Raw genomic sequence first — 288,358 nt, forward strand, 5'->3', positions numbered from 1 at the left:
TAGTCTGTGACAATTAACTATTTTATAATACTGACCTTGTGGAAAAGCCCATTAATTGACTAAGAGACTGTAGAAGGATGTTCTTTTACCTAAGTTCTGTTGAGTTGGAAGAAGATGTTTTCAGACATAATAAGCAATAATTCATGATAATATTTGACACTAATCTGAAACATCAGGGCAGAAATGGCATTGGCATGATCTGCATTTGCCAATATCTTGCTCAGTGCTATGCAGTGGATTGTTTAATCTTCCAGTTTTTAGTACTCTGCTCTCGAAATAGAGAGTCCTATTTAGCTTTCTCATAGAGGTAGCATATTGAGATTAGTTGCTGTAGGCTACTGAATTCAGCAGATGAGGAGCTTCACAAATCAGACAATCTGGACTCTTCCTTTGGGCCTGCTTTAAAAGGCAAGTACATTGAGATGTTTTGTCTTGCTGTACAAATATTAGCCAGTTCAACTTTTTAGAATTTTCAATATGTCCTGTCTTTACGGAGCTTATTATTCCTGACAGGATTATCAGAAAGCTGGGAGTGTGAAGGGTGGACTGTTTGTTCCTTGTTACGCTTGTTCAGGACTAGTCTTGGTTTGTTCATGCACTTGTGCACGCGGACACCAGCTGCAGGTTGAAAGTGGTGCTGCTGCACAGTGGTAGAAATCTCTTGGAAAATATCTGATACATTAGTTTATGTCAAACCATGAGGACTATTATTCATACTGTTCCTGGTCTTCCTCACCATGGCTGTCAGCTTGATATCCTCTCTAATCAGCTGGGTATAAAGGATTTAAAGCCCCAGGCATACATACAAAGCAGAGAAAGAAGCACTCCGAGGCTGCCGGCCAAAAGTAGCTTTCTCTTTCAGTGGGGAAAAAGATTGAGGGATGAAGATCACATGGAGGTCTTTTATTTTGTTGTTTTTTTTCTTGGGGTTGTGGTGGTGGGAAAAATACAGTGGGGTAGCCTTTGCCTATGTTCCGTTTTGCTCAATAAAGCTCTGAAAACCTGTAATGTACCTTCTCATCCTGAAGTGTAAGAGCAAGCTGAGAAGACCCTAAGCTTGCCCCTGCGGACTGTTTGTGTCTGACTGTATCACTCATATGTGCTTCTTAGAAAGTTTTAATAAGCATGACTAATTGGAGGCAATCTCTTGACGATCTAAGCTAATGGATTCTTTTTGACAAGTTTTGCCAACAACAAGAATCTGTCAGACACCTCAAAAGCACATGAAGTGCTTTTGAAAAGAAAAAATTAAGCCAGATGCTAAAGGTAAGATTTGAAATGTGTAGATATTTAGATAAGTAGGAATAGTAGGAATATTCCTGAAAACCTTTACGCATATACTTAACCTTAAGCATTCTCATAATTCTATTAACTTCAGTGGGACTGTATATAGTTCTAAAGTGAACCACCTGCGTGTTTGAGAAGACTGAGCTCTTAAGCTGCTCTGCATGCAGAATTTTATCCTGTGACTAAGTCTTTGTGTATCATGCTGTAAATTTACCCTGAAGCTTGCCATAAAGTCAGTGCTTTTAAAAGCATATTTGAAGACCTTCAGTAGAGTCTCAAGGCGGTTATAATAGCGTGTGTTTGATTTACTGCATGCCATTGACTTAGAAGGGTATTTGAAAGGGGATTTATGTTAAAATAATGCAGACAGTGATTTAGAGCATGGATTGTGGCCATAAGTATGGGCAAAACAGAAGAGTTCATTGCAGCAAACAGCTCATTGCCTTCTGCGGAAAAAACACAGAAGTAGAAAATTTGGAGATTGTCATCTTGGCTAAGTATATCTGTCAACTAAAAATACTGGTCAACACATGGCTTTTCAAAGTAAAGATGACTTTCAACAACATTTTGTGTAACCAGCACTGGATAGAATCATCAATGAGCTGGAACTGCTATTTGGAAAGGAGAACCATGAAATCAATAAACCAGCTGGGACAACACGTCCAAGAAATACATATTTCTTGGAAAATGACAGAGCATTCTGGCAAAAAGTGCTATAATGAGAGTAGATCTAAGGATTTTGCCAAATTCTTCAACAATACTGTGATGACTCCCGAACAGACACATGCCTTGACCTGATTAGTAAACATTTGGGTTTTATACAAAAATGCAGAATGAAATCTTAGCATAATAATTCCATAGCTTTTTTTATAACTCTCTAGATCACTCTCAGTATTGTTTTCATAATTTCTTATTGGAAGCTTAAAATACAAAGCCAGAACATCAGCTGGCATAAATTACCTGACTTTTGTGAAGACGGACTGATGTTAATGATCTGGGGCATACCCTGTCTCCTTCAACACGTCCCTGCCTTTAAGAATAGTCTGTTATTTTGGATGTAAGTGGATTCTAAAAATAAGGAGGCTGTTCTGAAAAATGGAAATATATTATCAACGTAATAGTAAACTTTACAAATGGATGTGAAAATGTTCATGTATGCAAAGTGAAAACTATACAACAAACAAATACAAACTTGCACTGGGAGAGAGACAGAGACAGCAGTGACTCATCTGGTAATGAAGTGCATCTGAATGAGCACAAAATGAGCTTCCTGTCACTGTACAAAAGAGCACTCTTCTATGCTTAAAGGTGCAACAGATGGAAACGGTGTAGCTGTGCACAACTTTTTGGTTTGGATGACTCTTATAATTCTGTTACAAACAGCCAGTTGGGGGGTTGCCAAACTTATTAGTTGACTGCTTAGGTTTAATACTAACAATTGGAAAACAAGCCAGGGATGATCCCCAATGTGAACTTGGGCTGTGATTTCCTGATGACAGAATCTGATCAGACAGCTTCACCCATGAAAAAGATCATAGATTCATTCTTACAGTATGAAGTCCCAGTGTAAAACCTTCCTGAATTCACTGGGGAAGGCAGCACTGATTTCTGTAACACCAGCTTCATGACTGAAGTTACACACTCCCCAGAACTGTAAGGATACAGTGGATAAAAACTGGTATGGGACAAATGCCGAGGACAGAAGGGTCTAAGCAGTGAAATGATGCATGAAATATTAAGAGGGCGTGTGTTTGGCAGCTTCATTAGGAGGCCAGGGGAAGCATTTTGCACACCAAGAAAGGATGAAGGCAACTGTATCTCGGAAACTTGACAAAGAGACCTTTGTGTTCTCCTCTCTTGTTTGGTTTAGCATTGTCACACTCCTCTCTTCCCAGAAAATGCCCTCAGACAAAGCAGAGGACCCTGTGTTTCTGTTTGGGAGGATGTGCAGGTCTCCTTCAGTCCTCTTCCCCTGACACACTGAATCAGTCTCCTGCTGGATCCACATGGATTCACACAAACTATGGGAGTGGGTAGAGGGAGCTCTTCTGCTCTTGTTTCAGCAGGCTGTATATTCAGCCAGACATTTCAAGATCAATTATTCTCAAAGTTGAGTTTATATACACGCTAGGGAATGAAAGATTTTGAAAGACTAAATGAAAGATTTTATTTTATTTTTTTTTTTTAATAGGAAAACACAACTTTATCCCAGTGCTCAAGGCTTTATTTGGTACCTGTGCCTCAGTCCCACATGGAGACAGTTGATAGCTGGGGCACAGAAGACGGAGCTGATAAATAAATGGCAGCAGAACTATACAGAGCAGTGGAAAATGAAGACAAGGGACTATATGTAAGAAGAAATAATTTGACAATATATGAATGTGGAAGAAAAAAGCAGGATAAGGAAAATTATTTTGACAATATTTGGGAAAATATCAGAATGGACAAGATTGAAGTGAAAGCAGTTAGATCTAGATTCATTCTTTGAATGTGAAGATGGTACAAAAGGTTTAGTAGTAGAAACTTTAAACCCTCAAACTGATTGCAGAGAACATCAAGAAAATGTTATTTGAAACACAAAGTACTCATTAACATTCTGAGTATAATTTATCGATGTTACAGACAGGGAGAACATTTATAAATTCTAAGTATTTTATAGATATGAATGAACATGAATGTTTTATAGATATGAAAAAAAAGCGAAGGACAGAAAAACTCCCATTTTTAAAGGTAAATTCATCTTAATGCATTGAAGATATTTTTCTACTTCTGTGTATATACCATTGTTGTTCCTTTTCATATAAGAGTGTAATGTTTCATTCAGAAAAAAAAAAAGAAGGTGCAACCTCAGAGAGCTTTGAGAGACTTTCCACTGCTAGTACTTATCCTTTGGGACCCTTTGTCCTTTTCCCAGGCACCTGCTGGCTCCATGACGTTTCTACAGAAGTAAATTCCCTATATTAGGTGAAAAAGACAGTAAATGAATAGCAAAGGAAGCAAAGCAGCACAGAAAAAAAACCCCTTGCAGGTCATAGGTCGACTAGTGTTTGTCCCAGTTGTTTAGGGTCCTATTTGCTTTGCAGCCTAGCTGTAGGACACATTCTCAATATAGTTTCTTCCAGTGCTGTGTGGAGGTTGTAGATTTTAGTTTTATGGTGTCAAGAAAAAAGATTCTCTGTTGGCAGATATTTCAATGGACTGGTTCTGCAAATGCTTTCTCTTAGATCATAGAATCATAGAACAGTTTGGGTTGGAAGGCACCTTAAAGACCATCTAGTTCCAACTCCTCTGCCATAGGCAGGAACACATTGCACTAGATCAGGCTGCCCAAGACCCATCCAATTTGGCCTTGAACACCTCCAGGGATAGGGCAGCCACAGCTTCCCTGGGCAACCTGCGCCAGTGTCTCACCACTTTCATGGTGAAGAAATTCTTCCTAATGTCCAGCCTAAGTGTGCCTCTTTCCAGTTTATACCCATTGCCCCTGGTCCTATCCCCACAAGCATTTATGAATAGCCCCTCTCCAGCTTTCCTGTAGCCCCCTTCATGTACTGGAAGGTCGCTATAAGCTGAGCCTTCTCTTCTCCAGACTGAACAAGCCCAACTCTCTCAGCCTGTTCTCATAGGGAAGGTGCTCCAGCCCTCTGATCATCTTTGTAGCCCTCCTCTGGACCCGTTCCAACAGCTCCATATCCTTCCCGTATTGAGGATTCCGGAACTGGACACAGTATTCCAGATGAGGTCTCACAAGGGAGGAATAGATGGGCAGAATCACTTCCCTCGCCATGCTGGTCATGCTTCTTTTGATGCAGCCCAGGATACAGTTGTCCTTCTGGGCTGCGAGCGCACATTGCTGGCTCATGTCGAGCTTTTCATGGACCAGCACCCCCAAGTCCTTCTCTGCAGGGCTGCTCTCAAGCACATCGTCCCTCATCGTGTACTGAAAATGGGGATTGCCCTGACCCAGGTGCAGGACCTTACACTTGGCCTTGTTGAACCTCATGAGGTTCTCAGAGGCCCACTTCTCCAGCCTGTCCAGGTCCCTCTGGATGACATCCCACTCAGCTTAGTGTCATCTGCAAACTTGCTGAGGGTGCACTCAATCTCACTGTCAACATAATTGATAAAGATATTAAAGACCACTGGTCCCAGTACAGACCCCTAAGGGACACCACTTGTCGCGGATCTCCATCTGGACATTGAGCCATTGACCACTACTCTTTGAATATGACCATCCAACCAGTTTCTTATCCACTTTACCGTCCACCCATCAAACCCATATCTCTTCAATTTAGAGAGAATGATGATGTGGGGGACTGCGTCAAAGGCTTTACAGAAGTCAAGCTGAGTGGTGAAAAGAAGGCTCAGAGTAGATCTTATAGCAACTTTCCAGTACCTGAAGGGGGCCTACAGAAAAGCGGGAGAGGAGTTATTCATAAACGCTTGTGGGGATAGGACTGCGGCAATGATTATAAACTGGAGAGAGGCACATTTAGACTGGACATTAGGAAGAATTTCTTCACCATGAGAGTGGTGAGGCACTGGCACAGGTTGCCCAGGGAAGCTGTGGCTGCCCCATCCCTGGAGGTGTTCAAGGCCAGGTTGGATGGGCCTTGGGCAGCCTGATCTAGTGCAGTGTGTTCCTGCCTATGGCAGGGGGGTTGGAGCTAGATGGTCTTTAAGGTGCCTTCCAACCCAAACTATTCTATGATCTAAGTCTAGATAGACCACATCTGTTGGTTTACCTGTGTCCACTGCTGCAGTTACCCCATCATAGAAAGCCACTAAGCTCGTCATACAGGATTTGCCCCTGGTGAAGACGTGCTGGCTGCCATTAATCACCTCCCTGCCCTCCATGTGCTTTAGCATAGCTTCTAGGAGGATCTGTTCCATGATCTTCCCAGGCACAGAGGTGAGGCTGACAGGTCAGCTGTTTTCAGGGTCGTCTTTTCTACCCTTTTTAAAATGGGCACAACGTTACCATTCTTCCAGTCACCAGGGACTTCTCCTGACTGCCATGACTTTTCAAATACCCTGGAGAGTGGCTTGGCAACCACATCTGCTAATTCCCTCATGACTCTGGGATGCAACTCATCAGGTCCCATGGACTTATATATGTTCAGGTTCCTCAGGTAGTCACAAACCTGATCCTTCTCTATTATGGGAGGGGGTCTACCACTGTGGTCACCATCTTGCTGTCCCAAGACCCAGGAAGGGTGAGGAGAGCAGTTATTGGTGAACGCTGAGACAAAAAAGTTGTTAAGTACCTCAGCCTTGTCCTCATCTGTTGATATGAGGTCACCATTTTCGATCATCAGGGGGGATACATTCTCTATAACTTTCCTCTTCTGACTGACGTACCTGCAGAAGCCCTTCTTCTTGGTCTTCACTTTCCTTGCCAAGTTCAGCCCCAGCTATGCCTTGGCCTTCCTGACTTCATTCCTACACAACCGGGCAGCATCTCTATACACGTCCCAGGCCCCCCGTCCCTGCTTGCACTGCCTGTGCAGTCCTTTCTTTTTTTTTTTTGGTTTAACCATCAGGTCTCAACTCAGCCACACTTCCTGCCTCTTCCCTTTCCTGCCTGATTTTCTACATATGGGGACTGCACGACCTTACGCTTCACGGAAAACTTCCTTAAATATTTTCCAGCTCTGTTTCGCTCCCTTGTCTTGGAGGACCATGTCCCAGCGGGTCCTACCAAGTAAGATGCTTGACCGTGAACACAGTCACTAGGAAATAGGGGAAGGAACTGCCTGAATACCCTTGCTTGTCCCTAGTTAATTTACTTGGCTTCAGTAGGGAGGGAACTGCAAGATGAGTTTAGCAAAAGAGTTGCGACAGTAGCACAACATTGCACTACGATACTTAGTGGTTATTTCGAGTTTAACAGTTAATACAGCAGATGGACTGGAGGGATGCTGATTTGTGGCGTGCATTAAAGGTAGTTTGCACTGATTCTTCTGTTGCAGGGGAAAAAAAGCCTGCAAATATTTGGTTTGAGAAGTGCAGAGAAGTTGCTTTCTTTGTTTCTGAATGGATCCAAAAGAAAATAGGTTAGGTAAATATCTTTACATTTACAGACAGTGGATAACTGTGTTCCTCTGCAGTATAACTGTGTAATCAAAGACTACTCACTCTGTGGATAATGCCCAGATTTGTTGAAAATACTGGTGGACTTCCTCAGCAGGCCAGAAATCATCTTTCAATAAAGCATAGCATGTTATTATTTTAGCATATTATTTCTCTGGGTTACTGCTGTTACAAGTTGACGACCACACGATGAGAAATTAAAATTTTTCACTGATAACATTTAACAGAGGCAGTCTCATGAAAACAAATGGCAAGCGTTTCGATAAGTTCATGGGCACTACCATTGCAGTATTTCAAGCACCTCTTACTGTGTCCATTATAAAAACAACTTTTATGACATGAGTAGATTAATAGCACCCTTTGCGCTGTACATAATTTTAATATACTCTGTAGATTGCAAAACTGAAAATAAGTTGCATCACACCAGAATCGCAGTATACTGCGTCTCAAGGCTAAACTAGGAGATTATTAAAGAGGTCCTACAGTTCAAATCAGGTTTTATTAACTTAAATAGTGCCTGGAAATACCCTGTAATTTTACTGTGGAAAACAGATAAAGGAATTATTTCTTCTTTTTTCCTTAGTTAACTCTATTGAATGATGGATTAGATCTAATCATCATCCTAAGCTCAGAAACTGAAGAAAATTCTTTTGCAAGATTCTGCCTGTATTTTGTAACACATTTGAGGAACTTTCATATGGATTAGATCTCCTGAGCCTGCTAGTGGCTGACACACATTCTGTGAAAAAGAAAAATGGCATATTGTTTTGTAAAACTATTGCCCGTGTCTTCCCACTTGCCAAGCTTACTATACATTATTTGAGGAAAAAATGTTGTACAAAATATTTTGTAATTTAGTAGGAAAAGTGGAACAAATGATTGCAATTGATTGTGTCAGTAATGGATATACTGTGTTAAGGGTAAATACTGGTACCAAGAATATTCATTGAGCTCTCCAAAATATTTTCACTTGACAAATTGCAGATTGACTGTTTCTACTCTGTGGAACAGGCCCAGCTCTGATTGACATATATAAATTGAACGTTAATAATCAATACCAAATGAAATGAGCAAACTGTGAAGACATGAATGATAACAGCTTTCACAACGCTTTTTGAAATGCACTTCAGTAGTGCTTTCCCATAGAAGCCTGGAAACAAAATACCATGTTTAACAGCTGGCATCAAAGAAACTTAGGAGAGAATAGAGCGCAAATAACATGCCCTTGGCCTATTTGATATAGTGCAATTACATGCTAAAGTATAAAAGTCCTCAAATGATATTTTTGCTTTGTTTTTCAGGAGATTGCAACAGAAATATAGAAGTTGACCCCTGGAAATGAGGATTTCAAGATGATTGTAATCCATTATAGTCCATCAGATCCAACGTGTTGCTAATGCCATTATAGTGATCCCTACTTCTTCATCTGCTTTCATGTTTAAAGCCTTGAGCTCTTGTCTTCTAGGACCAGTCTCACCATGTCAATCCACATTGTTCTGTTTACTGCAGTTGTGCCATAGCTCTAGCTGTGTTTCCTGATCCTACCACAGTATGCAAGATGTGGCTCTTCTTCGGTATCACATGTGTTTGCAAGGATATATGCAGTCTAAACGTGTTGTATGCACAAAGTTGAACTATTGTTTAGCTGTGCTGTATTTAAGTGCCTCTTTATCACAGTCCCTGGCATTGATGGAGAACTTTAAACACTCTGGTATCTGCTAGAATGGTAATGGGGCCATGCACAACCAATCCAGAAGGTTTCTGGAGTGTACTGAAGGCATTTCCTTGAAGCAGGTGGTCAACGAACTGATTAAAGGAGATGCTCTGCTGGATTTGTTGCTCACAAGCAAGGAAGAATTGGTAGAAAAGACGAAGGTCAAGGGCAGCCTTGGCTGCAATGACTGTGAGACTTGGCAAGTTCCCATGTAAGACAGACCTGAAGGAAAAAGGGGTCCAGGAGAGCAGGTCAGTCTTCTAGGACAACCTCCTTAGAGCATAAGAGCAGTCTAGTGTAATACGCAGAATATGAGCATGGATGAAGAGGGTGCTCCTGACTGAGTTCAGATGCAGAAAGGAAGCACTCTGGGAAGAAGGAGGAATCAGTGACAACTGCCCAGGAGGAATACAGAGACACTGCTTGAACAAGCAGAGGAGGAATTGCAAAATCTAAAGCTCAACTGGGTTGAGATTAGCAAAGGACGTGAAAGGCAACAAGGGCTTCTTGTGCATATGACTGGAAACAGTGACCACCCAGAAAGACCGTTGTGATGAGGCAGGTTCAAGGTCAAGCCAGGAAGTCAACTCAGCAAGTCAGGATCAGGGCCAGGATCAGGGAGGTACGAGACTAGGCACTAACACAGCTGCAGCACAGCTGCCGTGCGGCTCAGGCAAACACCAAGCACAAGAGCCTCAGTTTGAAAGCAGCTCCCAAGGGATGGAGAGGCATGCAGGCCCTTGCTGAGGCTGCCTTTAGCTTTCTTCCCAACAAAGAGCTCAGATCAGCAAAAAGGCTGACCTTGAACTCCGTCAAATATACTCCTGAACCAACTAAAATCCTGGAAGCGGGGGGTTCACTCAAGGCCTCGATGCAATACAGGCTGGGGATGCACTGCCCAGAAAGCAGTATTGCTGAACAAAACCTGGGGGACCTGGGCAACGAGGAGCTGAACGTGAGTCAGCAACATGCCCTTGCAGCACAAAAAGGCTGACTGTGCTCCAGGCTCTACTAGCAAAAGGACAGCCAGCTGCTGAAGGGAAGTCAACAGACCCTCTGTTTGTTTAGTCCGTCAGGTTTTAGACATCACAAGAAAGACACCAACATACTGAAGCAAGTCCAGTGGAAGGCTTCCAAGATGTTGGGTGGCTGAAGCTCATCATAAAGGAGGAGAGGCCAACAGAACTGTACTCGTTCATCCAGAGGAGAGGTAGCTTCAGAGAAACCCCGCTGTTGTATGCAGCTACCAAGGAGAGAGTGCAGAGAAGGTAGAGCCAGACTCTCCTCAGAGGAGCAGAGTGGAAGGATGAGAGGCAGTAAAGATGAGTGGGAACATGAGAAATTCTGATGATACAGTAATTTATTTTTGCCATGTGGGCCGTCAAACACTAGAGCAAGCAGGTTGCCCAGGGACGCTGTGGTATCCTCCACCCTCGGAGGAACTTGGAACCAACCTGCATGAGGGCCTGAGCACTCTGCTCTACCTCAAGCTGCTCTGAGCTGCTCTGAGCAGGAAGCAGGATGAGGTGACCCATCGAGGTCCCTTCTGACCTGTGTGATTCCGTGTGGCTGTGAGGTACTTTGATGCAATGTCACAACACAAGTCCTAGGACAGCAGACAGAGATTTTCACTTAGCAACACTTCTAATTCTCAGGAACACGTACGCATTATTCTGCTCCAACATCTGTTAATGATACAACAAAGTATGAAGCAAAATTACATTCTAATGGAACTATTGAGAAAAGCAACAGATGGAGAATTCCGTGCAAAGTAAGTAATATGAGAATGATTTAATTTTTGTGCTTGCCTGGGACTCTGAGAATGAAATGGCATGATCCTGTGGCAGACTTACAGGAACACCTGGGAACTGCAGAGTACCCCCCATTCTCTTTTACACCAGTGAAGAGTGAAGCCCTGAAATAAAGTAGAGAGGTGGCTGCACAGGGTAGGTTTTGCCATCTTTCTGAACTCTCTCAAGCACTTTCACTCAAATGCCAGAGAGTACAGTGTCCTACCATTCTTCTGCTCTTTCACTGGGTCTACAGCTCCAGTGATCAGGATAGGCAGCTGGGCTAGGTCAAGCAATTGAAATCATCACCTGTATAATCCATGGCTGTAGTAGGGCTGTAGTCTCCCAAGGATAGCTCATTGGTCTTGCTTTTCTTGAGCTGCCAGTTCCTTCTTGTATTCTTATTCTAGCCAGATACTAAACTCAGTAATTTCTTCAGTGATCATACCAATAATTATGGCAGTTTACTGTATTACTTAATTACTGGAGATTACCTTCACATTTGTTGTGCCTGGAATCTCTCGATCAGTTTAGTGCCTTCAGTATCTGATCCTGTAGTGAGTCAATAATGGCGAATATACCTATGGATCTAAACCCATCTGTCTGAACTCTTTGCAGTTATTTAGCACAAAGATAACTGGGTCAATTGTCCTAGCATGTCTGAATGAAGAAACCTGCAGAAGATGTTTGATATTTCACTGATTTACCTGTGATTCAATTGCGTAACAAAGCATTATTGCAACAGAAGTGTCTTCCTCAAACAGCTTGCTAAGTATATACATTAGGATTCCTATATTGCACAGAGATAGAATTTTTACTTTATAGAAAAAAATTCCAATAAATTAATATTAGAAGAAATTTGCCTTTTTCCTAAGAAGAGTTGGCATTACTGAATCATCTGAAGCAGTTTATTATGAGGAAAGCACCCACAACAAAACATGAAGACAATCTCTGGCCAAAGAGGCTAGCACCTTATGGTACCTTTTAATCTTGTTGTGCAAGTAAATACAAAAATACATTATTGGCTATTTTTAAATTAAATACTGTTTGAAAGGCTGAGAAACTGGGCTTTTTTTTATAACTAATTTCTATACAAAACATCTGCCAGTATATACTCTTTCATAATGATGCCAGGGCATACAGAAGGCCTAATCCATGGCAAATAAACAGCTGGAAACTGTTCTTTTAATATTTAGTATTGCTTGATTGCTGTTCAGAATTTCTTCAGTAGACATGGCAGACAGTTTCCAAAATGGCTTGTAGACTTTTAAAACATCCTCATTTTAATAAATTTCAGTTCCTAAATTTATGTACGTTTGACCTCACTGCAAGAAGTCCACATTCAGAAGATTACAAGAGTATGAAATTTTTATGGCTGATAACAAAAGTAAGTTTCTTACTGCTTTGACTACAACTTTTTTAAAAATAACTTTCAAATATGGCAAAAAATATCTTGCTCCATGGTAGTTTTAAGGAGTACCAGATTCATCAGGTAGCCTACAACCTGCAGCATTTAAAATAGACGTTTGAGAAGTGTGAGTATATCCTTGCCTAAAGACAAGAACTGAATTTATTCAGCAATCTGGTAAGAAACTTTTACTTGCAAATGACTTGAATCAGTGATTTCCTTCTCCAGAATACATGCATATTGAAAGATGCCACCTGACCTTGCTGCTTCACTAAAAAAGTCATCCTTAAGAAACTATCTGCTGGGCTGAAGAAATCTCCACAAACTGTGGGAAAGAATTGAGTATATTCCTTTAGTGTTGCCATCAATGCTGCTCAAATCTTTCTTGAAGGGATTTTTTTATGCAAAGAAGAGAAGAGTTTCTTTCTTCAGTCTTCCATTTCTTTGAACTTCCTAACAGGGAGGCCGGTTGCAAGGTGTCTGGCTCACATCTAAACTGAAACTGGGCAAAGCCCACCACTTGTTTTCAAACACTTCTATGAATAATCAACAGCCACCAGAAAGCACTTGGTATTCGCAGGCTGAAGGCTGGATTTGGGCAGCAGAGCTGAAAGGTAATTTATTCTACTGTTAAATTCTACCAGCTGTCATGTCTGAATAAATCAGAAATCCACCCAAAGAATTTTCTAAATTGTCCACAAATTGAGGTTAGTATGCACGGAAATATTATTTATCTGTATTTTCTAAATTAATTTCCATCCAGACCACCAATAAGACATTAGGATTGCATAGGTAAAGCAAACCTCTGGTTAAACCTTACAAAGGCTTGTAACTATTTACTGAATACATATTTCACATCTTCCATAGATTACAGTGCTAATCTAACTAACAGAAGGTATCATGAACCAGATGGCAAAGATTTGCAAATACCACCAGTAAACTAAAAGCTGAGCTAATACAGCCATATCATAAACATTTGAACTTTTGAGTGTGTTAGCTCCTAAAACTCTGTAGTCTGAGCTTATATTCATGAAAGCTCCTTTGTTAAACTTGCAATTAAAACTGACCTGATTAACAGAGACCTGCTTTCTCAGTCTTGTTGGTAGGACACATTGATTAGAAAGCCTGGGAATCCTCATTCCTATCCAAGTAATGATCTCTCCTTGGGAGTTCACTGATTAATTAATGTTTACCTGTGCGTGCGTGTTTGGGCAGATCAGCCTTTGCACATAGCATGGATGAAGGGGCAATGACAGCTACTGGAATGCTGCATCCCCAAACTTTAGTGACAGCATAGCTTAATCTTCACACAAAAGTCCTACCCAGCCACATCTGTATTTTTTCAAGGTGTCACTTTGCTCATCTTTTTCTTAAATAAGCGTCAGTTGTTAAGCAGGAAAACTTAGGCTTTTAACCTTGATTTTAATATATTAATATTAATATTCTAATATTCAATAAAATTGGGACATGAAAAGAGATATTTGGGTGGATCATGCAAGAAGGAAATCACTACGTGGAATATTTGTAGACTTATTCATTACGTATCTAGTTAGTTAATAAACATCACAGCCTTCTTGGAAGAGACCTATTTTAAATCAATGACCATCTTTAAAGCAGCTGAATTATGAAATAATAACCTAAATATCATCTCATGACAGTATTATGGCTAAGAAGTTTAATGAGGAAACTGATGTTTGCTGGTTTGGGGATTTGGAGAACTTTGCATAGAGAGATTACATTGTCACACATTTACAATTTGGGATGAGTATATGTAAGATTCAAACATGCTGATAAAAAAAAATCTCCAGTCCCATTAAAATGAACATCAAACACTCAATGAGGTCAATATTTCATTTTGAGAGATCCTTTCCAAGTCCATGAGGTGTGGCAAGGTGAGTATGTTGCTAGGAGAGGTACTGATAGCTGCTGAGATAACATAAATCCACTGTAACTTCTTGGAAAGAATGAGGACTAAGAGTGATCCCAGTACAAACAGATTCAGTGGCAAGTGAAGAAGCAATTCTTAGTACGAGGTATAAATTGCTGATCATATGAGAGTGTTCCAAGAAATATTTTGCTATACCCTTACAATGGGAAATTGCCTCTTTTCCGATTTTGCCATTTCTGACAAACCCGTTGGTGTTCCCTTGGGAGAGCTTTTTCATCAAGCTCTGCTAACAATTTTCTGCGAGAAATCTCATTATGGATTTCAGCACCATTTAAGAGGAAGACTGTATTTATTAGTAGTATGTTTTACTATTAAATGAAATGTATCTGGCCAAGGAGCACTTCTGTAATACTTAAGATCCCTTAATTCATAATATGTGCCCTCTAGCTTACAGAGGTGATGAGAGCTCTCTTCTACCTCAGGACTGGGTAGCAAACTAAAAAAACCCTTGCCGGATTTCATTGGGGTGGAAGATTTATATGTGTAGAGAGCCTGATTCAAACAGCCATTACCAAACTCTGTGTTATTTCACAGGGTTGAGTTTGTCTGTAGGGTAAATTCTGTTTCTTGCATTCCCCATGAATCTTCTCACACAAAACAGGAGTGCTTGCAGTTTGCATTGGGAGGATTCAAATTCCCCAATCCTAAATGCTTAACAGAATACTTCTTTGTGGTCAGAGGCTTTGTGCTTTTCATTTTCTCTGTCCCTTTTACCTTCCTCCTGCCAAACAGAATCACTAAATGTGTGTATGTAATGGCTTCAACTTTGAAAAAGTAATTGGATTCTCATGAATTTCTCTCCCTTGCTCCACCATTTCCAAGTGACATGACGTGTAGCCATTTCTTGTCTGTTTCTCATCTCCCTTTTTGAGATCCTAACCTTGCTCTGCACCACTTTTATAGACCTAAATCCACGTGGTTTAGATTTGGCAGAGAATGGCAGATTGCTCCATAGTAGAAATGATGTGGATTCTTTGCTTTGGATTTTGTTTGGTGTTTTGCAACTCCACCTCCTGTGGTTTCCATATTGAATTTGGTTGCAAACTAAAAAGTACCCTACATGTTTTGTTATGTTGACCTCTGAGACCGAGCTATGCTGATGTCACTTCCATCCTCTTCTTATCTGATTCATATGAGCTAGACTTTTGGGTATTTTTCATCCAGCCTCTTACTGCAAAGCATTAATCAGTTTGTGAGAAAACTGAAACTTGTAGGTCCATTTCAGTTTACAGCGAGACCTCTTTTACTGACAGCACATCAGAGCTGAATCACGTCTGTAAATATCTGTATCAGCTAGGAGGGTCCTTTACATTATTAAAGTGCTGCAAAGACGACTAATAAGTACTCAGCACTGGCAAATTACAATTAAGACTGAGTAGGAATCTTCATCTTTAGATTACTTGTTTTTTCAGATGCTCCTATCTATGAAATAAATGTCCACCTTCCTCACCTCCTGCAAATCCTCTTGTATCAGTCCCCATGCTAATCTTTTAAAGAAAATTTAGGCAGAATTCAGCAATTTTAATGTTATGTAAAGCATAAAGAAAAAGGCTTTGTGTCCTCTGGGTTACCTAGTGTAACAATTGACTCTGAAAAGCCCAAATATAATTTGCTTCATGGTTCTAATTTGGAAAGGAAAAACAAAGAATACAGAAAAGCAAACTAGATTTTCCTAGCTTCAGAATACACTGAAGTAATCCGTTCTCTGCATATCTACTAGGTTTTTCTTCCAGTTTCTCCTTCTGCCTCAACCCTTTCCCATGGAAGGGCTGAAAACAAGGCAGCAGCAAGAAATGGTTTTGAACACCGGCACCTTTCCTAAAACATTGTCTTTCATTAAAAGCTGCTGTGGTTGCAAATCACTCTTGAAAACATGAACTAAGTGTAACCTGGGCATAGATGTCTGCTTAAGCTTTCGCAGAGTCTAAAATAATAGCTTAGAGAGATGTGAGCCTCATCTCAACAGGCTTTCCTCTTGTATTACTTCTGTTTTAAATGTGAACTTTCTCTACTCTGCCTGCTGTTCCTGGCAGGAGAGGTTTAGTCACTGCGTCTAGTCAATTACTCTACTGACAAGGCACATACTTACTTTGGGAAAGAAACCCTATCTATTTTTTTTCCAGTTACGATAAAATAAATTCCAAGGGACCTGATGGTCATATCTGCCAAGACAGACACCAGTCCAAGAGACTGGCTGGAATCACACAATAGATCAGCCTGATGGGCTGCCAGACTGCTCTTCTATCTGCAAAAGTGGCAAGCATCAGCAACTTAAGAGAGAAACAAACTCACGGGAGGCTTATAAAATAGGTAGTATAATCCAAAATACAGATTTACTAAAATCTGAAACACAGCATTTTTTTTCACTTTCTGGTATAATTCAAATGGTATTTTCCACAAATAAAACAGCTTAGTATTTGGATAATCATCAAATTCAATCTTCCTAAATTATTGGCCATTTTTTTTCAGCAATGAGATTCAAATTCTCTGTCCTTTACAGTACGTATGGGGGAGAAATGGAGGGTGGAATGGAGGTAGAGAAACAGATGTACAGACAAGATAGTGATCATCTCCCTCCCCGCATGTGCTTTCTCGTGTATCCAGCTCTACTTGGCGCTGCTGCTGAAGCCTTTCAGTTCTGCAACATCCCTGCATGCAGGATGCATCCAGCCTGCCCCGGGTACTGCAGCTGAGCAACTCTGGGTGGCTGCAGGAGGGTCCCTGCCTTGCTCTTCCCATGGCAGTGAGGGGAGCAGGGAGGGACATTGCTTCCCCTCTCTCCTGGCTGTTTAATCCAGACTGATCCTACCAGAGAAGTTAAATTTTACAGCAGGTGAGTTAAAGTTGCCTCTCATGGTATACAAAATTACACATTTGATGATTTTTTCTATAAACCCCAAGCTACATGAAGTGTGTGGTTATATGTTAATGGTACAAAGTGCCAACCAATTTCACTTACTTCAGTGGAGTTGCAAACACTGGCTGTTAAAACACAGCCAAGAATCACTGCAAAATGAAGACTGGGAAAGCAAGTCCTTGAAATCCAAGAAAATCCCAAAGCTAAAGTTTCTGCTGCAACAATCAGTCATTTTCACTGCACATCTATACGTTTTATTATTATTTAATCTATATCCTATGAGGTGTGTAGGATGTATAATGAAGCCAAAATGATATTGCTTTGGAAATGTTAGTATTTGCAATTTCCTGACTTTTGAATATTTGATTTTTCAGCCTCAGTGATGCACTAATGTTGGTTTATGTGTTCAATATACAATTGGCTTGAGGTTCTTCCTCTTTTCTAGCTGTTGATATTATGATTGATTTCTGGAGGAAGAGTCAAACGGCTGATGCTTTTTATTTGGCCCAGTACCACACAATCTACTTTATGTGGTTTTTTTCATCGCAGTGATACTACACTTGCGAGGGAAACTCGATGTAGGTGGAAATTTGGCTGCTCAGTGCCTCTCACACGAATGAGACTTGGAAGCCTGTCAAAGATGCTGTTAGTTCCTCCTCCTTTCCAAGCTTACTGGGAGCACTCGGGGAAAGGGCTTTTGACATGCATGTTTGTGGGAAGGAGCATTTGCTCCGGCCTCTTCCCCCAGTGCTCCACCTCTCAGACACTTTGGAAATTGTTTATTCAGCACTTGACAGAAACCAAAGCAAAACAGATTACCACAGGTTACATTTTGGGCCCCTCACTAGCAGAAAGACATTGAGGCGCTTGTGTGTGTCTAAAGAAGGCCAATGAACCTGGTGAAAGGTCTGAAGCACAAGTCTTATGAGGAGCTGAGGGAACTGGGGTTATTCAGTCTGGACATGGGGCGGCCGAGAGGAGATCTCGTCACTCTCTGCAACCACCTGAGAGATGGCTGATGCCCCACCCCTGGAAACATTCAACATCAGGTTGGATGGGGCTCTGAGCAACCCGATTGGGTTGAAGACGTCCCTGTTCACTGCAGGGGGTTTGGACTAGAACATAGAATCATAGAATGGTTTGGGTTGGAAGGGACCTTAAAGCCCATCCAATTCCACCCCCCTGCCATGGGCAGGGACATCCCACTAGATCAGGCAGCCAAAGGCTCATCCAACCTGGCCTTGAACACCTCCAGGATGGGGCAGCCATAGCTTCCCTGGGCAACCTGTGCCAGCGCTTCCCACCCGCATCGTGAAAATTTTTTTCCTAACGTCTCTAAATCTTCCCCCCTCCCATTTAAAGCCATTCCCCATCATCCTCTCACTACACGCCCTTCACAGATGACCTTTGCATTCCCTTCCAACCCGACCCATTCTATGACTCTATGAACAAGGCTCCGTGACAGCCCCCGCCGGGCAGGGCGAACGCTAAGGGCACCTTGGGCGCCGCGGGTGACGGTGTCGCTGAGGTGACACGGCCGGTGCTGCCCCGGGCCCCGAGGCACCGGCTGAGCCCAAGGGCCACCGGGAGGCCCCGGCTCGGCCCGTGTCGGCCGCACCTGCCCTGGCGCTGCGCCCCCTCCCCGGCGGCCCCGCTGCTCCCCGGGCCGCCGCCGAGCTTCCTGGTTCCCAGAAGGTGCCGGAGCGGCCGCAACAGGAACTGAGAGCCGTGGGGAGGAGGCGGTGCCGCCGCTCCGCCGCAAACGCGGCCCGAGCCGGGGGAGCGGAGCAGCCCCGGGCCGCCCAGGGCAGCGGCGCCCCCGCCCCGCCGCGCCGGGCGTTTCTCCCCGGGGGCCGCCGCGGCCCGCGATGCGACCATGGACAGCAGGTTCAAGTGAGTGGGGGGCGGCGGGCGGGCCTCGCGGCCGCCCCGGCCCGCAGGCGAAGGGAGGGAGGAGAGGAGGGGAGGGGGAGCCCACCCGGCGGGAGCGTGCGAGGGGCCGGGCGCGCCGCGGCCGCTGAGTGACAGCGGGGCGGGCGGCGGGGCCGGGAGCGGCCGGGGCGAAACGGGGGCGGTGGACAGCTGGGGGGCCCGCAGAGGTGGGGGGCAGCGCGGGGAAGGGGGGGCAGAGAAATGAGGGGGACGCAGGGCGGCGGTGAAGAGCTGGGGGGTGGTGCAGAATGATTGGGGGTGCAGAGAGATGGCGGGCGCAGGGATGGGGGTGCAGAGCTGGGGGTGCAGAGCTGGGGGTGCATAGCTGGGAGTATGCAGAGAGCTCGGGGTGCAGAGCAATGGAGGGTACAGAGCAATGGGGGGGCGGTCCAGAGAGCTGGGGGCACAGAGATGGGGGGCGGAGAACGATGGGGGCACGAAGGGGGCAGTGCAGAGATGGGGCGTTCAGAGCAGGGGGGTGCAGAGCGATGGGGGTGCAGACCTGTGGGGGCGGTGCAGAGCTGGGGGGGGCGCAGAGCGGAGGGGGGGCGCGGGGGAGGTGTCGCAGAGCTGCGGGGGTAGCAGAGCGGGGTCGGCGGGCGGCGCCGGCGCAGGAGGCGGTGGCTGCAGCGCCCCTGCCCCGCCCCGAGCCCGGCGGGTCGCGGCCGTGGGTGCCGGTGCGGGTCCCCCCGCGGCCGCTCCCTCCGGCCCCGCTGCGTGCGGGGAGGCCGAGGCCGGCGGCAGTCGCTCCCCGGTCATTCCCAACGCCCCCGGGGCCGCTGTGGCACGGCAGGTGCCGAGGGGTCATTGGGGCGTTCGGCAGAGCGGGCCCGGGCACCGCCGGGGACACCGGGGGATGACAAAGATCTCCGTGCGGAGAGATACGTGGCGAATAAACAGGCGGCTGCCGGGTGGCTGTGAAGGAAATGAGAGACGATCTGACGGTTCTCAGTTTAGTTTGACACATTTTTGACACTTCCGAGGGTGGTGGGATGTGAAGAGTAAACTTAGAAGCATTTTTCTGCAAGAGCGTGTTTGGAGTAGTTGAGTGGGAGACGGAAGGCAGTGCTACTCCAGAGAGTTTTCTTTGTGAGGGTGATTCCGCTGGGGTTGAGTTGGAAAGTCCTCATTTCAGTGTTTGTGATGCTTTAACTGACTCCCATTAACAAACCCCAGCGCTGCGTGGTCTGGGTTTTGGGCAGAAATACGGGGGGAGGATGGCCTGAGAGTATAAAACTGGTGCGTCTCCAGAGCAACCTCATGGGGAGATGTCATTTCATTTAAAGGAAGGGGTTTTGTGGTTGGCTTTTCTAGGTGGCTCAATGAAGCCAAGCCTTATCAGTTTCATTCTGAACCTACTCACGGGCCAGCAGAAGAATGGTTGGGCTTTAATACCAGTGTAAATCTCCAATATCTAGATTTAGGCTGTTGTAACTCAGAGCAGAATTTGGTCTCCTGCCACACAGGATCAGTAGATGCAGGATTTTCCCAACTAAATGCTTTAAAATACGATGCAAGGAAAGGTTGCGATATGGGCGTGTGATGTCTTCATAACCTGAATAGACTGTAATTGCATATCTCAGTTGATGGATGGTGCCAAGGTCAGTGAAAGCACTTACTGAATCAATTAATTTGTGACAGCTGAAATTTCCCCAGCTAGGCCTTTGGATTTAATTCAAACTTTCTTGAAAGAAATAACAAGTGTGTTAGTTTGCCGCATGCTTTAGTTGAAGCATTCTTAGAAACCTGGAACCACGTCATTGGATTTTTTTATTTGCCTAAAACTCCAGCTGATCATTCGGTGGGAGTGTTACTCAAGATAGGTAGTTCAAGTGTGAGCCTTTTATGTGGTTAAATAGATAATTGATACAGATGCGGTGTACCACTGTTTTTTTAATATAAATAGTGTACTTGGTAGGCAGGGAGAGGTGGGTTGGTATAGTAATGGCATTTAGAACTGGTTTAATAAATATTTAGTTTGGGGATCAGGCTGGAGTGCTAATTGCTGTTAGCATATGTACAGTTCCATTCTTACCAGGGGTGATTGAGGGGGAGGAGACGGAGGCATTGGGCGTCACAGAGCTTGACCGGCGATGGCTGGCTGCAGATGTTGGAGGCTCCATCTTCCTATCTTCTCGGCTAGGTTGGAATTGCATCTATCTCTAGTTACTGCATTGATGGTTTCTGACTGAATCATGCCTGAGATTCGGCCTTTAAAGTCAAGTCGACCGTCAATCTCTTGTGAAAGAGGAAGCTAAGTGGTTCTCAGCATTATCATATGTGTTTAAGAGGTAGTGGCTAAATTCGTGGAATTAAAGTGTAAGTGTGATGATGGGCTATTCCTATTAAGTAGAGGTAAAATGTAGCTTTGGAAAAGGCTGCCCATGACTCCATTAGTGTGTTTCAGACTGAATGGTAAGGACTTTAGTAGCACTTTTTTTTCTCAGCTGGTTAGGTGTGGTGTGATAAAGTGACATAAAAGCTATTTGATGTATAAAGTAGTAGCAGTATCACTGAAATAGATCACACTTTTTTATCTTTCGTACTCTTTAAAGAAAAAAAGAGTACGGGAAAATGTGACTTTTTGGTTCTTCATTAGAACGAATCCGATTTCTAATTTTATTTTAATGAAATTTTAATTTATTTAAATTTTATTCTGTACAAATAGAATGGGAAAGATATAACATGGTAGAAACACTACCTGAAACATGTATATGATTAATTAATTGTAGTTTACTTTTTTCTAGAGAAAATCCAGAACATACATTTGATTTGGTACTGAAGGTAAAATGCCAAGCATCTGAAAATGAAGGTAATATACTGTGCCTATTGATATTTAGTTATAGAAATGAGAGGTGGAAAAAAATAATTTGCATCCTGATCTATTGTCATCCCCTGTTTTGAATTGCTGTTGGATTGTGATTGTATTAGAAAATGAGTATGTTATTTTATTGCCTTTTAAAATCTGTTACTGTGTTAATTCATAGTTGTGGTGGTGTTCTATTGTTCTGTTTTCATTTTGGTTGTTGCAAAAATATTTGGTCTTCTGTGAAGTCCAAGCTTTGCAAGTCTTTCTGAAATGTACCTTCCACAGTTTCTGAAGTCTTAAAATGTTGATATTTTATTGTATGATTTTGTTTTAGCAGAACAATTGACTTCTGTCTTTCAATGGAATGTTAATTTTGGTCAGTGTGGTAGGGAGAAAGTAAGTTCTTTTCTGAACAACAGAAAGAGACTTGCTTTCTAGCTGATGTTTGGCAGCTGCTTTGGTTTGATACATGATACACAACAGCAAAGAGGCTGCTTGAATTTATATTAGCTGTCAGTTTCATGTCTCTATAAACAGGTGGTAAAAGAGAAGCAATAATGCAAAAGTTTATCTGAGAGTGGCTTTTTATTCCCTCTCAGATAAAAAGAAGATGGGATTTCCAGTGCTGAATTAAAGTGACCTCTAGAAAGTCTGTTGGAGGAACTTGGTTCATGTTTCATCTAAGGTTGTTGGCCTTATAAAAAACACAGGGAAAGAAGAAGTCTGTATTTCTCATCTTACTGTTCTAATGGATGTTGTTTCTAGAATTTACTACTCTAACAAGTTAGAAGCTTGTAGAATTTTATAGCCCTAAATTACTTTTTTTTTTAAATTTCAGCTAACATTTATTAGTGTTGTTGCGTGTGCATCCCTACTATGTTTTACTACAAACGTTTTTTGTTGAAGCTAAGCAACTGTAGTTCTTTAGGTGCTTTCCTGACAATTCAATAGGCTTCTCTGTACCTGTTGTATTTATATATATTGTCGTTATTGATATCTCAAGTTTTCTGTGCTATTTTTTTCCTCTTTTCTATTTTATCCTCTTCTTAAGATTGTTCAGTTAGTTGTGGAATGACATCTTGGTCCTGGTGCAGTCCTTGGCTATTTTAACTTTTATTGTGACTGCAGCCAGCATCCTTCAGTTTATTGGCTGCTTATTTGATTTGCTGTTGCTGCAGTCATGATTTGAGGAATCAGATGAGCTTCCCTAACTCTCTGGTCATTGTTGTGGTTCATATAATGGCACACTTTACCTTCTGTTCTCTCCCTTTTGCAGTTTTTGCCTTGGTCATTCGATAGATGATATCTGTGAATCCTGGTTAGCTGCTTACTTCTGATCTGTTCCTCCTTGCACTGTGCATTTGGTCTCTCCCTCCACCAGACAGCCCTTTCCGGGGGCCCATTCATATCTTGGCTTAGGCCCAGCTTCAACCTGCAGGTTTTATTCAACTTCCCTTTCTTTCTTTCTTTCTTTTTTGAGAGCTAGACTGTCGATAATCCTCTCAGGTCTTCATCTTGAAAAATGTGGGTTTTTTTTCCTTCTGTGATCAGAACATGGATCTATATCCTTTTAATTCCTTTTATCTCCTTTTTGACTTCTGATTCTTGTTTTGCATCTTTCTATCTCTACTGTCGAAAGAAGTCCCTTCTCTTTACCTGCAGCTCTGTGAGTGACCGCCTATGCCTGAATTCTTGTTGCAGTCACATCTCCTGCCTCCCTCGATAGGCGTTTTGTGCTGTTCATCAGTTGTCCTCTGTGGATAGTAGCATCTTTAAGAAACCTTTGCCTTTCCTCAAACTGTGACCCGAGTTAATATGGGGACTGTATTTGTGACTGTATTGTGAGTGTTCTCTCTCCTATTCCACTTTTTGCTATCATCCCCTTCTGCTCTGTGTGGGCCTAGTTGCTGCTTGTCCATGGGGTGGCCAAAGTCAGAATCTGATACCAGTAGTGTTGGAGTCTATGGCATGTGGCCTCCAAGGGGTTTAGGAGTGTTTCAGTTGGTCTAGAGGTTGTTTTGATTCTTATATGAGTCCTGAACTGTATGAAAGCACAGTCCCCTTTTACCAATCAAACTGTGCTGGCTCAATATTCCGGTTACCATCCTGCTGTACTCGGTGGCCCATCTGAGGTTCATTTTAATTTCTTTCCTATTGTATCTAATTCACATAACAAACTCACTCCAGTGAGGGCTTGACATCATATTTATATGTGGTATTATGAGCACAGTGATGTATCAAATTAATATATCTGAATGTTAAAGTTATTTAAAGGAAATTCACAGGGGACGAGAGTGTATTGTCTTCACAACCACTTTAGAAATGGAGCACAAGGCTTGTCATGCTAAACAGGGGGCTTTCAAGGTTGGTTTATTATAAGACCTAACAAATTTGACAGTTAGCCTGTATTGTAGGTCTTGCCTTTAAATAGATTTTCATGCTAGGATAATCTTTTGAATATATCATACTTGAAAACGTGATCCATTCACCTGTTTCTTTGCTCATGCCTCTTTCTTTCTTGTGAAAGAGATTTGTGTTTAAATAGGGGCTTTCTCCCTCGCATCCCATCTGCCTCCTCTGTACTTGATCCTGAAGCTATGTCAGGACTGAATTTGTGACATCACTGTCACCAGTGTTGCCGTGGAAATATCACAACCACAAAATTATGATCTCCCTGCATGAGTGAGCAGCAGGAGAAGCCGAGTTGGGAGAGAGGAAGACCTTAATGTGACCCATGTATCCTTAAGCTTTTTCTTTTCACGCTTTGCTGTAGTTGTGTTTTCTCCTGCATTTTTAATTTAAATCTGAGGTAGCCTTACTGCATGAGTAGCTGTTTAGAAGATGACGTTTTTACTGGGTTGCTGTATGCCTGCAAGAGTGGGACATGATAAAAATATTTGCTGTTAATACACTTTTGGAAAAGTATTTTTTAGAGAACCTTTTAATTCTAGCATGGCTCTCAAGGAATGTTAATTTTTTTTAATCTGACAGTGTCCTAGAACTCTTCCAGCTATAAATGATTATACATACATGGAATGCAGCAAGTTTTTATGTGCAATATGATATTGTGTTCCTAAGTAGTTTCACTGATTTTTTACAATGTTTGTTTTCTACTCACTGTAAACACCTATGAGGTTTCATGTAAGTTAATATGATTTTATCACTTAATGTATGGTAGGTTTGCTCCTGAGTTGGTTACAGGCCCAGTTGTGCTAGCATGTCTTTAGATATAGTTGGCTCATAGTATGGCTCATAGTATGGCTCAAGAGTACATACTTGAATATTTTGTCTAACTACTGTGTTGACGACTGCGTAGGTTGTCATTTGGGCTGTGCTCACTCTCTCTGTTTGAACTACAGGAGTGCACGATAGTGTTGCTGGAATAGTGATCTTCTAACCCTTTCCTTGTAGGAGAAAGCAAAGGGTACTCTTTACATAAATATTCTTATAATTGAACACTCCATTGAATTAATAGCATGAATTTTAACTTTTTTTTGCTGTTGCTGACCAGCTTTGCTTATTTTTCACTTTTGGCTATGTTTAAAAAACGCAAATCTTCTTTTTATTAGAAGCTTTTAAGACTTGCTGTTAGCACATAAGCAGGATTATGATTCCCCCAACACTTTAGAATATGTTGTTTTTATTTTCAGAATAAATTATGCTTTTGATAATAAACTACACCTCAGACTCTTACCTTGGAAGTCGCCACTTATTTCAGCTGTATGCAATTATTTATTAGGCATGTATTCCAAAGAGGGGAAAAAGACCTTTTAGCCAGACTTCCAGTCCTTTGCAACATTGGTGAAGGTGGTAGGCGTCAATGAACGGGGTAGTGTTGAACCCACAATAACTGGCTTGTGTGATTGATAGCTCTTCCTTGGGAAAATTCATAACCTGATTCTTGCAAAACTTTGGGATGAATTAACCTCTGCTTACCAGAGCTCAGCGACAGGGAGATGAGCGCTAAGCTATTCTAACAGCCCAGTACTTGTTAATTGTGAATTTGGTTTGCAGTGTCAATAGCACCTTATAGCAAGAGGTTTTAAGTTGCCTCCCAGGCAGCTGCACATTTTTGTAATTTCCTGTGAAGAATAAACAAGCAAACAAAAGAAATAGCTAAAATGTTTGCCTGTTTTGACTTCATCGACTGGCCTTCTGTAGTAAATTTTCACTTACAGACCCAAAGGACAGCTTGATAAAAGATATTAATATTGCCAAATCCATTGTGCTATTTTAGCTTTAGGGTCAAAAGTTGCAAGTTTTTTTGTGCTTTGGGCTGAATCACACTTTTTAGGCATCGGAAGTAATGGACTACTGCAGTCGTCCTGAGTGCGTAGTTGTACATGGGGCAGTTGGTTCAAGATTGAATGACAGCTGCATCTACAGGAACTTTGCTTTTCTTCTGGCACTCTCTTGCCTCTTGAAAGTTGTGCTGCACCTGACGATGTAGGACATGCTTGGGCCTAGAAAGTGGCTGGCTTGGGAGCCCCTCCCCCCCTTTCATTTTTCTGTCCAGGTCCTTACAGCATGAAAAGTAAGCTGAATTTCTGGAAAGCTGATATTTCTGAACTCTGCTATAGGACATGTCCAAAAACTATGGTGCCAATGTAATCTTCATGAAGAGTGTGTATTTACCTATGTATATACAAACATACACAGTATGTGCATACATGCAGATATGTCTGAATTTTAGATTTTGGTTAAATATGCAAAGATGAAGTCGGTAATTTAGCTTGTTCTATAGGCTGTACTCCCTATATTTGTTTTATTAAAACTGAATTGCAGAGGTCAGACACAGAAGGTGGTGCAAATACAGCAGCTAGCAGTAAAAAGTTGAGGTGGAATAACTTCTGTGAACATAAAGCCTTCACCTTTTCTGCCTACAGTTTTCCAAGAAGAAGATGGCTTGGATTGGTTTCAGTTTGTGTGGTTAAGAGAGTTCTGTTTGTTAAACTCTCATTTTCTTTGATTGTAGCACATATGAAAAGCAACAAAAAAGCTCCACAGAGTGTGCAGGTAGATTCTGGAAATTAAACCACTAAACATCTTGGTCTAGGTCTGGGACTGCTTTAGTCCTCACTGTAGTTGTTCACGTTTTACTTAAATAACAGTTATGAAATAACGGTTCATTTTCTGTTTAAGGAAATAATAATTGACTGAACAAGGTTTGAAATTTTATTGCTTTGTCTTCTTTTAATCTTTAAATGCTAGGAAGCCTTCTGCAGCTCTAGGGCTAGATACATGATTTTTAGGCAAGTTGTTTTTAATAGCTTGTGTTGAATTGCATGAATTACTCCTGTAGTTTCTTGCTTGTGACAGAAAGATGGTGTTAGGGATGTATGAGCTTTATGTTATTCTTTAGCCTTCTTTTCAGTAAATTTTCAAGGGAAAGCCATTAAAACTGGTTTAATTGCATATTGGTGGAGTTAAGAGCTATTTGAATTAAGTCCAGGAATTAGACCAGAAATGCAAAATTTTCTTGCATTAGGTTTGATTGCGATCTCTGAGGTACTGATAAGAGATGTAGTTCCAGGAAGGTCCCAGTTCTGAACAAAGTTTTAATATAGTTGGTAGTTTGTCCCTGGGCAACCTGTCTAGTTTTGGTAGGATTTTCATTAAAAGTCTTCCAAAGCTGCTTTCAGGATTGTGGTCAGAGCAAGCACTATTTTTTCTTCTTCTTTTTTCTTTTTCTCTTTTTTTTTTTTTTTCTTCTTCACTGTAGAGTTGTTTATTAACCACAGACTCTGAGCCTTGTGGGTGTGATGTGCTGATCAGATAACTCTTCCTCTGCTGTACGTTTTTTTGCAGAATATCACTTGTAGTTGATTAAAAAGATGATTTTATCAGTGTAATATGTGAAGGAGTCCACAGTTATTTTTTTTAAGAACAATCAAAACTTTTTGATATAACCTTTATATACTGCCAGTCTTTTTTCACTGTTGGTTTTAACTGGAAGGATACTAAATAAGTACTGGCCTACACAAAGTTAGGTTTCTATAACTTTTTAAAGCACGCTTCAGGTGACTATGAGGAGCTTTGTATTGCTGTGAACTAGATAAGCTTTCTTACGAGTCTCATATTTATTTGTAGATTTTTAGTTTCAAATATTGTGTTCCCATGTTAGAATTTTTTGTATGCCAATAAAAAGTTACGGATGCCTTTTCAGTTTGTACAATGCCATTTCAGAACATGGGCAATCTGATTATAATCTTGGATGCCGCTTTTGTATGTAAAAAATAAAGACTTTGTTTCCACACTCCTCTGAAGTTTCATCAACCTTAACACCCCCTGCCCCAACTCATTAACTCATATATTGTTATTTAGGCTACTGCTACTTCCCCGTAACGGTTTTTGTTGAAATTTTCAAGCAGTGCTATCTAAAAATCTTAGAAGAGACCCTTTAATCTAGCCTGTTTTCTTGACGGGATTATAGATTGATTAGGAGCAGAACATTTCACAGTCCTTTAAAGGATTATGTACAAGTTTTGAGGGCAAAAGCAGATAGTGCCTGAGGTTGTTTTCATCTTTCTTGGTAAAACCAAGGAATATAAACCAGAGTTTGGCTGAAGTTTTGTCATGTACAAGCAGCAAGCGTACCTGCAAGTCCTTCATAAAATTTTTTCTTTTGTATAACTTAAACACCTGCAGTTGTATCTACGTGAGTATTTTCATTATATTAAGATTTCTTTCATTTAATTGGAGAGCTGCTCAAGGTATGAACAATGTCTTCTGTGTGTTTGGACTGTCACTAGCAAAGAGTGAGTGTCAGAGAATTATGAACAATAAAGCAATTAAGGCAACTATGATTTTGCATCTAAGATGAAGATTGGCATTTTGATGCTTTTTACCTTTTTCTTTCATTCTCCAGAGACTAAGAAATGGTGAGTTAGACTCTCCAGCTTGCAGCTGCTCTTCACAGATGCAAAAATGTGGAGGAAAACGTTGCTGATTTTCAGTGCCTCATTTCTGCAGATTTTTTTTTTCACCAACCTACAGAGATTCTTGAATGTATGTGTAATTTGGAGGTGGGTGCAGATATCTGTGTGTAGGAGGGGGACATATGAGAGCTGCTGGAGAAAGAGGTCAAGGAAACCCTTTCTCCTGTCTCCACTACATTCTTCACTGGGGAGTAGAGACCTCAGTGAGGAGTCATGACCCTAATCCAAGCAGCCAGAGGACAGTCCTGCACAGAGTGGCAGGCTCTGCTCTACTCGAGTTTCTTGCTGTAGTAACATGGGGGCAGGTGCTGTGGTAGCAGTGCTAGTAGAGATGAATGACTCCCCTGCAGGCATTTGCCCAATGGTGTCAGTTTTTTGTGTAATGCCATATGTTACTTCGAGCAGTGTAATTGGGTTTTGGGCAGTGAAATTAAAAGGGGAAAACCTGATGAATTAACTAATACAACTATTAACTTGTTGTAAAAAGAACTTAGTATGTTCATTCTACTGATTTGTATACAAGTATGAATACAAGTAGAAGCCAAAAACAGCAACCTGTATCATGTCATGTAGTCAGTATGAAAGTCAGTCTGTATATTAGTTGATGTTTCTGTGCTTTTTTTAAATTTAATTTTAGTATTGGTTTAGTACTTGACTATTTGAGATGGCTGCCTGAAGGATCATTTGCAAGCTTTTAAATTGCTTGCATTCAGAAGTGTAAAGTTTACATATTTTTCTAAGCTGAAGTCAGTGTGCTTCTGCCCTTCCACACACTGAACAGTCCGTCTTACAGAGTTTATTTTTCTCTAAGGAGGTGTGTTATGCTGCTATCCCTCTTCATATATGGTGTAGTGGTTTATCTTTTGTGTATGGAGAGTTTAAAATCTACTTAGAAAGCTTTGAAAAATGGTTAAACTTTCAAGATTTGAAATGCTTTTTGCAAAGCCATAAGACATCTCTTTTTAGCACTGAAGAGGCTGAGGTATAGAGGTTTCCTGTCTCATTCACGGAAATAGTGTTTTTAATTCTTTTTCGTTTGCCACTGGTGATATTATCTGGGGAGGCAGATACATGTAGATGCATGTGCTCATCATATAACTGTTGGTAGATACCTCTGTTTGTAAATAAAATAAAACATGATCAGAACTACAAAGGGAAGAGTTATACAACTGTTCATGAAGAGCTTAAAAAACTCTCAAGCCAAAATAAGTTCTTCCAGTAAAGTGCTATTGTTATTTCTTAAAACAATTTTGTGTAGTAAGAGCAATTTGAACATAGCACCACTCTGAAACTAATGTGTTAAGAGCCTGGATTTTTTTCTGGTAGGCTGACGTGATAACTCCAAGATACACGTAAAAACATATTTACAGGCATGTACTTATGGTGGAGGACTGTGTGACTGACAGATATAAGTACTAAAATGCTGAAAATGTTAACATTTTTATGTTTGCCTTAACATTTTTCCTTGTGTTTTGGAAACTATCTCTGTGTTTAGAGCGGAATAATTTTGGTGGACAAAGACTTGCTATGTTTTGTGATTCTGGTTTCGAGAAAAGATTAAAACTTAAAGCTGAAATTTGGAAAAGAGAAGAGAAAAGAAGAAGTGGTGAGAGAAAAAGGCCCTGAACAAGATTTTGGTGTGGTATCTGCACTTCCTGAACTGGGAAAGCCAAGGCAACAATTTGCAGTCATGCTGTCTTCCTTTGCAAAATTTTTAAGCCTCATTTGGAAGGTACTGTCCAAGTATTAATTCCTTGATTAGAAATAAGGCTTGAACAACATCCTTGGATTACATTTCCTAGAGTCTGAATCTGGATCTGGTTTCTTTACACATTTGACCGGGTATTCAGATGTCAGTTAAAACGTAGCTAAAATTACAAACTGGTATCTGAAAGTAGAATTTGAGTTAGAGTTTCTGTATTAACTTTAGGACATTTTACAAACTTCCTTAGTTAATGCCAAGTTTTAATCATAGAAGCATAATCGCCATAAGGGTGTTTTGCCATAGCTGGTTTACCATTGCATTTTTTTCTTGAACTGAGAGTGGGAACATGTGACACAAAGAATGATTAATGCTTTTGCTTACCTTCTAATAGAGAGCAAGAAAGTCCTATTCATCTGACTTCAGATGCTGTTCGCATCAATGGTTTTATTTGTTGTACCAGTTGAACCTGTTTTAGAACACATCTAAATACTGTAAAGTTAAGGTGTCATTGTAGACGGAGTCAAATGTTTGCTTTTGGAAGGAGACAGTTCTCTTGCTTTGTTACAGCACAAACTAAGTGCAGTAATCGGCTCTCTTTGTATCTAATCTCTACCTGTAGCATCCAGTATTTAACTGTTTCATGAAAGTTGCACTTGACACAGAAAAGCTGTGCTGATACTGGTCATAAGGCCGGGCGTGGTTTCCCTCAGAAGCTGCAAAGGAAAACTTGACACTTCAAGGCAGCTGTTGCCACAAATGGAGATACATTGTTGAAGAACAGTGATAATTTTTATATCTTTGGGTTAAGGTGCAATATGAAAATGTGAAAGAGTGTTTTGTGTTACAGTGAAGGTGTTGATGTTCTGTTTAAATACAAACTAAGAACAAATAACTGCCTAGAGGCAAAAAGCGAGGACTCTGTGACAGTTGTGAACTTACCTGAATGTCTGTAAGGAGTCTGAAACGATGGAGTGAAACCACTGTACCTTTAGACTGATGAGAGGTGAACAGTGATAGTAACTTAGTCTTGCTAGCAACAGCTAGCTTCATGCTTCCTCTTCCTATCCTTTGGAGGTCATTGGGCTCCTAAACTGTGTGCTTGCTGTTTGTTTGTGTTACGCTTCAAATAGCCAGCATGGCTAAAAGCAGCTGGTGAAGTAAGCATCCTTCCTGCTTCTGGCGGCACCTGGCAAGCCTGTTCTGTGTGTATGCTCGCCATTCACCTGGCAGTGGAGTGGACAGGAAATGTTTCTCGCATGGGTTGGATAAGGAGGAACTAGTGGGATTTTCATGTCATGCTATGTAGCATAAGCTGTTGCTTAATCTCTAAGCATTAATTTCAGTTTTTTTTGGAGTTTGTTGAAATAAATGTGTTGGCAGTTCTGGACATGGGGAAAAAATCAGGGATGCCCTTATCCTCTTCTGCTGTCATCCTGATGGCTTTTGGTCTTCTAAGGTACTCTGGATGTTGGAATTTTCTTGGGGTTATGTTAAGCTCCTGTGCATTTTCTGTGATAATGGTTTCAACAGCTTCGCTGGTGTCTTCCAGTTTTTTATTCACCTAGTAAAACTTAGCTCTTAAGGGAAAAAACAAACACTCAAAATTAGATCCTGTCACTCATGGTTGCTTTAAGGCACGCACATTTGGAGATGGGGTAAATTTTCATTTTCTGTAAAAAAAGCAAAACACAATTCTGTCTTAATGAGCACAACTATACTAAACTGGTACATGAATTACTGGTATCACAGTAATTCACAGAACTGAAAACAGTTAACGGTATCATGACACAACATGGAAAATTCTGAAACGCTTTGTGTCCAGGAAAGAGTTCTGCTGGTGTTCATATTCTAGGTGTCTTCTCTCTGCTAAGAATCTTGCCAGATAAAAAAAGGACTTTAGTTCCTTGGTGGCTTACTTCTTTAGTTGGAACTAAGGAACTTCTGTCCTGTCACAAGTAGCTGTGATGACAAGGATTGTGTGCCAGAACAGGTGAAGTTTTGTAATGCTGGAAGATGAGGTAGGTGAGGGTCTGAGCATTCAGTTGCAGACATTTTTGTTGGTGTGTCTGAGTTTTAGTGTCTGGGAATAGGCACATCCCATGCAATGTAACTACATGTTTACATGTGCTTTTGCTTAGGCTTAGATTTTTAGCATCTTGCAAAGCCTAGTCTAAAAGTTATACAAGCCTCAGATGAGGGGAAAAAAGGCAGATCAAACTAGTATGTGTAATTAATAAGTAAGCAATTGAAAAAGAGAATTCTCTTTCTCAGTCATGACATAATATACTGTATTTTGCAAAGAATAATTTGAACTGTGTTCATCTGCATTCTGGTTGTGATGCTAGAAATCAATGCTATGAAACTGCGCAGCCCCCCAAAAAGTAAAAAAAGCTTGAGATAACCACCTCTAAAGTGCCTGCTGAAAATATTTTTCATTGGCAATAAAAAATCATATAAATTAAAACTTGTCTTAAATTCTCTGGCAGCTAGTGATGATGATTATATTCTTTTTAAATAAAAAGTTTTGTGTGACATTGGACTCTAAAAGATCTAGGAAATGGCTTTGTTATTGAGGATATTTCTCAGACATTGCAGTCCCTGGAGAGAATTGATATTATGTTTTCACTATGAACAAAACAGAAGTCCTCTCAGCTCCTACTCTTGGGAAAAATGGTGAAGGAAAAGATAAACCAGATTAAATAGTAATAGGAGCGTGAAATAGGGTGAGGGTTGGAAATAGAAGGGTTGGTGAAGTGGTGTTGGCTGTGGACAGCAGAGCTGAAGCCAGTGAATCCGTGAGGATGGGCAAAGCCTGAGCACTTGCTCTGTAAGTGAATGGGAAACATGAACTTTGCATGCTCACGTATGATATGCTTCATGCATTTTAACTTGATGAGAAAGAAGTGGAACTGCCGCATACTTTGAAGCTCTGGGGAGGGGAAAAAGTACTTTGTTTATAGTCCTAAATTACTCCATATCCGTGTGTAAGTTGGCCTGACTTTCCTAATATAGGACTGGAGGTTTCTCAGTGTTGAAACACTGCTTTTCTCTGCGTTTTCCAGAGATCTTCTTGGTAGCAGCAATAGATCTCACAGAATTGGTTTGTGTGGTTTGTCCTACCTGAGTGTTATGGTTGGTGATGCTTTGTATGATTGCTTGACTTGTGTAAACTGGAAAACACTCTGTGTGGTAATCTTTGTCAAAATGAAGATGTCTTGTTATAAGGCATTCTCTTAAATGAAGTACCCACTACAGATTTTGGCTTTCTGCTGAACAGTGACTGTGCTTCATATGCTGTCCAATTTTTAAAATGCTCAATAGTCCATTGAAAGGGAGACAGAAGTATTCAAGATTAAAAGTCTGTATGTGAGGCAGTGATTTCAGAAAGTTGTGGCCTGGGATTGCAAAGCAGTCTCTGCGCTCACTAGTTAACATTGTCATTAATGACTTCAGTGAAACAGAGTCTGAAATGAACTCAAGACAGTTGCAGAAGCACTCGATACAGTTGTATTGTAGCATGGAGTTAGAGCCATCTATGTAAAGTAAATATATACCCTTAACATGTGCAGTTCTGGATTCCTGCTGGAAAATAATTGGACTGCGCTCTGAGTCAAATCAGAACTACTCACATTCCATCTTCAAAATATAAAGGGATTTTTTAAGCTGGTGAAAATGCATTGTTTGCTTCCTGTCGCATCATGTACACCCCACCTTATATCTTAATATAAACAGAGATACTTGATACTGATGTATGCACTTACAGGGCTTCTGCTACTGAAGTTCTGCTCGTGTGCATTTTAACACTAGAAAATTATTCATCTAAGCCATGACTAGTATATTTTAATTGTCAGCACATCTTGAAATATTCATCTTTCAGTGAGCGAGGACAAAAAGGTCTTGCTAGGACAGAAAGTGCCAGAACAGCATAAACAATAGTTGTGAACAAAGGAATGTTCTGAAGTAGGTTGTATGCAATGAGACCAAAATGGGTTTGGTATTTTCTTTTGTTGTTGGTTTTTGTTTTTTATTTATTTATTTTTTTAAGACCTATTTTTAGTTAATGTTGATTTGGATATGTAGAATGGTATGTATTACTTAGCATAGCAGTTAACATAGTAGCTTTGTGCTTGTGGGTCATAACATAATGCAAATCATGAAACAGATACAAATTGCTTAATCTGAGATAAATGTTGAAACAGTTAAGACTGTTACAGAAAGTGAGAAAATAGCTTTCTGTTGGTTGATGTTCCAGAACCTCATTTTTCTTTTTAAGTCCCAGGAGTAGATGTTCAATTAATCTGTTTCACGGGAATATTGGAAGTCATATTATAAATGTAAAACAAAAAGAAATGAGTGTATGCTGTGTTATCCTAAGTTAACATTGCTGTGACAGAGCAATACTGATCTGTTAAAAGAAAATAGTACATCTTAGAAACCAAAGAAACAACATTTGAAATATAAATCAATAGTTCTAAAGTTAATTACCCCATCATATTCATACTTTGTTCACCAACATTTCTGGAGGATTTTGTTGAACTCTGCAGTCTATCAGCTAGGCGTACTGGAATGATGTGAGTATTGCAAATATGCAGGGTTAGGCAGAGAGCCAGATTTTATTCTCAGATCTGCTTTGAACACCAGTGGCTGGGAAAGATGAGTTTGAAATCAATGTTTTCAACTTCATTAGGCTCCTCTTATGAGAGTGCTTACTATGTAGCAGCAATAGAAAACTGTGGTTATTTGAGATATGCTAAGCAACTGCTTGAATCTGAAATTCTCAGACATTATAATATATTTTTTAATTATCTTCAAATAAAATATATGAGCAGTGAAACAAGAATGCTCTTTCATGTGTGGCTGTGTTAGAAGTTATTGTCATTGATTGAATGCACAGGTTGTGGATAAAACCTGCTTTATGTGTGATTAGCTGCAGTCTTTCCTCTAGTTATTCCTTTGGCCAGAAAGCCGATCACATACACCAAAGATACAGTGGTACAAAACACAGTCTTGTAGAGAATACCAACAGTGTCCAGTTTTGAATGGTAGTAAGTCAACAAAGAAAAGCATTTTATAAACAGTAGATGAAATGTCTTCCTAGCTTCCTATCTTTATTAATAGGATATAAAATCCTTTAGCTCTGCAATAAGTTTATAGAGCTGGCTCTATTTTTTTTTTTTTCCTCTTCAGTATCCTGTTATTGTCCATGCTTCCTCCTTTGCAAGCATTTATGTTTTCATTTGACTTTGCAGCACTAAGGAAAGGAATGAAGTAACCCCCACATTGTAAGGGCCAGATATAATCCTAGATTTGTTTTGGACTTTGCTGACGTTGAGCTTCAGCCAAACTGGGGGGCAGGAAACGATTGCCAGAGGTAAAACACACTCTCTCTTAGTAGGAAGTGCAAACACCAGTCACTGCTGAAGAGGAGTGAAGAAGCCAGGATCAGGTCCGCTTGAAAACCCGAGTGATGCATTACTGTGGGCACATCAATGAGCTTTAACTGCTAATAAGCATCCAATAGCAAGTTCTGTAAAAAACACCAAGTCTTGAATAACATTTTCCAGGAAATAAATGCCTCAAGCTTGAAATGAATGACTAATACTGAGTGCAGTGTATTTCTTGGTAGCAGTTTCTGGTGCCTAGTGATAAGCATTACTGTCTTCTGCTCTGTAGCCTGTCTTTCTGCGGGCAGCTAGGAGAAAGCAAAAGCTGTCGTGGTTACTGCATGGCTGCTCAGAAATTGTGTTGGTGTAACTGGAGTTGTAGTGAGGGAATGAGTGCTCCTGAAACTGCCAGGAAGCAAATGACATATATATGCTGGTTCACACTGCTGGAAATCAAGATAAAAGTGCATTGTAGATAATTTACATATTTTTCCGAAGTGTTAGCTTTTCCTATCCCTGAAATAAATACTTCTATGAAATACCTTTTCATAATATCAGAAAAATGACTAAGTTTGTTCTTGTTAATTTATGACTAAAACCTTAAGTAGCAATGTATTTGGCTGTAGTTAGAACACCTCTTGTGAAGTGTTTGAGAACCTTGTATGTCCCCTTCAAGCAGGAGCCAGCGGGAGTGAAGTCTATGGTTAAGCAACACTTTTGCCTCAAGTAATATGTAAGGCAGTAGAGAAAATTTACTGTGTATGCTTTTAAACATATTCAAGCAGCAGACAACCCTTAAAAAAAAAAGGCCACAGAAGTGCCTCTTTATAAGCTATTGTTACTGTGAAATATTAGGGGACTGTGGTTGTGCCCTGCCTTGAAGTGCTGTAATATCTCCTGTTGAAAAAGATTTAAACAAGACTGTGTTGTTCTTGCCTTTGCACCACAGCAGCATTTCAGCTGCACATCTCGCTGTTATAACTTCCTGCTGGTCTGTAACTTCAGAAAGAAAATTGTCTGGGTTTTTTTTTTTTTTTTTTTGTAATTTACTGAAAGCTTTGTGAAAACATTGTTAATGTTGCCTGATGCAACAACACATTTACAAGATGTTGTTTCAAGATATTTATAGTGCAGGGAAATCAGTACAAAAAATAGATGCCTGTTTTACCCATAGCTCATGAAACATATCCTTAGTTACTTGTTGTCTTGTCACTCTTCAAGCAATAGCAGTTGGGAGAATGGTACCTACTTTGCTTTCAGTTTTTGCTGTTATGACTTGGTGTGATTTGGCACCCCTTCCTTTGATACCCTTTGGTCAAGGAAAGCTGAAAGAACTCCTGTCACCTTGTACTACAGTTCCAATGTTGCTTTGCTTCTCTAACCTTGTCCTGCATAAGAAAGCTGGCAAGGAAAACTAGTAGGTTTCTGTGACTGTTAACGGTGTAATGGCTCCCTGTGGCCATTTAAGGTAACAGAGTTTATTTTATTTCTTTCTTTTTATTATGTAAAGGTAGGTGCAGGGAATGGGGAAGTAGGCTATGAGGTCTTGTTAGTTCAGGCTCAAACTTTTGCCTTGTTCGCAATGTGTTTGTAGCATTTCAGAACATCTGTTAATTGCTTCTGTTAATACAAGGTCAGTATTGCTTGCTATGTGAGACGCAGGATTTAAAAATATATCAGTATTTTAAAGAACTATAAAAGTGGGTGAATCTGCTATGCTTTCTTTTTGTTATCAATACTTTCCTGTATATTTAGCAAAGAAATAACAAACACTAAAGTATTTTTTTTAAAAAAAAAACCCCAAAACCTGCTGTAGAGTTTCATTCCAAAAGCAAAACAAGTTTCTTCACTCACCTTTTATAAGAACCTTTTCTGGGGAAACAATGAACAGTTTGTAGTTGGAATTTTCTTAAGCAGTTCTCAAATACTACTGGAGGATTATATTCAGTAACCTTTTTCAATTTAGCTGTAGGACTTTCTGGTGCTTGAAATGGCTCCTGTGTTGTGCCATGGCTTAAAAACTTATCCCTTTGTGTGTAGAGAACTGTGTAACTCCGATTTTCGGAAGCACTGTTAGTAAATGGCTAATTAAAACTAATTGAGATTAAAATGATTAAAGAGCCTCGAAGTGATGGTAGATGAGTAATTCTTTGTGCATCTGTCAGTGTTAATAAGTGTTTTAGATGCCCATTTGTTTGTTGTTCACTTTCATACCTGTGATGCTTCTAGGATGGTGCATATTGAATTAATTGTTTAGATGTTAATTTGATTATATGCTTGTAGGTCAGGAATTAAAACAGTTAAGTAATTTTGCTCCACGTATAAGAAAGAACAAGATGGAAACAACGTCATGTAGATGAAGAGGAGGACAAACTAGGTCCACTAAGTCCATCTGTGGAAGGTGGTTCTTAAATACATGTTTCCTGTGTTTGGTTTCTAAACCATCTATAAAGAAGTTTTTCTTAACAGAAATTAGAATGACATTTCAGTTTCTTGTTCCATAGCTTAATGAGGTATCCCCTTGTCATGGTGCATCTAGTTCCTCATTTGCTGCCTTCTCATTTTTGATTTTAATTTTGGGTGAAAGCATATGTGGAAGAAGCTCCTTACAGGCCATTTGTTAAGGAGGTGCTATGTTAATTGAGGAACAGCAGAAATGTATTCTTAAATTTGACTTGTGTTTGGAAATTATCTTTCAGCAGTTCTGTGCAAAAGCCAGGTGTTGCTTCTCATTGTCAGGCAAGTAAAGTTTCTGTGTTTGTTTTTATTTTTCATTGCAGATGAGTTATCTGTGCATCTCTTGTTGTTTAACACCTACGTGATCTCTGTATGAAGGCATGTGTCCTCTCTTGTAACTGTTAAAGCACTGGTTAATAAAACCAGCTGAAGTCAGCCACAGCTGGTGTTGCAATCACTGCTTTGGCGATACTAGCCTAGCAAGGCCCAAATCTGTTTGAATTACCCAGAAAATTTCTTCTGGGCATGCTAAACTCTGCTTTCCAGATCTGGAAGCTTAGAATTGGTCTGATTGTTCCAGCAAGGAGTGGAGTGTGCAGTTTTTGAGAGCAAGGCTGGCTGCTTGGAACAAAAACACCTGAACTCCTGGCCTAATTATGAATCGTTCTCTGCCCTGGGTGCAGCTACTTTTCCTTTCTGGATCCAAAACTAAACTGTTAGCTGTTTCTAAGTGGTCTTCAAAAATCATCAGCCTCACTTTGGGTCTGAGTGAAAGCTTTTCTGTCCTTCCTCAGTGCAGACGAAAGGGATCGACCTGATGAGGGGAGGATTTGGAGGGCTGTATCCTGGGAACCTGCTTCTTGCAGTTGCATTACTGGTACGATTCTACTTTTCTATTTCTAGCTGAAAGATAAGTGGAGAACGTGTCAAAATACAGATTCTAGCTGCCTAAGCATAGAAGGAAAACTGGAGCAGGTTTTTGCAGGAATTTGCTTCCTCTGCTTATGTGTGGCTGCTGGTGGTGGTAAGTGCAGGCACATCACGCCTTGTGTTGAAGCTCAGCAGCTGCCTTGGATGCATCCTTTCTCCAGCGTGTGTGCGCATGGGCAGCTGCTTACATTTTAGAAGATGGTTAAAACTGTCATCTTCTCTCATAGCCAAACATGGGCCTGTCTTGGGCAAGCACACTTGGTTTTGAGTTCCCTTTATACCCTCAGCCTCTGCAGTGTCCTGGGGCTGCATTGTCTGTGGTTGCAGTACTGAGTTTGTAAGCAGCTTCCTTCTCTTTGTTTTAAACAGAATACTATTGATTCACTTGGATTATACGTTCTGCATTACAAGAAATAGGAAGAAATTATTTCATTTTCACCTTCACTTGCACCATGGGTAGTCTTTTGTCTTCTCACCACTGCCTGCCTCTAACCTGAAAGTGTAATTTGTCAAACCTGACCATAAGTAGGTGCTCTTCCATGCCTATGTTGTATCCTTTTCTATTCTTCTGGCAATATGTTTTGAGTTTTGAGGAGAGGGTGGTCAGAACTGTGTGAAATATCCAAGGTGTTGTCGTGCTATGGATTTCTGTAGCACCAGAGTGATGATTCAAGATTTTTACTTTTATTTTTTCCCCATGCTTATAAGCAAGTGTTTCATCACTTTTACCCATGGTGGGAGAATCTGTTCTTTATTGTTACTGCTTTTCTGCATATAGAGTTAAAAGAACAAACATCACCACCCTCAAACCACAGGTTTTTGAGTTCTTTGTTTCTAAAGCTTCAAATCAGAAGGTCATCTGATCTCAGTTTTTCAGAGTATTTTTTTCTGATGTTGTGATGCTAAATGTGGATCAGAGAAGGGAATATAAAAATGGCCTAAACCCTATTTCAATATAGGAGGAATTTGGGATTTTTACTTCTAGCCACAGGGAGAGTTTCAAAGTGTTCTGATTGTTAAGTCTCCCATGTTAATATATATTTGTCTCTCAGTAATGTTGTTTAGAACTAAAAATAATAACAGATCCTAAGAAAATAAATTAATTTCAATTATCATACTCTTGAGTCAATGCTTTGGATTTGTTCCTACACTTCTCACTTGTGTATCTGAAACCTGTTTACATGTATCCTCTCAGACCAGCCTACACATACGTGAAAATGTGCATCTTGTTGAATCACACTTACAGTGACTAGCTGTAAATAAGCAAGTTCTTTGTTACCATGAGCAGAATTATATGAGCAGGATTATGTCATTAGATACTCTGTTGTTCTTCTGTGGTGGCTGTGCTGCTTTGGGGAGCTGACTTAGGTTCCTGTGTAGCACTACTCAGCTTCAGAGAAAGATGGTTATTTTTTAGAGTTTTGAATTTTATAGAATCATAGAATTGTAGAATATTTTGCGTTGGAAGGGACCTTAAAGATCATCCAGTTCCAACCCCCCTGCCATAGGCAGGGACACCTCCCACTAGATCAGGCCGCTCAGGACCCCATCCAACCTGGCTTTGAACAATTCCAGGGAGGGGGCATCCACAGCTTCCCTGGGCAACCTGTGCCAGTGCCTCACCACCCTCACTGTGAAGAATTTCTTCCTGATGTCTAGTCTAAATCTTCCCACTTCCAGTTTAAGGCCATTCCCCTTTGTCCTATCACTACATGCTCTTGTAAAAAGTCATTCCCCAGCTTTCTTGCACACCCCCTTCAGGTACTAGAAGACTACTGTAAAATCTTCTTGGAGCCTTCTCTTCTCCAGGTTGAACAAGCCCAACTCTCTCAGCAGTATGTATGGGAGGTGCTCCAGCCCTCTGGCCATCTTCATGGTCTGTCTCTGGACTTGCTTCAACAGGTCTATATCTTTCCTGTGTTGAGGACTCCAGAACTGGACACAATACTCCAGGTGAGGTCTCACGAGAGCAGAGCAGAATCGCCTCCCTCAACCTGCTAGTTACAATTCTGATGCAGCCCAGGATATGGTTGCCTTTCTAGGCTGCAAGTGCACATTGCCAAGTGCACAATTTAATGCCCTAAAGTTCTTGTTTGAAAAATATCTCTTGTAGTTTTTTGCCGCAACCTATTTGAAAGTAAATTGAACGTTGATCTATCAAGTTTAGCATCCATTGATGTGTTGCCCTGAGAAGACTTTATCTGCAGAGAAAGCAGAGTGCAGTGGACATGGAACAGAAGGCATATCTGATCCATGGTGTAGTAGGAACCATTTTCCTTTCCAATGTTATTGTAGTAAATGCCTCTTTATTACTCTCTTTGTATTGCTTCTGGAGATTAGTGGTAATATGTCAGGGTTCATGTGTGGTGGCTCTGAGTAAAAGTAGCTTAGTACAAGCCCAGGGGTTGTACTGCTGTAGCGCAGCTGTAGTGCAGCAGGTGTTGCTGCTGGTGACTGTAGTGTGCAATACAGCCCCTTGGGAAGTGATCCAGTGATCAGTGGTGGGAAAGATCGCAGAGACTAAAACACGTCAGAAGTTGACTTGTCTTTATGGCTAAAGGTTTTGGCACCTAGCAGTCTGTACGTAGGGCAGCAGCTACCCTGTGTGGGATTTTTCTTTTTAAAAGGGCAGTACAATTGATGGAGCGAAAGGCAGACAGGGACACTAAAATATTCCTGCTTCCTGAGCGTGACTGACCTGTGTGGCAGAGGGAGGTGGTGGCATGTGCCTGACATCTGAGTTTCCATGAAGATAGAGAATGTTATCTCCTGTTTTCTGCCTCGTTCACACATCCAACCTTTTTCTCCCCTGTTGAGAGAATTGAGGTTGCTGTATTCCCGCCCTGGGGCCTTGCAAGTCTATGGTAGTGTTTGTTTCTAGGCTCTTGAGTCCTGTTGCTTTCGGCATACTGCTGCCATGTCCATGCCCTGTGGGGTAGCTGGTAAGGGATAAATGTGTGTAGGGGTATGTTTGTTTTTCCTGTTGTGGTGAGGAGATTTCATGCCTTTTATTGTTTCATCACAAAAACACACTCTAAAAAACAAAGAACTCCCCCAAAAAACAAGCAGATATCATCAGGTTCTGTCAGTCAATCAACTGTGCCAAACAGCCAATTCATGTGCCTCTTAACTTTGAGACACTATGGGTTTCTTTTCAACACAGATTGATGAAATTGATGAGAGATGCATTTCCTCAGCTGTGGCTTATTCTCCTAGCAGAGCACCAGGGAACTCTTCTGAAATATGAACTCAAGAGGCCATAAGAACTCCGCAAAGATGCAAACATCTCTTTGTCTGCAATAGTAAATTCTTTTCAGTGTCTCACAATATATCAAATGCTTATTAAAACATTGAAATATTGCTCAGATCCAGGTGTGTCCCACCATTGCCTGCTTGTGGATTTTTTTGGAAGATGAAAGAATATATTTTTATTAATGTTACTCTGCTACAATAAACTTATTGTGTTACAAAGAAACAAAATAAAATGCAAGTCATTGTAGTGGTGGTGTTGTCACCAGTCTTCCCCCTCTCCTCCCAAATCCCATAGTTTATTTGCACTCTTAACTTTATAGCTACACTTTCTTACCCAGAGTTCTTTTTTTGACGACAAATGATGCTGAGCACTTAAAAGTCTTGTTCCATGCAGCAAAGCATAAAGTATTTTTGTTGCTGTATTTCTGTTTTTCGCTTGCTGAGAATAACTGGGACAGTAGTCTATACTGATGCTATGCTTTCAGTTAATTCTAGAAGAAACACTTCTATGTCTTGAGCTTTGCCTTAGTGTATCCTTAGTGAGTATAAAGCAAGTAGGTACCAGAATGCTAGGCCCTTGAGTATGATTTAATAATCTGTGTATTATTTTAAAGAAACACATAAGCAATAGCTGCTTGCTAATAAAATGGATTTACTGACCCATGAGTGAATTGATCTCTATGACTATTTAAAGCTTAGGGCTCTAAAAGTTTTTCTCTTATCTTTATGTTAAACAATGGAAAGTTTTACCGTATGTTCAAATAACGTCTTCATCAGGTTCACAACAGGACACTATATGTTAATTTTCAGTTGAGTGCTTTATAGGATTTTCTTTTGCTGGCTGGTTGGTGAACAGTCTAGACACTGAGAGGACGAGGCGTTAGAGGGGCCTCACAATATCGTTATTGTGAATTGGTAAGTAGGAAGCAGCTTCCTCTGATGTACGGACTCCATGCCCAAACCAGGAGTACAAAGACACAGCTTTTGTTCAAGGGGATAGGGGCTAATCCGAATGCTGCACACTGTGAAAAACCTTTTATGGAAGGGGGGAAAAACTTGCCTTGAAGGTGAGAGGTCAGCAGTTTAACCTCTGACCATAAAATAAGAGACAAGCAAAGAATGGGATGAACAAGGGGGGAAAAGTACTTCAAGTACTCCATTCTTTGTTTATCAAAAATGGGTCAAACAAATGAGTGTCAGGAATGGTTACAGGAGTTCTGATGGGATGCAAGGGAGTCTGGAGATGTGTGCTGGCTTAGCTGCATGTTGCTACAGGGTTTGGAGCTTTCACAACTCTCTCTTCTCAGATGCTTAATAAAGAGGTCTCCAAATGAAAATCTGCTCTTTCAGCAACCCCTAAAAGCACGGTTACTTTCCTCTCTTCCTCCTCCTCCCCAGCCCAGATCAGGTCCTTTTTTAGATTTTTTTTTTTCTATTTTAATCTTGCTTTCATAAATTAACATCATTTGGTATTTGGCCTTTTAACTTTTTCCACTGTTTGTGGGCTGTTTTTGAAGTTCATAAAGAAGCATCACAGCAATAACCTCCTCACGCACGTTCAGCAGGCAGCAAGATGGGTCTCTTTAGTTAATGCCGCAGATCTTTGGGTGGTCAGTGCTATCGTACAACAGCAGGGGAGAGCTGTTTCCAATCTTTGTGCAAAGGGAATATGGAGGCTTTCCCCTCTGATCTCATTTTGGTATTGTCAGCGCTAGGAATTTAGTCACAATCCAATTAGAAATGATAGAAGTTACGTTAACTAACAGTTAAGCCTCTCCTATTCTCAAGTCCACCCGTTTGAACTAATTGGTTGTGCTACTGTTGACTTGGGCTAGCAGAAGATACCAGCAGTGATTAATATACTTGGAACGTTAAATCTCCAGCTCCCCTGGCTGGCATACGTCGATTCCGTGTACTTCACTACATCCAGCCCATGAGAAGCCACTATTACTCCTCCCTCCCAGTCTCCCTCAGTGTGCAAAAAAAAAAAAGATAACATAATACCTCGCTTGTGCACCTCTGGAAGTTTTATGCTCCACTGGACATAGATATGTTTTATATATGAGGTAAATTCCTCTTCCTACTTCACACAAAGGGATTAAAGCTGGGCTTTTTTGTTGACTCTCTTCACATGTCACATCTTCAAACATTTTCTTATGACCTGGACAGCTGAGGCCCCTTTTGTTAAGAGATACTCTCTGTAACCGCCGACATTCCTTACCAGCCAAGTAGCAAGGCTTCTTGGCACTTTGGGAAATATATTTTGGTACACGCTTGATTTTGTTCGTGCTTGGAAGCAGCACAGCCTGACTTCGTGCTGCCTCTGACCATTGGCTGAGCTTAATCCTTCGTTTCTGTTTTTTCAAAGACATCCATCCTTCTTTTTAAGTATATTACAGATAAATTCCTCAGAAACGTATTAAGTATACTTCTATGGTCTGATACATCTTCAAATGAGAGAAAAGACTTCATGCTCTTTACGTCACTTAGAAACCCCTTGGGGTTCACTGATTTCAAAATTCAGTGTTTTAGCAGAGAGCTTGTCAAATATTGCAGTTATTTTAATGATATAATTTAAATGGATGATTAGGACTGAAGCTGTTGCTGAACATACAGTTGCAGGTGATTCCTATAGTTATTAAATCAAAGTAAACTGAACAACACATTATACTCTGTTTGCCTGGCTGTTAATGGCTTAGTTTTGAAACCTTTTCAGTAGGCATCCTACAGTATGAGTTGTATTCTTTTAGGCTTTCTAAACCTGGTCAGTTAAAATGGTTTTTTTTAAAGCAAAATGACTGATGTTTTTGCCCTTAGGGAAGTTGAAAGTTTTGTTCCTTTTAGAGTAGGTGACCTTCCAGTGTCTTGTATTTGGAAAAAAAAAGAGATTTTTTTTTTCCTCTGTAACTATTCCTTCTGGAATGTGTAAAAGTAGCCTAAGCCTCTTCTATACCTTATGAAAGATGACTGATATCATGTTCTAGAATAGTATCTCATGCAATATGTTGACTTTTCAGGAAACAAATGGGATGAAGCTACTGCTGTATGATAAGATGTAGTTCATATTTCATTGCTAAGTTCTGTGCCCTCCCCCCCCTTTCCCCAATGTTGCAATGGAAAAAACTTTGTGATTAAGAAATGACTCCTGTATCAAGAATAAAGTTTCTAAGTCATGGTCTTGGGAATGCAAATGACAAGCTAGAGCTGGATTTATTTCTGTAATCTTAATTGTCCTTTTTCCCCAAAGAAAGGAGGGATGCTTTACAGTTTTAAGCAGAACGTTATTCTGTGGAATTTACCTAACCAGTAAAGAAATTCTGTGCAGGCAGCTGGGGCTGTAGGCTCCAGTTTCTGTCCTGGATGTGCTTTTCAACATACCTGACAAGACACACAGTTCACAGGCTTCCTGTTTTGTCTAGAGCAGGTTAGTCCCCTTGATAGGAATGGAGAACTTAAAGCCATTACAATTCATCTGGGATAACTTGTTAAGATATAATATTTGCACATCCATAATTTTTCAAGTCTATTTTTAGTCTTTTCAGCTTTCAGAAATGCACGGATTTTCCCTTGCTCTGGCAGATGTGCTGATTTTGTTTATCAATGTGATGGAAGGCTAAAGATAAGAGGGTTGTATCTAAGGGTTGATTGAGAGAGGAGTATGGTTTTTCTACTTGAAAGGTGCACTCAGTGTTTTCATACCCTCTATGTTTTCTTCTGATATTCAAAACAATTAATTAAAAGGTGCTATAAGGAGATACCTTGATTTACATAGACTTAATTTTATAAAAGCATCAGATTTCCATTGATTTTGAAAGTGTCGGCATGGTGATTGTGGTTAGACTTCATTTAATAAAATAAATAGAATCGGTATCTAAAGCAAAACAAATTTCTCTCATTATCTAGCTGCATATTGAAGCTGTTTCTGTGATGAGGATGTGCACACACATGGTAATGATTGAGTTCATGCTGCAGCATAATATAATTTTAATCACAAGAATTTGCTGCTCTGAAAGCACTTCAGTACTTCTGTAAATTCTTATGTCTTACAAGGAAGTTGGCAGCTGTGGTTAGTATTCTTAGCTTTTTTGTTTTCCTGATAAATGACCAATAAGACAATGGTACTTCTCTTGGGGCCTATCTTTTCTTGGGGTTAGGACTTTAATTTGTGTTTAGATGAGAAATTACTAGCCTTTAGCATTGATTTCAGCTGTACACTGTTACTGTCTAGGTTTCACATACATAGAGCAGAATTCTTTCTCCTAGAGGTGAATTTTCTTTTGTTGTGAGGAACAAGAAGGAGAATAAAGAGAAAAACTCCAGGTTGTTACCAAATTGTTATCAAACTGTACTGACCATTCAGATCCTCCTGTAGAATCATAGAATGTTTGGTTGGAAGGGACCTTTATAGATCATCTAGTCCAACCTCCCTACAGTGAGCAGGGACATCCTCAACTACATCAGGTTGCTAAGGTTCCTTTTAAGCCCTCCTGTGGTGAAGTTGTACTGTCTTACTGGTGGAGATGGAGAACTTAGGGGAGGGCAGAGTACGGGTGTAAAATGCCTGGAAGTGATTAGCGATGTGGGGCTTGTAGGTAACCTGAGGTTTGTGTAAGGGTCTATGTCAAGGAAAGTATTGGAGAAATACATACAAAATGGATGCTTGAATCATACAGCCCTTCCAAGATGTGTAAGATGTAATAGCTTGTAATCCTTTTATGCAAACACTGAACACTGAGAAATTGTACAGTGAGAGAAGGGCAGTGGTTGAGAGGAGGCCTTTCTATGAAAAATTTCTTACAGATTAATGTAATATGATACATGATATTGCATGCAGTGTAATATATTTCAGCTCCTTGTGTATTCTGTGTTGATGGCTGTTATTGTTGTGCAGGTTTATAGGTGCATTCTGAAATATTAGCATCAGATTTATTTGGTAAATTGATGTTTTCAGATGAGACGTAACCTTAATTTATGCTGTTCTTGATTTATTAATAAGTCATTCCTCATTCTTTCACATCAATAATAATAATACCATTTTTCCCCTTGCTAATATTTTTGACTGCTGTATATCTGCTGCATACCTGTGCATCACTCATAGCTTCCCTGTCCTCATGTCACTTCTTTCTGCTCTTTGGAAAGTAAAATTAAGACCTTCATTATTTAAGAGGCAGAAACACTCAGTTCAAATATATGGATGGCCCATCTCTCGGTAACACTCCCTTCCTGTAGTCCTATCTGTCCATCTCCAAACACCACATTGCTCTTCCGAGTGCGCACAGATCTGTTTTCTCTCTTCTACCCCAAGTGGCAGTGACCACTCCCTGGGCCGCTGCTGTGCATCAGACCACTGCACCAGACCACTGAGCAGGCAGAGCCTGCGGTGCAGCTGGTGTACCCTGGCATTCCTGTCAGTGAGGCAGCTGGGCCTGGGTTGGGCTCCCACCCAGCAGCGTTGCTGTGTGCCTTGCAGGGTGCCTTTGTTGAAGTGACCACTTCTGACATATGTTCTCGTGCTTGTAGGGCAGCTGGTTTGAGTGTAGGCTGCTGAAATGCAGGAAGGTGGCTCCTGACCTTGCCTTCCAGAAAGGCTCAATTTACAAAGGGTGTGCTGAGTTCTGACCCCATGTGGGCCATGTGAGTGCAGCGTGTTGTTTTGAACTTTAGCTTCTATTAGAGTGAAGTGCGTTGTCTGCTATTATCACGTTGTTAACTTAATTTTCACTATTTTGTATGCTATTTATTTGATATCCCACTGAATGAAGCAGGCATCAGGATTTGAGGTTTCATAAAATGAAGTAGTTTTGCACTGTGACCGCTCACAGTTACTTTGTAATGAGATGTAAATTATAATCCTGCATCGATGTCACCCTCCTGCTTTGCTGTTTTGAATAAATAGTACTGTAGAAATCAGTAGAGAAACTTAACTGTTCTGTTTTATCACCAAAGTATATGATATCAAGAAATGTCTTGGCAAGTCTCCTAGATGTTCAATGTGCTTTGAAATTAGGAACTTGTAGAGACTGGAACCCAGATCTCCTGCCTCCAGGGCAGCAAGCCCCAATACCATTCTGGTTATGTATATTGTTTATGTGTATTGTATACGTTTACATCCCCTGTTTTGCACATAATTGGGAATTCTGACCTGAGTAACTGTAAACACCTGTGAGAAAACCCATCCACTTGCTTTTGCTTGCCCTATATGCATGTGTTATTTGTACTTTAACTAACCCTGGGCTTGCATGGAAATGGCCTTGTTTTATGTGTGTGTATGTTCTTCTTAATAAAAAATAATGCATTTTTTCCAGGTTCTTTTGATACTTGGGAACCTGAAATGACTTACTTGAGGTCACACAGCAGATAGCTGGCAGGACTGAAAATCAGTGTATGTCTTTTAATTCCTGGCGTGTTGCACTGCTGGCTGGGCCCACGGTCTAGGTCTGCTGAAGCCAAAAGGGACAAATACTGTTAGTGAAGCCGAACAAAAAAGAATATCATATAACATTTTTTCTTGCTACTGTCTGTAACTGCGTTGTGCCTCTTCACTTTTGAAGTTGTTGGAGACAAAGGCGCAGATAGGTGCAGCTGTGTCAGAGTTTGTTTTACTAAAGATTGCTAATTACATTAGCTTACTGCCATGTATATTGTTCCTCTTCGAAAGGTTTAGTGGGGGAAGAGTACCTGGTTTGGGAGCATGCCTGGGAGGGATGTGCTGTGCCTGTGCTCCTCTCCTGGGAGGTCCTTGGTGGGAATCAGAGGGGTTTCTGTTCCCCAGGACGTCAGGTGCCAGAGCCACAGTGCCTCTGCTGGGTCAGCCTGAACCCCTTGCTCTCAGCATGCATTGCGTGCAGTCACTGGCTCGGAAATTTCTGGGAGACCCTTTCTTAATGTTTTCTTTGTTTTTGGTGGCAAACCCCCAAGGTTTGGGGATTCTGTGTAGGTGGTTTGGTGAGTGACTGGAATATCTTAATTATCTGAACAGACTAGTCCTAGAGGGGACTCATAACATAACTGGTAGTGTAAAGGTTGTTTTCTCTACTCTTTTTCTCCCTGAACATGGCTATTGGATACTAAACCAGAAGTGTTTCATGACAAAGTGAAAATATCAGCTGATTGGAGTTCTATGAGCTGTTTGAGTAACACTGATCTCTCTGTAAGCAACCTCTTAACCTACTTTTCTGTTTTGTTCTTATCAAAAGTTTAGTGTTGACTTTTAAGGTTTGGTATGTGAAAAACGTCAAAACATTGATTTTCAGCTGCATGCTGCCTGTCATAGATGGATTGGGGTGAATGCATGTGGGCCAGCCTCTAAAATTTTTTGTTGTTGATTCTTGCTCACATAGAGGGCCCTTGGGATGGATGGCCCCTCGCTGCTGATGGTTCGATTACAATGATCACCCACAGCTTTTGAGGAGTGCGAAGGAAAGAAATTGCTTTCTTTGTCAAGGTGTTTTCAATTCAATTCTCACCCATTAGCCTTGTTTGGTTAAGTTTTGAATTAGTCCATCAGGTGACTGATGAGTTTATTTCCCCCCCAACGGTATTAAAATGGATTTGGTATAAGATGGAAAGCAAAGGCAAAAAAAGATTTGTGCTTATTGATCAGTGCTCCTTCATCTTTATGCTGGTTTAATGTGTCATGAAAAAAACAAGATAAAAATGAATGCTGAATGAAAATAGGCTAGAAAATATCTAGTTTTAAATGATATTTATTTTAACTTCATGAGCTGTTTACACATACAGCTAACTGTATACTTAGGCTACGGCTAATCAGTGTGATGGTTATGGTTTCAGAGTTTTGTGTAACTGAGAATGCATATGATTGTTTTAATTTAATTTGTAGCAGAGTAGTGTGTTTATGAAATTATGAAATGTTTTCTGATATAGTTAAAGCATTCGCATTCAGATGTGTTTCAACTGTGGTGCCATGGATGTTCTGAGGAGTAGGAAGCAGCCAGGCCAGATCCCAGTTGCCAATCCTACTCTGCTTCCATCCCTCCCTACTGTAGCCAGTGAGCAAAACTGGAAGGTTTGAATTTCATATAGACAACGTTAATTGTATTGGGAGAATGAAAACAGGATAAAAATAGAGAATTTGAGACTATGTTTTTTGTAACATGGAATTACATTCATTCTCTTTCACACATAAACTGAGTATCGCTACAGAAATTCCAGCCTTGTTTCACAGTGTGATCATAGAGATGGAGCGAATATACAATGCAGCAGTATCTGTACTAATTAATTGAAATGGCACAAGTATTCTAGAAGTAAAGCAATGAGCAAAGCCTAAACCCTTCTCACTGTAGCTGTCCTTGGTTGCAGTGACAGTGTTGGTGGGGTTGGCTCTGCAGGGCTCACCCAGTCCCCAGAGAGGTAGGTCTGAGCTGACACAGAGGATGAAGTAGGCTGGGGACTGGCCAAGAAGTCCTCTTGATTTGGATTTTCTTGTGTATCTTTTCCTGAAGGCCCTCTGCCTTAGTACAGGTGTATGCTAGATCAGTGTTTACCTGGGCAGATGAACAGCTATTCCCCTATGTGTTGTGCTTTCAGAAGACATTAGCAGGGTCTGTATTGTGAGACGAGCAACGCTGTATCATGAATGATGTCTAGCAATACAGATGATAGTGCTTTCACTGCTGCTGGAAGGTCCCTACATATCAGGGATGGTCCATTTCAAGAACAGCGGTCTTCCTCCTTCCACAAATCAGAAGTGTTCAAGTATCAGAGGCAGTAGTTTTCACACCTTTATGCTTGTCACTGCCCTCTGTTCCTGCACGTGCTAAGAGCTGTTTGAGTTTACCTTCCTTCCCCCCTGCGCTTGCTGAAGGCAAGGCCTCTGGGAGGAGGAAAAAAAACACAGGCCAGCCCGTAGTGCCTGAAGAATTGCCATGTTGCCAATTCCAGTTTCAGCTTTGTTTGCAATAGTCTCATGGGAAAGGAGGAGGTTTGCTTAGGGGGGAGACAGCCCCTTCCTGCAGGCTTCATGTGCTGCGTCCAAAGCCAGTGACAGCCGGTGGTTTTGCCAGTGGCTTAGAGACAACGTTCCTCTTTCATGTGTCTGCCAAATAGAGAACATTTAGATAGCAAGCAGAGTAGGAAGCAAGGACGGAGGGAAGGTGACACAGAAGAAAACACAATATTTTTCTGTCTTTATGCTTTCCACGTGATAACTTTTATATACTTCAATTTTGGGAGTATTTCTCCTCTTTGGGAGCAGTTTGTCTGAAGCAAAGGGAGGAGTCATTAGTGGAGGATGTTTGAGAGCAACATTTGTCTACTGATATGCTAAATATATATAGTGCACTTACCTTTGTAAGTCAGATTATGATATTATGCATTCCATGATAATGTTATATATTCTATTATTCCAATGTATTATTGGGATATTCCAATATTGCTCTGTCCTGTCAAGCTGTAAGCTATTGAATCATCACATTTTACTGCTTATGCTGGTTGGTATTTAAGGCAAAGGGCATAATTTACAGGGAAGTCCTGCTCTTAAGTATTAACCAGTTGGGCTGTGACCAGTATGTCTTAACCAGGAAAGCGGAAGGAATGTTGCTGCGCTGTTCAGGCAAGAAGTGATGTAAATAGATAATATCTTCTCTAGCCAAGAGAGACATCCCCAAAATGTTATTTTTTTCTTAAAGAAACAAGAGGACTGGAGTAACTTCTGCTTCGAAAAAAAATTTGCAGAAGCTTTAAGATTTCAGTTGAAGTTTTTACTTATTTACCTAGTTTTATTTTTTTAGGCATGTAAGATTTTTTTTTTTATTATTTTTGAAAAATACTTATAAAAATGGCTTGAATATTATTTTGTTTTTCCTGCAACCAGGCAGTTTGCTTTACAGGGTCACGTATATCCCTTAGGTTCATGGCCAAGCTGATAACAGGTTTGTATTTAAGGAATTACAGAGCAATAACTCGAGCATCCATAAGATACTGAGATGTAGTCTTTGTCATGTGCCAAGACCTTTTTGATTTCTTTTTTTAGTCTGTGTGGTTTCCATAAAACAAATATAATGTTTTACCTGGTGAGATAAAATGTATTTCTCTGTCTCTGGTCAGACATCTCTGACACAGGAGAGCCAGGTGATGGGCCACCTCCAACATGCTTGGCTGTGCAGGAGGTTTGCTTCTTTCTGATTTATTCAGTATATATTGCTTGGTAATAATGTACTTGAACTTTTCTAGATCTTTTTCAAAATCACTTTTGCATCACTAGTGTAAGAAAATGTCATGTAGCCCCAAATAGTTTTTGAAGAATTTTAAAGTCCTTTACCTTCATTTAAAATAAACAAAACACTGCACAATGTGTCTGTTGGCACGGGGTTGTAGTGAGTGTGTCATCCTTACAGGGTGGGATGTAGCGCTTGTATTTCTTTGCAAAGCTGAATGACCTTAGTCTTATTGTTTTCAGTTCTTGTTCATTTCATTAGATAACTGCACAGCCTGTCTCCTTGCAACTTCTTTGAACAAGGGACCCAGTGACAGCAGAACAAAGTATTGTGTTTTGTAAACCTCCCTCAAACATTACCAATTACTTAAGGTGTATATGGTGCTCACTTGTTTGTTCTTTTGATACTTTAGTTCTTAGATCCTTATTTTCATGAGCTGTAATTCGCTCATGTTTACAAGTTAAACCCAAGAATATTAAAAATAATACTGTGGCTCCAAAAGGCAGACAATTGTTGCCACACTTTACAAGCTCATTCCAAAGACTTAGTGAGTATAAGAAACTCCTGCTTATCTTGTAAAGACACCGATTGAAGGCTGAACATACTCATTTTATCTGTGCACTATCTGTGCAATGAACTTTCACCCTGATTAAGGTCTTATCCTGAAGCATGGCTAATAGCATTGCAGCCAAAGGACCCTTTCTTTCTATCCCTGGTTAGCTGAAATGACTTACTGCTCTGTCCTTCAGTGGTAACAAATTCTTGGGCAAAAAGGAATTGACCTGCAGCTCTGAAGGAGATGGCAAATTGTGGCTAGAAGTTTTAACCATCTACTTGCTCATAAGAGGGAAAAAGTACTTATTTCCTAGTTTGAGTGTGTTACATACAAGGAAGTTGGAAATATGAGAGGAACCGTCAGGTCCGATGCCTGTAGTGTCATCAAAGCCCCACATATTTACAGTGCGGTAGGCTGAACTTTGCACATGGTTAGTTGGAGTTCAGTGTTTGAGCACTGTTTTCATGTCCTTGCTTTTCTGAGTACTTCAAGGAACTGTTATCATGTAACTTAAATGTAGAAGTACTTGAAAACAATTCTATGGTAAACTTTGCAGTCAATCAATCAGTTGTGTGGCTTTACAGTGTGACATATGCATGTCAGATTCACGCGTTTCAATGCAGGTTGTGAGTTGTTAATGCTTTGCTGGGGTAGTAGTGACCTGCATGTAGAGACTCTGGAGTTGCCATGATGTTGTCATGCTGCTAGTAGCTGACTGAGCTGAACCCACTGACTTCAAAACAGAGTTGTGTTTGTATGGTGTAGAGAAGAATGTGGTATGTGTGGTTCTCATTTAAGGAGACCAGGTGACTCCTACAGCTGCTGATTGTGTCTATTTTCCCATGCACTAGAAACAAAATTCTGAATTTCCATGTCCATGGACATAGTGTGTGCACAGGTACCCTGAAACCATTCCTTAAGTTACATGTCTGTGGAAAGATGCAGATAAGTTATGAGCCTCTTGATAAGTCTGTAAGTAATTTGAGTTACTTGTAATTCAGGGCATTTTTCAAGCATAAGTCCTGCAGAAATTATTTTAAACTATGATGCAGTTTTCAGCTAACTTGAAAGCCTGCCCAGCTTACAGTCAGCTACTGCTAAGAGCAGTTTCCTTAGGAAAAGCTTCCTTATGAGAGGAAGACTTTTTAATCTTACAGGTCTGGAGTCAGTCTTCATAATGATGTTTCTGAACCTGACTGAAAAGTTGCTGATAAATAAAACCACATTTCTGACCTTCAAGTATGCAACCGTGAAGACTTGGAGGTGACAGCTACTCTGACTGTAACTGAGGAAGGCTACTAAAGTGTTGTTTTCCATTTTCCATTTCTTAAAGGACAGTATTAGGGTCTATTTGTTGACACTGTTGCCCTTTAGTTCACACTTTGCATGAGAAGAGTTAAAGGGAAAAACATTGCGAGTGTTTCCAAATATCTCCTACCGTGCCAGTGAGAGTCAGGTACCTCCACTGCCTGGCTAAACTTTCAAAATAATTATTAGCTTTGCAATCCGTTGAAGGCAAAGCAGAGGCCAACGGTATTGGGAGGGTGAGAAGGACAGGAGCCACTGGGCTTCTGCGTTGTGGCTACATTGTGGAGTATTTTGAAAAGCCAGTCTATGTTCAGCACCTTGCTCAAACATGCTGCTGAGGGTACTGTGTAAACATCTGAACACCCAGGAAAATCTCAAGTGTATTACTATGTGGCAGAAAAAGCTGGCAAATCTAATGCCTGAAACTCGTTAACTTTTTCTTGTAACAGCGATTGCTGTCAAGTTTCAGTATTTAACTCTAAAAGCGGCCAGTGGTCAAGCACTGAATGTTACTGGTCTTTGTCTGGAAGGAGTCAGCTTTCCCAGGGGAACATACTTGTGTCCGTGCAGTGTTGTTTTGCCTTGTGTTCATTTGCTAGTTTGCTGAAGTAGCAACTGTTTGAAACTGTGGTGGTGATTTAGAAAGGCACATCTGTGGTCAAGGTGTGAGTAAAGAAGTTGAAGGTGCTGGATTGTTAAGATTTGATATAATTTTGTAAATGAGTTTTCATTTGCTTTTATGAAAAGGCTAGGAGTGTGATTGCATTCTGCAATAAGCTTTCTGTGGAATAGTTAGAGTAAGAACAGGCTTAATGGTCCTGTAGAAGTTTTCTTTCAGTCAGTATTCTTTTGATGAGAAAAAAAAAATGTGGACTGCATGATTTGCATAGAAGTGTACTTTTAAGTATTTTCTACAGCGCACCCTCATTTGCATATTGTCTTTAATCTGACAGGTTTTAAGTGCCAGAGAAGTTAGTGAGTGTTCCTTAGTTTCACTTTTTTTATGAAGTTGCTTCAATATATTTTGTCCTTGTTCTTTCTTTTGATTACTGATGCTTGGATAGTACTGTAACTCCCTTCTGTCCCCTTTTCCATGGCATCTTGCTTTTCCTCCTGCTGCTGGTGGGTGCTTCACTTTGATCCCCCAAACCTGGGAGCTAAAGACCACTGTCGCACTCGGATCTTCTTTACAGCAGTACCTCCTGTTCCTGCTGCACCTCTGGCACCTCATGTATGAAGCTGTTAACAAGCAGATGTTGAGATGATATACAGAAGTCTTACAAAAAGTAATCTTTTTTATGTGAATGCTGTTTTTTTCATCAGATAATTTCATCTGTGAAAACGCTTGGGTTGCAATTACAGTTCATCTCCTATTTTGTTTCTGAATCACTGTTGTAATAAAATACTTTATTGGTACAAAAGCATCACTATGATTACTGTTGTAAGTTTTGATCAATTATTTTAAGTATGCAGCAGATTTTTGCCTTTAAGCAGTAGCAGCATTATAAACTAGATTTAGACAGCTAAAGAGAACTTTTTATTTTATTGCTGAGAACTACTTACTCTAACAAAATCAATTCTGCTTATTGTGTAAATATGTTTATAAAGTTGTTCCCTGAGATAATGCTATATCATTCTAGCTTTATTAATTACATTCTTGTTTTCGCATAAAAAAACAATATGAAACTTGCTTTTTTTTTTCCAGACAAGAAAGAAGAAGTGTCTGCAATAAACTTTGCTTTGCTGCCTTGCTTTTACTCAGTGTGTTTCTTCTCCACCCCCATAACTCCTGGCCCCAGTCTCTTCTTTCCCCTCTGCACTGACAGCTTTTTTCCAATGCATATCTTTACATCTTCAGAGAAAATACATCTGGAGGGATACTGAGCAGTCATGCAGTCCGTTCCTCTGTCCCAAGACATGACCAGCTCTGCTTGGCAGTCTTTTTGTCTATCGTGCTCTATAAAACCTGCAGAGATGAAGATTCCTCCTCTGCAGGCAGAATATTGGACTTCTTAATTAACCCATTTCATTTTACCTTAGCTGTGTTTTCCTGTCTGAAATTACTCATTCTTGCTATCAAGAGAGATACCTGGGATGATGTTTGTCAGTACGTTTGTAATTTCTGTTCCGCTACCAAACTGAACGTGTGCTAACTAGCTAATCCTGCTGTATTTTCAGATGACATTTATAATCTGCAAGTTTAATGATTGTGGGGAGTATTTTTACAGTATTTTTAACTACTGAATTTTTGTGAGTTAACATTTAGAAAGCTTTCTCTCTTACTTTTCATAGTTCTGAATGCATTGCTTATCTGCTCTTGTCATGAGAAAAAGTATTTTTACATATGCTTAGATTAGTTACAGAAGTTAAAATTTCTTAGAAGTTATCCATATAAAAATATAGGTAATGTGATTTATGAAGTTAGTTGTTTGGGAGTAGGTTTTGGAGAGGAATATGAATATGTTTTCCTCTTCTTTTAGCACTTTCCTTGTGGAGCAGTTCTAGATGGCAACATTTTGAATACTTGTGTTTTTAAGCTTTAGGTGTGACTTGCTTTTCTCTTTGTGTCAAGTGTACTGTACTCTTCTGGTCCCTCAACAAACCTTTCTGTCTCCCAACTTGTACCAAGAGTTGCATCTCAGGGGCTTAGCTGGTTCTTTCTGAATCTTCTCATAAAAAGCCTTCTTTTAAAATATGTATGGACAGACTTACATGATCACAGATGATGCAAGTGTAGTCAAATAAATCAAATTTCACCAGCTATGTATAGCAATGTATGCATGAGCTGCCGAAGTGTGAGATATTCATGCCTAAGATGTCTACTTTCCAGTTCTGTAGGATATTTACCGAAGGAGTTCCAAGTGTTACTGCATGTGCTAAGATGTGCTTCTGTAAGAAATATCTGTCCCGGATGCAGTAGACATAGGAAGGAGTGATACTTTTATCTGCGTATATCTATTTGCACACGCAACAGTGAACACGTTTACACACGCAGTGTTCGAGATGTGTGCTTGACAGCTGCCTCTTACCTACTGCATTTACTTGGAATTGGTGCAAAGCATTTGTCCTAAAGTCTGCTAGAAAAAGAAAATGAGGAGTAGCTCAGTGGTTCTGCAACCGAGGGATTCTCATCCTCTGACTCATAAAATCAGCAAAAAATTGACCAAACATTGCCAGATCAGATGGGGTATCTGGAAAGTAATCCTCAGGGAAGAGAAAATTCAGCCTTTGTAAATCGGAAGGTAAAGTGCATACTGTAGCAGAATTGGATTATACTTTTTCTGATTTTAAATCAGTACCTTTTTGTTTAGTCCTCTGCAGTAGTTGTGAGAAGTTGCCACAATGATGTGTTAGTGTGCCTGAGCCTGGCCTCAAAAGCGGAAACAAATATAATCTTTTGAAAAAAGCTCAGTCCCTGAGTAGGATAATTGTCATAAAATCCCAAGGCTTTTTGTAGGTGTTAGGGTTTAGTTTCAGAGAGTGGAGGCACAGAAAGTGTGCAGTAACCTTACTTTTTGAAGCACGAGTCACATCAGATTTTCTTACTTAATGAAAGTACGGCAAGTAGCTACTAAAATAATGGTTTGAAGCCCAGGAATAACAACTGCAAAACCCAGCTCAAAGCAGTTGGACAAGTCTTGGAGGTGTCTGGGTTTTGCTGAGTGTTGTACTTAATACTGTTTTTGAATTGAGTTGTGAATATTTTTTTAAATGATGGCTCTTTTTGTTTTCATGAAAGATTTTTTAGAGCATTATTCTGCCTGTTTAGATCACATGAACTTAATTGTCCTTTCATGATATAAGTATCCTTTCATAATATGAAAATAAATGTTGTCATACCCGTGCTTCAGTGAGCTGGAATTTACTTCAGAGTTGTTTTCGTTGTTTCAGATGAGACCAAAGTAGTTCAGAAGCACCGTAATAATATGAAGATCACAAACTGAGCAGGACACTAAGTAATAGTTGCAGGTTTGATATGTGTTAGCATTTCAGGACAGTAAAAGAAGTTACTGGAGCTGTTGATGTTGTTACAGTACGTAATGGGTGCTCCTGTGAAATGCTGTGCAGCTCCTTTGGCACCTCACTGAGGTGGGAATTTTACTCATTTTTTTGACCTCTAATCCCAGATTATCTAGAGCCTAGTTTTGCTTAATTCTGAGATTGTACTTTGCTCCGGATTGTGACTTTTTAAATTTACACTTGGTTTTGCTCTTGTAGTCTGCATCCTTGTTTCAAGTCTGGCAGTTACACTTCCACTAAGAACGGTGAAAGAAGGGAATTGCCTTTCTTTCCAATTTAGATGTTTATACATTAAACATTTTGCAAAGTATCAGAAGGCCTTATGATTTTCTTAGTGTTGCTAAAGCTTTCAATATGCTTAATGTTTCTCATGTAACTGTGCTTCACATCTGGTGAAATAATCTGCCTGACTTCATTGTGACGAAGAGGGGAGCTTGCCAGGCTGGTTCCTCCCTGGCGATGCTCCCTCAGCCTGCTGTGCTGCACAACACTCCATGCACTTATGCACAGGCAGTAGCTTTCGGTTCTGCAATAGAAGCAACCACAAATGTTATAGTAAGGCTTAGGAATGTCTGAACAAGAAATGATAAGAAATGAACAAGATGATAAGAAATGGGAATTGATGTAGCTAGTAATGAACTTGCGTTTCATGAGGTCTAGCAAATGCTTAAGGCCAGATTGCTGCTGGGTGAAGCAGTCCTGCTTTCTTTCCACCACAAGTCCCCTGGTTTTCCTTCCTTTTTTTTTTCTGGCACAAAACCAAGGGTTTTGGGGAACTGATCTAGTTGACACTGACATGAAAAATTTCAGACGCTTGGTTTGAAATTGGTCAGTTCTCTCACGTGGTTCACCTTGTCACTGCGGGATTGTCTGCACCAGCACGAGAGAGACGATGGGACAGGGTCACCAGGTGGTGGGAGTGCAGTAGGATTGCTTATTTGCAGAGACATTTATGCTTGAAATGTTTGTGGACGTGGGGCCTTAGATTTACAAGCTCTTTTAAGATATTTGTGTGATTCTGCACAATTTCCAGTGGTTTTTAATTAGTAATTTCTGAATTACTTAACATTGATGATATCTGTTCCCATGCTTGCTGCTCACTGCATTTGTTGGATACCACTGCTGACCTATAACAACTATGTTTTTTTGTGATACTAACTTGGAATAAAAATCAAAGATCCCTTACAGTATAAACACTCATATATTTAGACTCTTGTATCTCATCATTACACAGATGTGTTTGTGATATAAATACACACTAAATAGATGGGGAAAAAGTCTCTGTTTTAAGTAACTGTATTTATTGTCTCTCTTATTTTTATAAACATAGGATCTTATCTTTTGTTTCATGTCTGCCTTGAGAAGTTCTTGCTCCCTTCAGCAGGTGAAGCAAGAGTCCTTGTGCAAAGCACATGTGTTTTCCTAAAAGCTGCAGAACCCTCCCCAGATGTTCTCGGGACCAAAAATGTGCTTGTCCAATAAGAGTCAAATGGCTGCACTTTGATCTAAAATCTAAATTAGATTTGAATTAGATCAAAATTAGGTTGAGTTGATTTACAAGTTGAATTTTGCAACATATTCAGTATGCATGGTCCAGCCCCGGTTTAACATCCAGCCCAGAGGGAAGGAGAGATGCTGGCTGCGGTCTCCAGCTCATCGTCAGCAGGCCAGGGGCAAATGGGGGTGCTGTGGAAGTGCTGTGAAACTTGGTGGGTGTTTGAGATACTGTGTACTGGTAGCACCTCGGGAAGGTTTTGTGTCACTAGAGATTAAAACCGTTAGGGGAATGTAGAGTGGAATTTGGTTTCTGTTGAAAGGTTTAGGTTCAAGTTGTTGTGTTAGAAGCCTTCAAAATAATGTTAATTGTAGACTGATATATGGCCTAATTAACACTGATTATTTTGATAATTAACAGTTTATAATATGTTAATGAAAACTTTAAGATATTTTTGAAATGCTGATTTTAAATGGCTCTGAATGAAAATATTCAAATGTGACAGCTCTTCTAAAGTCTTTCTTGAGAGTGCTGCTTACATTGTAGTATTTTTAAGATCACAAATTACGCTTTTCTATGCCTCATAGAGACCTTTTTTTTTTCCTGTTCTTATTTTACATCCTTTTTTCCTCATGTGGAAAAAGGTTTCCTATCACTTTATTTCTTAATTAAATCAAAATGTAAAAATTGAACACATGCTTAAAAACAGTCAAAGGTTAAAATGCAAGAACTGAATGTGAAAATGGTTCAGTACATTATAACCTGCTACCATAACAATAAACATGTAGTTTCATAAATATAAAATAAGTCTTTTTAATAATCTAGTTTTTTCCTTAGTTTTTAGACATATTTTTGCACTGGCCTCAAAGCTTGATTCTAAGCTGACCCTCTCTTTAATATTAATGTACTCTGACTGTAATACTTTGTTCCTTTGCCTCTGATTAATGCTGTCTGTCAATTATTTACAGATCCAGTGGTACTGTGGAAGTTCCCGGAGGACTTTGGAGACCAGGTTGGAAACATGAGATTGAACTTTTTTTTTATGTTAGAATAATAATAAAAAAGCTCTCCTATTCAGCTGTGGAGAGGCAGATGCTAATGATAGCGAGGAGTTAGTCTTCACCCAACTGGTGGCTCGGTGATTAGAGTGCCTTTCTGACAGGAATATGCAATAGCAGCTGTAGAGCACTCTGCATCGTACTAATTCTCTGTGTCACCTTAGTTTTGTTATGGCATATTTTATAAGCTGCTTCTGTTGGAAGCACTGGGTTTTTATCTGTTTTAGATTGAAAATGTTGGAAATTTATCAAGAAAACTTTGACAAACGTTGATGTTATAAATTGTGCTAACAAAACACACCAGAAACAAAAAGCACGTATATATTCTTTCAATGCCAGAACCTGTGTGTCCAAATCCTTTACAATGCAAAATTTTATATATTTATGTAACGGTATTTTGCAGGTAGATACCCTAGCTATGTGCTTGGGAAAAAAAAAATAATCCTCAGACCTGTCAGACCCATATAAGAGTCAATGATCTGAATTTACTCATTTTTAAAGCGTGAAAATCCTAGTTTCTATCCATAATTAATCCTCAAAGGAAAGTTTATACACACAGGAATATGGATTATTTCACTGTTTGTAGTGATAGCAAAGCTAGTAATTAGTGTGGGTTTTTTTTTTCTCCTGGACTATTTTATTGAAGTTCAGCAACTTTAGGTGAATTTCTTCTGTGGAAATATTTTTATTTTCATAACAAAAACACGTAAAACCACTAAATAAAATAAATATCTCTCACTCAATGTCTCTCTTTGATCTTCATTTTAGAGTGACACTGAGTCAAACATATTCTTCATTGGTAATAGCGCCACAATGTATGTTCTGGAAATAATTTTGTACAGTAGATCTTGATAAATTGTTAATTTTTTTTTTTTTAGTCAATAACACGAGATTCTATAAAGACAGTAATAAGATGATTCATGATGAAAGGAATAAACATACAAACATAGAAAGTAGAATGTATGGTTATGGAGTAGCATCAGTCAGAAATGTGCAGCTTATAAGATAGTGATAAATGGTAGAGCAAAGTGTGCAGTTACATGTTCTTAGCTGGACATCCAGCAAGTTTTGATAATTTTCCTGGCTGCAGAATGATCATCTTCATTGTCATTTAAATTCTCTTTTTTCTAGTCTGTTTTGTTCTTTTTCTTTCGCCTGTGAAAGACTTGATCTTAAAAAAAGAAAAAAAAAGAAGGAAATTATGTGTGAAGAAAAATGGGAGCTTATTCAGTAAGTCGAAGGTTATTCAAAGAACAGCTGGTGTAGAAAAATGATTAGAAGATGAAGCCCACTAAAGACTGGAGGGGAATCATACAAAGATGCAATAAACATATCTCATCTATAAAAACCAGAGTCCTCAGGCAGCTCTCTGCCTTGGGCTCTGAAAAACCTGTGCCTGAGTGATGTAGGGAAGCCAGTGTTTCAGGTGAATTACTTGTGTTCATGGAAAATGCTATGTTTTAATCCTCATCCTTGCAAGGGAAATTTTCCTATTGGTACCACTGGATTTGAACAGAATGTGTAGCAGCTTCTGTAGCCATGCCCTGAGCAGAGCAGTCCAGTGAAATCAGCAGAAGCCTTTTGTGTGCATGTGTATGTGTGCGTGTTGAACTTGGTAGGTCTGGATTGGAGACCTAAATGTTTAGACCGGATTTAATTTTTTTAAAAATGATATCTCACTAAAACTAGCAAGGCTAATTGCAGTGAAGGTTTGGGGGGAGAATATTAAAACAACCCAAAAAGTCAAAAAACCAAAAGAGAAAGAAAGACAAGAAAAAGAATTCTCTCCATCCCATTTGCCAGTCATTTCTATTTTAAATTAAAAAATGTGTGAGTTAGTTTTTGGATGTGTCCCAAAGAATCATCTTTCCTAAAATCTAAGGGCTGTCTGTTTGCACAGTGATGTGATAACAGTGGGCAAAATATTTTCCTCTCTTCCTGATTTTTTCTACAGTTTATCATGTCACCTTTTTGTTGCTTTCATAATGCAAAGAAAACTTGTCTAAGCCATTTTGATTCGTCCTCTGTCTGACGTTCATCCTCTCAGTATGCCTGAACTTTCCAGTGCTGACTCGTCCCTAATCCTCTTGCTTATTCTTGCCCTGCCATTTGCTTTTATGCTGGGCACTATTCTTTTTAGACTCTTCTTTTTTCTTAAATGTCAACTTTGCAAAATCTTTTTTTGCAAAACATCCCATCTGTTTTGGATGGGATGTATTACAGGAACTACAGATGATCAGGAAAAAGAAGAGATTTGGGGTTTGTCATAATCGCTTATTCACACACAGTCCATTAAAGAAAAGAAACACTAAGGTGCAGTTTTGATACCGTAAAAAAATATGCAAGATTCATTGTCGATTTCTTTATCTGCCAAGACTGCAGGGAAACCATTTATTTTCTATCTGGTAATTCTTCAGGTGCCGGAATAAGAAGGAAAAGGGAAAAACACAGAAGGGGGAAACAGAAAAAAAAATACTGCTTTAAGGCAGGAAATGAAAAATACTTGTCTCTGCCAGGAGTGTTTTGTAAAGTTGGCTTGGTTTGATTTTGATCTGATTTTCAGTTAAACAATGAACTCATGCTAGATAGAATTTTAAGTACAAAGAACCACACTACCATTTCCAAGAACATCTTTATTAAAAAGTACCCCAAAAGCTGAAGGAACTGAGAGTTACAATTTGCTGTTGCACTGGCATTAATGCTATAAACATGAGTTTGACAGTGTTGTAAAAGCTTTCAATAATCTCAAAACTCTAGAAAAAATGTGAAGTTTCCTTATTTGAACATATATAGCTTCTCTGTGATTGTCCTCACAAGCTCACGTTTGGATGAGGAATGGGTTGTAGCCATTTAATTGAATGTTTTTTTAATTTAAAATACATCTTGAATGTATATGCCTATAGATATATGCGTATATCTATGCCTGTATGTCTTGTAGTATGTTCAAATCTTCCCTTGTGCTCAATGAAATTTTTGTGATAAAAGGTGCGTATGTTTTTGACCTTGGAATTCCTATTTTGTTTATTCAGACTGGTTATACTTGAGTTTAATTTCAAGTGGGAGTCTATACAGAGGAAATGATTATGCTATGATATCTGGAAACAAAAAAACCAACACCTTTGCTTCCAAAATTAAATACTTCGTAAGTGTTGAAAAAGAAAATGTATAACTCTGCAGAAATTAGTGTCACCCAGCAGAGCTGCGATTTGCTGATACTGGCTGTCTCCTCATGGCAGTGGTAAAGCCCTATTGATGTCAGATATGTCCAGATGCCTCCAGTATGCCTCTGTTCATAGCTGTTCTGGAAATAAAAACACTCAAGCTCCCAGTAACTTAATTGGGTTGAAACCTTCTTGGGAAAGGAGCTGTGTTGGCACAGGGAAGGATTGCACAGTGCTGATAGCACCAGTGGGGGTTAGTGGCCCTGCCAGAGGCAGTGCTGCTTTCTGTCTGGTCTTAACCTTTGAAGTGTGTGAAGTCTTAACATTTCTTACAAAGTCAGTGATTACTGCTATTTTGACTATTATTTTTAGCTGGGTAAGAATTCTGCTGCTTTTTAATCTGGCTGCTTATTGGCCCAAAGTGATTTCCGTCAGCAGGAGGTCCCAGAGTGTGTGGTGTGCAGACAAATGGATCCATTGAATAGATCTGATTCTTCTCCCTTCTAATCACATCATAATTTCTTCCTTTAGTCTTCCAGTTCTCTACTGGTGAAAAACATCTCACAAGAAAGATGATACAAGTAGCTAGTATGGCAAGAGACAGTCTTACCAGGTGCCGCTTTAGTAATAAGAAATATGACAAGTGATTGTTGGCTGAAGATGTGGGTTGAGAAAGAATTGAGACTGCGTTAGACTGTTAGTTGTGCTGCAGACTTTATCCTGTTGTCTCTCACCCTGCTTTCTCAGGCAAGCAGACTAATTTTGCTTTTTCATGTCAGGATTTTTCCAAACCCTGCAAATGAGTAACAAGTAAGGGATATGGCATCCTGTATGAGGAGTCTCTGCAGTGTTCTATGAAGTTACTGTAACACCCTTTGAGGTGTTACGTCATATTTTATATTATAACATCTGGTTTTTATTTTTAATGTATCTAATTATGGAAAAATCACCACTGAATTTTGAGCAACAAACCTTACCTTATCCTGTAGTGACCCAGCTGCCAAAGCCTAATGTTATACGTGTATATCTATCAGATTCATGTGAAAATGCTTGTGTGTATAAGAATATATAGATACACATGCATGTCTGTAAATATCAGTTGTTTAAGGCATAAATCCCATGAAGTATGATACTACTATATTAGCAGTCCCTCAGCAAAGCGGACTATTTTCAATGTATACGTTAACTACTGAAAGTTCTTCAGCCTGTGTTAAAGGAATGTCTGGTTGGAGTCGAAGTGCTCGGTTTCTTGCAGGATGGAATATTTAAGTGCATGGATTATGGCAGTAATTACATTAATTAAGTCAATATGAAAGAGGTTCTATTATTATTTTTTTTTAAAGATTTAAACAACAGCACAAGTTTTATTTAAAAAAAAATAAATCTCAAGAAGCAAGCTTAAGTCTGTTGTCTGAGTCAAAATAATGTGTGGAAGCCAGTTGTGATGATTTTGTGTTCCTCTGTGCTCTTCTAAGGGAGCAGCAGGAACCCGGGAGGTACGAGACTGTTTACACTCTTTCAAGGCTGCAGGCATGCTGCTAGGGGATGCATCGCACCGGCTTTCTGCGTTTGATGGCTTTGTTCTTTTATTCTGATGAGGCATTAAATACACGTTTCAAATGTTTATGCAAACTAGATAGGTCCTTGCTTTGGTGTTTTTGGTTTTCTATCGGTAAATCTTAAAAACAGTTAAGGTTGTTTTTTTGTTTTTGTATTAATGTTTGATTAGTATTTGGGTACATTGGTATGAGAAAGGGAGGAATCAATCTAATGAGATAACTAATTTTTGAAAATATTTTTATCTATATGTTACACATTATCATTTAGTGTAAGGATATTTTGAGACTTGAATTCCTGTATAACTTTGATGAAAACAGTTAACCCTGATGAGGTGATGGCAGCTTTGTAAGTGAGCTTTATCAGGTTAAGATAGTTTCCTGTGGTTTCCTGACCCTTCTTGTTTGAAATACATATTGTTTTTATTGAAGAATACGGTGTATGTAAGGCAGCAATGCTTTCTGTCTGTGGAAAGCACAACTGATAGATCATTGGCAGAACAACATTCAGAGGTGTAGTTATAGTTGCTAACCGCACTGTGTGAACAGAAAAGATCTCTCTGATCCTGATAAATACTCTGTGAAACAATGCCCACCTAGACATGCTGGAACACCCAGAATCACAGAGACCCTTACATCATTCGAGATGTAATTATTCCAAGATGCGTTCTCTGTCTCTTTTTTTTTTTTTTTTTTTAATTCATCTCAACAGAGGCAGAATAAATCTTTATTTTGATACTTGAAACTTTCTTGAAATTCTGAGGACAGGTGGTAACATCAAGTACACTTATATTCAGGATTGTGGCAATTTTGTTTTATAAAGCTTTTGAGTTAAAAATGTTGAACTTGATCAGCATATGGTACTAGCAAGCCTCATCTCTACCAGCTCTTTTGTTATCTCGTTATTGTCATAGGTCTTAATGACGGTTGTAAGCCATAGTTCTGGATGCAGGGGTTAGTCCACCCTGGGGAGGAGAGGGAGAAACAGCAGTGTGGATTATGGAAATATGAATTGATCTAAAAAGCAGCTCTCTTGTAACAGAATGGGACTCAAAGAAAGACTGGGGAGAAGCTGGTGAAAAGACGATGGAATATGATGTGAAAATGATCATCTGAATGCTTTCCTTTTCATTCCCAGCTGCTGTGTTCTGGTGAAAAGACGTGCATTTGTATATCTTAAGGCTGGGTGAAAAAGGGCCAGATGAATGGAATTACTTGTTAGATATGTTTTCATTTTGAGTCGAATAGATTATGTGCATTTTAATAGACTGTATGCATATATTAGCCAATTTTTTTATATTACAGCTGTGATATTGGAGAAACTACATTTTATAGAAATGTTCTTTTTTTTCTTTGCTCAAGTAAGTACAGTATTAATATTTGACTGTCTTCCAGATATTCTTTATCAGCCTATTGAAAATAACTGTTAGTGATTTGGCTTATTCCTACAGCCTACAGCGATGTGCCAAACCGAAGAAGACAAAATTAACTGATGGCTGAAGCAGTGATGACAATGATTTGGAACGTCTTCCAGAAAGACTGCCAAATTGTCATGTGTGATGTCGTTGTTGATTGACCTCAGCTGCCCTCAGAATATTCCAGTCTAATGTCACCTAATTCCTTATTCTCTGCTACCTTACACTTTCTCATCTACTTGATTAGTACCCTTCATCTATCTTAGTCTCCAATATGTTGCCTCTGTTTTACATTCAGCGTTGCTCTTATGTTTCATGTTTCAAGCTTACTGCTGCTTTTTGAGGGATATCCTAACTAGTTTAGCCTCTTTTTATGCTGGTACTGGAGGTATTATTCCTGAACACTGTGTTTGGTTCTTCACTCTTGCTCTGGTTTGCTTAATGATAATTTTCTGCAGAACTGTGAGGGCATTTGAGGTACATTGGTTCACTGTTACTGCTACAGATATTTGAAGTGTCACTTCAAAATAATTATGTTTTGTTACATAAAATAACTTTCTTTTATATATTACTTATGTTAGGAAACGGTCTGGGATCAAATATCATAATCCAAGTATAATGAAATGAAGGGTGCACTGGTGCCAATGAACAAGCTTTAGTGGGACTGGGATCAGGAATTGGAGTGATAGAGGACTTTGCCAGCAGCAAAAGCAAAGCAAAGGTTGTTAGTGAGCTGCAGCTGAAGGGATCAAGACTGCATGGTTTGGGATCTTGGACAAGGAATAAATGAAGGTGAAGCAGCTCCAAGCAAGTGACATACATTCATAATGTATGTCACATATGCAAGTGTCACAATGCAAGTGACATACATTCATACAAGTAAGTATATTCATCAGAATATACTTCTGGTACTCATTACTTCTGCGTAAGTTTTCAAGGCATTGTGAACTGCTTGGCTGGTAAACTCTACTTCTTCCCTAAGCAGAGATGTCGAGTTTCTGTTTTCTTTGTGTAAGTTGTTTCTGGCTGCAGTCGTTGATAAAAGTAGCAGTAGCAAAAGATTCACATCTGAGAAATAACCTATCTCTGAGGTTACAGTGCATGCATAGTGCTTTGTCCTTCATTTAGCTGCTCTTAGGAAAATCATACTGGGCTGGTGCAGATGCAGCGCATCAGTTCTTGAATTTTAGAGTAAAGTCAGGAAGACCTCTTTCAATTTATAGAGAAATCCTATTCACGATTTTTATTAATTTTAAGTAAGTGTGGTGAGTACTTGGGTTAGATTTGGGAGTGTCTTCCCTGAGCACAGGCAGCTTTATTCTACTGGATCAAAATGATACAACTGAAAATCTTCCTGGCTGTAGCTGGCTGTGCTGCCTGGCTTGCTGCCTCCCTCTCTTTTTAGCTGTTCAGAGTTGGCTTATGCTGTGTCAGAAGTCTAAGCTAAGCTCATTGACTTTATGCTGAAGTGGCTGATGAATTGTCACATGCAGAAACACCAGTCTGAAATTGTTGTAATCTCTAGCAACAACGCTGCAGCAGGGAGCCTGAAGGTCTGGACAGGCTCAGCCGCAGGTGAAGGGAATTTACATTGCATATATCCGTGAGGAAAAAATACATCTAATTGTATGTCCTTTGAGTTTTAATTTTTGTGATGGTCATCTGTCTGCATCTGGTAGCACAAGGGATATATTGGTGCTTTAAAATGATGCTTATTTGCTTCTTCCTTGTCCCTCTTTGGTCTTGGAGTTGTTCCATCTCCCATTTTTTAACACTATCGATAACACCTGATTTTAGTACTCAAAACCCGTTAGAACAAGTGATTCTTGTTGAGCTGTGTTATGGTAAGGCACAGAATTTGACCTCCACTGCCTGTAAAACAAGAAGTAACTGTTTCCTTTATTAAAAAGATCACAAATAATTGTACTTATGAAATGGTAATCCTTTGCCAGTACCTTAGAAGTGGATTTCCTTTCTCTGTTCCTTTTCTTTTGGCTACAGATTTTTTTTTGCTCAAGAAACAGCCCACACATGTAATCAGTTTCAGTACCCTTTACAACCTAACGGTTCCCCAACTTGCCCTACCACTGACACAGCTGCAGGAGCTGGCATGCTTCCCCCATAGGGGCTGCACACTGAGAGGTGGAGGAGTACAGTCAAGGCTTTAGCTTTTGGACTGTCTCACCTTATTTATCTGCATAGGTCACCTCTACTACAGATATTTTCTCTCAGTGTGGCACCCAAGTTGTTCATTTACTTACACGATACTTCATTTATTAACTACTTTTAAGTTTCTGAGTTGCCAGCAAAATTAGTATCATTTTATGAAAAAATCAGTGGAAAGTTCTGATTCTGGAAGAGCATCACCTGACATTATAAGACGCCATTTAACTCCTCAGCTTGAGCAGACCAATTCTTGCATATTAGCAATCTGCAGATCTGGTGCTGACCATTCTGTGTAAAATCAGTATGGGGCATTTACTGGTCAGACCACTTGTATTGTAGAAGCTTTCTAGGCAAGGAGTGACCTCCTACTACTTATAGACACTCTGATTCTGGACTTGGCTTCTAGGTAACTAATGCATTACTTATTTGTTCTTGGGATTTAGTTCAGAAAATGGAGCGATTTCGTATGTCGCGCATAGGCTGCTGTTCCTGGTTTCACTATTGTAGTAATAATTTTTTCTTGCTTGCTTCTGCTTCTGAAATGTAGCTGGGTGAAAGCTCATTGGAAAATTGGGGGAGTCAGAAAGTGTAAAGTGGTATTTCAAACAAGGTGGAGTTTTGTGTTTTTTGCCTGTGAGTTGAAAAAAAATGTTTTGTGGAAAAATCAAGACTTTTTTTTGCATCCAGACAGATGATTCGAAGGGGAGACTTGAAAGAACTTCAGTAGTTTTCAAAAAAGCTTACTGGTTGTACACCCAAAAGTCTAGCAACCTCTAATCACGTGTATGGAACAGACAGCATGGTGCCATGAGCAAATAGAAACCATTTTTGAATTCTTAAAGTAAATCCATTTAGCTATTTTTTTGGTTTTTTTGCCTTAAAAATGTTCACTTTTTTTTTTGCCTCTGACCATTCATTCTGTTTTCCTGCTTGCTGCATGCTGCGGGTCCTTCTGCCTTGACTGCTTCCATCAAAATTGAAGTTGCTTTGTTTTGTTTGTTTGTTTATTTCTTTTGTAATTACTACTATGCATAGTTTGAAGTTTGTAGTGAAATGCTAGAATTTATGGAGGAAAAAAATTTGGAATATGTTTGGACAAAATGTTCTTGGAGTTGAAATGAATCTGAAATGTATCAAGTGTCGTGAAGGGTAGAGTTTGAAATGCTTGAAATTGTATGACTTTTAAAGTGTATTTTATGGAAATGCAGCTATTTATTATTTGTAGTATACTCTGGTAGTTAATTTTCCATTAAAAGTGTATTTTCTTGATGATCAAGAAGAAAATCAAGCAAACAGGAGCCTTTGGCCTGAGTGTCAACTGTGCTTCATGCCTGATACTCTTTGGATTTTGCAAGTGGCATCTACCTTGCCTCTCATAAGAGATGCTGCCATTGGGAGTGCATAATAATAAAGAGTCACTAATTTTCCTACTGCATGATGATAGAAAATTGTGTGACATACTCTGATATCCTTTTTTGTACACAATGTAATGAACTTTCTTAAAGATAAAAAAATACTACCTTAAAAATTAAATATTGCTCATAGGAATCCCAAGAGTGGAGACGGAAGAGCATATTTCCTGTTTTTGCCAGCTTTCTCATATTACATAGAGAATAATGGTGTCCCTGACATGAGTCAGGGAAATAAGGAGAAACTATTTATCGGTGAATGGGATACAAATTTTAAATGGTTGCTATAGTTGTATGGCGAAGTATTATTTCTCTTGGTTATGTTTGCCTTGCCAGTAATAGGGGTGGTTAGGTGGTAGCATTCAATCTACCCTTATTCTAATGGGAATTTTCTTTGGGAAGAAGAGCGTTGTCACGTTTTATGCTTTTATTATGAATTTCAGGAAAGTTGAGGGTTTGGGTTTATTTTAAGCAGTTAAATGAGCCTGTACTGAACTTAATATTGCACTAACTATTCTGCTATTAGTAACTGAGCTTGTTATTTTAAAGTGATGCTATGATATGCTGTGCTGGACACAACTGTGGCTGGAAAATGCTCTATTTTTAACTGGTTACATGATGAAATTCAGGAACAATTGGACAAATAGACCCTCCAATGTTTTATAACTTACTAAACTATCTGAACGTTCAAACTTACTCTGTTTTTTAGGAAGCCTTATTCTTCAGTCTTGCAGGATAGTGAGATTAACAGTGCCTTTTAAAGTACTCAGGGTTAATTAATTCATTTGTTCTTTACTCCTTGTAAGGTGCTTCTGAAAGATGCTCTAAAAGCAGTAAAGTATTATGAGTACTGCCTGGGATGGCAACCTGAGTATGCTGTATGGGGCACGAGCACCCTGTAGTGTGTCTCCAGTCAAAGTGTACTGCACCCTGGTCGTGGCACTCTTCAGGTCACTGGCTTGGTTTAATTTGTTTTTGTCTGTATTTAATGTACTGTTAGATCTAAGTGATGTTGCAACAATCATCTGTAAGTTCAGTAGCACATGCAGCTGACCTTCAGGTCTCCACTGCCACCTCTGTGATAGCCACTTCTTTATGGGATTTTGCTTCTCTAAGATCTCAGGACATTCTTGTTGCCTTGTTGTATAGAGCCCTTCTCTCCTGCTGCCTCAACTGTCTTCATGGTTTAACTTATTGCTCTGGAGCATACAGAGCAACTAGACTAATATACCAAAAATCTTCAGCTGCCTGTCTGGTAGGTGCAGGTAGATGAACCAACCTTTTCTTCCTTCCATCCTCACCTGAGCATGTAACTGAGAGGTGGCCACGTGGAGAAGGGATAAGGAGCAGGAACAAGAGACTTTAACTCTGGAATCTGTAAGCGATCTCCTCGTTTGCAGGTATTTGACTCCTCATTCATCTTAGACAACAATTTTTTCTCTAAATAAACTTTAGAAAGATGAAATCATGACATTTCTTAGAGAGCAAGTCTTTTAAAAGGCTTGGTGTTTAAGTGTTATGAGTAACCTGATTCTTCTGAATGTCTGTCGTAGGCTGTGTGATTCTAATCACACACTTGATTTAACAAATATGGAAATGATAGCTAAAATATTTAAAATTGGAAATTTCTGACTTTTAAAAAAAGATTCTTGTAACAGTGAGGTGATGTGTAACCTTAAGGTAGAATTTTATTTATTTATTCTTAAAAGAGCTTTGCACTTCTACCCTAAACTATCTGCATTTAATTTCTATGCTCTTTGCTTTAAGTGTTCAGAAAGCAGTTGCTAGGGGTTTTTTTTACCTTAAAGAACTGCTAGATAATCACTGAATGATGCACTTTGGAAAGAAGCACTTAGAGGATAAAAATAGTTATGGAGGCCTGATAATGACTTCCATACTTTAGACCTTTGGATTTCCGTGAATGTAATCTAAGATTAATTTTTTTTTTTTATTATTCAAACCATTTGGGCCTTTCTTTATTGCAGCTAGAATTTTCTGATGAGATTTTTAGCAGAGGTACGAGCTAAGTCTTTGAAATATAACTGCTGCTGCTGGCTTCGCACGGGTCCCTGCTGTGGATGTGCGTGACTTCAGAGGAAGCAGAAGGAAAAGTCAGTGGTGAGGACAGAGCTTGCCTTTTCATCGGCTGTTTTATGTGGCAGCATTAGAATTTCACCTTTGTTGAGCCTTTATAACAAAGGAGTCAATGCTGAAAGATGCTAAACAGACTGTCTCTGATTTAAGAATGAGCCTAAATCTGTACTTAACTTTAAGTATGTAAATATCCCCATTGAAGTTACTGGTTTGAGTGAGAAATACCTGTCTTAAATCTCAAGTAGTTTCCTTGTTTGGACTGGCACAGGGTGACTGAAAACAATGATAAGAATAGAGACCCTTTTGAGGAAAGCTGAGACAGCACGTGTGATTAAGAGTGAAGAAGAGAGGACATGGGAGTTGGAGATGGAGATTTGAGTAGGGACAATTGGTAAGAAGAACCAAAACAGAGACTTGCAGTCAGGTGTTTCAAGAGAAGACATTTAAAAGGGGGTTAGCATGGAGAGGAAGTTCTGGCAGGAAGATAATAAGAGTGTTGAAGGACAATTAGATGAAATACTGAGATAGAATAGCAAGTAGCTTTTGTCAACAAGGAAAAAGAAGGAAACTGTTTAATAAAGTAGTTATGACTAAGATAAGACTGACAAAAAAGAGAGATTCCCCTTTCGGTGAAAAGGGGCAGAGAAAAGGACTTCACAAAAATAAGGTAGAGAAATAAGAGGCAGACAAAAGATAGACAAAGACTGTTACTGAGAAAGAAAACATTTGAAGAAGTGAGGATAATGGAGGTGGAACAGCAAATGTGGTTTATAACTATGTGGATGACCATGTGGTTGTGCTTCTACAACTGATTTTTCTTTGGCTGACTTCTGCCTCAAAATGGAATAGAGATGAGGATAGATAGGTAGTTATTTGAGTGCTAGTTTATATGAATGGTTTTGGTAACCTGATCTGGATTATGTAATTAAATAATTCAAATCATCTTGGTTAGTATCTATTTTATTATATTTAGGCCATTTCTGGTTTCTGTGGGTAATGGACATGGTGTGACTGTGTCTCAGTGTAAGCCTGTTGCCTTTCTTTAATGGACCTGGAGTAGAACCCACCTGCTTGCTTGAGGAACAGTCATGCTGGAGATAAACACAGAAACAGCTGGAAGGTAGCAGGACTCTTTTAAAAGAACAGTGTATACGAAGTTGTTCAGCATTCTGGATACCTTAAAATATTCCTATCAGGAAAGATTTTCAATCCTTCTCTGGGGATGCACTTGGGAAAAATCAGGTTCTTTTCTCTCCCTTCTTAAATGTGAACTGTAGAATAAGTTATAATGAGAAAAATAAAGCTGGGATGAATAGTTCCCACATGCTTCTAACCTCAGAAACTAATCAGGTTAAGCCTCTATACTTAATTATTTCAGTAGTATAATATTAAGTGATGAACTTAATTTCTGCTAGTTCGTCAGTTCATCAGGCCTCATCTACTTAGAAAAAGGTAGCTTGTTGAAATGCATAAGTTAAAGTGAAAGAACCCACTCATACCTGTGCAGAGATACATTAATAACCCAGAATATATATATATGTATGTAATATATATGTAATATATATATTACAGAATAGATACACATATATATATATATATGTAAAATCTGGTGCAATTTTCCTATAGAAGAATCTACTATACCTTCTTCCAGCTGTTAGGAAGATCTCGTGTCTTGTTCAAGTGAGAAAAGAGACAGGTATCCTCCCAAATCACTGCTCTACAGTGTATACTGAACAGCTTCATACAAACTTTTTATCTATGTAGATATAAATCCTGTCTTTTCTAGTTATAGTAAGCAATATGGTATATATCTTGAATTAACCAAAATGACTAACCAATGATTTCAGTTAAGGCCAAGATTGTGAATTATCATGAGCTTTTCTCCAGAAGACTGGCCTGTATGAGTTCAGAAGCATCTTCTACCATCTTTTACATGAATTACCAGTATAAGTATCAAACAGCAAGGAATTCTAATAATTCTTAGTTTTTAGGCTTCTGTAATATTATCTCAGTGTGTAGCCAGTGAGCATGAACCGATCAGGCTAAAGTTGCGTATTGCAGTTGATGAAAGTGAATTAATAAAAACATTGGACCATGACCCTGTGAGAGTGTTAGTTTCTGCTGCTGTGCTATAGGCATAAATGCCATTTCCATTTTTGTTTAAGCTTTTTGTGAGGGAAGTAGCATGCTGTAGTTCACATTAATTTTATGATTTTCTTTCTTGTGAGGCTTGTAGAAAGAATGAGATACTTGTCCTTTAACTTAACAATTAAACTCCATTGCATATGCAACTGTAGATGTTTATTCGGTGTTTGAAAGCAAAGAAATAGAGAATCTTTTAATTGCTTTTTTTTTTACAACATCGTTATCCTTTCCCCCATGTAAAATTTCTTTCCTTTATGGCACAGTAACCATTTCTGAAGGCACTAATACTGTGGGAACCGAAGGAGGAAATAATCATGGGACACAGCCAAGGATATTTTGTTTTCTGAAGACTTCTACAACCTATTGTCTTCAGAAATACACATATACTTTTGTGAAGCTATGAAAATAAAAGACTGTAAGTGCGTTATACTTTGTCTGAGAGTGTGTATTTTGACCTAAGAGTGAGTCCTGGCAGAGTTATGGATCCTTGAAAATGATGACCATTAGGAGACAGAGCTCAAATTTTATTAATTACAGAGGTTACTGCAAGTATCAACATGAATAATGACTGCGTATATGAATGTGTATATAATGTCATTTGCATTTTAGATTTGTCTAGGAGCATCTTGGGTGCATCTTGTTTTCTTCCACTTTAAAAATCTGAATAGCACCTGTAATTAAGGGAGAAAACTGAGCCCTGGAAGCTAGGTAGGAGTCCATCTATTGATCTGTGTAAACCTGGCTTACACTGTCAGGGGAGCAGCAGTCAACTGCTGAGCTGCTTTGTCGCTGGCATAAGCTGAGAGAGGGGGTTTGTGGTTTTTTTTTTTTTTATGTCTATACTGTTTATACACCAGTCTATAGACCTGCTGGCTGGTTGAATTTTAAAGAGTGCGGAGGTTTAAAGACTTGTCCCCTGAGAGATGCTCCTGCCAGTTGGGAAGCGAGCTGGGGCTGCTCTGCAGAAGTTGCGCGCACGTGTGCTCACTGGCGGGGGCGGGGGGTTGCTGTCCTGCAGCTCAGCCTGCAAAACGCTGCAAAACATACCCATCATTTTCAGGTTGTTTAGTCAAAATATTGAGCTAATAGCTTTGTTTTTTTTTGGTTTTGTTTTCTTTTTCTTGTGTGATAATTTATTCTGAGAGAATGCAATGGGGAACATAAATGAGGATATTTCCATATCCAGGTCTGAGTCAGGGCTAAGCTCACCAGGCAGCAATTAAAATCCTCAGCAGTAAGGAGGAAATTGCTTCCTATAGTGTGAGAATAGGTGCAGATTTGGAACGAGAATTTAAGTAGGGTATAAAATACTATTTCTTTGGAATGGGTAAAATAGGCTTTATGAGCCCTGAAGTTAAGAGACTATTTGGTAATGTTTAGGAGATTTCTGAGTTAAAAGTTTTGTTTAGTCCTGTTCTACTTGCTTTCTTTTGTTAGAGTTTATTATTACTATTACTAGCATTGTGTGCACTTATTTCCCACCTACCGATATTCAAATGTTTACCTGCCCTGTTTGTACTTTGCTCTTAACTCTTCTGCTGTGGCCACTCACAGCTGTCAGGATGGTGCCTCAACATTTTCTTTCGGAGAATGTTATATGTACTGCTAGTGTTCATAATTAAGTTAATAAACTTCTCCAGAACACAACATGTGGCTTTCATACCCTTCTTTATCTGTGCTGACAAAGCAAAAGTTCCAAAGGCTTCTTGAACTTTCTTGTATGTCTTAGAAATTCTAGAAAAGTTGACTTTTCCGTTTTGTACTGGATGATGATTTACTGGAACACATCATATGCCTTTAAAATGTTGCAGAGGCATCTTTCTCCTGAACTATTGGTCCCTTGCTGATTACCTCGCATGGCTTCTTCATGTTTTACACTGTCCACTGAATCAGGCAAATGTTTGAAGTAAATAGTCATTGTAGTGTATAGGAATTTAAATACATAATTTCCCCTAATGGGAGTTGACTCTTCAACATGCAGAAAATAGAGAGTTTAAGCTGGAGAGTGCTAGCTTCTTAGATTGTGTTCTTAAATCCCATCTTCAGCTCTGGAAATTTGTGATCAATATGCATTTTTTCTGAAAACTCCGACCTTATGGGATAACTTGTGTATACAGCGGTATATGAGTGTGCCTGTTGGTCTGCTACTAAAAGGGAATTCCATAGCTTTAAGCAACTACGTTGATGTTGACTGTCTCTTCAGCTGAAACATTTCACAGAGGGTTTGTTTTCCCAGTTGGGAGTAAGGATATAAAATCTTTTTTTTGTGGGGTCTTGTAAAGTCTTTGTGTAATATTTGCTGTGAACGGATCTGGTAACCCACTTTAAAAAAAAGGGGGACGAGCTTGAGAGCATTTTTATATTTTAATTAACACATTTTATTTGCCACTAAACAGCTTCTTAAATAAAATTCTGCAAGAAAGAGTGATATTATCCTTTCATATTATAGTACGAATTGAGATCTGGCGGATTTCCCCCTACCCTTTGTTAATAGCAAGGCTTGCTTGTGAAACCCAAAGGGTTAATTGTATAACTTTCTCCTTTCGACCAGCAGACGATTTCCATCATTTTCAGCATTTGACTATGGAACATGTATAGAGTTGTTATACCTCTCTGTAATTCATTCTGCTGCCAACTTCATTCCCTTTTCTCTGCCTGCATTTTAATTGAAACAACATTTGTATTTTTGAGCCAGGATCTGTCAGAAGTCCCTGTGGCTAGTCTGTGGTACAAGTAGCAGCAGACGTGGCTTACCCATATGGTGTGGTGCTTCTTGTAAAATCCATATGGCCTTGTTGAAGGGAATCCCAGCGGGGATGTGAAGGGTGTTAATACCCTTCAGGCCAGGCCTTTCCCTCCTGGGGCTTCTATGGCATTGTCTTTGCAATCTGCCAAAGCACAAACTTAATTCCTTTTTAATAATCAATTATTTCAGTCCAGGAACGTGTGCTGTATTTTTTGTGATCATATATATTCCTTGAATTTATTATTTGTTAAGACTACTTTTTGGATATTTTAAAAAAGCAAGCTGTAGGGCAGTTACAATATAGCTGGCAAATACAGATTAAAGCCTTTTCAAAATCCTAACTTTATTTCTTTCACTTCTATTTACAGGAAGTGCTGAACAGCATTCCGAAGTTCTGCTTTCCTTTTGACGTTGAAAGGTATGTGGTACAGTTATTGTTTATTTAAAAATATTTTATAGAAAATTATAATTAGCATAGCTGCAAGGAAAGATTTAAAGAAAAGGAAAACAGACCGTACTCCCTAACCTTGCACCTGCAGATGAGAACATGTCCTTTGTTGTTCCAGTCAGTATGGAATGACTATTAGGAAATTATCATGGCAAAATGCAGCCTTAACAGAATTTTAGGGATATTTCCTTCAAGACAGAGCTATATTCCAGCTCCCAGTTTTGTCCGTTATAATTGTAAACACCATCTGTGTTAATATAAGGATATAGCATGGTTTCCCTCAAACAGCAAGCACCACAAAAAATGTTACCGTACATCAAGATATAAAAAATCACCAAGCAGCACTAAAAAACATGTTGTTTGAGTTCAGAGAAATTAAGACTTAATTTCATGGAAGTAACTAAATATTCAATTGTTTCTTCTCAGCGAATAATCAAGACCATTGTATATAATTTATCAGCTCTTACCTTTCTGGTATCAGTTGTAGTGTGGCTTCCATGTAATGCCAACAGTCACTTAAATTGTTCATGTAAAACATTTTTATTAATTAAAATATTTATTTAGGCTTGTAAAGATGATTAGTGATAATTAATTTGATCAATTGTACTTACTCAGTTTGGAGAAGTTATATTGTCCAAATCAACAAAGATTGAATTAGAAGCCCAATTTCCATAATTAATCAAAGATACACCCAGGTAGTACACAGGCTGAGCCGGTGTTTCAGAACAACATTGGCATCAGTTGTAGATAGAGACGCAAAGATGAGAAGCATCAATCGGACGTGAGAAGCTACTGTCTGTGGAGTAAAAGATGGTGTGTGTATAGAGGAAAGAAGAGAAGCTTTGCAGAAAAACACACCGACAAAATAAAGATCTTCAGAAATACAACTTTCCTGAAGTAAACTAGGTTCATTTTGGTCTTTTACAGTTGAATTTAATTAACTTGTTTGGATTTTGAACTGGTAAAGCTCAGTGTCCTTTAAGCTGTTTTAGTGACTTAACTCCTATGGTTGTCAGCGTTTGCTTTAAAGCATTAACGTGCTTACAATACGTATGGAATTCTGCTCAAAATTGGTAATGAAGTTGAATAATGGAAATAAAATTGAAGGATAACAAAAAGGTGAGATTCTGTTGCTGCCATCCAGTGGCAAGAAGATAATCAGTGGCAGCAAATAATTATTTTCGAAGAACTCATCTTGTATTAACTATTTCTGTTGAACCATTCTGAAGACACTTAGTTCCTTGATTAAGCTTATCCATTTCATACAATAAACTGTGTGGGAATACATGAATTTATAGCATAGCTGGGTAGGTATTTTAGCTGAATATCTGAAGGGGAAAGGAAAAAAAAGAGGGAAAAGGAAAGAAAAAGTTATGAGGTGTTTTGTTGTTTGTCTGCTAATGCCCTCCTGTGCCCCCTCTCAGACATGCTTCTTGACTCCTGGCCTCATACTTGACTATAAAGTAATGCTCTTGAAGGTACAAAAGTTCTACAGATTTCATAAAAATTGGCAGTTGGACAGAGGAAGGAGAGATTCTTGGATGCTGAGATAGAATAGCAAGGGGAACAGAACCGATGTGTTCAGTCTGGCTTGCTGACTGCTCAGGTGGTACTGTGGTGTCTGTAACATCAGCCACTGCAGTTGCAGCTTCTTGTGCATCTGGGAGCTGAGTTTTAGGGGATTCGTGGGAGAACTAACAGCAGTGAGGCATCATGAGAGTGTAGAAGAGCACGGACAAGGAGGAGGGGCAGAGCCGTTGTGGGGGAAAAGGACGTGAATACTGGAGGCTCATTCTGGAGAAGCAGGCAACTGATTACTGGCAGCCTGTATCTGTGAACAACTTGCTGGCTGTGCAGTGTATGTAGTAGTTACTACTCAGTTTTCTATAGTCTAGATGTATGTTACCACTTTTTTTTTTTAAAAAAAAAACAACAAACCCTATTCAGTTGTCTTCTGCTTTCTCAGTTTTACCTCGTGTTCTGAAATTTAGTCTAATACAAAAAAGTATTGAGGCAAACACTATGGTAGCTACTTTTTATATGGCTGTTTTCCAATGGACATTTGAAACGTGACAAACATTTTGGTTTTGGTTTGTCCATAAATGTGCTTTTCACTTCTCTGGTGGAAAAAAAATATTTAAAAATATTTTTTTGTATACAGGATTTCCTAGACTGTACATCTAGTACTCCCCAGTATTTTACAGGTAGTTTCAATTACAATTTCTGTGCAGAAAGCTTTGATTAAAGTGAAACACAGAGTATTTGTTTCATTGATTGAGCATACTGTACCTTAAAGAGCATAGTTTCTCAACATGTATTATGTGTACTATACATATATAAACCACTTCAAGCAATATCTTTTCCCTGTAAGAGCTAGAAATTTCCCCATGCAAAAACTATAACTTCTGCTGATGCTGCTGATCAAGATACCTGAAATAAAAAACAAGGAGACTGTTCCATAGCTTGCTTCTGGGTTCCTGCTCTATAGCAGAGCTGGAGGGAGTGGACTGTCTTTTCTGTTAACTAAATAAAACTCATTAAAGTAGGAAATCTATATTCTTCAAATTATGGAAATGGGGAAGTTAAAGCACAGTGGTAATATTGTCACCTGTTTTCCTCCACTTCACTTGTATTAATTAGTGAATGAATTGAAAAGTGAATGAAATGAGAACATGTATTTGATTTTGTTTTATGATACAGTGATTGTAGACAGACCAAGATTTAGTTCTCACTATTTGTTGCTGCTTACATCATTTCACTGGACCTGCTTTATCTTTTATGCAGATGTTATAAATAACTGTACACTACTTGTTCTAATTATCAAAAGTATATACAGTGAATGGTGATTAGAAACTAGAGGTAGCTCCCATTAAATTTAAACTGAGAGTCGAGCCAAAAAAAGCACAGTGTTTTAATGTTTGACCATGACTTAAACTTCGAGTTTTATATATAATTTCTTATTGAAAGCAAGCACATAATTTCAGTAATGCTGTTTATGACTCACCTTTTATTTTGAAGGGGTTAAGAAATTAATTGTGTCATAGAAGTTTTTGAGCATTTGCTCCAAGAAACCTGTGACTTTTTTTGTGAATAAGTTATTTTATGCTAAATAAATGGCACAATTGTGTATCATACTAACAGTTTGCTTTTAGATATTTATGAGTAAGTTCCCTTTGTTCTGCCGCAGAGTTCCTTTCTAAGTTTCTTTTCATATGGAATAGAAGGATTTAGCATTTGAATACATAGATATTTTAATTTCCATTTACTGTTTGCTGAACTAATATTACTACATCAGAAAAGGTGCTTTGTCTTCTCTCTTGTTCCTTGAATCCTTTATACTTTGTTTTTCTCTCTCCAGCAGTCTTCCATGTTTTCTCTCTCAACCCAAAACTCGGGTGTAACTTTGGAGAGAGCCCACACCTGAATGTCTACATCCATCAGTTATTTAGCTGGATACTGACTAGTGAGCATGAAACCTTTCCTCTCATTTCTTTTGGACTAATTTCAAATTCAGTCCTAAGTTGTGCTGCCTCATCACTGCTTGACCCCTCAATTTTAGCTGTTCATTTATCTCTGCCACAAATACTTCTCCCCTCTCTCCTTCTATTCTTTTATCTTTTCCATTTTGGGATGCATTTCTTGTGCTGAATGTGTAGCCTGTGCACCTTTTTTTTCGGAGATACTTTGGAAACTGCCTGTAGGATCAGCATGGGGACAATGATCTGTACCTCTTTCATTTCCTGTACTGTGCTTACCTGCTTACATGGGAAGTGCATAAGAAGTGCCTCTAATGCTTATGATGTAGAAGATTTCTCAGTAGTGATAGAATATAGCTAAAATATGGGAATTACTATATGTATTTTTTAACTCATAATCTGTTAGAGTCAATGGGTCATAATGGCAGGAGTGACATCACTTCCACTCTTCTGCTCCTGGATAATGCTGCTTCTGTTAGTATTTCTGGGAAAAGTCTGTATGCAGAAACACAACTGTGATCAGGACAAGTGCAAAACAATGTCTGTAGAGATCATTGGATTTGCAAGTCTTGTGAGAGGCGATATCTTACACAAAAGTCTTTGCCTTCAAAGTAAATAGTTGAGAATGAGAAGTAAATAATTGAGAATGTATTTCAAACAGTACAGATGAACAAATTTTCCTGTAAGCTTCAGCCATTCCAGTCAGTATGCAAGATGAGTTGTGAACTCAAAAGTGAAACAGTAATTTTATGCAACTGAGTTCTTCCTATCCATTCTCTCATTGTATTGTGATATGTGTGTATGTAATATAAAAATGTACATGTAAGAGAAGAGTCTTTGTAAGGACGTGTTGCAGCATGAGCTGTACACCATGGAAAAGCATAACTCCTGCTTTAGAATGTGAGCTATTAGATTTCCATGTGTGTGTAGAAGTGGACCTGTCTGAGAGAAACCCTGGGCACGCTGAGGGAGCTGCGATCTGCTCTGATAGACCCTGGGCCAGGTATGGTGGCCAGGACCCCTGGACAGAGCAGGCTTGTGTTGTGACTTAAATACAGCCAGTAACACTATTCTCACTAGTTGTTGTTTCTGTTAATGCTTCAGCTGTTTTGAAAACATAACCCCAATTATTAGCAAACTGTTCTTTTTATTTGTCGGAATTTCCGTATTTGGTGGCAGCTTTGTACATTTTCATATCTTCCGCAGCTTTCTTCCTCTTCTTTTTCTTTGTGATGTGGAAGGGGTTGAGGTTTCTGAAGAGCAGAGCTCAAGTCACATAGCTCAGTGAGAGCAGAGAGGCCCTTCACATGGGGAGACAGAGATGTGAAGTCACCGATCGTGGAGTGGGCTCTGAAGTGGAAAAAAGAGTCCCTAAAGCTTATATTTGGGAACTGCAATTAGTTGAAAGACATGGCCCAACCAAGAGTTACTCAGTCTCTCCATCAGGCTGTACCATTACCTTAATATCTGGTTTTTAAATTCCTACTTGAAATGATTTCTAATCTATACTGTGATTTGGGGAGAATCGGGGTGAATGAGTTGTGGGGTTTGCTTTTCAGCATTGGATTGGGAGATGAAGTACATTTGAAATTTTCAGATTTAGCTAGCAGCTGCCAAAGCTTTAATCAGAACTGTATACTTCAGTTACATTTGTCAAGTTTGTGTATTTTTCATCATATGATTAATGAAATCAGTAACTTTGTTTTCTTTTCAAAATAAATAATCAAAAAATATTCTTCTGTGCATGAAGTCTTTATTTTTTTGAAACTCACTAAAAAAACAAAGTCTACGAAATCTCTCTGAAATTCAAAATACTTTAAAAATGCCTAAAATTTGAAGAAAAAATAATTTCAAACATGATCTGTGTTCTAAACATTGATTTGGAAGAAGAGCAATTTTTGTTGAGAATGAAGGATAAATTTAATGATTAGACATGTTGTTTTTTGTTCAAAGAAGTCCTGTCTTAATCAGCTCTCTCAGGGATATCTTAAAACGAGGCCTGCACAATGGCTATAGTGTAAACAAAAATCTTTAAACTGACTCTTTACCTGCTCCATGGTACGAAGGAGACTTTTCTGCATTGCGTGGCTAGGTACTTAGAAAATTTTAAAAACTACTTTTATTCCTGTAGGAAACCATAATAAAGTTGAAAGAGCCCATTGTAGTCTGCAGGGTTAATAAGTGTTTACACACATTCTTTGCTATTAGTGATTTATTATTGTTAAGCTAAGATTAAATGTAAGCATGCAGGGCAGGAGTTGGAAGTAAGTCAAAAGCAAGGCAGAGGAATGAGTGAGGAGAAGGTCAGTGGTGGCTGGCAATGATTTATGCCTGCTCTCCCTGTGCAAGTGAGTAGATCGCGCTCTCTTCAAGCAGCTAACCAGACCAGTGTTTTGCAGAACATTTTTTAAGCTTGGCCAGTTGATTCTGTCTGGATAATATTTTGCTTAGGGAATTCTGGTAAGCAATAATTGCAATTTACCTGTGTTGATTTTCATGTTAAGGAGGACTTGAGTGGCATCGTTGCTGTGGTTCAGTAGCAGTGCCAGGAGCTGCTTTCTGCCTCTGGAGGTGAGACTTCTGAACAACCTCCTCATGCCACTGTGAAACAGAGAGGCATCAGCCCTGAGAGACATAGCCCATACTGTTGTTCACAGTATGGTACATGCAATATACACATGTTAAAACTGTAGTGCCAGCACTTTTTGAATGTTTTATGTGTGTGATTTATACATTGTGGTTATCTATTGATATAGAGAAACCCCCAAGGCCTGCTGCATATAGTCAGTTTTAATTCTGTAAAAAATGAAAAAAAAAACAGGCATCCTTGCTGTCTCCAGATCTTATGTAGAGCTCTCAAGATAGAAGTCCAGAATTAATTTCATATTTTAAACTCTGAGCAGATAATGTGGTCCAGATGGATGGTCACTGTCTTCTTTTAGCTGTTCTTGTGAAGCAAATCAGACCAAATGCAAACATTTGGGTTCTTTGTGGACATTCAGTTTTAGCCTTGGACTTTTTCTTAGTTTGAAAATCTGGAGTGTGCTAGTTTTGCATATCCTTCTAAACTCTGTGGGAAGCAGTTTTCAAGCTGGGCCACTTTTACACTGACTGTCAAAACATAGAGTTGTCTCTCCTAAAGAGGCAAAAAGAAGTCATTGAGTTGGGGCTGGTGAGATGGCACAGACATTGCCTCCTGCTGAACTGTTGTGACTTGGTTGGGCTATTTTTGATAGAGAATATCAGAATTTACATCTCGTTTTTAAAGGCATCTTGTACTGCGACAATTTTATGTATGCATTAATTGCAATACTAGTTATTTTCTCATGCCATCATCAGGTTTTGGTAAGGAAGGAGGCAAGTAACTTAGAGCAAGAGATCCTTAGTGCTGGGAGTTTCTTGTCCTAAGAAATTGTTTTCAAGCAGTAGTGGAGTATTGATTTGCTTGGCATACATGTACACAGTACATTAAAAGGAGTGCCTGTGTAGATGGGTATCTCTTAACAATCACTTTTTGTGTTCAGTGATCTCTTTGGATTAAGATAGTGCATAAAGATGCCAGTCTAACCATGCCAGGTATTCTGTGGTGTAAGATGCAGCTATTTGTGGTTGCCAAAAGCTCTGAGCCTGACGGTGGGATGCAACGGAGTAGAGAGGGGAGGGAGCGGGAGGCATGGTGCGTCACCAGTGCTTCTGACTGAGCAGCCTCTGCTGAATTAATGTGTAACACACAGCCACAGCGTATGCAAGGATGCGGCAACCATTCTGCAGGTTTCAGTGGCAAACTGTTCTCAGGAATAAAGAGGAAAATTTGAAGATTTGAAATAGAAAATTGCATCCTTGGCAGAGGCATTGTTATTGATGGCTCTCTGTTGTATCAGATGTAATATACAGGCAACGTGCTAGCTGCTCGGAACCTGAGAAATGAAGGACCGAGTAAAAGTCATTGATCCTTTTCTGTGTTTAAAGAGCACACGAGGTTGTTCCAGTCCATTGAAGACAAGTGAGGAGAATGGTTGTTTTAATTATTTGAGTTTAATTACCTAACTAGAAAAAGTCTATTCATTATCATGGGTTTCCCATGATTATATTGGACTAAAGGTAGCTTGTGATGCCCTATATATTCAGCACAGGCTTTTGTTTCAATCTAGTCACTGGGTATTCACGAGGGACTAGACCAAACTGAAATGAATGTGTAGTGATATCATTTAACTGATCTTTGAATGATCTTTTGTCATGTACTTGTTAAGTAGTATGATGTGTCCCATGTAACTTTTATAACACTTTGATCATCTTCTAGTTTCTTCTTATCTAGGGGAAATTTTTTATTTTTCATTTTGGTGGAGATGTGAAAAAAACCCCCAACACATATTGCAGGGGATAAAAAAAAAAATATTTTGTCCTTTTAGGTTTGAAGTCTGCGAGATCTATGATGGTTCTCAGCTTCTGCAGGAGTTCATTTTCAGCTTGGCATCTTAGACTGAACCACACATGACATGTTAATCATAGTGTTTACTAGCAGGTGCTTAGGTACTGTGCTGTAGATCATGTAAGAATGGGAAAAGGAGATAAAAAAATTACAGGCAGAACTGCTACATTTTACATTTTTGAATCTTCATGCACTCCCCATCATAACTTTGTTTTCATTTGGTTTTTAATAAAATCTTCAAAGGTCCCTTCCAACCCAAACCATTCTGTGATTCATTCTGTGCTACGCGTTAACTCTCCTGGCGGAAAATACAAAGTCTACGTAAAGCTGGTTCTCTTTGGGAGATTTTGGAAAAGTGCAATACTATGAGTAAACTTCCGATACAGTTTATTGATGTTCTAGAATGTTTGCATGGAATATATTTGGCAGCTTCTGTGAAAATGACTGAAGGTTGGCCACACTGAAAAGTGGGTCCATCCCGTGCTCTCAGTGGTCCTCTGTCTGAAGCTGAGAAATTGCTTAAGAAGGAAAGGTGCCTGGCTTTAGAGCGTGAAGTAGGTGAGACATGTCATCACAGTGAAGATACTATTCTTCCTAAAAAGAAACTGGGAGAAGGTTCATACTGTCAAGCAGAAAGTGGGGAGTCAGAAATGGAATGGAGGTTGGGACTGGGACCTGGAGATGAGAACATGGAGGCAGAGGTGACACTGGAGGGGAGGTAGAAACAGGAAAAAACCCTGATGGATTAGCCTGCACCTCAGGATAAGAGAAGATGGAACATCAGCCAGGGGAATTTTATGTAAACTTATTCTCTTTCAAGTGGGCACATGTTTTGATACAGTCTTGAAGATAATATTATTATTTTAGCTCTCATGCTCTTTGTTCCTTATTGTTTTCTGGCTTTTGTGTCTGCAGAACTGAACAAATTTGCACTGGAAAACTTAGGAAAAAGTTGTTTGTTGTTCAATGTGTAGTGCAACAAAGGGAGGAAGATGTGTGTGGGAAGGCTACGGGTTTAACCAGTGAAGCTATTCTGAAGGGAAGGGGGACTCGAGAAAGAAAACGAATTTCTAATGGCTCTGTTAAGCCAGGCCTGTATTATGACATTTAATGAACTATTTGTAGAATTTTAAACCTTTGTTTTGGTTACCATTTTCCACTGTTGAGGTGTGCTCAAAGCCAACAAGCTATGACAGGCTCGTACTGGCTCTGCTTAGGCCATACTTAGGAAAAGACCTTGTGAAATGCCCCATCTGTTTAGACTGGGACAGATCGTATTGAATGTGTCAGCTGGAGTGGGGGCCCAGGCTGGCAGGGCTCTAGGACGACTCTGCAACCAGCTCTGTGTGGAACGACTCCAGCACGGAGCCCTAAACCCTAACCCTCTCTGCTGAGAGATGTCCCTCGCTGGGGCAGCAGCTGGAGAGACGCCTGAAGGAAGGACCTGGGCTCACCTGTGCCGAGGGGAGGGAGTGGGGTGCAGGAGGCAACCTGGATGGTGGCAAGGTATAAGTGGGTAGTGAGACTTGAACATGAAAATGAGAGAGACCAATGACTTCAATGCTCATGTTTTATGCAAATTAGTGGTCTTATGCTCTGTATCTGATTTTTTTTCAGAGTGTCCCAAAACCAAATAGGACAGCATTTTACCTTCGTGCTCACCGACATTGAAAGTAAGCAGAGGTTTGGATTTTGCCGTTTGACATCAGGAGGCAAGGTCTGCCTCTGTATTCTAAGGTAAGGTGATGTAAGAAAAATTGAGTTAAGGAGTGAGTATAAGAAAAATGCAGGAGAAAGATATCTCTTGCAAATCCTCTGCTAATGAGTTTTACTTCTCTGTAAGGGAATCATTTCTCTGTGACAGTGTTACCATTGATTTCACATGAAAAGTGGTCCCAAGCCCCATGTAATGGTATTCTTGTGTGAGGCTAAATAATTCTGTTTAAATAATGTGAAATCTCTGCTTAAAAGCAGAGAACAGTACACTGCAGCTTTAGAGGCTTTGAATGTTATGTAGATGTTTTTACTTTTTAATGAGATCTTTGACAAGTATCCGGTCAGTTTAACGCTAATATGAACTATTATGTGTTCCTCTCCTTGAAAGTATGATTTTTGGGTGCCTTATCCATGTTCTTTGTCCAGACTATATTTAATATAAGAAAAGCCAGATAAATCTCAATAATGAGATTTGCTTTGTTAATAATAACAAATAATGAGATTCTGCTTTGTTGCAGAAAAGGTGTTGATGGAGAAATTGACCCTGGTAAAATACTTTGTTTCTCCCTCTGCTTTTTCTTTCTTATCTAGTAAGATAATTGTTTTGATAATGAAAAAAACAATTGTTTAGCTGTCCTAAAACCCTTTGAATTAAATTAATTAAAAGGCAGAGAGTTTTTTAATTAAAAGGCAAGTTTACCACTCCAATTAAGAAGAGCCTAGGAGCCGGTAATGCCCATAGAGGAAATGGGAACATCGAGTTCAGCAGCACATGAGAACTAGATTGAAGTATAATTGCCTTCAAACTGAGAATCCCCAAACACAAGGTGAAAGAGGAGGCATGTGCTGCCAAAGAGCCAAACCACTGGCAGCATATAGGCAACTTGGAGGATTTTGGAAAGTAAGCTAGGAGGCTTATGGGGAAAAGCAAATTGTTAGATATTTGGACAACATGGAAGCCAAGCAGTCATGGAAGGTGCTATTAGGGAGACAAACTCAACATCAGCTTGTAAAAGAATAGAAGCAGAATAACATGTGGAGAGGGAAAAAAGACCAGACAATACAGAAACTTGTAGCATAGTGCTTAAAATTATTGGAAATATCGCCTTGAGACTTGTGTGAGCGTTTAAACAGATTCTGAACTAATGTTGAGAGCCAGTACACTGGATGTTTTTGGGCAAGTAATTTGTAAGCAAATTTTTGCTACAATATATTTAAAAAAATAGTAATTATCACCATACAATGAAAATAGCTAACAGAAAAGATTTTATTCTGGAAATTAAATGACTCTCTGTGATCCTAACAATATTAATGTTTAATAATACTTTAGAAAGATTGAATTTTTAGGATTTTGCAGTGTATAATACTTAACCCATTTCTGTGGTAGCTTTTGCTGATATATCTTGTTGAGGTCCAGAGGGAGAATGTATGTGTATGCTTTTAGCTCTTTTTCTCCGAGTTAACCTTTTTTTTTTTTGAATTTTCCTTCATCAAGCTAGAAACAACATTTTTTTTGCTTGTACTTCTAGCAGTGGCCGACTGGCTTCTAATGCTGTAGTAACCAATGTTTAATCAGCTATGCACACTCAAGTATTCACATTTAAGTACTGTATGTGGTCTGCAAGGCAAAGGATGCAGATTCTCTGCTGGTGTAAACTGGATATTTCTTTTAATGTTTCCCCACAGATGTACATACGCTAAAGATTAGTTAACGTTCTGTTACTTAGTAGAAATAACTAGGAAAATGGAAAGTGACAAGCTATAACTTTTCACCTAACCATAATCAGAGCAGTGCCTTTATTGCTTTTACTGTGACAATCTCAAATTTACGATGCATAGCTGAATGCGTTAACAGCACTACCTTCATAGCATTGTACTTTTAGGTTGATAGTCTGTTTCTCTGCAATTTGTGTTTGTTGCATTTAGCTCAGACAGAAAGAATGCATCAGTATTTCCGTCTGATGTGTTTTAATACTGAGTCTGGTTTCTCTTTTGAATCCATGAGTCATTAGAAGTGACCAAGTAAAAGACGACTCATTTCTTTTGGCTGTTTATCTGGCTGTCCCTTGTACGTGCTGGTTGATCTTAAATTAACCAAAATTGAATAAATATTAGCAAATGAGTGCTGTCTTTGTACATGAAGAGGGTGTATACATGTTCACACTCACTCTCTTCCATATATCAAAATAGCATAAATTTGTATTCAGGGATACACATGGCTCTGACTTATGAGGAATTCAAACTTCCTCTCTGTTACACACATGAACACAGTACATAGTACACAGTAGTCATAGACTTTATAGAAACACACAAATGCAAATGTGCACAAATACCATCTCTAACTACATATCTACATATGCGCGTGTATGTGTGTCACCTCAAACAAGAGGAATACATTAAGATTGCTAACTGGGACTTTAACAAAGACTACTAGAGATAGTCAAGTACAGTAGAGTTAACTAAATGAAATGGTCTAAATAACTAAAATCCAAGTAAGAATCTCAGAAAAGAAGAGCAGGAACAAGCCAGTCAAAGTAATGAGAAGGGAATACTATAGAAATTTGGGTAGGCTGGTTCATGGGGAATAGGAAACTTTTCTCTTGTGAATGTCTTTTGTAGATGGTACCAGGCCATGTCTTAGCCTATGCCACAGCTTCTAAAGAGATAGGACTTGAACTGCTGAATGTTATTCTTAACCAAAAACTTAAAAAGGGCTGCTTATCCTCAGGTTTTACACCAACAACCTAAAGCTAGTTCTAGCACTAAACTCTTGTGGTTTGAGGCTTCTCTCTATAATTCTCTATTGATCTGAAACAGTAATCAAAGGAAATAATCTGCCGCATTGTCCTGTTCTAAACTGGATAGTTTGAAATAGAAAATATATTTGTACATATTAAATTCTTCTCCAAGTTCAGGGTTTTTTCAATGTTTTATACACACGTGTATGAACTGTGTAAATGGAATTCTCTCCCAAATCAAAATGTTTTTTAAGTTCTCTATGTGTTTATACAGCTAAATAAAAAAATCTCACAAAGTAGCCAGCTTGGTCATTTTTTTTAAGACCTTTATTGTGATACAGTATTGTCTAAAACGATCGTGCAGAGCTTAACTGCAGTTGCCAAATTCAAAGCACAAGTAAGTGCAAAATCACAGTAAGATGAGAAAATAAATCTTGAATTATTTTCCAGATGTTTTGTGCAATTTCTTCGAAAGGTTTGTTTTGTTTTATTTTTAAACTGCATGGCTGCTTTGTGGAGCTCTTGGTATGAATCCTGCTGTGTCACCTCCTCCCTGTCCACAAATTCTTGAACTGAGGCAGCCCAAAAGAATGAGGTGTACCACAACAGGAATATTGCAATACATTGTGTTGTACTCATACATATGTACACAATGTATTGCAATATTCCTGGATCCATACACTGGATCATTTATTTTTTTTTCTAGTTTTACTTTGTATATTTTGATTGAAGTAATAATTTTGCCACATGAGATTTGAAGTGGTGTAGTAGAAACTTCAATACTCAGCTTTGAATAATAAAAGGAGACATGTCTTCTGGACATTGTTTCTAAATATCACTGCTGTGCAGTAGGAATAGTACTTTCTGGGTTTACATGAAACTGTTTTTGATTGATCTGAATGGTTTTAGTACAAAGTTCAAATACTTTGACTGAAATGTTTCTTTAAAAGTCTTGAAACTGTTGCTGGACTCTGAAGTGGAACTTATGTATCCAAAGGAACACAAAATGCATCATTAAAATGCTCAGTCTTAGATTTTGTTAATTTTGGACTGTAAAATTGTCACCTACATTTCCAAATGAAATGCTCTAATAAGGAAGACAGGTTTATGTAGTAAGCCTTTGTAGTTCTTCAGTTCAGACCACGCTTGAAGCGTTCTTGCTCTTCCTTTAGGCAAATCCCTTAGAAGCAGAATGTTTCAATTTTACACATTTTGTGTCAATTTTCCAGACAGAAAAGTAGCCCCTAGACATTAGACATTTAGTTACGGAAAGGCAGTTTCCTTAGTTTTATTTGATTACTAGGAGTTAGATTCCTGCTGATAGTTCAGGACTGTTAGTGGTTACCTGACTATTTGACAGAAAACATTTCCTCTCCTTTATTTAACCTTTGACTCATGAATGTAAAAGTTTTATCAGAGCTGTAGTAGAAGTACCAGTGAGGTGGAAGTCTACTTATGGCAACAAGGATTATGCGTGACTTTGAATAAAAGTCTGAGCTCCTGCCTTGTGGCTCATTTGGATTAAAAGAAAATGCTTTTTAATTAACCATGAAATATCTAGGGCTTTTGCTTTTGTGACAAGCAGTGGCTATACTTTTAAATAAACAGACCACTGTATCCTCAACCAGGGAATACACATCTATTAAAACAATATTGCGTATGTTTTGATGTTTTTCTTTATTACGAGAAAAATGTTTTGACAACTGTAGAGTACAATTGTTGTACGTTGTTGGAGGTTGTTGTATGTTTGTCTTGTATGTTTGTTTCTCAAACAATTACTTATTGTAACATGCAGAATACAAAGCCAGTCTGTATGTTTAAAAATAAACAAGAAACCAACGATGGTTTCATAATTTAAAACCTAAATTATTTTTGTTTGAAGTTTAGGCTTCTAAATGTCTTGGAACCGAAAAATAAAGCCCTGTTTTTCTTCTTATTTTATTTACTGCCAAGGGGCTTCTTTGATAACCTTTTGATGTTATGGTAAGGTGGCTAATTAATTACGAAATGCACTGGTCATAAATAATTTTATGAATACACATAGGAAGGTAAGGTAATGCACTTTAATTTTTATTTTATTCGCTGTTAAGGTTACATATCAGTGTGACAGTTTTTATTTGGGAGTAATATAGATCAGGTCTGGTCTGTTAAATCCAGCCATTTAAAAATTTTTTTTTTGCAAAGAGTACTGTACTGACTTGAAAAAAAAAAACCTCTTAACCAACTTAACAGATATTGATGGATGTTTGTGTGCTGGATGACTTTTCTATACAAAGACTAGTTCTTCTGTGCTAACCAAAGATTTAAAAATTTTGGAAGATCTGCTAACACGACCAGCTAAAAAGATTCTTCTAACTGTAATGCTTTTGGGTTTTAGCAATATCATACATAACTGCCACGTAAAATGCTTTACGGAATAAGATGTACTGGGTAAAGATGTAAAGCATATATCAAGGGAATGCTCATTTGTGGATAAATCTATTTACCTGACTATTGCAAATAAATTAATGGGATTATTAACACAAAAGCTTGCAAAATCAGCCAGTGATAGAACAAAATTTTTGCTTGAAAGGCTTGAGGATGTTACAAAGTAAAAAGAGCTTGTATTTCTCTGAATTGAGAATCTAAACTCATATCTAACTCATAGCTGCCTTTATTATGAACAAACACAACCTGGTTTTCTGTTTGCTTTGAATGCAGAGAGATGCATTGTGTACACACACACACAAATGCACTCTACTGTTTATGTAAACAACAAATGTAGCAATTCTTTATTATACTGAAATAATAGCAATTAGCAAATGCATAAAGAAAAATATAAAGGAAACTTTTTTGCTTTACAATGGATCTTTGTAGTGTTATGTTGTAGTAAAAACAGTATAATTAAAATACTGGAAAAAAAATTTGCAGGTAAACCATGCTTTTGAAGAACTGAAGATGATGTGGATAGAAGCAGAGGGCAGGTCCTGATGGGCTTTGGTCTCATGCCATAGAATGTAATGGAGCACTTGTTTAATTTTCTTAATTTTTCAGGTTTGAGAGGCATGTTGAAATTATGTTAACCTCGTGTCTGTGGTTTTAAGGCTTAAAGCAGTTCTTTTTCCAGCCTTTCAGGTCTGAACTGGCATTTTAGAACTGTGTTCGCCTGTTTTTACAATGTTTTTCTTTGCTGTTTTGTTACATGTGGACATGGAAGTGTGTCATCAGCCTGGTTTTGCTAAAGGAGGAAATTCTTGTAGGAGTTCTCTGGTCAGCATGCCTTGCCATATGAAAGCAAAATCTCCCTTGGCTTTATGCTAGGGTTCATTAATTTCAAATAATGAATTTGACCTTTTTATCCATAGACTTAAAAATTTCATTTAATTTTTTCTTTTCACAGTAAGAGGGGAGCTGAGATCATAGAAACAAGAAAGAAATACGGTTAATATTTTATTGAAGTAGGAGCATTTCTTTTTATAGCATGCTGTTCATAAACGCTCATTATGAAAAATGATCGATCAGATAGGATTTTAGAGCATTCTAACGCACAGTAAGCTGGGGTGATGTACACTATTAGTGCAGAGGTGGAAACCTTTTAGATAATGTGACCCATTTGTGTGTCCAGTGTTACAAAAGTACTTTGTGATTTATACCTACATTGTACCTTGACATGGACAAAACACTAGGATGGTGTCACTCCTGTAATTCTAGGCTGGTGAAACGTTTCGTTAGCTCAGACATTTGCAGATACTCTGTATGCTGTGGTGAACAATTTTGTTTGCCTGTCTACACTGTGTTTCAGTGACATGTAAAACCAGGTTAACATGCTTTCAGAAGATAATACAACAGGAGTCCTAGGTGAAAGAAAACTAAAAGATCAGATATTTCAGGTGCTGTTCTGGTGAGTGTTCTCCAGGGGTGTGCAGGGTTTATGCCTGTAAGCAGTGAATGGCCTTACACAGGTGCAGTGAAGTAAATTTTATGGTTGGATGAGAATATATTGAAAAGCAAATGCAATAAGGTCACACCTTAACTGCTGTCATCAATACCAAGCATTAAAATGTCTGTAAGTGTTAAGAGGTTGATTTAGTTTAGATTAGTAGTCAGTACAGTGTATGGTAACGTGTGATAAAGACATTAATACAGTGGCTCTAAAAGAAATCATTGCCTCTGTATCCCTTTGGCTTGACAAGAGTAAAGTCATGATGGTTTTGTTTGTCAGTTTGTTTGATTTTTATGAAAAAACAGCAGTTGAGCATTTATAAGGATAGCAAAGTAAGATTGCTAGAAAATGCATAACTATAACTGTGTTTGGATTTCTGCTGCGCTCTTTCTTTGCTCTAAGAACTGGGATCTGTTTCTAAAGCCTTGCCAGCTGTGTACTGAGAACAGAGGTGTTACATAGAAAACATAACCTTTCCGTAAAAATGGAACTGGTGGCACTGTGTTTGAGTTTCTTTTCTCCTGCTCTTGAGTTATGTCTTACTTATCTTGGATTCTGTTTACAGAATTCCATTTACTTTCAATACTGAGAGTTTTGCATGCATACAGGCTGCAGACTTGTGTTAGAAGTCCCTTAAACATTCATGTATTCATGTGCTGTGTATTTACAATACTGGTGAATGCTCTCTTGTTTTTGGAAGTTCAGTCTATCTGCAGCAATAACTATATAAGGAAACTAATATTCTTACATATAATGTGATATTTATACTTCACGTAACATTGGAGCATGTGTCAAATACAGGGTACCTGATCTGCCCAGATAAAATTGTTTTTCATTCTTCAGGGGAGCAGCAGTTCCGGCAGTCCATGAGGTACACCAGGAACTAGAATTTCAAAACTGCAAATAATGTAACTGCTGAAAGCCTTAACAATTAAAGATATTGAGAATGTGATTTGGCAATGTTTAAAATGACTTTTTGGTGACTTTAGAATATAGAGAAGTGAAAATATTATGAAACTACAAGCAGATGTCCAGTGTAAAATAATGCAGCTTTGCTACTGTCTGTCAGTGATGTACCGTTAAATTTGTGGGGAAAAGTTTTATATACATTTTGTGTATGTGTAGAAATATTATGAAAATGTGTAAATCAGATTGTAATAGTATTTTGTAAGCACTGGAAAAAAAAATCGACATTTTATTAAAGTGCGTTTTTCTCTCCTGTTTTAGTTACCTACCATGGTTTGAGGTATACTACAAGCTCCTGAATACCTTGGCAGATTATTTGGCTAAAGAACAGGTAATTTTAGATACTCTGTTTCTTTGTGTAAAAAAATTTCCTTCAAATAATAGTCACCATATGAATTACTAAGAAATAATTCTATACTGTTTAAAAGTTTAAAATTCTGGAATAACTTAGAAGCAATTTTTTACATTCATCATATTGAAATTCAAAGAATCTGAAGGTGCAGCCACCACTGTCACTTGAATTCCACATTAATCTTAAAAAGCTGCTGGGAATATACCTTTATGAAGTGTCAGCCTGAGCATAAACAAGTCCTGGATGAAGTGTGAGCAGCGTGTCACATCACTGGAGATCTGTATGATGTATTGATTGTAAACTGTAGATCTGTGGAACTATCTGATTATCAGTTACAAACACTTCTTTTCAGAACTGCATAAAATATGATATGCTGTTTCACCCTTCGTATTAACTAAAAACTACCTCTCGTAATTCTGTCATCTCAACTAGCAAGACAAAATTTACTTGCAGCATTTGGTGAAGAATCATGATAGTTTAGTTTGCATATTCATGAGCAATTAGACATATTCCAGAATTACACAGGAAAGGAAATACTGGCATCTGTCTTTACGGAGAACATTAAAGCTGTACCTTTCTGCTTTAACTGTGTTAGTGTACTAGATTGTAATTAAAAAAAAGCATCAATAGTCAGCCATATGCTGTAGACTGGAAAACCTGGCATTTCAAGAATATCTGAACTATAGAATAAGCAATTATTGTGCATTATAGTAAATGAACTACAGAAAATGATGGTATTTTATGTACAAAGAAAATACAGGGGGAAGAAATTAAAATGTAAAATGAAATACAGGGTGTTAGCTGTGTTTAAACGAAGTGTGGAGTAATTTGAGTCTTACAAATGATGTAATGAGACTTTGGGTTTGGCCCTGCTTTCACTGTGATGGTAAAGTGTTGTAAAGGTTGCATTTGAGAGGAGTGGGGTTGTCTTCTCCTTTGTTTACTGATAACTGGTTCTGGCATTGCAGCTGTTCCTGCAACTAGTTTAAGTTGCTGGGTTATAAGTCTGTTATCCTCTATGCCAAGAAAACTGTTTTAATGGGTCTGAAAGTTTTGTTAGGGTATGGAAATTTTTTGCTGTAGTGCCTAGTGCTGTATATGTTGCTGAGGAGGCTGTTAGGGGACACTGCTCCCTCCCTGGACCAAACCCTGTTCATCTTGGACTGTCAGCTAGAACTAAAGTCTTGTTTACTGCTGTGGGACCCAGTAACACCATCGCTCGTGCAGGAAAAGATGAAAGCTTCCTGTAAACAAACAATATGTTTAAAAGCTGGCCCTGGCTTGTCACTGATACTTTTTGTTTTAATTTGACAAGAAAATGAGTTTAATTTTGATGAACAAAAACCATAGGCCAAAAATAATTCCAGCCACAGCTCTTTACCAAATGAATTTCTCCTTCAGAGATGAAGATGAGGGATCCTAGTTAAATCTGGTAGCTGCATGTATTTTTTATGTAACTGTTTTATGTGCTCTGATGAACTGTTTCTGAAGTATAGCTATGTATGTTGCCATATTTAGTAAAACTCTGAATAGTTAAATGTTATGGCTTCCTGCTTTGTGGAAGATGCACAGACCAGCTAGACATGGCAATACTACTTGCAGTTGCAAATAACATGGTTCATTTAAGGAGTATATAGGGAAACATGCAAGAGGTTGACTTAACTTGCAGATATAGTCATTTTCTGAGATATAAAGTTGGCCTGAATTTTATACTTACTATTTAAATAGTATGTGTAGTGCTAAATACTTCACTGCAAATTGCAATTGTCTTTCTCTTCAAATATATATGTCTTTATCAAAATATACTTTGATGTGTAGTAAATGGTAATTATTCAGTGTTTATACAATTATTAACAACCCTTTAAAAATATTCCCTACAGGAAAATGACTCAAATGATTTGTTAAGGTCATTGTATAGCCATCCTGTGCCAAAGGCGAATGCTTTAGTCAGTTTAAGTGTGGTATGTATGCTTTGTATTCCTCCTTCTCCTATTACTGACTATAAAATGTATAGTTGAAAGAAAAAAACCTGAACGTTTAGTATGGAGTAAACTTGCATTGCTTCCCATCATTAACTGGCTTGGACAATTTTTTTTTTTTTTTTTATTGTGCAGAATAGTTTGTCTCTGTCTCATGTTGTCCTTGGAAAGTTGTAGTCACAAAGAAGCAGATATTTCAGTTTAGCTCTGCGGATGAGAAAGTAAACTACAGTGGGATCTGGCAGTGCTAGAACTATGGGGTTTTGTGCTTCCAGCTGTTTCACATAGATTTTTTTGATTTCCTCTTCTGCTAATTGGGAAAGACTAATACTCTTTTATTGCCTCTTAATCTGAGTAGGTAGACTTGCAGGACTAGACAGAAAGCTGTGTAAGCTGGCTTCTCTCCCACCTTCCTTCCCCCTTTCTTCCTAGTTTTGCTTGGTCATGCAAAAATGCTGAGGAGGGATCTTAGAAGTGTGCTGCATTACATGAAACTTTCAGCACATGTAGGTGGGAGAATGTGTCTGTGCCTACCCTACTTTTGTGCACCGATTCTCCATGATGTGGGGCTGGACACTGATAGGGTGGCAAGGTGGTGTTGCAGCAGAAATAGCAAAGAAACGAGTTGGTCAGCGAGTCGGTCACTGTTACAGTTCCTGAGATTTTTAACACAAATAGCATATGGTCATGTTTAAATAAATTTGTGGAGCCTATATGAAATGTAAAGCTACAGAGCCTCTACTGCCTCTGTGACAGATGCTGTGACACAGCATCTTTACAACTGCTGCACCCATAATAAGTAGCTGTGTGAAAAAAAAATGTTTCTTGTTTGAACTATCACAGTTTTCAGGGCACAGAAAGAAGTGATTTTATAAGGTCTTCCATGATGCACATATTGAAAGATTATTAGATTATTTATCTTGACCTTATTTGTGTCATTTCTTGTTACTTTTAACTCAGTGATTTTAGAATTGAGCCAAATAATTCAGCTAAAGTAATCAGACTCCAGAAAAGCATCCGACCCTATTAAAAGGCATGCAGAAATGGAGACTTCCCCACTTCTGTGCCAGTATTTGCTCACCCTTGCTGCTGAACATAATCTGCCTTTGTTTTATTTTAATTTGTTGTCTTTCAAATTCCTTGTTATGCCTTTTTCAGAGACATAACATTTTACTGCTTTGAGCAGTAGCAATCCACCATATGTGGAATTCCTTCCAGTCTTGTGTGTTGTTTTTCATGAGAACAACATACTGTTTTTTGAAGATGTGGTCTGAATTATTTCTGTTGCTAGTTTTTTTTTCTTTTTTTTCTATTGTCAGAGTAACATTTTCAAGTTATTTTTCATTTCATAGTACTCTTACTTCTATATATCAAATAATATTTTGCTGTCATTAATCGCAATGTTATAAGCAAGTCTAATTTGGCAACCCTACAATACTTTATAAAGTCCCTGATGTGTTTTAGTAGGACATAGAGAAGTTTTAAACATATTTTTCCTCTATTTTTTGCAATGCGATACTGCCTGTTGCTATCGATGTTGCATTTCATCTTGCATATAACTTGCCTACCTCAAAATGAATGTTGTAATGAATCTGGAAATGGATGTTGCAGTGAATACAGTTGGCAACACTGGGGTGACAAATTGCTTGCAATAAAGTTGGTGCTTGCTGGGTTTTTTTCAGTACTATCTGACTTTTGAATTTATTCTTTTCTCAATTATCTTTTGTTCCCAGTGGCAGCTTATATCAAAGAGTTTTGTAATCTTTTTAGCTGAACAGTGTTTATCTAAATGCAGGCCTTGCCAAGTGCTTGGATTTGGGTAGAGTCGAGCAAATATTGTGGGTTCCCACAGGGCAAAGCAGGAAAGGACTAGGTTAGCCTGAATCAGGGGGCTTGTTGGGTCTACAGGCATCGCTGGTTTTGCAGCTCTTACTGCTGCCGGGAGCAAGGAAGAGTTTATGTCCACTTTCAACTCTGACTTTGTGGGCCTAGCTGTTTATGTTGGTGTCTCTTTGTTGCTCCTTGTGTGTTGTGAGCAGGTTGGACTGGAACCACCAGTACTAATAGACTTAAAAAGAAGCTACAGTCTGAGAAATCATTGTAGAAGTGAGATGGAGGGCTAACAACAGTGATTTCCCCTGTCCATCCCCCCCTCCCCTTTTTTGTTGGAATTCAAATTGGGGAAGAATACAAAGGATAAAACATTTTCAACCAATATTTCAAACAAGGAACATTGCAACCATTAGATTAATATTTGGCCTTTATGTTGGAAAACTAAAAAGTCAATTGTTCAATCTTTCTCTCATCTTACATAAGAACCAAGAGATGATTTTTGCAAGTGAGCAAGTTTTGAAAAAACAGCCTTGTCTTGTATCGGTGAGTTTAAAAGGCTCTGACTGTCTATAGCCTGTTGTAATTAAAGAAATAATTACTTGCTATAGGACATCTCTTTTGATTTCAGGCTTATTTATACCTGTCCTTTGGGAAATTCTGCTGTTGTCTTCAGCCTAAAGGAGCAGTCTAATATTAATGTACCTATTCTGTTTAAATCAATCTAACTTCAGAGCTATGAGTGTGTGCGTGTCATAATCCTTTTGTAAAAACTGCAAACAAAGCCAGGCCCTTAAACTGATGAACAAAATTCGCATTTTCTAGTGTCCATTTTAGAGAAAACTTTATATAGGACAGCAACTATTAAGTTAAGTACGTCTTCCAAGGTTGTACATCTTCCTAAGGGAGTTCACGGAGATGTGCAAGGACTCCATACCACATTATTTTTGCTGCTTTATGACTCGTAATGACTGCAGTAATGGGTCTTTGCTTCTCATAGTTCTGACTTCCTTTGCTGTTTAATGAGTGAAATATTATTACTTTGTTAATTACAAATAATTACTTCTCTAAGTTATTAAATTCATTACTCAGAAATCTTTTGATTTCTGTGACCTCATTACATAGAGGAAATAATTTTCTGTTCTTACTGTACTTCTAAAGAATGTAGGCATTCGATTAATAACAGAATATTTCCTAACTAGAAAAAAACCCTTAGCCTTTTTCTCTGATGCAAAACAATAACCTGGGATATTTATCCTACAAGTGCTGTGATGTTTACGAGATGCCTTTTTTTTTTAGCCATTTTTTTCTTGAATATTTAACTATTGCCAAATGACCTAATTTCTTGGGAATATTTTCTATTAAATGTATCAAGCTGGTTTAATAAGTCTCCTACGCAGAATTAATTGTAGTATAAATGGTTTTTTTTGCCTGAACACAGGACACATATAATATCTTAGAGATTTCTTTATGTTTTGGTATATTTTTTTCCAGTTTGAGTTGAAAGCAGTGTCTTTGTGTTGTGTTTAATTACATTTTAAAAATTCACTAAAACCAAAGCAAGTCTATGTAAAACATCAAAATTGCATTAAAAACAAAAGCTACAAAGTCAATAATTATCACATTTACCTAGTACACAGTTAAAGTTTTTTGTCCTTCAAGATTTAGACTAATATGCAAAAATGCCTTAAAATTACTGAGCTAAATCCATGTGTGATAACTACTAAAAGTACTGGATTAATGAGAATAATTTAAATTACATCTGTTTTTAGTTTAATCCAATTTATATTTACATCCTAAATGACCTCAAACTCAGATGCATAAAATTGCTAATATCTGTCATGAATGAGTGTAGAATCTCAAGCTGTAAGACCTTGCATTTCTGTTAGCACATTTTTGTTTTAAAGATGTTTGTAAAGAGAAGAGAAAAATTATTTATCAAGTAATAATATTTCTATTCTAATCATTTTTCTGATGTGAATGATTTTTCCTTTTCCATTCCAAATGTACATTTTTTCCTTTAACATTTTGCTCATGGTTGCCATTTTTAAATCAATGCTGAAGTAAATCAGTGCTGCTCTCAGGCTTGTGACAACATTTAAAGGTGGCTTAATTTCTGTGTTATTTCAAAACTGCAGCCTAGCGTTTTGCTCCCTCGGTTTGTGTGCTGTGCTGAAACAGAGCTTGTCATTTTGTGTTGTGATCTGCTTAGTTCTTTGTCTAGTAGTGGTAAGAATGCTATTGGAAAAATGACTGTTTGCTTGAACAAAGATGGGGTTGGAAATCCTAAATACTAGATTTTTTTTAAAAAATGAATTTTTGGTTTCTGTGTGCATAAATTATTAATTATTTTTCCCCATTGATTAGCACTCGTATTTCATTACTCCTGATATAACTGGATTGCCAACAATCCCTGAAAGCGTAAGTATACAGTTTCCTTTTTAAATATTTAGGAGAGTATCAACCTCATTTTGTGGGCAGGGCTGAACTCTGCTTTTATCAATAGGAGATTTTTTTTTTCTAGACTGTTTTTAGAATATAGTTGATGTCTATTATTACGACCTTTAGCTAGCAGTTATTGTTGCATTCATCATTAATCCATTTTAAAGCATAAACAGGATATTTTTGACCACTGCTATATCTACTCTTTGTTCATAATTTCTTGGCTTGTTTGCATTTATTTGGGTTATACATGCAAAATATATTCTACTTCTGCACCTCTTGTTATTTGAATACCTGCCCTTTAAACACTGTATTGCTAACTGCAAATTCAGTTATCAAGATATACAGTTATTTTTTTTTGGGTAAGAAGGTGTTGTTTCAGGCTTTCTGAAAACATGCCACACTTGCTTACCTTTGGGTGGTAACCACTGGGAATGGTGGTGATTATTATTATTAATTTTTCTGTTTTTTAAATAAAGACTCACATTCTACACATGCCAATTCCTTGATGGTGCTATGGGTAGATCACAAATGTGAAATCTCAGATCACATTCTCTATGATGTGTTTAGCTGGATAACTTCTAAGAAAAGAGCTTCTAAACCTTCTGCTTTCCAGTCTTGCGTTTCAATCTGGAATTGAATAAGGATGTGTAGACGTGCAGTTTTACACTTCCAAATGATAACTTCCTTCTGAAAGGGAACCTCTTGGGGGTTTCAGGACAGCACAGTAACATGCCATGCAGAAGGCGTGAGGAAATGCTGGCAGCCGGTGGGGTGATCCATGGGTGAGGAGGGATGGGAGGGCACCCCAATGGCTCCCTCCCTGCTGCAGGTGAGAGGGGAGGCTGTGAGATAAACCAGCAGCTGGTGAACCAAAGCTCTGCCTCTCACCTCACTCCCTGCAGAGGACCATAAGTCAGAGAGGTGCAGCCAGTCGCAAGGAGGTGCCAGCAGTCAGGAGGGGTCACCCTGCTCTGAAGCCTTCACCACTTGTTGTGCCCTTGCTGTTTCCTTAGGGGTGCATTATCTTGCTGCCATGTGTTGGCCATGTCCAAGCAGGGTAACAGTTCGCTGTTCAAATTCCCATCCTTGGGTTGGGGCATACAATTGAAAGACTTCCTACACTGACATTTGGGAATATGTTGTTCGTGAGAAGAGTAAGAGTTCTGGTTGCAGATACAACTATGAATATGAAAGCAAATGTTTTGTGTATTGTGGAGTGTATTAGTATATTTTTGTACGTATTCTCTAATATTTACAAAAATTTGCTGTTTTCCCAGGCATTTTTGCTGGTAGCTGTCCTAGCTTATTCAGAACTTGCATGTCTGGCACTGTGCCGTGCAGAGATACTGTTAAGTTCAGCTGGAACAAAGAGGTCCCTCCCCACCCCAACTGTTTTCTGGGTTTTTTACCCTCATTTCTATGTTGTTTGAACTATAAACGAGAGGTGCTGGTGACTTTACTTTCATTAAAGCCCATAGTGGGGTTATTATTAGAGGTGAAAAGGGTGACTGCAGGAAGGACCCAGTACCTTCTGCCACTGCTGCTGGAGGTTTGATGTCCTGGTACGTGCAGCTCAAGCAAAAGCTTGATGTCTTTCAACAAGCTGGTTTGCTGTAGTTCAAATAGAATAAAAAGTGTTGACTTTGGAAGAGCCTGGTAAAATAGCACAGTTTTATTATTGTAGCTATGACAGAACAGTTATTGCGGTGGTGGAAGAATCTGTTCCTGGGTTGGAAGTAATGGGTACCTTAGTAGCATATGGTGCTATAGGTATAATACCAATTTCATATGATTTCAAATTTGAAAAAAATAGAGGCAAATCTAAATTCAGAAACATAATCAAATGAGAAAAATACTAATAACTTATGGCAAAGTCAGTTTTTCATTGGCTTTAAAAACCAATCAATTTTTCTTGAAGCATCCAGATTTTAATGCAAAGGGGTTTCTTTCATAGTTTTGGGTTGTTTTTTTTTTCCCGTTCTACTAATAGGACAAAATTTTTTTGTAAGTAATATGTAAAATGTTCCACTTAACTACTACTATTGCTATATTGTTAACATCTGATTTATTTAAACAGAGAAACCTCACTGAATATTTTGTTGCTGTGGATGTGAACAACATGCTGCAACTTTATGCCAGTATGTTGCACGAGAGACGAATCATTATTACCTCTAGCAAACTAAGCACTGTAAGTACTTCACTCATCTCCTTTTAAGTAGAATGTATTGAACGTTTCACAAAACGACCTGCAGACCTTTGTGGTTTTAGATATGTTCCATGCGTACTTATAAGACAATATCTACATACTTTTCTGATATGTGGTTTTAGTCTGGCTCTTGAAGTACAAAAGTCTGATTTATATAAGACCTACTCAGATACATTAAGTCAGGTTAATTATTTTTCTTATCAGGAGATGAGAGTTCTTTAACTCTCCTGAGTTCATTTCTGTGCCTTCTAACCTAAAAAGAATTCTTAAGGGCTATTATAAGATCTTTATTATTCACTTGTGGCTTATTCCATTGGAGCTACTTGAAAGAAATCAAGGGTCTATAATAATAGATGCTATCCTAACCTGGTAATAGGTAGATTCATCTTTGTTAGAGTGGTTTGGGAGTGTATACTGTAATAGCTCTGATATGGAGCAGCTGTTCAGACTGATAATAATGTACAACTCCAAATAGCAATTTTTTAAAAGGTTTTAGGTTACTGCCTGTGTTAATTTTTTTCTCCTTATGTCTGCTTAGACTTCTTAATGAGAATGTTGTGTTTCATTTTGAAACTATACCTAAATATTCAGACATTACTTCGTTTTACTTTTCCCAGAATCTTGAGACTTTTAAAATATTCCATATTTTGAAGGTAATGCCAAGATTAATTTTGCATTAGTGCCAGATTGTCACTTTTTTAAACCAACTTTCATCGGAGTGTATTTGTTATGCAGAATATTTAGCTTGTTAAGCTAAATTGAAAATACCTTTTTTTTTTTTTCTCCATCAGTACCACACAAAACATTCTGTTTAATATGCTTTCTGTGGTGGAAAATGAAATTTATGTTCCCGAACACTGCTAATCGTACTACCAAACAAACAGTTATATTCCATACATAGGTATAAGGTTGAATATGGCACTAAAAATTAATATTTTCAAAGACTTGCAAGTGGCCATTTCTGATACATATGTGTGTATATAAGGAGTGAGAAATTTTGAATTATAAATAGTGGATAAAATCTCTTAAATTCTTTTGAGTCAAAAGTAAATTAGAGATAGATTCTGAATCACCATAAAAGGCTGATAAGTTTTACAATTTTAGATGGTTGTGGCAATTATGTAAGTGCCACATTGTTTATTTTTAAATTCCACAATGTTGAATCTTTGGACTTGCAGCCGCTGTTGCAGATAGGAGGATGCAAAAAGGTAACATGTCACTAGTGATTTGCAGAATATGTAGTTAAATCAGTCTATGATGAATAGAGAGTAAAGGAAGCGGTGTTTTATAAGCAGAGGCCACATGAACAACTGAAAACTAGAAAATAAATAATGAATGAATATGAGCAATTTTCAAAGTACTAGTCTTTGACATATTTCTACCCATCAAACTTTTTAGGTAATTTCTGTATTCTATCACACTTTTTTCTTCCCCCTGCCTGCCAAAATGGCTAGGGGAAGGATTGAGCATTACAGGATGGTAATAAAACTGCCCAAATGGTGAAGAGAATTTGAAGGCAAAGCCCTTTCAAAGAACCTGGCTTAGTAGGAGTTCTCATGATGCAGCAGTTTTTATTTGAAATTTTTTTTTCCAGTTTGTCAGCCTGGGGCTCAGATTGCTATATTCAATAGAACAATAAAAATTAAAAACGCTCCCCACTTCTCCTCCCCCAAGAGGGAGAAAGAAACAGAACAGAAAACCAGAAAAAAATCCAGAAAAACCTGGGCTCCAATGATGCCCCAGTCAAACCTTTTTTATTGCTGCAGTAGAGAGGAGACAGGAAGATATGACATGAGACGAGGCAGTATCACAATCACACTGTGCTGATCTAGACCACATCATTTCTGTGTTCCAATTCCAAGCTCTTTGGAAATCATTAAAGAACAGCAGATATTTATACGTTGGTCGTGAGAAACTTTAACTTTGCTCAAAATTCAGTTGTTTATTCCTAACTTGTTCATGAAGTATTGATCATCTTGATGAGCACTGATGGTGCCGTCACTTGAAAATAATTTATATTACTCTACTGAGAAAGAATAGTTAGCAATATCAGACTTCTGTAGTGGCATTTGGATGTCCTGAAGAACATCCCCAAGCTGTGAATGTAAACAATAGATCACAGGTCAAGTCCAAAAAATGACAACACATCACTTTAATTTTCTTCTGGTTATTTTTTCAGTTGGCTGGCATTGTGTAGGTCATTACTACTACATCATATCAGATCCACATTTGATATAGGGCTGGGTTAATTTTCACTTGCAATAGTGATTTCAGATAAAACAGAAAAGTAGAACTGGCCTACCAGGAACTTCAGTGAGAACTGCCACCTGCTAGACTCTTAAACAGAATGGGACTGATGTGAGGCTTACTTCTTTACAGAGCAATTTAGTTTAAAAAGCAAATGGAACACTTCTCAGTATCTCCTGTAAGAATTTGTTTGAATTGCTGAGAATAATTAAATATGGTTTTGGCCATAAGATATTCTTTAAAATGTTGGATTGCTTAATATAATACAAATAAACAAATGGAGTGTTTGTGAATGTTGATATGTGCTAGCTTTGTGCTGTTTTCCTGTTGTGTACAAAACACTGCAGACTGGTACGTTGTGTTGTAAAGGGTGTGTTTTAGTATTCCTAAATTACAGCTTGATGCTTTAAATGATTATTTGTTCAAAAATAGTGCTCTCAAGTACAACTTTCTGTTAAGGGAGTTGTGCCTTACCTTTGGGGTTAACTGAGTATCAAGTGTTTATGTCAGTTCATAAAGACTGGGTTGCAATGTCACCTTTGAGTTATCAGTGCTGTTTCGGTTCACTATCTCAGGGCAGTGACTGATAACAAAAGGCATAATTCAAGGCCTGGCTCACTTTCTCTTTGCCCTTCTTGTGGAGGGCCAGGAGTGGAAAACTGCACTTACTTATGTACAGGAATTCTTTGTCTGGCATTTCTGTCCTATGAATTCCAGGCTTTCATTGTACTCTAGTAAAAGTAGTAAAAGTGTCAGTCCTGGTATGGAAAAGGGGAGGAAAGATTATTCTATATTTAAAAAGAAGGTTTACTTGGAGGAAAAAAGGAGAAAGAGAAGAGGAGCTTGTGTGTTTAAGCTGTTGAGAGAATTTTTTAAGAAAAAATAAGTCCCATTTTATCCTGATGATGTATTGCCAGCTTGTATTTTATTTCAGGCAAGCACACTTTGTTTTATGTGCATCTTCTGATTTGTGCTATTGTTATGTGTTCTTTACATCTTTCTTCAAATTGATTTTCAGTGTTTTATCCCCTTTAAAAACTCCTTTAATGGAGATCTTTGTCTACTTGCCCTACAAATTACTACCAAGATATAAGTGGAAACTTCCCACCACTCCTTTCTGTCATAGCTTCTGGGTTGTTATTTGCCCTAACTGTTGATTCTTTTATTAGCTTGACTTTCCAACCACTGTAATAATGTGATTATCGCCAACCTCACAGCTTGCTTCAGTCTTAGTGTTAAGTGTGAGATTGATTCAGCTAGCCTGAGGATTATGCTCTGTAAGATCTGTTTGTAGAAAAAATTACCATTTCTGGCTTTTGAACAGTTAATTCTGAAAGAGAAACAAATGATGTGGCTTTGGATTAAATGAAAGGATGAATAAATCAAATGATCTGTTCACAGGGGTGGCTGTTAGTTGTTTCATTTCAACTGTAAAAGGAAGACCTTTCTTAAATGTCATGCTGTATGTTCTTGCACAGCACTATTTTCTCACACGTCACTACATCTGCATGTATTCTTACCAGTTGCATGGAGCTGTAAGAGTTTCAGGAAAAATACTTTTTTAATTCATTCTTTCTATAAATTATTAAAGTGCTGAGGATGGCTTTTCCAGGAAGGCTGAACTGCAGCATTGATTTTATGCATGCTGGAGGCAGGCCCTGGATGTTTCAGCCCCAAGTGCACCTGCTGTGGTAGTCTACCAGAACATCATACCGCACTCTCATGTATTCAAAGCAAAGGAATAAATCATGATTTTACAACAGTGCATCAGTTGACTTATTGCTGTTTTGTGACCGGAGGTAGGAAGGATCACTGTTTAAAGCCATGTCATCAGTTCTCAAGTCACTCAAGCATGAAAGCTTGTCATATGCCTCTGTAATTGTACCTCACCAGTCTTTCCCTAACTAGTCAGCTGGGGCTGTGCGTTTTGTCTCAAACACCCGGCTGGCCAGTGTCTGACAGGAGATTTCTCATCATCCTGTCAGTAATATGTTAACTAGAGTGTGTCTTCTGCGGCCTGTGCTGGCAGGTGGAAAGAATGGTACACTTTAAAGCAAATGTCTGAACGTTATCTCCATTTTGACCAATATTTGTTTCAGGTAATACCAGTCTGATGTGTCTGAGAGCACTGTGGTTACAAAGTTCTGCTTTGCACTGGCTGTAGGTTTCTTTGGTGATCACTGTAAAAACAAATGTATATGTCAATAAAAGATAAAGACTTTTTTTTTTTTTTTCTGTAGAGAAGGAGCACTGAATATAAATTTACACATAAACACACATTTCTGGGATCACTTTTACTGTTACTTATATGCAAAGAGAGCTTTCAGCAGTTGCCTCCGGCCATCATAGTGGATTGGACTGAGCAGTGGCTTCATGTTCCTTGCGATGTTAGTCTTGTTCAGGTACAGACACACTATCTGTGAACACTCAGAACTCTGAGAAAACATAGAGACTCCTTGGAGAATGTAAATACCAGCTGCCAGAGAAAGTGAGTCACCCCTAACTCTAAACACATTGTCTTTATGAATCTCTTCGCTTCTTCTGCATCTGACCCTAAATATGAGATTCTTGAGTTTATTCCAAAATCCTTATGTCCCAAGGTGATAATATCATCAGCTGAATCAGAAAACAGCTGTAGTGGTTGTCTATTTCTCTCACTTCACTTAAATCTCTCTGTACTTTACATGTTGGAGATTAATGGGTATGGTTAATAAAACTGCCAAGCAGCCCTTTGTGACTCGGCCACTGGGATGTGCTTTTGGAGCACAGTGCGCATTAGCATGGACCATGGAAAGACAGAAAGCTCTTCTTTTGCTTTTTTACGTTCTGAGTTCAAAGCTGGCCATTTATAGAGCTACTTCTCTGTGCAAACTAAATCCAAGACAGTGAAACAATTGGTTCCATATAGGCCTTCCACGGTGGAGAAATAGTGGCATTAGGAGCTGGCATACAGCTTAGTGACGTCCTTACGCTGTTACGCTGGAATAATACTCCCAGTTCTGAGTAAACCAGCTATAACACCTAATTTATTTTAATTATGTACTGCAGTGCAATCACAGTTTTATCTAAAAATGTATTTATGGAGTATATGGCAAATACATTGTAAATAATAATGTTCCAATAATTCATAAAATTATAGATTTGAAATTTAATTTATATCTCAAATTCCTGTTTTGTAGTATGTAGTCATCAGAAATGTGCAAGAGCTAAATGTAGTGCTTGGAAAACAAGAAATGGATGTGAATTTATCATTAACTTGCAGGGCAGAACAGATATTCTGCTGATGCTCATTGAGCTCCTAGAAGCATGATTAGAATTCATTTTGGAATATTAGGTCAATTAGACCATTTGGTCTGGGAGTAGATAAGAATTGATGTTTAATAATTTAATTTTTCATAGTTCAGGTATAATCAGTCTAAGATAAACTGAGTAGAGGTATGTGTTGTAGGTGCATTTGAGGTCTCCTTGGAACACCCATAGGGAGCGTACAGTGAAGCTGTGGGAAGTCAGCATGGAATCAAAATGTGATTAGGATACACAGCCAGACCTGGAACGCTCTCCCAGTCTTGAAGTTTAGATTAGTTGTCTCATTGCCACAGTATAATAGTAAGAGAGAGAATTGTGAAAGAATTTCTGAAATAATTGAATGTGTTGTCAGCAAATGATTAAAATTATTTTTCATTCAATGAGACGGGGAAAATAAAAAGTCACAGATTGCTATTACCTGCCATCTGTGTAAAATGTGAAGAAATTTTAGCACTGGTTTCGGTAAAGAAAATGACCAACCAAACCTCAAACAAACGAATAAAACCCATACTCCACAATAAAGTGCATGTAGACAGAAAGGCAGATCTAAAAAATTCACTTAAAAATCAAATTTTTCACTTAGTAGCACTTTGAGAAAAAAGAAGAAATTCAAGATTAAAATAATGTGGGGCGAAAGTTGTTTCTTTCTCCAATTTCTGTAATCCTTGGCAGTTCAGTAAAAACTGACAGAACAAAATGCTGTGTAGAGACAGTGCATGTGCTGCTGTGAGCATATGCCATCTAAGAGAAGCCTTTAAATAGTGTCCTTTGTGGTTGGGCTGTATGAGAACCGAAAGTGAAAGAGTCTGTATTCTGTTGACCGGAACTGTCTTGCCCACAAACTATGTCCCACTGGTGGTTATGTGAAATGTGAGATGTGAAGATGCGTGAGTGTAATACTGGCTCTCTTTTCTGCTCTGCTGTTATGGCAAGGTTTTCTCTCTTTTCATGGTCACTGCTATTTTATCATTCTTTTTTTTTTTCCATTTCACCAATGACGAGATGAATTATAACATAGTCAGTAGTTATCTCTCTTCTTGCTTGCAGTAATAAGTTGTCTGTCAGCTATTCGCAAGGAAGCCGTTCCCTGCTGCTTGTTAATTAGTGTTATGGCAGAAGAACATACCATGGAGTTACTCTGGGGCAGAAAATGTTGGTAAAAATTATTTTCCTGGAACCTCCCCTTTCTGAAGTGAGAAATGAATGCAGAACTTTCTTGTTTTATGGGAAAGTAGCTCTTCCTTAATGGATACAGGTCATAAAATAAAGGAGAGAGGAAAGGGGAAGTCAGGAGGTGGTCAGTAAAAGGGACAAAAAGATGTGTATATTTGGTTTTCTGTGTTTTTTTGTGAGAGATGAAGTGATAGAGACATTCGGGAATACATGAGTGTCAAAATAAGAATAAAATTATCAAAAAAGTACAGAAATATAATGGAGAAACATGAGAAAACTGAAATTATTGAACAGATGATATAAATAAGCATAATTAGTTTATTATAGGATAAACGAATAGCAGAACAGACCTATTAGGTTAACCTAATGTGTAACATGTTAGAGATAAAAACTGATGACTAACCATCCAGAAGTTCTCATTTTCAACCTATGGAAAAATACTAAAAAGCCTTTGATGAAATTGAGTACCTGAATCAAGTTATGTGGCTTCTTCTATACCATCCGCACCTACTTTGTTATAGCTATTATCTATGAAAGTATGTGTAGGTCCTCAGTGTAGGCACAGTATGCAGTGGTACTGCTCCTTGAGCGCTCACCTGTCTACTACCACTTCAATTTTATTTTCTGCTCAGCTTCCATTATAGGGAAACATGTCACTCCTGAAGCCACAGGCAAGGAGCAGTGTCTGCAGTCTTTTCTTTTCCTTTCCAAATGAATGCACAAGAATGATGCCATAATGCTGCTTTGTGAATCAAGACTTGCAAGAGAAGAATGAAATTGATTGTATATGAAGTGTTGTCAAATTCATGAATAACACTCTTCTCTTGCCTTTCCTACTCTAAGTAATAACGGTAAAAGGAAGCAAATAATACTAAAAAAAAAAACCCAAACCCCAGGAGACAACAAGGTTTTTTGTATTAGTGTTTTCTTTTACACATTTAAGTTTCACAATGGAAAAAATTTAAATTTTCCTCTGTGGGCTGGAAATATATTTCCCTTCCCCTCTTTGTCTTCTGTGAGAGAGGAGAGCTGGGAGACTCATCTTGCCAGCAGGAGGAAAATGCATTATGGCTCATTTAAGATCCTCCCTCTTTTTCTTCTTAAAGATTTTAGAGATGGCAGATGGGAAACGATCAGCCAGGAGCTGAGTTGAAGAATGCATAAGAAGCGGCTTTGGATATCATGGCTTGGACAGTATATTCTGTTGTAAACAGAATAACAACTCTTTTGTCGCTAAATTAATTTCTGTTAGTGACTGCTGACCTCTCACCAATGTCAGCAGAATGGACTAAGTTTATGATTTAGTCTGACTGTTTATTCTTTAGGTCTGGGAAGGGATTTATGCAAAAGCAAGGGCTCCCTTCCTACTCTTACTCCCCAGCAGTCTTCCCCCTACCATTCAGAAAATGGGTGGGAAGGTCGGTCTTAGCAGCTGTTAAATTGTCTCTTACAGGTTCGGGGCCTGATTTAATTCCCAGTCAAACACCACTGAGATGTGGATGCCCTCCAACAAACCTAGTAGTCTTGAGAGTTATAAGAATGTAGAGAAGAGGCTCCCTTTCACTTGTATGACTGTCCCCCTTTCAGGAAGCAGAGAATAGTTTCTCAGTAATTCTCGTGAACTGGGAGTTTTGGAGTAACAGTATTAAGGATTCATCTGGGTTTATGGTAGCTGCTGGAATTGTGATAGAAAATATGAGTCATCCCCTACAATTTATTGCTATAGGTATTAGTAAGTAAATGAGATTACTAACAATCTTCGGCATCTTCCAACATATGTGTGGTCGAGGCAGTGGGAGGGAAGCAGTTCCTTGGCCCAACGGGGCTGTGAGGGAGGAGGGAGAGAGCACACCAGTACACATTTCTGGACATGGTGTTGACAGAGATTGACAGTGTTTGAAAGTTTTTCACGGAATGGTTTTATCACAGTAGTTCTTTAGTTGCTTGCAGTAGATTTTGAAAGGTTGTATGGTATCACAGGTTAATTTTACTTTAGCATTTTTTCTAACTTCTCTTGCTGTTTTTGGCTTTCTGACAAGAATCTGCTCATCAGCTTCTGTGTTTCTAGTTTGTGCATTGCATTGTGTCTTGTCACCTATGCTCTGCCTCTCTTTTTACCTTTGGTTGTCTATAGAAAAGGCTCCGAAGAAATAGTTTGTATAGATAGAAAATAACTGCCAGATAAATTTTGTGCAGGAGACAGAATAATTATTTTCCTGCTACTCATTGAAATTATATGAATAATAGGTATCAAATAAGTGTAATGTGTGAGTCTGCAGAGTCTTTCAGCCAAAGAAGAATGGCTCTAGACAATTGCAGTGTTATAGCAAAAACTAAAATTAGAGAAGAGGAAAAAAAAAAAAAAAAAGGAAAAGAAAAAGGAGCCAGTTCCTCTGAAACCCAGAGTAGGAAGCTGCGTTGACAGAAGCCTGCACAGAAGATGCACAGTTACTGCATCCATGTGAGGGGCAGGGAGGAGCTGTACTCTTCATTTTCCCAGGAGCAGGTTAACCTGCTTTGATCAAGTCTCAAACTAAAACTTTTCCTGACTGTTCCTGTTCAGCAGTGCGTAGATTTTTAACAACAGTCTTCCCAAGTGGCTGCTTATTGCTGTAAGCTAGAAGGTAACTCAACATTCTGTAGAATTTGTGCATTATGTCAGTATTGCAGGGATTTGGTAGCAATCAATTTACTATCACCCAAAAATGAATTTTGCTTACAAACTTTGTAATATGGTCTCCCACTATTTGCAGAGACTGTATTATCACCAGGCACGTAGTTCCAGCATTTTTTTTTTTCAGGATAAAATTATTGTACCAGACTCACTAAAAAAATCTGGAGAAAACACCACATACTTTCCTTGCAGAGTGATGGAAGCTTATATGATGATGTTGGCTGTAGTGTCTTATCAGAAGAGGTCAGAAACAACCCAAAACTTTCTGTTGTACTCAGTAATGTTAGTTAATTTGTTACTTTAGCATGGGACAGGAAACTTATTTCATGGCCAATACAAATGCCAGGGATTACAAATTAACATTGTCTACTTATTAGAGGCTTGAACATTGACATTTTTTCTCTAAAAGTTGTTTTTTAACTAGTTGAAGTCAATTGACTCATGTTGTTTATGTAATTTACAACCACCTTATTAGATTTATTTTTGAAATAAAAGTTGTTTCAGCTACAAGGCATTCTTTGAAATGGAGGCAAACAGTCTAAAAAATCAAAACTGTTGGAAGTAGAAATATTAAAAGTTCTGTTCAATGTTTACAAATGTGTTTCAGCAGGCCAAAATTTTACTTAGAAAATGCCTGCCAATTTTATTATAGGTAGAAATACAGTTCTGGCAGGTCTTTCGCAGAGCAGTGGACTGCAGGAGTATGTCTCCTTGTCATTTTTTGCCTCAAAACATGTAATCAGCTGTCAGATTTACAGTAACTAGGTTCTCCAGTGCTGTTCTGGAATGTTAAGATTTTTTAGCAAACTGCAGAGTTGACCAATCGTATGTGTGTGTGTATACATAAATATATAGGAATTTTTTTCGGGCAGAAGCTTTTACATTATATATTAAAGCTTACTTGGAAAGAGGATCACAGTTCACAGTCACTGGAAAAATAGGTAAGGTTGTACACAGCCTTGAAGACAACTTCAAGATAATTCAGGGTAAGGATAATGACCTATCTTGAAAAAGAAATTTTTCTTATCTATGACGTTTCTCGTCTTACCAATTTCTTTTAAAAGGCGGATCTTGATAATTTCTTTTGGAATAAATAGCAATCAAAACACAGGCTCCGTACAAATGCCTAGATTTCCCTAAATAATGTAAGGAGTTGTTTTCTGCAAAAGATCTCACCACTTGGCCATGCAACAGATGATGATTTCTGCACCTAGGAGCTTGTAGTGTGCTCTCTGCCTTCCCATCTTCTCCTCCAGTGTTCGGCAGGGTGCCTGCCAGGGCTCTGGCTGGCTCTGTTCCCAAGCACAGATGCTGCCAGACACCCCCAGGTTCCAGTGTTGTCTGTATAGAGCTCTGATTTCTGATGTAAGCAGTTGGGCTCTATGTGATCCGCGAATGCTTTTCAGATCTCTTGAACTATCTGTTTCCTGAAGACATTCAGTGTGATTCCAAGATTTGCAGTAGCTCCCATTCTACTTAGAAGACTGGATAAGTCAGAGAGGCAAGTTTTTTAAATAGCTAATGCATTTGAGAAATGCCAAATGCAGTCACTGTTGAAACAGTAAAAAAGGCAAAAAGAGAATTTGCCAGAAGTGTACAATTTTTAATATGAAATCCATAAATATCAGTATTTGCTTAAAGGCAGAGTTGGCACAGTATTAAAATGTCACACAGTTTGAAGAGCAGCAGATCTCCATAGCTGCTTGTACTACAGGCTGTATACAACAGGAAACTATAAAACAATATTCTGCTGTACTAAAATGTTTGGAAACCTACTGCAGCAGCATAGATGGAAATGTTTAAATATGATGTTGCACTAAGATGTTATTAAATAGAAAAGCAAGGACCACTACAACAAAACCTTGATGTGTAAGTAATCAAAGAAGTAATCCACCTTCCCTGCTAGAAAAAGTAAAATTTAGTTGATTTTTTAAAATTAAAAATAGTAGCTAGATGCCAGTCTGAGCGCCACATCAAAGTATAGATTGTAAAACAAGAGAGTTGTGAACTTCTAATGGTTTTAAGGAATTATCCACTTCTTCTATTAAAGTGAGAATTAAAATATAACACAGACATGTACATAGAAAATATGTCTTCATGCAAATAGTATAGACATCTTAATTTATAATTTAAGAATGCCTATTAAGGGGAGGAGGAGGTGGCTGTATACATCGGGGGATATCCTGCATAGTCATCTTTATTTCAGTCTGTGATTGAAATATATGAAATGCTAATTTATATATAGGTAGTTGTGGTGTGAAATTTATATACTATGCACAATGGTGTGTGGATGTACTCATCAGTAACTCTATACCTATTTTGAGTAAAAGAGCAAAAAACATGATGCTGAGCTTGACTGCACTGTCAGAAGCATTGGGTAAACTACAGAGAGACATAATATGGAAATAAAACTTGTAAATCCCACTGTGTAGAAGAGGGGTAAGATACTAATTTATTTCTTCCCCCAAATCAATGAATTCTTAGTAATAAGACAGTAATTATTAAAATAGCCATTATTATAAGTCTAAGATGAGAGTAATTGTGGAGGTTTGATGTAAAGCTAAGAAATGAGATATTAATCTGAAACAAAGAGTTTAAACACGGAATTATGATATACTTGGCTTTTTGCAGTGTAGCTGTCAGGCTTGGGCAGTTCGCTGGTCAATAGTGACATTCTGTGTGTCAGTGAACAGAGTCTCCTGATACCTTAACCTGAAGTTCACACATTACTGAAGCTCCAACTGTCGAACATTCAAGTCCCTTGGTACTACTGAAGCTTCCAGACTCTCCTGACTGGCTCATGTTTCATTCTTTGGCAATTTGCCCTAATGATATCCCTCAGGAGCTTTCAGACTCTTTTCTTTTCCATATTTAATCGTGTTATATTAATCTGAGTGCTGAGCAAACTATACTGCACAAATCGTAGTTGTGATTTCTGCTGCAATGGTCTTAGCACTTTTTTCATTTTTAGTGTAAAAATGAATGTACAAAATTGCAATATATCTTTTATTTAAAAGTCTAAATGTCCAAGACAGGGTGTGAAAGCTTTAACTGCTGAACTGTTCCACAAAGTGGGTTTTATTTACAGTAAAATCCATAATGTTTCAGCACTTGCTGTATGGGAGGATTTACATTTTCTTTTTAGCTCTGTGTTTTATTACTGTAAAAGTACAGGTCTAATAAACAGTGCTGTTATCTAGCTAACCTCAGACAGTAAGTTTGTTGTGATTTAAAACATTAGTCTTATATTTTTCCATAAGCTTGGTGTCTTCCATGCGGGGTTTACCCTTTTTTCAACATTGCTTTTTTCTTTTCTTTATGAGGTTTTTAGTGTTTTATATGCTGGATGTAGGGTACTTTCTTTTGAACACAGTCTTGATGATTTCGTGTTCTGTTGTAACTCTGTGGCTGCCTAATCAAATAAATGTATTTGAGTGACGTGCTGGTGACTCAAGTGGTATTTGATAGATCAAATTCAAATTCTTCACATATTGCAGATTATTTTGTTCACTCGAAGAGTGAACTTGACCGCTTTTCCAATTCCATAGGTTTTTTGGGGGGTAGGTATTTTTTTTGTGGTGGTCTTTTGTCTGCTTGCTTGTTTGTTTTAGAAAAACAGAATAATCCATTTAGAATGGTAAGCAGATAGTTGTTCGTTTTCTGGAGATGTTCATTTTCTGGAGATGCTAGTGCTAGACTTGCCAGTCCCTGCTTTAGGAAAGGAGTTTTGGATAATTACCATAGAGTTGCTTTGCTGTCACAGGGAATATTAACCTCAGATTTTTTTTAAAGGTAGTTTGGAAATTCTGCTGTTGAGTTTAGTGCACTTCTGTGGCTTCACGCAAGTTCAAATCAATGCCAGTTGTTCCAGATCATAGAAATGTGGACCAAAAAACTTCCCATAGTCTTTCTTCCTCAGCAGAGCTGAGTGCAGCTGAGGTGCACTCAAGTTCTGTGTGTTAATGGCAGTACCTGCATTTGGCCATGATAAACATCAAGTAGTGCATGTTTATGCTCACTTTTTCAAGGAAAGAGCTGACCATGGCTAACTTTTAATTGACTTGTTAGCCTGACTTCTTGCAAATGTTGTGATGTACATGTATATCAGTTCTTCAAAGATGTGGTTAAGCAATTAAAAGATGCTTTAGTAGGTGGTTTGCTGAGGTTAAATTCTTGCATGTCTAAAAGTTAATTTAAGATTTTGTATTTTCTTTTTATTCATATTTTTTGTTGCCAATTCTGTGTGTGTATTTTTATTTTTAGTTAACTGCTTGTGTTCATGCGTCAGCCGCATTGTTATATCCAATGTATTGGCAGCACATTTACATCCCAGTGCTTCCTCCACATCTTCTGGACTACTGCTGGTAAGATAGCAAACCTGTTATCCTCATTTCTGAGATTCTTACCTGTCTTATAATTCTAAATAACTGATGAAAACACTGTTTATGTGACTAAATATACAGGTTCCAGTTTATGAAACCACTTAAGCCAATTCTTGAATGATGAGTTGAATAGAGATGTTTCAGCATGCCTTTACATGGTGTTTGAATTGGTGCCTTGTGTTACAGTGCTGATTACTATCAATGCAGCATTTAGAATCATGTTTATAATAACTGTTCCTGTTTTATGGTTGGAGAATGCACTCAATAATTTAAATACAACTGTGTTATGGATTTCTTTTATGTCACATTTATTTTGACTTGAGATAAATTATATTGATAGAATCGTTCAGAAAAAAACTGATTAGTTTTTCTGGGATCAAATGTTAATAGGCATCAGTGTTTCACTTAGGTCTATACAATGACTTATTATTTGTATTTTAGACTCAGCAGCTTCAGGATTGTATCCAGCATCTTCCCAAAGGCATTTAAAATCTCTTTTAGGTACTTCCAAAATTTTCATTGTAGGAATTGTGCTTCTCCTGACATGTCTCTGTTAGCATGACAGACTTTGTGGTTTTGGCAAATTTTAAAGTTAAGGAAGAAAGAATCACTTTTTGAGTCACTTCTGATCCTTCAAGGGGTGATGTTTCCACATGCCTCTGTTTCAAGATTTTGGTCTAAGGAGAGATCTACTTTCTTTTATTTGTAGTAGTGCCAGAGATAGAAAGTGAGACTTTCCATTCAAGCACCTAAAACAGGAGTATCCATCCCTGGAGACTGTGGTGGAAACCATTTAAAGCTAATTTTAGAGATCAGGAATTATTATTATTATATATAAAATTTGAGTTCAAGTCAGGTGCCTACCAACATAAGTCTTGCTTCTGTTATTGATGTTTTTCTTCAGAGAAATAAATTGTGCTTATATGTTTGCCCGGCATTGTTTTTTTTTGGTTTTTTTTGTTTTTTTTTTTTTCTTCCTGGAACCTATAAATATTGATGTTCCATTGAACTCCACACGGTCTATAGAACTTCTTGTTTTCAAAGAAATTCTCATTATGTTTCCTTAAGTCTCTTCAATAGTTTTTCAAGTTTACCGTATCTGCACGTGGTATATCTTTTTCCATGGCAGCTCCTATAATTCATACGTAGATTATTTATTGTTTTTAAAAAGAAATCAGATGTTCTTCTCCCACTCCTCCCTTTACTTTCAACTATAGCTAAGGCTTTAATCTTTAATGATAGTTTTCTTTTGAAAAAATTCTGTCCTAATTGTTTTTCCTCCTAGCTTTGATAAAATCCACCAAGATGGGGGTAGAGCATGGATGTATTTGTTCAGTTTTTGTATTACTTGAGCTTACCACCAGAAGCTTTGTAATTTCTTTGGCATCATCCATAAATGCTCTCCTCAGATGGTAGATCAACACCTTTATTCAAGCTGTACCCTGCAGAGTGTGTCCTGAATACTACAAGATTTTTTTTATTTCCCCTCCTAAGTACAGATAATGTTTCCAGAAATAATAATGTTAGATGCTGTACACAGCTTCTTGTGATGATGATAATAGTTGAGATTCTAGGTCATTATGGCATGACCTGAGATTTTTTTTCTACTCATTAAAAAGAAGCATGGAGTTTCTAAAACTTGTAAAACTCATTTATATCCCTTTTTCTTTTTCACAGTACTACAACAGAGCAGGGGAAAAAACAGTTTCCCTTTTTTAGAGATGTTCAAATGGAAACATAAATTTCATGAAAGGAGATACACAATTGATAAATTTACCTCAGTAACTCTAATTCAGGTCTTTTCAACTGAGATTTTTGTGCATTTACATTTCTTTGTCTGATCCTGTTTAGTTTGAATGATTCTTTTGTGAGACAGGCTGGAATAGTGTAATATAAAACCATAAAATACTTATCTTTCCCCGTGGATTTTTGTGTATTAACAGGAAATAAAAATGTTTTCCTCATAGATATATATTGAGTTAGAAAACCCTGAGAAATTCATAGGGTCAAAGCTTGGCCAGACCTAATGTGCAGTCCAAAAGGATCATGGCAATTAAAAATTAATAAAATAATTTTCAGATTTTTTTATATTTTCATTTTTGTATCATTTTGATAGAGCAAATTTCTTTTTATAAAAGTGCCTTTTTTCCTTTTAGCTTAACGAGCATCTTCATACGTAAAAACTGCATTGTCATTGCTTCACTTGGACTTCTTTGGGATGTCTCCCATGAACTCTTAGTGTTGTTCTGAAAAGGTATTCAAATAAATGAAGTAGGGGATTATCAATTTGATAGTTTTGTGCATTCGAAGGGAGTAATGCCATTTTTAAGCAAAGATAAAATGTGTTGAAATCGAGTAGTTTAAACATAGGACCTGATCCTGCAACTTTATGTTGTATGTTAATCATCCAACATATTTTGAGGGAAATCCACTTTTTTTTTTTTAAATTAATTGGACTATATATCTTCAAAATTTTATGAATGATCTAATTCTGTGGGGGTTAGAATTGATAAATTACGTAAACTCCCTAGCTGGTACATTTGGAGAGCATGAAATAAGAAAAATGTATTTTTGAGTAAAACAGTTAGATCTATATTAAAAAATTATTTGAACTCTTCCACTTGTCTTTTTAATCAAAAAGCTTCTTAGGTTCCGTCAGGCAACCTGACATACAGGTTGATTTTAGACAAAATGTAACGGATGTTCTTAAAGTAGTCCAAACTCACAGGTGCTCACCATCAGTGTGGACTGTAATGTTGTCAGGATTGCCAGATTATGAGTACTTTCAAGGTCCCATGTGTGAACATACTGTGTATTTATTTATTCCAAGATGGTTCCCCCCCTCATAGCTTATCTTGTCCTTAGATTCTGTATGAGAACTCCAATGTGAGAACTGGAGCAACCATCCAAAAAAGAAGAGGTAGTAGATGTCTCTTTCCAAAAGATAACAAGTGAAAATAATCTTCCTTTTAGCTCTAGAGGAAGAAAACACAGCAGAGTTATTAAAAAAATGAGTTTTCTGAATACTTTTTAAGAATTGATTTCTCTTCTACATTTAAGTAAGCAAAAAGCTATTGTTGCACTCAGACCAGTAGGTGGCTGGCTTTCAAGAATTTACAAGACTTTTCAAGAATTTTCGAGAATTTTCAAACTATATACTAATTATATTTGAATAAAATTAATTTTTGTGAAGGAGAAAGCTGATTTTGTCTAATTTCTGTGTAATTTCTTGGCAAACTAAGTCACTGATATAAGAATGTGTGACAGTTTTGTCTGTGGATGATAAAGCATCTGTTCTAGTGATGCTCTGTTGAGAATATAATGCAATTAGAAAATATAAGTTACTGTTGCAACGTGTCTGTTTATGAAATTTGGTCTCTTTTGAGTTGGGATACATGCACCCTGTTTTCATTAGAACGGCACAATTGTTTTCCAATTAACTTGCATGTTGTGAATGGCACAGTAGTTATTTTCGGCAATGAAGCTGTAGATTAATAACATTTTTGGTAATAAAGTGCATAAGCAAGAGAAAAACTATATAGCAGCTCCCTGTAGTATCATAGTAAGAAATTTTGTGTACATATTACAAACCTCTGCTGTTAAGGCTTCAGAGTCCAGCAGTAATAAATTCATTCTTTGCTGAAAATTCTAAGATTGACTTTCCATACCTGCAAATTTTATGTCATGCACTTTCGAGATTTTTTTTTAATTACCTTTGTGCTTATTCTGTTAACTTCTCAAAACTGAAATGATGTAGCTGTTGCTTTGTTCTATAGAAAAGAGCAGCACACTGAGCTTTTTAATGGCAGATTTATTAATGGAGCAAATAGCCAGCTAGTACAGGCCTGGTGAAGCTGCTAGAGCAGTGCTGATGAGCAGGAAAACAAGTGTGCATAAAATGCATACATGATATAGTACTTGTTTTTACTGTAGTTGTTGCAATTCATGTTATTTGTGATGTGATGAACCTCAGGATCCATTTTGCTGCATATTCAGCAGAGGAATCCTCAGTTAGGTGTCAGTTAGAGTCATTCTCATTGGCTTGGTTAAATATTTTACGTAGTATAAAGTGTTTCTTAAAATTACTTAAAAAGTGTTTTAAAGCTGTCTGATACCTCTCTGAATATACATGTGTGTCTGCTCTGGAGTGATGCCCGTTTACAATTCCGTGTAATTTGTGTTTAGTCCACAAAGGCATGAGGCCTTGAACTGGGTGAAGTCATCAGGAGGTACTAATACATTAAGTATAGGGCTAAGAAAATGATGTGTGGGGACACAGGGGTCTCTATTTCCCCTTTTGGAAGCCTCATTGCCTAGAAACCTTAAGTCATGACAGTCTGCAATCTCAGCAAACCTTTATTTTTCTAGTGTAAACACAATGAAAGCTTGTTTTGGCCTCAGCCACTTTGGGTTTGGGGTATTTTTATTGGTTTTGTGGGTTGTTTTTTTCACTTTTTTATTTTTCATTTTCTTCTGTTTTTCCATCAATCCTCTCCTGTGGGACATTGTTAATGAGAGCAATTGGCTAATCCACATTGTCTACAGATTTTTCTAAAACTGGCTGCAGTGCAGGCAGGTGAGAATTGCTACTTTTGCTCCCAGAATTGAGGCCAAATTGATGAAGCCACGAGAAGCGATGCAGGGAAGCCTCTCCCTGGGCCTCAGGAGGTCATTTACCAATCAGTGGGTGCCAGTAGCTCAGATCCGTGATCAAATTAATGCAATGGGACAAATGATTGTATGTCATCTATCTGTGTAACTTTGTATAAGTCATTTTACCTTCCATTTATTTTTCAGAGGTTACTTTAGTTAGTTTTCTTTCTCTTCAGTCCCTTAGTATTTAATTTCTCACTGAGTTGCTTAAACCAGCCTATTGGTTGCTTCTCTGGAGGGGATATTTTTAGTAATCTTGCAGTACCCAAAAGTTTGATGATGATTGCATGTTTTTTTCCTTCCGTGCTGGATACTGAGTATATTCTTGGTCAGACGTTGCCAGAACACAGTCACTAGAGGAAGAAATAAGAAATTATAGGAAGCCATGATAAATTAGCCTGACTAATTCAGGTTCTTTCTTGTGTACTGCAGGAAGTCTCATTGCAGAGGCTTTGTTTTGATATTTGTTTTATTTTGAGAATGTAGTTCCTTGTCTTACTCAATTGGCAATGAGAACTTTAGTATCTTGAGTTAAATAGGATGTTATACAGCTTCCAAATACCCACTGAGGAAGGGTTTCAGAAGCACATTCAGAACAAAAACTGACATGACTGATGTTTGCATTGCAACGTGGTGATGTTCATCGGTACCATATTCTCCAGAATGATGTTTTAAAACCCTCTGTTTAAAACAGTTCTAGAGATAGACCACTGTTGGAACATCTACTAGGTTAGCTCTGCTGTACAGTATGGTTGTTTATGGCAAAGTATGGCAAGCTGATTAGCAAGCTGTACATGTCTTCTCACTCCTACTTCCATACTTAGGAACATTGCCCTTTATTTTGTGGTCATCTTTACTGCAGAGTAAAGAAAAATAAAATAAAACTTCTCACGTCTAGTAAAAATTCTAGTAGCAACTGTGTTCATTTAATACAGGCTTGAACAAGTGAATGTTAACTGGGGACTGTGTGTGCCAAGATTTTAAATATTTTTTTGCTCCGCAAACATTCTAGTAGTTGGTATTTGAAACTTTATCTTGTCCACTTTTTTCCTTCAGTGCCCCAATGCCTTATCTGATTGGAGTCCACTTAAGCTTAATAGAGGTAAGTTTACTATAGTGTTCTGTGTACTGGTAAGCATGAGGGGTGTGTGCCATAAATAATGCTAATTTTGATGGAAATGCTTCAGAAAGAATTCCTGGCTTTTAGCATACAAAATTAGAAAATTTAAGGTTCAGGTGCTTTACAATTAAAAAAATGCCTCTTTTGAAATCTTACTTTTGATGTAAACTCTACATCATGGTTTATTTCTGTGTCTATTAATAGCTCAATGATAGCTATTTACCTGCTTTTTTTAATGGTTCTGCCACAGATTTTCACAGTAATATGAACAGTTAAAATTTAGTTTGGCGTCCCTATCAATCAGATTTCAGCATCATTCTGATTTCAGAGATAATTTACATTCTTGTCCCTTTGAAAATCTGAGTCTTAACTTTCATCCCGTAATGTTCATACCTGTTAATTTAGAAATTAGTGTTTTTTGCCAAAAACAGGAGGTAGCCTTTTCAGGTGTGAACATAGAACAAAACAAACAGAACTCACCTGAGTGGTCAGTCATAGCTGGGTCATAAATAGCTTTACCTCTTTCCATAACCGTTTGGTGACACCATTAAGCCTATGTTTGTAGTCTGATTCTCATGCAGATTTGATAATTGATTAGGGAACTTTTATTTGATTTGCACTTCTGCTAAAGCAGTTTCTAAGGATCAATCCACATCTGCTAAGCTGATGACGTGAGTTCACACCTGGTCGAAGCCACTAGCACTTTTGTGTTTCCAAAAAAGAGCCTTCTATCATGTACGCTTCTTAACTCTAGGCGTAACCTTCTGTTCTCTCAAATCAACTTTGCATGACCTGCATACATTGATGGTAATCTCTTGGTTAGGATCTTTGTCCTTAGTCCATCAGAAAATAATGGAATAGAAAGGCTTGTTCTGAAAAAGAAGTCACTCAATTCCTTCTGGAATTATTTCTTGTGCTTCACTATTACGTATTATTGTAGGACTGTATCATTTTTTTTCAGAAAGGAACAGTTTTTTTGATTCTTAGCTGCTAGTCAAGTCCATTCATGAAAGATTGTTTCATCCATTCTTCTATAGCACTGGTAGACATCTCGTGCCTGGGATGTACATAAATAATTACTTAGTTTACTCTGGTTTTCTTCTGATTATATGATGAACATCCCATTTGATTTTAACAAATATGAGAGAAGGAAACATAGCTATAAGAAATGTATAGTTCCAATATATTAAACTGCGTTTTGTGTAAATCTTGGTTTTCAAGAATCCATTTCTTGAATATGCTTGTGTTTCAGAGATTATTAATATAATTTTTCTGTTTAATGGAGATGCTTAGAAGATCTCTGAATCTTGCATCTAAATCTCAAAGTGTCTTTGCCATTACTGTCCCCTGTAAAATCATCATTTGTAATCTAGTACATTAAAATAAAAATGTACTTCAGGAGAATGCCACAGTAAAATGTTTTTCCACTATTTTTTCCCCCCTTTTAACAGAGAGTGAAAAACAGATCACTGGAGGATGTGGTTTTGCTAAATGTTGACACAAACTCTCTGGAAACCCCTTTTAATGACCTGAACAACCTACCTGGTGAAGTGGTGAGTCTTACATATATTTCATTCTTTCTTACATAGATGCTTGAATTATTAGTAGTTATTTTTGCCTGGTTTTACTAACCACTATACAAGGAATAAGGGGGTGAAAAGCACCAAGCGTAGACCCCTATAATTTGAGATTTTTACCTTTTTGACAGTTGAGGAGATGTTGAATGGAACATCATATTCCTCATTGTAAAAGTAGGATCATAATTACAAAGCTAGCTGCATTCATTAGGCATAGCTGCTTTAAACGCAAGAGTCTCTTCATCTCATCTTAATCATTATATTACAAAGTAGGCATTTCTGTCTGCCTAGTGGCATGTCTTGCAAAAGAATGAGAGAGTTTTTGAAGGTAAAAAGAAGAAGGGGGCCAATTATCGGCTTCTGCTTCCCTGCCACCTGCCAGCGCTTTCCTTTTAATTAATGATCTGATGGCAGTGGTCAATATAATAAGAAATGCTTGTACAGTTGGGGTCAGAAAATTCAGGCTTTGATCTTCTTCAACTTTCTGAAACATTTATTTGTTTTCTCTAAATTATTTCAGTTTTATTTTAATCTCTTCTACCCTGCTGAGGGCTGCGTGAATGAAAACCTATACTGTTTGTCATTTGCTTTGGCAGAGCAAAGACTGCTTACTTAGAATTCTATTTGTAAATTAAACTGCAAACCTGGTTTGTCATTAAAGACATCTGATCCTTTTGAAATGACGAAAACTGTCTTTTGTCTGTAAAGGATGATAAATTAAGTGCCAGTTCTTTCTGGACTTTGATCTTACAGAGGGTGCCCCCCTCCCTCTTCCCCCCCCCCCCCCCTTTTTTTAATATTGCTTATAGGGAAATATATTCTGTATATCATTTTAAATAGTCACAAATTTCACTTTGTTTTTCCCAATAAAACTCTAAAGGAATATAATTGTGAAACCACTGTTTTGAATATTTAATTATAGATGTTCAAGCTATCACAAATGGTTGTCAAGACAAAGAATTTTATCTCAATATGTGAAATCAGAGAGTTACATTTTCTGAAATTGTAAATCATAAAAACGAACTGCCTTAATCAAAGTAAGGCTCTGTAGTGACATACTGTGTCTTTTGCTTTTGTTGGTAATTTGTATTTGCTGCAATGGAACTTAAACTCTTGATGATTATATTTATGTCAGTTCCCTTTGTTTTTAATGATTATATAGATCATGTGGTCAGAGTTTTGAGTATCAACTAAAGTTCAGAAATTTGAAGGATTATGTAAAAGTACTCTGATATTTTGTGATTTTACGTTAGTGTGTGAGAAAGTTTACATGCACATGCATACACGTACATACAATAATTTTGACTGTACTCTCGTTCAAGAGCATAACGTGTTAAGTAAAAAATGAGTAATTTTATGGCATGTCAGTATTTTAACTGACCTTGCATTCAGTGAGTGAGGTTGAGGGTATAACGTCAGGGAGGTACATACTTCGTGTCAAATAGTAGGTGGATGTAGACTAGAGAATTAGTCATCATCTTCCATAGGAGACTGGAGTAGTAGCTGAAGGTCCTTTGAACAATAAAAAGGGATATTTGTGCAATGAGAGTGACTTCTCATTTATTTTACAGATGCATATCAAAATGATCTCTAAATGAATAGGGTAGCATCAAGAAAACAAGGGTACGAATCTCCATACTTTTAGAAGTATATTCTCCCCCAGGATATTTGCATGTTACCATTATTAATGTTAATGAAGGTTATCCAAGTGTACAGACTGTGCAGTAGACTTAAAAATTTATTTCATTCTATATCTAATATAGAACAAAACAGAACAATTGAGTTTTATACAAAATGTACTTGCAGAATTTAAGGGTTTTATAACGCAGTTTTTAATTTGGATATTCTCATCTCTTCCTCTGGTTCAATCTGTAAAACACTTTCATTAAAACAGTTTAATGGAAAACATATTCAATTACAGTTGGACAACCTGGAAATAAAAGGCACAGACAATGCCTGTGTTTGGCTCATAAAATGACAAAATGCTTGTCCTTCTTTGGCATTCTTGAAGAGTAGTGCAAATTCTAACATCTTGGTTAAAAAGTGTATGACATAGGAGTGTAGAGTCAAAATGGTAAGTTAAGACTTAAAACATTAAAGAAATGTCAAAGATACCTACATACATGAAGCATTTTAACCTATATAAATAAACTTCTGATAAAAAAATACAAGTATCTCTGAAGGGTGTTAAAATAGGATGAAGAACTGAAAATATAAAAGAAGGTCTAGTCTTACTGTCCCTTTCAAAAATTGATTCCAGGTTGGTGAACAGCCTAACGAAAGAAATGCAGTATTTTCAAAGAGTTTCTAAACCTTTTTCTCGTGTCCAAAGGAAATCGAGTGGTTATTTTCTTAATCAGTACTCCTGGTTATGTCCTCACAGCATAGGTACTTAATAGTTTACCCGTGTATAAGTAATATGGCTATAAAATGCCCTGATTGTGATTTTTTTCATGATAAATTTAAGATTGAAGAAAATTATTATATTGCATTGTCTAATAAACTGTATAATAAATTAACTGAGATTTAAAGGCATTTTTAAATCATTCACCTAAGCATTTAAATTATAGTTACAGGCTAGATGACTTTCTGTGCATGTGAACTCTATTATTCTGTCAGACTGACCAGTGGTCTTTACTGTGCAAAGGTCAGTGGTCACAGTTGTCCTGAATTACCAGTCCTTTTTTCATGTGGACCCTCTGCTGCGTTGCATGCTGTAATCTTCTTAATGGCTTCATTCCAATATTCACACATAATATTTTAGATTTATTGACTGTTAGAAATACTACCATGCCAGTAGCAGTTCCGCTACTCCTAACGTATTTAAAATTGGAAAAATAAATCAGTGCAGGACTTTCAGGAATCCTTTGTTTTCTTAGAGGGGGCAAAAGCCCTCTTTTTCCTCTCTTCTGACAAGAACACTTGTTTTTAAATTTCATCATTTCATTGTGAATTTGTTTATTATTTTTTAATTAAAAAAAAGAAAACAAGTAGCTACTTCTGTGGAAGTAAATTTCCTAGTACAATAATACCTAGATCACACTTTGTTAATATAAGACATTAGAAAAACAGCATTTGTGACATATATAAATTAGCGGGGGTCATAGGCACAAATTTATAAACTTCGGGCCGATTCTGCAATACCTGCTTGCAGTTAACTCTGACAAAAACACTGCTGCTTTGCTCAAATTCAAACACTTGCAAAAAAACCTTGCAGAATTGAGCGTATCAGATTTAGCAACCAAGTCTTACTGACTTCTCCATGGAATAAGCAGAACTTTTATAAATATGATGTCCAGGAAACTGGACTTTTTGCATCTTCTGTAGCTGTTAAATATTGTTAATGGTCAAATCTACAGAGCTGTTGAAAGAAATGTAGCCTTTGCAGCACATGGTGCTTGCACATAATGATGCAATACAGAATCTAAATGGGTTTAAGGGTTTTAGTTTTGAGATTCCTAAAGCGACAGGATTTTAACACTGTAAATTTGGCTCATGAACATTATTGTTATAAAAGTAGCATTTGAGAAGTAGGCTGTAATTCATGTGGAAAATTAAAGCTGACTTCATAAAACAATTACTGGGAATGCAATTTTTTTCTGAAAATACAATAATTAATAGTATTATAAAGAAGTTATGGTTAAAGTATATTTATAACAGTGCAACTCTAAAGATTTTTTGTAAAATTTAAATATAATAATTCTCTTTCATTTCCTATGGAGAGAAGATCCAAACCCATTCCCAACATATTTTGGAAACTCAGAGCAGTTAGCAGTGTTTGCAGTGATAGGAAATAACTATTTATTTTGAACAAATTCTTAAAGTTGAGGCTGTTGAGCCTTAGTATAGTTATAGGAGCCACAAGGTGAGATTGAAAAATATTTGCATTTGGGGGGTTGTTTTCATCTAAACTGGTAGCTGTGATTAAATGCTGGAGGGCTATCTGGATTGCTTAAATCCTGTGTGTGTAGTTAATAGCAAATGTATTGAAGCCCTTTCATCAACAATATTGATTTAAATCATATCAGACTACATTTTGTTTATTTCTCTTCTCTGCCATCTTCTCTCATTTCCTCACTGTTGAGAGTGGGCTTAGCTTTATAGTGATGTGATCTGATGAGGAACACAAAAAAATAGTTTAAAGCATAACAGCTGTCAGTGATACAAGAGAAGAACCTGGATATCTATTTTTTTCAGAGATCTGGTAGTCACTGGGAACCCCATTGCATGGTTCTACATTGCCCAGGCAACAAACATTTGGAATACTTTTGTATGTGCTTAAATTTATACATGTGCTTAAGTTTTTGTTGGACCGGAGGCTTTGATTAATAGTTACATGATTTTATTAATTTATTTTTTAACTTTATGTGCCATTCTATTCTTCTGCTCACATGGATATTGAATAGATATTAGTCATGCTTTGTTTCTGATCAGATAGTTGCGTTTTAGAAATCTTAGAAAGGACATTGCGTGACTATTTTAAAAAATGATGCTTTTTGTTTTAATGACCAATACAATATGTTTCTGCAATTTAAATACAATTAATTACATATGAAAGCAAAATCACAGATTAATGTCATGACTTTTGAAACCTCTGAAAAACTGTCCTATTGATTTAACCCTTTTGGAGGCTCTGATTGCTCCTCACTGGTTGTGTTCAGCAGTCCAAGGAAGTCAGCTTCCTGTGAGAGGCCGTTGCTAGGAGAAGATAAAAAGTTTGCTTCTATTGTAAATTCATAATACAGTTTTTGGAATGGATCACTAGTGTCTTCCAGAAATACATTTTAACAGCATTCTAACCCCAATGGTTTGTTTGTTTGGAATTTTTTATTTTTAGCTTTGTAAAAGGCTATTTCTGCATAAGGCATGCATAAGGGAAGAGAAAGCATTTGGCATTCTTAATCATAGATAGGTTAGGTGGATTAAAGTACATATAAGAAAAGATTTTGATAAAGACGCTGCTTGCCATTTTTTTGGCTTGGTGCCAGAACTGTGTAATTTCTTTGAGATTTTAAGCACTGTTAATGATGTCGCTCAAACGGATCTCACACTTCCTTGGTTTTAGAGTCATGGATCTAAGCAATTGCAACCCTGCTGTGCAGCCAGTCCTTCCAAGTAGTTAAAAGCATTCACTCTCTTATCTATACCTACTGTATTGACTGTAATAACTACTATTATCATTCTATCTTTGATTAAACTGGGAAACCGGGAGAATTTGCTGGCAGCCTACTCAAATGCTCAGCTTGGATTTGCCATCACTTGGTGGTGGAATGAGCTTTGAGAAAGCACTCCCCCTTTGCATGCATGTTTGCTGACCTCAGCTTGAAGGAAACCTAGGCAGGTCTCAGGGCACGCTTCAAGAGTGCTTCAGCCAAGATTCCAGTTACGATGATTGGGAAATAAGGGCATGTGGCTCACATTATCTCTGCAGGCTTTTTCTTAAGAGCACTGTGCTCCTAGTAGAATAATCTAAAAGAGCTCTTCCTGCCTTTTAACATTGCCCCCTGAGAGCAGCAGAAGGTGGAGGAACTTCTTTGAACTGCAGCATAGCCTTTCTAAGGCTTGACAAGAATTGCAGCACAAAAACGTGCATCTGCCTTACACTTTTTTTGTGCTGGAGAACCTGCCTCCAAACTGCTAGCCTGCTGGGATATTCTTAATATTGTTGAGCTAATAACATACCAATACTGCAGTGAAACAGGAGATTTGTTACCTTCTGTTGCTCTTTTTCATGTGTTTTTGCCTAAAGCATCATGTTTATTGGTTTATGTTAGGGTACGTAGAGCCTGCCAGAATTGAGAAAAATCAGAAAATACCATTTTCTTTCACAGCCCCCACTTTGTCCTATAATTCTTCTGTCCTATAATCATCTTTACCCCTCTTTGTTCTCTTACCCTTTCTTATAGTCTGCCATAATGTCCCCAATGTCACGAGGTATTATTTAGAAGAATATAGATTTAAAAGAATGTAGAGAATTTTCTACTTTTTCCCTCCCTTATATTTAGCAGATGCTTCATCCATCGTGCCAGAGACAACATTTTGAGGTTGACAATTGCATTTTTGACCTGCTTTTGTTTTAGTGAAACTGAGCTAATATTGATGAGCAAATTTCCCTTATATAAAGGATATATAAATTTATTTCCCTAGAATTACATAAACCTTATTTTTAAAAACTTTAACATAATCTTACAGTACAGAACAATAAAAAGAAAAACAAAACCCAAAACAAGATACGCATTTATTTTTCTCAACCTTGAACTGCTTAACTGGTTTCTGTACTCAGACTTGTACTTATTTTTCTTTTGAGGTGTAAGGAAATGAGCCTTAGTGTATGCTTTCCATGGGCTAAACAAATCAGGCTCTAAACTTTTATCTAGATCTATGGAGCTTGGATATAAATTGAAAAGATCACAGCTATGGGGAAAAGACCTATAGTGTAAAGGGCTTTCTGCATAGATTATGAACATCATAACTCAATAATTTTTTTTCAAAACTATAGCTATAATTGGACCCAATGGGGTCTCTCTCTTTGATCAGATCACAGTAACTGTGACTTTACACTGGAAAATGTCACTACTGTGAAGGTTTATCACCTGTAGAGCTGGTCTTTTCTCTGATGCCACGTTCAACTCTCATTAGCATTATTCAAAGTTTAGTTGTTAATTAGGTTGACACTTCAATTACAATCATCATCTACAAGAGCAGTCAGGACTGCTTGGATAAAGAAACAAAAAGATACTCATTCTTGCATATATTTCCAAAAGAATGAAAGCTGTTTTGGTGATAATTTGTGTTTATGATGTTCTACTTACAGAGTTTAACTATGTATGTTACTTTGTATTGTATTTAGTATTATTTATTCCTATTTTTTTCCCTTTCACGTGTTTTATCTTTGAGGACAATTCTAAAGGCAAAGTAACACTGAATTTACATAAACTTTTCTCAACTGTTTGACAGCGGTAGCAGCTACTGTCATGGTGCATCAGAAATAATGTAAGAGTAATTTGACTTTAAAAAATCCCTAGAACCGAATAGGTAGTGTCTGATAAGAGTCCTTAAAAATAAGACTTCATATCAAAATTAAAAAATATCCAAAAGTTTTCATTCAAAACAAGTACGTACATGTTATGATTGAGAAATAAAATCTGCAGAAAAGTGCCCCACATGCATTTTACTGTAAAATAATTAAGGTTATTTGTGTCAAGAGGCTTTGGGAAAAAAGAGAGCATAAACCAATTTGCATTAGCACTCTACCATCATCCCCTGCTTTCATTTCAATTAACAGACCAGCAGGTGCTTTTTGCAGTTAAAAAGATAAGCTATCAAGGAGGAGGATGAATTTTTGGCTGACCTGTAGACACCATGGTTTGCCTGCTGATTGGGTTCATACCTCGCTGTACCAATTTCTGAGGTGTTAATTTAACTGTTCCACTCTGTCATGCAGGTCTCGGCCTTGAAAAATAAACTGAAAAAGCAGTCTACAGCTACGGGTGATGGAGTGGCCAAGGCCTTTCTTCGGGCACAGGCAGCACTGTTTGGATCCTACAGAGATGCACTAAGATACAAACCAGTAAGGTTTCTTCTTTACTTCTTATTTTCCTTAATTTATAAGGCACAGTCTCATTCTTTGCAAGGAAAACATGAAATGTTTTATCCCAGTCTGAAACATTTCAAAGGAAGTGTTTAAAACTTAGTGTATGCTAAGGCTACATTGGCAATGTAGAAGACGCTACCACCTCCTGAATGGTGAGTTGCACTGAAAAATACTCATCCCAAGTCAGCTGTTTTCTTATTTTTATCACTTTTATAATATACTAAGTATAAAATTAGATTGTATTAATGAAACCACTTACCACAGCTCACCTGGTTTAATGTGGTGAAGAACTGAAGAGGCTGTCCTTTTCAGACTTCAAAATTTTTAACTGTACCAGTCTAGAGACTTTGCTGTGCTTTGAGGCCAGAAGCTTGTTATTTCCCAGCAGAAGCTAGATATCGGATATCAGTCAAACACGCATATCGTTTTTATACATTTATCTTGATTCCACTGAGAAGTGAGGAGAACTGGAAGCCCGTTTAATCTCATCAGAACTTCATAATTTGTTTTTCTGATGTTTTGCTGGTAGTCAGTAGGTTGATGTGTTATGGGCTTTAATCCTTCCTGGTTTATGAGGGTGGCACATATTGAACCTACTTAATATAAAATCATTTATCAGAAATAACTTAGAGATTCATTTCATCTGTCAGTCCATATTCTTTTCCTATGATATTTACAAACTGTTGATAGTAGTTCCATTTGATAAAATGCATTGAGATGGCATTGGCTGCATCAGATCCAAGGATATGATGTTTGGTGGTCTGATGGATTCAGTTCAATACTAAGTGTTGATAGGAAAAAATGATCCTTGCTTGAGGCATCAAGTTTGTAAAACTGGTGGATGTGTGGGTGCATGGGTGGATGTTTAGGGGTGAAGAGGGCAGAGCGTTCTGTTGTTGATTAAGGAACTAGGTGGTATGCCTTAACAGAAATGGATAGGATAGTTAATTCCAGATGAGGCCTTTAACTTGGGGAAAAGTTAAAATACTGTATGGCATGGTCTTCCCTTTACACAAGTGGTTCTCTTTCAGGCAGTCTTTTTTTGTCATCAGCATTGTACCATGACCATATGTCTCTGAGATTGGCAGCCATTGTTATTGAAATGAAAAGTAACCCATGCAGAAATGAAGTAATGTTTAAGGGTTTAGTTCAACTATTTGTGATTTGCAGTCATTATAATGGAAGGCCAGTTTATGTACTATATTGAAATGACTTTACCTGTTTCCAAAATCACTGGAGTTCAAAACTGTACTGGTTTTGTTAAAAAAAAAAAAATTCAATAAAACAGATTGTTGTTTATTCCATAGTGGCATTACCTGGCATTGCTTCAGGAGAGGTTATCTGATTTGTCCCTTAGTCTAAAGGTGACGGGAACTGGTCCATGTCAGCTCATGACAGCTTGCATTAAGAGCTGTTAAGTCAAAAAGGGTCTTAATTCAGTATATGCTTCTGTTCTGACCAGAAATAGGCTGCAGTCAATCCTTTGTTTTGGTAGTCTGTTGAACTGAATGTGCATTTTCTTTAGCATTCTGGTTAATATCTCTGTTGAAATGAGCTCTCCTTTTAACTGTTTTCCATTTTATTTCAGTTTATCTGTTGGCATATCAGAGGTATCTGTGTTTGCACTGTATTGGAAGTAGTGCACCATGTACCATTTCGACTGGCACACATTTGTCAAAGTGGTCTTTGCAGTCTTTCTGCATTATTTTCTTACGCTGGTTTACTTTGGCTCCACAAAGTGGACATAAAAGAGGATAGTTATGAAACAGTTGAGGCCTGAATTTTTTTTTAAAGATACATTATTTCAGAATATCTTAGCAGGCAGAAATCTGCTGGCAAATACCAGAGTATCTTGGATTGGCATCAACTCATCCAAAGACAAAGCATTCTGGTTTTTTATGAAAAAAAGAAATGTAACTGTCATTTTGAGCTGATTTCACATGTTTTTAACTCATTTAGTATTTTATGGAATTTTTGTTGTGATAGAAAAAGTTATTAGATGCTGAATTTGCTCTGGATTAGTAGAAAATAACAGGAATTATCCCGTGATTGTGCAGCTCATTTTACGTCTGCCTTTTGAACACAGTTTAATACATTGTGAATTGATCAGTTATAAAAATCCCATTTGACTCTATTAGGACCATTTGTCAGGAGATTTTACTGCTTGAGCTCCTGAACTAATGTATTCATGTGGAAAACTTGTAGGAGGTGTACTTGAATGAGAATATTGTCTATACAGATTTGAAATACTTTTGCTATAAATAAGCTTTTATATTTTGAGAATCAATAACTGAGAGGTTTTGGGGTACTATTTCTAGGGTCATAAACATCCTGATGAAATATAAAATAGTATATTTGCATAATTATTGATTGCTTGTAAGTTGAAAATTGTATTTAAGTGAACTATTTTCCTTGCAGCAGTGTGTTCTGTATGATTTTAACTTGAAACATGAAACAACTGTCATTAATATTCACTTTGAGTAAAGAACAGCTTTAATAGTGTCTGTACTCATCCAACACTTCTCTTCTCTCCAAACGCTGTTAATCACACTGAACACTCATTCTGTGCAACTGTTTGTTTTCAACATAGGACAGATTCTCCTCGGTATAGCAATATGTCTTGAACAAACGTCTAGCAATTATTGGAAAAAAGTGATTGGTGAAAGGGAAAATGGGAAGCTTCAGGGGTCTTGAAAAGAGTTCATGGGACTCCAAACGACCATATGGAAAATTTGACTACTCTAATACAGACAGGAAATATGACATGTAATAGATAAAGGTGATCGTTTTTTGTGTAATAAATAGTAATAAAAAAATAATTTAGTAAAAGCTTCAGAAAAAAAGTGGAAGTATTTTTTTCTGATTTAATCATGATACTGAGTAAAGAAATTGGTGAGATTGATATAACTGCCAAAAGTATTTTTGCAATATGCTTCACTTTACATTAGCAAATATTGCATAATAAGAGTGGATCTGTACAGCAAAACGGTACAGTTGGTCCTAAGGACCTGTCATCCACTCAGGGTGCTTTTAAAGTTTTATTGTGGTTTTTGTTTTAGTCTGATGTTGAATACTGAATATCCATGACTAGCTGGAGCTCATTTTCTGCTTTAGTTTAATCCAGAAAGAATCCTGTTCACGCGTGGTAGGTGGGGATGATTGGAAAAATGGCTTCACTGTTAATTCCTAAATGTTAAAAAAATAATCCAGAACAAAATATCATCAATTTAGTGGTGAATTATAATGATTTTGTATGTGGTCTCACTCATTTAGAAGACTGCAATCCCTTTTGAGATGTTGGGTGAGGTACTCATGCATGGACTATTTGGGGGTCTCCCGGAACGGCAATGAGGCCATTCAAACTGTTTTGCCCTAAGGAGCCCTGGAATATAGAAGGACAAGGGTCGGTCCATGGTTGTGCTCACACACGTAGCAGCTGCAGCATGGGCCATTCATTGTGTGATCTGCAACATCTGCAACACTGATCAGTGACCACAAATGGGTTTGATCACAAGAGTCTAACCCTGCTGAGGCATTGCAGTGTTCGGTGTTGTGCTATGAGTGGTTCTTCTATCATGTAAAGGCACATATAAATCCAAGTTATGTTTAATTTGGGTGGTCACAACATAGCCTTGAACCTCTTGTTTCTCCTGTTTTCTTTAGGATGTCCAGCAGTTGGGAATTTATCATGGAATAATATTGCATGTTCCATGTTCAAGCATTGCATGCGTAGATGGGAGTTAGATACAAAGATTACAATTGTGCAGTTTGTATCATTTGATATATGTGTAATCTTATGGTTTTTTCCTAGCTATTTTACTTTATATATTCTTCATGGGTAATTTTTAAGCATCCTTCCATATATCAGACATGAGCTATACCAGTGAAACATTTTAACAGTTCTGTGATGGCTAGGGAAAATGGGCCTTACTGATGTGCTTGTGATAACCTTGCAGATTGAAGCAAAGACTAGTACATTTTTCTATTAGTTTTAAACAGTATGGTCAGTTAACAAAACACTACATGATGTAAGGAACTCTTATACAGGCAATATTCCCAATCTATGTTTAGAGAGAGAGAAGCACATAAGAAAATGAGGAAAGAACAGAAAAATAAGTATTCACCATGGTAGAGATCAATTTTAACATCATCAGGAAAACAAGCAAAGCAGCAAAGTACTTTGCTCCAAAGCAGCGAACATCAGAGGAAATACAGGTGTGATGTTTTAAGTTTTTTAAAAAGGTAATTTGTCAAGGCAAGACAAATATATCTCAAATGTATTTCAGATAAAGAACTCCTCTTACTTTATGCTATATCATTAAAATAATAGGGAGTATAAGCAACAGTAAATTATTTTCTACCTTTGAAAAACTGGCTTTTCTTTAGCTAACCAAAGATGAAGTTGTTGAAAAAAATAAACTCTTTGGGGGAAAAAGTCCTCAAAGCTCTTGAAAGAAAGCCAGTGTAGCTTGGTTTTAAGTTTTGATGGTTGTAACATCACTCATCAGAAATTAAGAAATGAAGAGCAAAGGCTAATGGTTTGCTTTGGAATGCTTGGTAGTAGGAGCTCACAGACTCATCAGTATGCCAGGGGTGCCGAGATAACTTTCAGCTTGAAGATAGCACAACCTGTCAGATCTCACTTTAATTGAGTGCTATTTGGAGTGCTTTGGGCCAATAGTGACACAATTTTAAGTAGTGACACAATTTTAAGTAGTGACACAATTTTAACTAGTGACATCGGCTCTCAACAGATATTGTATTCAATATGCAATAAATCAAAATAATACAATTAAATATTATATTGGGGAGAAAATATATTTTAAGATAAAGAATGCAACTGGATTACTTGAGAATGCATAAATAGTAATTGCTTATAATTGAGTTTCAAAGTGGAACCTTTTGAGGACAGGTATCTCTTGAAATGGGCATTGACTTGTTTACCTTTCCTCAAGAGTTAGGCGTAGAAAGTACAGCAGAGTACAGAAGCAGTGAAAGAGTAATAAAATAGCAGAGGATGGTTTGTGCTTAAATCCAGAACCACTCTGTCTTATCTCTGTTATGACTATTTATTCCATCAGACTTCCATCAGAATATTGTTCTACATGTTGAAAACTATTGAAAACTGTATTGTTTAATTTGTCCTAAGGACTGCAGTAGTCCTTTATTGAATATAGATACTGCATTAATAGGAGTTGTAGTGTTTAATTGTGACTATAAGAAATATTAGCACATCTGAATCTTTTTTGGGGGTAGATTGTAAGTTTTGCAGAAATTTGTTTAATTTTTAAATGACACCTTCCTGAGTAGAATCATGGGTTGTGCTAGGCTAACCCCTGGCCTTTATCTGAGTGTCACAGCAGCAGATGAAATTTCAGCTTTGTACTTCCTTGATGTTAAACTGAGATAAAAATATATTTTTGGTTTAGTTATTAGTATTTTTTTGTAATAAATTATGCAAAATTGGAGAAACTATGATAGTACCTACCTACTTTGTAGTCTTCATGTAATAAGCAAGAGCTTCTACATGAAATGGTATTTAAAGCAATAGTAGAAATAGTTGTTATGAGTCATCTCATGCTAGAGTAGTATGTTTTCTGAAATGAAGAATTAAACTGTTTTTACTTCTTGTTTAAGTGAAATATCACAAGATTTAGAAAGCGCAAACATATCTTCTAGTCTAGATTATTTTTCCTTTTAAAACGATCACACTCTTTTAGCTCACTGTTTTCATGTTCCATTGAGGTCTGCATAAATAGCTTGCTTAAAATGCAAATGTATCTTTGAGTAAGAAATTCCTGCTGTGTGTGGCAAGATACGAAAGGGAAGAAAATTCTATAGCAACTGTTGTTAAAAGGACAGATATCTTGTTTGGGCATAGATTGTTTGGTCTGAGTATTAGCTGTCTACTTTTCAGTATAGAGTCCCCACTGGGTTTTGATCGAACTTGTTTTGAAAGTACATTGTAGATCAATATGACAGGGGCCATTTGATGGTCTAGTAGCTAAATATCAGTGGAGCATTCCTCTAAAACTCAGTTTCAAAAGGTAACTGGATGTATTTGCAGAAATGAGAATGTTTTAAGCTTTATATACCAAAACTTCTAGAGCTGAGTTTGCTTATATTGATTCAGTAATTTATTTTTTATATAGCACTTCAAAAGACTTTGTGTTTACAGTAATAATCTTGAAGTTTGTAAAAGTTTTATTTGGAAAACAAATCTGTTGTTCAGAGCCTTGAACAACATAAAGAGCTAGGAGTTAATTTTATTATTGAATGTAATTTCACTTAAGTTACAGCAGATACCCTGACAAAATTTGAGTTTGAATTTCTACAGGTTTCAACAGATTTTCTCATTTTCATGTGCTGAACAGGTAGAAGCTATAAACATACTCAATATTTTAATGCAACATAGCTGTTAGTAAATTCAAATTACATAGATGACTTCTGGATGTGAATTCTCTATAGATCTAAATATTCTGCTTAGGGATAGCTTTGGTTATTCTGTTTGAACTGTACTGATAAGGGAACAGATACACCAATGCATGAGTGTTTACCAAGTATCTGAAGCATCCAGCAAGTAAGGGAAAGTATTCAGGAAAATATTACAGACATGCACTAAAAATGTGTGTTGAACTACCATTTCCTGGAATTCTGCTATGTGGCATGGGTGAGAGAACTGCCATCAAGTATCTGACTGTTCTCTCTTTCCGGGCTGATGTGAAAAGGAGAGCAAGCATGCCTGTTTTCTGGTGGGAGATAACCCCTGCTTTTTCTCTTTCAGCTTTCCCAAGACAACTAAGAAGGTGGCAGTGGAGCCATACTTTAGTTCTTATTGTTCTAAATAGTATATTTTTGAAATACTGTTTTCTCTCTTTGGTCCTAAGTTTAACATTTCATAGTATGTCGTGAGCCATCACCTAGTCAGTTCTGCACTGCTGCAAAGTCTCTGTATTTCCAGAAATCATTTATTTGTGTGACAACAACAACTATATAAATAAGGAGTTTTTATAATTTGCTGCCTTGAAATTTTTGGAAGAACGACAGAACTGAGAAGGGAGTCTGCCCTCAGGAACACTATGTCTTGTACCACCATGTCTCACTGGAGACTATTCCATTTGTTTTGATGCACTTTGAATTTGCTAAGTAGCTTGGGGTCATCTTCTTAAGACAAGAGTCTTTAGTTGCTCAAGAACAGCTAATGCAAAGTGGGTCAAGAAGACAGTGCTATTTAAAGTACCACAAATGTGTAAAGATATTTGGCAGATCCAGAATGTCCTGCATGAGTACAGCGTTCAACATTTATCTCGGGAGAAGTAGTAAGTGGAGTAACTTGGTGATCCTGCTGGAGACTTGATTAACAGTGTGCTATGTATTGTACTGAGCTGGGTTTGCAATATCACAGCATTCCAGCTACCCTTTGAAAGAAGGATTATGTTCGGTAAATTTAGAACTTCTAGCTCTTCCAGTGAAATTTCATTTCTAAAATCAGAGGTTGGACCTCTTGAGAGGGAGGCTTAAAGAGGGGAAAGCCTTGGATGGTATAAGAGTAGGGTTTTAAAATTACGTCACAGTGTTTTTTATTACAACACATCCTTGGATCATACTTGAACTATTTAAAAACAAGGTGCAAGATGTAAAGAGCAGTTGGAAATAATTTAGAGCTACTCTGCCAAACTCACCCAGGTCGCATGCAGTAAAAGCTTTGTGATATTCTGAAGCACGGTCAGCCAGGATGATAGGAGAATGTGTGAAGGAGCATGTGTGGCTAAGGTTAAACAGGGTTAGGAGAAGAAATCTGTGGTGTTCATGGGCATGAATAGATTACTTTTTAAAGTGGTCAGCAGTTGGAGCTTTTATGAAGATCAGTATAGTAGCTGTCTTTAATTTCTTTTCTTTTGAATGGCTGTGATGTTTTTTATTCTGTTGTGGGACTGGACACTTGTATATGTAGCTTTTAGTTAGTAAAATATTATGGTAGATTTAGGTGTGGGATTTTGTTGGATTCCACACTTTCTGTCTTTGAGAGCTTTGGTCATTATTTCTAACCTGATAGCTATTGTGGTTTTGTAAACTTGGGTGAGAGGCCTCTTGGCTTTGTGATGAAACCAGTTTATGTACCTTGATCATTGCACAAACTTTGTAGTCTACCTACTATTTATCCAGTTATGCTGAACAGGGTGAAGTATTTATCATAAAATGTTGAGAAAAATAACAGAATTGGAGTGAATGCTCATCAGAAATGTCCAGTGGTCTGTGCACACTGAAGATCTGACTTTCTCTGTTACAATGTTCCAAATGTTTTTAGCTTTTTTTAATGTAAAAATAAAAGAGATATGTATATAAATAGTTTCTCGTTAAATAGGCAGTGTATTTATCAATAGTCTCATGTTTTGGTAGAATAAATATTAAAAAAATTTGGTGCAAAATTTGGATTGAATTAGAATTTTGGTTCACCAGTATTGCTGGTTTAGTGTGCCAGAGAATCAGAGTAACCCTGAGCAGTAATGCATGTTGAATTATTTGAAGCAGTGGACCTGCTCTTTCTTAAATTTGAGCTGCTTCCTTGACATTTTTAATGAAGAGTGCTATAAAGGTAACGTGAACCAAATCACTTTACTTTTTGCTTGCTATGTGTGTTTTGTAGACTGATTTCATAAACCAGAAGTTCAAATGCAACATGTATTTTGAGAACTATTTAAATATTGTATGAACATTTGTGGCTTCTGTTGTTGTTATCTGCATCTGTTTAATTGGATGCGTGTTTATCAAGATTGCTTAAAAGAGAATATTTTTATGTATTGACTATTAATAAATAAATGTGTGATTGGGACTTTTAAACAAATCAGCATATTTGTATACTCTCATTACCATCTAACTTCCTTTGTTTAAATTTTTCAGGGGGAGCCTATAACCTTCTGTGAGAATAGTTTTGTGAAACATCGGTCCAGTACTACCAAGCAGTTCCTGGAAACTGCTGTTAATCTTCAACTTTTTAAACAGGTATGAGGGGTAAATGACCCATGTTTAGTGATATTCTCTTAAATTAAAATATATTTCTCTTATATTTAAATATGCTTTCCTTCATCACCTTATGAAACTGTGGGTTAAAATATAAGTAGAAGCACTTTGTGTATAGACAGTTATCCTGGTTTTGTTGTATTTTTAAATATTCATTTATAGTTAAAAAGAGTGGTGGTTGGGGGAAAACTCCACAAATAACCACCCTAGAGTGCAGAGCTAGTGCAGTGTCTCTTCAGAGCCAGTTAGCAATTCCTCTAAACAAGAACAATCATGGATCCTCCCGTTTGATGGTTGAACTTAATTTTTGGCTCTCTTGGCTCATGACCAAAGAACCTAAACAGCGCCGTGCTTCTTGAAATTGGATTTCAGAAGTGTTTTACTTAAAAAAAGGATTTGTACAGTAATTGCGGTTTTCGTCCCTAGTCTTTTTGAAGTATGCATATAGGGAATGTTACAAAGCCAAGCTGTGAGGTGGCCTGAAGAGTATTCTAACTGATCTGTTAATGCAGATTTTGAGCTAATAGAGAACAAATTGTTGAATATCTGGCACAGCTCAGTAATAGTTTTATTTCAGTCTTTGAAATGAATTTTCTTCTTTGATTTTATTCTGTTACTCTTTTTTTCTCCCTTTTCATCACATGACCCCGGTGCATCAAAAGAATGTTAAAAAACTTATTACTATATTTTTAGGAAAATCAAGAAAAATCTGAATGAAATTGGAAGACTAATAAAAGTACATATTTGCCTGCAAATATCTGGAATGATTGAGGCATGGGAGTTCATGTTTAAATAATCTGGTGGACTTCTTTGAAGATATACTACCATGATAGATAAGGGAAATTCATTATATGTAGAATCTTCTAATTTAAAAAAAAACATTTGGTGTTAATCAGAGGCTAGTGTCTAAAGTAAAGATTTATGCAAGGATGATAGTTCTTAGAAGTCCTGTAAGTATATGCTTGTCCTAATTGTATAAAAGTTAAGGACATACTGATCCTGGCTCCCTTAGTTTTACTGTGTTTGATTTTATGCAATAACAACATGCACATAAAAATATAAAATAAGAAAGAAGAAATGTGAAACCTTTTGAAGTATCCAACATGTATGATAGAAAAGGAAAGAAGCAACAGAGTGAAGTGGTGTTTATATTTTGTGTATCTCAGAGCGATAAGCCAGCATGAAGCTTTCTTAATAGAAAGCTGCCTACAAGCAGCTACTACTACTAAAGCAAGATCTTCAGCGTACGAAAAAGGTTTAACTCCACTGAAATGAATGAGCATGTCACCATGGCTCTTTACCTGCCCACTGCATTTTAATATGTGCTCAATTAAACATAATCAGTTTACAGCTTGTTTATTGCTTGTTTGATTTCAACTAAAGGAAATATATTTTAAAGGGTTAGGAAATAATAATGAATTTGATGATGTGTGTGGTTTAATAGTAGTAGTAGGGGTTTTTCATTCTTCTAATTTCTGTTGTTAGTTACTCCTACTTTTTCAGCTAATCCTCACTGCAGCTGCATCTTGTCCAATTTTTTCCACTGACAAATGAGCTGTTTTCAAAGTTATTTGCATTCAAAAAGCCTAAACTGTATTTTATTCTGTTCTGGAAAATCTTTTAAGCAGAAAATAGTTCTTAGAAGCAGCCTTAAACCTAGATCAAGCAGAAAATAGGTACTTTAAATGAACCCTTTTTGCCATAACTTACAAGTAAGCTTTATTTGTGCCATTTTATAAAATCCTTACCCTGTCTCTTTTTCTTTGTAGGTTTTTAATTTGCTCCCCTTCTCTCCTACATTAAAACATACTAATTCCTCTAATTCAACCACTTTTTTTTTTAATTTTGGAAGTTGTAGTGTCTTTTCACCAAAGTACCAGAAAAGTACTGTTGGAATACATTCCAACAGTAATTGCGGAATTAATTCTTTGTGTTATTTCCATTGAGATTATTTTTATCTTTGACATCATCTGTTTTTACTTTATATTGCATTTGGATGTACTATCTATTAGTGATACCCCCAAATGTATGAGCACACGCAAGTCTTTTGTACCAAAATCATCAACTAACCTATAAATAGGATCAGTCACAACACTTACCCTTAAATATCATGGTCGATGACACTTCCAGCCTGACACTTTCCCTTTCATTATCATGGAATCATAGAATCATAGAATCACTGGGTTGGAAAGGACCCACTGGAACATCGAGTCCAACCATTCCTAACAGTCCCTAAACCATTCCCCTTAGCACCTCACCCATCCCTTAAACACCTCCAGGGAAGGTGACTCGACCACCTCCCTGGGCAGCCTGTTCCAGTGCCCAATGACCCCTTCCGTGAAAATTTTTCTCCTGATGTCCAGCCTGAACCTCCTCTGCTGGAGCTTCAGGCCATTCCCTCTTGTCCTGTCCCCTGTCACTTGGGAGAAGAGGCCAGCTCCCTCCTCTCCACAACCTCCTTTCAGGTAGTTGTAGAGAGCCATAAGGTCTTCCCTCAGTTGCATTACAAGCTGTTATCTCCTTTTTGGGCCTGTTCTTGTCCAGCTTAAAGTTCAGGTGTACTGTTCTACTTTTATTTCATCTAAACTAGTATTTTGAGGCACATGCAGGAGGTTTTTCTGTGGTATAGATGAATTGTGTTTCCTTTATCTAGAGAATTAGTCATCAGTCTGTGAGAAACACTGTTTTGATAACTCATATCTTTTTATTTACTCATTTACTCTTTCTCCCCCCTGAAATATATTTGCAAGCCTCATCAACTTGCTGGGGGAAAATTGGCGGAGCAGCACTTGTCACAACCTTGTTTATTAAGTAATATAGTGTTATTTTTCACTGCGGCTGTGTTCCTTGATAGTATCATAATGTTTTCTTACTTCCACATATATGTGCTGTTTTCCATAGAATTATATATAGAGGGTCACCCCTAATCTAGGTGGTTTTTGACTTGAGTTTTATTCCCCAGGCATTGTAATGTTCATTTCCATATCTCATTTTCATTAGCTCTTGTATTTTTGTTCCCTTGTTCAGCATCATAGTCTTTACTGAAAACTGAGACAGGATATTTTTAGCAGGGACCATGCCTAGATTATCTTTTAGCCTCAAACCATTCCCCTGGACTTATAAATTGTGGAGATGTCTTTTACACCAGGTTGATTAGTTCACATTTTTGGAAGCTGAAAGAACTTATATTGCCCTGAAACAGAATACACCAAACTGTTTATCCAAACTATGCATTTTCCGGGAATACATAGAAATAATTAATGATAAATGCTCTGATATGGATCACAACTACAGGGAAGTGTGAAGTTCATTTTGCTGCAATTTGCTGACTTTGTTTTCCTAAAGCTGTCTTCTGCCCTGAATGGATTTAGTTTTAAAAATCATGGTTATTTTTATTCTTAAACTACTAGGATATTTAGTCATATAAAAATATTGTTCTTAAAAAGAAAATAACTATTATTTATACATTAAATATTCTTATTTCCTGTTAAATATTCTGTGTATGACAGTTTTTCTTAAATGTTCATTCTATTAGGCTGTATACTTACATTACTTTCCTCAGCTTTTTTTTCCTCCACATCTTTGATATTTGTACTGTTCTCTGTGCTACCTATTAGCTTTTCTGTGACTTAGAAAGGCTCCTCTTTAATTAAGATAACATGGAAGGTAGCTAATCTTTATTTCAAGCTGCAAACGTAAGCAATTAATAGTTGCATCTTACATGTCAAATAGTTTTGATGAATATCCAGCAGAAAAACAAATTCACTCTTAAAACTAGCATAAAGCCTAGTGCTAGACTATCTTGTTAAATAATGCAATTATATAAGTAACGTAATCTGCAACATTTATTGGGATTTGTTCCTAAAATGGTGGAAACCGCTTACTAGGAAAATGAGTAATGAATATACAATTAGGACTTGAAGAATCCAAATAATCTTTGAAAATTATTAGTAATTTCAAACTTCATTTACAAGCTTTATGAGTTGAGCTCTCTTGCAAGCTATTGTGTGAAAGTCACATTTCTGATGTTTTCCTTGCTTCTACCAATGTTTTGTTTTTCATAATGGGTTTATTGACTTGGAATTTTTACTCCTGCCCAAATAAATGGTTGGATTTAGGTCGTAAACATCATCTCCTTCTTCACCTCTCAGTTTTTATCTCCTGTGCAGCAAGATTTTCTGAATGCATATGGTCTATGTTTTGGTTTTAGAATTCAAAATTCTTTAAGGGTTGCGGTTGTTCTGTTCTTAGTCATCTTAAAATTTAAGACTAGCACTGGAATTAGTAGATTTTAATGGAAAGTGATAATTAACCAAGCACTCTCTGGATCTCAAGTTGAATGTATTTCTTGAAATAGCAGGCCCAGATTTTTTGAGAGAGTTTGGGTTTGAAAAATGGAGGAGAAAACTGTAAATACTTTTCATGTAGTAATTTAAGTGCAACTATTAACAAGAAATTATTCAAAGGTAGCAACTGGTATTACACTATTAACACCTATCATTTCCTTTAAATAGTGTCTCCAATATCTTTTTGCTAACAGTTCTGTTTGTCAGTATTTACATTAAATGCTCAGTTGGAGTGATCCTCTAAAATGTAAAATTCAGTGTCTCAGTATTCTGAGACATTTTATCAAATGATGAGCATGTCCATAAATCTTATGTTAGTTTATAGTATGGAATGAATTCATAACTTTCCCTGAAGAGATAATGTCTTACCGTTCAAAGGCTAGGGATGGGAGGTTCTGGAGGATGGATGTTTTTTTTTTTTTTTTCTACAGCAGTAGCTGAAGATACTCTTATCTCTTTTTCTTACTGTGAAATAATCCAGTGATCCAAAAGTGGTCTGACCATGAACCAGCCTATTTGGAAAAAAGCCAACTTGGAGCAAAATGAAAAAATAAGAATGAATTTAGACAAGAAAGAGAAAGAAATGGTTATTTTTGTGCTTACTTTATTCTTTCTGCCAGAATTTTTGTATTCTGAGAATGTAATTTGTTTCATGTCACTAGTCTGCTTATTGATGAACATCAGATTGTCACTGACACCGTTTGGATAATCTATGGTAAAATATGATATAGCCAAATAACTAATTTTGATTAGTTCCTATGTACTGTTTAGCACCAGTAAATAACTCCTAATTCTTGCTAGAAGATGAACCGTGTATAATTGGAAAAAATGCTTTCTCACTTTATCTCTTAGATTTGAGTTAGCTTTTTCAAAACAAAAAGGAGGAGTTGATTCTTGAAAGAATTTTAAACCTTTAAGAATGTGCTCATCGTTCTTCTTGGAAGCCCAATAATTCTTGAAAAGAATGTAGTCATTCCTTCTGAGAGGTTTAATCATTAGTTATCTTATTTTGACTTTTTCTGACATACTTTGATCATGAAATGTGTCTTTGTATGTACACTCACACGAAGATGCAAGTCCATGGGCTCGTGCAGCTGTAACCTCTGCCTAAGGACAACTGTTGCGATGTACATCTGTAGATGCACCTAAATAAGCATTGGGGGTTAAAACACAAACAAAGCAAACAAAAAAAGGCAAACAGATGTGTTTAAAAATACACCGGTGTCAACCCTGAACTGTACTCAGTCAGATGGAGAGGGTCTTGGCAGTCTGCCTTGACATTATGCCACACTTTGTTTTGGCACTTTGTGTCACTTTCCCATGCAATTAAATGAAACGTCCTTTGAGCCAGCTTGGGCACTGCGAGTCGAATCCAACCTGCTTCTACCACCATGTCTGAAGCCAAGCCACAGCCATCCTCTGTTGTTTTCCTGGATGCTTCTGCTACATTTCCGCTTGTGTACTGTCATTTTTGATGTAGAACACATATGCCTTTAATGGGCCTCAAGTAGCCATTGTAGCCTATTGTTTCTTCGAACTGCATGTGGCAAAATATTTCCAGTTGTTCTAAAGGTTCTTTTTGTGTACAGCAAGTTCTACTGTGGACCCATTAATGTATACCCAGAAAGGAATACTACAGGGAGGTTTGTTTATGTTGTTTTGTTGGTGAAATGAAGTAAACTTAGGATTTCACAACAGAACATAAAGAAGTGCCTCAGTCACCATTATGTGATCATGATTACAAATCCAAAGTTACTATTTGTAAGGAAATAAAATATTTTCATGCCGTAAGAAAAGCTTGAAAGCCATTTAAAGCATTTCTGAATTTAAAAATTGCAAATTTTGTCTAATATAATTCTCTTGATCTGTATAAAACACCGACATTTCTGCAATATAGTATCCTTAAGCCATATGTTTTCTTGAACATACAGAGTGCTTTATAATGTACAGACTTAAAACTATAACACTGTGGAGCAATAGAAGGGTCAACAAAGTGTGACTTCTTTGTTTTGTTTTTTGTTGGTTTTTTTTTTCCCCAGTTTATTGAGGGTCGCTTATCAAAATTAAATGCAGGAAGAGGATTCTCTGATGCTTTTGAAGAGGAAATCACAGCAGGAGGCTTTTGTGGAGGTACAGCATTAATTTGAGTGTACTCATTGGCACTGCTTCTTTGAGAGCTGTTCAACATGATGATGTCCTCATGATGTTCTGTAAATTTTAGAAGTGATTAATCTTTTTACTACTTCATTGTTTCCATTCATTCTTGGAAAGGTTTTAGCCTTTACAAATCACTGCTGGGATGTTATGTATCTAGTTATATCAATATAGTAAATGAAGATATGTTAGTTTAATCATGTAAAATAATACTTAGATTTCAGAATATGATAAAAGATTGCTATAGTATTTACATTTTTAACTGCACGTTTACATAAGAAGATACATTCTGTATAAACTGTATTGTAAAAATAATTTTGAAATATGTGCTGCTGAACTTTTTCTGGATAGTTATGTTTTCCATAAACACTTCTAACGCTTTTATATATCATCTGAGAAGGGACAATGGAAGTTTACCTTCTTTACAAACAAAAATATTATTCTCTGTCTTTCCTTCAGATATGTTCACTGACAATTGTTGTAATACTTGTCACATTAGCTAGCCTACAAAGTTAACCTATATAGAAAAATGTGTGCTGAATCCATTCCTGATAATTACAGGATTATTGAATGGTTTCTTGTTAAGCATTTAGTACAGCTTATTGTTATTTGAGCTATCACAGGTGCTCTCCAAATATTGGATCAAAATATGCATGACAGCACAAATACTATTTTATGGTCAATCCTGAAAGTAGCGTTGAAACTACGTTAGTAAATAGAGATTATTTGATTTGACCAAATCACTGAATTGCACATGGCAGTCGTAGATGGTTTTCCTTTGCAACCCTACCCTTACACATCCATATCTAGCGGAGACTATTTGGCCCCCACAGAGAAATCATTGAGTAGTGCAGAACCATCTTCACCTTCTGCAAAATACGCTTTTTGCACTCAGAGTACATAAATCCTTTTGTACAAGTTTTTCACTGCCTTCCCCTGCCCTCTGTGTCTTGTGCTATGATCTAGCACATACTTTCTGGGGGTTTGTCTTGATTAAAGTGCCGTTGGTTATACAAAGATTTACTTCTTTTTTTTGCCTGTTTAGAGTAACTTATGCTGCTCTATAAACAGATTCTAGGCATTGAGCATCCATTATTCAGATAGGCAGTGTCAGTATTCCGCATTTGTTTGCTGACTGCAGTTAGGGGGTCAGGAGGCTGCAATAAAACTGCAATAGAAGTTAGATAAAGCTTGTTTCTTGGCTGCTCTGGCAGCCTGTGAACCATGTCTCACCTGGCTCTGCTCAGGAGCAAATGCTCAGCTTCCCTGGCAGTTTCTCGGTTAGATTGTGCTGCAAGCATACTTTTCAAGTCAGGCAAGCTGTATATTGCCAGGCTGTGGACAAATTGCTTAGGGCACATTTTCCGTATTTACATAACTGCTGTCTCATTATCGTTATGAAGTGCAGGGCTAACAATATGTGTGCAATTGAAGGTGACATTTTGTGACACTAATGGGATAGAACTATGATCTCTTTGCAGAGTTAATTCCCATCAACTTTACCAGGAAGCCCAAGGTTTTAAAAAAGCAGGTGAAAACCAGCCTTCAGAAAAGACACAGAAAGTTAGTGCAAGCTACAAGCTGCTAAAAGGACAGGTGAACATATTCTTAGCTGTCGAGAGTATAATCTAAAAATTACTGAGTCAAATAGATAGTGTTTATTTGAGTAATCTTTTTTTTTTTAATTTGCATTTTTCCACATATGTAAGCACAACTAAACCAGCACAGAAAATGAAACTGGAAACTGGGGAATAAAACTTATATTTAATGATTTTTTAATGATTGTTTTCCAGTAGAGCGGTCAAAACTTATTTCCCTCTGACTATATGTGAAAAGAAATTTGTCAGCCATCTTGATTATCATTTACACTTTATACTTAAATTTCTATTTTGCATTACATGTATGTGGAAGTGTTCTCAAGAGTTTTATGTAATGTTCAGTACTGGAATATAGTGATGATTGATTGGCTTAGCACTTGGATTTCATGTAGAATATATCCATTAAAGTAATTGCATGAGTTTTACCACAACAGCTGTTTTTTTTCAGTGGGTCTAATATCAGACCAATGGTGGTAGTACAAGGAAAACTGAAAAACTGAAAACCTTTGAACCTCTCTTAATAATAATTTATTTCAAGGTCTCAGCGTTTTCTTGCTAGCGTTTCAGAAGGCTCAGCTCTAGCTGAGGGTGTGCAGTGTTAACCGGGCCTTCTCTGTACATGAATATACATCTGTTTTCTTTATTGCCTTCATTGAAGTCTCTCTACACAACTAGAAGACAGTTAAACTTCTTGGTGATTTTCTGGGATCTCCTTTACTGTCTCTAGTAATTCCTTAAGTCATAGGCTGTGACTGAGAAAGCTTGAATATGGAAAGAGTCACTGCTAAGGATGCCTCAAGCCAGACAATATGTGAATATTGTTGATAAGAACCTGAATTTATGAAATGTCACATTAGAGAAAGTACTTATCATTCTTTGAAATATAATGCACCAGCAGTGGTTAAATTTCACCTTGTTGTATCTTATTTACATGCTACCTTCTTTGGTAATTTCAGGGAGCCAGATTGAAGAAGTAAAAATAAGCGATTTGAACTCTAGTTACACTTTGACATTTTTACTGGAGATAGGATTATAAGGATCATCAAGTTCTCTCCTTTCTGAGTGAGCATTTCTTTCACTAGTGCCATCATTCCTGAGAGATTGGATTTCTTAAAATTGCTTGTAAACGATAAAGCGGGATGGGTGAAAGTACCTGATATGAGTATAAACAGCTTAGTTTTCTCACCTCATTGTGGAACTTGGGGATGCCTTTTACAGTAACCCAGTTCATTCTGAGCTGTGTTCTGGCAGAATATTTTGGCTTTCCTCTAGCCAGTGCAATAATTCCACCCAGGCCATAGCTAATACATTATTGCAAAGCTTAAGAAGTTTTGAGAAATCCTGTTAAAAGTCTGTAACATCAAGGATATATCAGTATGATCCTTTCAGAATGGACAAACAGTTTGAAAATTCATCATTCTTGTCAACGTGAATGTCTTTTCTTGAGTTAGTAACAGCTCACAGTGCTGGAGTGTTCAAGTGGCTGAGCTACGCTAAACTTTCTCAGGGATCAGGGACACAATGTTTGGGGTTCAGCAGAAAACAGTACTGTTTGGTAAACAGTATTAATTTCTTTATCAAGTTAATTTCTTAGTAATTATTTCATATTAATTTCTTATTAATTTCTTTATCAAGAATTTAACCCTGTCCTTCATGGCCAGCTTAGTGGCATTGATAGTCCTCACTGGTCCTACAGAAGCCAGTAGTTCTCACTTGACATTTTCCTTTGTGAAAGAAAGTAGACACAGTTAATAATTTTAAAGGATAATTTCTGCACAGGAGTATATAGTTGTGCTATAATTCTTAGACTTTTCTCTCATTCTTTTTCTTTGGAATGGGACCATCTGCAGTCCATGTCATTTTTGTACTTGAAAGTTTGCCCAGTGGGATCATTATGCTTGAATGCAGTTCATTATGTATTATTCTTTCCTTCGAGGTAGTGTTTTTCTTTTTAGACTTTTTAGCAGTGTGTTACCTTATCATAGCTTTCGTTTCTCTTTCTATCTCAATTGGAATTTAAAAGTCTGTGTGGTAAAAAGCTATGCTTTTACAAAGAAAACAGAAAATGTTAAATAAGATACAACTAGATGTTTTTCTTAGTGAGCACATATTCTTGTCTTTACATTCCTTGTCTATCTGGGAAGAAAGAAATTAATGAAAAATCCTCTAAGGGAATTTTTTTATGCAGATTCTGAGGAGGGCTGCAACATTTAAAATGTTGATTGTCTCTTTGATTGTGTTACATTTTACAGTTTTTATTTCAGGCAATTCAAGATCTTATCAGCAGTGGATGCACACAGTGAAGGTATAAACTTGATTAAATAATTATACTTCCCATCCTGTTTTTTAAGTATTTGTCCTTTCCTTACATATATGTAATGATAAAAGTTTGTTCATTTGCAAGGAAAATATAATTACACTCTATAATAAATATCGTGCCTATGGTATATGCAATAGTTTTGTGGGTTTTTTTCTTGAAGATTTTTTTTTAAGGAAAGGTCCTGTAAACAAAAGGAATGCCAAAAGACAAAGGGGTTAGCTGTCTGTATAGTCAGGAATTTCACTGCTTTCTGTATCATGTTGCATTCCATAACTGTTAATTAGGTGTGACAGTACAATTTGATATGAAGTTTATCACTTCTAGTAAATAGCACTTCTCTTAATATGGATTTGTGCAGTTTGGCTAGCAGAAGACCCTTAGTGTAACCTTGCTATTCTGCGGGATTAGTAAAATATATTATTTTAGATTAAGAGAATTCTTGTGTGATTAAACGAAATAATTTTTTTGTCAAGTCAAACTATTTTTAAGTTGCATAATAAATATGATTAGAACACATGAAAATAGCCATAACTTCTGAATTGATTTTGAAATGGTAGCAATGAATGAAGAATGAAAATACATAATTCTGTTAGAATGCATTGATAAAATGTGTCAGCTATGATAATGACATACTGTAACCCTTGTGTAGCTGCAGACAGCAGGTTGGGGAGGAAACACAGCTGTGGTTATTCTTACCGATTTAAAAGGAAGGTTGTTATTTCTTTACAGCCCACTGTTTATTTTTCCTAGCTGTTGTCTTAAGGCTTCACTTGTGTTAAAATGTTACTGAACTATATTTTTCATGTATTTCAGAAAGGCGGTGCCCTGATCAACACAGCAATGACCAAAGCCACTCCGGCTGTGAAAACAGCATATAAATTTGTAAGGTCACCTATTTAAAATAAATAGTACATAAAAATACCTCAGCTTCCTACAACCTCTCATTCTTCTCAATACTTAAAAACCTAAGCATTTTATAAATGTATTGCAGAAAGACACTTCAGCCTGTAGAAAGTTTTCAGCTTCGTTTACTTATATAGCACTAGGTTTTAGAGCTGGTTCAGTCTCTTCCAAATAGCTTGTATGTAATGATAGATTCAACGTGCTGGGTTTTTTTCAATCATAACACATAGTAAAACTTATTTGAATATCATTTAGATATTTGACACACAACCGTAAACTCTTCCTAAGCTGGTGACAACATGATTAAAGTATGGACTCTGAAAATAGAAATTCTCATTTACACTGAGGTCCTGTAACACAACTCAGGCTTTGCAAAGTTAAGGTGTGTGTAAAACATTTTGTAAATGTTACATTTATATGTAATATAAATTTGGTGTAATAGTTACACAGTATATTGTTATGATGATCTCTACATGATTACATCATGTTAACATGATGTAGAGATCTCTCTTTAGATCCAGTTGGTACTGGACAAATGGAGTCCTGGCTTATGCAGATGACCATTAATGTTGGCACTAAGTGCTGCACTATTGAAAGATTTGGTATAGCATCAAGTAATGTGTGCTGCAAGTCCTTTCTATCATCTGCTTTTTTAAAGGTGACACTAGAATACATCACATTTAATTGCATTTAATGCATATACTTTTGAGCTTAGAATATCTTGTTTTCTAATAAAGATAAACCAAGCCCATAGAGCATGTGAAATTACATGATATTATGCAGTATGGAAAAACAGCCATAGTGTAAAATGAAGTGGGAAGTATTTTAAGGTTGTGTTTTTAATATATGGGAAAAGACTTTCAGCTTCCTTTTTGCTTTTCCAAATGCTTCACTAGCTGGATGCATAATAAGTAGTCCTGAATAAATCAGTATATCAGTCAAAGCTACATATTTTAAGTGAAGTTTTCAGAGAGAATTTTTAATTTTACATCAGTTGAAAAACACAGCAGTCATGGAGAGAAACAGGTAAATAAATTAAATATGCTTCATATTCATGGAGTCATTTATATTTAAAAAATGGTTCATTAACAGCTTATCTGCAACATTATTCTTCACTTTGTGCTTACTTAGACTGAGGTTACATGATCTTCTCCCAACCTTCAATTTTGATAATTATGTCCTTGATAATAAAGGTTCTTCAAAGTGAACTTCTGTGTATGCCAGGAAGCACTGGCAAATTCTGTGAAGCTCTGTGTGTATAAGGTATTCATATTTATATGCCATATAATTTCTTATGCTGTTTCCCTTTATGGAGCCTACTCCTGGAGAAATGAAATTAGTATTTCTTAATCGGTAGATAGCTGATTTGTAGCCTTGAATAAAAAGTACTTGGTGCCATCCCTTAGAGTTAGAACAAAGCACTACAAAATTCATCCAAATGCTGTGAGCATGATCTGGAAAGTTTAAAGTGGCTCTCAGGTTAGCATCTGCTACATGGCACCCCATTGTGCTGTTATTGAGCTTATATATGTATGATTTAAGGATCAAAGAAGAGTCTGACCTCTTGATTCAAGAGAATGATTTTCTGAATTTCTCTGAAAGGAAAACAGTAGAAAAATAGGTGGTCTCCACATGATTATGCCCTTAAATATTTTTAGAAGTCCTGTTTTCAAGACAACCTTGAAAACTTTCGTAGTTTCTTCCTACATTAATATAATAAAGATTTCTTCTATTGGGGTTAGGATTTTCGATGTCATCTATCCCCCCATCTTTTATTTTTTTCTACTCCCTCCCTTCTCTTACTCTCTATTTCTCTCTTTCTCTTCCCTCCCCCCTCTCCCTTAAATGTTTTTTTTGGGGGATAAGTGCGTGGCATTCTGTATTGAGAATTCGTTTCTCTATTGAAGAATATTCTTGGCTGTTTTCTATGCAACAGTGATCCTTGGCTGCTTCTTTTAATATATACAGAATTCTCCCCTAAATAGCAGCACTATGCTGTTCAGCAGCACTGGGCAAAATCTCCGTCTGCATATGAAATCACTTAATTTCTCTTAAGATTGATGTTGCCCTGCAAGTTGCCAGACTGGAACAGTGTAGCAGTCATCTTGAAAATCTTAACATTTTTCAAACATGCCTTACTGCTAAAATTCCCTTTTAAATTTAAAGGACCATTTCAAATAAAGGAGTGATGTATATGACCGTTCTTAGCCTGTCCTTAGTAAGACTGGAGATATTTTGAGTATGTATGTTTTCACAGCATTAGTATGGATATAATGAAAAAAATCCTTAAATATATGGACAAAGCATAAATATAAAATATACTGACAATACATGTATGGAATTTGTGATAAAGATAATTGTCTTGCTTTATACCACCAGGTGTTTAAAAGAAATGTAAAATAAGTATGCCATTATAAAGCATGTTCTGTGTCTACAGCCAGTGCCTTGCAGAGCTACTTAAGTCCTTTTATTTTTCTAGGCAAAAAATCAGGCAAGGCAAGGAATAAAAGAAGTGAAGAATAAGTTAAAACACAGGGTACGTAGTGCACTTTTTACATTTTTACATTGCTTCTTGTATCAGTTTGAAGCTTATACTTTACAAATCACATGAGATTTGTGTTTTTAATGACTTTTGAAATATACTTAGCCCTTTGTTCAACAATACATTTTTCATAACGAGCCCTCTGGCAACTATCTGTCATTCTATGCATCCACTGAATAATCTCTTTATTGTTTGCATATTTTATTATAGAACAACAGAGGCCTTCAAAGATACATTAACAGAATGTATGTTTTCTTAAAGTTGATTGCTTTGATACCACAATTGAAGCGTTTGCTTTAAGATGAGAATTTGAGATGGGAGAGTCTTACAGTACAGTCTGTTTCAGAAGGTGTAGTTGTCCATTTTGGTTTCATAAGATGTGGATAATTGCAGTGTTTAAAAATGAAGAAATTGTTCTATTTTGTAAAAGCAACACTGCAGAAATACGGGAGAAGATGTTTCAGAATTTTTGCAGCTGCTTTTCCAATTGAAAAATTTATTTCCACATAAGATTTTTCTGTAGGAAAAAGAACCAGGTTTTAGATTTATTTTATGCTATTTTAAGAAAACTTTCAAAAATATTTTCTACATATTTGAACAATTCATCTTTTAAATGACAATGTTGATAATTCAGCTTCTTGAAAAGCTGAATTTGATTTTCTTGCTACAGATGGTATTTTCATGACAGTAATAGATTGTGGCAAGATAATTTTGAATGCATTCTGCATGCGTAATATGGAGGGTACGTTTGCAGATAAGGATTATAAATAAAGGAATTTAAATCTGTTTTGTTGCGTAGGACAGTGAGGAAGAATATGGAACTTGCAGTGCTGGTGCAGTACAGACTGCTCCTGTCTACACATTGCATTATGAGAAGAGAGCAAACTCGGAAAAGCGAAGACTGGCACAGGTAAGACACCTGAAACTTCTGTTCTTGCTTATTTACACATGAAGAAATTTTTTTGCCGCTTACAGTAATGCATCAGTGAATCTGTTTAAGGTTTGTTTTACTGTCTGGATAGGGAGATTTAAAGCTGTGTTTATAGAAATACTTCTAAACTGCTTAAAAATGCTATTCATATTTCATCCCTCTAGAGAGGGGAAGAAGCAGAAGATTTATATGTGTGAATCTGTGATTTAATTCTTAAATACTGTTTTTTATAAAGGCTTCTCACAGCAAATGCATCCTGGTCTATTCACAGATCTGTGTTAAGCTGTCTTTTTTAGTTTTTAGAGTGGGGACATTAATTTTGTATTTCACATAAATTGATTTGGCAGTCATGTGGCCTTTAACCTTCCTCAGATTTTATGAGTAATTATTTTATTAATAAGTCAGCCAGTTAATACGGTGCCAGTATCTTGTCCTTTTGTTCTCTAATCCTTTCTGGTCTTGATTTGAAGTAACAGGTGTAGTGTCTCAACTTTGGCAGTGTTTTAATGTCTTTGGATTCATTTTGACAGTCTTATTTCAAAGTTATCAATAAAATAGTTTTTGTAACACTTTTTTTTTTCTGCCAATATATACCCGCATATGTACATATTTTAATGTATAGGCATATATTTTTACATTATATTGTTATTGCATGTTTTAGTACATGTAACGAATGTTTCTATATGGATTTTTAATGTGTATGTCTTCCTCATATGAGAATTAAGTATAATAATTGTCTAGCTAATTTAACAGCATTTGGGGTTTTACTTTGATATTGCAATGATAAAAATATTGATGGTCTTTTTCATCATTTTGATTTTGAATTACTTTTTATCTGTAATAAATATGAAGTTTTTGAAATTAAACAGAACTGATGCAGATTTTTAATAATGATGTTGAAATTGTACATTACTATTAAGTCATTATTTTTAGTAGGGTTATAAATAATACAAACACTCTCTGCTTTAATTATTTAAGCAGATTTTACTTTGTACATGTTTTTGTAATCTTTTAAAGCCAGTGATAAAGTTTTCAACTATGTGCCATCAGTATATTTTTATATACAGGCAGATGTGGTGTCTGCATTCTTTCAGAAATGTATTTACAGTAGATTTTCTTCAGTGATTATCAGGAGACAAGATACACGATTCTAAATGTATAAGTGTAGAGCTCTAAGGTTAATAACATGAATGGTTCTTAAAATATTTGTTTCTAATGTGTCCCTGATATTTTAATATAGAGCAACTTCCCCCCACCCTCCAAAAAAACCCTAATTGAGAATGTGAGGTACTTAAAAGCTTTTAATAGATTAGAAGCCACAATCCACAGATTAGTGTAGGTGAATCTACAATTGTATGTATGTGTGTAGATACGTAACAGAAGCATTCCCTTGTAGTCAGTGAATTTTTGTAGGCTGCTTTTTTAAAAGAAATCTGCAGTTATTCACTGGTACCTTAGTGCTTCCTCCTGTTATGCACAGGAGTGTAGGCATACAAAGGAATATAGTTTACCTTGGTACAAGTGAACATTTCTTTTGAAGGCCTGTGTTTGGGCAGAGCAATTTAACTTCTGCATGGTTTTGGATTTGTACAGCTGTATACATATATTTATTTACATATTTATATTTATATGAATTAAATCCTTTATATACATATTTATATGTATTAAATCCTTTAATATCATTGCTGTCTTTTATTTTTGAAAAACAAGACAGGAGTACATATTCATAGTTTTGTTTGCATATATACATATACACACGTGTGCTTTTGTACACGTACATATGCACATACATGTATAGTGTTTGTTTACTAGTGAAGCTTGAAACTAATAAGCCCACAGTTTTGCCCTGCTGCAAACCAAAGATCTTGTATCTTCTCCCCAGCTCTTGTCCCAAATGTCACCTGAGCCCAGTGGGCAGGAAGACAAATGGTGATTGCCTCCCCAAGAACTCCACCCTCACAGTTTCCTTCACCTCTCTCTCATGCTGTTCCCAATTTTTACTCCTCCCCAAAAGCAAACAAGTCAAAATATTTCTGAAAAACAGTAGTCTTCTGTTGCTACTCTTGTTTTTATTTTTTTTGTTCTTGGTAAGTATTAGAATAAAATAATATAAAGGCAAGTTTTGTAGGAATAAGTAGTGATTTTCAACCTTACATCCAAATAAAAATATATATTTGTATTCACAAGTGCATGTGTATGAGAGAGACTGTTTGATCTAGTACTGAATCCGCCATTTAAAATAAGGGTTTTTCACAGATTGCTATTGTTGTCAGGTTTAATCCTTTTTTCTGTAAGTCTTTATCCTGCAAATGAGCCTCTCCACCTGTATTTCTAAAATGGTGCCCTTGAGTGTCTGTAACTGTGTAAGGATAGCGCAAGCGTGCAGTTCGTGCGCTTTGATGTATGTTTAAAGAAAGAGCCAGATATTGATTAAGTTGCTATGACAGTGTGCTTGAATCTCCCCAAAACCTAAAAAAAACAAACAAAAGAGGTGTTTCTTTTAATGGTCATCTTGCCTCCCCAAGAGGTGCCTCTGCATTTTATTACCTCTCTTCCATACTGAAACATTTAGAAACTTGTAAATATAAAGAATTTGGTGTTATATTTTATGTTATGTTAGATGCATGCACTGAGCTTTTCATTCTCCAGTTCTTGGGAACAGTTACGGACAAATACTAACTAATACCTGAGATGCTATAAAACATATTTATTTTGAAACATTGTTATGATACGAAAGTTTTCTTCATTGTAAAAGATCATTTTAATAATTGATTCATAACTGGATTGGGGGGTCTGGGTGGATGTCTCCTTTACAATGGGAAGTGAATCTGCTTTTACCCCAACAAATAGCTGTTTGTATGTGGGTCTGCTAATTAGTACGGTTATTTCCTGTTTTGTTGATGAGGCTTTAATAAATGTCAAGGGTACAGCCATGAAGATCTCCCAATTAGGCTTTGCGTTTGTAAAACCCAACCCCTTTGCTTTTGTGTGAAGATGACAGTTCCAACTGCAGCCTCAGCCTAACAGGGCTCAAGGGAAAGGATACTTCTCTGGTTTTATTGAAAACAAGGCCAGTTTGGCCCAGGGAGAATACCGGCACTGGGCACAGTGCAGAGCCATTTTTAACAATGAATATTTACTAAGCTTTATCACTGCTGTCATAGTGGTTTTATTATATTTTTTTTTCCTGATTGGCATTAGACTTAAAAAATAAACAGCAAATCAAGAAAAATTATAGCACGTAAAATAGCTGTCAAAAACTAATCAGAGGATAAATAATTAAATGTGTTATTGCAAACTGTAGTGATCAGCTTGCTGTCCTATAATTTGCATTTCGAAAATCTTTCCTAAAAAGCAAAATAACAGGAGTGCACTCATATGTGCTTGTGTGCACACACATGCACACACACGCAATTAATCTTTGCCTAAGATGAATTGTTCTATCTCTGTAACATTAATTTGAGGTTGCTCTTGCTTAGGTTAGCTGTTCTAGGCTTTTTATACGTCTGCGAGCTTAACTGTATTGCAAGTCAACATTAACAGATGGATTGCCCTAAGCAAGGGAAAACCACAACAACAAAATCGAGTGAAAGTGGAGGATTGAAGCTTTTTATTGTTAAGCCTTATTAAAACCTTGGCATGTGCGCTGCTGTTAACTGTTTCATGCCTAGATCTAATACTATGTCTCTGGTATGTTTTATTTCCTATGTTAATTAAGTATGCAGAAGATAAAAGAAATTAACAGCTAAATTTTCTGAAAGAGAAATGAGTGCAAGCATGAGATTGCTTCAACTCTGTTTGCAGTATCTTGCCAACCATGTTGGTGGGTTCCTTTAACTATTGATGAAGAGAGCATGGCAGCATATGTATTAGACTACTGTGCATTCAGCTTTTGCATAATCTATTTTAATTCTGTTCTATTATACGCTCCTATGTAATGCAGATTTCTGGTTAGACAGGGGCCGAAATGCAGTGAGAGCTCTGTAAAATTGTTCCAAATTAGTATATAATTAAAAAGAAAGCATGTTTATGATGAGCCTGGATAGAATGCCAGGTAGATCTGTTTGATTTCATGAATATGATCTTTGTAATTTTACTGTTAAATCATGTTAGAAGGTATTTTATCAAAAATAGAGTATTTCAGGATGTCAATAGTCCTAATGTATTTAGTGGCTAATAAAACATTCTTGAAGATTTGCAGAATACCAAATCAGAACCACCAGTTCACTTTGTAATTAGTTAAGTTAGCAATGCCCTCCTGTCTCTAAGGCAATGTATGTAATACCTGCAACTTCAGGCATGCACTACCTTGCAGTTGTAATGGAAAAAGGCAGCTGGAGTCTAAGTGTGGGTTTACCAGGAATCCCTGTGTGTCAGCGCTACTTTAAGTGTTTGAAGAAACCAAATTAACTACTTCCCATGAGTTTGCAGGATCTAAATATAGTGTCTAAGAAAGTTGTAAAAACACTTTTCCATAAGGCAATAAAAGCCAAGTTAGATTGGATTTTGTTCTTGGTATTCCTGAGCAGAAGAGAATTATCATGTTTACTTCTTTTTTAAACGCATACAGCAAATATGGCTTTTACACTTTTGTTGAAGTATATCCTAATAACAAGACAATATGTAATTCAGCTTACAGTAGGTATACTTGGCTTCTGTTCAACAAAGATAGCAAGTGTCAGGCAGGAGGATGTGTTCAGAATAACCTTCAGGAGTGCCCCATTTATCAATACCCTTACAATGGCTAGGAAAATAAATTACATAATCATTAGCTACAAAGGGCTTCCAGTAATTGATTACCCTCCTAACCTGAAAGAGGTAGTGAGAGTGGGCTATTCTGATTAATTATTTTTTTTTTTTTCTGGGAACATAAAAGAGGAGAGGAAGAGCTTGTGGTAATGCAGTGCTGAATATACGCATTCTGTGTAAAGTGGCTGAATGCCTTTAGGAAAAAATAGAAAAAATAAAATGCTGCAGACAACCCTACAATAATTTAAAAAACATAAAAGCTCTGATTAAGGGCATTTACCTGTATTTGCATTCAGATTATGTGCTTGGGATCACATTTATGCCTAGCATGCACAGATAACATTGGTTATATAGCTGGAGGTATCTTCTAGTCTCATTGACTAAAATATTACAGACTGACAGATGTCAAACAGTGCGAGCTAGTATTTAATGTAAATCACATTTTGTTTCTGTAAAATATAGTTTTGAAGTAAGCTTTGATTTATTCCTAAATTCTGTTTCTTTAGCCAATGCAGTGTAATTTGGAAATATTGTAGATATCATTAGCTTCCTTTAATTTGGAGAAAAATCTCTTGTCTTGATGTGTCAAGTATGATCTCTTCATTCTGCAAAACAGTCAGATTTCCTTTTAATTAAATATGAAAAAGCTAGGCAGCAGAAATTCAAATTGTAGATTACAAGAGTGCCCTCTCGTGGCTCTGATACCTTCCTGAAGTAGTACACACGTGAATCCTTTGCCTGGTATAATCCTTGTTTTGTACGTCCTTTATTGTTTTTTTTTTTTTTTTAACTGAAATATTGTCTGGATTTTGTGCATCTTAAACATTAGATGCTTTCATGTATCATGCATAATTTTATTTTCAGGAATACACTCTAACAAATGTATATATAGGTATGTACACATATATATGTGTATATATATACATATAATTAGAAGATTGCTCAAACCTCCCTCCTGTAAGAACACAGTATATACTGCCTCTAAATAGTGACAGCAACTGATTTATTCAGTGAACATATTAAAAGAAAAAAGACTTACAAATTTATGAAGCTTTTTATTATTATTTCTGTATTTTTATTAGTGTGAGCTTTTTTTCTTCTCTGCCCTGATCTCTTTTCACCGTGTCTTTAAATGAAGAATTGTTGCAAGTCTTCACAGCAGAGTTGTGTCATTCGTTCTGCACCCATAAACCAATATAAACCTTGTGGCTGCCTGTTCTTTGAGTTTTGCAGTAACGTCACTTGAGAAATCTCTCCACTTAGTACCATGTTTCCAATCAAAAAAAAAAAAAAAAAGGAGTTAGGATAATGGTCAGGAAGTGGCTTTGGAATTGTTTGTTAACCTGTGAACATTTAGTGGGACACCTTTTTATTTTAGGACAAAGTCATCAGCACATCTACCTCACTTATAATACTGAGAGACACTCTTAGACAAGCAGAAAGTTTGCAGATGCTTTTTCTGGCTATTGTCACCTATTTTAGTTTTTAACAAAGAGAAGGGCAGTCTTTCTGAGGGCCTTTCTTCAAACAAATTAATTATACTGGGTACCTCTGCCAAGATTTCTCTTTTCTGAAGGGTCTGGGGGAAAAATGCTATTTCACCAAGTACCTTCAAAGCTGGATGGACCTTTCTGATTTTAATAGTTAATTGAAATAATTGAATTTATTGTTTCATCAGGAGAATTTGACATCTCAAAGTAATGGTAGCATCTTCTTTTTTTTCTTTGCTGTGTATCTTCTGTCTTCCATTGGTCATGTTTTTCACCACTTAGCCAGAGTAGGAAGACTGAAGAACCATCAGCTAATAGCTGGGACCTGTGTCCCAACTTCTGCGTTGCTTTTGCCTCCTGGCCTGAAAGTTTGGAGAGCACAACCTTATGTCTAAAACTTAAACTCTAGCACTGTAAGTTCTGTAACCTTTTCTTTCTTTCTCTAATTCTGTACATAAGAGTGAAAAAAAAGTGAACAAGTTCAATTAAAGAATAAAGTTTGGCTGAGGGCAAGAGGAAGAAGTAGAAGAAGCAGGAAAAGCCTTTCCTGCAGGGATCTCAGCATCTCTGAATGTGAAAGCCCAGATTCAGCTCAACTAATTTTAGACACTACTGAGATGCTGAAGTTGGTAGCAGTGCTACCCTGGGCTCTTTCTGCAGTGGAGAGAGAGAGGGAGGGAGAGAGGGAAGAGGGGGTTGGAACAGACATGCCAAATGGCAGTTCAGCCCACCTGGAGACCAGATTACATCCTGATGATTCCTCTCTCCTGCTGTTTATTTTCTAATTTAAGCACTAAAGTTTTTGAACTTAGTGAAGAGAATCCAAATCCAAGTGCCATCCATGTTTCTCAGCACCTTGTAGAGAAAGACCCTCTGTTGAGCAGAAGACTCCTACTGACATTAGACAAGGAAGGGCTCCTCCTCGCCAACTTAATTCTTCTTGTTGAGAGCCTCAAACAGAAATATGATTGGATTCAGTATTTCTAAGACACAATCTTTTTTCTTGCAAATGTGATTAGTCTCTCTGTTTTCGTGCTTCATACAGAGGCCTTTTCACTGTCAAGAGATTTGATGGACAGAATTCAATGCTGCTTAGCTTTCATCTGTCTAAAGTTCAGTGTCCTTTGGTGTTTCCCAAAATCTGGAGGTATATGATGATTGTGTTTAGGATCACATCCACATCATATATTGTAATTGTAGTGGTTTTGGTAAGTTTTCCTTTGAAAAAGTCACACACGATCTTCAAACAACACTTCCAGCAGTGATTTTATCATGTGACATGTAAGGATATGATACACATTTAAACTGGAAGATCAATTTAAGTAGTAATCTCTGTTTTGCCTGCTTAGGAATGGTATCAAACAGGTAGCATGTTCCAGCCAGACAAACGGCGTTTACAGCTGCTCCGTTCCCCTGAAGACACACACTGTGTGCCCAAGTTACTTCCAGGTCTTTTTTCTGTTACCTCAGAAACATGTTCTCTTTTCTGACTTTGTGCATATGGATAATTGATTAGTTTTTCTTTTGTCATGCGTGCACCCTTACCTTCTTGCTCCTCTCTCACTGTGACCTTCTCAACCTGCCATTCTGTTATTTCCCACCCCTCTAATCATTGAGTAAACTTAAGGCATTAATGACCATCAAAAAAGGAAAATAAGTGATATTTTTCTTAGTTTTTGTAACTGAAAATTCTGCCTGGTGAATCTGATTCTTAAAATCATCCACACCCCCCCCAAAAATCCATAAAGAATACTTGTTTGTATAAGACCTGCTTGCTTTTGTTGTTACAAATAGCACTGAAAATTGCCATGTCCTGTTTTAAAAGACTAACACTTCTGCTTGTTGCCAATTAAAGTGAAACCAGACTGCCTTTGGATGGAGCACGCTTTGCAACTAGGATGATGCGTGGCATCGTGCCACAATGTGTCAGCTAAAAATGGCCGGTTTTGCTAAGAATAGCCTCTGTGCCATTGAGAAGAGTGAGCGAGATCTGGCTATTTGGAGGTGATGCTTGACTGTGGGCAGCATGGGTCCTCGGTCTGACTTCGAAGGACAGGAGATGGTGCAGGGTTCATAAGGCAAAAATGGTCTGCGAGTCTTCAGGGAAAATGGAAGTTTATTTGCTGTTTTGGAGAAAATCATAACTATATCTGAAAAGCATTTGCAGAAGCATGATTAATCCTTAAAAATTGAAAGCAGTGACAAAATTCTCAGATACTATCTGTGTTCAGGAATATAGCATACATAAAAGGTAGGAAGCTTAGAGTTTCTTAGTTTTTCACCACAGTAATTCAGAGAATAAATAATTGTAATGTGCTATCCATGACCAAGTATCACAAAAAAAAATATATCATCCTTACTTAAAATAAATGTGGATTTATGGATATTGATATTTCCTTTAACTTTACAGAAGTCAGTGGAGATGCCTGTTGCATTACAGCTTGCTTGTTATTTCAGAGTACTCTGCCCCTACTACACATTATTACGTAGATTTATAAAATCTACATGTTTCTAGTTGTCTATGTTTTAGCAGATTTTTGGAGATTTCCTGCTCTTGCAGGCTCTTTATTGTCACAGAAAAAAAGATTTCTTTCTGTCACTGGTTGTGAATCTCTTTTTCCCTATCATTTTAATTAACAGGAGCTCAGAACTGATGACACTTCTGTCTCATAGAATACAGCTGTGGATGTTTCCAAACATCTCATGTTCTTTCAAAAGCATCGACGTGTCTGAATCTGTTAAAGCAGGGTTTTTATTTAACATTAATAATTTTTAATTTAACATTAATAATTTTAAAAATTTTAAATTATCCATGAGTCCTGTGGATAATTTCAAAAAAAATTTAAAAGCAAATATGGCATCTTAGATATGATATAACTTTGTCTCCGGATAACTTCCCTGATGTCAGAGCATTATTTTTGTGACGCATCATTACTTTGTGTTACCTTCTGTGAGTAAAAGCATACAAGTAATTTTTTGAAGGAACTGTTTCTAGGAATTAATGTAGAATTCTTACTTGCATCTATCCTGGTTCGGTGACCATGAAGCTAATTGGAATCCCTAGCACTGCTTTAAGCATGCAGTTGCTTGCACCATGTCCCAGAAAAAGATGGGCATTGAAGAAGAGAAAATGTACAAACTGTATGTCTTTTTTTTTTTTTTTTTTTTTAATCTCTCTTCTTTCCTTCTTCCTGCATCAGTCTCAGCACTCGTGGAGTGTAATGTGAAGCACTTTCTTGTGATTTCATTATCCTTGCTTTAGATCTCAGTCTTTAACTGCAGAGGAAAGCAATGAGTTGTGCTGAATGAGAAAGTTTGGTTGCAAGATCTTTTGCTTCCCTGCTGGAGGTGAAGCCATAATTACATCTCTGACTGGGTTGCAGAGGAGGATAGGTAAAATAAAATACTGAATTATGAATAATAGTGGACTTGTATGTATTTTGCGTTTTCTGTGCTGAATGAATTGTCTTTAATTTTTTAAGAAAAAGGAAACAATGCTTCATATATTTAAACTACAGTGGATATTTTTCTTCTCTTGAAACTTTATACGTATTGATATACTGAGTAGCTGGTAAATATGAAATTACGTATGTGCTGCCATTTATCAAAAGATTATTTGTTTCTCACCTTGAGGACAATTAGTAGCAGCGGCTTTGTTAAGCTTCCTGCCTTAGTATCGATCAGTAAGCATTCATTGCAGAAAGTTGTGCTTCTGAAAGGTCTAGCATTAAATAAAAAGCTGACATTTTAGAGATTGACTTTCATGCCCAATCAAAAATGTAACCATCTTACATTGAAATCCTTTAGCAGTCACGTATTTTGTCTACATTTCTATGCTGAAGTAGTACATTTTGTGAGGCTAACAGCAAGCAGAAGAGAACAGTTTAAGGACTTATTTTTACATTGTTTGGTCCTACCTGTGTTTATACCATCTTGCACTTTTTTGTGGATTCAGTGATCAGCATTTACCACAAATCTATAGGTAGCAGATCACTTGCAGAATGAGATTTTTAAGTGGTGCAGAAACCAAAGAGCATGTATGTGATGTATACAAAAAAAGAGATATATCCTTCTGCTGGCTGCAGTTGCTCCTTAGCCATACCTTACACACCTACTCGATGGCTCAGCAGTGGCTGGTAGAGAGTGGGAGCTGCTTGTATTTAAGTGTATTGAACTCTGTTACATTCTGAAAGAGATGAGAGGTGGATTCTTCGGGTGCAGTGTGCCTGAAGATTCAAAGAATTTGAAATAGCAAAAGCTGAATCACTGTTCATGTTTTGATATAAAGTAGATACATTAAATAATACTTATTATCTAAGAAGAACTAGTTGGAAGAAGCAAAACAATCGAGTACACTTTTTTGTTGCTTTATTTTATAGAAAAAAACATGACAGCAGTCTATTAAGGCTTTATAAAGTTCTGGTGCAGCAAGAAAGGGGTGTTACCATATCATTTCTTGTGGTAATAAATTTAAATGGTCTGGTTGTTATTAGAATGCTGATCAGGAAGGAAACAGAAGTCTGTCCTTTTTTCATAAAATGGTATAAAAAAGGTTACACACTTCAAAATGCAGAAAAGACAGAAATTAAAAGCTTAAATAACTGCAAACAGCAGGATACGTCAGTAATGGAAGGACTTCTTAAATGACTTTGACAGCTTTTGCAGGTGCACATACTATGTCACTTGCCTAGTGGAGCATTGAAAAAGATTTATGGTTCTCCTTTTGGAATTTATTAAGAGTTTCTTTCTTTTTCTTTGCAAAGTAGTCTGGACATACCCCTCCCTTGCAATTGTTTTTATTACAGCTCCTAGAGGAAAGTCACCTATTCAAAAACATGTGTTGCTTGGCTTACTCACAGAGCTGTAAACTCTGAGGAATGTTGTTATTTACAGACAGATATTTTCCTTTCCTCCCCTTTTGCTTTTTCTTCTTTGTATGTAAATCCCATTTTATTTAGTTTAGTTTTTGAAAGTCTTCCTGTATAATTTTATACCCCTAAACATTTAAATTGGTAACAAAAATATTTTTTTCAAAGAGAGAGTCTGACCATCAGGAACTAGAACGTTTTGTTTGGTTTTTTTTCCTTAGGTTTATCAACATATGCTCTGTTATATTCCTTTATATGGTGTTATTCTTGCTTTCACTCACACTTGCATAATACTGTTCGTAGAGGCTCTGAAGGGCCACTGTTATGCCTATGGTGTTTGATGATTCTAATAAATTTTATTTGGTTCCCATTTCTCAAAGACACAAGATTTCTCTTCTTTATTCCTTTTTCTCTTTTTTCTTTTTAAAGTTTCTTTTATATTTTTTTAAACTCAGTCATCTTTGAAAAATTATTGATTATTTACAAAAGTAAGTGAGTGTTATCTTATGGGATTTTATTCCATTGATAGAGTTAACCCATCTACAGATGAACAAGTGTCAGGTTCTGTTTTATGCAATTCCTCAATATTTTTAAAGAACCTTCTTTCCTGCAAGATCTTGGTTTTGTGTTCATGGGAGTAAATGTCATGTCAGCATCTAATTCTTATGCAAACTGAGAAAATGAGACAGAGAGGGTTTTGCCCTCCAAGAGTCTGTTCCAGGTTTAGAGATTTAATTGCAATGAATGTTGTGTCAGAATTTTCTTGGGTAAATAGTGAATTCAGTAACCAGGTTACTGAAACAAAGAATTTTAATTATCCCAGTGAAGATAAATACTTGAAACAGCGACTTTTAAACTGAAAGCAATGACTGTAGTTGTTGAAGTAGTCTGTAAGATAGCCAGTTAACAATTAAGACAAGAGATGTTAACCTCTCTTTATTTACAAGCAGGGATTACACCACTGACAGGAATCGCACAACTCACAAAACTGGAAAAGAGTTAGAAATTTGGTAGCTTGTTTCTCTGCATCCCATCCTATACCTTTCACTCAATATGAAGCCTAGTTTGGGTTCTTTCGTAGTTTTTAATACTCTAATAATTCTCTCATTTTCAAGCCACTGTTACTTGGCATAATACATTAAGAACCATATGTTTCCTCTTTGTGGATGAAGAACTATGGAAAGTGTTGTTAATTAAATCCTCTTTTGTTGAACAAGAACAAACTTGTCAGTCTATAAGGAGTGAACAATGACATGTTCCTGACAATAAATGGGGAGACAAAAAGTTACAGAGTGTTCTGATACATGTAGAACACTGACAAAATCTGTAATGGGTAGTAAAATCCTTATAAGTTCCTTATAGTCTGAAATTAAGGCCATATTTCTTCCCTATGAGGGTCTTGTTGCAGGTTTAGGCATTTGATGAGCTGCATGATAAGAAATGGGCAGTAGCACTTCTTTTTACTTGTATATGATTTTCTTTAAAGTTAGCTAACACTGTTTTCCTTTTGCACAAATTCTATCCACATCTTTAAATTACGATCAGAACCTCTCTCAGTGGACTGATTGCCTGCATAACCATCTTCACGGGTTTTTGATACAAAACAAGTGTAAGAGATGCAGAGAGCATAAGACAGTCACTGTGAAGCACAAGTGGCTAAATTTCCTGACTTAAATGTTCTGCTAAAGATAGAGACCTTTTCAAGTATTGTAGAAATCTTGAGCTTAGGTCTGTTTGTTAAATAATAATGTGATATAACAGCTTAGTGAGCACTCAGCATGATAGTGTGTGACTTCACAGCACACCAGCTACTCAGCACAAGCTCCCCAAAGGATGCTCTGAGTATACACTAACCTTGAGTAACTGTAATTTACAGTAAATTACCCTGCACAAAGGGATTTTTAATGCACAGTTTTTGAGTTGACATACTACTTAAGCTGCAGTTCTGTTTAAAATGATAACATAGATACAGCTGTGTAAAGAGGCTCTTGACTTCTTTTGTATTTGCTACTTCAAAAATCCATTTTTCTTCATGTTTGGTAGACCGCATCAACCAAAACTTGGCAAATATTTCTAATGGAAAGTAGTGAACCACAGTGCTTTTTATGATATACTTGAAAAGAAAGGGTAGGAAATAAACTTGAGTGATACTTTTCCTCCAATACCCAGTCTTCTGCTAATCAAGGCTTTGCATAACTAATAAGGCTATCCAGGCTTTGCATAAATAATAAGGCCCTCCACAGGCCATGAAGAAAAATGGTTCTTTTGCTTTTTAATTGATGAAGTTTGAGGACTTTGCATCCTCTTATAATGACCTTTAGAAGACTTGATCGATATGTGGTTTTCCTCATCAAGTGCTCAGGAAGCCTTAATGAGTAAGCTAGCAGCTAGTTTCCAAATAAGTAATGCTGAAATATAAAAATAAACAAAAAAAATAATGTTAATTTTCTGTCCTTCAGACTCGTTTCAACCAGCATCTCAGTAACCAGGATTTAGTCTTAGATGGAGATGATGATGATGAAATGGAGAGAACAAGCAAGTAAGAAGCCTGTTTGGATGTGTGTATGTATGGGAGAAAGGGTAAAGCAAAGCTGAGTTCAAGTGACACATTTTTCTCCTGTCCAGGCTGCTAGATGAATGATTGACTTAGATGATGCCAAGTAATTTAAGATTAAATCTGCTTTTGAAAAGAGGGGCAGTCTGTTACAGCTTTTCATTATTTGTAGTGTCTAGAAGAGCTTGACATAGTCCTTGGTCTTCCCAAACTCAAGGTAAAAAAAATAAACTCTATACACAAAGAAGCAGTGAAATAAAATTCGTCAGCGTGGTTGGCAGTGACCTTAGCTAATCTATTCTTCAGGTTTTGTGTTGTGGTCATGACAATGGAAAAATTTATGATAAGTCAGAAAGAATATTGCCTGCTGAGTGTAATATCAAGGTCTTCCTGTGTGTGAATTAAAGGAAAATCATAGGCTGAGGCTTAAGCTGCATTGAGGCATTCTCTGAATTCAGCAGACAATTTTTGATAATGAACATACAGGTATGAACCATGAAGGACCCTGAAAGCAAAGTTAAGCAGCTTAAGCCATGATGCAGTAGGGAAGAGGAAGCTACTGAAGTGTTTAAAGGATATCATCAAAGCAGTGAGCCATGGAAATACCCTTGGTGTAGTAGTATTCTAGCTAGACAGAGACGGAAAGACTACAAGGGTCAGGAGTTAAGAGTGTTGCAATGAATGAAAGAGAAAATAAGAGACAAAAGCACCAATTCTTCTTGCACGTGGGCAGTATTCCAGTAAATCTGGTCATACAACGGAAGAAGAGTTGGAATGTAGGAGTCTTGCCACAAGAACAGAGTATGTGGCTAGGTCTGCTGGAGAGGTGTAGCAATACTGATGTGTAGACAAGGAAAAAGAGGAAGCAATTTTGCAATAACAGTAAAATTTGGAGGGAAGACTTGGGGAGTCATATGAAGGGTGAGTTGAAATAACAGTTGTTGTGGCTGGGGAAGAGCTGGGAGATGGGAAAAACAGGCAACGGTAACCACTTCTCCATAGATATCATACATTTATGCTTAGGAAAATTCTTAAGTAAAGGGAAATTCTGTGTTTATGTTACCTTTCAAAAGTCTCAGAATGCATTCTCCTGATTACTTTCAGCAGTGGCTGCAGTAAAATGGCTTTTATGTTCCTAGCTGATGGAAAAGTTTCTGTTTTCAGGTTATCATCAGAAGACAGTGAAGAAGCTTCTGCGTACTTTTATGATAGCGATGATTCTGGTGAAACTGGAATAACTCAGCATGAAGGAGAAATGGACTTACTTGGGGAGATTTTAGACACGCTGAGCACACACAGTTCAGATCAAGGAAAGCTCTCAGGAGCAAAGAGCTTGGATTTCTTTAGGTCAATGGATGACATTGATTACAAGACTGCGGTAAGTCCTCTGCTTTCATTTGAAAACAACTCTCTTTATAGTGGAATCCTGCATTTGTGAAATAAACCACATACAGCTCAGCTATGGCAACACAGTCCACAGAACTGCTAGTGTGTCCTCCGAGGTCTGTGTAATGGTACAGTCAAGCTGTCCACTGCATGGTGGTATTTCACCAGCAAAAAGATGGGTTATGCCATTGTCCAGTTTACCAAGTCATCTTGGAACATTATTTTTCTCTTGTAACAGTAGCTGTTTATAGAACTGGGAATAATGTAATAATTTACTTAATCAAATAGTTTATTATTATCTTTAGCTGTTCAGTCTGGTATTCCCACAGGTGGTATTATTAGTCTTTTTTTATACAGTTTAGAAGGTGTTTATTCCCATTTTCACCTTCCATCCTTGAACTAGTCATAGTGATATGATGATGTTTCAGTCTTGATCAAGTCAAGCTAGCATAGTACTCCAGGGCTTTCTAAGAGAACTCCCTGCTTCTCGCTTAGGTAGAGTTGCACAGGACCTGTAGTGTAAATGAGCTGCTGGCATACAACTTTAAAACCCACACCAAGTCACTGCTGTGATGTTAGCCAAAATAATGTTAGTGGGTTTGAGTTCCAGCTCATATCAGCTGTCCAATATTTACTTTTGCTAAAAGGGATCCTGCAGTAGAAGATTTGTTACTGGAACAGCAAATTCTGATGCAAATGTTTAAAGAGCTTGTTAAATTTTATATTATGAATGTCACACAGGGGTCACATAAATAAAATACCCATTTTTGTTTGGCAAAAAAATTTTAATATCGAAAGTTGGTATCATTAATTACTGAAGCAAAGAGGAAATGCCATCTGGTTTTAGTTTTAGTCTGGCTCCTTGTCATATTATGGGTACAACCCAGCAAAGTGTGTCTTTGTTCATTGTCAAAACTGTGTGTGTAAAGACTGAATGGACAAGGGCGGCAGAAATCCTTCCCCAGTAAAAAAGGTGATCATTACGATAAGAGGTTTTGATGAGGAAGTGTAAAAATGCTTGATCTTAAATTGTTTCTGGGATTGTGGTTTTGTAACATTAACCCCAAAGGGGATACATAATTTAGGAACACACAAAATCCATTACAGTATTTTTGTTTCAAAAGTGCCAGTGTAGAGATGTTTCTTTTGACATTAACTATAAACACATTTATTCCTTCAGAACAAGTCAAATGCACCAAGCGAGAGCAACCTTACCCTGCTCTGCAGCAGCGCCCATGATCAAGCAGAGTGGAACCTCGGTCAGGATGACAGTGTCCTCCATGGGAAGCAACTCCCTCCATCACCAAGGAAGCAAGTTTCTTCTGGTGGCCATAGAGAATCTCTCTCAAGGCTGGAAGAAGAACGTAGTGACAATACCTTTATTGCTGACAAAATGGACACCCCTAGTATGACATTCCTATCTCCAGTACGATCAAGTGTCCAATTTTCTTCTCCAGAAAATTTCAAAGCAGGCTATTCTTCCTGTAAGGATGCAAAGCAGAATGTAACACTAAGTGATACCTCAGAAGATCATCTCCCAGGAGGTCCTGCTCAACATCCATCCATTCTGGTCCCTTGGGAGAAAGATAGGAAGAAAGGAAATGAAACTCCAGAAGAGGGTGGACTACTTCAAGAAGTGGTGTCATTATGTAAACTGAGTTCTGCTTTTAACTATGGTTTAAATATTTCAAAGGATAGCCTATCCAGCAGTAGCAGTGGGAATAAAACGTAAGAAAACTATGAGAAGAAAAACTTGACTCCCATCAGAAATTAAAGGGTGACTACTCAGGACTCCATATAACGTGATAACCAAAAGATGAAAAAGGAATAAGAGGTCTTCAATTATAAAAATAATTCTCTTCAGTTGAGTATGCATTTTCTGCCATTGGGACATCCGCTTCTATGTTTACGGAGTTCGTTTGTTGGCTGTAGCTAGGTCCACAAAATGGAACTAAATATGAATGCACTCTCAAATCAGGTACTAGTTTAGTCTGTGTTAAAAATACAGCAGGTGTGTGGTGCTTCCTAGCATTTGCTTCCTCTAAGCAGCAGGAAAGGTACACCTTACAGGTGACCTAGTTTTGAAGGTACTATATTAATCCCATTAAGCATGAAATGAACAAAGCAATCTGCTTTCTCCGAAATGTACAAATGTTATTATTTGTAATGAGTAATAATTGCCTTAACCTTTTGAGAAGAGGTTTAACTGTCTTAGAAGATGAATGCAAATCTACAAAACAGCAATAATGATTTTCCATGGCAAGAATTTGCTTCAGCAAAGGGGGAGGGAAGGAGACTTTTTTTTAGATTAAGGAATTTCCTGTGAATATAACTTGGAACTTACTCGAAACTAAAACTGTGGCCCTGCCTTCCAGACTTTGAAAAAGTAGCGCATGCTTTTCTCTCTTCTGTAAAATGCAAGAAGTGCTGAATCATAATGTGACATTTATTAACTTCTGTTTACAACTAAGACACTTTAAAGACATATTATCTAATTTCCCTAGGCAGATTATTTCACCTAAAAATTCTAGAAAAAGAAGTAGAACTGATAGATTATTTTTTATTTTCTACAGTTTATTAGTGTTTGAAAATGTATTTGTGCCTCTTCTGAACTATTTTCTTTCCACTTTTTGTAGCTACCTTTTTGAAGACAGATTGAATTACTGTTACTTAGAAGTCATATTTAGTTAAATTATTAGTCATGACTGAAAATTACTTGTAACACTAGAAAACTAAAATTGCAGATGCAGCTTGAGACTGCATAGATCCAATTCTCTTTTTAGCCAATTTGAACAACCAAAAATCTCTTTCTAAAGTCAGTGAAGGAAAATAAATGGACTTGATGTATATTGTATTGAGAACAAGCATTTGCCCTCTTTCTGGCAGTGTTCCTGAGGAATATTTGGATATTTGAAGTCTGAAAATTCTTGCTGTCGTATGGAACAGCTCTTTACTTTTCTAAAATTTATTTCATTTTCCTGCCCTTTTCTTTTTCCACCTCTCCACCTTATCATGCATGCATTGTCCTCAAAATAGCTCAGGACAGGAAACGCATTAAGTAAGTTTCAGCAGATTGGAATTGTTGACTTTGAAGGATAATTGTGGTGCAGTTGGCAGAAGTAATACATGGGCATAAAATGAACTATACCCGAGAAGAATGCTCTTCTGCACTTCTATACCTTTTTTCTTTCCTTTCCTCTTCAGCATGAATTGTTAGTCTTAATCTCAGTGTAGGCCTGAATGAGCACGTTCATGAGGTCAACATTTGGATCAGATTGTGCTTTCATCTCTTAAGAGTACTTTGTAGCAAAATTTAGCATCAGTTGCGACACTGAGATTTATGAATGAATTTTCCTTCTAGCTAACACAAATGGAAAGGGTGATTTTGGCTGCTTTATTACAAGGCAGCTGACCTAAGAGAGTGGATCCATATTATTACTGAGGTGATGTTTGATGCTTTACCAAAGAGTTGCAGTAAACTGAGATTTTGGCCTTGTTAATGCAAAAGTTTCAGCTTCTTTCAGAATGGGAAGAGTTGGGCCAGGACTTGTCATTGAGGTTAAGCCTCCACAATTGTTTTTTTAATCAGTGCAATAAAGGTAAAATGTGGTGAAATTGCAAATCTTACGGAAATATCTGTGTCTGATTAGAGCATGAACATTCCTGAGAACATCTGCAATCTACATTTCTGGACCATCTCAGTATTCCAGAGTTAAAGACTGTAAGGCCAGAGGTCTACACCGCAACGTATTTATCTATCCTAACATGGTATGTTGTGGATTTTTTTTTTACTAAGATAAAAATATTATTTGGCAAAATATTTTGCACTGTTAAAAATCAAAAGTATCATTAAAATGATTTAAAATCTTACTGTAAACTTTCCAGGAGGGACAGATCAAGTAACTCAGGTGCTGTTTAGATGAAAAAGCTGCAAGGCAACCCCATGGAAACTTGTTTAGGGTTGGTATTAATGACTCTGTAGAGGACATTCTTCTTCCTTGCTGGTACTAAACATTACACAAATGTGGTGCTGCCAAGCATGTCTAAGAGAAGACAGCCAATATAGGGGGTTTGTTCTTGTAACTTTTCTCACTTTTCTCATTCATATCCTTGCATTTTGTTGATGAGAATTTCAAGAGTCAGCTTGGTTTGGTTTTCTTCATTTATTAAAGATAATAAATGGTATTAGTCTTAAGCAGAAAAATAGAAAAAAAATGGAATATTGCCATCATTACTTTCAAAACCATCAAACATGCAAGTCCAGGAATGCTGCCAGAAAATGGTTTTCAAAAATGCTTCTCTGACAGAATAAATCTTACTGGCTTTACGTGAGAGTTAGGCACAGAACTCCTATTACCACATAGATTGCCCCATTCTCACCTTTGTGGGAAAAATATGGAAGCCGTGAGGCTGCTAATACTCTTATAGTTATGATAAGGGTCATCAAATTGGAAGTTTGATAGTGGAATGTTTCAAAATCAAGGCATTGTAGTAACAATTCACCATTTCAGTGAGTGAAAACGCAGGCTGAAAAGAAGTAAACAGATGAACTAAGGGATGGAAGATAAAATGCAACTTACAATTATTTTTATTTCAGTCAAAATGTCAGTTACTGTTCTTATGCCACATCGTTCCTTTCCTATTTAAAAAACATATAGTGTTTACAGTGATTACATTGTTTTTTTTTTTTTTTGCTTTTGAACCTTGTATGGGTTAAAAAATAACTCAGTCTTATATCTGTGTAGAAGTTCACTGTAGGTACATTTTTAATCTGTAATATTACAGAATATTTTCCATTTACTATCAGTGATCTTTTAAAAAGGCTAATGTTTGTGCCTTATTTAAACATAATTACCAGTTACCAAATAGTTGAGTCCAAATTGATATTTCCGGTTCAACACTGTTGTTTGCTGTCCCTGTGATAATATAAAACTGTTTATTGGCTACATATACAGTATTACCGTATTGGGTTCTATATTAAGATAAGTTGTCCTGATCCAGTGCTTTTTACAGATTTTATAATTGTATGCATTTTATTTGTGGAAATCCTTCTAAAGTCTTTAAAAATCATCAACATTCATCACCAGCTACTGGTGAGAACTGAATTCTGCTTAGTCAGAGCTCCTGTGGTCTTGAGAGACATCTCTTTTCTTCAACATCTCAAAAACCTTCCTATTTCTCCTTCTTAAGGGAGATATCGGATTATTTGATTAAGCTTTGTAATCTGTTACTTAAACATAGGAACAAACGTCTGATGTAGAAGGGCAGGCTAGGACTTGAATTTAATATCTTCGAGTTTGTTTTGCATAGATGTCTGCCTGAAATGAGCTGTATCACTCAGCTGGTTTGGGAGGAGAAAAATAAGGGCAGTAGAAAGAGAAAGGGATTCCTGGGTTGTTCCAGTGGTGTGTGGTGACGCAGAGTCTGAGAGTCTTCAACAAGAATAATAACTTTGAGGAAATCCAGATTTCAGGATATTGTTTAATGTTCTAGCTCTGTTGTAGCGATTCCAACCCAGCTGTGTAGGCAAAAGTAATATTGCCTATGCAATTAACCCCCTGTGGGATTTGCAGAACGAATAATACATTGTCAAAGGGAAAGCCTTCCAATCCCTCTGTAGAGAGATGCAACATGTGAAAAACAGCATAGCTATTCAGGGAAGGACTACTGCAGGTGCGAAGGTGATCCCTACCCACCCTCTATGCATGCAGAGGGCAGTATGCGTAGAATAGGCAGTGGTTTGCTCTTCCATCCCACGTATTTGGGTGTCATGTAGCTCTGAAAAATAGTCTTGTTCTGAAGGAAAAATGTAGTTGTAGAAGTTGTTATAGAATGTGTTGACTGAACCCTTCATTGTCATTTAGCATTTCAGTGATGCTGCTGCTGTTGGGGTGGGGTCATCGGAAACCCACTGGCCGAAGTCCCCTCTGAGGCATTGTAACACAGACTTCAGCCGCAGTTTTAAACACATGCTGGGTAGTCTTGAAAACCCCACCCAAACTATTAGAGGAGCGGTGTAGATTTCAAAAATCTGTTTTAGATGTCTTTTCAGGTTTTAGTATGAGCTAGTTTACAACCTTGTGTTTTTGTAAACGATGTAAAGTCTAGGCAAAAGAACAGTGAAGCCAGGTTTTTAAAACGGCTTGTTTCTCCACCTACAACCAATCACATTCAGTCCTACAGAACAATCTTTCATTGGTGCAGCTGTCTAATGGAATTGCTAGGAATGTCTAAAGTCTTTTCTCTATGCATGTAATTAATAGAAGAAACATTTCATGCAATAATCAAAGTGCCAGCATGAGGTCCTTTTGCAAATGTGCCCGCTGTGTAATGCTGACTGTAGTAACCTGTCTAGCAGAAAGGAGCCTAATAACCACTGACCTCCTTGATGCCACTGGGAGAGGTCAGCAGTGGTTTTTATTTCCAAGGGAGTTAACATCTTCTCTCTTGGCACCAGGCTTTAATCCAGTTGTTGTGAGAATCCAGCCGGCATATTCCTAATAGCCTGAAATTTCAGGCTCAACAAATGTGGCTAATAAAATTCCTCAAGGCAAGCAGCTTCCTTATTGCAAAGCTCAGGATGGTGAAGGCTGTCTGTTGCAATGGTATCGTGGTGAATCTTTGGAAAGTGAATATAGAAATAAATGCACCAGCAAAACCAGTATGAGTGGTTATGCGATGTGTGTTCGGTAACTTTTTTTGCTGCTAGTAGATATGTATGTCTTTGCAAAGCATTGTTTACCTGTTAACAGAATCTGGGCTGAATAGAATGTGTCCTCATCTTCCCCCCAGGGGCATGGACCACAGCTGGTCTAGAATTCATGATCCTCAGGGTGACTGAAAATAAAGGAATGGAAAAGGGATAATAGTTTTTTTGTGCAAAACTTTCCTTGATTTGCTTTGTAATGTGTGTGTTAGAGTTTTAGTCAGTGGCCAGTTGGAAGTAGTTGATAGGTCTTTCCTGGAAGCTGCTAAACTTCTTTTATTTAGTAGAGTTGCCTGATGAGCCCACAGCCACCTTAATCAAGAGGCCGTCCACTATCCATGTACTTGGCAGGGCTGTTGCTGTTTTCTGCTGGATTAGAGTATGAAGCAGGTAACGCAGTTGGAAGATACTCCAAGGTTTACTGTAGTAAAGGGTACTCAAATTAACTTGTACTATTATTTAGATCAATACTAATGACATTTGTAGTTATAGTCCAGTAACAGTATTAGCATTTGAAAAATAAATTGATTTCAAGTACGTTGACATTTGTCACGGTTCTATGTGAATTGACATTCTGTTTCTGTTAAAAATAAGGGAGCTACTTGGTTGTTTAGGGGGAAATGTGTTGACTTTGAAATCTTCAGTGAATTTTGTGCAATATTTCTCTTTGTTTCAAAGTAATGTGGTAGTGCACATCTGCTTTTCAGGCAGATCCTTGAAATGGTATTTTTCAAAAATGTGTAAAATCGCATGTAGCTTTGAAATATGGTTGTATGATAAAAAGAATGAAGAATATATTCTAATGTGGCAAATGTATATTTCCAATGACTGAATATGATTATGGATCTCACATTCTATGGAAATAAATAAGGCCTAAGCCAATGTTCCCATACCAGTAGTTCTAGGTAATTCTCAAAACTATAACCTGGTTAAATTGAAGTAAGGTTAAATATTAAAATTTATGATTTTTAGTTTCAAATTTGATAGTTGTTTAATAAAAAGATGAGGAGTTAAGCATTGCTTTTCAGTATCGCCTTTGAGGTGAGAGTTCATGGTGATGACCCTATGTATTAAGAATTTAGTTTGTGACATCCCTAATTATCATAAGTCATTACTTAAAATGTCTACTAATGTTGTTGCCAGTATCCTTTTTATTTTTTGTAAATTAATTTCTTTGTATATTGATGTACATTTTGTTTCAGCCTTTGGTTTTTTCCCTTGAGAACTTCTTTAATATACTTGAATGAGGCAATAAAGCACTGTGGAACAGCTAGTCTTGGTGCGGCTCATGCACAGGCACATCACATCTGTTATTTCACAGTTTTTGAAGAGGAAGAGAAATTTAAAATGCTTACATGTTTAACTGACAATTTCTGTTTGTTGTTTTTAGATCTGTGTCAGATACGACGAGAAATGCCTCAACTCAGAACAAAGCAGTGTTATGTATCCCGATGCTTCTAATTTTTTAGTGACCGCTCAAGACAGTTTCTGATAATGTCCTTGTGGTGAGCCTCTAACACTTACAGGAAAGGCATGACCCATGGGATATTTGAGGTTTTATTAATAATTATAATAATTTTTGAGATTAAAAAAAAACCCAAACAACCAACCAGCATTGTTCTAAGTTTTAAAGATTTAGTTAGTTACTGACCTTGGATAAAACCAGAACCAAATCTAAGAATTTACTCCATGCTTTAGCACCCTCTGGACTACTGTTCAAAGTCATCTCAAGAACTGTAATTCACACCTTAGACTACTGTCAGTAGTACACTGTATAGAGACAGTAAATGAACTGTGATGTGTGGTGTGGTTTGGGTTTGTTTCTTCTTTCCTTCCATGTTTGTGGCATCATTAGAAATTTTTTGTGAACTCCACATTGCCATAAAGTGCCCAACACTGTATTATAAAATAAAACTTAACAATATCAAAATTCCATGAGTGGTGCAGGTTCTTGTTTGATGGGTTGATCTGAATAGCATTTTCATGCTTATGGGGCATATAGGTTAAAATAATACAGCGGTACTGTATTGTAAATTTTTCTGGATTGAATGATCATTTCGGTTTCTCAAACACAGTGAAAGCTGAATGTGTTTTCTTATACAGCACAAAAGTTAAACGGTGAGGTCCTTTATAATACCAATAATATTTTGCTGCCTTTAAAAATCTTAACTAATCATGCCTGCTTGTTAAACAGCTTCTTTTGCTCTGTAGGTCTTCAAGTTCTTACCAAAAAAAATAAGTATATTATCTCATTTTGTAGATTAAGAAATTGAGATATAAAGGGAAAACTGCATGCAGAAGATAGCACCCATGCGTTATTACTACTGTTATGGTTTGAACCTTTAACGCTGGATATTAAAAAAATATATATCACCCGGTATTTTTGAACTGTTAAGCCAAGTAGTATAAGTATCACAGAGGTCTTGACGATACTGCTGGTGAGGGATGAGGGATGCCTGACTTCCCGTAATACCTGTGATCAGATACGACTGAAGGGTCAGACTGTGCTGCTGAGGGCATGCAAGCCGGGTTTTGGCACGACACAACCTTCCTTGCTCTCTCCAGTCACTCCTGTGCCCATGGCACAGTTGGGCTGCATGGCTCTGTTGGTCACTGGCATGTCTGGTGGCCTGCCTTCATTCTCCCTTCTTGCAGCTGGTGTGGAGAGGCTGATAAAGAAAGAACCTCTTGGCTGCAGTTGTGATTGGGAACGAAGACAGAGATATGGTAGCTTAGGCAGGCTAAATAGCATGATAACACATCATGAATATGTTAGTAGATATGGCTTTGCTTTTTAATGGAGTTGCTTCGCTGGGTCATTCTATGCAAGTATTTAACTACAGTTCAGGGAGGTTTTTTACATTAAATGGCTATGCAGTATAATCAGGTCTGTGATTCGCTTTCTAAATTAAAAACATTTTGATATCTTATGCAGACAGACCATAGTATCTGTGGTTTCAGTATTGATACACTCAATCCACAGCCAATGAAAAGATTACAAATTGTGTTGCTATAAAACAAGGGTGTGTTTCTAACATTTACTAACTGTACTAGCTTATGGTAGCTAGCTGAGTAATACAAGCTGTGAAGACTGGTAGTGCGGGGATCTTTACTGACAGATTAAGCCTGGCACATCTTGCAGTTTCTTCATTTTGCCCATAAACAAGCCCACATTTTTTCACCTGTTAAAAAGACAGCTGTGACAATGACTTTCTTGTCATAGGTCCAGATTAGGAGCCAATGGAGGACATTATAAAAATGTAGAAGCCTTTAATTTTTGCAGAAGGAGCAAGAAAGTATGAAGAAAATAGCTTAGGTCTTTTAGGCTAAGTTTTCTACTTTCCTTAGTTTATTATCTCAGTGTACAGTGTGTGTGTGTAACTTGCTTTTGAAAGGATCAAAAGAGAGGAGGTAATAAGTTTAAGTTAAGTCAGCAGATTTCGCACAGATGGTGCAGCAGGGCTCTCGTCCTGTTGATACAACTATACCAAGTGCCTGTGAAATATTATTTCGGAAAAGTTTGGTGTGCCAGTCTCATGGTAGCACCCTGAGAATGAAAGTTAGCATGATGTAGAGTCATGGCATTTGAGGGGAAAATGCAACTCAAAGCAGCGTCTTGTTGGGGACTCATTTAGGAGAAGTTGTAAATGCTCCTATTCATTAGTAGCTTCTCGATTGGTAGTGCTTCAGAAGCAGCTGAGAGCATTGCTTTTGCAAGATACTTTGCACGGTGCAGCTTCAGCCATGACTGAAATATGGACAGAGCATTTCATTCCCATTCCAGAACTCACTGTGTGTTACCCTCATGTTCACAAAGGAAAAGTAACTTTATCAAATTCATGGATTTAGATTTTTATTTGATGTGACAAGCAGTAACAACAACAAAAAACTAAGCAATGCCTGAGGTGATGTTCTAGGTTTGCTGGTATTCAGATAAAGCAAAGTGGAGTCAGTCTGTGGATTTTTATCCATCAGAAAAAAATGCTAGTAGCTTCTTAAGCTTCAAAACCCCAGAGGCTGTTAATCCTGTTACAAATTCTGTATAAAATGTAAACAAGTGCTACTTCCAAAAGCAAAGTTTGGGAAGCACATTTGGAATATGCTGTAGGCCATCATTTCCTGTCTGTGGCTGCCTACTTCACATTTCTTCTGAAAAGTGGAGGACCAGGCTCCTAGATTTTTTTTTCAGGTCTACTTCCCTCAAATAATTGTCATGGAAGCACGGGGAACAAAACAGCCATAATATCCAACACACAGCAATACTGAAAATTGAAGGGTACAATGTGGACTACAAAGAATCTATCACACTTGGTTAAACCTTTTTTGGTTTAGATCTGTTATATGGTTTTAATTGTTAAGTCAGTATCATGGATGAGACACAGTAAAGATGTACTCTGCCATGTAGAGCTTACAAAAGACTCATTTGCCTACGGGAGTTTGTTGTTCATGAGTAACTCAACTAACATTTTCCATCCTAGTGTAAAATCCCTTCATTTGATTTATCTTAAGACTCTTCCTAAATGATGAAGAGGAACATTTCTGTTTGTTTGAGATGGGCAGAGGGTGCTTTTCTCAGCCTGGATTGTTCAAAGGCCAAATATTCAAAACCATGATTGACTTTAAGTTTTTAGCCTTGATGCACTCATTTTAAAACTTCTGGAGCCTGTTTTTTTAGTGTGGTTTAGCTTGGTGGCGTAATTTAACTTGTAATGGCTGACTTCTGAGGCTCTGGGTCTTAGTCCATTGAAATATGCTTTAGAAGTCTTAGATACAGCAGAAAGCTGTGGCTACCTGCTCCCAGCCCTCTCCTTCCTGCAGACCTTTGTTCAGTTCCATACCGGCAATGGTTCCATACTCAGCACTACACTGTTTAATAGCATCAACAGGTTTTTATTCACTGTTCCTTTTAAGAAAATAGCCTGTTAATATAATCCCACCTGTTTAGCAGAGGGAAAGATTATGTACTTAAAATGTTCAGCTGAATAATACATACAAACATCTGACATTTGGCCTGCTCTGAGAATAGGTGACATGCTTATTAACAATTTCGAAAATGTTAAAATGGTGGGGTAGAAATTAAAATGTCATTTTAAAATATTTGTGTTTAACTTATCTGATTTAGTCCTTTTCTACATTTCACCTTGGCATATTCCAACTGGGGGTCATGGTAGCAGTCTGACACTGCAGATACTTTAAACGATATACTGAACATTGTTGGCATTTCAGCCTAATTAGTAGCATTCTATTTTGTGATTTGTCTTTGACCCTTTGGGTTATCAGCCCAGGATTTTTTTTAACCTTTTTTTATGCTCATCATTGTCTCATTTTAAATGTCAACAGACCAGTACTTGTATAATGCGTTTTTTTCCTCTTTACTGCCTTTTCTCCCCAATGTCAGAAAATTTGACAAACGATTTCTATATCTCAGGCAGGCTACACAAGCAAAATGTATCCCAGGACTGAGTGACAAGCACCGACTAATCTATTCCATCCAGGTCTTGTGCACAGCCACATATTTTTTCTGCCCAGTGGTCACTGTTACCCACAGTTTTGAACTGGAACAATCTTTTCTTGGGCTGGTTTAATCACTTGTGCAGCACTGAGTCACCTCTGAAAGGCAGATCTGCATCTTCTCTGTTGGGCTCATTTCTCCTTCAAAAACCTCACAGAGCCACCCTTTTCCTGGGGGTTGGGTTTAAGAAAGTTTTCTGTGATCCTGGGACAGATCCCTCTGAAAGAAAACAGTCAGACACTGGGTCTTGTGCTTCGTTCAACTGGATATGGAGGTTTCATACACTTAAAAAGGAAAGTCTCAACCTGCTGATTCACTTTAAACAATGCTCACTGACATAATGGTGTGCCCGGGGAAATATTTAAATCTCTGGAAGAGCTGGGGTCACCAGTACTTGAGAGCGAGGAGGGAAAGCGGAGCATCTGTGCTCCTCTGGTTTGCTTGTCTGCTGCTCTGTTGTTGGGGTCTGGGTCAAGGTGACTGCTATGGATCTTCCGCGGTTATTGCATCCAAGGCTTGGAATGATAATCAGGCAGCAGTGCTGTAGGCAGCCTGGAAGGAGAGCCTTGTGCTTTTTACTCCAAAATAATGCCTCCGCTCTGTGCTGCTCCCAGCCTAGCTGCGGTAATGCAGGCTGCCCTGTCGCTGCTGGATGCATACAGCCTGTCATTCGGACGTTGTGTACCTACGTGCTGAGGATATGATTAGAAGCAACTAAAGCTGCATTTAATTCTTTAAGCTGTTTTATACTTGGACCGAAACTATATGGAAATACCTCACACATCTTCCCCACAGACTTATGCGTTTCTAATCTGCCTAAAGACTGTGAAATAACTTAGGGGTAACACTTGAAATTCTGTTAATACCTCCTACTAGCTGCCTGGAAGACATTAAGTTGTTTATTTTGTGGGCTAGAAAGCAGCTATTTAACCCGAGGCTGCCCTGCACTGTGACTACTTGTACACTGTGCACATGCTGCAGTGCAAATAGCTGTTGGTACAGGTGAAAAAGTCTCACGGACCCAACAGTCACATGTAATTAGCCTTGCGGTGCAAAGCCTGCCCTTTTGGTTTGCTCTCACTCGTCCAGTGCCTACATTGCTGTCACTGTTTCTGAATTTTGACTGCCAAGTGAAGTTTAGCGCAGGTGCCAAGTGAAACTAAGTGAGTTTAAATTGGAAACACACATTTTTGTCATCACTAGTTATTACAATACATGCCAATGAAAATTGCACTTTTGCTGAAACTACAGGGTAAATCTGAAAGGTCATACACAATATTGAGCTGAGAAAAATGTCATGCTTTAAACAGTGCCATGAAGAGCATAAAACCAGATGAAGGGCTGTGTCATATTTCTGTGATCAAAAAATGTGATATAAAGTCATGGTTTGGACATGTCAGTCTCACCAGGGTTTGATGACATTAGATGAATTCCTGGTAATGTAATTGCTTTGCCAAATTATTTTGGGCAAAGAAAAATCACAGCCTGATAACAGCAGAAATTAAAAGCAGCTTTTGTGAAAACAAGTCAAAACATAACAAAGTTGCTCAAATAGGTTACAATATAAAATATACAATACATTTTTATTCCAGAAATATCATTTAAAGGTAAACCTAAACCTAGAAACATCACCATTGAACTGAGAACTCTGTTTGGCCTTCAGGATTCCACCTATGCCTTGATTCATAATTTATATTCTGGCTTTTCAATGCACAAGAGTTCTTCACACCTCATGGCATGCATTATAGATGGAGGAGTTTAGGTTAAAACATGCTTTTACTGTGAGGCACAGGGTATCGCCAGCTCTCCACATCCAATTCACGTGTACTTAAACAAGACCTTACTCTGCTCCCAATAAATACACACCAGATGTATCTTTTATAAATGTCAGGTTTTGCAGCATCTTGACATGTGCCAGTAGTTTGAAGCCTGTGCATGCTTCAGTGGGGCATGAAAGCCCCATCCATTCATTCAACTGTAACGTTTTGCAACAGGCAAAATTTCAGTGTTGTCAGATACTTGCTGTTCAACTTTATTGACTTGCAACGTTGAATCTGATGCTCTTTTTCTGAATTGTTTTCAGAGATGCTAGTTCTTTAGCTGAGTGGCGACTGAATGGCACAAGAAAAGGAACTTGGCCAAAATGCTCTTGTCCATGATTCCTGATGTTATGCGACATTACATGTATAAGGCTTGTCCTATAGAAAGACTTGCAGGAGACTTGGGGCTTATGTTAAATAAAACACAGTTCAGATATTTTTTGCTGGGAAAAAGACTTAGCTGTCTCTTATCCGGGAATAAGCTTTCTGCTCCAGCCCTTTATTTATTATGGCCTTGAAAAAGTGAATCGATGGTGTTCTTTCTATTTCATAATTTAGAAGGTGTTTTGTATTAGTTAACATCTGTTTGAACAATAATCACTCGCTGGACTTCAGACACCAATGATGCCAATAAGTTGTAGCTTAGCGCCTCATTGACTAGAAAGCTGGATGAGCCAGATGCTTTCTTGCTTCCTCAAGAAATGGGAGGCACAAGTTTTTGAGACCTCAGAAGGGAGAGGATTTCCCATCTGAGAGCTTGTCTGGCTTGTCACAACTGGAAAACTAGTGTGGCATCATAGCAGTAAGTCCTATACTATCAAGGTTTTGAATCACTCACTTGTACATAAGAGGAAAGAAAATCATATCTTGTTGAAACAAATAAGAATTCTTGAGATTTCTTGCAGAATACTGAAACAAACCATTGGTGGTGACATTCATCTTCTAGAGAACACAGGAAAGCATTGTTTTCGATTTAAAACCCACAGGGTCAGATCACAATCATCAGTGTTAATTACTTGGTAGTACAAAGTCTTACAGCATCCACTTACTAAAATAATGGCAAAGCACAAGTTTCCTGGGTTTTGAGATGTTCCTCAGGGCTGGGAGTACCTCTTGAAGGTAGTATTGATTTAAGCAGTGAAACTTCCACACAAGTCGCCTTGACAAACTTGGATCCTGGGACTCAGCTGCTAAATGGCCATAGAGGCAGGGCTGGACATTGCTCAAAGAAGGCTTGTGAAAGTGAAGGGACAGTGTTTTGTTTGTCATAAATCTGCCTTGCTTAGAGGTGTCTCAGGGAACGCAGCCATGGCCAGCTGGGTTGGAGGGGAGCTTGCAGTGCGACCGCAGGCATCAGTACATCCGAATTCCTCCCCTTTAATTTAAAGGTAGGTGATGCCTTTGGGACAATAGGACTTATTGGTTTCTGAGATTATTGATTTTATCAAAAAGTAATGGAGAAAGTGTTGAGGTGAGAATAAAGCCCCTTGTGAAAATGGGATTCACATTAAGTGATGAAAATTCTCACTGCTCTGACATTTTTATGCCTGCGCTCATCTGCAGTGCTGGAAACTCAGTAGTTGTTTAAAAATCAGAGCATGAGATTCTCAGCTTGTATAAACTAGGTCCAGTGAAATTGTATTGATTCATACCACCTCGGGACTTGGCACAAAACACCTGCCTTTGATGGACACAGGACAAATAGTCGGTGTGGATATCATTGAAGGTGCAGATTGCAATGCTGAGGCTGGCAACCTCAACCACAGCACAAAGCACACTCATCTCATTTTCAAGTATAAAAAAGTTTTTTGATCACTTGATTCCAGGTGGCAAATTTGACTTTTTAAACTGCAAATATAGTTCTGGCCTGAGGATAAGTTCCTTTGCGAATGCATGATGAGACACTCCCATAAAGCAAAAAATATAGGTTACATGTGGCTCAATATAATCCATATTTATTGGTCATTTTGATCCTGTACACAGCAAAATAGTAGTATGAATACACCATCTGAGCTATAAACGTACTATGTACATACAGAGAAGGAACAGTTAATTCTACAGAAAATGGAAAAGGCACATAATGCAGTGATGCACTATGACCATTTTGAACTGGCCAAATTCTAGCTGCAATATCTGTATTCTGCCTAATGTAAATATTCCTGGGACTCTGAAGGTACTCTCTGTTTCATAGGCTGGATGTTGCCTCTTTCCAAGGCAAAAGCAAAGGTACTATGAAAGGGGAGTAAGTTGCTTCATCCTTCCCCTGCCTCCGAGTATTTTCAGAGGAATTTTGTGCAAAGCATATCATGTGTTCCAACTTAGCACCTTGGCTTTCTTTGTAGAAGGCTGTTAGATGTGAAGAGAAAGTTTAAATGTGAAAGGTTTGGGAGCATATTGTGCATTTGTTTCTCTAATGGATAGGTTGCAAGTGATAGTGAATAAATTATTTTACTTTCAGCTTTTGAGTCAAATAGTGAGATAGATTAAACAAATATAATTTTGAATATCTTAAGTCTTTTGCATGAAGACACCTCCATATTAATGGAGGTTATCAGTGCTTTTTTTTGGATAACCAGAAGACAATCTTGGTATTATTTCCTTATTGCAGCACAAATGCTCTCCTCAGCTCTTAGATGTTATTGCTCCTCCCTGAATGTCTGTGCTTCTGTATGTATTTTATCATACCCCTGGGCTGAGAAGCAGTAAAAAGCTTATTGTCTCCTATATGAGTCTTAATCTGTGGTTTAAATCTCAGCAAAGATCGTATTAGACAGTCTTTATAATGTATTCTCTTTTGTTTTAACTGTTGTTCCCTGGTTGAGATATGGCCCAGGAGAGTCAGTCTTCCTAACCGCATGTTTCACAATTGCTGTAACATGTTAATGTAGTGATAGCCTCGGGACGTTTTGTGCTTCTCCAGGCTGCTATTGAGCTTTTCCAGCTCAGCCTTCTTGATTTCTTTGGTTGTTGCTCTGTTAATTCAGCTTTTCTGGAAGTATGTTTAGAACTGACACTGGTGCCTTTGGGGTCTTTTCCTGTTTGTTTCTTATAAGATTGTAAATAGAGTGTTGAATAGTTCACATCTTAATCCCCCTTTGGAATAAAACACGCTCCCTTTAAGTTCCCTTACACAGATCTGCTTCAGTGGGTAATCCCTGGTTCACCATTGTCCTCCCTCCCTTTCCCATGGCCTCACTGCTAAGAAAGCCTAGCTTCACCCTCACTGCGATCCAGATTTTGCCTCCACCTTCCTCAAGTGCCGTCCACTTTCATTTCCTTTTCTTCAGTCACTTTGGCGTGGATTTTCACCACTTATTTTTATTGTTTCCTCTCCATTGAGTCTGACAGCAATCACAACTTACTCTAATTTTACTTCAGAGGTTTCCCCCCTGCCTTCTGTCTCCTTGATTTACCTGCTACAAACCATGCTTGTATTTTACTGTGAGATTTTCCCTTTGTTTTGTTCTTATGGCTCTTTTTAATTCTTTAGGAGCATAATCCTCCAGAGCTCTGTTTGGTCTGTATGAAAACTCTTCAGGCTTTCATCTTCTCTGCCTCTTCCTTCCTCTGTCTGTGTTCCTGGGTATCTTGCTCAGCCCTGGATTCTCTGTGTGGCAACACTTTCTCAAATATTTTTTTACCTCTGTGCAGATTATTTTTCTACTGTCTCCAAAATTTCATCCAGACAGTCAAACCACTGAGAAGAGCAGAATTAGTTTCCAGACACTTCCTTTTTCTTGCTCCATCTTTCACCATGAACGATAATACTTCTTTGAGTTTGTTCTCCATGCAGACTGCCTCCATCTTCAGCTGCATTTTCTCATTTGTCCTTGTTCTTTGAATCGTGTAATAGCTTAGTCTGTAAAGGACCTGCTGATGTCATGTAGTCCAGCCTCCTGCTCAAAAACTTCCAAGTGAACTACAAAGTTAGATCTTTATTATGATCATTCTACAGCTATTTCTGAAATTACTTAATTTCTCCATTTCTGCTGTTCCCTGAGATCTCTATCAATTTTATTTCTCCTTTTAGCTCATTGACCTGAAACCCAAGAACACAAACCGAGTGCATCGATGCATCTTCTTTGTATCCGTTTTACTACGTTGCTACTTGTGCCCAATTTGTGCTTCTGTATGGCTCCTTGTTTTCAGACTTCTCTGGCTCCAAGTGCTTCCCATCTTGCAGCCCTTCTCCACTTAGTTATTGCTTGCCCTGTCACGGCAGATTCCTGTCTTTGCCTGCTTTGCCACTTTCTAGGCAGAGATGGCCTTGCCTTTGGGTCTCTCGCAGCTTTTTGGGGGAAAGCTAAATCAATGTGTGTAGTCAGAATCCACGCAAATCACTCCTCCGTCACTTGCGGTCTCTCATCATCACACGCTGTTCTTTGCTGTCTTGTTCACCGTTTCCCTACTTCAAACTGTACACTCTCTGAGTCAATTTCTTATTTTTTTCCAATATTCATATATCTTTCTAGAAATGGTCTCACACGACAAACTTTATGGTATTCTCTCTTATGAGAATTATTATTACGATATTCTCTATTAGCAGTGTCCCAGGACAAACACTGTGCTGAACCAAGAGTTTCAATTAAAAGCTGTTACGTCTGTAATTACATAATGCCGTGATTTGGAAAAAATCAACCATGGATCTCTGTTATCTCTTATCTCCCATTGTACGTTTTGGTAACTTACATTTCCATTCTTTCCTGCCATTTGAACTCTCAGGATTTAGACTGCAGCTGTACAACAGCAATTGCATTCAAAATAATAAGCTGTAAACTAGGCTAGAATAAAATCTGTCGTTCATTTTCGCTGTGACTACATTCTACTCTTTTAACTCTGCTTGAATCCCACCATCCCCTCACATTTTCTATAGTGACTTGCTTTGAAAGATCCTGGTGAGGACTGCAGAAAATCCAGGATGTGCTTATTACCTTAGTTACTGCTGACCTTCTGATATGAAAATACATAGAAATGACATTGAGCTTCACTAATCCTTTAAGGGGTTCATTCAAAATGAATTATGAATTGATCCTAAACTAAAAAGACGACTTAAACTCTTGGATACTGAGTGTACGTATTCTATTATGCAATTCCTGGAATAAGCATCTAGGATTTTATATGTATAAAATATATGGGTTGTTTTGTGACTGCGGAAACATATAAACTGAACTGCAGGAGGAAAGAAACACCATAATGAACTTTTCACTCCATTGCCTCTTTTTTTTTTTTCAGTGGGTTCACTTTTTGTGGGAGCACTGTTTATGCTATAATTTCTGGACTACACGTGAAAATTAACGGAATGAGTTACTGCTGAAATTTTCCTCTGCATTAAAAAAAACCCCTTTGACCTGGGTGTCTGTTTGGCACATCCTTTTCTACTACAAGAATGATCACCAAGTCTTTCTAAGATTTTCAAATGTCTATTTCATTACAAGAATTCTCCCCAACTTCTTCTGTTATTCCATTACATTTTATGCATTAGTTTCTTTTTCAATAAACAGTTGCAATCCTTTTGCTGCTGAGGTTTATGAGGCAGGTAAATCAGATTATCCATGTTTTAGAAGAGGAAAATTGAGCCATAAAAATTTATTTTCCTATGATCACACGAGAAGTCTGAGTTCCAGAAGAAGCGCTAAGCCTGTCATAATTATTTCCAAGCTGGGCCTTTACCTGTAGGCCACTCCTGCCTCTTTCCTGGTATTTTCCATGAGCTTTGGGAAATGTTTTTGAGCATGCTTTTGGGCAGCCAATGTGTGTTTGCAATGTGAGAAGCAACAGTTTTCTAAAATGGATCATCAGGTAATACTGTTATAAGAAAATAGCTGTAGTGTGGATGCACAGAATTTGTTTAGCAAGTTTAGATTCCATGTCTCCTAAGAGGTCAGATTGTGCCTACCACATATTTTGGTACAGTCTTTTATACTCAGAGAAATATACACTTTTGTGGAAACTGAAATTCTTCTCAGTAGGACATGGGGGGCAACAGGTAAAATGAGAGAACTGGAGGAAAGAAAACCAATTAAATATGAAGCATTTATTTTGGAGAGTTTTTGCAGAGCTTCCTTATAATCCCTGATTAACAGATGAAAGTAAATATGCTGAGACACAGCTCTAGTACTAAACCCTTTGATAACAGAATTACAATGTCTTTATTGTACAGGCTTATTTGATTTGTCTGCATCATCTTCTGTAGCAGTGATTGCTAAGCAGTAAAAGGAACACAAATGAGAAGCTGTTATCCATGCTGCATCCAAGACAGGCACTTGTATCCCAGGAGCCTTTACTGTCTGCAACGCCCACTGCTGATTAGCAAGGCTGCAGTTCCCAGTGCAAATAAGAATTGTCCTTGGAGAGGTTGGTCCAAAACAATGATAAATGACATTGGTTCACTTAAATGCTAAGAGAATTTTAATGTTATTGAACTTAAAAGTTAAATAGTCAAAGCCCAAAGTCATTGTAATTTTTATAATGAGTATTCCTCGTGTCAGAATGAAAATTAATATACCAAACATATATACACTGTCCCCTTTCAGCCATCTTCCAGGACAGAGGAGAGCTTTCTTCTAAATCAGTCTTTCCATTGGCGGTGGCTGCACCATATTCCACATCTCTACCCGGGATCCCTCCTTCTCTTGCCGGCTGGGGCTGTAGGTCCCTTGAGTCGCCCGTTTATTGGCAGCGATGAAGGAAACCACAGCTGCCAAGAAGAGGATCAACAACAAGGCCAGCGTTACTGAGCCAATGGAGGTGAATAGGTTCGAGATCAAGTCAGTTGTCAACTGGAAGGATTGAAATAATTGCAATATAATTTATGTTAAGAGAATACCGAGACACACTTGAGGTACCCTGGAAGGAAAAATAAAACCATTCTATGGAGAGGGCTTTGCATAGATGATCTACTGGTGAAGCACTGTTTATTGGTAGAGAAGTACAGCAGCCCCTCCAGATTTTGTTCTTTGGACTCCTCAGAAGATTATACACACGATGCTGAATATTTAATATACAAGACAGAGCTGGATGAATTTCTTGTAATGATCTGTTTTGTTTGACAGCTTCCTTTCTCCTTGTAAATAATCTGAGAGTTAATAGGTCTGTGGACTGGAGTAGTAATTCAGCACTTATTTGTTTAATCACTTTAATAATAATTCATTATCCCTAGTTTGGTTGTGAACAAGTTGTCGCTAGTGTTTGCTGCTGCAAGTTAAACAGGAGCTATTTGACTGGGTGTTTATTCAGTCACATTTCTGTTTCTCTTGCTGGAGAAGTCACGTTTAGGGGACTACTTGTATAGATAAAATTTGCTTAGTGTAAATATTTTTGTAAAATGTACTATTTCTACAGGCATTCCTGCCAGTAAACTTTTCTGCCAGCATGTTTGCATGAAATAAGTTTATAGAGGCTGCACAAGAGTGCAACTGAAATCTATTCAGTGAGAAATTAATCAGTATATTTTCACAAATATGTTTTAAAACATTCATCCAGCTCTTCTACACACAGGCTTTGTAGCTTCATCTACAGAAACACGAGCAGTACAGTACAGGATGAACGTAAGGATGCTCTGATTTTTTTTTTTTCTGTTTTCAAATGGCAGTGGGAAATGTGATAATGTCAGAAGGCACAGTGCGCATAAACAAATCTGCCAGCTGAAAAGCTTTGGACCGGAGAAATTTTATAGCTGGTAGATGAATGTTTTCTACACATCTACTTATGTGCTTTAATCTGTAAAAAATGCTTATGATGAGCCAATGTAGTGATGTGGTTACTGTGGAAAAGTGGTCACTATGGACAGAATGACCCTAGCGAGAACTGAACTTCTGGGCAGATTCTGCCATCCATCATCTTTTTATTTGCATTACAAGTGACAACTGAACTACCGTAGATGAATGTGTGCTTGAGGCTGAACTTTGAAATCCCAAAATATTTAGAAATGGAAACCAGCAGGTCAAAGCCCATATCCTGGTCAGATATTGCATGTTGCAGGATATTTTAGTGACCTACTTACTTGTCATTTCTAAGGAAGTGCAATTACAGTCCTGAGAATGACAATGATTTTGCATAAAGTGATGCATATATGGTAAGAGGATGCTGTTGCTGTGTGTACATTGCTTGGACTCATGGCTTAGCAGAAGAACAACAATGCTAGAATGCAAATGTTAACAGTCCTTTTTTTTTTTTTTTTCTCTCTCCACCTCCACGCTAATGTAAAAGGTCCTACTATAATAATAAACACAAGTTTGGCTCAGGGATTCTCTCCAGGCCATGCATGACCAGCTAGGATATTTTCCGCTGTCCTTGACCCTAAATATATGGTTTCTACGATTTAAAAAAAAATTCTTCCAATAGAAATAATCTAGTGTAGGTGGCAGAACACATGACTCCAACCCTAAAACAAGGTGACAAAAAGCATGTTGGTCTATTAAATTGTATTGGATTGCAAAAGTCATTTTGTCTTTAGATAGTGTTACAGATATATTTAAGATCTTATTTTTCCTCTGTACTGTGTTAGCTGTATGGCCTAATATATAGCTTGTCTCAGAGGGGCTGCAAATTTTTAGTGGAATTTTTATTCTCGGAACCCAATTTTCATTGTCTGCTCTGGGAAACTAAGGACTGATACAGTCTAAGTTAACTCTGGTGTTAGGGTTGAACAGGACTTTTGTGAAAGGAATTCATTACCATAGGTAAATGGATGGGGTTGCCTGGTCTCTGCTATATGAAATTTAGTTTGGTTCAATCAGTGACTTGAACTTGAACAAACTACTGAAAATTGCCCATATTGCCTGTATCTGTGTTGGCTAGTATGTAAAAAAAAAGGTTACCCCACCGATTAAAATCTAGAGAGCTGTGGTTTTCACCATGGTCAGATACATAAGCTAACATTATTTTTGTGGTTTTGTTGCGCGTAATTTCTAAATAAGAAAAAAAAAAATACCTTTATGTCACCTTTTTGTGCGGATTCTGTTGATAAAAAAAAATATGCCATTCAAGTGCTGGCCCCGGTTTTATCAGCCCACAGATCATTGTCTAAGTTTACAACACAGGTAGTCCCCTTAGCAGTAGCAATGAACTGATAACAAGTTGCCAGAAGGCTCTGCAGTCTGCTCCCATCAAAGTCAACTGCTGCTTTAGTAATTAATGGCTGAGCACTTAAAATAATTTGGAAAATCAACTGGCTGATCTGAAAAAGAAATTCTGAAAAGCTCTGTCCCCTGTCATCTCAGAGTCTGTTCATTGCAGCATTTGGAGATGATGATAGACTGAAATAATTGTAACTGATGGTCCCAATTAGAAAAAAGACTGAGCAGCATTTTTAGAAACAGTATCTCTGTGACAGCAGAAAAAGAGGTTTTCTGTTACTGACTCTACTGTGTATTTTGCGTAATGGTAGGAGCGGGCTTTAAAAAAGCAGTTTGAATTTAATGTCCCATATCACTGCTTGAGGGCCTTTTGGTAAGGCCCTGCCTGTTGCTTCTGCTATAGATGGACATAAGCTATAAACCTCTCTGATGTATCAAAAAGCAGAGCTCCTTTGACCACTGTGGGGCTGCTCATGCGTGTAGCTGCTCATCTCAGTGTTCACAGCTGTGTAGCGGATCACCCATGGCTGCGAGTCTGTGGGCGTTCTAAGGCACTGGGTGATGAGTAAAGCACAGCTGATGTCTCCTTGACTAGACCGCCACACTACAACATCACTTTTCAGCTTTGTGTCATACGGTCTGCTATATATTTCCCCACGTATTAGCTTGTTGTGGTCTGCTTATTGATGATCTGGTTATGAGATGGCCGCTTGCTATGAATATACAATTTCCTGTGGTGTTTATCACAAAGCCGTGGCAGAGTCCCACACAAAGTGTTGTTTGGCCAAGAGCTTCAAAAGATGAAGGGGAAAGCTCTGGAAAGGAAAGGATAAATTGAGGCAAACTTCATTTTTTTCTCAGCACATTCAAAAACCAAAAGCCACAGGGCAGCTGGAAACATATGAAGAGTAAATTTTTTTGCCAAAGACCTTTTTTGTCGGGGAAGCCTATGAGACCTCCATACGCTGTGGTATTTCAGAATTTATTCTTGCTAATACCATGTGGTGATCACAGCTGTTTCTGAATGTAACTTCATCACTGCTTATGAATAACTAATTATATGTAGGGTGACTGAAGTCGAGTTAGTTTACTGACTGGGAAATACCTTAGAGAGTCTCATTGCATCTTGAGCAAAAAGTTGTACTGAGAGACCTCCTGAAAGGTCTTCCAACCTGAATTATCTTCTGAGCCTAAAAAAGGTAATCAGTGGCAGAGCAGTTGTAAGAGTTCCCCTGCCCTTAATATACAGTAGCTGTCAGTAAAAGCTTTATCCTTAATGAGAATGGATGCTGATAGCAAGATGATGTCATGTGCCATGGTAATATCAGCAAAATGAAGTCTGCTAATATTAGATGGCCAATCTGCTTCTTGCTGAAATATTTTATGTAGCATGTTCTATTCATATGTCTTCGGCTGTCAGCTGAAGCAAGAAGAATTTATTTTGGCAAAATTTAAAAAAAAAGGAAGAAAAAGAAAATGTTCTTTAATTTAGTTTTCATATAGTGAATAGCTTCATTTGCAAACACAGGACAAAATGCAGAAAAAAAAAAATCTTATTTTGTGTATTTTTTGAAGCTAAGTCTTTCGCTTCTCTTTGGTGGTTTCATTTCAAAGTTGATTCATTTTTCAGTTTTTAAAAAATAATTTAAAAAATTATTTTAAATGTTAAGATCAAATAAATCATTGGATAGGGTGAAACTTCATTGTAGGGCTGGGTTTTGCTTTTCTTTCGGTTATTGAAATAAATTAATTTTTCCACTTTGGTTCCTTGGTTGCTTTTGTCGATGAACAGTTTGGATAAGGAGGGCATGGTTAATGAGTGAAAGCTCAGTAGCATTTATCAATCCAGTATATGTATGCTTATCTTTAAACCAGCAGTCTTCCAACCAGTTATTCTATAAGAGGGGAGCATTAGTGATTTGCTATATATTAGTATTTCCATGTGTGCCAAATGTGAAAGGCAAGTGGAATACCACAAAGGAGCCCGGGCTTCTTCCTCTCATGCGTTTTACGTCAGCATGATCTGATCCTACTTTAGGTCAACACAGGGCATGAGAATTACAGTGACAGACACCAAGGGCTGAGCCGCATCAGGGAGAGAGAAGAGCGAGCTGTGGTGCCAGCAGAGGAATTGCTGTAGATGTGAGAGAAGTAGCATGAGCTTCCTCAGGATTCTGCTACTTGGGCATGAGCTTTGCATGAGAAAGTGCAGCTCAGACCAAGGGTGCGTGTCTTTGGGATCTGAAAGGCATATTGTGCTCTGGAAGCAAAAGCACGCCTCTCACTAGGCATTAAGACTTAATCAGCCTTCATTTCAACACTCACATAGAAATGTGCTTGATTCTCGATGCTTTGCAGAGACATGAATAAGAGCTTTATAACAAAAAGACTGCCAAACCCCAGAGAATTCCATTCTCTGCCACGCATAAGGCTTTCTGGGAATTCTGCAGCTGCTCATGTGTGCTGGAGCTTTCACTGGAAGTCTCTGGATCCCGAGTCCTGACACCACTCATGAGGTTATCACTTCATTCACAGTAAGAACATCTGATCCATGCCGTCCAGATTTACTGCCCCCAAATCAAAACCATTTGCTAAAGTAACAAGGGATGATTGGCTTGAGTGGTCCTAATCCTTGCCAGAATTACTGTGGAAGATTGGGGGCATATAGGGTAATACCGAGCAGCCAAATAACTTTAACTTGATTAAAAACCCCATAGATACACTGAGTTTAATCCATTGATGATTTACAACCATCTTATCAGAAAATGATTCTGTTAAAGGCTGAACTCAAATAAGAATCCGAATAATTCCAGAAGAAATCCGGTCAGTCATACACAAATCTATTATAATGAGATGCATTGATAACCCCAGTTTGTGGGACTACAGTTTATTTTCAACAGTAGTAAAGTGGCCATAAATCTGTCGACTGACTTTGTTCCAATAAAAGTACTTTAAATTAGTGGCACATGAAGTCCTTTTCCCATTATCCCTTCTATTGCTCTTCCTCCCATCCCCTGCTCTGCATGTGCTAAGGACCAGCCAACAGGTCCTAAGAGCTATGTTTACCTAGGTGTTGGGCTGTCGAGTTGAACCAATAATCCATTTTGGACTTACTCAAAGAGTTATGTCCATCGGAGCTAAACACTGCACAGGCAAATAGTTTCTAGAACTGTATACACATCATCTATTTCCTTAAACTTCATTATCTTCTTTCCACTTTACACTGTTTTTCTTCCTCATGCTGTTGTCCATGTGTTGAATGCGCCTACTCCCAGTTATCATTCAGGTACTTGAGTAATTTATTCTTCTTTACTTTGGTACCTGTGGCAACAAAGGAGGCAGCACTTGGTGTCTATGGTATACCTTAGCTAATTTTCCACTGTATATCACTAGGGAAGACACCAACTCCTTTTCCTTCAGCACATCTTACATCTCTTCAGTTTATCTTGTGGGCTTCAAAAGTGCATTTTCTGTGGCAGTTGCCTTGAACAACCCTTTTTCTTGCCTCTGTGTGTGAAGAAAGTTGTTGATGAAAGGTAGGATATTTGCTATTTTTTAAATCTTCTGCCTAACAAGCTTCAGGATTATCTGGCAAGAAAAGTGTTTGAATTCTCTGAAACTGAGAAAAAGGAAGAAACAGAGAAATCAAGAGAAGAAAACCAGCCTAGACAGACAGCTGCAGGGTTCCCCTCTATTCTTGTTTCCTTAACTAATAGGAACCAGACCAGTTTGTAGAAGGACCAGATTCAGATTTGGAGGCTTGATTACCTGATGAAGATCTCCGTGGCCTAAAGACGAGGCTGTTTTCCCCTGCAATCAGCCAGCCCACAGCTCCAGTTCAGGCTGGCCTGTAGTTGCCACATATTGTCTCTGGTGCTGATCACAGGTAGCTGTGCCTTATAGGCCAGGGAACACAACAAGGTAAGCATGACTGCTTTTCTTTCCACATCTTGGGAACTTCTCCCTCTGACACCAGGTCCACTGGGAGGACACTGCTGTCATCCTTCACCTGCCTCTGTAGTCCTCTGGAAATCTATCACACAGAGTGACGGACGGTCTTGAATTGTCATTATTGCTGCTGGTGTTTCTGCTATCAGCCTCACAGTTGCTTTCCTGATATCTGCAGGAAAAGACAATCCTATTGCTTGAGGGCCTGAATTGAGACCCCGAGACCTGTATGGACATTGCTGAAGACAGAACTTAGGTGACCAGTTCTGAGGTACGCAGAAGATCCACAGTATAAAATATATATAAGCAGCTCACCTTGATGAAGATTGTCAGTAATCTGTTTGTAAGTAATCTGGTTGTTATTGCTCTATTTTCTGGTGCATGTTATTGGCTGAAAATTTTCTTTAAACTACATTCAGTACCACCTCTACGTAGTACACATTTGTCTGTAAAATGTAGTTTGAATAGTTTGTCTTAGTTGAAATGTGACAGTTTGAATGAATTCCTTCCTGCAAAAGGTCAACTTGTCTGACAACTCTTCTTGAAATCAAAGTGCAAATATAGAGAGTATTAGTGTAGCAGCTATAATGATAAACTGATCATCAGGATTGACCAGTTATAGGTCACAAAAATGCAATGTTTTTTATCCAGGAAGAATGACATCTCTTGTGTCCTGCAAGAAAATGAAGAAGTCAGAGATGATTGAGATCTAGCATTTAGATGGGCTCAGAAGGAAAGCGCCCCATTAAGAAATGCTGACAGCCTCCCTCCTGGCACGTGAAGTCACACTGTTGTGACATTACGTAAGTTAACGAGGAAGTTTGTTCTAATTATAGTGGAGCAAGAAATTGGAGATGGAGCTTTCTAAAGGGTTGCAACTAAATTGTAAAGCAGACTTCACTCAAACAAGGGTGTTATTCACACTAATCTTTATCTTCCAGTCAGATTGGCATACACAGACGTCCTTCTCCCACATTAGGCTGCAGGACTGTTCCTGAATCACTTGGAAACAGCACTGTGTTTAAATCAAAACAATCAGCTCTTCCCCAATGCCCGTGTGTGTAGTAATGTTTGGCTCAGGTAGCTTTCTGTATACAATATTAGCTTTTTGGATGTAGCTTTTCAGACTCAGAAGCTCATCTTTAGGAATTCATCTCTAAAGAATAGGCTACATACAGTAACAATAATTTCTTTAACTACTTATAGTATTGATGTCTAACTTATATTAAATGTTTAATGGAAGAGGTCCAGCCATGAAAACAGTGGTATTTAGTAAGTCTGATGTGGTCCATCTTAGGCTATTGTGCTTCACGTGAGCTCAGCCATGGACCCAATAAAGTCAGAAGTACATAAGTAGCCCCTTAACATCTCCATCAGATATTTTACCAGAGCAGTGTCTCACAGGAGAGAGTATTAAATGCTCAGACAGCAGAGTGTTGATTAAACACAGAGAAGTGATTTGGCTGTCAGTTTGGGAGGTACGCTCTCATTAAGCTGTGGGCTTTGAGAAGACTCCTTGATAGCATTTCTGCAGCAACTGCCAGTGCTAATTTTGTAAGTGTGCTCCAGCTCTTTTTAAGATCATCTTGGTGGTGCAGCACAGATGAAATGTGCAACTCCAATGTGTTGTTATGAGATGCCTTTTAAAATTCTATTGACAGCCTCTGGTGTAGGAACTTCACCATCTGCTGCAATCTGAAAGGATAAGAGGAAAAATCTATAGCTGGTGCAAATCCAGGCAAACCATGCTGAGGAGAAATTTGTCCCATAGCTGCTAAATCACAGGCTAGACAAATGTTTTAGTAAAGGTGTCAGTCTCTGGGGTGTAACATCCCTTTCTAGTTTTGGAAATGCTTTGGGGTATCATATCGCATTATTTTTGTACGAGGGTTACAGAGCAATGTATTGGGTGATAACTGCATTACAGCTTTGAGACAGCAGACTCTATACAAATAAATCTTGGTGGTGGATAAAAGTCTTATCAGGAAAGCATCTTGCGGGGAGGAATGGATTATATTTAAAATCAAAAGACTGTCTCTGGAAGCAGTAACTTTCTGCCATTGCCCTGCACATACCTGGGTTGAGTTTACTGTATGCCTATAGTTGCCATAGTAGAAATGACTCCTGGAGAAGGATTTGGAAGAAGGCACTTTTGAGGACATCTGCTCCTGTTGCCATGGGAAAGCAAAGTGGGTGGGAGGGGGGAAGTTAAACCCAAAAACAGGAAAAGAATAGGAAAAGATGCTACAGTGCTGAAATGAGGGCAAGACTGCTCCTGAGGTGAAGAGAGATTCAGTAGATAGAGAGAAATAGAATTATGAGAAAGAAAAATGAATTTCAAAGCTGCTTTCTTCATTGATTGCATAGGTGTTGTGCAGACCGGCATGTGAAGGATGACATTATAATATTTAAGATGGAGCTGATAGGAAAGACTGTCTGGGTAAAACAGTAAGAAATGGTAACATAGACTACCAACATGGGAATGACAGCATTTGGATAAGAGAACAGGCCAGGAAAAGATAACGTGCGCTCCCAACAGCTATGCCAAGGGTAATACTAACCCATTTCTAATGCAAACTTTTGATTTTATGAATTTTGCACATATTGTCTCTCTGAATCTAGATTTCAATCTTTGCTGTATTAGGGAAAAATAAGAGGAATTTTGTTGAGGTGTTCTCAATCTGAAAGCACTAAACCCATTCAAGTGAATACCTGCACATTGTTTCTCCTAATATGTTTCCATGTGCATTATTTTCAGTAGGCATGGCTCACCTGACCATTATCAATTTCAGTTTGCCTCAACAGAGTTGCGTGGTTTGAGTTGTGGGAACAGAACTTGTTGCTCAAAACTCCACTGCCCAGCATATGATCATTTGAGGTTAGATATACCTTCTTTAATTAGTTATGCAAGTGGCAGATATTCTTTTATTTCTGTAATCAGATCTTTACAAACAGCACTAAGCATCCACTGAGGACTTGGATGCAGATACAGATGCAGCCACCCTCTGTGGGCTCTGATCGCTGATTATGATGATGTGAAGCATCCTGGTGCTCTGTAAGAATTGGTCTAACACAGACTGAAACTGTTTTGCCTCATCCCACTTCCTAAGGGATTAAGAAACTGCTCTGTCCAACAGTGCATAATAGATGTGTCAGCGGTATACAGTATAGCAGAGTTATGATTCCTGTTTAATTTTGTAATTGCCAGATAGTTTCCATCCCTATTTCCCTGCTAATAAACAAAGTCTACAATCTCAAAACTGTTCCATGAGATTCTTCCTATTTGGTGCTAAGCTCCTGCAAAACAGCCATGTGCCGCTACCTAGCATTAATATTATGCTGTCAAGTGGTGATGAAGTAAGTAGCTATTTGACTGTTTCACACTGTCAGACAACAAAGTATCAAGTCAACAGCTACCCTTTGTTGGGTGCAGCACTTCGATTGCAGCCATCTTGTGCTTCCAACTGTAAATATTAATGGTATAAGATAGACCTTTATTGGCTACATAATACTTGCCTTATCACGCTACATGACACTGTTGCGTTACTTAGCTAATTATATTCCTCGATAAAAATTTTGAGTATGTTTTTATCCTACTGGCTTTCTTTCTAGTAGAAAGTTGATTAGAGGCAACATACATCATTATGTTTTGGCTTCAGGACAGACTTCGGAAGAGATGTATACGTTAAAAGTGTAAATGGAAAAAAAATCTATAAACCTCTAAGTCAATAAATGCTCCTTGAAACCCTGTTTTAATCTTGATCCAGATGTTTGATTTGTCACTGAGCTTATTGTTTCTTGTCATTTAATTTTTCTTTTTTACTGTACTTACATCTTGTTGACAGGAATGTGTGAGTCTGTTTCTGCCTGCAAATCTTACCTGTGTCCTGAGAGATTCTTGGATTAAGTACTGCATATCTAATATAGTATCTCATCACTGTATTAATACAACTGGTATTCAAAAGGTTTGCATCTGAATGCAATCTGGATGAGCGAACTCTAATGCTTTTTGGATATCTGCTGAAGATGCAAGTCTCTTTCTATGTTATAGCCGGGGCAGTACACGAGAAAAAGGTCTCTAGAAAGACATTAGAGGTTTCACTTAATGTTCTCCTCCGTGCTTTTACCTTACTGCCACCTAAAGATAACTAACAGAAAATACATAGTACTTTAGACTAGAGAGATTTAGTCTAACATTTTAGGGAAAAATTACAGCCTTGTCAATGTCTTTTTTCTTAGGAAGATTTCCTACACTTTCAGAAGATTTTCTTGAAGATAATACTTCTTAGAGATAGGAAAAAATTTGCTGGCTTAGCTCGCTGAATTTATCTCTGGTCCTCCAAGGCAAGGCATATCGACTATGAGTGCAACTCAACCCTGTTTCTAGCCACATGATTAATTTACATCTCAGGGCTCCTAATACAGGCCATAAGTAGTATTTTCTACAGTTCATGGAGTCAGGTCAAAATCCAGCTTTATCTGCAGGTGTAAGCTATTTCTGATACCGTCTCCCTTTTGATTCTGCCTTTCTCAGATAATAGAGTTGTCCTCTGTTGAACAGGCAGCCTAAGTGGTCCTTCCCTCTCAGTTCCATCCTCGATGCCTTATTTCTTGAATAGTAGCTTTCAGCTCGGAGATCCCCTTTAAAGCAGGCTAATATCCTTTTGTCAGAGAGGGAAATGGAAGCATGAAATGGAGAGATGATTAGCTTATGATCAGTTAGGAAACCCGAGCTGGAAATGGTAATTTAATTTACTCTCTTCTTACTACCTAAACACTGCCTACACAAATACATGCAATCAGTCCCTAACACTCATAACAGGGCAGTGCAGCCCTGCCAAAGCCCTGAAGCTCCCATTGAGAACGAGAACTGGCAAGGCCTCATTCAAGGTCATAGTTCATCTCCTGCCATCACGTCATTCTGAAGTCCCACAGACCTGAAACTTTGCTTATTCACCATCTTTACTTTTTATACTGCAAATAAGCTATTTAATTCCACCAATAATTTAATCAGTAATTTCCAACATGTCTCTTTATGGCTTCAAGTAACCCTTCTGATACTTACATTCTTCCTTAAATTATTCCCAATCTCATATTTACTCAGAGTTCAGTAAGGTAAGCATGAAATCAAGCAAGTTATATATAATTTTGGCAGAAGTACCATACATCAGCATTTTCTTTAGGGAAAAATACTTCAGCTTCCTCTTTCATCAGCAGTTTTGGGAGAGCATGAAAAAAAAAGTGATCACATGTTAGGAATTTCCAACTCGAAACTTTCTCAAGGTAAACAACATAATTTCAGGGTCCTGGGTCCAGGCCAGTAACACACTGAGCTGCCAGTGCTTCTTCAGGAGAGGGAGGGTAGCTGATGGTTGAAGGGAAATACCACTTCCATACGAAATGGATCTGGAGAACTGCACTGTTTCAGAGACATCAGCAGGTTTATTTATGCTTTAATTATATATTTCTATAATGCTTTATTTATTTTGTAAAGTGTCATGGTTAAAATATCCTGGGGTAGATTTCTGCTCTCTACTCTCTCTCTCTCTGTTCATTTCCTAGTAAAGAAAAGATAATAACCTTCTGTACCTTACAGATGTGCCACAAGCGTTCACTTAAAATAATGAAGTCATCCTTACTGAGCTAAGATGAAGTCCAGGTGTTCAGTACTGTCTCCATCTGTATGATTTTTACAAATCAATTTTACTAAGGATTTTTCTACTTTTGTAGTAATTTAATTTCCCTTGTTATTACTTTCTTTCTCCAGGATCTCCACCAAAACTACCTTTTTAAGTGGCTTTGAGGAACATTAGGCAACACTGGCAGTGCTGAAGTTTGCTCATTTCTACACTGGCTTTCCCAGGGAGATCCTCAGCAGCCTGTGAAGCTCCCTGACAACATCACATAGAGAAAGGATGCAGAAAAATTTGTACAGGGATAATAACTTCCAAATCTGCAGAAAGTGACAGAAGACACAAGCTTTTACTGGCAGGTTTAGGTCTGCCATGTAGGATATGTTACACTTCCATATGTATAAAAACCAAGCATTTTCTTTTGGCCTGAATGAATTTTGCAACTTATTAAAGAAACAATGAAATAAGGAAGGACCAGATGAAATTTTCCATGTGACAAAGCACAGTGTTTCACTTGACTCTTATGTGCAATATGCTGCATCAGTTCATGCAATGGTAGGTTTTGGGATAAAAGAAGAAAACTATTGCATCACTATATAAACTCTGTGGAAGACAGACACAGCCGTTTCACTGAAGGATTTGAGTCAGCCCAGATAAGAGGACCAAACAACTTCTTGGACAAGAGGGAAAAGGAAGTCATGTTCTTTGGGAGATAAGAAGTGTAAAGCGTGTGAGTGTTAGCAGTGCTGCACCAGACAGCACTTAGGGTCCAAGCTGGTTTCTTGAGTTAGACTGTAAAGAGGTGCTGGTTTAGCAAATTTAAGTCCAGTAGCTAATATCCCAGTCCACTGCCCACTGGCACAAAGAGAAAGGTTTTTGTTTATTTCAGTAATGTATAATTCAGAACCCAATCTATTTATGTGCTTGAGAATCTCCAAAATCTCTACCCTAGCCCTTCACAGGGTCTACCAACAACCAAAGTTGTCTGCATATGTGGAAAATCTGCTCATGTTAAATAATTACATAAGCTTGTAAAGCTGCTGATTTGCCTGTCTTTTCCACTGAATTACACTACTACAATTTCAGTGCCCTTATTCTTCTTGAAAAACAAATAATCTTTTCTACCAATTACTGTTTGAATAAATTTGAAGACTATTGTGTTTGCTGCACAGTTAGATTGGTTCAAAGATCAGATATCTGTGTAACGAGCTCTGCCTCTCATTTAAGTGGCTTTGTGTATCAAAAGAGATAAGTGTTCCTGATCATTTGAAACCAAAATACTTTGCAGATCTTCAAGAACAGGATTTTTTAAATTGCTTTTTAGTGCACAAACATTCTGTAGGCCTAGTAAACAGTGCAAAAAAGATTCAAACATTATTAAGAATAGAATTTCATAACAAGAACTGAAAATATTCTGCACAAGAATGTATTCTACAGGCAGAGTTCATTTAGACACATGGAGGCAGCCTTGTTTAATCTGGAAACAAAATAATTTCATGGACCTTTGATAGTAAACTTCAGCATATGATTAGTTTCTGAGACATTAATGCTAGCCTACAAAAGCATTTGTATGCTAAGCTATGAATGTACCTAGCATTCAGGAGCTATAGCAGTATCCTTGTCTAAATAAAGTAGTGGTTGGAATCAAGGATCATGATTCCCATTCAGGCACCTGAATAAATCTGGGTAGATTTGCTGCAGTGCTTAATCAGTAGTATCTGGGCAATCTCTGTATTTACCCTTTATCTGATATCTTTGTATATATAAACATATCTAAGGAAAGAGTAACTCTTGGATTTTCTAATTGTAATGGTGGTGAACAATCTTCCCCTGAAGCTGTTGGTCCCAATAGGTAAATATAAAGCCTCATATGCATGTTTCAGTTCTGTTAGTTTTAGTGAAGAGCACAAAAAATGAATTCCAAGAGATTACTGGCACCATGCACTTGGTATAAGTGATCTTCTCCACCATACACTCTAACTTCTGCCCAGTTCCTTTTTCTTTTCATGAACACTGAGGTGAAAGCCCAAACAAATTTTCAGCTTGAAAGTGAGGTTGGGATTTTCTTTTGTTTAGAAATTTTTGGTCAATTAAGCTACGTGAAATTTATGGATTTGAAACAGATCTATGGTTTAGTTTCAGTCAGTATTCCGTCAAGTTTCCCAGCAAATAAAAAGCTGCTTACTGTGCAAAAGTGTTTAAAATACAAACTTTCAAAAATTTACCACTGAACATATCTTCATTTCTATACTCAGTGGAAAACAGACACCAAAATACAAACAAAAGCCTTTTCCATACTTTTCAATACTAGCAAGATAATTTTCTCATCAATTGTATTTTAAAAGGCAAAGTAAATTGAAGCATGCAGGAGTTTGTTATTGGAAATACTATAATTAACAGAATATTCATTTGTGTTTGGATAGTCCTTAAGATGAGATCAGTGTTCTACATTTTATCTACAGAGATAATGGGAAGACAGAAGTTTTTATTCTTCGTCTTATTTAAAAAAAAAAAAAGAAGAAAAAAGAGAGTATTATTTTTGTACTTATGAGTTATATTGCTCTAAAGCAACTTTCAGAACACCTTCCCTCAGTGCCAAGCCTGCTACAATATTGGAAGATTGGAAAAATAGAGAAAAGAGAAAAGAACTTTAAGTGTCATGAACCATAAGAGAAAAAAGATGTAAAATTTAGTATCTGAACAATGCAAGCACAGAGTGCATGAATGTGTTATAAAGTGAGCAATGACTGAAGTAAATGCCCATGTGATGTGAATATGAGTCTACTGGGAAAACATCAGAAGGTGAGAAAAAGGAAAACAATGCCATTGCAACATAAAGGATGGTGTACAGACAAAATGTGTTAGTCTGAATACTAAATGTGTTATGTGAATACCATTCTTGAGCTGACTCCTATACTGCAGAGTGTTATGCTGTCATATGTCATCTGGGTTCCCTTTTCTGCTTATATTTACCATAAACATTAAATATGCAACTGTTTTTCGCTGATGCGTGCAGTAATGCTGGCCTTATGAGGAGCTTTCCTGTCTTTCCCAGCTAAGAAACATCAGATAGCCTTATTGTCTTTGCATCCTAATGTTTTTGTACCTTATGTTATGACACATATTAAATGTGTTTCTTGCAATGTCGTTTTAGAAGTTTTAGTTAAATCCTGTGTTTTGAATACAGACTAATAGAAAATAGCAAAGTATGTTAAGGGACTGTTCTGCTCTGAAAAACAACTGTAAAAATGGCATTGTGACATTTCCAATGACTTCCAGAGCAGAGCTGCTCATTTTACAAATATAGAGATGTTTCTTCCTACCCCACATTTGACCTCGCACAAGAATAAAGCTGGGCTCCCTCTGGCTTCTACCGTCAGTGGTAATGATTCTGCCATGATGGGTGATCTACAACCATGTGAACGATGTGCAAACAAATAAATTCCAGCTTCTTCCCCACTCAGTTATGCTGACTCTGCTATGCTAATAAAAATAGTAAAAACTTACTTCAGTCAATGAAATAATATAACCTGTCATCAGACTGTAATAAGGATATCTGTGCTGTACAGTACTTCTCTTCAAATAGTTGACACTGGGAGTTTTCTCAGGGTGAGGTACCAGAGAAGCAATACCTTTTATTTTGCAGTGATGGTCTTACAGAACAGGGATTATACAGACAATACTGTTTACTTCCACAGTCCACTCCCTGTCTTGATCACAGGAGCATCTGGAAAACTGATATATGGGAGTGGGTTTCTGCTTGTTGATAGTTCACCTAAGCCTTGACTTGCTCCCTGCTAGGGAAAGAAATCCAGCAGGAATATGTTATAGTCTGGTTGGATTGCCATGATTGTTGGCTGAGGGCATCAGTTTTGAACAGGGGTTCAGTTCTGTCATTTGATCCTCAAGTATCACTGGCTTCAGTGTGATTTTAGGTAATGTAAAGAATGGTTTATGTGCCTCTGATTTCATGAGGTTATATTATTGCAAGGTAAGGACCTCAAATGCAGGAGTTAGCTACACAGGACAGGGAATTCCAGAAAAATGGTTTAATTTTGAAGGTATTTTACTGCACCTAACAGTCTTTCTCAACAGGCTGCAAGAGCATTGGAGAAGACAAAAGTCACAGCAGATATAAATGCATTAATTTACCAATACATGACCTGATTCTGCTGCCTAAGGTCACAGGTTCTTCAAACCACACCATATGAGGGGAACCTGAAGCTGACCTCCACACATGGTGTGACCCTCTGCTTTCTCTCTGCAGGTTATGACAGCTGGGATAAGGTTCTCAGTGACCCAGGGCACCCACCAATCCTCAGCTGGAGCTGTAGAGGAGCAGTGGATGAGTGGCTTGTCTGAAAATCCAGGTGGTAGCACTTCTCAATTTTGGTTGACTTTCCCAGCATTACTTCTCCATTTTACCACACTCCTAAGGCTGAATATTGTTATCTTAGTGTTGCAAACATTGAGAATTCAAGCTTAGGCTAAGAAGAAAAAATATTACATTGCCTTAAAATAATTATATCTTAATATGAAAAATATTTTTTTAAAAAAAAAGATCTGTGTGGGATTTTTGGCCTTCTGTAGCTCTTAAAACCTTCCGCAAGCTTGGGAGGGCTAGCAACTTATCTTCTTTCATGGAAGCTGAAAAACGTGTGTTGAGGCATAACATGAGCCATAAAGGGCAGAACTGTTATTTCAGATTGAAGGTGGTGATGATATTGCTACCCTAGTTTCACATACGAACAAACTCTGAAGTATGTAAATGTCCTAACCATCTGCAGAATGCAACAACAGGACAAGAACAAACCTATACTGATCAAAAAGAACAAAGTTCTTTCACCAAATATTTTCCCTTACAAGTGTGTAAATTTCTTTTTTTTTTTAAATTATTATTATTTTGCATTTGAAGCAGCAGAACACTAATGCTGCTTTTGTGCTCAATCTTCTAATACTGAGAAGTTTTCTGCTAGGAAAAGGAGGTGAAATATTTTTTTCCTCTTCAAATAACATCCTAAAATTCTTCTAATTTTTTTACAGCCTCAAGACATAAACTGGTAAGAATACTAGCTCAGAACTGATACAGAGTGAAAGCTAGTCTGCATGACTGTATTTGCTGTTATATTGCTCCATAGCTTTAAAAAATAAAATTTTTTTATATTTCTCTGTATACCAGCAAGATAGAGGTGTATGAGAGCAAAATAAACAGATGAGGCTGTGAGATTGAGGCAAAATGGTGCAGTTGTTACATTCCTGATGTCCACATCTTTCAGTCAAATGGCAATTATCCACTAATACCCTTATAAGTATGATTATTCAAATAGCTAGAAAATGAATTATTCATGAATCACCAGGCATTAATTATTGTAATTAAGTATCATTTGCAACATTCGTATTACTAACCCTTGCAGTTAATGAATACATTAGCTAATCACTGTAGAGCAGATTCAATCAAAATTCTGTCTGTGCTGTGGAAGCCTGAGAGAGTTTTATTGAATTTATACTCAATATTGAACATATCTTACATGCTTACCATTGTATTTTTAATGACATTAAATGTGCATTGTAACCTCCAGTGCATGATGCTTGTCCTTGTGCCCAGGAGGATGGAATGGTACCAGCTGGAAGAGGATACAAAAGCAGCAACTGTGCATGTCAGAGCACATAGCAGTAGCTTCTGCTTAAGCAGATTTTAATTCAGCGACATGAAATCCACCACCACTTTCAAGTGTCAGGTGTGCGGTAGGAAAGGGTATGCTTTATGCAGAAGTGCTGTCCCAAAGGTGCAGCCGATGGTCTTCAAGAAACAATTCCAAAGTACAGACGGAGCTGTTAGCCAGTTAGTACAAGCACAGTATCTGCCTTTTGCTAGCACAAGCAGAACCCTGTGCTAGCAGGATGTGCTCCTGAGTTTAATGGGGCCTCAGGGCACTCTTGAAACACAAAGTAAATTGAACCACCAAACTCTGGGGTTTTTTTTTTGTCTTGTTTTGGTTTTTTTTTTACTCCCTGAGATCTATTTCAAGTAATAGTCATCTAAGGAACATAGAAGACTTGCTGGACCTATTTGCTTTTTTAGGCAATACTTCTAAGAACTGGGCTTTGTGGTTCTTGAAGTAGAAATTTTGAAGAATTTCTTATTGCATACAAAAGTTTCCCTATTTTTAGGGAGAATCACTCACTCAAGACATAAAAATATAAGTTCAAGTGCTTAAAGTTAATAGATACAAGTGAAGTGCCCTCTCAGCTGAACTTTCATCTGACAGGCCAGTAAAAATATTTGCAATGAAAGAATGAAACCTGATTTCACGACTGCCAGTGTGAAGCAGATTTGTTCCTATTTTTAGTTTCACCAACATACTGTAGTCACATGCACTGAATAAACTGAGCATTGGATATAGTTTCTTGAAAATTAAATGTTCTGGGAGTAAAAGAATTTAAATAAGCATACAAAGGATATTTTCAAATTCACAAACACATGGGCTCTTTGTAGTTAAAATTGTGATAAGATACTGCTGGCAGAGTTTGAATTGTATTAGATCACCTGTAGAGGAGGGTCAGTCAGAGCCTAGTTTTAAAGATCAGAAGTAGGAACTATAGTCAATAAAGCAAATCTGTCATTCCCTGTGTGTACTTCCTCCGTGAAATACCATTCATGTGTTTGCCAAACACATTAAATAAACTTTTATTCATCCCACAACTGACGCGAACCTCTTTGCTCTCCCCCCCAGTACGTCCATCACAGCTGTTTTCCCCTCTTTTCAGAAATATTAATTCTGCCTCAAAATTCAACACTGCTACTTCTCATTACCCATATTTCTGAATGATGGTCACTGGCTTCTGAAAAACAATTTGAATCGTAGTATTAAGGTCTTTTCTGAACCAAACAATTCTCTGATTCTATGATCAAAATCTAGAGGGATCCACTACAGATAATATCAATATTAAGAATCACAAGCCATACCTCCAACAATCATGACCTTTTTGTTTGCTTTCTTTCATGGGTATGTCTGGTATCCCTCCTCTTAGCATATTGAGAAGATGATTTTTCAAGTTCTTCTCAACCCTAATTTTTAATTTTTTTTTAAAATTTTTAAATGAATACTCTGATTTCCACAAATGCATGAACTTGTGTGGGGAGTTTGTGTTCTAAATAAAAAATGAAATTTCACAAGCTTTGCAATAAAATTGCAACACTGGAGATGTATGAAGTTTCTTGCTGTTATATCTTAATCTTGAAATGAATAATGGCCTTTTCAATCTCTTGAATTCTAAAATATCTTAGCAATCAGATATACTTGCAAAAAAAAAAATAGTGCTTAGTGTCATTATTCATCCAGCTGTGTTTTCATGTTTGCCTCTATAGCAGTTTCCCTTTAAATGCTCTATGCTTGCAGTTCTTTTAAAAATACATGTATGTTCAACAAAGTTGTTTTAATGATTCTGGCATTTCTCTATTTTTAAACTTTTTAAAATTAGACATATCAAGTCTGTTCTCCACTGAGTGTGTTGGAGGACAGTACGGGTGGGACAGGTCTAGCGTGGGGCAGGTTCAGTCTCTGTGCTATGACAGCTCAATGGGAAGGGATGACCCATCAAAACGCCAACAGAGACCTAGTAAACTCAACAATTTTCTAAGCAGTACTTAGGGAGGAACCAAGCAATAAAAGTCATGTTAAGCCACATTGATAAAACCCTTTTCTCTCTGAATTGTTCGTCTGGGGCTTGTTTATTTAGTTGTACTCTGTAAGGTACAAAGAGCCACCCAGCAGAGGTCAACACCCTTGGTGGGTGACACAGTCTTGCAGCTGAAGTGGTTTGAGCAGGTGAAGTGCTTTATTGGGAAGCACCTGCCCGGCCCTGCGCTGTCAGAGCTCCTGGAGAATACATAGGGTAGACGCAACCTTAGATTTTGTGTGGTGTATCCGTAAAGTGAAAATGTTCAGAAAATACGGCACACTTAAAGCAAATGAATAGAGTCATTAGCAGAAAATGAGAAGCAGACATAAAGAGACAAAGGCAGAAGGTTTATTTTGCATATAAAGGTAGGAAAGTTATGTACACATGCACAAAGTAGTTGAGAATACAGAAGTACAAACAGGAAAGGAGCATCATTTCTGAAGTCAGGGAATGTTTCATGATGACAAGGCATTAGAGAAAGGAAAGTATTCAATTGAAGTTGTGTATTCAGTAAAAGAAAGAATGAACGGATGCCCTGCTACTGTATTCTAGATTAACAACTTGCATATTGCTGTAAATCCATATAAACACTGTATCTAACATAGTATGTACATTCATATTGGTTTTAGTATTGAAGAGAAAGTATTTTGCAGAATTATGCAGAATTATTCTTTGTTTTTCATATCATGCACATAGCGATAGTATGTCAGACATACTGTTGTTATTACATGTGTTGCTTTCTAGCTTTCTTCATCATTAATACCAGAATGAATCTTTTTTTTTTTTTATTGTAGTATATCCTGAGGTGTATATTCTATTTAGAGCATAACAGCTCAACTTACTTATGTGGGAGATGCACTAAACCCACTGAGGAAAAAAATCAATAACTTCATTGTGATGTTACTAATCTTTAAAAAAAACCCAAAAAACCTTGATTTGAACAGCTTTGGTTAGTAGCATCATTTTTTTTTATTTGAATTTTCAAAATGTCTTACTTCTTTGCTTTTACTTAGCATTCAGAGAAGATATGACAGTTTTAATTTCAAGTTATTTGTGTTTAAATTTTTCGCATTTCATTAAATAATACCAAACCAAGTAACATTTTTAGCTATGAATAAATGAAAGCTACAGTTTGGAATAAAATTTCCAGCATAATTTGTTGTTTATTATTTTAAATTTCTCCTAATGAAGGAAAACTGATATTTTAACTCAAAAACAAAGTGAATTTTTCATTTTGTTTCATCTTATTTTGATATTTTAAACCAAAACCCAAACATTTCAGACAGAAGTATTGATTTCATTTAAAAATATATTTTCCTCTCGCATCGTAGCCTTGATCACATTACTTTACCTGAAGAAAAAAAGCAATTTTCCAAAACTGTATTTTCACTGAAAAAAAAAATCCCAAATGCAGCTTGGTTTTTGTTCATTGTAAATTATATTAAGTTTTTGAACTAAGGCAAGTTCTTGAGCCAGGACTATGTGACATGAGATGAGTGTTGCTGCAATTATGCACTGAACAGTATTCAGAAAAAAACCCCAGAACTGCCTTTGCATTTATGAAAGGTGAGAAATAAAACATAGAAGCTTGATCCTCAGGCAGAGATTTCTGCTATATCCAGCCATGGCAAAATGGGAACCTTAACATTTCGCTTATACATGTTAAGGTATTTTAATGCGACTGCAGAATTAAAGGTGAGTTTTGCTCTTCATGAACACTCCAAGTCCAATCCACAGTGAGTTGGGTAGGACTAAGGAAACAAAGTCAGGTTTGAAGTGGGAGAAGTTCAGCTGTTCTCTCTGGAGTCATAAACCCCATTGTGTAGTGTTACTTAGTCTTCCCTATAACTCTGCTACATGTCCTATCACATAACAATAAAACATCACCTTATACAGGCTTATTCTTTTGAATTATCAGTCAAGGACACTATTTAAAGGACTTAAGAGGAGTACAGAATCTATACAGATATGATCATGAATGCCCAAAGAAATGGTTGCAAGATTCAGAAATGGTTTTTTCCCTTAAAGAATTGTTCAGAAAAATGAAAACTCACTTTTCACTACTATTTTGTGTTTAACAATGTACTTCAGTTGTATCTACACTCTCAAAGGCAACTACAAAGATATTTTGCTAAATATGTTTTGCTACACTCCTGGTATTCATAATTTTCAGGTCCCTTATTTTCATTCTTTAAATAATCCTTGGATAATCAATCGACTAAATTACTTTGATTGCTTCCTAGAAAGGAAAAAAGACATATCTTTTTTCTGATGACACTCATATTTATTGATGGATAACACAGATGTACTTAAAGTTGTAAAAATATTTGAATAAACAACAAACCTATGATTTTAAAGTCTGATGTACTTACTGGGCCTATCTTAAAAGAGAAATCATGATGAAAATTAAGACGACTGTACTTTATCTCAGTATAATGGAAGTGTACAGGCTTCTGAAGCAGAGGTTCAGGGTGAGTGCAGGATTAGTGATATCAGTGCAGGATTGCCACAAATTCAAATGAATGTGAGTGTCCTCAGCATGTTGCCAATTGCTAATCCAAACCACTATCTAATTATTCAAAAATATCATACATGATTTCACGGATGTGACACATTCTAACTGTCAAAGAAATAGCAATGAACATGGTATGTGATGCAAAGAGAGTGACCACCTGTAAGATTTAATGGTAAAATTAGTCCTGTTGAAGGCAACGGGTCCTTGCCGCTCTTTGCAGCAGGGTTTAAATGCCACCGTCAGTAAAGCTTACAGTTCTTTTTAATATATATTGCTATGCACGGTGAAATGTTCTGGTGGAGGTGGGATGAAAAACTTTAAGACCTGCTAGAATTTGTTCTAAAATTAAGTGAAAGAACTAAACCAGATCCAAAGCCATTCATAGAAAATCATTCAGAGAAGTATAAAATGAGTTTTAAAACTCTGATGTTTGTGTCTCTTTGCTAAGCTGTTTGGTCAAGGCATCTTCTGCTGCATTAAAATATAAAAGATTAAAGACTGCTTAATAGTCTTCCTGTTCACCCCACTCGACTGCTGGATCATCATCCATTCGCAGAATAAGATAGGAAAGAAGCTGAAAGAGATTCTGCCACAACAGTAAAGAGACAAAAAAGGAGAGGTCGCTTACATCTATTTCACAACGGTCTCCAGCATAGTTGACATCACAGAGGCAGTGGAACTTGTTGAGTAGATTCTGGCAGAGGCCCCCGTTCAGACATGGGTCGGAGCTGCACTCATCAATGTCCTTCTCACACCTAGAGGAAAGGTCGCAGATAGTGAGCATCTGGAATCGCAAATCAAATGCATCGAACGGCACATTTTTCATTCAGAAGCGTTCAGGGTAAGGGAGAGGAGGATGCTCTATTTGAAATTTTTGGTTTTCATCAATTTCTGATGAAATATTGTTCTAAAGGAAAATTCCTGCTTTATCAACCTAATACATAAATACAGAAAGGGGCTCACAAAGGTCTGCCTCTCACCGTTCTCCAGCAAATCCTGGCAAGCACACACACGTCAACTCGCCGCTGAGATCAGTGCAGTTGCCGTAGTTGAAACATGTGAGGTTTCTTTCTTCATTCCCACAAACTGTATGGGGCAATCTTCGGTATCTAGGTAAATAAGAAGGCAATGGTAGTTATTTGCACTTTCTTCGTTTCTGGATGTCTCATGCTCTCTTAGCTTTTCATTAGACTCTAGTCCACTGTTTTAGTGGAAAATACTTAGGGCTGCCTTGCAAATCTGTTACTTAAATGCAGAATCTAGTACTGCTAGTCTCCAAGGAGAAGGAGCAGTGCTCCTGTGGGCAAATACTATTCAATACCAATGGGAAATGTATTGCGTTTTACTTAGTGTCTCCTTGGTTCCCTCTTTGGAAAGGAAACCCCACATCTATGTGCAATGACTCGCCTGGTGCTTGGGGTACTTGAAGCGCTCATGGTTAGTGGTAGGCAACAACTGTACCAGGGGAGCAATGCTGCTACTGTCTGGGCTATTGTCCAAAGAAAGACAGTAGGAACTGAATTTTAAGACTCACAAAACATATTTTGCTGAACTATTTTAATTGGCTGAACTATTTTAATTTGCTGAATTTGATTTTCCTTTTCCAAGTGTTTACTGGCAAGTTAATGAATCACTTCTTAGCAAAACCAAACCAAACCAAACCAAAAACCTAACCAAAGAAATAAACCAAAAAAGAGACATTCTTCCTACATTTCTGATGTGGCTCTATGTGATACTTAGACAGCTTAGTAGAAAGTTCATAACTGATATTTAGCATACACATAGAACATATTGGGCTAATATATATTTTGGGCTATATTACATATATTGGGCTATATATAATAAGTTATCTTCAAATCTTGGGATGTCCTCACTACTCAAAAAAAAAATCAACAAACATTGACAATTGTGCATTTATTGCCAAAAAGATTCTGGTTGGTCAGACAACTGGCCATTTGCATCCTTTGGGCTGCAGCACACTGGATTTGTTGGAGTCCTCTGGTGGATGGAGAAGGATTTTGCCTTTTCTGACAGCAACAGGACATGCTCAGAAGGGAAAAGTTTACAGTGTGCAAAGGAGGAGAATTAAAGGAGAGAGGCGCCAGGGAATAGCCTGCAGCCTTTACAGAAGAGTGTCTGAAAAGAACAGGAGACAGGCATGTGAGGAGTTTCAAAAGTCATGGAAAGAGCGGGCTATGTGGTGTCTGCAGACACCTGGGTTGCTGAGCTGAGAAAGCAAGCTTGGAGGAAAAGACCCACCTAGCAAAGATGATGTGGATGGGGAGAAAAACTTTTTTACAAGACCTTTTATTGTTATTTTCTTTTACACACCAACTCTGAATTTATGTTCTTATAGTTTAGTAGCTCTATTTCTCTAATGCAGTATAGTTTTAGTGATTCAAAACCCTTAATTATTTATTTATTTTTTTCTAAACCATATATAACACATCTGTCTCTGAGCTCTGGTGGACTTGTAACCCTGTCATCAGAGTGCTGATAGGACTCAGGATGGCAGCAGAGCTGAGCAGCAGAGCTCTACCTTCTTCCCCATCATCTAGCCTCATCAGTCTCTCCCTAAGCTACCAGCTCACCAATGCTATGGTCCACATCTAATTGATCTGAAGTACAGCTTTCTGTACCGCAGATTCATTATATATGAATTCTGCAACCATAATTAATATATATAAATGCATAATGTCTGTGTTTATATCACTGATATCTCCATTTTAAAACCCCATCAGAAAAGACCACACAAAATCATACGGATCTGCTTTGTTTGTAGTACCTGCAAAATTTTCCAGTGAAGTTACCAGCACACAGGCAAGAATATCCATTAATCCCATCAATGCAAGTGGCCCCATTTGCACACTGGTGGCCACGGCAGTTGTCTATGTCCTCTTCGCAATTTACCCCTGTGTAACCAGGCTCACAACTGCACTCATAAGAGGTGATCCCGTCAGTGCAGTTTCCATAAATGCAGGGGTTTGAAGAACACTCATCGATGTTGATTTCGCAATGGGTGCCGGTCCATCCTCTGGGACATACACAATGGTAGGAAGTATAGAAGTCTTCACATGTCCCTTCATGCATACAGGGATCTGAGCTGCAGACATCTACCTGCAAACAGCCCGTAAGAGCAGGGTTTGCAGATATTTTGATAAATTGTTCCTCTTGAGGTTTTTTAGTGGGGATGTCAGCATTTTCAAAGTATGAGAGATAGATGCCACTGATTTCTATGGTGCTCATACATCCTCGTAGGCCATCCAGACTGTCAAAAGCCTTGTCAGCCACATAGATGTCTGTCTCTTCTCTTAAAAAGTTGAGGCTTCCTGCGGCAGTTGTGCTAGTTACAGTGTCTTTCTTGTTATCAACATCAATGTACCACCTAGAGAACTGGGACAGGGGCTCTACCATAGAGACTGTCACTTGATGCCATTTTCCATCACTCACAGGCAATGAACTAGCAAGGGTCAGCTTATAAAAGCTGTTGCTGCTTTGCAATTGAAAGAGTAATTTGGAGTTGTGAATACTGATGGTAACAAACTCTGGCTCCTTCTCCGCATACAGAAGTATCACATCAGTGTCCCTAGTTCGAAAGCCAAATATGATATTGGTGAGGTCTCTGCTGATTTTTCCGTTGCTTCGGTAAAATATCGCACTGCTCCGGCCACTAAACACTGCGTTAGCAAGACCTGTGCAAAGATAATAATTGAGAAACAATTAGCAAGACCTGTGCAAAGATAATAATTGAGAAACAAAGCCAACTTTAAACCAATACACGTGGAACAGCATCTCTCCAGTGCCCGATACTCACTGTCCATTTGGGTTTGCTGAAAAACAATCAAATTACACAAATGTTTCAGTTATCCTTGCCTCCCTCTTATGGCTATAGAAATTACAGCTGACAGCACCAGCCATATTGACATCAAAGGCTGCTTTGCATCATCTCAACTTCTCATTCTAATACAATTGTACACTAGCATTATCTCTCTTTTTCAAAGAGAAAGATGTGATTGTAATTGTGTACAACTCAGACCTGAGGCTGAGAAGGTATTTCAAAAGAAGATATGTATTTGTCATTTTATGTTTCTTCCCTAGCACAGGCAGCTAGATATTCCCCATGACAGATCCAGGCAGGGTGAACCTTTGTTCCCAATTCCTCTTTTCTTAGGTAAAACACTAAAGAGATTTTAGAAAGTATTTGATTGGATCTCAGTTTACTCTCACTGATGCAAAAAGGATGAATGTAATTAAAGTCAGTTGGCAAAACCCCCTTCAAAACAAAGATAAGAAGAGTCACGTCTATCACATTTAAAGCCAGTTTCTCCTGCTGTGTATGCGCTGCTGCAGCCCTACTGACAGCACTGAGCCTGTGCTGGTGGGCAGCAGAGTACTGGGTTTGCACTGCTGTGAGTGAAAATTGATGGGCAACGTTGTGGCAGCCCATAAAGGACATCTTCACAAAGGTATTTGACATATTTCATTAGCATGGTTTCTACTAAAATGCACTAAGTATGTACTTTGTCTTTTCAGGAGGATGGAGAACATCCTAAGGTTGATCCAACACTGGATATCATCTTCTCTGTTTGCAGTGGAAGTGTAAGTGGTACTCTCACACTCTGACAACATACTGATCTATTGTACAACCTCAACAAGTTGTGTTACAAAAGTCAAAACCAAAGGTCCTGTAAACAGCGGTGTCTCTGTCAGGGGATCTGGTTGAAAATTTCTGGGTTTGCTAGGACAGGCTTTTCCCGTTAACGTTACTTACAATTGATATAATTATTTATAATTGATAAATTTCAAATACCTGAAAGGGGCCTACAAGAAAGCTGGAGAGGGACTATTCATAAAGGCTTGTGGTGATAGGATGAGGGGGAATGGGTATAAACTGGAGAGGGGCAGATTTAGACTAGACAATAAGAAGAATTTCTTCACGCTGAGAGTGGTGAGGCACTGGCACAGGTCGCCCAGGGAAGCTATGGCTGCCCCAAACCTGGAGGTGTTCAAGGCCAGGCTGGATGGAGCCTTGGGCAGCCTGATCTAGTGGGATGTCCCTGTCCATGGCAGGGGGGTTGGAACTGGATGATCTTTAAGGTCCCTTCCAACCCAAACTATTCTATGATTCCATGATTCTATGATTCCATGATTCTATGATTCTATGAGTCTATGAGTCTATGAGTTTATGAGTCTATGATTATCTTGATACAGAAATAACATTTGAATGAACTTGAAAGGCAGTGAATAGTGAGTTTTAAGGAAATGCTGATGAAAATTTCTATTTTTTCTAATCTTGAAAGATGATAGGAATAATTGAAATGTACCTACATTCAAATCCTTGATGCACTAGCTGGCATTGTGCTTCATGAGGACAGGGCCCAAGCTCACACCACTTAACTTCCTCGCATGCCTTCCCCGCTGTGTTAGGGGGGCACGCACAAGTGAAGTCATCCCAGATTGAATAGCACACACCACCATTGTGGCAAGGGTTGGACTACAGGAAAAAGAAAAGACAACTAACGTATGAATGAAAGCTGATGAACTTACAACTCTAAGGATGGGGGACTGTCTGGCAAAAAGGATAAATCTGTTTATTTCAGATGAAAAGTTATAAAGACCACTACTATGACAGTACAACATAGTCAATAATTGGTGAAAAACAGTATTTTAAATTTAAAATATTTTAATTCTCCCCTACGCAAGTATATTTAGCTGCTGATATTCATCATATATAACATAACCAAATAAAATCTGCTCTTTCTAGCATTTTTACGTATTTTCCTAACGTGTCACTATATTAAATACAATATCATACAGTATGGGAACATATGAAAAAATAAAATAAATTCCCCATTTTAAAAGTGAAAATCTGAAAAATGCCATTCTTACCTTGCAGAGATTGTCACCAGTGCAACCTTGGGTGATATTGATCAGAGTTCGGTTAAGAGAATTCAGTGGATTGGTGATGGGGAAGAATTCCAGTGGCTGGTTATTCACTCTTACATCTTGGATGCAGCCTTTGAAATATCTGCCATTTCTATCAGTTTCTTTGTTATCTGGTAGGCCTCCAATGTAAAGAATATCCTTAGTTTGCATATTTACTACTGGAGTAGAAATAAAGCCTAGGTATTGAGAAGACTGGAACAATTCCATCTTATTTGGTTCTATTTTTAATGTTATTAAGTAAAAGTTTCCATCATTCATGGAGCGTTTCCCTACTAGCTTCATGGAATTTAGAGCTAACATGGTGAGTTTCCCACCTTCCAAGTAGATTCTTACATAGAGATAAGTACTGTTTCTCAAAGCCAGTAACAAGCCAGAAGATTTGCGTGTTCGGACAAACATTGATATGTTCAAATTTTCAGTCTGAGTGGCATCAACAGAAAAAGCAGCATAGCCTGAGGAGTCCTCAGATCCAAACCGGCCTGGAATGTACTCTTGAGGTTAGAGGCATAGGAAAAGATTTAAAAAAAAAAAAAAAAAAAAAAAAGAGAAGAAGGGAGAAAAATAAAACAGTTAAGGATAGATGACAAGGGAGCCAATACAATGATCAAATAGCAACTTCTTATATTTATGTATGGTAGTAAGATGTGCTGGTGTTTATGGATGAATAAAGACTTTATATGTTATATTTTTTGGCATATTTTCCCCTTTATCATGTTCTGTGTAATACCAGGTTTTAAAATATTTAAACAAGGACAGATTTCTACACTTTCATGGACTAGTCCTCAGAAAGATCATTGTGGAAAGAACTGAGCTGTTTTGATCTTCTGATGACCATGGAAGTTAATGTAATTCTGGAACTTTGTGATATTTTTGCACTCATTCCAATTGTAGCAAGAGCCAAAAGATGCTCTTGTGTAAAACCTCCAAAGCGGGCATCTATTTGATGCTGCATGGGCTCCAGAGTTCTCTGACAGATTTTCTGTTGCTGAGGCTCAATACATGCTGATATACATCAACTTGTATCCAGTTAAGAATCCTGCTCCGTCCTGTGACTGCCCATAATGCTACGGTGTTGTGGGGAGAAAATGATCCAGGCTCAAGTAAACCTTTTTCTTTTTCTATGTGCTTATCAATTAAAATGATTAAACCAAAACCATCTGTCTCTCTCCCTTACTCTTTATTTTCAGTAATGATTTTCAGACCTGTAAGGATACGAAATATGTAGCCCCAACCGTATTTTATTCTGATGAATCATCTCATTAAGGCACAACAAAGTGTTTCTATTTTTACACTCTAAGTTTCATGATCTTGTCTTCAATATTATAGACTTCCTGCCGAAACACTTTCAAGAGCTATTTTTAATATATCAAATTCATAGAATAAACCAAGCCTTTTTAAAAAATGCTCACAAGCTAAAGTGTCAGTCCTTTTTTGTGCAGTAAAACTCCTACAGTGAGACCCTCATAGGCCAAGTTTCTGCCTGCAGCACTACTCTTTTTTATGACTACATTAAAAAAACCAATAAAAAACAAGGGCCTGACTATGAAGCCCTGACAGATCTTTAATAACGACACTGCACTACTATGTGGCACGGTAATATTATTTAGCAACAGGAATAAACCCCTTACTTGTTCCTAAACAGATATTTTAATAAATAAATAAAATTTGAAATATTTTAATTCTATGAATAAGATTAGCTGTATATCTACATATGATTGCTAAAACTCTGGTATGTAGAAATAAATATTTGTTTGAATCGGTGTTTTGAGGCACTAAATTTCTTTAAGTTATACATTCTCTGTGATGTGGTACTTGACTAAGACATATTTTCATGAGGGTAAAAAAAATTCTGCCAGAATGAGAATTATACATTTGCAGTATAAGAAGGAAATCTTACTCTTCAAAAAGGTATTTCATATTTACAATTACTTTGTTACATTTCTCTATATAAATATACACATATAAGTCATCGATCTGATCTTCTGATTGATGAGATGGCTAGCATCACCTTGGTTAATAATAACCTCTTGGGTCACAACATCTGGATGTTAGTCAAAATGAGTCAACATCTGTTTGTTATTTTGTGTATGTAGAGAAAATATTGCCTCTTGTCAATTACATACTTGGCAGCAACTTTTTTTTCAAAATGACACTAGCGTTTCTTACGTTATCCTTTACCACGAGACCCCCCTGCTCTGCCTTTTAAGAAGCCTGCCACAGTCTTTTAAATATGGCATACATCTAGAACCTATGTATCAAAATGGCCTGGTGCCATGATTTGCATGGAATATTGTGGTCAGCGGGAAAAAAAAAAAAGCATGCTTTCTATTCATTCTCAACAGTTCTAATGCCAGTATAATCCTCTCCTGGCCCTGACTGGTTTTAATTTTGCTTCATAGAAAGAGGCAAACATATTTACCAGATGTTGTCCTATACTCCAAAGTTGCTTTGCAAATCTTTGGATAAATTACAGCTAGACTTCAAAGAAGTCTGTTACAATTACCTCTCAGACTTTGTCATTTTGCAATAAAACCAAAAAGAAAAACTATTGAAAAGTTTTGATAACTATTAAGTATAGCATACAAAATGAAGTTGTATTTAAACATTTGAAATATATTTCAAACTACACTTTTCTGCAGCAATGCATTCAATAAACCCCTAGGGCCAGTAATTCCACTGATGTAAATCAATGTAGCTTCACTGGCACCAGTACAGCCATGCCAGTTTACACCAGTTTGGGATCTGTCTGTTCCAACCTGACCATGGCTCTGCTGTTGCATTTCATTTTTTTCCAATCCACTTGGCAAATATATACACATAAATGTATGTATGTATGTATGTATTTTTTCCTCCTTAAACATTGCCATGATTGGCCATGTGCAGATGGTCAGCAAGGGGCAGAGAGGGAAGCAGGGATTAGGGCACTGTGTGGAAGATTCAGTCATGTACAATTTTCTTCAACAAAACTGCTTCTTGGAAATCCCTAAAGATTTTGCAGAGGAAAGATTGCAGAATCCACCCCAAATGGTTTCCGAGGGGTGCTGTATTTACACACACCAGCCGCAGTACAGCAGGGAGCTGGGCAGGGACGTCCTGTTGGCCCTCCACTTTGCCTCAGCTTGCACGTGGAAAGATCATTTGCAGGAGGAAAACTGCTACAGGTATCTGCAGCTTTTGTATTCTTGCTTGTCACTGCCCAAGAGGCTGTTGGCTGAGATGTGCTCTTTTGTTCACTGAGACACAGACACGTTTCCCTCTGGCCACCAAGCAGCTCTCTGGTAACGGCTGCCTTCATTAGCGATTCTCCAGAGCCGCCCTGGGTGCAGCTAAGAGATGAATGGGCCCTGTTTTCAGTTGCTGTAGCCCTGCCTTCTCCTTGTGCTAATCAAATTAAGTTAATAGCATAATCTTATTCTTTTTTTTTTTTAACTTGGAATCTGTCTTTTTTAACTTGCAGTACTTTTCATTGCCTTAGATAAGTCTCTCTATAAAAGCCTAGAGAAGTTTAGGATAAACTTTTCAAAGAACGCTTTGAAAGTAAGACTTAAACTCCAGGTGACTTGGTTGCTTTCTAACTTTTATTCAGGGTGCATAACCTCCAGCAAACTACAGTTTTCCAGAATTTATGGCTTGCTAATAAGAGCACAAAGAAGATTTCAAAACTGGATGAGTGGAATCCACCAGTTTAGCCTGACTTTTTTGTCAGCCTGAAAAGCAGCCTTTCCGGGACAAGTAACTAGAAAATAATGAAGGTGTGCTACTACTAACCTCTTGCACTTTCTTACCTGTTGACATTAAGCTCCAGAGATATAAAGGGTCATGCCATTTCATCATCAAGTGAACAGGATTGTTTATGAACAGGTTTTCAGCAACCACTTAAATTATGAATGGCAACGGTATTCCCTTACCTGTTCTGCAGCTTGGCCCTGTGTATGGCCGGTAGCAGTCACAGTGGTAGCTCAGCCACAGGTTGGTACAGCGTCCCCTGTTCTGACAGGGGTGGGTTTCACACCAGTCCTTTTTAGTACATCCTGTCCTGACATTGAAAGATGATTCAGGTGTTACATTCTCTGGGGTAATAACATTCGAGTCTATTTCAATGTCCTGAAGACAGCCTACAAATGAAGGTGCAAAATGTACATCATAGATGTTAGGTAGAGAGTTGCTGCTAATGTTCCCCACTGGTAAGCCACCCAAAAATGTGCTCTGATATGCAAGCATCACATGATCGTTATCTATCATAACAGACGTTTTATTCAGACATGATTCTACACAAGAGCTGTCAAGCAAATTAAGAGAAACAGCTCTTGCCAAGGTTACCTCCACTGAATGCCACTCTCCATCACTGACATTATGTGAAATAAGCAAAAGAGCCTGTGGCTGGTTATTGACTTGCACAGATAAGTGTAAGTAGCCATTCAGTAACCCCAGCTTAGCAAATGTATTTTTCTCCCCTCGGTGAAATAGAAAAGTTGTAGGTTGCACAGTCTGAAACCTCAGTTTTATATTATAGAAAAATTCCTTTTTAGACGTCAGGGGATTCTTCAACAAAAAGAAACTGTTTCCTTGAAAAGAAAACGTGGTTGTGGTTTCACAGTGTATTCCAGTATATCCTGGTGAACATATGCAGCTGAATCCATGTTGGCCGTTTTTCAAATGTGGGATACATATTCCATTGTTTTGGCATTGCTGATCAGTACAGCCATGGAGAACTTCTGTACAGTTCCAGCCACCATAATAAATTCCTTCTTGGTCTGCAGGTGGGCAATGGCAAGTGTAACTCCCAGGAAAATTCTCACAGATTCCTCCATTTTGGCAAGGATTTGTGAAACATTCGTTGATGTCTTCATCACAGTGAGTACCTGAAGAAAAAGCAAAGAATTAGCTATACTGGATTTGATAGCTGGATCCCAAAATAATGTTTTTAATAACATATGTTTTATTAGATTAATTTTAATTATAGGAGAATACTTGATAAATAGATTGTCTCACAAGTCTAAAATATGTTAAATATAAAAATACCACTCATACGTCATGGTTTTCTTATGGAAAGTATTATATAAACACCTTAGAGATAATTGCATTTTGGAAAAAAGAACCATACAAATGGACAGTTGTGATATGGATTATGCAATGAAATTAAGATAAACATCACCTCCAAAGAACGCAATCAAGTAATTGTTTCCCACCTGTTCTGTGGTAGAAATCTAGAATGCTTTGAGAGGAACTGAATGACATATGAAAAGCCAAGAATATTCGTATTTGTAATGCAGTATGTTGATGAGCTGGAGTATAGTCTGCTGATCTTTCCTTCTCTTTCGCATCCATTCAAAGACTAGAAGATTTACAAACTAGTATTCTTTGTCCCATATGAAATATATTGGAGCAATAATCTTCAAGTGAGAGCCACAGGACTTATAAGTACTATACAATATATTGGGACAGACTGACAAGTAGGTGAACATCCCTGCAACGAGTAGGTAGAGCGAGCTGGCTATCTGAAGAATGAAATTCATAAAGTGAGCAGGGAACTGCACAATGTGATAATAAGCAAAGTGAAGAAGAACTTAAACCTACATCCTACCAGTGGTCTGGGCAAGATGCAGTGAGATGCCGCGAGATGCACCCTGTCCACAGTGAGTGGGCAGCTGACATATTTCATGGTTAGGTGCATACTGCAGTTGACACAATCTCTCAAAGTCTCCTTCTAAATAAATCGTCCAGCATACAGCTGGATAAACACATAATGCGGTGGTGAACTGATAGGTTGGGCTGAAAGGGACATAGTGGATGAGGTTATATTGGGCTGCTGACCAGTCACTAGCGGGGTTCCGGAGGGATTCATCTTAGGACCAGTACTCTTTAATATCTTCATAAATTACCTGGATGCAGGACTCAAAGGTTTACTAACCAAGTTCACTGATGACACGAAAACTGTGGGGAGCTGTTGACACTCTTGAGGGCAAAGAGGCCTTGCAAGGGATCTAGATAAACTGGATAGCTAGGAAATCACCAACCACGTGAAGTCTAACAAGGGCATGTGCCAGGTTTTGGACCTTGGACACAGCAACCCCGGATATACATACAGACTGGCAAGCAAGATGTTGGAAAGCAGCCCTCGGGAAAGGGATCTGGGAGTTCTGATTGATGGCAAGTTGATCAGGAGCCAACAGTGCACCCTGGCAGGTAAGAGGGCCAACCATGTCCTTCAGTGCATCAAGCACAGCATTGCTGGCCAAAGGAGGTGATTATTCCACTCCATTCGGCACTGTTGCAGCCCCACCTGAAGTATTGTGTGCAGTTTTGGTGCTGCAATATAAAAAGGATATCAAGCTACTGGGGAGTGTCCAGAGGAGGGCCACAAAGTTGGTGAAGGGTCTAGAGGGGAAGTTGTATAAAGAGTGGCTGAAGTCCCCTGGTCTGTTCAGCCTGGAGAAGAGGAGACTGAGAGGGGACCTCATAGCAGTTTACTGCTTCCTCGCAAGAAAAGGAGGAAGAGCTGATCTCTTCTCCCTGGTGATCAATGACAGGACCTGAGAGAATGGCAGGAAGATGTGTCAGGGTAGGTTTAGGTTGGATGTTAGGAAAAGGTTCTTCACTTGGAAGGTGGCAGAGCACTGGAGCACCCCAGGGAAGCAGTCATGGTGCCAAACCTAACAATACTTAAGAAGCATTTAAACAATGCCCTCAGACACATGATGTAAATTTTGGAAGTGTCCTATGCAGGGATAGGAATTGGACTCGATGATCCTTGTGGGTCCCTTCCAACTCAGGTCATTCTGCGATTTTGCCATTCTGTTATTCACAAACAAACAACTTTTCTCAGTTCTTCCAAAACCAAGGCAGCAGTAACTTCTGGTCCCTCAGCCACGCTCTCACACTGTGAGGAGAGTTCACTTGGGATGTGAGGATGTGAAAGAAGCTGTTGAAGGGGTTTGAACCTGTATAACCCAGTAGAATATTCCTGGCACTGTGTATCTACAGTGGAAGTTACTTTACCTTTCCTATATACAAAATATAAAGCAAGGAAAGATGAAAAGAATATTTTCACAAACATCTCAGAGCTTGGTGATGAGAGTGCTTCCATAGAGGAAGGCCTATACAGACTCATATTTCCTCTTCTTCCATATAATGCTTGGCTTCTGATATATAGGATAAAAGGAGAGAGCATCATCTCAACTTCACTGTAATTTGATAGATGTGACCTTAGTATGCCTACTGGATCAGATTTCACAAAGAGAAAGAAATCTGTTCCTCTTGTAAAACTAATCTGTTTATCCCTCTGCACTGTTGTTCATCTAAAAATGGTAATTATAGTAACTTGTCCCTTGAGCAATCAAGTGACTGATATGTATGCAATGGTATCAGGGAAAATCTGTTTCTTATCACCCTTGAAAGCAGTCAAAATATCCAAATACGCTTTTTGAAAACTCATGTTAGGTGCAACTCCTAATATTTCCACTTCCCTTCATAGTTATTCTAGAGAAAAATAAGAAATACTCTGCAGTTAGTTTACAAACTAGTATTATCAGCACAAAGTAGTTATTAAACATATTTTTGCCTGTCCCCACAGCAAAACTGATGCCTGTACATTAGATAAGGAGCTATGCTGGGACTCACAGAGCTGCAGCTAGGTACTCAGCACCACACCTAGTTTTACATATAAATTTGGATCAAGCTTTATTTTTACAGCAAAACACAGCCATTTTTCATAGAAATTACAGAGCAGCATTCAGCCACAATGAAATGTTTCAAATACCAGTAGATAAATGTAGCTATCCAGGCTAATTCCTTGCCTGTCCACTTTATTCAACCACAGTTGTAACTAGACCCATCTCAGAGAGTGGTAAGCTACGGGAGAGCCAGAAGGGAACTGAGAATTGATTGAGGTTTGTTTGAAAGAATAGCTAAAGTGAAGTGGTCATAGCAAATATATAAAAGGTGCACTTTGCAGTGATCCTCCAGACTCACCCATCTTCAGATTATCAAATAGAAGCTTCAGATTAACAAATGCAGCTAGTGCTGTCTCTCTTGTCTGGCGATGGGATTTTACAGCAGCAGCCTCTCTCTGTTTTCCAGCCCGGCTCATATTTATTCCAACGTGAGATGTCTATGTCTACCTTAATGTGTAGTGGCATCTGGCAGAAACATGACTCATTGGGAGTGACTTCCTCTAAGTGAAGTGCACTTCCCAAACAATTACTGACTAGGGGCCAGACCAATGTCTACTTTGCCCAGTTTGTGGCAATTTCTGTGTTAGCAACTTGCCCTGCTTTTGCAATTCTAGTATATGAAAAGTGAAGTTACCGTGGGCTGTTTCCTGTTTTGGACAATGTTTTAGTACATCTTCTGCCTGATGTTGCTCCTTTCCCTCATTTGACATTGAGAACAATTTGTCCACAGGTCTTGTATACAACTCAGTCTTCATCTGACAGCTGTAGAAATGCAGATCTCTCTGGGGTTTTGTGTCAGAGGTAAAAATTAGCACAGCCTTGAAGCAGTAGGATCAGGGATGTACTAAGCCTTGTCATAGGGCTTCAGAGTGGTCGGAGCACACTTAAGGATTTGAAGACTGGAAGTCCCTATGAAACTTTTCATAGAAGAAATCAGCACAGTGAATAGCTAGAAACATGGTTGCTGCATGTTCAGTAATGTGTGATGACTCTGTGTGTGTTAGTTTATTATCCCACAGCATCTGTGAGGCATAACCTCTGAGTCACATACCATCTGAGTCACACCTTGCAACAGCAACTTGTCCCCGGAAAGGATGAAATAGATGCATAAACAGAACCCAACTTTACAATAACGTCTAGTGTCTGTGCTGTTTTTTCCTTGATCAGATCAGGTGTAAAATAACTGAAATTATTTCATGACCATACCAAATTTCTTTGGAAATCATATATGTTTCTAATTCTAAGTTTAGATAACATGTTTGATAACAAAAGCATCAATGTCTAAGAAAGAAATAAAATTAATTTTATGAAGTACATGTATTATTGTTAGAGTATTCCTTGCCTAAAGAAAATGAAAAATTTCAGTTAATAAATGCAAAGTGACTACCACAAAGCCACTTAAATATGTGCAATTTCATAAGCAGTTCAGTGTCTGGAAATAATAGCCATTTTTATGTTACAAAATAATTATTTTGTGGGTTTGTGTGTCTGTGTATATATACACAGAGACATACATACATCTACATGTCTACTGTTTCATAGTACGATTAGCACAAACATAAATGTAGGTCACAACAGAAGACAAGAAAGTATGCCATTTTTCATATTAAGAATAAATAAATCATCTATTCTTACAAGCAGTGTTGATATTGCTTGTTATCTGCCACTTGCTATACAAGCGAAGACCACTGTCACTCAAGATAAAAGCACTCTAGATAAAAGGATTAGTCAATATTTTTAGAACTATATAAGCAGTTCAAATGGCTCAGGTTGGAAGAGAAGTTAAGCATCAAATGATGTAGGACATACCAAAAGTAAGTGAAAGGAGAACTACTATTTTCTTTTCAGTGGTTATATGCATTAGCTTAGCTAAACATATCCGTGTTTATAAATGAAATAGTAAAGTAAAATAATTCAGCATTTTCTGTACTAGATATATTACACACCTATGAAAAGATTCACATAATGTAACTATTTTAATCACATTTTTATAAAAAATGATAACTTTTTTCTTCCTGTGAAGTTTTATTCTTAACAGAGATGAAACAGCTCCTTTAACTCTGCTTGATAACAACACTAATATTTGGCTCCTTTTTTCACTTACACATCATTACTATAGAGTACCTATTTTCTAACTGTTAACTTCTTAATTAAACTATCTGTTTCAGATTCAGCAGTAAAAGCTTCCTGCAGAAGCAGGATGACAAAAGCAATTATTCAAGCATAATACTGCTGAACACCACTAATTTTCATTTTGATTAAGCAAATATGAAAGTATTGTCCAAGTTATGCCTTTGATTCACACCTTTGGTCAGAAATCTGTTTAGAGCCTTCTGCATTCCGAGTTCCTTGACACTATATAAATATCAAGCAAGGACAAGCGAGCAGCCTGGATAAATTCTACATTCAATACAATCTAAATGCACATATAATTTCACAAAAAGAAAATATTTACCTGTAAACATTGTCATTAAAATGATGTAAAATTGTATCCTAGTTGCAATCATCTTTTTCTGGAGGAAAAAGATTGTTTAGCACTTAAGCAGCCCACAAATTAAGTTTCTGTAAAATTCAAAACAGTTCTTAGCATAAAGGTTCCTTTCCAGGATTAGCTTGCTCCACTTCTGTACCTGCTGGTGTAGTCTGATGGTGTATTTTGCTCAAGCCAGATCAACAAGGCTTAAAGTAAGACTCATTAAACCTCTTACGCAATAGATATGTATTCTACTTAAGTTCTTTTTCAGCATGTTGTGTGCAAGTGTGCTCACATTAAATTTTGATTGTGTTTCACAGAAAGGCATATTCTTAGGATCTGTTCAAAATCATCTTGACACTTTTTGCTTTTTTTTAAGGTGTTACTTTTAAGACTATATTTTCTTTAATTTTCAAAAGGTTTAACGCACAGATCAACTCTTTCACAGTCACTGTCATTCAGAGAAACTGTATATCTCAATAAACAGATAAAAGAGACCTAAATTGTATCTCCTTTCTTTATTTTATAAAATATTTTTGTTGCATTGAGTCTTACTCAACTACTTACTGGAAATTTCTGTCTAAATTTTTGAGTGCGCTAAAGACAGGAAAAATAATTGCTAAAACACTTTCTATTTTTCAGCTCTCAAATAAGACATTTTGATTTGGACCTAATTTAATGAAAGCAAAAGAGAGTTCAGGAGACTGAATTACTTATTTTTGTGATAATTTAAGCAGCAGACTTTTTTTTCTTTTCATTATCTTTTATCTACATGGTGAATTGATTAAAATATTGCTTGCTATAGCAGTATTTCTTTGTGTAAGTAGGCAAATAATTATAAAGCAAGAGAGTTTGTCCCTGGGCTGGTATTTATACCATCCAAACAGCAAATGGCAAACTGTGGATTCAGATCTTTATCTTGGCAGGTTCCCATTTTAAAACTTCAACAATGGATCCTGAAGTCTCTCTCAGCCTCTCCACAAGACAATACTTATTTTCAACAAATGTGTTTTTCAATTCCTTCTTTTCCCTCAACTCATTCAGTCATTAATTAAGACATTCTTGACCTTGTGTCAAATTTGTTTCTAAGTTCACCAAAAGACTCTTATGCAAGATACAATTTTGGATTAATTTATTTTACAGCTCACAACTGCGTTTCTGCTCAGAAAACTGCTTTCCCTTCTAGCCTTTAATATAGGCATTGAGTGATTTTTTCTATAATAAGTTCAAATACTGAGGGGTAAGAATGTAATCCAGACTCTTTGACAGGTAAGTAAGAAACATTTAAACAAAATAGGTTCACGTTCCTAAGCTAGTATACATGTATTTTATGTCTTATCAGATGTCTTCTGCTACAGCTTTAAATGCATTGTTAAAATAACAAGAAAAAGTTGGAGGTTCTTATAATTGTCAGTCCTTTTGCACTGTGACTCTGACAAATGTTCTGAGGTAAGATTATGAACATACACACTGTTAGCAAGTTGGGACGGGCATATACTACTATAGCTTAGTGAAAACACAGCGATGACACTCTGAGACAGAGAAACTTCATACCAGGATACTTAGCAAATTGCCTGAAGCCACGTCAGCACCGTTAGTGCTTGTTTTGAACAAACCTGTCAAAAACAAGTGGGTTACAGAAGGTGGTAGTTACTCTAATTACAGTAAGGTTTTGATATTGTCTTCATTAACATTTTCATATACAAATGAAGGAGAAAAATCTACATGAAACCACTATAAAGTGGATATAAAACTTGCATAATCTTGCCCAGAAAGTAATTGTCAGAGGTTCCCTGTCAAATTGGGAGGCTCTACTGAGTACGGTTTGGGATTTTCCTGTGTTTGCTGTGGTTGGTGTTTTCATAAAAGATGTGACTGATGCTATAGAAAGTATGCTTATTAAGTTGCCTGACAAAGCAGGGTTAAGTGAAAAGTTTCAGCGTGTTGAAGACAAAATTAGCTATATAAGTGAAACTAAGAAATTGGAGAAATGGTCTGACAAATACTGGATTACATTCTGGAAGGACTCATTCAGTTTCTATAATCTCAGCAGAGAAAATCAGCAATCAGGTGGAAAATTAATTGCAGTTTACAAAGCCTTCATCACACCTTAGCAGAAATACAAAGTCCACTTTTAGTTCTGTATGGAAGGAAGATTTGGATCATTTGGGAAGAATTCAGAGAAATGCAATGATACTAATCACAGGTCTAGAGAATATGGCTTGTGGGAAGAGACTGAAAAAGGGCTTTTCAGTCAAAAGACAAGCTGAGGGGAAATAGGATATGGTAAAAGTCTTACAGTAATAAAAAGAGTTCCCGGAGACCATAGCAAACAAATGAAGAAGTCATGGGTTTGACTTGCACCAAGGAAGACCTAAGTCACACTTTAGGAAAACATTTCTGATGATAATAAGGCAACAAAGGCTTGGCACAAAATATCCACTGGGAGCCATAAGGTCTATTCTATATCCTTAAAAATAGGTTAGAGACAAAAGCACAGTGTGACACAAGTCAGCTGATTCTAGCTTAGGCACATAGATAGCCTAAAATGTACCTGCATGTCTGTCTCTTCCAATTCTACTTCCTCCATGTTTCTGTGACTTCCTTGAATAAAATAATTCACAGCAACTAATCTGTGTATGTGTCAAACTATACATGAATATATATGTACCTATGCATACTTCGGTATAAAATGCAAGTAGGATTAAATCTTGGAGAAAGTAAAATTGTAGCATACAGTGTAGAATATGCTCAATGGAAGATGGAAACAAAGAGTTTGTGAGAATGTTTCCTCCATCTATATTTTACAGTTTCGGAAATCTCAGGCCAAAACAACTTTTTTTCAACAGATTCATTGATCCTGAGGCCAGCGGAAAGATAATGCTGAGCACAAAGTCTTCAGGGCTTCAGGTCTTAGCAAACAATCATGGAAATTCTAACTTTGCCACATCTGTGCTGATAATTGCAAAGAGATAATTACTCTTTGCTGGAAGGAGGAAATGCACATTCATGAGTGAGTAAGCGCAAGGAAATAAATTGACCATCTTTATGTCATTGTAATTAAAATTCAGGCTTCTGGGTATAAATCAGTTGTCATGGAGGTCAAGAAGGAGGCTTTACTCTTATGTACATCAGTGTAGAGCAAGTGAGGGGTATTTAAATGGATTTTTTCCCCTATTTTTCTTCGGTAAAGAACTGGCTTATGTTGGATATTGAACTTAATGTGACCAATGATCTGATCTATCATGGCAAGTTTTGTTGCTGCCTTAGCAGGAAAAGCATATGTAAAATGAAGAACAGAATAGAGTGCAGAGCTGGAGCACATGGAAAACTAGATACTTTAAAATAGTAGGATAATGTGTTTGCAAACAGTGAGCTATTTTGCACATGATACCTTTCACACAGAACTCTAATTTTGTAAAGTTGTAAAACCTTGCTAGTTTTTCTTTTATTGCAGACAAATTCACTGTTCTGCTGGGTTTCCCCTTGCCCTTTGAAATGTACACAGAAAGTTAATACTAGCTAGGAAAAAATATTAAAATAGAAATAGAGTTTGGCTTAATCATTAAATATGTCACTCTACCTGAGGAATATGGAATTCATAACGTGCTACATTCAGAATGGCATGCTGTAACTCAATCTTTTTAAATGTTGCTGGTCTGAAGCTTCACAGACCAGTTTGAACTTTCAGTAAAAATAGATCTTTTAAACTAGTAAAACCCCCCAATCCCTTAATCTCTTCCAATCATTAAACATTTTCTGAGAGCAAAAGTACTTGGAAATATTTTTCCACTTTTTTCACATGTTTTGTCACACCTAAAAGTTTTCATTTAAAAAAAAAAAAAAAAGAAAATCACATACATGCTGTAGGTGATTAGTTGTTTAGTGAGTTCTGGTGTGTTTATTTTATTTTATAAATATTGGAAACAGCCAACTGACTTAAGCACTGGCTTCAGCTTCCGGATAGATCAGCCTTTTTCATGAGCCTGGTCTGCAGACGGTTTAGGCAAAGTTGTGTGAGCAGCACAGCCAGAGGTCAGACGCATATAGCTTGTGAATGGCAAGGGGCCATGTCCTAGAAGGGCAGCATGGCAAAACTGTTGCTTGTAGCCTACACCTTCATCCCATATTTCGATTAACAAAGCCAGCCATGTGGATCCAATTGTAGGATTAGGGGCTGAATCTGGAGTAAAGAAAAACTTGGTGAAGAAATATGTCCCTGCATGGCACTCATTTTCCTTTCATTTCTCTGCTTCTAGAGTCACCTTTATATATATAGTAAAAGCTGTTGCATCTGACTGATGGAGGTAAGAAAAAAATCAAACAGTGGCAGCCCAGTTTTCCCAGGCTGCATCCTTCTTGAGTGGGTTTCCTGGCTGCGCTAAGGTGTATGTAGCTATGGCCACACTGTTGATATGAGCTAGGAAGGGTCGATGAGAGGAGGGAGAGCACAATCATGACAGGTCAAAGTGGGGAAAGGTGATTTACGAAGGACACAATTAAGAAAGAATAGAAAATAGTAAGAAATCGGAGATTAAACAGATCAAAAAATAGATAAAAATGTGAACGGGAACTCGGTGCAAAGCAAAAAAAAAAAAACCACAGGAATCAATGATGCCCCAAAGATACTTGTGTAGCATTTGAGACACTATTCTTGTTGGACACAGAGGCATTGATGGGTAGTAAGAGGAGCATGTATGTGTATGACCACTAACCTATATTGTAAATGTGAGGGATGCATAGAGAGGCTGCAGGTCAGACATAAGGTCTACACAGAGGTCTGAGCTAAAATTGAGAGTGGAGAAAGGAGCCTACAGGGGCAATGCCAAAGACAAGAGACAAAAAAAAATTAGAAAACAAAAAACGGGTATAGATTTGTTTTGTAATTAAATAAGGATAGTCATGTGTGCTGGAGCAGAGAAGTTGATCCACAAAATGTAGAGAATTAAGACAAAATCACAGGAAAATTTAGAGTGAAAGGGACCTTTGAAGGTTGTCACGTGGTGCAATTCTCCACTCAACATTTCAGAGTATATGATCACTTTATACTTGATTTAGGACCAGATATTTGGATGCCAAAGGAAGATATGTGGTTTTCTGTTTCCAGTATGTTTTTCATGTGTTATTTAATTTGTAAAAAGAGTATATATAATTCAGGAATTTTTCATGTTTTACCTTTTAGAAAACTGTGGTAAGACTGTCAAATTCAAAGCATTGATTTGCATTTTTTGTAGATTTATGAGCTTATACATACAGATGATGTGTGTGCATTTTTGAACTGAAATATATCCAGAGGGATCTTAAAACAACCAATACCTTTGAGTTGTTTAATTAGATCATACAAGGTCATGTTTCATTGACTTGAAAAACTGTTTGGAGCACATGATTCACTTCGGAAGTGGAAAACAAATTAATTTGCAGTCCTACCAACACTTAAGGGCTTTCAAAGAGTGTTTGCTGTTGATGAACATATCCGTGGAGAAATGTATGCTGTGTCTAGTTGCCCCTAAAAGAGATTTTCTACTTTGTCTCTTGTTGGCTGCTTCCTGTTTCATTTAATTAAGATAGGCAAGCACAGCCACTGTGCTGCCTAGTGTGAAACAGCTTCTGGCCTGCAAATGGTGCTTTGAAAAATTTCAGCCATTTGCAAGATTTTCTCATTTTGTTAAAACCAATGTGAGTCTCTGCAAGACACAAAAGTGACTGTATTCACATAACTTCATTGTTAATTCATATTGAAACAAACTGAAAAAGCCAATAGGCTAGAAAATCATAGTTTTAATAGGACCTATAGAGCTTAACTGAGAATGCAGACCTGAGAATAGAAAAATATAAAATATGAGTGTGTGAACATTCATAGCATGTTTATGCTGAGTGTGTTATCTGCGCTGTGCATTACCATGAATACGATCTTTATTAATGCTGCATATAACTACACTTCTCTATTCCTACAGTATATATTGCTAGATAATTCATTATCACTTTAAATACAGAAAAACAAGTCTTTTACCTTGAACTATCCGCTTCTACAATTTTTTTATAAGGCACTTACTGTACCTGATGTATATTTTCTTTCCTGTGTAAATAGCTGTGACTTCCCATAAAGCAGATGTAGATGCAGAAGACCTCAGACTTTGGACTGTGATCTTTCAGTCCAGTTCTTTATGAACGAAAAGGGCGGAATATCATACCTCTCTTCGCTTCAGCAGTGGTATTCGTTTCTCCCATTCCCTGCAATGTTAGTTCCTTTGCAGTGTGAAAACGCATCTAAATGATAGCTTTGTTTATCCAAGGTTTCATATGCTTAATGCATCTTGAAGCTAGGAAGTATGAGACCGAACTAGCTTCACTTTCGTTAAGGCACATAACAGTCCCAATGGCAATGGGAAGCATAGACTTCAGATGAGATTGTGCTTGCCAAGGACTGCTGGCTATCTTACTGTGGAATTTCTTGAGTCATACAATGGCTGTGTGATTTACTTAGATTAAATCTAGCTTTTGCATGTCTTTATGAGCTACAGTTAACTGCTGTAGCTGTGCAGACGTTCATTGTACAGCATTTAAATAATTTTCCTTATTTATTACTATAGGTAGTGATTTACCATGATGATCTGACCTCACAAACAGGTCTAATAACAGATTCTGAACCCTCTCTGTTAAGAAAAACTAGTGCCCATAGGACAATGACTACAGTCATAACTGTACATACATTCTCTGTAACAGCATAATGTTCTTAACACAGAGACTTGAAGAAATACAGCGGTGGGAAAGCAACCGGAATCGGAATCACTGAATCTATTTCTAGCAGTTAATTATCAGCATAAATTAGCTGTCTATACCAGGCTTTTTTTCTTCTGTCTCAGATTGTTTATTAAAAGTGCAAAGTTCATTGTCAGCCAGGGAAAGAGCATGTTTTCCCTAATCCAGTTCTTCCTACACAATCAGCAGAAATCCTTTTCTAATTAAAATATTTTTTTTTAAAGGGATCAGCATACCAGCTGATTAGTAAAAGTCTAGCTTAATTTCTTTGAAATTCTCTCAGCATCTGAAAAAGTCAGTCCAGGTACCTAAACAGAAGCAGGTCGTGCCTCACTGTAGTTACCTCAGAGTTTACTTCAAACAGTGCAAATGAGCAGACATAAAAATACTAGGCTTGTTTCTCCCATTAGCAAACATTGGATAATTAAGAGCTAGATGCTACAGGGAACAATTCATGTAAGAGCTTTTATGTAGTATACCACATAAAATTAATTTTGATGTTCACTTTATCAGCTTATTTTTTATTACTCAGTATCCAAACATACTGTTTATGTCCTTGAGAAGACCTTAGACCTGGGACTAACCAGTGATAATTAATTCCCAGCAAACTATAAAATTCCTGAGTCCAATCCAACAAAGGCACTGAAGTGAATTTTTTATTTATTAACAATTAAAATTGTAATTGTATATATGTATTGACACGTGTATACAAAATTGTGAAGAGTTCTTTACACACCAGACAGTTCTCCTGACATTCAGAGGGACCTCAACAGGCTGGAGAAATAGGCAGTCTCCAGGAATGTGATGAAGTTCTGCAAAGGGATTTGCAAAGCTCTGTACCTGGAGACAAATAACTCCATCCACCAGTACATGCTGGGGCCAGCTAGCTGGAAAGCAGCTTTGCCATGCTGGTGAACAATTTGGACATGAGCATGCCCTTCCAGCAGAGGGCCAACGGCCTCCTGGGCTTGATTAGGAAGCATGTTGCCAGCACGTCGAGGGAGGTGACTTCACCTCTACTCACCTCTCACTGGTGAGACCACGTCAATTCCATGTCTGCGCTTCCCTTGCAGAAGAAAGGAGTGAGTGTACTGCAGTGAGTCCAGCAAAGGGCTATGAATGTGATTAAGGGATTCAAAAATCTGTCATGAGGAGAGGACTGAGAGAGGTGTGGTGGCTCAGAAGTTGAAATGAAAGTTAAAGGCAGGACACAGCATTTCAAAGAAAAAATACCATATTTAAACTTCTCCTCAATTCACCTGTTCCTTCCACTTGAAGAACTATATGTTGCCTGCTGTTGCAAACACGATTGCTTTCATGCATGCAATTCTTCTTATGACCTGATCGCGTAAGTGTGAGGCTAAGCTGCATAGATAACCTACTTTTAAATTTAAAATGCTGTATGTTATTAAATAATCCTTTTTAACAGGTATAGGTGGAAAATCTGAGACATACTTGCACTGTAAAAGTTAAGAATATTTGGATTCTCTACTATGTTCCTTCTGTATATAGGCCTGACAGTGTTAGTTCAGGAAGATTTAGAAGATCATATGCACATGATAACCCTGAAGATTTCCACCATCGTTGTGATTTTCCTTCCAACTCTTTATTTTTTTTTTTTAAGAGCATAATGACCTATGACAACTAAGCTTTATTCTCTGTGGAGTCTGACATTGCTTTTATCTAATTGATCAGACAGTTTGTGATACATCAGTAGAAGACACTTTCTTCCCCATGTCAAGCTAGGGTACCTCTTCAATATTTCCCATCTGTGCTGACCTTTGTGATCAAGAGGTCATGTCCTGAAGTCAAACCCAGCATTGAAACACTCACTTCCACCACAGGCCAAACTATTAATGTAACCCATTTAATTTACATCAAGTTGGAACTTGACATTCAATTTCTCAGTTCAGAAGCAATTATTTTTAGAGGAACATGCCAACAATATTGCTTGGCTTAGAATACTAAGAGTTCAAAAGGGTAAAAAACATTTCACACCATAAATAAAGAATTGATTATTCTTGAAAACCAAGTTTGTAATTAATACTGACATTTCTGAGCCTAGATGAGGTGCCTTTTATGCTTTAGAAACTGATGTCATTTATGCCACTGGCATTACGGGAACCTTATGTAAGGGTCTGAAATAGCCCTTTCCTAGTATTTTAGGTATCAAGAGGAAAACACTAATATTTTGCACAATGTTTGAAGCAAGTATATTTTTTGCCAAGCGAGGGTGCAAAATTCATTGTGGGCACTTAGTCTTTAGCAGGACAGGAATTCCACTGCCTTCTTTCAGACAAATAGCTCCATCAGGAGGACCGCTGGCATAATCCAATACTTTGGGATGGAAAATTACGTTTTTCTTTTTGTGCTAAAGCCAAGCCTCCAAGATGCTAACAGATTTTAACTAGGAATAGCCTTGATCTGGGTCATCAAACTACTCTTCTGTACTTGAAACTCTAGTGCTTGTTTTTTCCACAACTCTTACAGCCCTGAGTGGACTTTGTATGACTGCCTGAAGACCAATATCCCTGAACACCACATGGAAGATGTTGCTAATGAAACTGTGTAGTGCAATAGCTAAAAATTGATGTTAACAATTTGAACTAGTAAACAGTGTTCATCACATAGTCTTTGAAAAATAGCACCTTCCAGATCAGGCCGTAATGACTGTGTTGAAATATCAGCTAAAACTAGATTTTGCTAATGTGTAGCAGATGCTACAATATATAGGCAGTATTTCACGCTCCTCTACCGGCTAATAGGTACAGAAGGAGTACAGAGAACTAAGTTTTCTAAAAGCTCTTGGATCTCTCAGAGCTCTGCTGGTACCAAAATGCTGATACTAGTTCAAACAAATTGCATATTTTCACATATTAGCACAGCTTATTATTTTTTTTGTTGAGGGTGATACAAATAGCAGTTTACCAAGTAAAGACCTTTACCAAGGGCAAACATGAATGCCATCTGACTGCTGTGGGTTATTTGGGGCTGTTTATATGTGAGAAATGGTATTTCAAAGGCATGTAAAAAACCTGTGAGAGTGAAAACAAAGTAGCTAAGCTATACAAAAAAGAAAAAAACAGCCTCTACAAGAATAAAGTGATGAGTGGCGTTATACCATTTATACTTGATGCCATAGCAAGATAACAGCAGCCTGCATGCTTTAATCTTAAATAAGTTTACTCATGCATCCTGACTTTTTATCTGAATATAGGCCAGTATTGCTTTCATAACAAATACATATAGGTTTGACGTGCAAACATCACACATTTCCCACTGTCAGAAGCCATGCAATTAAAATAATTAGTAATGAAGACCAACATAAACTCCGTTTATTAACAAGCATATGCATGGCATGCTGCAAACCTTGCAGAAAGAAACAAAGACAAATCTTTCATTTTCATCACAAACAACCCAGCCAGAGAACCATGCACTTCAAAACAGAAAAGATTAACATTGTGGCCCTTTTTAATTAGTGATCAAATAAAGGCTTTCTATAAGCAGAACAATAGAGTGCTCTGAAGCAGGTATTGTGTATGTGTTCACATATATATGCATATATATGTATATTAGTGCATATGTGTGTGTGTGTACACACATTTATACATATCTGCGTACATTTCAGAATTACTATCCATGTGCTATATCTGACTGAACTCCTCCAGCTTCTCCACTGTCACTCCTGACTTCTTCCTTTATGGGGGGGAAAGAGCCGTAATGCCTTTTAAATGTTTGGTTGTATAATTTACTGTATTCCAATAAACTAGACTTTGACGGAGTTCACAATGGTGAGATTATTAAGGCTATTTTTAAATCATCTGTTGAGTAAAACATTGAACTATTAAATCAGGTAATTTTGTTTATTGCTTGACATTTGACCTTCAATATTCCATAAATTAGAAAGTACTGAGGAAGTAAAATATTAGTCCCATAGCACAGATCTTCTCTTTACTGCCTACATGTTAAGCACTTTCTCCAGATTAGTGAAAACTGTATGATGTGTGGATTTAAAGGAAGTTCATTTATGTTTGGCTAAAATTCATGCATTTTCTTGACTCTGCAATTTGACTGTAGTTTGACCAGGTTGATGCAGGCTTATACAATACAATGCTAAATATATTAAAAGGGCTACGTTGTAAAGTAGCTCCTGAGATGGGCCATCAAATTCTTAAGAAGACAAGGAAAATTCTGCTAGCAGTTTAGTATGTACAATAGCTTTGATTTCACCAGAGTTTGTGCATGGTTATCACTAAGACCACCCTTTAAACTCTGCTTTCATTAGTGGTTGTCTCTGCCATTGGACATATGTGTTTATGCAAGAAACACTCCTCCTTAGGAGGCACATAAGATTATCTGTAATGCCAGGATATGCTAAATATGTAGAACTGGCACTAGGATGGATATCAGGAGATACACAGTAATTTCTGTTTATATCAGGGAAATGAAGATTACTGTTTTTTCAGCAATAGGAAGAGTAGGGCAAAACGAGTCCTGCACTCAGCTCCAGACTGCAGAGTGTGTTGCTGGGCTGGGGCAAAGCATGCAAGAAAGAAATGACAAGGAGAATGTTCAATAGAGAACTGAGCAGGTTCATAAGGTCAGAGAAGAGATGGCAAAACTGGATTGTAGGAGGCCATAAATATCTGAGGTATGCCAATTAAAAAGGCTAGGAAAGGTTTATTTACAGTATTAAGAATGAAATCACAAAACGAAGTAGGCAGAGCTTCAGAATGAAAAATTCTTAATGGATATTTAGACAAGTTTTAACAAGTAGTCAATTGTATGATGAAATAACCCATCAGGAAGAGTGTCAGAAAAATAATAGGTGCTTGAAAAGCATTATTCCTGCTATCAAATAAAATACAGTTGTCACTGTTTCTTTTCCCCCTTTAAGCCCTTTCTGCCAGGCACTGGACTTGGAGATTCCTTAAATCTAAGGACATTACCTGTCTCTGTGTTGCAGTACTTGCAAGCTTATGCGTGAAAAGCCATTCATCCCCTCCTCCTTCCCTTCAAGGAAAAAAGTTTCTCATGCTAAAAATCATTTATGTGCAACACTGTTTAACAAAGAGAGATGTGCCAGATTCAAAATATCCACTGCTTGCAGGCTCTGTCAATCATGTCAGACTAGATTATACAACTTAACATATCAGCATAATGAGATAAAAGAGATCATAGTAATGTTGGGTCAGTTGTGAAATTTTAAAGCTTAAAACTCTATACATATAATATTGGCAGATGCTTCCTAGTGTTTTAATTTCATATATTTCTCACTGAAAAAAATCCCACCAAAACAGTTGAACAATTGTGCATTCTTTTGGTGCTGAATAATGCAGAAGTGATGGCTGTGACCTCTTCACTTTTCCAGTGCAACCTCCAGTGAAGAGGAGAGATATTTCTCATGTAATACATATTTCTCATGAAAAAATATACATAGGTATATCAGGGCCCTAAATATAATTCTCAGAGTTGCAAACAAATTGTCAGGTCTAGGGGGTAATTCTGTAAAGTGTTGTCATGAAAAGTTCAGGTGCTCCTTTCTTAATTATCATAGTACAGCTTTTCCAGAATTTTAACAGATATCATTATTTGCTAGTGAAAACACTCCTCTGTCAAAAAGTTCCCTTGTACAATAGGAACAATAAAGACAAGCTGAAATTTTTAATAAAACTGAATTTTATTTCATTAAAAGGGGTCCTCTGCATAGTTAGCGTCCATGCTAGGTTCAAATTTCGTACCTAGGATCAGAAACTATTTCAGTCTCTGCTTGGAGCACGTTAAATATAGTTAGGGGATCTGATAGTGGTGTACAAATGCATCCTCCACTGGCTAGAGTTGTGAGTTGTGGAGTTGTATCGTGAGATGCCATTTTTCATACAGTAATGTCATACCTTACAATAATATTTGGACCATAGCCTCTTTTTCTGTTTTTCTGAACTGGGCATAATGCTTATGTACTTCACAGTAATAATATATGACTGAATTTGCTTGTAGTCATGAAATGTTCAGATTTTAGTGAGTCAAAATCCACGCTGAATTAAATACAGACAGATGGTATCAATACCAGAGAGGTATATGCTGCTGTATTCTAAAGTGTTTCCCACTAAATTAGAATTCTTTAACCAGTGATAAACACTGGGTAACCATTACAACAAGAGTTAGTGCATTTAAACAACTGCTCTTGCAATCCACTGCCATGCAGGTGGGGAAATTATCATAAGATGAACTTTTGAAAAAAAAAAAGGTTATTAGGCTTTCACAAAGTATCTCAAGATCCGGGCTGTTAAGGGAAGAGCTGTGAGGAATAACACAAGTCAGTCCTGGCTGCTGTGGTGATTTATATAGCTGAAGAATGTAAAATTTACATTTTCTTGCACTAAATGGTGTTTATTACAGTTGTTGAAGAGGAGCACTACTGCAGTAGCAATTAAGTAGAAATGTCCATTAGTTCTGTAAGGAAAACTGATAAAGGAATGTCAAATCCACAAAGTCCTTCAGGTATAGTCTAACTTCTGTGCCACTATCAGGGTTTTGAGGTATGCATCCTTCACATGGCCATTGTGTTACAGAGTGTGCAAAATGTGAGTTCAGCCTTGGTTGTCCTTCTTGCAGACTATCCTGAGCAAGACTAATTAGCCCAGCCTAAAAATGAGTTTGGTCTGGGAGCTAAGCATATCTGAAGTGACTAGAGCTTATTACAAAAGAAAGCAGTTTGATCAACACTGAAGAAAGAAACAAGCAAGAAACAGAATGCATTCTCAGAGTCTGAAACCATTTGCAAAGCTGTCTTTCCCTGGAGCAGTCCACAGGCCAGGGCTGAAGGACCACAGTGATTCAAAGAGAAAACCTGACCCATTCCAAAAATTAAGAAAAAAGAGGAGAAGGAAGAACTCCATGACAAAAGTAGAGGAGAAGGGGAAAAATGAGAAGGAACCAATTCTGATGAAAATGCGAACAACTCCTTACCAGAATGCTACCAACTGAAGAAATGCTAAATAGTATTAGAGGATAGAATGATTGAAAGTCTGTTGAAATGTTCTTTCAGGATCAGAGGTGGTAGTAGAGATGGAAAAACTATTTTAAAGTGTTAATTGTCTTTTTTTGTGTAGGGTTTTTACAGGAAGCAAGTGCCTGCCGGGTCCTGAGGGCATCCTGTGTTGGTACAGCGGTTGCCTATACTGGTCTTGTAATGCCAGCGCTGCTAGTGACTGGCTGGGAGCAGTGAGAGAAGGTCCTCCTTCTTCCCTCGTCTGATTTTGGACACAGAAATATATGGCGGTCATAGAGTCTAGAGCAGAGATAGGCAAAATTGTAGAAATATCTCCAGAAGAGCAGTAACTTCTGTCCCATGCTCAGAAATAACAACACTTTCCATGTTTTGCAGCACAACTGCCCAGCATCACAAAGCTGATTTTGTAAGGGAACAATTCACTGCAGTCTGACAGTGTAAAACTGATCCTGTACTGATTGTGAATTGAATTTAGGTGGAAAAGATCTGTGTTTGCATCCCCATTACAGCCCCTCTGCAGTTCCAGAGTGGTAAGAAGTCTATAATTCATCAACACCTAATTCTGTTTTTCAGTGTTTCACATGTGTAAAATTTCTCTTTAAACCACCTGACCTTGAATGGATGTTTTGTAGTAGCAGCATTTTCCTTCTTGAACCTTTGTTTGCACAGGAATAATAATCAGCTAACTACCTCCAGACCTGTTAATTTTGAATTTGCATGTGCCCTTGAAGCCCTCTTAAATTAAAAAATTGTCTTTTCGTATCTCCACCTTTTTTATCTTCATTCTTTCCTTGAACAGTTTTGTCTTATTCTAAGGTCTCAGAATCAAGAGAAAATAACCTTCTAAACTGTGATGACAGGCCATGAAATAAAGTGAATTAGCCTGGTGTCATGGAGGAATGAATAACCATCATTGTGTGAACAGCTGAAGGATGGATGAAGAAATAAAGGGGAAAAAAAATCAGTTTGGGGACAAGATGAGAACTCTGGTATTCATCTGCTTGATTTCATTTGTGTAAGACTACATCCCTTTATATACCTAAGAAAGATGGCAGCTCTGTAATCATTGATGGTTAAGAAGGAGATTTACAAAGTAAAGAAACCAAAAATATACATATGTATTATATTTTAAGCTTCCCAAGTTTGCGATAATGTGCCTTCTATCCTACCCACTACCCAAATAATATTTATGTCTATATGATGCTGTCACAGGCCAGGGAGAGAAGCATGGCAGGCAGAGACATAGTCTATCCTGTTGTCTGCTGAGTGGTCTGCCTAGAGCAGCATCTAAAGGTGTGCAGGGAAACAGAAGCCTGATGCCCTGTGTACTTCTGTGTTTCTTTCTCTCTGGCTTAAATGCAAAATAAAATCCAAATAATTCAGTTTTTAAGCACTGATCCCATGACGTTCACAGTTTGGTATCTGAGTTGTGGTGTTCTTTAGTTAGTTGAGTGCTCAGTGCTCTCCTGTACTGGCCATTTATCTGCCTCATCTTCTGGCTCCAGGAGACAGTTTCTTTCCCCTATGCATATGCCAGGAATTCAATGCGCATACGACACCAGTCTAGTTGTATTACTTTCTCTTGCAGTAGTCCAACAGACTGGGAAAAGGGCCAAAGAGATTTAAAAGGGAAAAACAGTAAACAAGACAGATAAATGAAAAGGCCAAAAAGCATTTAGGAATTCACGATGCCAAAGCAAGCAGCAGCGCTGCTGGCACAACTGGCACATAGCTGATAACAAGACACCAGAAGTGGTAAGGTCCTCAGCAGCCAGCACTTGTCTGCATGTCAGCAGGCAGCAGGCACCCTGCCTACAAAAGGCTCTGCTCCTCTTATGCTTATTCTGCTGAAATGAAAATGGACGGTCTCCATCCCTGCTAGCAACACTGTCTGATCCACCTGGCGACCACAGGCAGCACCGCTTTCAAGGCACAGTGAGCCTTGCGCACTCACCCCTCCTCAGGCTCTGTTCAATGCTGGGATGTGTCACTTGATAGACCTTGCAAGTTTAAAGGCTCTCTAATTTTGACATGGTGTTAAGTTTATTACAACCTTGTGAAATGAGTCACTATCAAATCCATAGCTCTGACCTCCTCCTTTCCCACACATTTTCATGAGGAAAGTGAAAAGTTTAACCTTTCAAATAAGCCTTTTTAAAAAATGTGCAGTGCCAGAGCAATACAATATATCCAAGATATGAAAAGACACAGTTCCAAGCCAACTATTGCCTTTAGCTAGCTGCAACAAATCACAAGCCCTTTAAAAGAAAGCCCAATCTATTAGAAGTGCTGCTGTGCTAGGGGGCCAGCAGATCAATGTAATATAAAAAATCTAGGGCTTGCTACTGGAGAACTATTGAGACCTCTTGAAATCTGAGAATCCCAAACCCTGTGATTTAAAAGGGAGCTGGAGAAGTTTTAACCCTTTGTAGAACCTGAGCAGGAATTTTCTATCTTGGATCCAGGACATGGCATATATTCAACGACCTTGAAGAGTTCCTAGCTGGAGCAAAGTCTACAGACTGGGAATTTTTTATTTTTAAGAATAAAATCATGTAAATAATGTTGGTTATAGATTTGTTTCTTCCCAAACTTTAGTAGGACTACTGACCTTTTTTCAAGTCACCTGAATGATCACAATCTATAACAAGATACTGCCAGAAAATATTTATTCCTTCCTTCAAACGGGGTAGGGAAATATACTATTCTGACAGAGGTGCCTTTATCTCCTACCCTTGGGGCTAAAAATTGTAGTCCAAAAGGCAGGTAGTCTCAGTTTTTTACTTGAATTACAGTAATTTGTTTGAGATCTTATCCAATTTTGAAGATGCCATTACATGCTTGTTACAAAATTTGCAACCATCCTCAAATTATTTCCATTGATTTCAATGACTTTTGGATCAGGCCCTCACAATGTAGGGTATGCAGATCACTGTTTCTTCATATTATCCTGAAGCGTGAAGTATGATTATAACATTCTGCAAGTGCTTTACTGAGGAAAGAGGTATAATGAAATATAGCATCTGATTTATTAAAGAAAATCTTTGCCCTGTTTCCATAGGAATCTGAGTTTTGTACCTAAAGCACATACAACTATTCAGGTGTTAAAGCTGGAACAATATAGCCACAGAAATGTAGGGCTGTGGCTGTCAGTGAGATGCACTCATTTCCAGATGACTGTTAGTTCATATACATTAGATAAGCACCTATAGACTGAGCGAGTGATCAGAGATTCATCTGCTACCTTGAATCATACTGCTGCTATCAACTCCAATCCTAAATATCCCTTAACTTCCACGAAAACATGTCATTTATTTATTATGAATTTGGTTATGAATGGAGAAACTACTTACCACCATCAGAAGTGAAAAAGAGTTTAAGCCCTGCTGAAAAGCAAAGGCAGGGAAGGAGCTGACAAGAGTAGTGAGATTAACCTTCTTTTGCCATTATTTTGCAGCATGTTAATGAATGACATTTCAGCCGCCTGAGCACACTGTTTGGTAGGGATAGCTACTTTGCTTTTTTTGTAATGAAAGTTACATATAGTATCCAACTGGTATGCGGATAGCTAAACCTACCGAAAGTTTTAAAACATTTAATATAATTTGCATATGAAGTAAGCAGAAATTTCAGGGTCTTCAAGACACTTCTCTCAGTTGTGCTTTGTAGAGTCCTACTTTGTGATTTAGGAGCTTACCTATTGAAAAAAAATATTTAAGTTTAATCTATTTCAATAGATTCTGACAATCTTTTTTTTTTTTTTTTCCACACTGATTAGGATCTGCCAGTACATGGATCCAGTGACTCACTGGGGAGTAAAAAAGTCTTCCATGAGACTGAAACCAGCAAAATCACAACTCAAATCAGGCAAACAAGCCAGGTAAAGGTAATTGATATGGAAGTGAGAGGATAAAGGATGATGACTAAACAAAAAAGCACCTTCTGGGTTGTCTGACAGAGTATGAGAGTTTTTAAATTAGGGAAAGAGGGGAGGAAAAGAAATCTGAGAATTGGATGTCACTGGAAGAAAGCAAAGAGAAAGAACACGTATGTGAAGATGTAAGGACTCTTAGGACAGCCTAGGGGAGTTTACAAGCTTTAGTAGAAGCCCCACATAATACTCTCCTAGGCAGAATGAAAGTACAACAGCAACACTTAGTGACAGGATAGGGAAGGACAGTTAAGAGGAAGGGAAGGAACAAAACCAATCAAGTCTTAATGTGACTGAGTTCAGAGTGAAAGCTGTGATCTCCATGGACTTTTGTATCTGTTATATCAGAGATGTCAGTTGTGCAATCCAGACAGGAAAATCTGTAAGTTGCTCAGCTAACGACTGGAGTGAGAGATGAAGACCGGTTAAATTAATCTAGCCATTAAGTACTTTTTTCCTTCAGAAGGAAAAAGGGAATGGAGTTGACAGAAAAATTACTGTAAACCCAGAAGAGTGCAATCCAAACTCAACTTGTTTGTGGCTGTGCCGAATTGTGTACGCTGTGTTAAATGGTGAATCTCAACAAGTCTCATTTCTGAGGATTATGGATATCTGTAAGTTTTACAGGGTTCCCCCACCCCAAGAACATAGCTATAGACAGAACTTGAAATTCTTTTGCACATAAACTGTAGAATATCACTGATGCACTGCCCTGCTGAACTTGTACAGAGTGCTGCCGTGTGCTCTGATGAGGAGGTGTTCCTGTCAGTGCTCCTCTACACAACCGCATGCAACAAAACTGCCCAAAGCTTGGGAGCTTCGTTTCACAGTTGGGTTGTGACAGCACTCTCTTATTTACCACTTGTTGTTTCCATCTGTATGATGGATGGGATGTAATCCAGAGGGACCTGGACAGGCTGGAGAAGTGGGCCTGTGCAAAACTCATGAGGTTCAACACGGCCAAGTGCAAGGTCCTACACCTGGGTTGGGGCAATACCCAATTTCAGTACAGGATGGGGGATGATGTGATTGAGAGCTGCTGTGCAGAGAAGGACTTGGGGGTGCTGGTCCATGAAAAGCTCGACATGAGCCGACAATGTGCGCTTGCAGCCCAGAAGGCCAATCATGTCCTGAGCTGCATTAAAAGAAGAGTGACCAGCAGGGCAAGGGAGGGGATTCTGCTCCTCTGTTCCTCTCTTGTGAGACTTCATCTATAGCATTGTGTCCAGTTCTGGAATCCTCAACATAAGGATATGGAGCTGTTGGAACAGGTCCAAAGAAGGGCTACAAAGATGATCAGAAGGCTGAAGCACCTCCTATACGAGGACAGGCTGAGAGAGATGGGGCTGAGTTGGAGAAGGCTCCGAGATGTTACAACAACCTTCCAGTACCTGCAGAGGGCGCGCAGGAAAGCTGGGGAGGGGCTGTTTGCAGAGCCTTGTAGTGACAGGACTGGGGGCAATGGGAGAGGGGCAGATTTAGACCAGATACAAAGAATTTCTTCACTATGAGAGCGGTGAGGCACTGGCACAGGTTGCCCAGGGAAGCTGTGGCTGCTCCGTCCCTGGAGGTGTTCAAGGCCAGGTTGGATGGGCTTTGGGCAGCCTGGTCTAGTGGGATGTCCCTGCCCATGGCAGGGGGTTGGAACGGGGTGATTTTTAAGGTCCCTTCCAACCCAAACTGTTCCATGATTCTATACTGTAACACCCGTGCCCGGTGCATTTCGGGCTGACAACCCCGGTCAGCGCAGCGCACGAGATTACAGGTGCGGAAAGCGCGGCCGCAGCCCGTATCGCTGCCCGTCGCCGGCTCCTCGCCCTCCCCCGCCCCGCCCCAGGAACCGCCCCGAGGGACCCGCGCGAGGATCGCGTCCTGCAGCGCAGCAGCCTCGCTGCCCGCCCGGCGCCCGCCGCGGGGCTCTTACCGGTGAAGCCCGCGGCGCAGCTGCAGATGTAGCCCTCGGCCGCGGCGTAGCTGAAGGCGGGCGGCAGCCCCGGGACGCTGCCGTAGCGGGCGGCCCAGGAGCGCTCCACGCACTCCCCGGCGAGGCAGGGGCTGCTGCCGCACTCCCCGACGTCCTCCTCGCAGCGAGACCCCGCGTAGCCTGCCGAGAGCCGGGAGAGAGGGCGCTTCAGACACGGGCTGCTCGCTCCTTCCTGAAATACCGCTGTGGATGCGGAACCCTCGAATGTCGCGAGCTGGGGGGACCCGCGAGCATCAGCGAGTCCCGCTGCTGCCCCTGCGTAGGACAAGGCTTAGGAGGAGCGGCTGAGGGAGCTGGGGTTGTTCAGCCTGAAGGAGACTGAGGGGAGACCTTATTGCTCTCTGTAACTGCCTGAAAGGAGGGTGTGGAGAGGAGGGAGCTGGCCTTTTCTCCCAAGTGACAGGGAAAGGACAAGGGGGAATGGCCTCAAGCTGCGCCAGGGCAGGTTCGGACTGGATATCACGAAAAAAATTTTTGCAGAAAGGGTCATGGGGCGCTGACAGAGGCTGCCGAGGGAGGGGGTGGAGTCACCACCCTTGGAGCTATTTAAAAGACGGGTAGACGAGGTGCTCAGGGACATGGTTTAGTGGCAGGCAGCAATGGTTGGACTCAGTGATCCAAGAGGTCTTTTCCAACCTGGTGATTCTATGATTCTATGACAACGCCAACATTCACACCTGGTGGCTGAGCGCATTGTCCAAATGCTCCTTGTATATTGTCAGGCCCGGTGCCTGGGCTGCTTCGCCAGGGAGCTGCTCCAGGCTCAGCCGCACGGCTGGGCACTCGGTTTCAGAGTCTGCCACGTGCTAAACTATTTCTTCTGCTGCTGCAAGGTGTGAACGTTTCCTTGTAGCCTTCTGCCGGGGCCAGCAGCAGGGTATTGCTGAGGATCTCCCGCATTAGCTGGCTGAGCTTTGCTGTGCTGCACAGACTTGTGGGGCTTTTGGGAAGCAACGTGGAGATCCATGTGGATAACGCGCCAAGATGGAGAGCCGTGGATAACATGGCACTGCCTTGTGGGGTCACTGTGCTCTCAGGTCATGTGAGGCTCATAGAATGTCCTGACCCACAAGGGTCATTGAGTCTAGTTCCTGTCCCTGCATAGGACAATGCCAACATTCACACCATGTGTCTTTTGCATCACCTCCCTATGGCAGAGGAGGGCAAGGACAATAAATTATTTGGTGTTTGTAAAGTGCTTTATCTGGAGGCTAAAGTGCCACACCCCTCCTCATTTTCTGAAAAATGCCAAGATTTGTGCCTGATTTTTCCATGTCTAATGCACCAAGAACTGTGTTTCCCAATAACACTGGCTTTTACTCCTCGCAGTGCTCTGTGCTTCTGCATCCTGAGTAAGGACATGGATGTTAAACTTTCTAGAGGCTTCTTGTAGTAAGTCTGCCTGCTGAAAGATTCACAAGGCCTCTCAAGAGCACGGGGACTGTGTCCCTACTGAGAGTGTGGGAGCCTTTTCACAAACGACTGGATATGCGACCATGGCTTGTAACGGAGAATGCAGCCCAGCATGTTTCATACTACATGGACAGGCAGAAGAACTTACATTGGTGATATGAAGGAGACCAGTTTCCCAATGTAAAACCTAGTTTAGTTTTTATTCATAAATGGACAATATTTTGCATTGAAAAATATTCTTTTAGACTTGTTTAAAGCTCATGTTATTGGAGACTAAAAAAGTCAGCTGCAGCAGTGATTCACGTATCAGGTGGGTTGAAGGATCAAGCAACTGGGAGATGGATCCCAACTTTGGCTTATCCAACTTTGGCCTTGACTCCATAATACTGTCACTTTTGCCCTTTTCTGTTGTTCAGGGAAATCAATCCTTAGCTGGAAAAGAGAGCAATTTGGCCATAGGGCTCTGACACATCATTAAGTGAAGCTCATCTAAACACAAGCCCATCAAGTGTTTCTAGGGTTATGTAGCTTCAACCTTTTATTGTATAAGCAAAACAACGAGGACCTATAAACACTGTCCTTGTGTAGTAGATAGGAGAACTTAGAGCTTACCTGGCCAACAGTGGCATGTATAATTCTCAGCGTTGTCCTCGCAAGTGCCGTTATTGTAGCATGGTTGTGACCAACATAAGGGGGTTGGGGTCTCACAGTGTAGTCCCCTAAATCCAGTGCCAGTACAGTTGCAGCTGTACCTATAACAGAGAACGCAGTGTTCACTCTAGCTGAAAGTCAGAAGATGTGTCTGGGCTTTGTTCCCAAACCTGCACAGGCTTCTTGTGTAGCCTTAGCTAGCAGCTTGTGCAGTTGAGTCCAGGTTTCAGACCACCATCTGGTGCTCTAGGAGAAACCACAGAAACTGGGAACCAACAATGAGCTTTTTCCAAAAATATGTGGGTTTGTCTGGGGAAAAAACCTGCTTGTGAATTCAAATTGGTTTTGACAGATCATTTGTTCTCAGAATTATAGATCCTTCTGCTTTTTTCTTATTTTTTAATTTTGGAGAAAAAAATTGTCATTTTCAATGTGTTTTTTGTAGGCTTAGCATTATTTGCAAAATGAAAACAGGAGAGGCAGTGTGTTAAAATCCCTTTATGTTGGATTGATTGTAATTGAATTTGCAAAAAAATATGACAATTTCTCTTCCTCAACTAAATCATATTTCCTTTTTCATGAAGATCAATATTTTATTGTTAGGTTAGAACAAAAAATGTCCATCGCTTGCATAGGTCCAATAATAGCGTAATCCTTTTGATAACAACATTGCGATTATGGGTTTAGAAGTAAACAAACTAGTGTATAAAAACAACAATGTGCAGGTAATCAGTAATGTCTGGGCTTTCTTTGTGTTTTTTTTTTTCAGGTGAGCTAATCATAGAACAGTTAACTAGTGTATAAAAACAACAATGTGCAGGTAATCAGTAATGTCTGGGCTTTCTTTGTGTTTTTTTTTTTCAGGTGAGCTAATCATAGAACAGTTAACTCCTATGCTTAGGTCAGAAAGTATGAGGTCAACTTGTATGTGTCATAAGAAAAGACATGTTTTTACAAGATAACTATGTTAAATGTGCACACTTGGATGATCTTTGTCTAATGATAATTATCAGAAACAAAAAAATATTCTTCCATTGTTTTATTTTACATGAAAATGCTACACTGATTATTGTACAGTTGAAATCATGGGGAATCTTCCTGAACAAGGGATAAGTATAATTATTTGATAATTTCTTAATATCCAAGTCTTAGACTTGCAGTGAATATATGGAAAGAAAGCAAAATTGTGGAGCATAAGGGCACATCAGAGAACAACTGGCTCCTGAAGTCTAACAGACCAAAAGGCATAAACTTTTTACTGCATTATGTAAGTGTACATTAGCAGAAACTTCTGGCAGTCCAGTTTATTACTAGTTTATGGATTATTCCTAAATCAAAATCAGAGATGACTTAAACCAGGTGGCATTTGAATTTAGGGTATAAAAAGTAATGAGGAAGATGTGAATCAGAAAATAATTTTCATTCTGAGGTATGATCTCAGAGCAGAAGTCTTTCTGCTGCTGTTTTTTTCACACATTTCCTCCACGTGCCGTAAGTTCGGTGCTGTTCAGCTTTGTGCTGAAAGATTTTTTTTTTCTGCCTCGGTCCATGCTTCTTTTCCCTTCTAGTCCAGAATCATGGAGCAGTGAGCAACTCGCTGCTTAATGTAAAGGCCCACCTCTGTGCCTTTTTTCTCTGGTGTCTTGAAGTGTTTAAAATTGCTGTTGACCTTCAGGGATTCTGGAGGGTGCCCTGTTCCGTGGTAGACTATGATTCAGTGGGCAAATGTCTTTTTCTGTTAAGAGTGATACTTTTAGATACTCTACCTATCATTCGTTTTGGGCTTCTTTTTTGATGTTTTCACAAACATCAGAAAGAAAATATGCAGAAAGCAATATGTGCATATGTTCTTTTCTATGCAATCAAAAGAACGTTGAAGGTCTTGGGGCTGTTTCCTATGAAAGAAAAGCTTGGAGCATGCAGAGAAATCCTCTGTGCCTGTGCGCACCAGGTTTTGTAGGTCCAACTAAGGCATCTCTGTGAATTATTGAGTTTAAATAAGAAGTGTTCAATAAGGTGAAACTGTTTTTTGGTACGAGATCAAGTTCTACTTTGTTGCATTCATGAAATGTCACTGAAATATCAGTCTGAAATTTGAGAGAGAATTTGGTTTGGTGTTTGTATTTACGGCTTTTAGTGCTAAATCTGTCACCTCATACATTTCTGTGAGAGCTGGTGGCACACACAAAAGCCTCAGCTGTACTGTAGCGTAGTCAGAAAAGGAAAACTACAGTTTAAAGACTACAATTCTTCATTTAACTCCCAAAAATACACAAAAGAAAGGAAATTGCAAGACACCCTTCTGTTTTCAATTCCTTTGTTGTCCAACATCTTGTAACAAATGTGGTAAGAGCTCCAATCATACTCCTGGTATCCTGCAGTATTACAAGCCAATTAAAGTTGCTCTTACATGTAGTCTTCCTTTAAAAGCTTGGATAAAAATGAGTAGGATTTTAAGTCTGGCCTGAATGAGCATCCCAGTTGCTCACTTCCTGCACATATCCTCAAAAGGCTTGCAGGTTACTAAGTGGGTCTGCTGTGAACCAGCCCGGTGCCAGGTGACCTCCTCTCCCCACTATCGTGCTTTAGCTACATTACAAAATAGTGAATGGCTTTGTCCTGTTCACAATCATTCAGCACTGTTGAAAAGGAGCTCCGTAAGGTAGGTGCTGTGTCACCACATCATAAATAAGCTCATTCCCAGAACATGATCTCTTCCCCCTCTCATTCAAGACAAGCTTGCCTTTTGCTGACATGACTTTTGGACTGATTTTTGGGGCACTAAAATCTTCAAAATACACAATAGAAGACAAATATTATACTGACAAGAGAAGTGCCTGCATTAATATGCTTATGAATTTCAGACTGAGCTTATACATATATATTTTTAAGTTGGGAATCTTGTGCTGAGTATAAAAGCCAGTATTGGTGAGTGAATGCCAGAATTCTGGTTGCCTGGGCTGCACTTGGCCCTCTGGGTGGGGCTATTAACAGTAGGTGGAAAAGCTCACATTTCTGTTGCCTTGTATTCTCTTTATTTTTATTTTTTTAATTTGCCCAAGGACTGTAGGTTGTTTTGAATAAGAAGCTGTTGTTCTATATGCATGTAAAGTTCCTGACACGTTTCCTAATAATGTCTATTACTATGGTTACTATTATTACAGTTTTCCTCTGCCTCTCTTTTCTCATACTTCGTCTGACAGTGTAGACGGCTACTGTTGACAAATTCAATTTAATACACTCTCACATCTCTCTTTGAAACTAAAGGCTGATGAAACAGAACTCATCTCTAAATGGCATTCCTCAGGGCTAGACAAACAACGTGGTGAATATTTAAAGTAAAAGTACAAACATGAAAAATATACTTCTTGGTCAGTCTTTGCCATAAATATTTTGTTGTCCTGTTGGCTCTGACACCAGACTTGCATTCATAATTTTCAAATATGAAGTGAAATCAGTGTAGGAGCAAGGAGTGAAGTCCACAATTTGAAAGTAAGTTGGCTACTCGCAGTGTAGGCTCTTGTAGCATTGCCATCTGCAAACAGAGGAGTTAATAGCACCTCTCATTAGCATTACCCAGCTGTAGGAGACATACCTGTTGGCATCGTCCATGCACTGTCCCCCATTGAGGCACGGCTGGCTGACGCATTCATCAATGTTGGTTTCACAGAGGTCGCCAAGGAAGCCTGGCGCACAGGAGCATGAGAAGCTCCATAGGGAATCGCAGCAGGTTGCACCATTCAGGCATGGCTGTGACAAGCACTCATCTATTTCCAGCTCACAATTTGTCCCTTTGAAAGCAAAGAAAACAAGCAAATCTCATACTTAGGAGATAGTTTTGAAGATCTCAACAGGGTCTGTTTTAAGTGCAGTATTCACATAATTTTTTTTAAGCAATTGCTCATTTTTAAAAGGCATTTCCTCGTCAATATGCATTGCAAGACTAGTTTTTTCAAGGCTTGGGAAAATTACAAAAGAAAGAATCCACCTGTTATTCAGAAGAATAGGTAGAATAACAACTTGTTATTTTAGCTTGAACCTGGAAACAGGACAAACTAATTTTCAAATGTTTCAAACCATGCTACTAACTTATTTATATAACACAGAAGTGAATACTACTTATAATTTAATGATCTCAGAAGAGTCCATTTAAAGCTGCACCATTAATTGAATTCATTGGCAAGCTGTCAGTTTAGACATGCTTTATTGATTAATTTTTTTAAAGATTTAGCAGTGCGTAAATAGATCGGTCTGTGTTGCCATGTTTGCAACAGGTCAGAATCTTGGAGGTGCTTTTCAGTGGAAACTGATGGAACTAAATCAGTTTTAGTACTAGTTCACAGCTATTTACAATAGCTGGGAGGTTAAATATATGTTACTTTTTAAAATCTTTAGCAGACTACAGGAGACACTAAGAAAGTTTCATAATTGATGCCTTGCGCCTTCTGTTTTGCTTATTTGAGGGGTTTGTATGCTTATGTACTTATTTACTATTTTGAGTAATAAATTAATATTTTTTTAAAATACATTTTACCTGCCAAGTCAATTTGTTTTAACACCTATAGTATCAGCCAAAACCCAGATACAAATTGGCAAATTATGATGAAAAAGCTGCTTTTAAGTGGACTTCTCTATCTTTTATTTGGCTTACTAACATAATGTAAATAGTTTTCGAGGGAATTTCCTACTTGAAATAGAATCTGCAGCCTTGAGAACGGGTTCCATTTTTTGGATGGGTTAAGTTTTCATTATAAGGTGATGGGGCAGGCTTTCACATTTTGATGGTGGTTGTTATCTTAGCAAATTTATTTAGGAGCTCACTTCTTTCCTATTGTTTTTGCCAGCTCTGTCCTGCTGTCACATTTGTGCATTCTAACTGAGAACATCTTTCTCAAAACACTGAGATTGCTAATATTTAGCATTGTTACTTGATTACTAATTTATTTTGACCCCTTTGAAGGTAGCAGCTCTGTTAAAAAAACAAAACAAAATGAAACAAAAAAAAAAAAACCCAAACATATTATGGATAAATATCTGGAAATATCTTAAAATGCCAAAGCAAAATTTGAGGATATTAGCTCCTAATTATTTTTCATTTTATTCATTTAAGTGCAAGTTCATCTTCCCAGTAGTTAAGAAATATTACTGCTTTAATTTTATGTAAAGTATTTTTATAGTTTCTTGATACCTATATAGAACACTGGATGGGCAAAGTTGCCGGTCCCATGCCTCTAGTTTAAGGTTCACTGATCGGTTAGCCACTACTACTACTTTCAGTGGGAGCCTGCCGCGAGACCCTAGCACAGGAACACACTTTTATGGCTTTATGGTAATGTACATTACATCCAGATATAGTGAGCAATCCCTCTGTGGTCGTTGCCCTGTGAATTCACTGTAATTGTAAACAATGTGTTTGCAGAAGTATGTCTAGTGACCGTAAATCTGCCAGAGCTTGTTAACAGCTTACTGTGAATACTAAAAATCATGTGACAAAACAAGCCCTGTTCAACTGATCCTCAGTTCAGCCAAATTTAAAACTACAGGCCTGAGAACAGCCTGATGATTAACATGAGAACATAACGTTGTTGTTTTGGTTCATGTCTTTAATCTATCAAGCCCAGTAACCTGCCTTCGGCAATGTTGCCTCAGAAGAAAACTTCTCTCTGTATAATGCATCCAGCCAATGCGATAAGCCATGCAAATAGGGGGAATTCCTTCCTAGTGTCTCCTGAATCTGCTGTCAGGCCTTCTTATATGTGAAGAAGAGAGATGAAAAGATTAGATCTGCATTTACACCTCAGTCTAACATTCTGTCATAAATATGCTATATGCCAAATATCATATGCCAGAAAGGAAAAAAAAAAAAAACGCCAAGCCCTGCCACAGTTATTGCATGGGTCTACAGCATCAGGAGCAAAGGCATCCTGTCCTAGAGCAGGCAGAGTGTTTCAGCAGATACCAGATCACAAAACTGGTTTCTGGGAAAGTGTATATAAGTGATATTTATAACTTTTGTGATTCCTTTGAAGAACTAAGATTATTTCTTACAGTACTTGCTTTTCAAACAAGTCCTATTGTGCATTTCTTTGTATAGCCCCAGTCAATAAAAAGTAAAGGCAGGCAGGGGTGAAGGAGATACAGCCAACATTTTCAGACTTGCCTGCCTACAGATATATTGTAAAGTTACCTTCTGGTCAAAGAGGGAAGAGGTTTGCAATGTAGTTCCAGGTGCAGCTACATGTTCTTAATATGGCTGGAAATTGGTATCCAGGTCACCCCTTCTGCTTTCCTGTGCTGTAGTGCTGTGCTGGGACACAGCAGGTACAGAGGATTGTCTTCAAATTCTGCAGTCTGTATACAGTAATCTTGTGTGCCTGGATGGGGAGTGTCATATAGCTGTTTCTTTAGGCACCAGCTTTGAAAGGGAAGGAAGAAAGCTTGTAAAATATTAGACAGAGGGAAGAGTTCAGTTTCTTGGAGTGAGGCTTGTCCTTTTTGTGCAGAAGTCTATGCCGACACCAGTTACCTGTGTGCATGTACAGACATAAATTGCTATGGATCTTACAACACTGCACCAAACAGATGCAATCAGAGAATGACAAGGCTAAATCCAGTCAGAGGTTTTGGTGCCAGGAATTTATGAACTGTGGCAACTACTCTTTGGATATGTGTGCCTTCTGCTAGTCTTTAGATTGAAAACCATTTGAAATGTGGCCAGTACTGCTGGGCTCCTCTCATCTTACAGTCTTGTGGTTAAGAAACTCGGCAGCAAGCTGGTAACCCGGCCATGAGGCAGGGAGTGTTGGTTTGGAACTTGAAAGCTGGAGAAGGAGGTGGACTTTCTACATTGTTAACAGTTGCTGTTGGATGGACAGTGGTGTTTGCTGTTGATATCCACAATGATACTGCCATGAGCTCGTTGGGAGCTGAGATCTTGTACTTGAGGTACTGCATCTCATGGTGAAAGCTGCAGTGTCTCTATGTGTGTTTGACTGCTTAAGACTTATGATTAATCTACTGTAATATTTGCATGGTATACACGTTATTTTTAAGAATACTGCATGAAAACTTTAAGATCCATCAGGTATAAATTCCTCATGTTGTACAGAGTTCACCCCAGCTGTGGTTACACCGTAGTAAAAGGTATCACACCAAGAATGAATCTGTCTGTGTCTGTCACTGAAACACTTTCTCCTGCTCTTGCCTCAGATTAAGACTGCCTCTTGGAACTGCCGTGCCCCCTGATAGTTCACACTAAAATGTTTACTGGCAGTGAAGGACTGGCTTATGCTGTGTATAGCCAGGTAATTACCGTACCTAGTTGTGGTAATAACAGGCTCTTAGATCGTGCTCTGTTGGGGTGAATTAAAAGCAAGTGCAATTAGTGCAATGGAGGAAAAAATCCATTTGATCAAGGTAGCCAGCAAAGTTTCAACAAACCAATTCATTATTTTACAGCTGCATGACACATGTCTTGTAAATAATTTCTCACATGCAGAGCATTATCCTAGAAACAGCAGATTTCATGCTAAATTTTCCAGTGTTTGGCTCTCGGTGCATTCTAACCTCTTCCATTTGTTTAAAAATTATGTGTGACATTTCTCAGCTATTTTAAGAAGTCCTGCGGCATACCAATCATGCAAAATAGCAGTCGTAGTCCATGAAACAAGTAGCAACTGCAGCCAGTAACTCAAGCATTTGGTTAACATTACTGCCATAGATTTACTGTACATTCCTTACCAACATATCAAAAGATATAAGCTTTTTAACATCTTAGGCTTTAAGATGAGGCTGTAGGACTTCCCACGGTAATTCATGGTGTCACGCCAGGATAATAATTGTTGGCAAGATTCCCTGACAGAATAAATGAGGGGTTTTATTACCAGTGGGGACACCTCAGGGCTTTCATCCAGTAATCCCTCTGGCTTGTGCATTTAGTGCAACTCACAGCAAGGTGCAGAAAACAACAACAAAGAATGCTTCTGATAAAGCATTTTATTAAGTAGCCTTTAAAAGCTGATGTTTTACTGCTGAAGGAACAATCCGCTACTCCTCTATAGAATTATTATGATTAGTCTCTTTGCTGCTGGAAGCAGTGTCAGAGCTGTATGTCAAAACATTGAAGCCTCTTCTGCTTTATGTTTTAGGCCTCTTCTCCTTCTTTGGTTCTGTCCTCATTTCTTAACTCTGCTTGTGCTGAGTGCAGGGTACTTGGTGGCAGGATTTTTGGTGAGAGCAGTGAGCATCAGCCTGGTAAACAGCAGAATTTTGTGATGAAAAGCAGTGACTCCAGCAGAGCAAGATTTCTTCCAGCAGTTTGTGTTGATCCTCATTTCTTTTTGATTGGACTTTTCTATTTTATTATGTTTTCTCTCTCTTTGTCTCAAGGGTTTATATTCTGCTTCTTTCAAATAGAATTCCTGAGCTACAGATCCAGGCCGGGACCTCACTAACAGTGCCAGTTAAACAAATACAGTTTCCTGAATACAACAGGAGGTCTGGGCTGAGTCTGATCATTGCCGAGTAACCATGCTGGTTGTTAATAGGTTTTTCCTTCCTCCTGCTCTTCGGCTTTCCCCTGGTTGTGTAGTTTTCTCCTTGGCTGGTCTGGGCTCAGACACCCACTGGCAGCAGCAGGGTGGCAGGAAGGTAACAAGCTTCCTTCAAATAACATTCTCTGTGCTCATGAGGGATATTAACCGAGGGCTGGCTTCTAACAAGTGCTGTGTCAGACACGGGAAAGCTGCTTTTTACCTCTGACTTCCCCTCCTGCATAGGGATTTGGGGATGGAGCTGTAAACCACATCTCTTATTTCTTATTCATTTGAATCACTTGAAGCAATAGCTGTCTTTTCCCCTTTTGCTGTATGACTTTTTTTTCTTTGCTTACCTGACTGGCAATCTACCACTAAAATGCCTCCCCTTTTCTCCTTTTAATGATTCAGTATGCTACCTCTTACAGTCCTAGCCCTGAATACAGCTTTGAAATTTGAAGAGAGTTGTCTCCTGCAAGGCTTATATGTTCTCTAGTAGAGGAAGTAGGCAAGAAATATCACACCCGTACATTAAAAATGGAGCCAAATAAAATAGGATTATCAAAAAAATGAGCAGTTTGGGAACCTGATAATACTTTTCTTTCCATTTAACTTGTGTAATGTTCTAGTTGCAAGTGAGTCCTTCATTTCTGGGAAGGGTAGAGGAGAGTAAGTTAATGTGAAACATCTAGGTTTAAGAGGGTCATTAATAGCAAATCAAGCAAGTCTAATCAAATCTAATTTTTAACTCTGTCAAACAGAGATGTTGTCTGAGAACTAAAAACTATGTATAGCACTCTATGGACAACCATTTTGAGAATGTTTCTTTTAAAAGAAAAGTTAACCTAGACCTGTGACACAGCTTGATGTTTGTGAAACTGATGTGTATTTTTCAGCCAACGTGATATTTCTTTAGTCTTTCTCTATCTCATACCAGTAGTTCACAGTAATAAGGTAAGCCATAATGCAGCAACAAGTATTGGTGCTGAAGCTGAAGGCAAGATGATAATACAGGTATGACTGCATAAGTGGGTGGGGAAGTTGAACTTGGAATATGAATTAGGTTGGTTCCTCATGATGCAAAGAAAAAGCTGTTTTGTTCATGCTTACCTGTGTACCCGAGTGGACAGATGCAGTCATAGTGTCCTATCTGGTTGAGACACGTTGCCCCATTCAGGCATGGATCTGACACACATTCATTCACTTCCAGGTCACAGTGCTTGCCTTGGTAGCCTGGGACGCAATAGCAGGAGTATTCATCAACCCCATCCCTGCACAGTGCTCCATTGTGGCACGGTTCAGAAATGCACTCATCAAAATCCATTTCACAGAGTGTACCTGTGTATCCTGCGCTACAAAGGCAGGTGGGCCCAGCCAGGCCATTTTGGCAAGTGCCGCCGTGCTCACAAGGGTTTGTGTCACACACACTGATGGCTGTTTCACAAGTAGGTCCATTATATCCAGCAGGGCACTCGCAAGTAAAGCTGAGGTTTCCCACAGAGCTTAAACAGGTAGCGTTTTGAAGACAAGGGTTTGAGGAGCAAGGATCAGAGGTTTTATTGCAGAGTTCCTCCACACTGTCCACTGATGCATCTGTACAACCACAAGTTTCATCTTTATGACCAGCAATGCACGGAGAATTCTTTTGGCAAGAATTTGACAGGCACCTGGAATCATTCCTCATGCAAAGTGATTCTAGAAAGGAAGCAAAAAAATTCTGAGGACTTCCCCAGCACCGGGAATAAACAAGAATGAAAGTATAAATCTTAACACAATTGTGCTTCAAATCCAACAGCTCCAGTTGCTGGCTGCTGAGAAGAGAACAGGGCTGGTAACTGTATGATGCATACTAGTAGACTAATAAATGTAAAATTAAAGCAGTTATGAAAATAGGAGTAGGTTGTTATTTCCTGTTCTTGCCTCTTCCAACAATCAAGGCCTGGACTGTCAGGATTTTCTAACATGATACTAAAATTATAGTTGCAACAATATTGGTGGTCGTCAATAGATATCCAATGATATAGAATGCATTTAGATATATTTAAGACAAATTTAATTTATTTACTAGAAAAAAGGAATCGAATCACATTTTTCAATTCAATACCACTTTGTATTCTTTTGTGGTTGAAGTTGTTTTATTGGAGTTCAACAAAGCTAAATTACTTAGGTGCAGTTATAGTTCAAGTAAGTGGTTCAAACCATTATGCATTTTGATTTTGACTCCCTGATTATCGATAGTAATTTGACCACCATATAGCATTTTCACCACAAAGAATCTCCCAAACACCTGAGATTCAGAATAGCCTTCTGAGAGCCTTCCAGCGTATGAAGCTGGAAGGACATCATGAACATCATCATCTTCACAATGGAGGTGGTGAGGCACTGGCACAGGTTGCCCAGGGAAGTTGTGGCTGCCCCATCCCTGGAGGTGTTCAAGGCCAGATTGGATGGGCCTTGGGCAGCCTGATCTGGTGGGATGTCCCTGTCCATGGCAGGGGAGTTGGAATTAGGTGATCTTTAAGGTCCCTTCGAACCCAAACCATTCTATGATTCTATGAACATGGAATAAACACGTTCCTTACCCTCCAGGAACTGAGCTCCAAGTAGTGATTAAAGGACTCTTGGAGTTGCCTTGCTGCTATAAAGACTGGCTGACAATAACAACAGCTACTCTCGCTTGCCAATCAAGGAGGAGCGAGCTGTTACCAGCATTGTTCATAATCATTGTTCACAACTAAGAAACACTAATAGAGTTAAAACAGTGAAAGTAGAGAAGGATGGCCTTTCTAGTAAAAGAAACGAAGAATTTTGCCATGAAACTGTAATTTTTAAAATCATGATTTTCTCCATAAGAAAATAAATGGCTATATTCAGGTAAGCACAGCATACACAGTATATGGCTGCTGCCTTGAACTCGGTGTTAGGCGTACTAAGAAATAGTGGCAAGGTGAAAGAAAAATGAGTGCCTGAGGTAGGTGTGTTGGCCTGGGCTGAATCCTCAGCAATCACAGCTTCACTGCCAGCAATATCAAGTGAGCTAGACTGAAACTTGTGTACTTTTGTGTGTGCTATAATCATGTCTCCCACATGCAGGACAAAGATAGATGAAGACTGCAATGGGGTTCTATTGATCACTGGATTAATCTCGTAATATCATGTTACTGCTGTCATGATTTGCCTTTTTTTTTTTTTTTTTGGTATGGGTAAGTGGGAATAGTGTTAATCATCAGCATGCATCCTGCAATGTTTGGGAATTTTGTTACCCACATAGAAACTGAATCTGTGGAACATGGTAAGACCCAAAGGGTCTAAAGGTCAAGCTTTTCAATGCTGAGGAGAGGCTAGTGGAAGAAATCCTGGAGTTGCCTGCAAATACTGGACTAGCAAAATGGAACAATGGCGGGTCAAACCTCATAGACAGTGATTAATGGAAAGCAGAAAGGCAAGTAGTTATTTACTGACATAAACCACCTAGAAGACAGGGCTTATATAAATGCTGACCAGTGGCCTTTGTGTACTGACTTGCTCACAGTCAGCAGTATCATGGACCCTTCTCCTCCTCATCACACCCTCATGTATGTTCTGATGTCCTAGTTTACATAATTTTTGTATACTACTCATTTTTTTTTTCTTTAGCTTGGATAATAAGGAGCTTACTGCAATCTGTTAGGTACGGTTAAATGAGCAATGCTCTGTTCTTAGGTACTTTTGCATACCACATTGCGAACTTTAAAGAGCTTTCCTTTCAATCTGTCTACCTACTTAAAATTCATTAGAAGTGCATGTTTGAAAAAACGTTACAAATTTGAAGAAATTAACTATGATTAAGTTACAGCATTATCTAACTATTGTACTGTGTAAACTACAAGAGGTGAGGTCAATCATTCAAGTGTTTCTTAAGCAGGGACACTATGACATGAGAATCAATTTAGTTCATTATTACTGCTTTTCCAGAGATAATTTGCATGCAACAACTCAATTTGTTGTAATGACTGTGTGTGAGAGAAACAAGCATTTGCCAGTCTGTAGGTTTTATAGTAACGTAACAGATTTGAGTGCTGGTAAAAAGGCTTCCTAGCTCTCTGAGGCAGTAATGGATGGAAAATCAGAGAAGAGGAAAGAAAGGCCTAAAAGCGTGGTCTGTAGTGAGGACAACAAATTTGTCTCCAAGGTGACACCGCGATGGGGAAAAACATGAAACAGAAAGCCTTTCCTGGCTTTTTTAAACTAGTATCTTAATTTCAACTTCTCTGGCTTTTATAAAACAAATTTCTTACGCAGAAATTGCAAACAGACAATTCAATAAACCCAGTACTTACTAGAGGATGTTTTTACATGGTTTGTACTACAAGTTTAGAGTGAAGAAATAAATTTTTTGGAGTTTTATCTTCATTGTAATGCACTCTGCTATGTTTTTTATTATTTGTATAGTTTTTGAGGAACATAAGAGTTCCGGAGGTCGTAGAGTTGTAATCACCGAGTTTTAGCTTACTTGTGATTTAAAGGCCAGGACCAAGAGTTTTCATTAGGGGTGCTATACAGTCGTTCTGCACCAGCATCTGGTTTTCACATCTTGAAAAGGTGATCATCAAAGGGTATGCAATTATCATGTTGTGGTTATTAAACAGTATGCAATTCACCGGGACATTCCCATGTTTTTTGGAGGGGAAAGTCATGTTCCTAAATGACTTCAGAAAATCCTTAGATCCTGGACTGATACTTAGAACACAGATTTCCACCTATTTGAGACAAGTTATTTATGCTACCTCCCTTCTGCCCTATGGAAATTCAGTTTCCCTGCTGTTCTGGGGTGATGTGGAAGGATGGATATTGAGCTATTGAGAGCTATGTGAAAAAGAGAGGAAGAAGATCACAGCTTGTGGAAGCTGAACTCTCCCATGCTCTGAGATGTGATGTGGCAGAGTATGGTTATGTCTGATGGAAATACTGGCTTAGTTTGAGCTTGTGGTTGAAGAATGTTCTCTATTACGTCTGCAAAAAGAGGGCAGAAGTGTTTCAGAGATTTGGGGGCTTGATTTTTGTAAGGTTGCAGGGGGATAAGCTTCTGTTCTAGCTCAGATCGAAGAGTTTTCTTCATTCTTTGGGAATTAAGGTCACTTTAATAGTAACTTGTTCTGACAGAGTGTGTTAAAACTTGTGTGTAACATTAGAAAAATGGAAACAAGATGCCAATTACTTTGGATTTACACTGACTGACACTTGAGGTAATTATCAGTCTCTTTATAAATATTTTTACATTAATCTAATTACGAGAGGAATTAGTGCCAAACATTGTACCCCGTGGTTAAATCCTTTTGATGCAGGTGAGATATTTGGCAATTCTTTGCAGTAAAGCTTGCCATCTACTGGCAAATCGTCAGTACTACCAGAAACGTGACTATGCCTGCATCTTTTAAGAGTTGGTGCAAACTGTTAAATACAAGAAATGCTGAGAAAGAGCCATTTTTTCCCTCTTGGATAAACGTACCTAAACTCATTAAAGTGATGTTGTTAATGTATGAATAATTGAGCTTATATAACTAATCAGCACTAAAAATGCATAGATTTGGTCTGGTAAAGACTTCTTGATGATCAGAAACCACTGAAGTGATCTTGGAAGTGTGTGACAATGAGCACAGGAGGGCAAAATTAAATCTTAACATAAACTGGGCAGGAGTTTTGAAAAGGCCAAAGCAATTTGGCACAGATGATTTTACTCCTAATAAGGAAGCTATTTACTTCATCAGTAAAGCAGGTAATTTTGAAGAGCTCATTCTCATATCTTTCCTGAGAATTTGATTGGGGTTTTTTTGTTTGAATCAGAGTGGCAGAGAATTAATGTGTGTTTTTCAAAATGTTCTATTATCTTAAGTTGATAAAATCAAAAGTAAATTAAATCAATAATCCCCAGTTCTGAGAATCTGCTTGGCAATCTTAGCCATTCTAAGTCCACAAACAAAAATCTAGCAGACTGTGTTGGGTTGCTTTTTGCAGAAATATCTTTCAGCAAAGATTTATTATTTCCAGATAAAACTCTTCTTACGCTTCAGTGAGATATCATAATCAGCAGCAGAATTTAAAATCAAATTTCACTCACTGCTAATCACATTGTTATGAACTGGAGTTCACTTGATTGCAGTTATTCCTGCACTTTGCTAATCATCTCGTCGTGCCTGAAGGCTGCTTGTAATACACAATGCTATTCTTCAAATATGCTTTCTTCCCCTGAAGGATGACTCTAAGCTTCACAGAAGCCCTCAATTCTAACAGCTTCAGGGTCTTTTACATATGCTGCAGATATTTTATGACCTTCTTAACAAAGCCAGTCTATTCTCAAGAAAAAAATAATCTATGAACTCTTTGATACCCACATAGTCCTCAACACTGAATTTACTGTGGCTTGAGAAAGACTTCTTTTTTTTTTCCACTTATTTTTTGGCATGTTTTAATTAAAACTGAAGAAGCTACACCAGCTAATGCAGGTAAAACAGTTCACAGCAAAATCTGACATCTTACTAACTCATACACTTTGGAAAGAGATGGGTACAAGAGACCGGTATGCTGGCATATGAGTTGAGAAATGAAACTTTAAAAATACTCCTAAGAAAACATTGATTGAATTACAATAGCAAAAAAAAAAAAAAAGTGAAAAGTGGTGGTTTTTTTTTCTTGAACAACCCAGAAAATATGTTGGGTGGGGGCTTTTTGTTGTTTTTAATTTGCTAAAATAGCTTATATCACTGACATCTCAGTTGCAGTCACTAGAAAAATAAAATTTCTTTGGGAGAAATTAAGAAACTACTGCTCTGCTTAGTACCATTACTTCAGTCAGTCCTCCGTTGACTCAACAACAGCATATAGCACTTGTTCACAACTTTACAATCAAATAAGCTCACTGAAGAAGTCACGGGACAACATGAGGCTAGCAAAGGGTTTAGATAGCCCAATGTCTGGAATTAGAAATGAGAACCTTCAATGTTTGTGTTCATTTCTTGTTTAAAACTTGCCCCATGGATTTTAAAACAAGTGCGCAAATCTGTGTCAGTAAAATATCAAGCTCTGTGACATTAGTGAGATCTTGAAATAATTGGCATTTAACTGGAAATATTAAAATACTGCCCAAGGCATTTAGTGCTGCACTGAGGAGTACTTGGCTTTGGTATAACTAGGCATATCTCAGTTTATCTGCAGTGCGCCATGATATAGGAAATATAGTTCATCACTATGACAATATCTGAATTGCAAAGACAGCCTTAGAAAGTAGTGGGTGTGCATATATATTCAATCTTGATGTGTCTTGAACTAGGGGAGAGATGAGCACAGGTGCATAACCAACAGTGACAGAGGTTGGGATCAGATGCCTTCAAAATGTACTGAAAGACACTGTTCATGGGTCAGTATTTGGCACACAGGGAAGAAAAGGACATGAAATCATGGTACTCTGGATGAAACAGAACCAGGTAAGGGTCTATAATAGCCCTCAAAAGAGCTTTTCTATCGAGATGCTCTGTGAATGGATAATTTCATTTTTAATATGGAGTTCTGACTTCCAGACTAAAGTCTCAAACTTCCTAATGTTGCACTAACATTATTTTACCCCTTCCCTTCCTATCTCCCAAAACATGTCCACTGTCTTATTTATTTAGTGTAATAAGCAGCTAGTTACTGTGGTGCCATTTCTGCTTTGCAAGCTTCACCTGGGATGGAAGTGCCAGCCCCAGGATCTGACCTGCTCCATCCACAGCTGGAATTATTACTCAATCTTCTCAATGTAAAAGCATACCTTGGGAAGGTATGAACTAACTTTTGCCAAAGCAAGCATCTGTCATTGTGCCTACAAATATCGCAATCATAAAGGGTTAATCCTGAATCTTTAACTTCACTTGTGTGTCCAAAACATCCTAGCATGTTGTTATAGAAACCACTTTCAGGATTTAAATCTTGAATCAGAATTATTACCATAGTAACCACCACTGCACACAGGCAGAAAAGAAAAAAGGTTGTTTCACAAATATTTCATTTCTATTAAAAAAGCCTATTTTGTTTTCAAGTATATTTCTATCAGCAAAACCAAGGAAAGTAAATTAACAACTTATTTACTGAAGCAGAAGTATTTTATATTGTAAGAATAGCAACCGAATAGCATCAAAATTCTAAAATATTGTTTAGGAAACACTTTTAAGATTAACTCTATCTGTGATTCAAATTACAGAACTACTTATTAAATCAGTGTCTCCATGTCACTGGTCTCCAAACATTTCTGCAAGCTCACTCTAATTTGATCCTGTCCCCCAAGAAAGAAGGACATTGCTATCTTCTGTCATTTCCCTTCACTGTCTTTTTATCTTTGTGCCATTCCGTAGTTCCTTACCCTATGAGCACTTCAGCAGCAGCAGTCCTTACAGCGTGCCAACTGGTTATACCAAACACAGCAACAATTTCACAGGCTTTCCTACAAATCAGCCATGCAGTGACCGCTTCGTTATGCTGTGGTGAGGTGTGCTGGTTCAAAGGCCCTTGCTTGGTGTACACACACACACACACGCAAGCGAGTGCACACCCCCCCCCCCCACCCACCTGCTTTCCAGACAGGGCAAGAGTGCTGGAGAAAAGCAGGGAGTGGGTGCAGCTCATTAGCTTGTAAGTTGTGTTGTCAGTCGTAGACAAATATAACAAACATCTTGAAAATGAGGTAAATGCTTTATTTACTACTACAAGTAAATATTTTTTTTTGCTCTGACTTTATTTTGCATCATGCTCTAGTGTCTGTGCTGGGAATAGGAGGAGAATCAGGCCCTGGATCTCAACAGGGCTCCTACAGATTGAATTCGGAGGAATTTTGGTTCAACTGGACATCAAGGCATAGGAGTACTAGCAATGCAGGCAGACTGGTTTCTAATGAGAATAAAGGAGTTTATCCACTGTTTCTTTATGTTTAGCACTACCACACTGCCCTTTAAGTTGATAGTGCATAGTGATCAGCATGCTTTTACTATGCACAGATATTATTGTTTGTCTAAGATGCAGGACAGTGGCTGAATGGACCCAGAAGGTAGCTGTAATGCATTGCAGTAAATTATGCAGACATTGATGAACTGAACTCTGCTGTGCAATCCGCACTAATGTATATGCTCTATCTGAATATAACTTTTCTCTTTAATAGTTTTATGACGTCTCCACATTCTTATCTTCTAAGTCTGCAGAATAATAAAGATACAAGTGTAATGAGGTGTTCCTTCCCCCTTTAGAAGTGGTAAAATTTCATTTTAGTTGGAATCACACAGCAAAATTTATTCTTAGTACTACAGAACAGGATTTCTCTACACAGCAGGGACCTGGGAGATCTATAAGCAGGTAAGAAACAATTGTGATGCCTGGTGGTGGGAACCTGTGCACTGGCTCCAAGCTTGCCTTTCTATCAGCTCTCAGAGGCAAAGACCGTGTAAAATTTATTGTGCTCAAAATCTGAAAAAAATTTATTTGGGTAATAAACGGGATTGGTGTATTTGTTTTGCACAGTAAGATTTAGGTAGCAGAGGCAGCTAGCTACAGGTGTGGCTTCTGTGGGAAGCTCCTAGAAGCTTCCCCTGTGTTCAGCAGAGCTGATGTCCAACAGCTCCAAGGTGCTGGCCAAGAGTGAGCCCATCAGTAACAGTGGTAGCACAGTGAGCACCTTTAAGAAAGGGAGGAAAGTTGCAGCACAACAGCAACAGCAGATGGAGAGACGAGTGAGAATATGTGAGAGAAACAACTCTGTAGACACCAAGGTCATTGAAGAAGGAGGTGCTCCCAGCTCCGTAGCAGATGCTCCCCTGCAGCCTGTGGTAAAGATGATGGGAAAGCCCATGGAGGTTAACAGTGCAGCAGTTATTCACCTGCAGCCTTGGGAGGACCCCAGGCTGGAGCAGGTGGATGCCCAAAGGAGGCTGAGACCCTGTGGGAAGCCCGTGCTGGAGCAGGCTCCTGGCAGGGCCTGTGGACACATGGAGGGAGAGGAGACTACACTGGAGCAAGATTGCTGACAGGACTTGTGATCCCATGGGGCACCCGTGCTGGAGCAGTTAATGAAGAACTGTAGCCCGTGGGAGAGACTGGAGCAGGGGAAGAGTGTGAAAAGTCCTCCTCCTGAGGAGGATGGAGCAGCAGAAACAATGTGTGATGAACTGACTGCAACCTACATTCCCCACTTCCTTGTGCCACTGCGGGAGGAGAAGGCAGAGAAAATCAGGAGTAAAGTTGAGCCTAGAAAGGAGAGAAGGGTGCGTGGAAGGTGTTTTAAAGAATTTTTTTTTAGATTTTTTTAGATTTTTAAGATTGTTTTTATTTCCTATAACCATACTCTGATTTGATTAGTAATAAACTAAATTAATTTTTCCTCCAGTCAAGTCTGTTTTGCCTATGGTGGTAATTGATGAATGACATCTCACCGCCCTTATCTGGACCCAAGAGCCCTTTATATTTTCTGTCCCCTGTCCAGCTGAGGAGGAGAAGTGATAGAGGCTTTGGTGGGCACCTGGTGTCTAGCCAGGGTCAGCTGACCATAGTCGCTTATAGGAAAGATTTGGTGATCTGCAGGTTAGACATCCTTGTCCCAAGGATTCAATCAATACCTTTTCTGCTTGTGCTGCTCTTAAGGCTTCATTAAAGCTGGGAACATCCTCAGCTTATAAACCAGGATACAGAGCTGTGTGTGTAAAGATCTCTCCTGTGAGATAAAAGGTTTTGCAGAAATGAAGAGAGAAATAAAGAGAGAAAACCTAGGTGGTTTAGTTAAGGGTGTGAATTATGTCTTACTTTAAATTGTTATCCTGTATTGCTTGCCTTTACTGAGTTTTCTCAGCATGCCCTGATGAATTTGTTTGAATGAGTGGGTTTGTAATACTTCTGTGAAAGGGGTTGCTCATGCTTTGTTCCCAAGAGGTATAAACATGGCAGCATTAAGCCTTTTAAAATTAATGGAAGTCTAATCTAACATTTCCAAACCTGACATTAGGACTCAGTGAAGGGTACAAGTGGTGAGGAAAACAGTGCTCGCAGTTGGAAAGATACCATCTGTATTCACAGCTACGCTAAGGAAGAATTCTAAAACATACACCTTGGAAGTAGATGCATGGCAAAATAATGAGGGAAATGGTGCCAAAATTGAAAAAGGTTGCAGAAAGACCAAAGCATGGTCTCACTTCTTCTCTGCATCAGTGGGGGAATTTTCAGGAGCATAGAGGGAGTAACGCAGCATAAAACTGTCAGTTTGTGAGTTTGGGTGAAATCTAGTTGCTCCTGGTTCTGTCTGAATTCCAAACAGTGGAAAATGGGGAGCAAAGGAGCTGTTGCTTCTTGAAGAGGTCAGATCTCACCTTGAGAGACACAAAGTCTCACAGCTTCTCTGGAGTCTGGAAAGAGTTTATGGCACTTTGCCTTCATGTAAGACAGAGGCTCCTGGCTCCCATTGAGCTGCTGGCTCCCACTGAACTCAGCTTCAGCAAGAAACTGGGGGCTGGCGGAGCTGGGAGATGCTGGCACTTAGACCAGGTACTGCTGGTTTGCAGTGCTGAGATTTCATTTAGGCCAGGATATGCAAGCAGCCAAGCTACTACTGCGCTCAACTACAAACCTGGGAAAGAAAACACTGCCAATTGCTGCTAAATCATTCATCTACAGAGCTTGAAGTAGAGAGGTTAAAAATTGAGTGCAGAATTGACTTCAGGTCCAAATTCAGTGTCTATGTGTTGTTTGCATTCAAAAACCATTAGAAGGCATACTCTTCAGTCTCCTTTATCCGTGTTTCTGCCCTCTACTTCATTACCTCTTTCTATTTCTTAATATGAAAACAGCATACAGCAGTGATTCTGATATACAGTAGCACATAAAGGCACTGTGATTTTAAAACATAGCCTCAATTGTCTGTAGCACTGCCCCAAGTGTGATTTCTTTCTGTGAGTCAAAGTTGGATAGGCTGAAAGCCCTGTTAGAAATGCATCATATCAACCCGCGGCAAGGGGCAAGAATTTATCTTCTGGCAAAGGATATTTTCACCTCCACTTTGCAAGTCACAAACTTCAGAAAATTAGATTTCCCCCTCTGTTAGTCATACTTAAATTTTGGCTTCATGAAAATATGTATATGCTCATTGGCCAAATACTAGTAAAAAATAGGGAAGAATGTTATTGTCAGGTGTATCACACAGGCATATGTTCATCAGAAAATGATGTTTTTTAACACACTAAAACGGAGCAAAACCACATAAGGCTTTTTATAGATCTGTTCCTTTTCCTAGCTGGTTTACTATGCTCTGCTTTGATATCTGTAAGAAAACAAATGTTTTAAAGTTTCTAGGTGCAAAGCTGTGTACTGATGTGTGCAGATGTTGAGATTGCCTCTAGTAGGTTCTAAGTAACTCAGCCAAGAATGAAATTTTGCTGAAGCTAACAAAATGCAGCAGAATAGCAGGATCAGCTCCAGCTTTAGACTAGCACCCCACTGATATCCATGGCCACTGGAGTGCACGCTGTGCCTCCAGGCTTCCTGAACGCATAGTCCTTTTCTCACACAATTTCAGTTACATAATATGTAACAGTACTCTCATAACAAAATTACAATGATGCTTCTCTCTCCCCAGGCTTTAAAAAAGTAACCAGCCCTGTAGCAAATCAGCATTATGTTGCTCCAAATGCAGTGTACAGTGATTTAAGTGCCATAGGAATCAGAAGAAATCTTCAGTGTAGCTACAATGCACAGTGAATACGAAGAAGCAAGGTCATTCTTTTTCAGCGTGAACTTTGTAGAGGAGTTCACATTCCAGCCCTTTCTGTTATTTACAAAAGTCTTTTCAATAGAAATCACCTACAATTAGCTCTGCATGAGTTAAATACAATTGGGATTTAGAGACTGCTTGGGAAAAGTCGCAGCTCCTGTATTTTGGTACAGGCTAGAGCCTAACAGGGGGAGCTGGTGCAACCAGTTTCCATCTGCTGTCCTGAGCTCCTGTGCTGCAGGCAGCTACTAACGGTGAAGATCATAACGTTGAGATTTGTGAAGGCCCCCACTGACCTCATACAGTTTAAAATCAGTTATTAGCCCACTAAAAGGTTGCTATAACATGAACTTTCGCAGAAGTTTTTTGAACGCTAATTTTATGTAAAAGTGAAGCTCCACCAATGGTCACGACTGGCACATCTGCGGTAGCTTTCCTGACTTGAAAACAGACTATGTTGTAGCATCCTAAAAATCTGCCTTGTAACAGAGGAAGAATGAATTAATTCCATGGGTTCGCAAAAAGTTATGCCCAGACTAAGCTCAGAAGCTTAATTTCAAGAACAATTTTCCTAATTTCAAGAACAGTTTCCTGATTAATGGCAAAATTCTGTGTCCACCCCCAGCATTCTGTATAATCTGCACAGATGTTGTTCCACCAACGTCACCTTTCCCTAGGAGCCACCACCTTCTCCTTGTCCATACTGCAATCCTAGAAAACTGACCAAACTCTTGCTTGATGACACCACAGAATTTGATTGCATCTGATAGTATTGCAGTGTAATCGGATGAAAGAATGAAAATTGAATAAAAGCCAAAAGACTAGCACTTGCAGGCCACATTGTCTTCTCTGTCATATGAAAACTTGGACTTAACTGAGTCTGATGGACAACAGAAACTAACTTTATGAGAGGTATTAATGAATTTTTGGAAATTGCCTGGAAAATCAGAATTCTTACTCTACTGGTATTTACAAAGCAAGTCCTCAGTTTGACATTTACCATTCTGTTCAGATAAGGAACTGGCTTTATCACATGGTTATTTATGCAGCTCATTTGGCTGTCTTTCACTTTGCAGCAGAACAATGACTAGTCTGTGTAGCAGTGATCACAGCACAGTGCTCTGAGATTATGACACTGCCAGGCCAAACAGGGCTAGTGGACCTTCTGCTCTCATCAGTGTCAGCATATTTTTATGTCATAGCACTTGTCTGGCTGACTCAGTCACCTGATGTCTTTATCACAGGGTTCAAGGCTGTATGTGTCACACTCGTCCAGATGCTCTACCAAGGGGACAGTTTTCCTTCCTCTTCTCCTACATAATAACAAAAAAAAAAAAAAAAAAAAAAAAAGCCCAAACCAAAACCCCTGAGCTGTAATTTACTCACATCCCTCTTTTTATAGTTGATTGTTGGAAACTTTAAGAACTACTCAGTTCAGTAATGTGATACATCGTCCATAGAAGTGCCAGAACATTTAGCAGTGTAGCCATAGCCAAAGTTGTCTCTAAGGCAGCTTATGTCTCTACAACAGTAAATTCTCTGTTCTAACTCAAAGTATCATGAGCCTTTCCCCACAGAAAAGCAGGATGTAAGTCTGGCTTTTTATCCCAAAGTTCACTTGAGGTGATGGATCACAAGTTCATCTTTGGTTTTTTTTGTGGTTGCCCACAACTTGGGAACAGGATTTGATTGAAACTTGTTGCCTGTAAGGCCCAGAGCATGTCCACTCTCCTGGGGATTTGGCTGGCAGGGCTCCCTTACTGCGCAGCTCCATGACTTTAGGAAGCCTCAGCAGGGACTGCCTTTCCTTTGCTCAGGGGATACTTTTAAGGCCAGGTTCTCACTCTCGGTTTCTGCCTGGCTTTGTACTCCACTGATCCAGCCCTGGGCTTGACCTCACTATGGATTTGCCTGGTGATCATGGAATTACAGCTTGACCCTGGTTACTGTACTCCAGAACTGATCCTGCTCTTGACTTATGGACTGCAGCATCACTATAGACTCGCCTGGCAATCTCTTGGCTGTGACTAACCCTAGCTGCCATCACCTGCTCTGCCTGCCTTGCTCAGGTCCCACAGGAGTGATTTTGTCAAGGAACAGCTACTGCCCTGACCATTCTGCTGCCACACTCACCTCTCAGCTTCCCTTCCCTTGCAAAGCAGCCCATACTTCCTGCTCCCTGGCCGTGCCTTTCAGATTGAACTGGTTTTATTAGCTTAAGATAAGAAAATCTGAAGCTGCAAGCCTACATAAATGGAGAAGAAGGACATATTTGCCTTTGCTGGTTTTTTTTTTCCTGTCCAACACTGAAGTGTTAGTGCTCTCAAAGCACACTTTCCATGCTCAAAGCGTTGTGCAAGCATCCTATAGTTCAGGGGAATTACACCAACTATACTAGCATGAGCCATGCAGGGTCAGAGATCTCACAGGGAATCTCTTGGTCTCACAGCACCGCCCCCAGTCTCCAGTGTCCATGTGTCCTTTGAGGAGGAATGACTGACCAATGGGAGAGCAAAAGTAGGTATTTAAAATCCACTCTATAATTAGGGATGTCTTTCTCTGAAACCTCTGTAAGATGCTTCATTGTAGAAGTAAAGGAAAACCAGTTTATTCACCTGCATCAGGATACGCCCTGGAGCCATCCTTGGGGAACATGCCTCTCGTGTTAGGGGAATATCACTAAAAGACAAACTGTTTACTGGCTGGTAAGTGAGCCTGCAGTAATTGTAGCCCCAGGACACAAGGTCACTTGTAGCACCAGCCCGACAGGGTAACACAGAGCCTCTGGAGCCGTATTGAAGTGTTCACACACAAAATGATCAGGAGGACAATAAAGATGCTCTTGCCTGCTCTTGCCTTATATCCCCCTGGATATAAGCTTTAGCCATCCCTTTTGCAGTGACAGTGGAGTTTCGCATCACACAAACCTACTGTTAAGACGCAGGGAGCGCTTGGGATGTTGGTGATGTAGTGGCTGGGGAGTGGAAGGTAAGATTGACAGGAAGGAGAAGAGATCTGAAGCCTCCACAACTTGACATTGAGGAGATTTCTCTGTCTGAAGAATCTTTAGTGCCAGACAAGGATGAAATACCAGAAAGAATATCCTATTTTGGGTCAAGAGACCTTCCTCACAATGATACAAGTCCAGACTTACCAGCACAGAGTATGTTGTGGGGAAGCATTCTGACCCTGCTATATAAATAAATAAATGAGATATGTGTAAAGGTAAAGGTCACACAGGAAAAAAATAAGAAAGATTTGGTGGTGATAATGTGTGAAAAACATCTAGTGACTATCTCACTGGGAGCATTTTTTGCAGATAGCTCTGCAGTGGGGTTTGTTTTATGATCCCAAAGGGTATCATACAACATATTGTGCTGAGAGACTACAGAACAGACGGGAAGTAAGTCTCAGTACTTAGTACCTGGAGATTCTCAAAAGCAATTTTCTCTTAGGATCACGTTTCCTTTGATCAATGGGATTATTAATAGCCTTTAAGAGAACAAGGCACCGTTACTGTACTCCTCAAATGGTGTCTCATTTAAGAGGAACAAAATATCTTTCTTAATTAGAAGTTCAGCTGTGGTGTCTTTTCAAGACACTCTGTTTTTGGTAGCCTACTGTAACAAATATTATGCCAAGTGAGTTTGTAGGCAAAACAGTGTAGAAAGGATTCACCAAAATGTTTGTAATTCACCTCACCAGGGCAATTGAAATATCACTGTCCATAACAGCATTTAGATTATGAATTATAGTCTATAGCTCAAAAGTGATTGTAGCTACGTGGAGCCCTCTCGTTTGCGCCATTTCTCTTAGAATCATAGCATAACAGAATCATAGAATGGTTTGGGTTGGAAGGGACCTTAAAGCCCATCCAGTTCCACCCCTCTGTCACGGGCAGGGACATCCCACTAGACCAGGCTGCCCAAGGCCCATCCAACCTGGCCTTGAACACCTCTAGGGATGGCGCAGCCACAGCTTCCTGGGCAACCTGTGCCAATGCCTCACCACTCTCATCGTGAAGAATTTCTTCCCAATATCTAATCTAAATCTTCCGCCTTCCAATTTAAAGCCATGCCCCCTCATCCAATCACTACATACCCTTGTAAATAGTCCCTTCCCAGCTTTCCTGCCCACCCTCTTCAGGTACTGGAAAGTTGCTATAAGGTATCCTTGGAGTCTTCTTTTCTCCAGGCTGAACAATGCCAACTCTCTCAGCCTGCCCTCAGAGCAGAGGTGCTAATAATTCTTTAGGCTAATTTTGCCTCTGTTCTTTTTTTATCTTACATGTGCTTTAGTCATCCGGCTTGAACATCTGAAATGAGTTACTATATTTTTTATGTATTGTTTTCATAGATTACATCTGAGAAATCAGAAAGTTTAGTTCCCCAGCAATGTGCGTCAGATTCCTGTTGGGATGGATATGCAGAGCCAGGTGTAGGTCTATCAGCAGATTAGAAATTAGCACCTTCAATCCCTTGTCTGGTCTTGGCTCCTTAGGGAGCTAACAGGCCGGGGGGGCTAAGGTTTCTTACAGCTCTGGAGCCCAAATCTGTGGCACATCATCTGTGTGTCCACTGCCAGGCTAGTCCTGCAGTCTGGGAGATGTTGGTGAAGACCTATGCTCTGTGAGAAGAGATTCAGTGCACAGCCACCAGCCCTGCTGCCCTGGGGTCTCTGAGAAAGCCTTGGGGCTCTGCCACAAAGGGAACAAGCTTTAGGCTGTCTTCTCTTCCTAATTATAATTAGGGAGAAAAAAAGCAAGCTGCAGTAATGGAGCAGGAAAAGGACAACTATGTTCCTGGAGAACTAGTGCTTGTCTGATCTGCAGGGAACAGTACACATCACCTACAGAGCAGAGCGACGTAGTCTGCCCTGCTGATGAACTCCGCTCTGCTTTGCAATGGATGCACTTTCATTATGCTTTTCACGTAAGATGCAAATCATAAGTGTGCAAACATAATATAAATCATTTCTTTAAAGTAATTTTTGTATTACCTAGATATTTTTCTAAGTACCAAGAATTTGTACTAGTATCAAAGCTGTATATATGCAGGGATTTATAGAAACAAACAAAAAAAACAAACCAACAAAAAATCCCCAAACTTCCCACATGGTCCTGATGTTCAGAATTCCTACAAAAATTAGTATTAATTTTGTTGAATTTTTAAATCACAAAACTTAACTTGTCAAGCACGTGCATGGTCTTTAAGCACTTCAGTGTGTCCCTGCGCTTCTGAAACGGTTAAATGGTTCCTCAGAAGTTTAATTCAACCAGAGAACATTTAACAGTTACTAAATTTACCCCTCTCATGCTAGGTTCTTTGCCTGTTTCCACAATCCTCAACATTTTAGATTGATTGCTAGGGAGTGATACTTTCTTTCCAGGCTACACTCCTCTAAGTTGTAGACCAACAAAACAAAATTTTATCTTAATATTAGCAAGGGGAAGTAACACTCCAGCTAACCTGTTGTGATATTCTTCCTCCTCTGCCATCTTTCTTTCCTGGCTGCCTCAAAAGGAATCCCAGTTTGAAAAGAAAAGCACAGAAAAAGAAAAGAAAAGCACAGAAAAAGAAAAGAAAGGGTAGCTGGAGTGTTCCTGGAGTCAGCATTTCACAGTAATCCAGCATGGCCCTTTCCCTGGGAGGCAGGCTGAAGTAGCTCTCATAAATGACCTCAAGGCAGTAAGAGGGATCGTCACTTAGGAACACCTGAATTTCAGGTGCAGAATCTATAAGTGGCACTGATTTCTTTGAGATGGCTTTTGCCAGGTTGGCTGAAGTTTATATAAAGCAATTTTTATTAAAAACTCTCTAGGAACATGGTTTTCAAAAAACTGAGATCTTATTTTCACTGGTCTGTAATTCTTCACAGCTCCTTAACATTTTCCATAACACTGTTCCTTTTTCTTCTCCTCATTGTCATGGCTGTTTGCTGCAGTGATTGAGGTTTCATAACTGTCAGAACAACGTCAAGACAATGTGAAGACAGTGTCAAGGCAAATATAGAAGGGTGACAGTGTGAAGGAGAGAAAGAGAAAAGAGCTGTCAGTACTCGGAGTGCTCTGTAGAGAAAATATTTCAATGATGAAACCATTGTCACCATGTGCTGAGCAAGAAGAGAGAGAATAAAGTGGAGAGTTTCAAGTTACTGCACTATGAACATGTCTGGATGACAACTTGGAGTTAAAAAAGGACTTAAAAAAGCAATTTGCAAGGATGCCTTTCCTCCCACATTCTTGTCCCATATTATCTTCTAGACTTTCTTCCAGTCCCTGATACCTTATCAATAGGGCACCATTCTGATTTAAGCTTCTGGCACATTAATTTGTAGCAAGCACATTTTGAGAAAGTTGAAGAATATTCAGAAATATTTTTTTTCTTTCTAATCGCTCCTCAAGATGGAGAGATATTCAGCCACCCCAGGAAGGTGGAGGATTTTCCCACTTGATGTAATTCCAAGATGTTTTCTTGGGTGTCATGAGCCACGACCTCTGCTTGTGGCACACTGATTGTTGCAACAGTCCAGAGCACAATCTGACTGCATTCAGATTTCAGCACTGCAAGGTGCTGCGTATCCTCCTCCTGTGTCAGTGCAGGGTTAAGACTGGTACTTAATTCAGCCCTGCAGAGTATTTTATTTCTGAAATATCCCTGAAAAGGAGGCACATTCTCACAAGGGTAAATAAGGGGTAGATATACAGCTCATACAGGACTAAGTTCTGGCACCAAAGCTCTGTACAGTAGCACTTCCATTCTACTGAAGGCTCATCAGGTGCTACTTGCCTTTAGAGCAGTTTTCAGGATCTAAAATTAAGCACTGGTCTTGCACTGAGCTTGTGAATTTGCTTTGTGCATGCTGTGCTTTCATCTTCAGCCTGAGAATGAGGAGAATGAAGGGTTTTCTTACGATTTGTCCTGTTTCTGAACATCAGGTTAATCCAATATAACAGCGTTTAGATGGATGTTAGTCAATATCATTGCAGTTCTGGAAAAATAAAAACCCCACTCTTGGTGACTTCTGAATTACTTTATAAATCTCACTATAGAGGTTTAAGAAAAATTAGGTCCTAAATAGTTTCCAGGGAATAACACACTGTAAACTCCTTAAAATAGTTCAGGGGTAGTATTTTCAGATATAAGAACTGGGTGTTAATTATTTGAAATTGAAAAGGCTAAGTATTTTCTACATTTTGCCTCATTTATTTTATTTTAAGGAAGTAGGTTGAATAGTTAACAGTTGCCTATGAAATAACTGAAAATAACCATAGAAATGCTTGCTATCCTATCATTATCCTATTCCTGCTTTACATTTATTCGCAATTCATGACAGAATTAAATCTATAAGCACCACACTTGGGTGACAGTCTTAGATGAACTGCAAAATTTATCCATAACTGCAGTAGCAATGGTCCAAATAAGCTGTTTAAATTGATTGTAGTCTAAGTTATATTTTGCTGAAGTTGACTTTTCCCCCTTGCCCAGTTATATTTTGTTAACCTGAAAATAGTCTGCCATTTTGAATTGAGCATCAGCTGGAGAAGACTGTGTTTCTTGCCTGGGGCTCAGGTGCCTCCTCCCATTAATGTTTACACCTCACCCATCATGTGCTTCTAGTGATCACTGAATCTCACCAGTCCTCACAAAGGAAAGTCTATATGATGCCAAGTTAATGACTACAAAGAGTGTATTCCTCCCTTCACAGAAGGTGACTAAGAGTTGTCAAATAAGAGAAGTGATATACAAAGAAAATCCTTACAGTTAGCAAGCGAAATCACAAATACAAGGACTGTCTATATTTGTTGAAAGAATGAATAAACACTTGGTTGCTTTATCTTTAAAAATATATATTTACCACATTATGGATTTCTTGGGCTCAATAAAATCTGGAAAATTGTGTGCGTCCCTTGCCCTCAATACATATATATTTATATGTATGTGTATAACACATGAAGTGAGAAACACAAGATCTAAATTTAGTGTTTCGAACAGGGAGATAATTTGGATTGTATTCACAGATTTCTCACTGCAAACAAGGTTTTCACCTTGCCCTTCTTCAGTTCAGCATTCTCACCTGAAGCTGAGATGCCGCCTACTTGCAGACTATGAGGTTCAATCTGTTTATGTTTTGTCAAACATACAGAATCACAGAATCACAGAATCACAAGGTTGGAAAGGACCCATTGGATCATCGAGTCCAACCATTCCTAACACTCCCTAAACCATGTCCCTCAGCACTTCATCCACCTGTCCCTTAAACACCTCCAGGGAAGGCGCCTCGACCACCTCCTTGGGCAGCCTGTTCCAGTACCCAATGACTCTTACTGTGAAGAATTTTTTTCTGATATCCAACCTGAACCTCCCCTGACAGAGCTTCAGGCCATTCCCTCTAGTCCTGTCCCCTGTCACTTGGGAGAAGAGGCCAGCTCCCTCCTCTCCACAACCTCCTTTCAGGTAGTTGTAGAGAGTAATAAGGTCTCCCCTCAGCCTCCTCTTCTCCAGGCTAAACAACCCCAGCTCTCTCAGCCGCTCCTCATAGGACTTGTTCTCCAGCCCCCTCACCAGCTTTGTTGCTCTTCTCTGGACACACTCCAGAGCCTCAACATCCTTCTTGTGGTGAGGGGTCCAGAACTGAACACAGTATTCAAGGTGCGATCTCACCAGTGCTGAGTACAGAGGGAGAATAACCTCCCTGGACCTGCTGGTGACCCCATTTCTGATACAAGCCAAGATGCCGTAGGCCTTCTTGGCCACCTGGGCACACTGCTGGCTCATGTTCAGTCGGCTGTCAACCAGCACCCCCAGGTCCTTCTCTTCCGTGCAGCTCTCCAGCCATTCTTCCCCCAGTCTGTAGCGCTGCATAGGGTTGTTGTGCCCCAAGTGCAGGACCTGGCATTTGGCCTTGTTAAACCTCATGCCATTGGTCTCGGCCCAGCAGTCCAGCCTGTTCAGATCCCTTTGCAGAGCCTCCCTACCCTCCAGCAGATCCACACTTCCTCCCAGCTTAGTGTCATCTGCAAACTTGCTGAGGGTGCACTCAATGCCTTCATCCAGGTCATTGATAAAGACATTGAACAGAGCTGGACCCAGTACTGAGCCCTGAGGAACTCATGAGGAAAATGCTGAAAGTATTTTTATAGAAAAAAAACACTCTGCACATTTGCAAATAAGAGAAAGAATGCAAAAGAAGCCTGTTGCTCCATACTTGCATGGCTACTTTGGCTTTGGGCACCATTACACCTTTAACAATAACTTTAAAGTCAGTAAAAGCCTTTGAGAGAGCCTAAACTGATGTCTAAACTTAACCTCAATGTACAAGTGTAAGTGCTAGGAGGACAAATGAGCTTTACAAGGTGAAATGCTGGACTGACCTTGAACATGAAAGCAAAGACCTCAGTATTGGCACAGAAAAATGCTGGATTCCAAGACTTCACTTGAGAAGCAGAACTAATTAGAGAAGAATAGCAGAAAAGAGGCATGTAATAGCTGGAATAAGGCATGACTGCAGTATGAAAGGCTGAATCACTGGACCTCTGATCAAGGTCAAGATCTTAAAAACACTAGAATTTTCTTCAAGGCAAGTGAAAATATTGCAGCTGTTCCAGTGGCAGCTGAACATTCATTATAACATTCAAGCTCTGTTTTGCACATAGGAGTTTCCCCGTGTTAAGACTGTTTTCAGGATATGTTTCTGAACGTGGGGTCTTATTCAGGACTACATTCACATTCCTACTACTCTGCATGGATCCTGAAGAGATAGTTAACAAGTCTGCACTAGAGTGGTAACACAATGGAGATTTAGATATTTTTTTTATGAAGGTAGTAACTGATTTTTCTGTCTGTTGTTTTTCAAATGGAGTCTGAAATATACTTTGCAGTTTTTCCTTGTACTTTCCACTTCCCCATTTTTAATGTCACTAACTTGAGTCCAACAAACTCAAATGATCTTTTTATTACTGAATGGTAATACATGATCCAGAATTGGTTGGACAGCACTTCTGATATACTCCCTGAAATGACTGCTTTACCAGCACCGTAGCAATGGGTTCAGATAAACTGAAAATGGTTCACATGGAATACACAGGGTTGAAACAGACTTCTGGAGATCATTTAGTCCAAGCCACTTGCTCAAAACTAGATCAGCTAGAGCTCAGTGCTTATTATCTATGATATGTCTACTTCTCAGAACTTTCCACAATGAATTAAAAAAATTCCTTATTTTCGGGAAGCCAGGTTTACTCTAAGCATGCATAACCACATGCCTGTGGTTAATGGAAGTGTCGCTGCTTGTCAGTGATTGCAGAAAAGAAGCATTCACCCATGAAGACCTGAAATTCTTCAGGCTGATTCAGAGCCATGGCATAAAAGATGTGCAGCTTTACAAGAAGACAAGGAAATCAGTCTCACAGCTATCTGGATGTTTGCAGTTATGTTAATAAAAGTAAGGAAAGGGTTCCCCTGTCTGTACAAAAGTTGACACAGCATGTCTGAGACTGAAGTACAATTATTAGCATTGGCAAGTTGTTGTGTGGGTATCCTCTAAAACAACATACTGTTATTCTAGCCCAAATGCAAACATTTCTGCCTGTTGTTTATCAGTTACACAAAACTCCTGTAAAGTGTAAAAATAATGTCCATTTGCTTTTAGCAGTAATGAAGAATGCAGTTCCCTCAATGTTTAAAAGCATAAATGTTTAAATGCAGTTCCCTCAATGTTTAAAGGGATATAATGAGCAGAGGTCATTGTTGCCAGCCATTCAAATTCTTTAACTAAGAGTAAGGAATGTAATCCTACTTCTGATGCATCTGAAGTATCTCAAAAAGCAGCATTCTCTATCTACTTGGAAAGAAACCACTCTTGATTACAGCCACAAACTTCCTGGTTACATAGAGCAAAGTCATGCTGGTCCTAACTGGAGATAGTACAGCAGCGTCTTCACTGAAATGAGGTGACTTACAAAGTTAAACCAGAATAAATATAACTGAAATCAACTCTGCTGAATGTTATTTGTGGAATATCAGAAGTACATACAACATATGCACATCTTAATGCAGCAAAACCATTGTCAGCTCTGAAATAATGGTTGGGGATGCAGCAGGTCCACTGTAAGCTGCTTTTCTCTGTCTCTGGGCAGTGAAAATGTCTACAGAGATCTGTGGGAACAGAAAGTGCCCATATGAATCTGTGAAATTGTGAGCACTTTCCCAGACAAAATGCAGGGTCTGAAGAGCATTATGGCTTTAGGCCACAGTAGAAGTAGATTTACTTTCATTCTGCCATGTGCACAGAAATGAATCTTCTTCCTTTCTTGCTTATTTTCATCACTTGTTAGATCACAAGGTCAGTCTGTTTACTGGATTTTTATTCCGATTCTTCAAAACATTCAGTGCCAATCCTTTCTTCTCCTTTTTAATCACATTAAAGTTTTGTTCTGAACACTTTTTAGTCTTGGCACTGCACTGCCATGGACAGTGGTGGAAGTTCTGAGTTGTCTACTTGTTCTTCAGGAAACTCAATGTTCTTTGGAAATAGCCTTTCGAATGTGAAAACGGCAATTTATTTCACATTCGAAAGGCTATTTCCAAAGAACATTGAGTTTCCTTTCAGTCACTGTACTCTTCTTGCATGTTTCCATGAGCTCCAAAACGTGTAGATGTTGGGCTAAATTGAATCAGACATCTAAGACATACTCAAGAGAGAACAGAACAGCTAATTCTTGTTATATCAAGCAGAGGGTGTTTTTACATGGACTGAGTCTTGCAAAATGTACAGTACTATTAGTAGTGAATAAAGAATTATGAACGTCAGCTGTGTTTAACGTGAGAGAAAGGATAGTTTAGCTAGAAAGTCTGAACTGGGGGGTTCTACAAAATGTTGGCCAGATATTTTCTTTTTGTAGTTGCATTGTAGAGGCACCTATTTGCATTCTGCTGTCATGATATATACTGCTCCAAATACATATACAGATAGTGATCAAAAAGGCTTGGATGATCATTCCTGCAAACATATTTTTCATATTTTGTTGTCCCTCAGGGGTCTGTACTAGGACCAGTGCTGTTTAATATTTTCACTGATGATGTAGACAGGGCGATTGAGTGCACTCTCAGCAAGTTTGCAGATGACCCCAAGCTGAGTGCAGTTGTCACACCAGGGACCTGGGCAAGCTGGAGAAGTGGGCCTGTGTGAACCTCATAATGTTCAACAAGTGCAAGGTACTACACCTGGGTTGGGGTAATCCACTTTTGCAATACGGGCTGGGGGACAATGTGATTGAGAGCAGCCCTGTGGAGAAGGATTTGGAGGTGCTGATTGATAAGAAGCTTGACATGAGCCGGCAATGTGTGCCCACAGCCCAGAAGACCAACCGTATCCTGGGCTGCATCCAAAGAAGCGTGGCCAGCAGGGCGAGGGAAGTGATTCTGCCCCTCTGTTCCTCTCTTGTGAGACACCACCTGGAGTACTGTGCCCAGTTCTGGAATGCCCAACATACGAAGGGTATGGAACTGTTGCAACGGCTTCAGAGGAGGCTACAAAGATGATCAGAGGGCTGGAGCGCCTTCCATACGAGGACAGGCTGAGAAAGTTGGGGTTGTTCAACCTGGAGAAGAGAAGGCTCTCAGGAGACCTTACAGCGACCTTCCAGTACCTGAAGAGAGTGTGCAGGAAAGATGGGGAGGGACTTGTAGGGAGGCCATGTAGTGATCGGTTGGGGGGCAATGGCTTCAAATTGGAAGGGGGAAGATTTAGATTAGATATTAGGAAAAAATTCTTCACAATGAGAGTGGTGAGGTACTGGTACAGATTGCTCAGGGAAGCTGTGGCTGCCCCATCCCTGGAGGTGTTCAAGACCAGGTTGGATGGGCCTTGGGCAGCCTGATCAGGTGGGATGTCCCTGCCCATTGCAGGTGTGTTGGAACTGGATGATCTTCAAGGTCCCTTCCAACCCAAACCATTCTATGATTTTATGATTTTGTTTTCCTACATTTTGAGCTAGCAATCAAAGTAGAGCTTTACTTTCAACGTTCTTTTAATTTCTACTTTTTAGATTGAATGGAGACAGGAAAAACCTACAAGAGCCTTAAGCTTTTTCAACCCATTCAATAGATCTGATACAATCTTTGATATATCAGTGTAATTCCCCGGCTTCTTCTGTCATTGTCATTGCTTATTTCTTTTGTTACCCACCCTCTGTTTGTTTATCTTACAAGATTGGTGCCTTCTCTCTGTACTTTATCCATGAGGCTATCAAAGGAAGGCTGGTGCAGAAGAGCAGTTACAGTCAGGACACAACTCAGCAGTGGTTTTGCCCTTCTTGAAGCCCATAGAGTCAGCAGTCTCAGAGATGAACCACATGTCTCTACCTTGGCCATTGCAACTGAATTTCATCTGATGTGGCCTATAATTAACTTTTTCAGAACTCAGTATGTAATTCCCAGCTCCAGCTTACTCTTCCACCCCACAACATGAGATCACCAGCAGATTTCTTGGTATATTTAGCATTGCCTGATTGCATTTAAGAGAGAGACCCTGGAATGATGACAATAAATAAGAAGGTATAAGTATTACAGATGGATGCAGGCAGAACACCTTTTTGTGTGCTTTGAGCCATCTCTAATGCAGGTGCCATTTAGTTGTACTAGCACAGCACAATGCCTCACCTAACAGGCGCTGCCTCTTAGCACGAGCTTGGATTCAGCACGGTGCTAACACAACTGCACCATTTAAGCACCAGAAGTGGCTGATGTCCAAGCAGCAGCAAAACAATGTATAATAGTTCAGACATAGTCTCAGGGGCTCTGTTTGCAGCTGTTAGAAGGTTGGTGAGTTATACTGTAGACTTCTTGCTCATAAAAAAGTCTGATGTATCCTTTCAGCTGTGTGGACACTTGACTATGTTTGGATTCATGGATGGTTAGCCATAGCAGGAGCAGTGCCACAGCTGCTTTTTAAGTGCCTACAAATTGCCACAATGCTTAGCAAAACACATCTGAAGGTAGTGCCATGTACAGATGGCATGTCTTTTCAAGGTTAAATTATTATAGACTTCTGGAGTCCCTGTGGTGAGTAATCCGCCAGTGCAGGTTATTGAAATTGCAGTTGCTTGGATCCTTGTGGACTGATGACTGTCTGTCTTTCTATGTCCTTGCTTTGGCTTCCTGTCAAATTATGTTGTTTTCAGTGTCCTCCAGCTCACATTCAAAGAAAGGAAGAAATGTATGACAGTGAATTTCAGACCTAAGGCCCTCCTTGTGGAGCAATGAGCTAATGAAGAGCTCTGTACCATTCCTGTTAGAAACCGCAGCAAGGGACAAGAGCTGTCAAGGGGAAGAGTGTGGTGAATGTATGCTGCCTTTCAGTCTGCTCCTATAGTTCCCCTGGCACTCTGAATATGAATTAGAGCAGCCCTGGGTTTAGCTACTAGAGGGCAGTC

General features: G+C 38.3%; 2 protein-coding genes across 11 annotated transcripts in view; one reads left to right on the top strand and one right to left on the bottom strand.

Annotated features, from left to right (window-relative positions):
* Positions 1 to 17,747: 17,747 nt before the first annotated feature.
* Positions 17,748 to 179,766, top strand: DENND1B (DENN domain containing 1B). Of its 6 annotated transcripts, XM_054072749.1 has the most exons (23): positions 19,656 to 19,980; positions 21,777 to 21,841; positions 61,027 to 61,070; positions 78,177 to 78,226; positions 87,779 to 87,898; positions 95,765 to 95,834; positions 97,736 to 97,816; positions 100,151 to 100,210; positions 102,032 to 102,085; positions 104,187 to 104,297; positions 117,979 to 118,079; positions 123,807 to 123,852; positions 125,322 to 125,423; positions 132,892 to 133,017; positions 141,943 to 142,044; positions 148,448 to 148,538; positions 152,425 to 152,465; positions 153,294 to 153,362; positions 155,863 to 155,919; positions 156,725 to 156,835; positions 170,423 to 170,502; positions 171,682 to 171,895; positions 173,084 to 179,766. In XM_054072749.1, exons 1-23 carry the CDS (start codon positions 19,886 to 19,888, stop codon positions 173,633 to 173,635), a joined length of 2,442 nt encoding a protein of 813 aa, XP_053928724.1. In that variant the 5' UTR covers positions 19,656 to 19,885; the 3' UTR covers positions 173,636 to 179,766. The 6 variants fall into 6 exon arrangements, with proteins under 6 accessions (XP_053928722.1, XP_053928723.1, XP_053928724.1 ...); XM_054072747.1 differs by lacking the exons at positions 19,656 to 19,980; positions 170,423 to 170,502; positions 171,682 to 171,895; positions 173,084 to 179,766 and adding an exon at positions 17,748 to 18,990 and having other exon boundaries at positions 152,413 to 152,465; positions 156,725 to 157,314; XM_054072748.1 differs by lacking the exons at positions 19,656 to 19,980; positions 170,423 to 170,502; positions 171,682 to 171,895; positions 173,084 to 179,766 and adding an exon at positions 17,749 to 18,990 and having other exon boundaries at positions 156,725 to 157,312.
* Positions 179,767 to 182,643: 2,877 nt separating this feature from the next.
* The window catches only part of CRB1 (crumbs cell polarity complex component 1), a 114,559-nt gene continuing 8,844 nt past the window's right edge, over positions 182,644 to 288,358 (bottom strand). The window contains exons 2-12 of one of the 5 annotated variants that reach the window (XM_054073268.1): positions 262,284 to 262,868; positions 256,235 to 256,430; positions 252,601 to 252,740; positions 250,516 to 250,695; positions 224,652 to 225,605; positions 220,687 to 221,234; positions 220,126 to 220,291; positions 217,583 to 218,489; positions 215,778 to 215,906; positions 215,426 to 215,552; positions 182,645 to 192,638 (exon numbers count right to left, since the gene is read on the bottom strand). In XM_054073268.1, the coding sequence (XP_053929243.1) occupies positions 192,552 to 192,638; positions 215,426 to 215,552; positions 215,778 to 215,906; positions 217,583 to 218,489; positions 220,126 to 220,291; positions 220,687 to 221,234; positions 224,652 to 225,605; positions 250,516 to 250,695; positions 252,601 to 252,740; positions 256,235 to 256,430; positions 262,284 to 262,868 (4,019 nt within the window). In that variant the 3' untranslated portion in view covers positions 182,645 to 192,551. Of the gene's footprint in view, positions 192,721 to 199,102; positions 199,139 to 199,594; positions 199,640 to 215,425; positions 215,553 to 215,777; positions 215,907 to 217,582; positions 218,490 to 220,125; positions 220,292 to 220,686; positions 221,235 to 224,651; positions 225,606 to 250,515; positions 250,696 to 252,600; positions 252,741 to 256,234; positions 256,431 to 262,283; positions 262,869 to 288,358 lie in introns of those variants that run through there. The other 4 variants (XM_054073267.1, XM_054073270.1, XM_054073269.1 and 1 more) reach the window with 4 other exon arrangements.

This window comes from Cuculus canorus, chromosome 8 (genome assembly GCF_017976375.1).
Source record: "Cuculus canorus isolate bCucCan1 chromosome 8, bCucCan1.pri, whole genome shotgun sequence".
Classification (NCBI taxonomy): domain Eukaryota; kingdom Metazoa; phylum Chordata; class Aves; order Cuculiformes; family Cuculidae; genus Cuculus; species Cuculus canorus.

Bases quoted from the DNA above. Each gene is read 5' to 3' on its own strand.
- DENND1B (XM_054072749.1), top strand. From the start codon at position 19,886: ATGACAAAGATCTCCGTGCGGAGAGATACGTGGCGAATAAACAGGCGG. The intron at 87,899-95,764 runs GTAAGGTGATGT...CTCCTGTTTTAG, and splicing joins GTCTGCCTCTGTATTCTAAG to TTACCTACCATGGTTTGAGG. The intron at 100,211-102,031 runs GTGAGTTTAAAA...CCCATTGATTAG, and splicing joins AACAGCCTTGTCTTGTATCG to CACTCGTATTTCATTACTCC.